The sequence below is a fragment of the Haemaphysalis longicornis genome, unplaced genomic scaffold, assembly GCF_048455015.1.
Source record: "Haemaphysalis longicornis isolate Haplotype H1 unplaced genomic scaffold, Haemaphysalis longicornis Haplotype H1 scaffold_7, whole genome shotgun sequence".
In the NCBI taxonomy this organism is placed as follows: domain Eukaryota; kingdom Metazoa; phylum Arthropoda; class Arachnida; order Ixodida; family Ixodidae; genus Haemaphysalis; species Haemaphysalis longicornis.
Window position 1 is genome coordinate 14,329,035 of NW_027526422.1, and position 275,035 is coordinate 14,604,069.

At 48.1% G+C, this 275,035-nt stretch overlaps 2 protein-coding genes and 1 long non-coding RNA gene across 3 annotated transcripts in view; all 3 read left to right on the forward strand.

Annotated features, from left to right (window-relative positions):
* Positions 1–3,182, forward strand: part of LOC144145050 (uncharacterized) — a 48,153-nt gene extending 44,971 nt beyond the window's left edge. The window contains exon 3 of the mRNA XM_077676558.1: positions 3,100–3,182. Coding sequence (XP_077532684.1) covers positions 3,100–3,182 — 83 coding nt within the window. The remainder of the gene's footprint in view (positions 1–3,099) is intronic.
* A 2,310-nt stretch (positions 3,183–5,492) lies between these two features.
* LOC144144567 (uncharacterized) lies at positions 5,493–10,283 on the forward strand. The gene is made up of 2 exons (XR_013317274.1): positions 5,493–6,441; positions 10,164–10,283. It is a non-coding gene; the product is annotated as an uncharacterized LOC144144567 (long non-coding RNA).
* Positions 10,284–53,402: 43,119 nt separating this feature from the next.
* On the forward strand, positions 53,403–224,574 carry LOC144145053 (uncharacterized). Its single transcript, XM_077676560.1, has 5 exons — positions 53,403–53,421; positions 54,343–54,645; positions 57,489–57,632; positions 65,748–66,784; positions 224,362–224,574. Exons 1-5 carry the CDS (start codon positions 53,403–53,405, stop codon positions 224,572–224,574), a joined length of 1,716 nt encoding a protein of 571 aa, XP_077532686.1.
* The last annotated feature ends 50,461 nt before the right edge of the window (positions 224,575–275,035 follow it).

Genomic DNA, 275,035 nt, shown 5'->3' on the forward strand with positions numbered 1-275,035 from the left:
AATGTAACAGCTTCCGCAAAGGGGTTTGCGACTCTAAAAAAAGGCTGTCGCAATGAGAAAGCAAAAACAGCATGATGACTGCTAGGATACACAGTATCCTACATACACAGGTGGGTGCAAAGAGGCTGCCGAACCGTGGAGCAGGGAAGAGAAAATACAATCTTATTGGATGAAAGCAGCGCGAACTTAAACAAATACAAAGGAAGTGTCACACAAGGACAGCCGCTGGTTCCAACATTTCTGGGTTAATTGCTTGAAAGTTTAAACACTTAAAAGAGCCCGATGTAACTGAAATGAACCGCTGGAGAGTTTCAAGCTGGGCTAGTTGGAAAGACATATTCTTGTATGAAACCAGCGAGAACTTAAACAAAAAAATCGCGCTAGTTTCATCCAGAAATATGTGTCTCCAACTAGCCCATCTTGAACCCACCTGCAGAAAATGTAAGGCTGCTTCGGTCGCGTTACAATGGCCAGCGAGCATGCCATCGTCAACTAACTCTGCTAGGAAATAAATGTGTTTTTTTTTCTTCGACCTACACGTCCGGGTGACGGGGAGTCTCCCCCCAAAATTACGTCGTCGGGCTACGCAGGAGGGAAACGTCTGGTAGAGGCTGTGATAAACAGAGCATGGGGAACGTGGGACCTGCGAAGGCAGCGGCTGAGGCGTCGAGCTCCGAGGCAAGCGCTGTCAACGCGAGGTGTGAGTACGGAGAAAGGCTTCTCCGCATCCTCTCCCCCCCGTGCCTTCCCTCGAGAGAGTAAAACTAGGGATGATAGTCAGCCATCCCGTTCTTCCTTATTGCTTTAGCGGAAATGGAGGCACAATAAAATATGCGCGAAATGGACGCCGAAGAGGAAGTAGTAGTAGGTAGTAGAGTCACTTTATTTTGCATAGGAAGGGTGGGAGGGGTGGGGACGCTTTCTTTCGGGCGAGTTACCTACAAAGGTAGCAGCCGTAGAAACGGTGGGTAGGACGAAGCCAGGAGAAAAAAAAAAGACCAAGATTTTTTTTCCTCCCGGCAATGCGACATGGGGCGGTAAGTTTCAAAAAAATAAAAGTTGCAAAAAAAAGCAGCTAAAAGAATAAATTACAATTCATTCCATTTTGTGAAGGTTGGTGACCAGCGAAGCTGAGCAACACATGACGCAAAGCTGACGCTGAAGGTTAAACAAGAGTAAGAATTCATTTGTTTTGAACCAACTTATAATGATAAGTAAATTAAACTCGACTAATGATAGTCGTCTAATCGGCCAATAGTAATATTTTTTTTTTGCAGAGGTTCCATAAAATTAGAGTCACAGCCTCTTTCAGAAACTGTACTCCTCCTTTAGAAGCCCGCGTTTTGACGGGAACAGGAATTCGGCAAACTTTACGGCTTTACTGCGATGTTCGAACTAACTAATAACTAATTATGAAAAAGAAATGAAAGCTCGCGTAATAATAGAATCGTCTTAACGGCTAGTTGTTATATAATTTTTAGGGAAAATTTTGATATAACAAGAGTTACAGCCGTTTTCTAACGGTAATTCGCGGCAAAGATGGCTTTACCGCAAGGTTGCTCACGCGCATGAAAATCCACAGAACCCTAGCCGTATAAAGCCCCGTTTTGAAACGGGAGGTAGCATAATGAATCTTCGGCGGCTTCTATGACGCAGCTAACAATTTATCGTACGAAGATGGTTGCTAAGAGTTCAAGTACAATAAAAAGAAAAAAAAAGCGAAGCGTACATGACGTCAGTTCCTGATGACCAGTGTGGGAGCGTGCTCAGCTTATTGGTGTCATACAGTGACTTCTCGATAACAATGTAGCACCTTTGAGAACAGACCTGGAGATTATTATGCAATCTTGCTTTGGTTCCTTACGTCGTGTGGGTTACGAGACACCCTTTGACGAGACCTTGTAAATAACTGAAACCGTTCGGGCACATCATCATCATCTTTGTCGTCGTCACTGGATTCATCTGGCGTAGCAAGAATAAGCATGTTTGTTCGGCTAGCAGCGAGAGTCTCATTAAACATATTCGGCCCTAGTTTCAGTCTTGATCTTTGTTTTCACAATACCAGGATGTGTTTTGTGCAAATAAACAGTTGTTAGTAGCGCTTTGCATGCCGCATGTCGTTTCTAAAATGTGCCCTTGTTTTGCCTTCCGTAACTGTTTATTGTTGCAACACGACGTCTCGTATCGCGCGAAGATGTCAAGCTCGCGCTTGCAGAAGGCGATAATTTAAGCCCGAATTTCATGCACTAGCCATATTCGACGCTACATGCGCAGCTGTTGTCGCAGTGGTAAATTTTTTCTGGAGCACCACATCGTAGTGAGTGAATGAGGGAGAGAAGCAGTGAACGGCAATCACACCCCCCCCCCCCCTTTCCCGAGCACTGTGTAATATTTTCATGCTCCCAGTTTCAATAATGGCGAGGACCTTAGATCGCACCACCCGCAGGTGCGCATCATACGTAACGGGCCGTGACAGTGCTCGCAGCAGTTTGGGACAAAAAGGGACTCCCTCTGTGCTAGGTTTCGTGGAAAGGAATGGACACATCGCTAACAAAAGGGACATGTCAAGCCCTGCAACGAATACCTTTCATCTGTACGGTATTCCCTCTACGCCGCGGAATTTTTTCCAGCGATGGCCACCACTCGCCACCCGATCCTTACGACATCGGCTGTTCGGAACTCCAGAATAAGATGTGATCGGTGAAAGATGATTGCTCTCGGAACGGAACGGCGAATTTCAAATTGGTCTCATCCAGCCGGAAAATTACCCGTTAAGCGGTCGCGCTATGTTGGACGACAAGACGGTGGCTCGTGTAAGAGCATTCGTCTTACTCCATGCGCGGTAAGGGTCCCGCGAAGTAATGGACGACTGAATCAGCCCCGGCCACCGCGAGGAAGTTTGCAGGAGAAGCGGGTTTGATATCCTTTCACATTCTCATTGTTTCCCTAATTAGCTTGCTCTCCGTGTTTTGGCTTCGGTGTACAGTCGGTGAGAGTTGAAGGCCGATTCTATTTCCGAGCGAAGAGAGGTGATGACAGAGGATGTGGGTGAGTATGAGTATGAGTCGGGAGGCGGGGGGAGTGCTCGTGTCTTCGCAGGGGACGTAATGGGGGTCTGGGTGTCTGAGAAAAGCGGCAGGGGCGGGGGCGGGGGCGGGGGCGGGGGCGGGGGCGTGGGGTGATGAAGTTCTTTGAGCAGTCGATTTTCAGAGGCAAGACGCTCGGTCTCAGCGCGTAGGAGGGTGGCTGTTTGGCGGAGTTGATTTCCTGCCGCATTTGACTCATCTCGGTCCGCCAGTTTGTGTCGGGGTGAGGTGGGGGTAAGGTGCGGAGCAGCGCTGCGCTCATGTGACCCTGGATGACTTTGCTGTAGGTGCGTTTGTTTGGTAGTCTGCGATGTGAGAGGGTGGCCTGGTCCGGTCTGGGGTGAGCTGGTGGTGAGGGTCTTCAGCGGTGGGCGGCGAGGTTGAAAGCGCTTGGGGCAGCCACTTTCTCCGGTGCGGTGAGCCTCGCCACAGAGAATGCAGGTGGCGTGACAGGGGTGGTTGGGGGCAGAGTCCATGACCCCGCAAATGGCGTAGTGAGGGCGAGGAGAGGGGTTGGGACAGACATCTTTGCGGTGGCCGGCTGACCAGCAGGCCATGCAGACTTCCGTCTTGTGCTTGTACGGGTAGCACCGCAGTGTGACGCCACGATAGCTCAACCAGAACGGCACGTGAGGGCCAAGAAAGAGGGCTTGGACGGCGCCAGTGCCCTTCATGCGGCGGGCGTCGAGAACGGTGATGGTTGGATTGTGGCGAGTGAGGCTCTCCAAAATGAGAGGCTCAGGATCTTCTGGGGGGATTTGGAAGATGGCCCCAAAGGCTGTTGTGCTAGGTGTAGGTATACGGGTCTGCAGTGGGTAGGTGGTGCTGTGCCATTGCAGGAAGGAAAGTTGGAGGTATTGTTGCGCACGGGATTCAAATGGAGTGCGTGCTGGCCACAATGAAATTATATCGGATGTTGACGAGGATTTGGCTTTGTCGGATGTTGGTGAGGTGAGCTTGCATGAATATGGCGTCGGCAAGGAGGGCGGCGTTTACCTTGCTGAGGTCAAGGCCGCCTTGTGGGCGCATGACGATTTTGTAGTGTGTGGGGGGAGGGGGTCTTCACGCGGAATGGTTGGTTTCTTCTTGTTTTGTTCGCGCTTCGGCTTGCGCTCTGGATCAGTGGCTTTAGTGTATGGTGGTGGCTCTTTGTAGGTTGCTGCGGAAATGCGGGCGAGGATAGTGCACCAACCGGGCTCTTGCAGAATGTCGGGGTGAATCTCGTCGCCTTCCACTATGTATTGCAACCCCGGCAGAAGTGACGAGGACGGAGGTGTCGTCGGCTTGGAGCGGTTGGTTGGCCGTTGAAGTGGCTTCAGGCAGGAGGGGCGCCGGATTAGTGTTTGAATCGCCCGCCAGCCCAGAGAGCGTGGGCGCACTCATGCTGGTGTGTTGAGAGGAGCGTGCCGCCGTTGCGTAATCGTTTGGCGACCCCGCCGCTAGGGGAGGCGGGTCGGCCGAAATCGGAGCGGCTAAAAGGAGGAAAGAAATCCTTGGGTCACGTGATCATAACGTGACGTCACTGGGCTTGTTTTTGAGCGCCTAGGGACAACGCCGAAGTAGGCGCAGCATTTCCCTGGGTCCCCCGAGTGAACGATTTGAGTACCCAGCGTGTGTTTGTGTTGATTGCTGCCAAGTGAAGCTGCAGATGCGTGAATATACCGTGAATGCTAGTATTGGTGCGATCTCCGTATCCGACATACCTACTGCGACATTTCAAGAGAGACTTGCAGCCTGAGCCATCGCCTCAGGCTGTACCTGAGCTCAGCGTAGATCAGCCATGCCGGTCTCCGGCGTTTGCTGTCACAGACACGGAAGAGCGGAAAAGAGGGCATCTATGCGCTCATTTTCCCAGCAAGGTCAGTAACATCGTTATTTTATGTTTGTTGTAGTTTTTGTGTTTATACCACTGTACTGTGTACCCTAAAGCTGCGTGAATTCTTGCTTACGGGGCCGCCTAGCTCGGCCTCCTAGCTGTATTGTGATGTTAACGATTTTTGTATAATCTTGAATCAAATTTAGCGTGCGCTGCATACTTGGGCGAGGAACAGACACAGTGGAAAACGACAAACCAGACGTTGGCGCGCAAACCAACACCTGCTCCGTGTTTCGAACGTAGTACGTGTGGTTTCTTTTCCCACTCCCTGTTTCTCGCCCAAGTATGCAGCACACGCTCAATTCAAACTAGGATGCTGTGTCCCCAAACACTCCGGCCGCAGTTTCAAGCGTTTCATTTTTCCTTTTGTGTAGGAGCCCATAACATTGCTCAAGTTTGATCGAACCGGTGGCCTGTACTCCCCGAAGCGCTGTCCTGGATGTTTGAAGTGCAGTGCCTCGATCGCAAGTATGCATGTGTTTGATAGCCTTAATCTCGCGAGTATGCCGTGTGCACGCATCAACGTTCTAGCTCTTCGGGCAGTTAAGTTGCGTTGCGGGAGATGAATGGAAAACGTCGCTTCTGTACAGAGAACGTAAGGATATCGCGGCCAAAGGGAAAAACAAAAGCGTGAAATCGTGAGCCAAAAAAGACGGAAGAGGGAGAGAGAAAGGATAGACCAAATGACAGCGGCAGAATCAGATCGTCCAAGGGGCTGTGAAGGTTAAGCGGCATTTTGGGCCCTTTATGAGGAGGCACCAGGAGCAACTGTCAGTAAAGTGTACATTGAAGGTGAATGGAAGAAGCTGCATATGGGACAAATAGGATGTGGCAGGGCATAAAGCCACTGAAAATTTGAAAGCACACAAATAACGCGTACAGGCAGGAGGGACACACCACAGCCTCGTCAAACAAAGGGTGGCACCCACACTTTTTATCATGTGCAGGAAGATTTGCACCCGTTGATTTCGTTACCGTAAACAAGTGCTCTCCGAGATGGACGCTTAGACGGCGTCCTGTCTGGCCCACATACACGGACTTACATGACAACGGAATTCTGTAAACCATGCCAATCGTACAATGAACTAAAGGCTGCGCAAGGTTAACACTGCACTCGTTCCTCCCTTTACTTCAATAATCCTTGTTATTAACAATGCGGCAGAGATTGCCCACTTCTGCTTTTGCAGAAAACACAAAACAATGTGCTGTATGTGTGTTCTTTTTCTTGTAGTCGGTTGTCCTGTGTGGTCTTATTCCACGTCGCCATCTTTTACGCATTTTGTTTTTCAAAGATGTATTATTAGCCTACCCAACTTTCAGTTGTGCTGACACAGCATTTAATCCTGTTCCTGCAGCATCTGCATAGGAGGGCTTCCAGTGGAAAAAAAGAAGTGCTTGGACTTGGCCCCTACGATGTTGGTGCAGGGCCTGGAGAGCAAGGCTTGGTCTACATCCTTTCTGGGTACCCATGGAAAGCAGGTGAATGCCTCCACAAGTGGGTCGTTTTGTGGTACACTCGAAATTAGCCGCAGACAGACTGTGTCTGCTCGCAGACCACCCTGGTAGTATGACAACCAAATATGTAGCTGTGTCCTAGTTACTGACGGGAAGACTTAACAAAAAATCAACTGCCCATCTGTTGAAACGACAAAAATGGGGGATGTGAAGCTTTCCGAAACCAAGTCCAACACCAAATTAACCAGCCCAGTACTGAACACCTGTTTCTTATTGGGACGGTCTGATGCGCTGCAGTTGTGCTCTCTAGAGCTTTACTGATGCAGGCAATCCATGACCTTCTGTAGTGTACAACCATTGTCGTTAGATGGAGGTGTACATTTCCTGTGTAATTTTCCACTTCTATGCAAATCCAGATTGCTTCGACTGTGCTGGAATGACGCAATGGGATAGATGTCAGCTTCATAACATGAGGGACCCAGGTTCAATTCAGATCACGGGAAGCGTTCACTTCACCCACGATCGTCATCATTAGAAAAAGTTGGCTTTCTGCAGTGCATTTTGGGTGGACTACAGACACATCAGCGAGAGGCTGGAGGCTTCACTTTAGTAAATGAAACTGTACCAAGTACAGTATGTGCTTGAAGCTTAAGCATTGTACATGAGCCAAGCCAGGGAGGAGTGGTTATAGGTTAAATCCTTGTAAAGAAAGTTCACAAAAAGTTCAATGTGAATCACTGAGCTTGCAAACTTGTCAGATCTCAACTTGACACTTTATTGTACCAGTCTTTCATGCTCAGCTGAGGAATGGTGGACAGATGGGGGCAACAACTGGCAGAAAGGGTCATTAGCTTGCAGTTCATTTGTCTATGTAAATATTCTAAAAAAGTACTGGTATGAAATTCTCGTGTTACATTTTTCCCATTTCTATGGGTGCCTACCAGCCCAGGAATCATAGATTGGAACATTAGATAGTCAACCTCAGTATATATAATTATTTTGAGCCTTGTTTATTCGTGTCAGTTTTGGCTTGGACAGAACGAACACCAAGGCGGCCGCCATGAGAGAATGGCACTCTTGATGTCGCTGTTCTCATTGCATCATGGTCAGACTAGATGCATGCCCTAGAGTGGCCCAAGCTGGCCATGGCCGCACACGTCTGGGCCACACGATATCAGTCCCAAAACTGTGACATGATTCACAAGGCAGTGCAGCGTGCACCATCAGCAGCCAGTGTGTTGGCTAAGTCACTGGAGCCCTAATGTCGGCAGTTTGGGGCGAACTGCATGGCGAGGCACTCCACGTATCTTGCTTATGCCAGTGTCGAAAGGGTATTCATTCGGAGCTTTCTTGTGCATGCAAATATTAAAATTGATTTAAAATATGTTATACTGAATGGTTGCTACTAAAATCTGCAGCTACAAAGGAAACTTTTTGCATAGTTATCTCAGCTTTGATATTTCAAGTACTCCTTTTAAGTAGAGCCTAATCATGCTATGAACGTTTAATAGTGGTGCTACTCCTTTAAGGTATTTTTTACTTGTTTTAAGCTGACTTGTTTTTAGTTTGGAGTTAAGAGAGACCGTAACATTCTGGCCGCCCAGCCGCCCATTTCTGGCCATTAGTATTTCTGAGTTGTTCTTCAAAACAGTTTTTGCTCGGCACTTCTCTGAAATGTCGAGGACACCTAACTGAACTTAGTCGTGATTAATGCATTATCGTGCAAAGGTGAAGCAATCTCCACCCTTGCGCTCACCTGGTAGAGCATCATCCTTACATCAGAAAAAAAGCTTTGTTTTGCCAAATCTTTGCCACTTCATACCACTATAGAATTTGCTGCCAACATAGGGGTGCTCTCCAGCTGAATCAGCCTTAGGTGTCACAGGAGTGAGAGTAAGAACTTTAAAATAATGTTAGAAATAAGCACAATACAATAGCTTTCTATTTTGTAACTGTTAACAGGTCGACCAACCTCATTGCGACTGCAGGATGTGACTTGTTCGTAGAAGGGCAAAATCAGAAAAACAGAGACGAGCAAGTACGTCATTGTTGTACAACAGCTTCTGCGACACCTAAGTTAAAGGAGCCATGAAGAGAAAATGCAAGTTGGTTTTATTCGAAAGATTTCGTGTTTTATAGTGCCCCCAGCGCTTGTCCGGATACAAACGGTGCTTTATTCACTGAGAAATTAAACAATTTAGGTTAAAATTTTGATTTTCCCGCTCAATCGTGCGTTTTCGTGGTCCCAAGTGACATCACAGGAACCGACCGCTCTGCAGCCTAGAGTACCTTGATTCACGCATCCGCCGTACAGGGTAGAGACACGTATACGCTGGCGCCGCCATTTTCGGTTGCTCGCTCGCCGCCGAAGCAAGTCATTGTGTCAAAACCGCGCTAAAATTATTGGCGCAACGCGGTTTACTGAAGAAGTTTGAATCATATTGTCTGTTTCGCGTTGCTAGGTCTCGTGGGAAACGAAAAGAATAACGCGTTGAGCCCGTTGGCCCAATTGCGGCGGGACGGGACCGTTCAAAGGTTGTCTCCACCCTGTACAGCGGTGTTGGTTTGTTCCCGCGTTTTTTTACGTTCCGTAACCTAGATGGCGCCACCATACCGTGGCAAGCGTTTGGTTTGTGTTTGCCCGCATTTAAACCTGGCTTGTTTTTGTTCTGGGAGAAAATATTCGTTCCCTGAAACAGTGCTCGCTCGACAAATGGGGTCACGTAAAACACCGTTGCTTGCGTCAATCGGCCAGTGTCGTCTGAGACAGCCCCAAGCCCCGTAGTGCTGTGCTGCTAAACCAAGCATGCTGTGCGCAGTACGAACAGCAGAATGCATCAGTACTTCTATGTTTACATGTGCTTTCATAATTTCCACTGTTTGTCCCATCATTCTTATTGCTTTGTAAAGAATGTGCCCTAAATTTAAGCGCAAATCGCTCGTTCGTCTAGTTTGTAATTACAGCTCTACCTAATTTGTGTCTGCTTCTGCCAGCCTCCGCCAATCACAGAGCTTAGCTCATGTGACATCATAGGTTCTGTTGCGGGGAATGAGCTGGTGGGTCGCATGACCATTCCCGTTTTTCGTAATTATGTAGCTTATTTGAGCGAAGTTTACGTTAAAAGTGGTGTCAGTATGATTCTAACGAGACAATCTTTTGAATGAACCAAACTTGTGTTTTCTCTTCATGGCTCCTTTAAGCTGTCTGCAATTTACGTGCAAATAAAATTGTTGTCAAGATGCTTACAGTTTTTTTGCCTGGTTCAAAGAGACTGGTATAGTACAAAATTTTGAAGAAAGCTGGAGTTGGCCGTGTTTTTATTTGTATTAGGAAATGTGTGGAAATGTGCCATTTTATTATTTATTTTATAAATTTTTAACTGCTACAGGAACGTTAATTTGTAGATGTAGCACCATGTATTTGGTGTTCTATGTTTATTTATTCAAGATACCCTTATGGCCCCACTGACATTAATGAGGGGTGTGGTACCTGAGCAGATTAAACAAAGAATAATAACATAAGAGAATTCTGCCACGTGCGTACAAGAAAAAAAAATAAAGTAAAAAAGATACAGCAGAAACGTCAGTGTCCACACGCATACTAAAAAACATACACGCAAGCAACACAATAATAGTGTACTGTGTTTAAGCTGTTTGTTCATTTGAATTGTGAATGGGAGGCTCCTAAGGAAATATATGTAGTGCTTGACCAGTTTTCAAAATGCTATTTCTTTTTTACTTTTCAGTGACAGGGGTCTCAACAAGCATCTGGATGCACCTACAATGTTTGTGCTGAGCACCTCTGATATGTCGTCTTCTATGGCCGTGAAACTGGGAATAAATAAAACTAAAAACTGTCTCCTTCATTTGGTATATTCCTTTTACATTGTTCAGGAACGTGGAAATAACATGGAGGACAATACCCAAGCACTTGCACGTCATCGTCCCCTGGTCACTTATTGGTATTTATGCTGCAGTTTAAACGAACTGCCAGGTAGCCAACATTCACAACCAATTCAAGTAGTAGGAGTGCCCATGCTACATCGGAGGACATTATTTTTTCTAGGGACCACTGGATTGTGCGAAGAGATGTGTCTAATCTCCTACTCGGATTCTTGCAGTCCACAGGACTAAGTGAGGTGTGGTGACATTGCGTGTCTGTTATTTTAGGACTAAGTGAGGTGTTATGACTTTGAGAGATTTGATATGGTATTGGGGACGATTAGGCGGAGCAATTGCTGGCAGCTATGCAAGGCTAAGTCCGCCTTATTCAACAATACATACTACTACTACTACCTCTCAAGCTGAAAAGTTATAAGACATTTGTCCGAGGAACATGTTAAAGGTCTTCACAAGAAGACATTAAGATTGAGATGCTACACTGCAGGTTCTCTTGCAACAGCAGGTTCTCAAGATTTTGCATATTTTAATACTGGCCTTCACATCTGCTCTTGAAGCCTGTAAGTTGGAAGCAATCTAATGTTTGCTTTACATCGGTTACTACAAAGGGCTAGTGTCAGCAATCAAGCATCCTGCAATAACACAAATTTGTTTAGACTTAGATCCACTAAATAAGCTACGCTACCATCTATTGCCAATAAATATGCATTTTGGAATGACCACATCTGGAAACTGACTAGAGAAGGCAGTATCTTATCCTACGTTTCTTTTTAGTTTAAATGTGGCACACTGCACAAGTAAAACTGCTATTGCGATAACTGTTCTCCCGGGTGCACGCGCGGTTGTAGTAAATCTCGCAGCCGTGAACGGATGATTTTCTCATCGTTCTTGAAAGAAGCAGAAACTTAAACGCAGAGGTAATTAAGTGTCGGAGAAATAATGAAGAAGACGTCCTCCAAATCTGATTATTGGTTGGCGCGGGCCAGCATGTATTAGGGCCACACAGAGGACAAAGAAATTTTGAAGTTTTTTTAAGAATAAAGGAACCAGCGCAGGACAAACTCGGGGCGACACCATGGACACGGTCAGGCAGGCACGCTCCGCATTAAAAAAATCGTTCAGCAAGACACCCGTAAAAATTGAAGTAATTACAAAAGGAAGCGTCAGTTCCAGTCGTTTCTTGCGTCGTCTGCTGCTAGACACTGGCCATCGCCTCCTCTCAGCTACTTACAGGGAATTCCCTAGGAGGCGACGCGCGAAGCCACATCAAGCCTGCTCACTGCAACAACAAATTCCCTAAATGTCCCTAACTTTTGTCCCCAACTGACAGTGGTTTCAGGAGCCAATCAAAACGTGGAATAATTTCCTCCTTTTAGCCGCATGCGGCCGAAATGGCGCGTTCCTCGGCAGAGTTAGGCCTGGCCGGAAGGTGCGTGTGGTCAGGACGAAGATACTGATAGAATCACTTACTGGACGAGTGGGGGCGCAATCTCGGCGTCAAAGTGTTCCACACAATGAGTGGCGCGTGGTGGTACGCACGGGCGCTGTACACAGGACGGTGGACTGGCTGGAGATGGGAGTTGTCGCGGAGCTCATGCGATTGCGGCTGGTCCAGTCGGCGATTGCAGCGCCTCTCCCTCTTAAGGCGAGCTTTTCGTGTGACAAGTACAGGTAATGCTGGGTGCAACGAACCTCCACCCCTTTCCGTAGCATATAGACGCTAACCTGAGAATGAGGCTCCTAGAGCGAATCCCACGCCGACTTGCGACGCTTTACCATCGGTTGCGCCTCAACGCAGCACTTCTCCTACCGACATCGCCCCGGCCAAACCGCAAACGCTTATTGTGATAACTAGGGTTTGCCAGAAACTGTTGAACACATCTTATTAGAGTGTCCGGCGTACAACCAGGAAAGGAACCACCTCGCCAAGAAGATCGAGTGCCTCAACAACGGGCTTTTATCATTGAAAGCTCTTCTTGGACCATGGTCATTTACATCATCCCGGCAAAAAGTATTAGATGCAGTGTTTGACTCTAGAAGTATACAGATCATGGTCATCTCCATCATCCCAGCGAAAAGTATTAGATGCAGTGTTGGATTATTTACGCGGCATCGGCGTCGCAGAGAAAATATAGAACTATACATCGTCATCCTGTCAGACCACCTGGACTTTTACATGACCCACAGAACACTCAATGTTATCTTATTTTTTACTTCTTGCTTTTCCCCCTCTCTTTCGCCCTGATTCCTTTAGGGCCTTTAATCTCTTCAGCCCATCCTCACAGAGTAGCATGTAGGCGAATACATGCCAGCAAACCTCTCTGCTTTCTTCTGATAAAGAGCTCTCTCTCTCTCCCTTTCTTTCTCTCTCTCTATGTAACAAATTCCTGGATTTAACTAAGTTTCCCAAGTAAGTTTCTCAATTTCCCATGCCAACTTTATGGAAACAATTATGTTCGCGTCCTCTCTGTAACCAAGGCGTCGTGACGGTTAACCCTGAAGTAAAGAATTCGCTACGCTAATGAGCAATTGTTTTTAATGCGTAGCATTCTTTGCCGAGTACCCCCACAGCCAGCAGCGTGTAACGCCCTGAATTTTCACAAAAATGCAGATTTTTCGAAATTTCCAAATGTAATCGTTTGAGTTAATTGGTCGAACAAAATTTGGAAAAACTAAAAATAACAAAAATATACAAAATTACGGAAAACGTCAAAACGTATACCGCATGGCATTTCCACAAAATGCAGATTTCGCGACATTTCCACTTGTAACCATTACAATAGCGTAAATGGATATAATTGATCGAAGAAAATTTTGAAAACTATAAAAAATAACAAAAATATTAGAATATTACGGAAAATGCCAGAACCTATAGCGCGTGGCATTTCCACAATATCGAATATTTCGCGAAGGATTCACCTGTACTCGTTATAATATCGTAATTGTAGATAATTTGTCGGAGAGGATTTAGAAGAAAAAAACGAAAATTTGGCTGGAAAAAACTCACACTCAAGACAGGCGGCATACGAGTTCTACGCATTAGTATGTAATTCTCTGAATTTCTGCAGAATTGTTTGCACTTTTTTCTGAAAAGTAGGCTGAAGAAATGCACTAATTTAGGAACATCAGCCGCACTGTGCGTTTCCGGCGTGAGTGCGGTTTCGGTTAGGCCCGCTTGCCGGCGTGTAGTCGCGTGTCTCCACTGCTGTCAGTGGTGTCGGTTCGCCGGTGATGGGTTCTGCTGACACAAAACGAAATGTTCTGTCTTTTCAATACAAGCTCGAAGACTTAAATTCCGTCTCCTCCGGCAAGAAGGAAGAACGTCGCCGCCCAGTACCTTATGCCAGCTAGCACCCTCTCAATGATTCTGAGTGCTGAAAAAAGCATCAATATCGCGAAAAGGCGCCCTTTCAGCATAAGTGTGGTCTTTGAAACGAATACAGTCACCGAAAAGTGTCAAAAGTGATGCTTAATTTACGCTTGTGAATACGGGGTAAGTTATCTTGCTTCTTTGGAGTTCCGTGTAGTGCCTAAGCTCGTGGGAAAGCAGCAGGCTCCAATCGCGCAGTTTTCCATTGTGAGATAAATACTTCAAGGGTGAGATCACCATCAGTGGTGCCCAGAATTCTGGCTTCATTTCTTCTTCAGTCACGCGAGCCTTACCTCGAAACCTGCATGCAAAGAAAACCTGCATGTCGCAAAACAGGGCGAATTTTGGTAAACTGCGTTATATCCAGGATCAACGGTATTGTGGTAGTACGAGAATTCCTCGTGCGACATGCCCTATGACAAGATGGAATTCCTTACGAGTTAACCTGCGACGAGTTGGCGTACGATGGTTGCCCTTGTGACGAGTGGGCCTAGACCCACAGCATGCAGAGAAGATTCCATGAAAATGTGCGTGATTGTTTCTAAGCAGTCGGTTTCTCTCTCTCTCTCTCTCTCTCTCTCTCTCTCTCTTAAGCCTTAACTGAAATACGTTCAATCAACTCTTCGAGCCACCCTTTTTTCTATAGCGCACTGCTGGAATACGCGGTTCTCCTCCCGCCATTGAGGTCGATTCAGCGCTCTATTTCCTGAGCGTTCGCAGAGCCGGGTAGAAAACTGAACGGGATCCGGCAGCCGATTCGAGTGGCCCGCTCTCTTCGTATTGGCCCTGTCAGCCTTTGGTTTCGCGTTTCCTGTTAGGAGCAAAAACAAACACCATGCAGTGAAAGCGATAACAAAGATAAATAAGAATGCGGACACGGTGAAGAAAGAACAAAGGGAGATGGAAACCCTGATGCTTGCATTATAAACGGCGAATAAACAGCGTAGTGAATTTCGCTTCAGTTTGGTGGCACGTATTCCGCAATGCACACTCAAAGGTTGGATATTGTTCTTCACTGGGCGTGCCTCAACTGAAGGGGGTGTGGGAGGGGCCGAAGAAAGGCTGTATGGAAACGAAACGGGCATTTCTCAACGCTCGTTGCGTTCGTGCGCTCGAACTCTGGCTCGCGGCGCTCCAGCCAGGGATGCGTTATTCCGACGTATACCACTGCCGTCAGCCAGTCTGCTCGCTAGAGGGGAAACCCAGAGGCTTTTAGAAAACGAAACCCGCGACCTGCCCGTCGGTCTGCCGGTTCCATTGAAGGCTATCGATCTATCAACCCACGTGGCCAGCAAGGTTGAAGTTCTTTTTTTTTTGTGTGTCTGCGCCGTGTACCTCCTCACCTTTTTGGAGAGCCGCGCGGACTCACTTTCGCGCTAAGTTTTGTTACGACGTTCCCAGAGGAGTGCGTATTCTCGAAGGAAGTCGGAAAGTGTGTGCTTTATGTCGTTATTTTCAGCGTTCCTTATTGATTTCATTTTATTCTCCTGCTTACTCATTTCTTTCTAACTAGTTCCTTCCCATAGTTTCTTCTAACTTGTTTCTTCGTTTTCTTTTTTAGCCTAATTAGGTACACCCCCACATCAAGTTGCAAGCTTCGCCATTTGTGGGAATAACGTCCTCGGTACTAATTAAAGCTCTCTCTCTCTCTCTCTCTCTCTCTCTCTCTCTCTCTCTCTCTCTCTCTCTCTCTCTCTCTCTCTCTCTCTCTCTCTATCTTCCTTTCTCTCTCTCTCTCTCTGTTACGATGCAAGAAAAGCGGGAAAGCAAAGCAGAAGAGTAATTGAACTGAAAGATTGGCGCGGGTTTAACGCGCCGACGCAGTGCAGGCGATCACGCGCGCTGTAGTGGAGGGCTCCGGATTACTTATGACCACCTGGGGATCTTTAACGTGCACCTAAATCTCGTTCACACAGGCGTTTTTGCTTTTCGCCTCCATCAAAGTAGAGAAGTAAATGATACTTTGTCTTCTTAAAAAAAGCGCAAACAATTGAGGCCCGCTTCATGCAAGTTTACTCGTTATTGCTTCCTTTAGAGGCCTGATTGAGGCTTCCATTTTAACATGTGGGATATGAGGGGGGTTTCCCGGGGACCTTGCCAGCACTCTGGAGTAGGCCCCCCACGCTAGCTCCCGGCGTGTCAACCACGCGGGCTCCCATGGCTACGGCAGCCCAGCGAGGTTCGCCGATACGAGAACACAGTAGACAGTGCCGAAGCACAGCCGTTTATTTGGGGAATCCCAAAGCATGCGAGCACAAGGCTCGACGGCGTTCACGAATCACGCCGTCCGGGTCGTGACCGCGAACGGGAGGCAGGCACTCACGGCGCGCGACAAACAAAGCTCCCACCTGAGATGCATGTATCCACCACCGCCGCGTTCCGCCGATATCGCCCCGACCGGGTCTCCGACGAGACTCTCCCGACTCCCGAGTCCCGTGCGCACACGTTCGCGCCGCCCGCCCCCGCGCGCCTATCCCGCCTATGCCCGCACAGATCGGTGGTGCCATCTCTCGGGGGACGCCGACGAACCAGCGCAGCGCCGGACCGGTTTCAGCGCACAAGCGTCTCTCCCGAAGCGCGCGCCGGCTCGGGATCGCGGGTCGCGTTTCTCCACGATTCCCACACTCCTCCCCCCTAAAACTGGACGCCACTTGAGCTCAAGTGACGTCACGTTGCACCACACTCGTCACGACGTCTCAAGTCAGCAAAATAGCCACCGAACGCCACTCCCATGCCAGTCCACACCAAGGTTCGCCACACGATGCCGTCGTCGCGATGCTCGCCTCACAAACCCGCAAACACATTGCAGTGGTTCCGAGTCTCTCGCGGTTGGGCAGCACAGCGGGTTGGCAGGCCCGGGGGTAGCCTGCAGCCGCAGCCGACGAACGCCGGGGTCGCGCCATGATGCGACCCCCACTCCCAGCTCGAGGCGGCAACTGGAACGGCCGCGCCCACTGCGGCTGCCCGAAGGCTCGCGCCGCTCTAGTAGGCGCCAGATCCCGCCGCCTCCTGGGTTCCGTGGCCGCTTCGGCCGCAGGTCCTCCCGAACGGTTGGCTACCGCCCGGCAGGCCGGAGCAGCAACTGGCGGTAGCTCCGCGGGCCGCGCTCGGCCCCGCCGGTGGTTCAGCAGGCCATCCTCGCTGTCCGTGGCAGTGGTAACTGGCGTGGCTCCCGGTGGTATCCGTTTGCTGCAAGTCTCGCTCTCACCGACTGGTGTAAACGATTCCCAAACTTGACGTGGGGAGCAGCGGGACTTCGCAATCTCCTGTGACTGGTCGGAAACCTTATCGACGATCTCGCCAAATAGGGTAACAAAGATGCCCGAGGGTACTCCCCCTTGCACGTTCGCTTGCTCGCGGAATCACGAGTCCGGCAACTGTGCTCCAGCAGCCACCCCCGCCTGGAGGCAGCTCGCCTGACTATTACGGGGTGTCGGCATCGAAACACCCGTCCGAGCTATTTCGGCCTGGTGCGTTGGTCGGCAAAGCAGCGTCAGCATCAAGCAGGCGGGCTCCTGCAACTCACTCGCAGCAATACAAGCTGCCGTAGAGCCAGCGCCAACCGCAATACCAGCGGCTTACGGGCGCACATCACCGGTATAGGTCGCCTGAGTGTCCGTCTTTTACTAAGACTGGCGATCTCTCGCGACCAACTAGCCCGCTGCCGAGCCGCGCGAAGCTCTTACTGCCTAAACGCAATCTCGAGCGGAGACTTCACGGCATCGAGTCGCACGCACTCCGGAAGCGCGGAGACAACGGTCCCATTGCTCCCGCTTCCCCCCGCAGCGAGAGGAGACTGGTTCTTCAGCGATCCCCCTCGCTCTTTGTCAGGCGTCAAATCGGCAAACACTCCGCCTCGGACTCGAAGCGCAGTAGCGGCGGGCTCATCATGCGGCTTGCGAACTCCCAAACACCGCACCCTCGCTCGGTAGTGTCCGCCGCGCCTGCGGGAAGCTTCAACCGGCGCCCCCGGCGCGACTGCGCGGGGACGGCGCTACGAGGAAGGCGACCCGCCGCCATGTTGGAACAAGGCCTACGCACCTCCCGTCTCGCAAGCGGACCGCGACTGCGGTGCTCGGAGGTATCCTACTGACTCACCGCCTGGTGCGTGTAGGAAGGTTTACACATTTGCCGTCACGGCTTGATCGGGCATCATAACTGTCTGCCTGCAACCGACTGGCGCGAGGCGTTTCGTCGGAAGTCTTCCGGACAAAGGGTAGCGGGCTACGACCGCAGCAACGCATTTCTCTGGGAGCTAGCAACCTCGAATTCGTCTGAATACGAGCCCCACGTTGGGCGCCATGTGGGATATATGAGGGGTTCCTCGGGGGCCTTGCCAGCACTCTGGGGTAGGCCCCCACGCTAGCTCCCGGCGTGTCAACCACGCGGGCTCCCATGCCTACGGCAGCCCAGCGAGGTTCGCCAATACGAGAACACAGTAGACAGTAGTGCCGAAGCAAAGCCGTTTATTTGGGGAATCCCAAAGTATGCGAGCACAAGGCTCGACGGCGTTCACGAATCACGCCGTCCGGGTCGTGACCGCGAACGGGAGGCAGGCACTCACGGCGCGCGACAAACAAAGCTCCCACCTGAGATGCATGTATCCACTACCGACGCGTTCCGCCGATCTCGCCCCGACCGGGTCTCCGACGAGACTCTCCTGACTCCCGCGTGCACACGCTCGCGCCGCCCGCGCCCGCGCGCCTATCCCCGCACACATGGGTGGTGCCATCTCTCGGGGGACGCCGACGAACCAGCGGAGCGCCGGACCGGTTTCAGCGCACAAGTCTCTCCCGAAGCGCGCGCCGGCTCGGGATCGCGGGTCGCGGTTCTCCACGATTCCCACAAACAGAAAGGATAATTTTATCTAATGCTTAACCACTGTAGAAGGTCCTATGCTCTTTGATAGCGGTTTAAATGATGTTCCAACTTGCAAATCCCAGAAGTCACCCGGTGTCTCATTTTCTCGCGGAAAGGCCAAGTCAAACCAGTTAGCCAAACATGACCGCAAAATCGGTTGAGAAGAAGAATTAAAAGAAAGGCATTCGAAAACAGCCATTTGCCCTGATTTAGGTGCCCGTTAAAGATTCCAGGATGTTGAAAACTAATCCGGGGCCCTCCATTACGGCGTGCTTCCAACCATTACAATTTTATTATTTTTTTTCTTTTTCAAAGCAATAGGTTTGTTTGCTTAGCCTTGGAATTGCAATGGTGGTCAGACACACCCATGTCTGACCACCATGGGTGTGTCTGACCACCATTGCACCCATGGCGGCGGCCGCTTTTCTGATGGAGGCGAAAAGCAAAAACGCCCGTGTGTACGAGATTTCGCCGCACGTTAAAGATCCCCAGGTGGTCAAAATTAATCCGGAGCCCTCCACTACGGCGCGCCTCATCGCCTGCGCTGCGTCGGCGCGTTAAACCCTACAATCATCATCATCAGACACACCCATGAAGGAACCTGCTGTGCACCTACAAGTTTTCTTATCTCGCTCAGCGCACTGCACACTCGATTGAATAAGCGAACAGCGGGGCACTTATTTGTGCACAGAAGCATGATGCATTGTAGAAGCATGTAATTTTATGTGATAGCAAAATCGGGGGCGAAATGGTAGATTGACTTCCTAGCGTTTTCGTACGTTTGTCGACGCATATGCGATAATTAAAGGTCGTGAGGTTCAACTGTGCCACAAACATTTGCAGACACGAAAAAAAAAAAAAAACATGACATCTGCGAGTCACAATGCGATCGTTGCGGCGCGAAAAAGAATGTATTTTTAGTAGAAATAATATGTCGGAAAAAAACCGCTTGATGTTGTTATTTCCGTCTTCGCGTCACAACAGCCCACAATTTTGAGTACAACTGCTTTAGGAAAAGTAGAACGGGAGCAGTACAGAACGGGGAACAGTTGCATAATCCCTGGTCGCAAGCTTGATCACCACATCTCCGCTCGAGACACGTTTCCGGACGTCGCGCCAAGGGCGCATGCCGCAAGTGGGAACGCACCTGAAGGAGCTCAGGTTGATGCACATTACGTGTGATACAAATGGTCGACTCGCAGGCATAGTTAGGTGAGGATAAAGAAAGGCAAGCACCGAATACAATTTATACCAATAAAATATCAGAATGCACTTCCGTAAGTTGTCTCTACCCGGTAGACATCTCACTCCAACGCGCGGTCTGGGACGTACACACCGTAGTCGCACGTCATGTGCTTCCCGTTGTCGTAGGAAGCCCTGGAAGAATGATAACGGCGCAATTATTCCCCGACTGTACATCATACGCTCTTTCTGCAACCCGTCGTTCAGTCCGACTTGCGAATTGGTAAAACACTAAGAATACAGCATTTGCAAATGCTTGAAGACAGTTTCACGCCATGAAATACTAGGCGTTGAGCTTGACAGCCGTCAAATCGTTTACTATATACCAAAATAATGCGGAAAATTTTCCTCTGGTTTAAGGCGTTGCTTTAAAATGTGAGTCACGACGGTTCAAGGAAAAATTTTAATGACGGGTAACAAGAAGTGAACAACGTAAGAAATTCCGACAGCGCTTTATCGGGAAGAATGAATAGGTGGGGCTCTATGGCACGCAGTTAAAAAAGTAACAAGTTTAACTAATATTTGTATCGGCAAATATTTCTTACTGTGGCCCAACAGGTTGTGTCTAGGTACAGTTGTGTGAATCCAACACGTAACAGGCTAAAGTAGACAACGTAACGCAAACGCTGACTTGGTCCGTATATGCTCCAAAATACACAACAAAGACCGATGAAGTAGTCAATTATAGTCTGAAATAAAATCAGGAGAAACGGCAGATAACAAATACTGAGCCATTCCACTTTATGAAGGTGGGTGACTAGCGTTGCCTTTTATAAAGCACACGACATACACGTGGCACAAAATGTAGGCGAAATGCAGCAATTTTTTCCCTTTTAGGCCTTAACGGAGCTCACCCCTAAGAAAGACATTTGCGACGAAAGACATACAAGCGCACACTTTTATGTTGACTCTAATGATGTTGAAAATGATGCTTATAGATAACTAATTCCTTCAAATTGCATATTCAAGTGATGAAACGTATAAACTTGATGTCTACGCTGTGTTTTTATACGAAAAATAGTGCCTATATTGACTAGTGTGCTCAACATGCATAATAATGTGATGAGGAGTATAAGCGTGAGGTACAAATAATCTTTTGAACGGCTTGCGACATTTGTGAATGCCGCGTGATAATTGCACACAAGTGGAAACGGGCCATTCGTTTTCAACCGCTTTGCGCTGTACAACACCACCTGTTTCCAAAACACGTGTAACCTTGGGAGTTTTCGTTAGCGCATATGAAAGGGAAATTTATACCACGCCATAAAAGGCTCGCTTAAAACAGTGCTTACGTGTCCAGTGAAACATGGGGTCGAAAGATTCTGAATAATTTGAGGCGCTAAACAACGGGGATCAGAAGAACCATGTACAGACAGACGAGGCGGTCCCCGTTGTTTAGCGCCTCAAATTATTCAGTATGTTCAACCAACTAGCCCTGGTCAGGCTTTTGTTAATCAAAAGATTCAGACGGGGAGCGAACCAGCAGCGTTAAAACGCGTTTTTTTTTTTTTTTTTGTAATGAGCGCTGTTTAAATACGCATGCAAGGGATCCTACGTTCAATTTCAGAAACGACATACCACCCCGGCGGTGCTCACGCGATAGCGTGTTCTACTTTTCGTCAGCATGCGCACCGTGTTGGGCGCGTGTCGACCCGGTCTTCTCGGGAGAAGCGTCCTTTCTAATTAAAACGCACGGGCGCTTCGGCGCCTGCCCAGCAGGGGTTGAGAACGATTAATTAGGAACTAGTGCAGCACCCTTCTTTCTCTGCCTTTTTTCCGAAGCCCAGGGTTACTGCAGCCGGCCTGGTTTGCTGGCTCCACTGCTCGTATTGAGATCGGAGATTATCGGGCTTGAGGCTACTTCATCAGAAAGCGTGAAAGCTTGCAGTGCCGGCTTCTCCTCCTGGCACGTCATTCTTGCCGGTAATTGCATTGGTCCGAGAAAGCGGCAGCACAGCCACCAGGTTCAGCATACTCTTACGTAACAAGCGTTTAGGAAGTGCATCAGAACAAAATAAAAAATATTTCTGGTTTAGGTTAGCGTTAACGGCTTAAAAATACAGCGATAAATGGGATGAATGTCGGAAAATTCTGAGCATCGTTAACGCTAAACGCTCTTGGGCCACAGCTCACCACTTCTCGACTGCGGCTCTGTGGCTCTTCAGAGCAACAGGTGGTGAAAAAGGAATGTGTAAAGTTCAAGGTGATTGGTCAAGAGGCCATGGGGATGGTTAAAGGTAAGTGTACGGGGGGTGGGTAAGGTCCGAATAGAATAAATTTTCTCGCCAATATAAATTGACTGAGGGTATAATTACGACGTCGTGCAATCCTACCTGAATGGGTATTTACCCTAATATAAACAGTTTTCATGCACGCTGTGTCAAAAGCGACCTAAAAAGGTACGAACCCAACGCAGCTTCTCGAATGTGTATAAGCGTAACAAGTTAATTGACAGCTTCACAAAATAAATTTCCCGGTGTGCAGACGAGTGCTTTAGGTGTCTTATGCTTAAAGCGCTGTAAAGCATACCACTCCACTCCGGCTAAGAAAAAAAGGAATGCTCAGAAATATAACAAATTGATTGATTGCTCTGGAAAAAGCTCGCTCTTGTAAAAATTAAATTGGCGAAGCTTGCACTAGTAATGCAAGGCTGGAAATACAGCAGTGGTGGGGGTGGTAGTGGTGTTGGGGATTTATTTAAAAAAGGAGGGGAGAGAAAAGAACTGGGGATATTTTTGAACTCAACGGGAAGTTCACCCTCATACAACCCAGTCCAGGGAAAGGGCGTGGGGTTGTCAAAGGATGGGAAGAGAGGAAGGAAAGAGGAGAGTGGATGACAGCCTTTGTCGCATTCGTCTCGTCCATGGCTCGACGGCTACAAACGCTGCGCCAATCCTGTCACAAAAAGGAAGTTGAGTAGGTGCTGGAAGACCTCCCGTCAGATGGCGTCAGGTCCCGTAGGGAACAGGTGGGGATCCACCTAGCTTTTCCCCACACTGACAGCGGATTCCAGGAGAGAGGGAGCAGCTGGACCCCAGCAGTGCAAAGTCATTTCGGATGGCACGGTAAAGAAAAGGCCATTAAAGTATGTGCAGTGTTACATTCAGTATCAATCGTCGTTTACTACGGCACAGACGCGTAGGGAAAATCCCTTTGAAGTGCGTCCTCCTCCCGTTAGACCTACACTATCTTCGTCAGCTGGTCTGGTGGCTATCTATACGTGTAGATTGTGAAGGAATGGCTTGACAGGTGTGTGCTTGGTATTTCTTCTTTTTTTTGCTAAAGCCACTGCGGAAGCCGGTGCAGCTGGGAGGTCACCGCGAAGCACGCGCTCCCGCATGTTGGGTATATTTTTTCTTGCGAGCTCCTCACGTGACGCAAGCCCACGCGCAAGCCTGGACGACGCCGGGCGCTCCTCGCGAGGTGTGCGCTCAGGTGCGCTTTTTTTCTTCGATTTTTGTTGCGAACACATCTTGCTACCGCCGGACCAAGCTCAAGCTTAAACAGTTCTGCTGTTAAAATGGAAAATAAATTTCTGAGTACAGGACTCGAACTTAGAGCCGCTGCGCACATGTCGGAGGTGCTACCTTGACACCATGAAGACATGCGGGCTCTTGGGTATCGCAGCCGATGCTGGCGAATGTGTGCGGTCGTGAGTATACAGCCATTTCTCGCTGACTACGCGATGGCGCGCGGGCAGGGTTAGTCTTATAAATTAAAGGGGTCCTGAAAGGCTCTTTCAGCACACAAAATAAACTAGCGCAATCGTTAGGTTTGGTGGCCAACGTCACCTGTGCCAAGTATAACATTTTTACGTGCAGCGGATAGCTCATACTTCCGTTGCAAAGTCTGTCTCCGCGTTCGCATTCTTTCCTGCGTGTTTTGGGCTCCGCCATCTTCCCGCAAGTACGTCCACACCCCCACTGCGCATGCCTGGCCAGGAGCCGCTGATGGTGATTGTGGCAGGATGCCCCTAGGGATTGGCCAACCAAAGAATCCATCACAAGATAGCTTCGCGTTCAACCACTGTCTTCATCTTCCCGTAGGGGAACCCTGAGTAGTATTCGAGAAATTCCTCCTCTCCTCTCCGACGCTCCTCTCCTCTCCGGGATTGCGCAACGAAGGGCAACACTTGCGGCTCCACGTGCGATAATGCGAAGCAGCTTAGGGTTAGAGACGCGACGGTAGCCGCTGCATACTCCGCTGGGGGCGCCACTGTAGCTCCGCGGTATAAATGATGCGCGCGCGCACTCCGCTCCCCTCATTCTCCTCCCGCAACGCCGCGATCGAACTGAAAACTAATGGGAACTTGAGTCGACCCCATGGCTGCTTCGCATACTACCCAGGGTTCCCCTACGTGAAGATGGTGAAATTTTTTTTTTAATTCTTGTGTGAGGTATTTCAACGTAATTAGAAAGGCAACTTCGGTTGAATGTCAGCGCTGACAGCCATCGCTCTTTATCTTTGTTTCAGCCGCTTAGTCCGTGTATGTGTCCTGCCTCTAAGAAACAAAAGTCAGCTGCTGGTAATCGCTCTTCCCATAACGTTTCATACCTTCACCCGTTCATCTCTGGAGTGCAAATTGCTAACACTGGGTTCCACCCCTACGACGGCATCAAAAGCAAAGCCAGAAGCAGAAAGACTGGGGAGGATAAGGTGAAAGAGGTCTCTCTGAGACCCGCTTATGGGAAAAAGGAGGGGGAGAAGGGAGCTGTGATGACTATGTAGGTAGATAAAGGAAACGTTTCTCAAATATAACGGCTCCCGCTTAGTAACTAAGCGTGGTACGCTCACTTTCATCCGGCGTAAAGGCGGCACTGCGTTCCGCAAAAAATGTAGGCTGAAGGGTTCTACAAATTGTTGACGGGCTCATGCGCTGGTTTTATTTTCGAGCCGATTACCTAGTGTCCGGCGAGTTATTTTTGCGCCATTCCTTCGGTGACATAAACGCCATGGTGAAAATTTGGAAATGTTAGCGCGTTTGGTGCGAGTGTGGAGATTTCTATTATTTTTTTACCTTAACAGAAAAAAAAATGTGCTCATTTGCGATGACAAAATCTCGTGGAAGAGTTGGGCACAATAACATATAATGTCGGAAAAAAATATTATTTAAAATAGGAGCTGTAGGATAAACTGAATACGTATTTGCAGCACCTGTCGCTACCCTTGTAAAGACAAAACGCTTTCGGATTCTCTTGGCGTGTGTCTTACACATGCATGATGAATCACGCTTTAAGCCGGGAGGCAAGAAAGAAGACACGCCATCTGATACTTGCAAGTATGGCATATTTCATTTTAGTTGCAGTACTATGTATGTAATACGGTATAAAAAAATTGCGTTTTGTGCCAGAAGTTGGTTACAGCCCTGATTGTCATTCTTTCTTATGATTCCTATTAAAATTGACGTGCCATCAACAGAGGCGACCTGATTGCACTACGCGAAAACCGAGGACAGAAGGAATCACGCAAGGCACGTGCCGATGGCTTAAACCATGGTTCATTAATGAAACAGCCTGAAATATACATTAGGCGCACATAATTTGCTCGATATCACTCTTCCCTCATTTACACCCAAGTTTTCTAGCTTCGCGTTTAGTAATGTGCGACGACAGTCGCACATTACTAAACGCACATTACTAAACCTTCCACCCTAACAACAGTGAAAAACAGGAAAGTCCAGTTGATGATCAACTTCCTCTTTTATTTGTGTTACGCGCGTGTAGCCAGCTAGAGCACTTCAGCCCGGTTTAGGAGAACGACCCAGTCGTGACAGCGAAGGCAGTGCCGAACCACCACAGCACTGCATCCCCCCGTGCTCGACAACAACTAAAATCGGTTTTCCATGGTTCAGGCAGCAACAAAAGAATTTTCCTCGGGCATCAGGGGTGGAAGGGAGGTTACCCCGCATTTTCCTTTCGCAAACCCCATCTCGGTGATTTTCGTCGTCGTGGATCGGTGGCGTAGTCTGGTCGCACAATATGTACACGCAAGATGTCGGCCGTGGAACCGCAACCTTAAAGATGGCAGAAACAATTGTGCAATAATAAACTAGTTGCGAGTCTGCGCTTGTGTCGTCTTCATGTGTTCTTGTCCCCATTAATTTGCGCGCAGTTTGTTTTTCGAGAAACAAAATGGTGGAGGAAGGGCGGGGGCATGCGCCTACGCAACTCTTTGCGGGAAATTGCGAAACATGATTTTCCATAGTACAGTACCGATCAGCAGCAATAAGACGACTACACCGGAACGTGCATTGAAGGAAAAACTATTGTGAAGACTCATGCACGCTTCAATAAGACATCCTAGTGGCGTTGAAGCTATTCTTATTTCAGTAAATTAGGTGAACACTATCAAACAGTTTAACATGGTTATAAAGACTGCTAGCTACCTCTTGTGCCCTTTCCGCAGTGCCCTTTCATACATAGTTCAACGACCCCATAATCACAATACATATTGCATTGAACCATGCATTATGTTTATGTATTTATGTTTTTTCATCGCCCGGCCATGCGTGGCTGTGTTATTTTTGTGCAAAACGAAGCGCTTGTTCCATTCTTTTTTTTTTTTTCGTGCCGCACAGGTTATCTTTTTGGAAGAGACCCTGCAACACTTTTTTCCCCGTTTTTTTCTTGAAATCTTAAATGCTTGGAGAACCTATTCACCAAACACACCTAGTACTTAGATTAGGGGGTCGCAAAGTACCTCAGCCGGAAATTACTGCTCTATGTCCCCAGATAACTTGAAAACATGCTCAAAACATTTTTCTCTCTTCCCTCGTCTTGACGTTCTTCGAAGGCTCGAATTACGTCACTAAGGCCATGTAGCGGCTGTTGGCCGGTTTTAATTGAGTTGCAGCAAAGAACGCTTTTGGATAGCTACTTAAAAAAAGATACTAAACCATAGCAGAAATGAAAGGCATATCTCGTGCGGCGAGAAAATCGCGCAGTGCCGCTCCCTGCTGACGATAACTATAGCTTTCGCAGTGGTTGCAGACGCGAAGGAAAGAGTGAAACGCTTATCGAACGTGTTGCAGGGTCCCTTTGATACGGAGAGTGTTTGGCCCTGTCGGCACTCGACTAGAATAATCTTCTGTGATCTCAAGTGTCCTCAATGTAATTCGGTGGTTCGTGAAACAATCACGCCAAAAGATAAATGCTCTCCCAGCAGACGCTGGGCAATCGATTCGCCGGCACTCGCCTGCGCACGTCACTGTGTTGACTGCTGTTTCACCCCCTGTGTGGTTTTTGAATTGTCAGGGGAACACAAGTTCCCTCCGATAAAGTCGCTTTTCCTTCAAGACAGCTGTGTCTTCTTTGGTTTCGTGCAGTATTGAAGGTGTGTCTAGCTGACATCATTTTATGTTTGGCCGCATGACGGAGCAAGTTTGCACAAGTAAATTTTGAACTTCAATTCAGCCCATCTGTCCTCGTCACTCACGCAAAGTATTTCAAAAGGCATGCGTAAATTTCCTAGAAGTCACCATTCAGGTGGAAGGCGCGGCCGCATTCACAGCTATATATATAGAAAATGCCAGGTAGCGTGGTGGTCCTGCACTTCGAAAGCGACCATCTACGGCATTGTAAGATGAGGATTGTGTATTCCCTGTTCATAAATGCCGCAAAATTTGCTCCTATAACTCCTAATCTCATCGCAGGTCCAAACAACTCAAAAATGCCCTCATTCGTCAAACGTACCCAGCAGCGGAGGTCGATGGCGCTATCAACAAAGCCCGCTACGTAAATCGCGAGGGAGTTCTAAATAGAACGAAACCCACGAATGAAGACAGCCAGACAAATCTTGTCCTCACCCACTCCTCTGCACTGCCTAAACGTACAAATATTGATCATATGGATGAAACAGCGAGCAGGAGGCGGGACCGAAGAAGGAGGGACAAACAGCGCTGATTACAACTGAAGTTTATTGGAAAGCAACGCACATATATGTATATATAACATCTGAACAACCAACTGGCTTCATACCTTGGCTACCGCAGGTAATTACTTGTTAAACAGTAAAACAGTTACACGTGCCAAGTACTGCACCATACACCCTCCTGTGCTCCCTGACCAAAGAAAAAAATGCTTTATCTGCCAATGACGGGGACGCAGCACGCACAAACTTGTCACCGTTTCTGCACATATGAAAAGCATCGATATTTTTCCGTGCACTTTGAGCTTTGTGTTTGGGAATTACAACAGTGTCTTGAAGGACGGGGGCACAACAACACTTCCAGAAAAGCTGGGGAATATGCAAATACTCGTCTCCTTGCAACGAGCGCTTGTGTTCCAAGAGTCGCAGGTTTCCGCAGCGGCCGGTTCGCCAGATATAAACTTTTTTGTTGCAAGATAAATGGTATGAGGTACACCCCTACCATTGTGCAAGCTACAAATGGTGAGAGTTGTTTGACGTTGAATCTTGCAGGCGTATGCGCTCCAGCTGTCTTGCCAAGAGTGTTCCAAAGCCGACGTCGTTTGCTGCAGACCATTGTTTCTCAATAAGTAGAGGAAACTGCGTGTGGGAATTCGTGTCGTCATGGGGGATCATGAGAAGAGTACAGCTTGTAGTCTGGGCTTGGCATGACATTTGGATTCTTAAACTTTTTTTTTCGGGGGGGGGGGGGGGGTTGATTTTTTCCTTTTGCATTGGTATGCCAAGACAACCGTTCTGTCAGAGCCCCATACCAGGAATACGGTCGACTTTTGTTCTCCTTAGCTTTAACACAGTGTGGTTTATTTTTCGAATATACGGCCACTGAAATACCTCAATCCAAGCGAACGACAAAAGTGAGGCGAGCGTAGTGTTTTCAAAAACGCCTACTTATGTCTGACTTACACACCTAACTACGACGCAACAACCAACCCCAATAATAAACGCAATGCTTACGATCGTCTATAAAAAGCAACATGCTCTAACAAGAAGGCTGTTAGGTACAACTAAACCAATTTACACGTATACAATAATAATTTAAGAATAGTTCAGGCAAGACGTCCCAAGACTGCCAAATGCACTTCCACGCATTTGAAGACAATTTTTAAAGGTGTTTAGCCATCACACAGATTTTTATAAAGAAGTGTGTTTTAAAGCCCGTCGGAAGTGTGAATTTTAAAGCGTAGGGAATTGCGTCTGCGCAGTAGTGTTTCGCTCTTGACTCTTCAATAAAGAAATGATTGGTCAAAAACCGTGTTTGATGTTCAACCGTTGCTTTGAAAACAGAGTTAGATTCGAGCACTCTTCTATAAACTTATATGCGTCTGCGTATACTCTGTTGGGAGAACACGCGGAACCTAGTTTAACCATTTCAGACGCCGCTCGCTGTTTCCCGCTACAATTTTTGTTGTTGTTTCTATGCTGTGTATCTCACCAAATAAGATGAATTGGCAGGTTACTGATCTCAACACAATCTTAGTTTTTTTAACAGTCATGTACAGAATTGTGTACATACGGTCACAGCGGTCAGGAGCGTCAAGTAGCGCTGAATATTTCCACGTACGTACATATTTGTGTGATACGGATTGTTTCTATATTGTTAGAGCCGCAAGTCTTTTGAGAAGAGGAGGAGAAAGTTCAAGAAATCAGCCTCCTAAGCCGTCACGTGCGACACCATTTTATTTGTTTTTGAAGCTGCCAGATTGTCCTAAAATCTCATTGTTAGACGAAGGATGCAAAATTATGCTGAACTAGCGAAAAATTTTACCTTTGGTATTAATTTTTGTTTCTAAATGCAGGATTGAAATGTACACGGTTGTGTACATAGCGTCTGAAAGGGTTAAGAATAACTGTGGAGTTTGCGGAATCAATATCAAGCCACCAATGTCTACAGATTTTTCAATGCGAAGTTGAGGGACATGTTACGCAGAATTAGCGTCCCATTCAACTACTGCTAGCGGGTAGCGGTGTCGGTCAGTGGGTCAGTGGGTTTACTACAAAGTGACCTTGTGAGTTCACATCCTGATATTTGCACGGTGACGTCAAAGTATATGCTACAGGCAGGGTACGGTAAGAGATGCTGATGGCTCTGAGGACATTGTTGAAGGCTTCAATAAACGTGAAGAGAGCTTCCTCACCGTCAGGCCCGATCAGAAATATGTCATTAATGAGTCTGTTTTAAAAGGGCGGTTTTAACAGGTAGTCTTCTAGGAACTTGTTGTCTGAATTTCCCATGAAGCTGTTGGCATAATTTGGACAGTCCTTGTGCTCATTGAGGTGCTCTTGATTTGCACGTAACAGTTATTATGAAACTCAAAAGTATTCATTTCTGGAATTGTTTTGAATGGAAATGGAGGAAATGAAGCCGCTCAAAAGTTCAGTTGACAGTCGGATGCTTGAAGAACTCTTTCAAAAATTTCTATAAGTGAATAATTTCTTGAACCGGTTTTTTAGATCTTGGGTGATATGGCCAGTTTGTCGTGCTCTAGCTCTCACGGTCTAAATTGTTGGGGTAATCAAAAAACCAGCCATCTTGAAGTACCTGTTTCACACTTAATGCTCTGCTCAGCAGCTGCGCTACACCCAGGTATTTTGCAGCATGCAAAACAGTCAGACTATCCGCCATCCGCTGCTGTTTCATTGCAATGTAGGTTATGCCCTGCTGTTTCCTGCCATGCTAGCTTCTAACAGATGTGCGACACCGCAAATGGCTCGGTTTTGTTCCCTGAACAGAGGGAGCAGCATTTGTTTCGGCAAATTTGCCTGTTGAGCTATGGCTAAATTTCGCTCGGCGGTCCATGCTCATCAGGACCTCTAGGTCTGGAGTCCACTAAGAAATCCTAGAGTTGTCCCCTTCCACTTTGTGCGGACGCAGCATACCGGATCACACACAGCAGGTACGAGCCGATTCCCTTATTTTTTTGTTGCAGTACAACTTCGCCTCTTAGCGTCCACGTACTGCGGACCTCTAGCACATTGTACTAGCTTCCTGCGAATTATCTCTAGTAAAGCTAGCAATTTAAGCTATCACTCACTCCGCTGGTAAAGCTTTATGGTCCCAACATTCTATTCATTAGTTTAAGTACTAAAACCACGCCTCCCCTTTTGGTTAGTGGAAGAAATAATTAGGGCGAGTGGATGGCCAATTTTTACCTGCATAATATTCAGCAAACTTTTTTACTCTTCCGTAACATCACCGGAGCATTGAAATGTTCAATTGTTCAAACATTTCCTTCCAAATAAAAATTATTGTACAGTGAGTACCTGCGTAACATCAACTTGGGCTTTAACTCAGCTACTCACTTTTCTCAATGAGCATGCGTGGTGCAGGCTTTTAGTTTCAGTGTCCGAAAATGTTACATTTTGTATATTGTATAAACATATTCCACCCCGCACAAACCTGTACAAGCAGTGTAATTTATTATTTGCTTGGGGGCGTGTGCATTAACGACCACAGGGAAGGGTCCGGTTGTGTGAGAATCATAGGTCTGCAGGCGCACTTACAAGTGCGCTCACACACACCCCAATCCCCACTCACGAGCGAGTGGTGAGTGAGCCTCGGCACTGTGCTGGACTGGCAAGTGTGAGTGCGAGTGTAGTGAGCACCGCTCACCACTCGCGAGTGCACTCGCGCTGCTCGGGCCATTTACGGGGCTTACCTCGGTGAGCGCCACTATTGCGCTTGTGCACGCTGTTGGCTATGTGTCACACAAGCCGGTAACTGTGATGCTTGTTAAATGCGCGAAGGCTTTTAGCTTCCCAAATGTGTCGTCACTGAGGTCCTGCTATGGGGCACCGTCTAATTCGTTCTCTCGTGACGTGTTGATTAAATAATATAATTTGGGTGGCCTTTTCACGCCGTAATGCACTAATACCGTTCGGTTTCATGACTCATAGAGGGTCTATTCTACACACTCGCGTGCGAGGGTAGACGACGAGTGGTAAGCGCGAGCACGAGTGAGTGCGAGGGGTGAAGGCGAATGGGGAGCGTGAGGGGGTACGAGTGGTAGAGGGCGCGTAGTGAGCGTGAGTGCGATTGGGTACGAGTGAGTACAAGTGGTGAGGGCGACTGGTGAGCGTGACTATGAGTGAGTGCGCAAGGAAAAATACATTTTTCTGTGTAGGTGTGAGTGAGTGGCGTCCAGTTTTGGCGAGGAAGGCTGAGAATTCTGAGTATTTTCATGCATTCCGTTTTTGCCAGCAACACCCAATTTTTTAAAGCCGCACACAGCGCCACGTGCTGGCTCACTTAGTCTTACAGAGGCTGTCGCAATTTATTGTCAAATGAGTTGTTTTCTAAGGTCGATGTTCATTTAGTTTTACACGCTGATGAACTACACGTAAAATCACAGCAATCGCTTCAGCAGCGTCGGAAGACTTTTAACGTGAATGTTCTTTGCACTGCACGACTAGCTACACCAGGTGGTGGAAGAGGTTAAAAAAACTTGACTGTACTCATTACTGGTCATATTTTAGTGCGGCTGAACTGTTGTCATTGAGAAGAACAAATCAGGCCCTCGAACAACCGGGATGCGTGCCTCTCTTCGACTTTACAAGAAGCACAAATGATATTCCTGAAGCTAAAGCAACCATCCTTTTCCCCAGCATGGGCTTGGAACCACGATTGAGCTGTGTATACAATTCAATGCTGAAAGTTTTTCGTATGAGAGCCCTGTCCTGAGTTGTGGAGTTCGCGAGAAAGTCAAAAACCTGTCTAAGAAAAATAAATGCTCCTGATGTCCCCATCTAACAGGTGTAGTTTATGAAAGCCGATAATGCTTTTTATCACACCCGACATTCACGGGATATGGCTATTGCAGTAAGCTACAAACTTAAATGAACACAATTGAAAAAGGCTCAAAACAGATGGCAACCGGGGAGCAGATTATAATACACCGGGCGCATTACAGTTGACTCTGACACCCCCAGGTGATCGACATACAAAAAAACTGCCAATAAAAATGCAAACAACAAGGTATACAATGTGCTATCACAATACGTTGGAACCTAAGAATACCAGATCAACCCCCTGTACATTCAGCTGCGGGTGACGAAGCACGCCGTCAAGTGTATCTGCTACTCTCTGTACCCGTGTTTCCTCATCCCTTTTGAAATTACGGATCCAAACCAATTCTCCCAACTTTCAATCTTGCTATCAAAAGCCAGGGTAGCAGTTATGTGTGAATGACATAAAGATGGTTTTATAGATACAGTTTCCAGTTACGGATAACCGAACACAACAAGGTCTTTACGACCCTGAAGCACCTAATTATCGAACGGTATGAAGAACCTCGGGTTTATCTCCTGTGGGGTTTGAGAAGCGATATACGCGTTGTCACGCGGAGAATTCCTAATTTTGCTCTTAGTGGTGAACATGCAAAAATGGAACATTTTTTCTGCAATGCCACACTTTTTCACGAATAAGAAGAATGTACTTTCCCGACCCGAAGGACCGACTGAGGCATTCACTTTCAGGGCCGGTCTTCATTTTGTTTAAAGTCGTATCGCAGGGGTTCACTCTCACGGATGTGGTCACAGCCGTCCACATATTCCTTTTATGAGACCACGCTCTTGTGGTCTTAGAAACGTGGTCTCAGAAAAACTCTGGAAGAGAAACTGACAGTTAGGCGCGCCTAATTGTTAATTGCTCTTGCCGAATTTGTTTTTTGTGCGGTAAAAAAGGCTGTTGCTTTTTTCAACTTCTTACCTCAGGCTACCATTTCTTCGACTAGCTCGGAAATCTGGTTGTGGGCTTTAAATACATCCAATGATTTTCTACCCAATCATAATTCTTTAAACAGCCAAGCCCCTCAAAGCTCCCCATCCTGACCAATTCTCCAAGGAGATATGCGGAATTCAAACAGAACGACAACAACAACAGCAATCGAGCTCCAGCTCCGATAGCTCCGTGTTGCTTGTCTTGGCCGTCACTGCCAGCGCGCAGGTGTCGACGCAGTCACTTTTGCGCACACAGTACGGGTGAGCGGCGCAATAAACGCGTGTTGTTCGGACCCGATGCCGCCCCTCCCTCCTATTTTCGAAGGCCATCGGCACTTCATCATAGTGCGCTCAGAAGGAGCGAATGTACACGCAGTAGCAAAGCACAATTGACACTGTAGTGGCACCGCTGCCACGCCATGTAAACACCGGTTCCCTCTGCAGTACCAGCCATCATCCCCTGAACCGTCGAAATCAGCAGCAATGGCAAAATGTACTGCTTTCAACTTATAGAAGTTTATACTGGCCGATGAAAAAATGAAGGAAGCTCACACTAACACGCAAGACCTGAAGGGAGCGAAGCTGTACGCAACGTTCGCGACCATCACGATGGTTTAAGTCCCTCATTGCAGCCAATTTGCTTCTTCGCTGCCACAACGACCTCTTCTCCATCTTTGATGCTATAACGGCGAAGCGTGCACACTTCGACTAAGCGCCCGCAGGTGCAACGGCACCCTATCACGTATTCTGTGTCGAGCAGGTGGTGTCATTCCTCTCCCCACACTCACAGCCGAGCAAGTACTAAGTCGCTTTGCTCTCGGGTACTAACAACTGGTCGTAGCCGATAGGGCAAGGCGACTGAATCTAACTAATACCGTTGATCTACCAGACTTACGGTTCGAATCCTGCCGGTGCGGTGATTTCTTTTCTACTGTTAAACTGACATTCGTGAAATTCAGGAATCAACGAATTGCTAAACACCGTCGCTGTTGAAATTTCTTCGGTAGCGCATCGTCTGTTTCTCCAACAAAATCACGCTCAGTGTTTGTCGGTACAGACAAAGTTCTTAGACCAAAACTTTCTACCTTTACCAGCCAACTGTTCTTTCTCGGCGTGCGGGACAATAAACTCCCAACGCGGCGGAGCCGGCGGGGGGTTTGGGGGGGGGGGGGGGGGGGGTCGCGGCGAATTTACCCACCGTTGTCCGCGTGGAGGTTCCCGCTCGCCGGAGGGCGCGTCGGCTTCAGCGACGGCTGTTTTCGGTCCGTTTAGGCACAGCTTCGCATCCATTGCGCGCTTCCTTCCCCATGCCGAATTGTTTCGGTGCCTACGCTTGTGCCGCCCTGTGGTGTAGTCCCGAGCTAGCACATCAGGAGTGCAAGGTTCTGCAGTCTCACCCTTCGAAAGACGTTCTTTTCTTTCTCTGTGCGCATGGCCTGATGACGGCGGCGGCGTCCGCCGCTCTAGCCCGAGTGGCCGACGCTGCTGCGTTCGGGATTCCCCCCGGCGAATTCCAAGTAAGGGCTGGCAGAATCTCTCGTTTCACTCTTTGTATAGCCACGTGCGCGAATTCAAGTGACGTCGCATGGGCAATTGTGGTGTTGTTTAAAGCTTTGTCTTCAAACCACCTTCACAGCACGAATTTGAGCCAATTTTCTATGTTTAATACGCCACAAACTCTGCGTTTGCTCGTATTCGCTTCAGTACGAGAGGACTCACTGCTGAAACCTGCCTATTATCATCGGCCGAAGAGGATCGATACGTGCATCTATAGTACAGGGTCCGTAGATATGTTTTTGATTAATACTTATTTTCCGTCAACGCCTCCTTAAACTGGTGGCTATTATTGTGAAGCCACAGAGGACCAACGCAAAGAGTTTGCTCCAAAAATTCGTGACCATGAGCTATATTTTTAGAATACTAAATGCGAGGAAGTTAACAGTCATGTTTATAAATAAGGTCCAGGCAAAGGCTAACTGGAAAGACCGCAAAAAGCTGGCTGAGCTCCAACTGTGAAAAATAGAAATAATTAAACTTTGAACGTGGCGCAGTGCTGCCGCCTTTGTCAGAAAACTTCGGAGTTGGTGGCCTGTGATGGTGTTGCACTTTATTTTGCACGAATCTATATAAGCGAAGCACACTACTTTAAATGGCTAATATGCTTCAGAGTCAAAGTGTGATCATCACCATGGGGCGACATGTCTATATTTGCCAATTTCTTGGCATAAAGTCGCAATGTCTCCCTATCTCTGCTGCTATGTCAAACGTTCGTGCGCTATACCAATTACACAGTTATATAGCCGTCAATCAACCAGATGTTTGCAAATCAAGGACCTTGGCCACAGAGCAGAATGGTGTCGTAGAACCAGTCAATGAGCAGAATCTGAAAGACCTGCAACAAGCAAAAGATTGCAGGCGTGACGCATTATTCACCTTACGACACGTGTTCATTTATTTTGTGCCCTGGCGCTGAACTTAGGTTTGTTTACCCTAAAAGGGCTGGACAAATTTCTCTACCGCACACTGGTTTTTTATCAATGATGAAGCTGTGTGCATGTGACCCGCTCGTTACTTTTCAACGTGCGTGTGCGTATGTTTCCCTTCGGTATCGGAGGTTGCTTTTATTATATTGCTGAATACATAATTCGTTAGGTACTATGGGTTTGACCCCTTTTGTTTTCTTTCGAAACCACATGTTCGTTTATTATCTCTCCGATACAGAAGGTGGCTTTTATAACATTCTAATTGAACTTAAAAATTGAAAATTAATATGCCGAAAACTAAAGTAATGATGAATAACCTCGGGACAGCGCAACAGTTTGGGATAGGGGGTGAAGTAGTGGAAGTGGTAAAAGAATATATCTACTTAAGCCAAGTTGTGACGTTGGATCCTAGCCATGAGGCAGAGATAATTAGAAGGATCAGAATGGGGTGGAGTGCATACGGCAGACATTCTCAGATAATGAATGGCAGCCTACCATTGTCCCTGAAGAAGAAAGTGTATGACAGCTGCATCTTACCGGTACTCACCTACGAGGCAGAAACTTGGAGGCTTACTAAGAGGGTACAACTTAAATTGAGAACGACTCAGCGGGCAATGGAGCGGAAAATGATAGGTATAACATTAAGGGACACCAAGAGAGCGGAGTGGGTCAGGGAACAAACGCGTGTTAAGGACATACTGGTGGAAATTAAGAAGAAGAAATGGACGTGGGCAGGGCATGTAATGCGCAGGCTAGATAACCGTTGGTCATTAAGGGTAACAGAGTGGATCCCTAGAGAAGGCAAGCGTAGCAAGGAGCGGCAGAAAGTTAGATGGGCCGATGAGATCAAGAAGTTTGCAGGGACAAATTGGTCACAGTTGACACAGGACCGGGGTAATTGGAGAATAATGGGAGAGGCCTTTGCCCTGCAGTGGGCGTAGATAGGCTGGTGATGAATTGAACTTTACTTTCAAGCAATAGCATGCAAGGCGATTTTATTGAAATACAACGTTTGATGGAATAACTTAGCTACCCGGTCATTATTCGACAAGTGTTTCATATTTTCCCATGATTCGTCGCGCTAGGGAGAAGTTCACTTACGGAGTATTTAGCCGCTTTCGCGTGTTGTTTATTGCTCAAAAAAAGTGCCACACAGATTCTTCCGTTTAAAAGCTACCAAAATACGCCCCAAAGCGACCCACCGTTTTCTCCGTTATTTTTACAGCTATTTAAATAAGACCAGTTTCACTAGAAACACGTAAGACAATTGCGGTTGACTCGAAAGACATTGCGCCTTGACGAGCCATTGATAATGCGCCTAGTATTTATTAATCAATGCCGAAACGATAATTCTAGGTTGTAAAACTCTTCGTAAAAAATCTACCCAATTCCAACACCTTAGGGTGCGCAATGACAGCTTATGCAAAGTATTCTGACGCCTTTTCAAGGACGGGTTCAAATGTACAGGTAAATTGCCTATGTGCCTGTGAAAATGACTGGCTTATGAAACACCCCGTTGCGGAGCGTTACAGGTGAAACCTTCATTCTTCACTGTTTTCTTTCTTTTGTATTTGTGCCTGGTTCCCGTCATCTGCTTACGAATCCTAGGAAACACCCCCCTCCCACGCATGTTCAAAGAAGCATAATATTAGCTTCAGCACCTGCAACATCCGTTTCATGAACTACCCGGGACATGTATAAATAATTTTCCATACAGTATGTTTATGCGAAAGAGAAGCAGCTGCCACCATTCTAGTCGTGCACTAGGGCTTCAAAAGAACAGACCTGTAAAGCAGGTAAACCAGTGCAGCTTCGAGGTAACCTGAGCAGGTTAACGTTCCTTTTTTCAGTGTTTGTTGAATAGAGGTTCTGCTTGCTTCCTTTCTACGTTTTTTTGTTGTATAAATCAGGCAAACTTTATTCTCGTATTATATGTGAGTACATTTTCATTTCATAGGCACCACCTGTTTTACACCGTGTTTCTACATGCAACCACTTTGAAGATTCGCGTCACTCTCATAGTTATTTTTTATATTTATTTATTTATTTATTTGTATTACCCAAAGGGCCCGAGAGCGTTACCGAGGGGAGTGGGAAACACAATAACACAGACAAAACCACCGAAACAACCACATTAAGCATTACAACTAACAGCTTGTTATGTAAACAGGTTGGTCATTGCCGATTTCAGCGATTTCAGCTACGTACCGAAGAAGGCGATTCCAACTTTCACAAGTGCTGTAGACAAAGAAATCCTGAAACAGGTTTGTGCAACACAATGGGACGCGAACTTTGTGCTGATGGTTGATCCGGGACGACATGTGGAATGGACTGGACAATAAGTAGCCTGTTTCTGGGGATGGAATTACAATGATAAATCTTGTGAAGAAAGCATAAACGGAAAACGTCCCTGCGATGTTCAAGAAGAAGCAAAGTTAGGCTTGCTTTCATAGATGTAAAAGTGGATTTGCGGCGATAATTTGAAAGTATGAAACGCGAGGCGCGATTAGGAACGCTTTCTAACCCTGAACAGAATTGCGCCGTAATCGTATCCCGAACGCTTGGCCGCATATTTCTGAAGCAATAATGTTTTAGAGAGAAGCAATTTCAAGGAAGAAGTAGCCTGGTTGAAGCTTCTCCGGAGATATTCTAACGTACTATTTGTCGTGTTCACAACATAATTTGAGTTTTCCTTCAATTGGGCAGATGATATCTGCACGCCTAGGTATTTATAGGACGGGGCATCTTCAAGAGGAAAATTGTTAATATAGTGACAGAATGCTTGGGTCTTACTTCGAAAATGCGCATGCTTTTACATTTATTAATATTGAGTTTCATTTACTAGAGCTCGCTCCACTGCAAATTATGGTTAACATCAGGCTGTAGTGCTATAGCGTCAGAATCACTCAAAATTTCCCTGTATATCACACAATCCTCGGTGAAAAGGCCGAAAAATGAAAAAAATATTAGTTGGTAAATTATTTATGTGTATTAAAAACAGCAATGGTCGCAAAACCGAAGTTTGCGGAACCCCTGTTTAAGTGCAGAAAAAGCCGAGTTAGTGCAATTAACATTTACAAATTGATAACGGTTGGTCAGAGTCAGGAAACAGTGCAACCATGCAAGTACGTTAGGGTCTAGGTTCAGATTTGAAAATTTGAAGAGCAATAATTCGTGAGGGTCTGTATCAAATGCTTTAGCAACATTGAGGAATATGCAATCTGCGATAGACCCGCGATCAAGAACTGTATGAATACCATGCGTAAAGCATATTAGCCGTGTTTCACACCAAAACGATTTTCGGAACCCATGCTTCAACTTAGGGAAAAATTAATGACTTTCCAAGAAATTTGTAATATTCTAATAAATGACACGTTCGACTGTCTCACAGAACAGGCTGGTTAGTGACCACGGTCGATAATTGTTCGGCGAATGTCTGTCCCCAGACTTTTGCAACCGGACAACCTTCCCGATCTTCCATTCATCGGGAATACGAGATTTTTCAAGTGACTGCGCAAGAAGTTTGGCGAAGATAATGGAACAGTACACTTTTGCATTAGCTAAAAACTTTGAATTTATATGATCAACTCCGCATGATAACAAAATTTTCAGTTTTCCAAATAAACACTCAACGTCATAACTATCAAAAACAATCTGCTTCATGAGACGTGCATGAAGACTTTGATAATCAGGGTAACAGTTAAAATTATTACAGGTAGGGAATACAGAAGAGGGCGCAGCATTAAAAACATCGGCACACTCCTCAGCAGAGAGTGCTGAATGATCTGGATATAGAAGCGCTGCAGCTACATTGGTGCTCTTATTAACGACGTTCCAGAATTGTTTTGGATTGTTTATTAACATTTTAGGCACTGCTTTATAGAAGAACGTGTGCTTGGCGTCTTTAAGCGCTACTTTAATTAGGCAGCTACAGCTCGATAATACTCCCCGCGTGTTTTACTGTTCGACTTCTTGGCTGAGTGAAATAGGCGCTTTCTCACCCTTTCGAGGATATTATTAAATCATGGTTCCTGGTTGCTAGAAATAACCATCCCGACCACAACAAATTTTTCCAAGTAAAGAGGCAACCTTCTCTCTAATTGAAACCCGGTTATCATTAACAGAACAGTGCGAAAAATAAATTAAATATTTGTTTAATCGAACAGCAAGTTCTCCATTCATGACTAAAAATCAGCCATTTTTTATTCGCTAATTTTTTTCGGATGCGTTCCACGGGAATGTACGGGGAAATATAAAGTGAAATGTAGCAGTGACTGATCCCTTAATCCGGCTAAATAAGATATTGGAGACACATTTCCCGGCAATGTAGCTGGTAGAAGGTCCAGTGTGCTTCATGTCGGTGTAACGCGGGTTGGTTGAGTGGCAAGCTGACAGAGTTTGAAATCGGCACGCAAACGAAGAAAGCTTGCGCACTCACTCATAAGAATGCTGTTGGGAGGTACGTTGGACCAAACCTTATGGGGACAGTTGAAGTCGCCAACTAAAATATTAGGAACATTAAGAAAGCGCACGACAACTTCGTTAAAAAAGTCTTGCAGTTTATTAAGAAATGTGGGTGTGGATGACGGTGGGCGATAACACACACAAAAATAAGCCTCCCACAGTGCGTGTATATTTCCACCCAAAGAATGTTTAAATCACTAGCAGTATGGACTAGCAGTATTCAGAACGTTGGATTGGGAACAGGTGGGAATGAGGGTTAAAAGGAGAATACCTCAGTAACCTGAGATTTGCTGATGACATTGTCTTGCTAAGTAACTCGGGGAACGAATTGCAAAGCATGCTTTCGGCACTGGACAATGAATGCTTTCCGCACTGGATCCACTCTCTTACCCTTAATGACCAACGGTTAGCTTGCGTTCGCATTACATGCCCTGCCCCCGTCCATTTCTTCTTCTTAATTTCTATAAATATGTCCTTAACACGGCTTTGTTCCCTTACGCGCTCCGCTCTCTTCTTGTCTCTTAATGTTACACCTATCATCTTCCGCTCCATTGCCCGCTGGGTCGTTCTCAATTTAAGTTGATACCTTTTAGTGAGCCTCCAAGTTTCTGCCCCGTAGGTGAGTACCGGACCGGCCGCGGTGGCTCAGTGGCTAAGGCGTTGCGCTGCTGAGCACGAGGTCGTGGGTTCGATTTCCGGCCGCGGCGGCCGCTTTTGTCATGTAGGCGAAAAGCAAAAACGCCCGTGTGTACGAGATTTCGGCGCACGTTAAATCCCAGGTGGTAAAAATTAATCCGGAGCCATCCACTACCGCGCGCCTCACCGTCTGTGTTGCGTCGACGCGTTAAACCCTATACAATCAATCAAACATTCGAACGCAGCACACAAAATTTCTTGTAAGGGGGATAATGAAGGCTCCCCTTCCTGCTGTGCAATGTAACAGAAAAACACACAGGACTGCATTATAAAGACTACAAAACAAATGTTAGACCGCTCAATGTTCTAGCTCCTTTATTACAACCGACGATTTACTTACCCTCACGATAAGTTCACGTGCTAGTGGCATCTTCCAGGATGGACGCGTCACCGCCGCGACTGGAATCATGGTTGTCCATGCGCAGAAGCTCGTTATCTTATTGTTTTTTTTTAATAGTCGGTTTACCTGTACCATCGGTGAAGACATGTTGTTGCCTTGTTGGAGCGCGCTCAACTTGCGTCACCTGTAAAGAATGCGTCCGTCGAGGAGAGGCCATGAATTTGTCATTATAGTTTCTATTGGGAGATCATTCCACACCTTTTGATGCACCTGCTCAGCACTGGGTCAGTTACAGCAGTCGTCACACCAAGAAACCTTTGTTTTGTTCACCCAGTTTTTGTTTTTTTGCTGAAAGAAAAGTTCGCCACCAACGTTGCTGTGCTAGCGCTTATACAGAGAAACACCGCAAAAAAAGATTTAAAACTCGGATTTCTTTTTTTAGAAAGACGTAAAAGGTTGAAAAGTCCCTGGTGTGGCCATAGAATGCGAACAGCCACTTTTTATCAAAGTGCGCAGCCAGAAAAGCAGCGGCAGTAGCGAATCGTACTGAAGGGAGGCTCGTCTCGAACGCGGGAATTCGGCCGCATATAGCTGCGGTACAAACAAAATGATGCAACACATTTTCCTTCACCCTCTTGAGAAGTCTGTTTTCCCCAATTTTGAAAGAAATCAAGACCGGCTTTTTTTATCGTGAATTTTAAAATGACGCATTTTTAGAAAAGCATAGCAGTCTTCCTTTTTGTGTATATTTATTTTCTGTTTAGCCAAGGGATATTTAACAGATACGTTTATAAGTATCTGCTCGACATTACCTATCACTTACGAGTTGGTCACAATTGCAGATACGGAGATTCAAAGATAGCGGCAGCCTATACTCCGTTTCATACATCAGGTGCAACGCTGCCAAGGCTACACAAGTAGTCCGAAAAGAAAGAAGCTGTATCCCTCCGCGCGGTTTTGTAGCCGTGTGGTCTAACGCGTCGCTCTGGAGAAAGGACGCTGAATTTTGAAGTACATGGGTTCGAAACCGCACTCTGACGTTTCTTTTCATTTTGTATCACATCTTCTGCGAGTTCAATTCTAAATCATTTTTCGTTCCAAGTAACTTAAACACTACGCGCGTGCGGAAATGAACTGCACGTATGGGTTCATTGGATGCATGCCGTGCTCATTTGTGCGGGCCGAAGCAAGCTCGCACCGATGTTTGACCAGCAATGGCGATTTTGTTGCGATTCTGCAGCATTGTCAGCTTACCTCGTTGATTCTAGCGAGAAATTTGTGCAAGAAAAACACGTTAATTCATTGATTAGTTAGCACAGCTGCTCCAACCAGGGTGAATTACCAACAGGTGTCCACTTTCAACTTTCGTTTTCACCATTGCCCTGATGATCCACTTCTTTCTGGGCCTCTCTTAAAACATTCAGCATGTTATTGATTATACCGGGCCGCCAGCAGAGCAACGGGTTCAGTTTTTACCGAAACAGTTTGGAACCGACTTTGGCACTGCACAGTAGCCCGAAGCCCTCGGTGCGAATAACGGATCATCTGTTATTCATGGGAAAGTTCAGAAAGCAGATTTCTGTACCTTAGAATGGTGATTTCTGGCACAGAAACGCATAATACATATTTTAAATTTGTTATTCGCCGCTTTCCAGTCCGAATATATGCAACATTTTTGTGAATTCTTGTGCGTAATTTATTTATTTATTCACTGCAATGTTTCACCCCGGAAGCAAGAGTTATATTTTCTTTTGTGATTAAAAAGAGAGCTCTTTAAGCTAGGCCCTTATTCGCAAGAGAATCATGGATAGGTGAATTGTTTTTACATACGAAACCTTGATATGGCCTGTTTTTCCGTGTTAAGGAAATGTCTATGGTATGTATAGGTTATGCTGTGGCAAAAAACAGTACTAGCTCATGAGTTGGAGATTTGTTGCCATTCATAAAGGCATACAGGGGCAATAAGGATTGTCATACACAAATATTGCAAGAGGAGGCTGAATTTCGCGGTTTAAAAAACAAACTTTATTTATAAGAGAGCACCTCTGGTCAATTTCCTGGTAGGCTCCGACATTTTCCTTTCGTTTTTTTCTTCCACCCAGTTTTTGCAGAAGTTATATAACTGTTCCGGCTGTATATATTTCACGACCGAACGGGAAAACACTACAATGTAGTGTCTTTCATACGGGTCACTTGGTGACGTTAAACCCCACAATCAAAATCACACGACGAGGAAACACAGTTTGCTTTGTCGCGGTAACAAGGCCTTCTTGGGGAATCGGCTCAGCATGAAGCAGCGCGAGCAGGCTGGATAGAAAGGTGTCCACGCTCCAGCTCTGGCAGTTGACCATCGTGAAAAAAGCCGCCACTGACAGGTCACACATTCCTGGGAAGTTCATCAACGATTCCCCTCTGCCCTGTCTTCGGAATTCCTTGATCGTACGCAGGTACCTGCGGCGCCAGACAATGATGCCAAGATTCCGTAGTCTCTTATCACAGGTGAAGCCCATGTCCTTCATTAACCTCCACAAGGTGGTTTTGATGAAGTTCGGCAAGTCGTCGTCTTCGTTGACAGCCTTTCGCACACTGTCCAGTGTCGGGATCTCCCGCTTGGCGTACATGCTCTGCACTTTCAGACGTATGGCATGGACTGTGAAGCTGTCATGGTTGACGGTTCGCGTGCTTGATATCGTCACGTCGCGAGGTCTTCTCTTTGGAGACACCAAATTCCCACGTAGACACTCCGCCTTCAGTTTCGCCACGGTACGGGGAGATACTCCGGTGTCCTCGCTCACAACACTCAGTACTTCCTGCACAGATTTCGGCGGGGAACGCATCCTGGTATGGGCGCACACAATTGCAATTACTTGCTTGGCGTTCTTTGACAACTTTGATGTGCAAACCCTCGAAAAAATGCGTTCAGAAGACGTGGTCGAAGCCCGAGAGCTGGACGCCATTTTTTCAACGCTGCATCAAATAGTAAACAAAAAACGGCGTTCAAGGTTGCGCGGAGAGCGAAAACCTGATACGAAAGCGACAAACATAAAATACAAACTCGCATTTTCGATCGTTTGTCCGGCAACACGGGCGTTTTTTTGTCAAAGTGATGATAAATATTTATGCTTTAATGTTGCCGGCGAAGCATTTATTGTTTCTGGCTCACCGCAAGTAACCCACTACTTTTGATCGCGGAAGCACACAGCGCAAACAAGAGCGCTAGCTTTGACAGCGTTGCACTTGATGTATGAAACGGAGTTTAGCGTCTGGGGCGAATTCACAATGTTTTAAGTGCGAATGCACTTTATAAGCGACCCCAAACCATCCACCGCCGGCGGCGGCGGCGGCGGCGTCCGCAGTGCTCCTCTATATTTAAAAAAGAAACAGCATCCGGCGCCAGGTTTCGATCCGAGGACTTTGCGGCCGCAGCGCGACGCTCTACCGACCAAGCCACGGACGCGACGCTGATATCAGTGTTAGTGACGCGCCTTATATCTTTAACGCATTCAAACTACGTCGTCAGCGGCGTGCGTTGGCGACTCAGCGGCGTTATAGCGGCTTGATAACTGCGTGGTGTACACGTGATACTACAAACCCGATGGAAGAGATGGAAGAGAAGGCGGCGAGGCGGTGGGCTGCGGGGGCCGAGCGCAAGCGCCGCAAGCGGGCCGACAACCGTGCATTCGCACTTTCACATTCTCCCCCTCGGGGAAATGCGGGGGAATTTTTTTGTTCACGGCAGAACGCAAACTTTGTTTTGACCTGTTTGTCATTTTGGTGTAGATTTTGTTCTTTTTTTTAATTAGTAATAACAATCAAACCTTGCCGTGCGCAAAGCCGGCAATAGGAAAAAACAGCAGCTGGCGGAAACCGCGCGTCGCCCTCGCCACCTTCGGGAATTTTTTTTCGCCAAGTACGCATGCTAGAGAAAAAGGGATTGCAGTTTTAAGCTATTCTCTGTGTTGCGCAAATTCATAAAATACGGGAAAAAACAAAACACACGCATGTTTGTTCTCTCGTGGAATCACCCTGTAGGCGAGCCTTGGAAGACACAGTTAAGTTTCAGTTTGATTTAGGTTGATAACAGGTTGATTTATTTGCATATTTGCGGTGCAAGTAATCTGTTCACACGCATGGAGGTGGCCGTCGTCTTCTTCGCGGCGAGTGGTAGATTAAAGTCACCCTAAGCATTGTAGTCTTCCACCCGCTCTTATTCATCGACTCGAGGCAGCGGTGGCGGGATCTGGAGGCCGTCTCGGGAAGGATTGACACACTTGTAGCTATGCCTCCAATTATCCATAATAGCTTCTACAGAATGCGGTGGCCGCGGTCACCTCTCCCAAGCAGGGTGTCTTTTCATCTTGAACAATAGCCTGGAGTGTTTTTGTTACCAGCGAGGGAACCCTTGACGACAGCGGTAGAGTTGTTTTTGCTGAAGTCACTGCGCGAGCCGGGGACTCGGCGGTTGCCGCGAGGCGGGCGCTCACGTGCGCTCGGCATTTTCTCCCTCTTCCAGGTTTTTGCAGTTGATCTTTGCTAAAGCCACTCCGCGTGCTGAGAATGCTCTGCGATCGCTGCAAAGCACGCCCTCAGGAGCGCTCGGCCATTCCTTGGCATTCTCTTCTGCAACGGCGAACTTACGCCGCTTGCAACAGCTCCGCTGCAAAACTGGCCGCAGGTGTAAGCAATAAATAAAACAGACGTGGGATTTTATGGGATCCGAACCAGGGTCTGCGAAAGTTGCAGCCTCAAGAGAAAACATGGTACTATCTCCGCATTTCGTTTTGCTTTCTTTCAAGCACTAATTCAATAGTTGACTGACTGACTGACTGACTGACTGACTGGCTGGCTGGCTGGCTGACTGACTGACTGACTGACTGACTGACTGACTGACTGACTGACTGACTGACTGACTGACTGACAGACAGACAGACAGACAGACAGACAGACAGACAGACAGACAGACAGACAGACAGACAGACAGACAGACAGACAGACAGACAGACAGACAGACAGACAGACAGACTTTATTGAGAAATGGGAGGAGGAGCGAAGGGGTAGGGGATACAATGGTGAGGAATTCATGGGTGGCACCCTCTCTGCACGGCCCCAGTGGAAACTGCTCCGGCCTTCGCTCTCGCCAGCACGTTGAGGTGCTCCTGTAGAGATGTGGTTGTCGGAGCGGCCTCAAAGTAGCCAGTCTGGTAAGCTGCATTGAGGTGTTGCTAAGCCTATTCCCCGTATGATAGGGCAGGATTGTGTGGCGTGGAACAGCGTGGCTGTATCTCCGCATGTCTTGCAGCATTCGACAAAGTCCGGATGTTGGTGTCGCAGCAGCTTGAAGCATCTGGATTTGTGTAAGCAGGTATTCCTGCGAAGTTGCCGCAAGATTTGCGCTTCCAATGTCGTGAGGGCTTTTTGTGGAGGCGGGAAAGCAACTACCCCACGTTAGACAGAGCTAGAACTAATGCTGTTGTCGTTGTTGTTTCTATCTTCGTGGCACATACCGTAAAGTTTCGAAGGAACGTCCTATGCCGATACATTGCCCACCGGCTTTTAGGGGTGAAATATTGAATTTACTAAAAGCCCGAAAGATCACCCACCCCGTAAAATCGATTGCTTTAGCACCCATGGTGAACAAAACAAACGTGAACCATCTGTTTATGTGTCGATGCGGTCACTTATTTGGCTTTTCCGATCGTGACCCGAAAGTTAGCCAATCTCGGTTTTTTTTTTATATCTTCAAATTTGATTGACGGTGTGGCAACTTTTTTTTCTGGTTCCTCGCACCTCACCCGAAATTTCACCATTTCGTATGTTTAACTTGACATCACTGTATTTTGGGTGTGCGTCCTTTTGGAACTTAAAGGTGTACACCTGGGTCTCGGCCAGGAAACGAGAGCTTTGAGAGGTAAAGTTGACGCTTGATTGATTGTAGCGTTTAACGCGCCGACGCAACGCAGGCGATGAGGCGCGCCGTAGTGGAGGGCTCCGGATTAATTTTGACCACCTGGGGATCTTTATCGTGCGCCGAAATCTCGTACACACAGGCGTTTTTGCTTTTCGCCTCCATCAAAAAAGCGGCCGCCGCGGCAGGGAATCGAGCCCGCGACCTCGTGCTCAGCAGCGCAACGCCTTAGCCACTGAGCCACCGCGGCCGGTAAAAGTTGACGCTTGTTAATGTTCACAAAGCTATACATTTTTCTCGTAAATCTTCTGCGATTGTGCCTGCCGCGTGATATCTGAACGTGATTGCACGTGAGCGCGACAGGTGCTCCTATGCAGCAATAAAGAAGCCTGTTAGAGTAATACGCGCCAAAAACGTATAGAAAGCAAAGCGAACAGGTCCTTGTACTATGTGAAATGGCATTACTAGGTGATGAGAATGGCAAGACTTCCTTCTTCAATTCGGGAAACCAGACTGAAGTGCATTGAAACATTTCGTGTCCCCAAGGCATCCGCGTCATCTTTTGGGACCTTTTGTTTCGTAAGTCCTTGACGCAGCTCGAGCGTTTTTAGTGTATTCTTTAGTCTCGCCTGTTTTCAGCACCGCTTATAACGTCTTCGAAATATTGTAGGTTGGTGTGACGTCACAAAGGCGCTTAGAACTAGTTTTACACACTATTTCAAGCACTCCCGAACACAGAGGCCGCAAACTTTCCTATGTTCTGCTCGCGCAAACCTGTTCCCCTCGTGCGCACGAATAAGGTACGCAAACCGCCCCGTCCTGGTTTCTTTTATTGGTGAAAAAATCACCGACAGAGCGTTTCACTTAATCTCCAACCCTCTTACTATCCATAAAATGGTAAGTGCACGAACAACATTTTAGGATCGGGGTGCAAATACTCGACGTTTCAATCTACACGAACGAGGTCCCTCCGCTTAGGGCTACAAGTGGGGTAACACGAACAAAATCTAACGCGTTGTATAGACGAGTCTGAGAGGATTTGCGGGGTGTCTTGTGTGCCCGTTTGTCCAATTGTTGTTGTAGTCGTACAGTACGTACGAAAACGAATTTTTTTTTATCTATAAACAGGGAGAGAGCGAGCGCCGAGCCGGCAGTCTTACATGCCAAGCCTATGAATGCAAACAGCGCTGCTGGCCAGGGAAGTTACGAGAGGCAATAATCTAGGCAACGACGTCAACCTTGAACCTGAGCTTCTTTTAACACGGCGCACGTGCTCTCACAAAAACAGTTGCTATGTCGACCGGGAGCAGCCACTCAGGTACCGGTGGAATTTCATGCCTTGATTATTGTTCAGTTATTTCCTAGTTTTAAGTGCCAGATCTATTTTGTTGGCCACATTTAGGGCGAATGTGTTGGCTTAGATTTCCAGAGATATCCATAATTGTGCTTCAAAAATGACCACACACAAGTTGCCACCTTGTTGACTTGAATTGTTTTCTTTACAATCAGCAGCAATTCTGTGTGGTGTTTGATCCCACCATTTTAATGATTTTTCCCTGTTTCATCACTAGAAAACGACGTCTGTGCTTACAGAAGGAGCAACAAGAGCAGATTGCCTGACAGTAATTGTTATAGTTGCTGCGTTGTCAGATAGATGGAGAATGAAAACCCTCTTAGTCAGCAGCAATGATCCGCACGATTTACTAATCAGGGACAAAACGATCGTTATTCAAAGATTAGCCTCGCAACTTTAATTTAGTGCCGGAATAGGTGCACACGCAATAGCTGGTAAAAACGTCTGTTGAGCCCTACACCATTTCCGCTGCGCTGAAGCCGAGGTCTTCCTTCACCGTTGAGCGTAGGCCAAGACGAACGAGCGAGAGCTTTTCCACCCAGTGCTGGCGATCTAGTTTCGCTGTAAGTGCTGCTTTGAGTTGCCTGTGCAAGCGCTCAACCATTCCGTTGCTGGCGGGGTGGTAGGCGGTTTGATGTTGCAGCCTCGTGCCGAGGAGGGTCGAAAGCGCGGAAAAAAGATTGCTCTGGAATTGCCGTCCCCGGTCAGTTGTTATGCGGGCGGGGCAGCCAAAGCGGGAAACCCATGTCTGAATAAAGGTCGGCACGATGGTCTCAGCTGATATGCCCGCAAAGGGTACAGCTTCGGGCCATCGGCTGTATCTGTCGATGCATGTGAGCAGGTACCTGAAACCTTGGCAGGGCGGTAGCGGTCCCACCAGGTCGAGGTGAACATGGTAAAACCGCGACTCAGGAGTCGGAAATTCCTGTAGTGCAGCCCGAGGTGGCGAGTCACCTTCACTTGCTGACACGTTCACACGTCTGAGCCCAACGTCGCACGTCCGCATTGACTCCGGGCCAAGCGAAGCGTTCTGTTATCAGCCGCTGGGTGGCCCGGACACCTGGGTGGCTGCTGGAGTGGAAAGTGTTGAATACCACTCGGCAAAAATTCAGTGGGATGAAAGGTCGTGGGGTTGCCTGGGAGGTATCGCAGGTTATCATGCCCTGGACGTAGAGAAGTGCAACCTCCGAAAGCACGAGTGAAGATCCCCCACCTTTCAGTCTCGTTAACTCAGTGTCCTCCCGCATAGCCGCGGCCATCGCCTCGAAGTCCAGGACTTTTGTGCCGGAAGCGTTGACGCGAGACAAGGCGTCGGCTGCTTGGTTTTCGAACCCGGGAACGTGTCGGATGCCCGTAGAAAACTCGGAGATGAATGAGAGCTCACGAATTTCCCGTTCTGAGTAGGAGGAACTGTTGTTGAATACGTAGGTGAGGGGCTTGTGGTATGTCAAGATGTAGAACTCACGACCTTCGAGGAGGTAGCGAAAATGCTTACTCGAACAATAGATTGCAAGCATCTCCCTTCCAAAAGTGCTGTACCGTACTTCTGCAGGCTTCAGGCGTTTCGAAAAGAAGCCTAGTGGCTTCCACTGTGCACCCTCCTATTGCTGCAGCACTGTTCCGAGCGATGTGGAGGAGGCGTCCACCATGAGGCGTGTGGGAGCGTCAGGCAGTGGATGAAGGAGAAGGGGCCGCGACCAGCTCGTCCTTAGCCTTCTGGAAAGCCTTCTGGTGTTCGTAAGGCCAACAAAATTCTGGTGCCTTTTGGTCGACTCGGCGCAGCCGGTCGATCCATGGTTGGAGTACTCGAGCACAAGACGGAATGAACCGCCGGTGGAAGTTTAAGAGCCCGATGAACTCTCTCAGCTTGCGGAAAGATGTTGGAGCAGGAAACTTCTTGACGGATTCCCCCCTCGAGTCCAATGGCATAAGGCCTTCAGCAGTGATGTGGTGTCCGATGAAGTTGAGAGCCTCGACACCAAACACGCACTTTTGAGGTTTCAACACCAAACGGTGCTCATCCAGACGCTGAAAGAGCTGGCGGAGGTGTTGTTCGTGCTTGGTAGGAGTTCTGCTGGCCACCAAAATGTCATCCAGGTAGACAAAGACGAAATGAAGACCCCGGGTGACCTCATTCATGAACCCTTGAAAGGTCTGTGCTGCATTTCAAGTCGTAGGTCATACGGACAAACTCAAACAGTCAGAATGGAGTTGTTATGGCTGTTTTTGGTATGTCCTCCGGTTCGACGTGGATTTGGTGGTATGCCGCTACTGGGTCGATCTTGCTGTATATTTTGTACCTGCCAGCCGCGCACTAAAACGCGAATGTGTGGCAGAGGATACTGGTCCGGCGTTGTCGAAGTGTTCAAGGCTCTGTGGTCACCACACGGGCGCCGGTTGTCCCCGTCGTCTTTAGGCACCATGTGCAGCGGTGATGAATGGTTGCTAGACGAAGGGCGAATAATTTCTAGCTGCAGCATTTGCTCGAACTCCCTGCGTGCAGCTTGAAGCCTGTTGCTGGACAGCCGTCGTGGCCGCGCGGTGACTGGCGGCCCGATGGTGACGATGTAGTGAGTTATGTTATGTTGCACCGGCTGTTCCGTGTTGTGGGGCTTGGTGAAAGAAGGAAATTCGGCCAGGATGTGATGGTAGGCAGATACTGGCTGGAAGGCGCAGATACCAGATGAGCAGATGTTTGACTCCAAACCACGTACTTTGAGAGATGTGTTGTTATCCTTGAGGCAACGGTCACGTACGCTCACATCCAGGTTGAAGTGGCTGAGAAAGTCTCCTCCGAGTATGGCGAAATTAACCACCGCTACCACGAAGACCCAGCGAAACAGACGCCTGAGCCCGACGCCTATTGTCAGAGAGCGGAAGCCGTACGTAGCGATGGGAGTGTTGTTCACCGCCTGCAGCGACGATATGTTCTTGCTACGTCGGCGATGCTCGGGGGTTGCCGGGAAAATAGAGATTTCGGTTCCCGTGTCGACTAGCAGGCGCGAGTTGCTTACGCGGTCGACTACGAAGAACAGGCCGGCTGGGTGGAGGGCCGATGTCGTAAGCCACCGTTAACGACTGGCCGGAGCGTTTCCCGGAAACAAAGCAAGGTTGATTTCAGCGGCTAGCACCCGTGCCGAAACGACGGTGGTACCAGCAAACTCCGTCCTGTCTATCTCGTGACTGGCTTCTCAGGCAAGAGCTTGGCTGTCTTGAAGGGGATCGGTTGCGTCGTTGCTCGCCTTGTTGGGAAGCGCCAGACAGCAAAAGTTGCATCATGGTCTCGGTAAGTTGTTGCATTTTCTCCTCAAGGCGCGACAGTCGATCTGGTTGTTCGTGTGCTCTTGCAGCAGCTAGGGGCGCGAATGTTGGAGTAGAGTGTTCCGTGATGCGATCGGCAAGTTGCGCCAGTCGTTCATGGGACGTCTCATCTGAACCCGCGAAAACCACGTGCACCGACTGCGGCAGCCGTTGCAGAAAAACTTCACGAAGAAGTGGGAGCTGGCCGTCCTGACGCGCGTGCACACCGAGTAGTTGCCGCATCCGGTGCTGCAGTTTGGAAGTTCGTTGGTCGCCCAGCTCTTCCCGACATAAGAGCTGCTGCAGTCTGCTTTCTTCAGGTGCCTCGAGGCCGTCCAGCACCGTCTTCTGGAGGGTGTCGTATTCCCCTTGGGGGGGGGGGGGGGGCGGGGTTAAACCAAAATGTCGTCGATAGCGTCGGCGATTTCTGGGGGTAGGGCTGCGACGACGTAAAGGTACTTCGTCGACTGCGAGGTGATGTGCCGTAGCTGAAAACGGACCTCCACTTGGCTGAAACAAACTCTTGGATTTTTAGGCCAAAATTTTGGTAGCTTCAGTTCTGTGGCGAGGACTGCAGGCGTGGAAAAAGCAGTGTTGTCGTCGGAGCTCATCGTGGCGTGTTTGTTGGAGCGCTGTTCGGGTCACCAATTTTGTAGCAGCCCGGAATGTCGGCTGCTGAAGGAGGCGAGAAAGCAGACGTAGAGGTGGTTTGCAGTTTCAAGACAAGACTGTTTATTTTCAAAAGATGCGTACACTGAGAGCGTCCTCCGACGAGGGAAAGAAGGGGAACCCCCGCGTCCTTCAAAAGAGAGAGAGGAAAAAAGGCCCCCAAGTGAGCAGATGGCAACGGCGCCAGGAGTAATGCCAGGAGTCGGCTGTACAAGTTATGCCTCCCCCGACGGCGACCGTTGAAGAGGGCGGGGGAATGACCCCCGACGTAAGCAGGCGGCGCCGTCGCCAATACGCGTCTTCCACAAAGGCGCACTCAAGCCGGCGGCAGACCGGAGAGCAAGGAAAAGCCCCGTCTCGCGGAAGCCGCTTGCGCTGGGGTGCCGAGCGGCTACCGCTACCATGCAAATAGACGAGTTTCGTGCACATGACTTGGCTCCATCGATTTTCAGAGAACAGATGACAGTACTGTTTTTCAGTTGTCTCAGTAAATCATCGCAATGTCGGTCGTGGTTCCTGTGAATTTTGTGTGCTGCCGCGTAACATTTTTACACACTGCACCGGTCACATTGCCGCGGCGTAGACGGGGCCGGCTTCCCAATCTGGGGTTCAACGGTAATGTCGTAGAACTAAGGGAACTGGTGCAGGCAGCATCATGATTGCCCATATTCTAGGAAGAAGGATAGGAATAGGGCACATATTTTTGTACGGGTGGCTGACGGGACACTACACGAATTCCCAAGAAACGTATCGCTCACGAAATGGCTGATACGTTTGACGGTAACTTGCCTCCACCGTTCAATGACAGCTTTTAATACAATAGAGAGTTTTAGCTGACCGTTTTCGACGCTCCGCTCGGGTATCGGCGGCCCGCTCAGCGCAACCGGAGCCAATGCCGTTCGCGGCCAAGCGCGCTACGCATGCGCAATGGCGCTTCCGCTTGCTGCGGAAGCGGACTGTCAGCGGAGCGGACCGTGAAAGACGGTCAGCTAAAGCTCCCTAATACCGTGACTTCAGCTGCCCTTTCTCACTCTGTGCTTACTGTTTCTGGCAAGTCTTCATTCCTTTGAGTGGAATATCACACTATTGTGCAAACACTAGTAGTTACGAAGATTCCCTTCCGATATACATACGGCCAGCGTGAAATGTAACTTGGGGTAGGGGGGGGGGGGGGCGGGGCACTTTTCTCTCTGTGACCAGTGGGTGTGTTACTGGTTGCGTCGTTTCTTTTGTCAATTCCCAAAGAATCGTTCAATATACGGCCGCCTGTTGCGGAGGCGCAAGGGGTTGCGCAGAAAACAGGGGCTTTCGTGGCATTTACCAAAGAAGCCCCGGAGCCGATATAGACGCGGAGTTCTTCCAGGCATTGACTAGGTATCCCTGTAGCTCGGCGTAGTATTTGTGGTCTAGTCCCCCGAAACAAAAACAAAAAAAATGTGAGTGATGGCTTCTAGTCTAGTATCAACAATTCGGTCAGATGGCTCGTGAAGAATGGACAATGTTTTTGTGATTTTTTCAGACTAAGGCGAATGCGTCCTAGTTTCTGGGGTGCGATTTGTGTGAAGAAAAGGGGAAGGTTTAGTGCCATTACGTTTAACCGCTAGTATCTACGACAAAAAGGAAATAAGAGATCCATAGCATTGGCGACTGTGTTCATTATTCTTTTTTTGCGAGCGTATACCCTGTTGTCTTTTTTACAAGGGTCGACATTTGGCATTGAAGAGCCTGCGCCGAAACCACAGCCTCTCAGCACTTCGTCCAATGACGCCACTTCAAATGCCGATGTCAATTCTGGCGTCTCTGATGGCCGCGGCTCGCCCGCCGCAATCGCTCTGGACAAAGAGTGGATTCTCGCGGTTGTCTTGGGTGCTGCAGTGCTGTTCACGCAGATTCTGCTCGTCACGTCAGGTGTCCTCTACGTGCACTTCATAAAAGAGTTCGGCGCAAGCCGTGCCGAAGCCTTCTGGCCTACGAATCTGAAAATCATGGTGTTTTCATGCACAGGTGCGGATTCACGCTATTTCGTCAAAATGTTGGTTGGTGGACATGCCTATATATATGGAATGAATATGAATATAATAATATCCGGTTTCTCGTAATACAAGTCATCACAAAACTAAATGGGCCACTCACCCGTATTTTACAGTTGCAGCATACAGGGCTTCGGCCATGCACCACTCTACACCACGCCTAGTAATAGTGCAAACGACACGTAACAAAACCAGAGGAAGCCGCGAACACCGCGCTGTGTCCTTTTATCTTTTTCCACGTGCTCTTTGCGCTGGTACTAGGCATTATGTATAGACTCACCCAATCGTCCGTTTTAGCCACTCTACACAACGAGGTTAGGCCTATTGCAGTGAAAAATATTTTACGATTTATGGAGAAGAGCCAAGAGAGATGCAAATCGTTTCATTCTTGTATACCAAGATGCAATAACAGGTTGACAAGTAATACTACCAATTAATAATTAATTAATTATATTATATTACCAATTAATCGGGGAATTATAATTAATTCACAATTAATACCACTGTCATAGATTAGGGTGCTATAATACCACCCTCTCTTAACTCCTATTGGGGGAATTCCTTTAAATTGGAGGCGATATGCGTAGAGTCGGAAAAAATAAGGTTGGTGAAGCAAATGGCAGTATTGCTGTTACTGTCAGTCTTAGCGGCAGCTTTAAAAGACGCTACTTTAAAAGGCAGTTAACGTCTAGTTTGTTATAAAGTAATCCCTACCACTGAAATACAAGGGCCAATAAACTCGCACCAGGAAAAAAATTACGCCCATCTCCCCTCGCGGGAACCCTGGTGTGATGCAACGCATCTCATGGGTGGTTCCAGTGGCGTTTTCCATCGTATTGATTACGCTTATAGCAGGGATTCTCACGCGAAGAGGAAGTGGGCGGACAACCGTCGACTGAGACCGCCGGAGCGCGACCGCACGGCATGCCGCTTTATATTCACAGCACCCGAAGGAGAGGAGAGCGCGGAGAGAAAGAGTACTGCACATGTGCAGCGCGCGCAGCGCGCGCAGAGCCGAGCACAGCGCCGCCCACCGGCGCCTAGCAACGGAGTGAGAGCACGCTGCGCCAACCCGCAGCTGGTTGGCAGAGAGTGTTCGCTATCGGAGAGAGGAGAGGAGGAGAGGCGCAGCTGTGCGGACAACGCCGGACAGAAGCAGGAAGGACAGGGGGGCGAGCATGAGATGCGTTGCATCTAAAAGGTGCTGAGCTCGAGCACTCACTAACAACGGCCTCCTATTAAAACTTTAGGCACAAGGGTAAAATATGCTGAAGCATTGATGCTCCAACAAACAAAAATTTGACAGGTGAGACAAATCAACACGACCACAAAGCAATAAACTCTATGGCCGCATACCTGTTCGCTTCTTTATAAAAGTGAGAGCTGCATTTCACACGCCACGTAAGGTACGCTCCTCACCAAATAGCATTTTGCTGAACTTATACAATCTCAACTTACAAAACTCCCATGTACAGGGCACTTATATACTCTTTCTTCTACTTAAAAAAGTGCCCTGGTCAAAAACGCAAATATTCTCAATGCATCCGTTGCATACATATTTCTGTGGAGCCCTTGTATTGCTTGTAACCGTGTTTCTTCAAGTAGGCATCCATAGTGCAGGGCTCCTGTGTGCAAAATGTTGATTTTACGCAACAGTTTTACTAATACATGAAGTGGCCGTCGGTGTGCGATAATGGAGAGCAGTAATGCCTACAACAATTTCTCGACTAGTTAGAACTCCCTTTATTTTAAACTATATTTGAGACAGCTGAAGTGTGTTGTTTCTTGTCGGTTATAAGACGTGTAGGATATCTCACATAATCCCTTGAGGTAGAAAAAAAAAATAACTGCAAATTTACCACCACGAACCCTGCTGGAGAACACAATTTACCTGTCTGAGTAAATAAATATCATTCATACCTGTAGTAGGCTTGAGCGGAATGTTTTGATGCCGATATTTTTTTCATGGTAAAACTCTTCAAGAAAAGTATTGCTAACGAAGTCACACGTTTTAAATGCAGAGCATTTCTTAGCCTCGCCTCTTCCTGCGTCGGACGGCGTCCACAGCTCCGCGTCCGCAGCAGGTGCGCCTCTCCTCTTTCCCTCCTCTCTCTCAAAAGCAGCTGGCGCGCGCATGCGTCGTAGTCAGCCCGTTCGCTCCGTCGCGGTCTCGGCGTAACAGGTGCGTGATAGCAGCGGGGTGTGGCGTGGAAGGGCGCGCGCTGCTTGCGTATACGCGCTCTCCCCCCCTACTGCTCTCCATCTACTGCGCGCGTTGCAAATATAAAGCGGCTAGCGGTCGCTCGTGCTTCAGTCACTGCGTTGCTCCTTCCTTCCTTGGTTGATGCTCGCTCCCACGTTTACCCGTGTCTGCTACTTCAGCATCACGGAAGAAGCGATGGAAGCAACACTGCCTTCAACCAGTACTGAGGCCCCAATGCTCTGCATTTACTCGTGTTCCCCTCGCGGGAAGGCGCGGGAATTTTTTGCTAAAAATACCTTTTCCGCTACTCTTACGGCCATTCCGCGCAAAATATCAGATTATCTGACGACGAAGACCCTTTTGAGTCGTTTAGAAACCTTCGATGCTTGATCTTCATAGAGTGAGTTTTTTATATTTGTTTCAGGCATCCGCAAGCATATACTGCAGTTGCGTAGAGTATCAGAAAGGTGCTTTTAGTTAGGGTAAAATTATATAAATGCTAATGGGCAGGTGCAAAGTGATCATAAAAACAGGAATTCAGGAAGTTGAAAATCTCTATGTAGCTGTTAACGAAACTATTGGTTCAGTAATCCAGCATCCTTGTGTATTTCTAGGTCTTCTGGTGTCGCTACTGCAAAAACATCTGAGCATGTTTCAGATTGTATTCTTGGGGAGCGTTCTTGTTTGGATCAACCCCATGATATGCGCATTTGCACCGAACATGGTTTTCATCACCGTCTTTTTGGGCGGCTTTCAAGGTAAGCTTTGTGCATTCAACTGTATTTTGATGTACAGACCTATTCAAAAGCTACTTTTGTAAATTTTCGTTTTTATTACTGGTAATGTTTGTCCGTGGAACAAAAATCAGAGGGAAGTAACACTGTTCTTTTAGGGGCGAAGCTCCTTAAGGCGTGGGTCTGTCCATCCTCGACGTATGTATGTAGCCACCTCTAGTTTAGTTCTTGGATTGTTTACTAGATGGCGTGGCTACCTCTAGTTTAGTTCTTGGATTGTTCACTAGATGGCGGTATTTGTATATGATGAAAAGATGCGCTTGGATTGTTTACTAGATGGCGTGGCTACCTCTAGTTTAGTTCTTGGATTGTTTACTAGATGGCGGGGAGCGTTGTAATAAAATCCGTTCGCTGTTGGCGCGCGCTCGGAGTCGCCCGATGGATAAGGCTGCAGATGTGCGAGCCCGCGAGGCAGAAGCGCTCCGTGAAGCTGCGCGACGCCGCCACCAAGATCCTGCCGTACGAGAGCGGGAGGCCGAAGCGTGTCGTCTGGCTGCGCGACGACGCCGCCAAGATCCCAGCGTTCGAGAACGAGAGGCCCAAGCGTCACGGCAACGGCGCGAGGACCCTGCCGTACGCGAAGCGGCACGGCTGCGGCGCGAAGAGGATCTCCAAAACGTCAGAGAACGGGAAGCGGCGAGAAAGCGCGCGTATCGGCAGGCAGACCCCGATGCAGTGAGAGCTCGTGAGGCGTCTGCAAAACGCATCAGGCGAGCTCAGCCCCAAGGTGCCGACGCGCGGTTTAAGCGAGACTTTCTAGACGTTACGTTCGGACACAGATGTAGTGGGCGAACTTTCACTGAAGAGTCACGGTTTTACCGATGATTTCCCCTCAGGAGCTTCGCCCACTCATCATCATTCACCCCGTGGATATGCTGTGAATTTTTTTTTTTCTTGGGAGGGGGGGGTGGGTAATATTAAGTGCTATTTTTAAAACCACCGGAATGAGAAACATACACTTTATTTATTTTCTGTTGATTACAAAAAAAAAACTGGTTTTGTTTGCACTGTTACTAAAGGCGAGGGCAAAACAGGTGTGTATAAACCCAACTGGGAAGACGGCGTTCTTCGTAGTTTTTACACCCGCAATGTGTTAAGCCGCGTGGTATATATCTTACGTTTTCTATTCTACATGAAGTACCTTCAGCCATCGATTATCCTTTCCTCCACTAGTTTTTCTTTGCTTGAACAAACTGAAAATAATTGCCCCTTTTTTCAGTACGAATCGAACCGAAGCCCTCCTATATTCAAGGAGAGAGTAACCGCTTCTTGAGTGTTATCTGCATATCTGCGCAGCTTTTAGAGCAGTTAATTTAATGAGTTTCTATAAAACCCAGCAGGATAAGGCAGTATTTATTCACGATATGTGGAATTTGCATCAACTTTTGCCAGCAGCCATAAATGGATCGGTTGTTGGGTATATATAGTTACTAATTTGAAGATATAACCTTCCCCAGAACTAACGTAGAATTTATTGGTGTGGTGACCTACTACTGTACATGCGGTGGAGCAAATACTAGGCAACACTAACAAACATCGGATCAGCCGGATTTATCCTATTAAAGCCCGTTAAAATTAGTTGCGTAGCTGAAACAATGTCTCGCCATTTGGCTCGCATTCTCAAACTTATGTTAGAACTGGCATATTTTTTCACGACCACACAAAAAAAAAAGAGTGTGCTCCGTTCACAAACTAGGAAGGGAGAGTAATATAAAATGAAAGCCATTCCACTCAATGTCTACGCTGTCGGAAGTGCAGAGCAGTGATTCGCCATAATGGGCTGTACCGCCGTTATCAGATCACTGCTACCACCCAACCCCAATCAAATTTCCCGCCTCCGCAGTGCTGGCGCACCCCCTGCCTGAAACTGCGCCCGCGGCAGTTCTGTTTCTTTTTGTGCTTGTTTTTCCTCCCGCACGTGCCAGCGTTGCACTGCCACTTTTTTTTTTTTTTTCGCTTACTGTCGTAAAACCCAACCCAACGAGCGTTTATATCTAAATGAATTGGGGCGCTGCCGGTTAATTACATATATTTTACCTCAAATGTAACTACAGTTTTATTTCCAAGAAACAACGGGGAGATGTATGACAAGCGCCAGCGGTTCACGAGTTTCGAAGCGCTTGGCTTTCGAAGCCTCTGGGTTAGGCCGCAACGACAGCGGCTACGACGGAGCGCCGGCTTTTCTTGGGTTCAGCGAGGGAGCTACGACGACAAGGAGCGGCCCGAAAGTGCTCGCACTTAAAAAGTTTTAGACCAATATCTCTTTTACTTCCGTTGTATAATCTTTCACAGCACGTTATAACTATTATGCTGGCTGAGTTCGTTGAGATATTTAAAGTTTAGGGGATGTAAAGTAAGGTTTCTGAAAAAAAATAACGCCTGCATTTGTCATGGATCATAGCACTACTGTAGAGAACACATGAAATATTTAGCAATATTGAGGAAAACCTGTATGCACTTGGTCTCTTTCTGGATTTGAGAAGAGCATTCGAATCAGTGAATCATGAAATTCCAGTAAAAAAAAAACTGGCCGCGTATCTGCTCCTTTCGTTGCAGACTGTCAAGTCAAAGTTGCAGACTGTCAAATGTCGATGAAAGAATGTCGTCTTTCGTCAACGTTTGCCAAGTAAATGCCTCCCTTTGCTTTCCCGCTCACCTATCATGCCGTTCCTCTCCAGCCGCCCTCCCCCAAAGGTCAAAACGCTAGAATTTTGATCAAGTAAATTTAAATTAAGAGCGGTAAACTGCCCCAGGCGGGACTGCGTTCAACTGCCTCGATGCCGGGACTGTCGTACGGAGAGACGAACGTGAATCGAAGCTCCCTACTTCGAAGTTTATGGAACCACGTTGATCTTTCCCATGTACGTCCCAAGCGGAACGTGTAAACTATCTAGTGGAACCTTTCGTAGCTGTTGCGGTTTGATTTCTTAAAATGCCGCCAGAACCTATAGTTGCACGGGCGACAGCAGGCGACAGATTGATTTTTTTCTGAAGTTGATGTATTATTTCATTTGCTACCGTAGAAACGAACTTTTTATAAAGGAACACTGCAAAATATCACTTATGTATTGATTTTTTGCTTGATATTAGCGCAATGTTTTGTTCTTGTTCAAAAATGTTGACAAGTATGAACATTGCCAATGGACTTATACGTTTAGAGTTGGTTGTGGGTATCTAAACCTAGTGTGCAGCGTGTATTTCTTTTTGGCCGGCTGGCTGAATCGAGTCACAGACAGAAAGCGTGCCATGTATCCCCTGTTGTGGCGCGTTCGAAAAATGACCATACAGCATCTGCAGCATGAGCTTGTGGCGCTGGGTGAAGACTCTTTCCTCATGCCTTGGTCGACTCGCTTCATCAAGGTTGCCAATAACACCGTGCAATGGTGTATCGTGCTTTATTAATAAGGTGAAACTTGCGTGCTGAAGGGAGTTGTATGTTTGAGGCCAAGGCGCAGTTTAGGCAGCCTGGCTGAGCATGCCTCTCTGTACGGACATAGAACTGATGTGTGTGAACTCTTGTGGCTTTTATGTTCACTCCCGCGCATGAACTATGCTGTCCTGAGCCTCGTTCCACGAACATTATTCTAAGGAACCTTCGGTGCGGTGGTCTAGTTTTTTTACTGAACTTGTGTGATGTTCATTTCCTTTCCTCTGTGGCACATTGCGTAAATCCTGTGCCCTGTCAACCCGTGTCGTAGCTACCTACAGCGGGTCCTTGCTGAAACTAGTTTTTAATAAATTCTCTTTATGTGACAGACAGACAGACAGACAGACAGACAGACAGACAGACAGACAGACTTTCTGCGTTTAGGTAGCCCAAGAAAGACTATCGTATTGAAAAACAAACTTCATCATAGTAAAAAGTGTGGAATTTTATTAGACTTTTGAGAAGCTGTCTAAGTAATGGGTACTATTATGGGAGTTGGAGATTACCAGGCGATGAGGAGGAAGAGAGAACATGAGCTCTTGCATCCGCAGATAGTGCCAGCAGAGCGTGCACCAGTATCATCACCATTGTAAATTTCCACGTCATCACCATTAAGCGTTTCATCACGGAGTCTGACGGCGTGGTTCCGCGGTTTTGGCACAAAATCTCGCGGAGCGACCACCTCGTTGCAATCGAGCCACCAGGCCACCGAGCCGCCGGACAACCTGATGGAACACTTTATAGGCGATGACTTACAAATTTACAATGATGACACTAGCGCACGCTGTGCTGGCCGCGATCGGCGGACACAAGAGCGCACAGTCCCTTCTTCCTCCTTGTCGCCTGCTAGTATCCAACAGTGTGTCAATACATACACCAACGTACACTAAATACCAGATAGAAAACGCTGTTTTCTGATAGTCAATACTTTGTCGATTGCTATTTGACTTATATATTATTAACTTGTCGGTAGTGCATTATTCACCATGGTTCCTAATGTATGCAGATGACACAAATATGTTCTTACCATTAAACCAATTTTTGACCTGGAAATAACTGTGAACAACTGCCTATATACTCTTTCATATTTGCTATACACGAATAAACTTCTACGAAATGTAAGAAAAATAAACATGTAATATTTCAATAAGTTATAAACCACCAAATACCATTACAACGATACTATTCCAAAGCTTTCAAATACAGAAAGACGAAACCCGTAAATGTAGAACTGTGTTCAGAGCTAAGGAAAAGTTTTGGTTGCCTCTTTACAATCACTTCTCTTAACCCCTGTGGTTAAAACATCTGCTGTGTCGTACGCTATTGCACTTTTGACTTATTATATTGTTTCTCCGTATCAGGTACAACGTGCACTCAAAATTATACCGAGTCTATTGCAAAAAAAAAAAAGTACTACGAATTTTCTTATATCGCATCGGAAGGATACATGATTTAAACAAGGATGATTTTATTTTTAGGCTGTGGTTGGCATAAATTACTTAGTTATATTATTACAGACTGAAACAACCCTTAAGACATAAAATTTATACCTTATATACTCCTTATCCAGCGAGTCAGCACTGCCTCCGTGGTGGACTTTGAAAAACATCAAAGATAGGCACAAACTGCGGTAGACCACATTCTGGGTTTTCGATACCACTGTTCCTAAACAGAATTTATGAACAGCTTTACTCTAGGGATCGGTTGTCTGATAACTTCAATGCTCAGACTCACTATATATATATATATATATATATATATATATATATATATATATATATATATATATATATATATATATATATATGCTGTGTCTTATATGTTTGCAGTGCATAACTGTAAAAGTTTGGTTTTTTGCTTCAAAGCAATAAATGGCCCTTTAAAATTGTATTTAGATATTTATTCTGCACCAGTATAGGTGGGCCTATGACGAAGTCTTCATTCCCGCCCCCACCCCTACCGTCACGTTCTAAGTACATTTTTTCATGTGTGTGGGTGTGACCTACACATTGGGAAATTGCATTATTTTGAGTTCAATTGAGTTCATTGCCGAGCGCACTGTACTGCCCGGAATTCGGCTTGAAGCAAGAGCATTTGTCAGTCCGTGGCAGTTAGCTCTGGATTCACTTTCCACTGAAGGAAAAAAATCAGCAGCTTTAAAATTTGAAAGTAAATGAAAAGCAGCGTACAATTTCTCAAAGAAGATCCAAATAAAATGTAAAGAATACGCGCGGCCAAAAAATGTATAAATAAACGATCACGTCAGTAACGCAAGGTTCTAGTGGTTTGCGGATTCATTCAAAGTTCTATTCAGTTCGTCTTTCTGTCTCGGTGCATTCGTCTGGTTAGCCCACGCATTTGAAACTGTATTAAGGGCAGTTCGTTCAAAATATATGTGCGTTTTTATCACATTTGGGTAGAAAAAACTGTGGACCCTTTTGAATCCGGAAGGAAACTCTACACAAGACTGGTGTTCCGAGTTCATGAGGAAGCGTGGGTAGACGTCGCTCACTGGATACTTTAGCATATTGCCGATAAATTTTATTCTTCTCTTCTTACCAAATTATTTTATGCCGACTAATAAAAGTGAAACCTTGTAATGATACTAAATTGAGTGCCAAATTGAGTGCCAATACCGTGCTTTCTTAAGTTGCATAAACATATCACAGTGACCTGGAAAGGAGGGCAATTACCCTTATATGTTGTTTTTGTGGTTTTCCCTCTTCTTGCATTCGGCTTCGGTGATGAAATTTGGAAACGGGCACCATGTGTTTCGGATTACAAGAAAAGTGATCGATAAGAAGAAATTATGTTCTTAATTGGCAAGACATTACATCTCCAACAGGCGCTTTGGTTTAGGGGGTTTCATCTCTTGTGCAAGTCGTTATCAGTCGATAGTTTATGTGTTTTGAAATTTCATATTCTGTAATTATTGGGAAATCACAGTTTATTTCTGACGTTTTGTCACTGCTAGAACCTTTGTCGTTTTCAGGGTTGAACGTGTTGGTTATGCTTGAGCAACAAGTATCCTAACGCAGTATTAAAAACCAGAAAAACGCCACACATACCATTAACCCCTAGCCGCAAGGATATTTTCCGAAGGAAGAAACACTTATATCTTGATCGGTCCATTCGACAGCCTATTCTGGGAACCAGAAATGCGAGTACAAGTATACAAATACCAGGTTATAAACCTAATTCTTTCTCACGCCTATTCTTTGATATGCTGTAGCGTGCAATGTCTTCATCTTATGGAGCAAAGAAGCCACATTTTTCGGCAAACCTCAGATTGGATAGTTTCTCAATGTCACATGTGCTGCCATGATAATTAAACAGGCAGTAAGAGAAATATAAAAAGAACAGATAAACATTCCGACTTTCCTAAACCTCAGTGACGCAATAGCCTTACTATATCACAACCCTAAACAGGCACTGAAAGCCGTTATCTGGCCTGTTACGATGGCGATATTTGCACCATTGTTTACGGCATACTTATTACTCTGCTGAATAATGATTATGTATGCGACATGTTCAAACATCGCAGACACTTCCAACTTCATAAGTGGCAGACGAAGTTTCCTTTATTAAGGGGGCTCAGAGCTTTTGTGCTGCAAACTGCAATAATTTATTTATTTATTTATTTATTTATTTATTTATTTATTTATTTATTTATTTATTTATTTATTTATTTATTTATTTATTTATTTATTTATTTATTTATTTATTTATTTATTTATTTATTTATACTGTTAGCCCGTGAGGGCCGATACAGGCTGGAAAAGGAAAAAAAAATAAACAACGCTGGGATATGCAGCTGACAAAATAAGTAACACTTCAAAGCAGGCACTTCGAAAACACATACATTGAAGAAAATAAGCACACATCGACATTTGGAAACACACAGTTCTTCATGCGCGAAACACTGATAAACAATACTCATAATAATGTCAAATATAGTCCTGCTCGTTACGCGGAGACAGTGCTGCCAACGTGCAAGACTACGAAAAAAAGAAAACACTTCAAGGTACTCATCGATAGTCACCCGTTTAAGTGTACATTTACCGTATCCGTATACAACACCTAACATAGTTTTTAAGACTCACAGACAGGAAAAAAAAATATCGTGGCTCACACTTACACTACGAAGGGAAGTACGGTGAAATTCCGTCCGTTCTGGGGAGCAGAGGGCTGGAAGGTGAACTTTAAAACTGTTGAGTTTCGAGTGAGAAAAGGTTTAACACAGATTTTTCGAATTGATTTAGGGTTCCTGAATTTACGATTTCTTGCGGCAAAAGGTTCCATTCTTCTATTGTTTTAGGAAGGAAAGAGTATTTGTAAGCATTTATACGTGTCATTATCGGCATAAATTGACCTTGATGACTACTTCTTACTATTCGCGAGGACCGCGGCTTTAAGTACAGCTCAGAGCTAAAATTAAAGTACTTATGGTGCATTAGATATAGAAGCTTTAGTCGTGCCACTCTACGTTGCAGGGAAAGAGGAGGGAGTTTGAGCTTGTGCAACATTTCGGAAACACCCTCTGATGATCGATGACTCTGATGATCAATAACCCATAATTATAAAAAATGCGATACATATATTCCCTCATTTTTGTTAATTAAGTTTATTTTCCTGCCTTGGTTTATTTACAGGCATCGGCATGGGCTTCGTAGAATGCATTCTTTCTGTCGCCATCAGCACGTGCTTCCAGAAGCTCCGAGGTATTGGGATGGGAATCAAGGACGTCGGATGCACACTGTCTGCACTCGTCTTCCCCAAAATTCTTTCCCTGCTGACAGCTGAGTATAGTCTTCCAGGAGCACTCGGCATATGTGGAGCGCTCTGCATGAACGTCACAGCCTTGGTCCTCATACTGCGTAGGAAACCTTTCACCATTAGACATCGGGACTCTTCAAGAAAGGCCCCCGCAGAGGAGCTGTCACCCCAAAGAGAAGAGTTATTAAATTCAAGTGCAGAAAAATGCACCCAGCCCGAATGCGCTGAAATTGTTACAAAAAACTCATCGGGGAGCGAACTGAAAAACACAGTTGTCTTCAGCTGTGGAGGAAATGACTCGGCGCCGACTCTGCAGACGTTGAAAGGGGGCAACCAGGCAAGCCAATCCGACAAAGAGGCAGTCTTGGTCCTTGAACACGACGGCGGTTCCATATGCGACGTGCAAACCATCCAAAAAGAAGGCGAATCAAAACTCCAGAAACGGTGGTGGCGTCCCAGATTTTACGCGGTAGTATTTCAGTTCGTGATAATCCAGTATGTAGCCGTAGTAATGCGGTCTGTGAATGTGGACTACGCCATGGACAAAGGTTCTGAACTGTCGCAAGCAGAGTTAATCGTCACCTATTGTGCCGCAACAGACATCGCAGGGCGAACGGCCGTTATGATGCTGGCAGACTGCGTTGGCCTCAGCCGGACTTTTGTAGCGTGCGTCGCCATGTTCTGCTACTCGGCTTTGACTGTCGCGCTTCGTTACTCAGCTGGTTTCGGCTCTTTCTTAGCCTTGTACATGTGCTTATCCATGACACACGCAAGTCTCATGACTCTGATGCTGGTGATCGTGGCGGATCACTTCGGATCTAACCGGATTGCCTTTGTGTGGGGAGTGAGTGGCCTCCTCAGCACTCCACTATTTCTAGCTACGCCTTCAATAACAGGCAAGTATGAAACGGTGGTAAGCAGACGTGTAGGATATGTGGTATTGCTGCTTCTTCGCCAGAAAATGTTGAAAAAGAGTCCAAGTGTCCACTTTACCTAAAGTCATTCTTGCATACAAAATACCCTTCAACGGTGATCTGCGCTACTTTGCAGTAAACGAATACCTCTTTGCGCAGCTTTCAAGAGCCTATCCCAATATTTCATGTCTGTGCTTGCAACGGTCCTTGCTCGGGCCGACTGTGCAGCTTCCTGTGAAAAAACTTTTATTAACAGTTAGGAAGCACGCAAGACATAAAGCCATTGGCTACACTGCAAATAGGACGGGGGTCACTTTATAAAGAGTATAAGGATACCCTAACGTTCTACATCATGACTGCCCATGATTGCCCTTTTTGACATCACCTTGAGTTTCAAGAGTGAACGGCGCCATGAAAATTGTTCTTTACGCGCAAGCAAGCCAGAAGGAAGTAGCAAACCATGTATTCAACTTAATTAAGATTCTTGCTTGGCAAGTTAGCCTGTCCTAAAAAGAAGATACACCGCGGGAAGGAATCCGGACAAGAAAATCGACGTTTCAGTGGTTGACTTGTTGGTGAAAATTTTTTGTTAACCATCCACCGTATACAGCTGCACTTAAAAAAAAATACAAAAAAGAATACAATGCGCACCTAGATGCGACGAACCGAAGTTTACAATTATTGCAGAGAATGAGATATTGATGCTGACGTTCATTTGAAGAATAAGAATGGTGAAAGCACGCCCCAAGTGCGCAGGTGGCGCGCGGCGCCTCACTCGTTTTGCAGACACTACGAGTACTTGATAAACGTTTTGAAAATACACCTAAAATATAACTGAGTAAGTTTAGGCTCTTCGCCGGTGTCACTTATGGTTCAATTGCAGTTACTTCTTTTTACCTTGCATTTATCAAAACTGTGGTCTTAACCAGCAAGAGTTGAAATGGACAGACATAAAGCCACCCTTTACTTCCTGGGGATATCACTCCGTAACTAAACTGTCTTTACAGACCCTACCACTTGCTTATTCGGGGCAAGTGGTATAATATGCTTTGAGCACACTATGAGTGTTCTAGTGCATATACGTCGGTTAAACCTCACTAGATTGAAAGTAATTGTTGAGGGAGCTCGATAATAATTAAAAAAGGGAATATATAACTGCCGTCTCATCCATGGCAAGCGCTGGAGGTCTAAATATTGGGTTTGATAGTTGCCGGCTATTAAACAACAGCGAAAGGCAAACCCTGCGTAAAATAATTACAGCGGCTGAAACCGCAATTACGTTTTATGTGTGCAAAAAGGAGTGCATGACGTTTTCTCAAAAAGAAAACCCGAATTGCTACTTATTAATGTGAGTGATGTGGTACTTTCAAAGTGTTATGTGACAATTTTGAAGAAGCATCGTTAACTGAGACAACTTTATAAAGTCGTTGCGTTTTGTCCTCCACGTATCGCGGCCTTGTTTGCTAGAATCAATGGAAAAGCCATTTCCTGCTACCTAACTTGTAAGATTGGCACAGTTCCATTGTTTTTATGCTGTTTGTAAATTACAAATGTAAGTTACTGTAAACATCCGCAGAAAGGAGCAAACCGAAATGCTTATGGACTATTTCGTGTTGTCTTTGCTTTGTTCCTACACGAGTAGTACAAAACTGTGGGCATTTCAAAAATGTTAGTTTCGAAGGCACCCTGCTGTTTACCTGCTTTAGTAGAACCTATACCGCCAGATAAAGTTGAGATGACTTTATGCTAGGTCTAAAGAGCTGCAATCTGTTTCAGGTTTTTTCAGGGACACCTTGGGTTCGTACGACCACCTAATGCTTTTCACCGGAGGATTGACAGGATGCGCCGGGCTATCTGCACTATGGCTCTGGATGAGCGGAAGAAAGAAGGCGTAGAATTTTTCGATCAGAACCAGTTATTACGGAGGCAAGATAGAACTTTTCATCGCCTTCAAAGGCGCTAAAAGGGGGCCATGTAAATTAAATATATGTAGGGTTTTTCGTTTTCGGGTAAACCTCGAATTTACCCGATTCTAACACCTCAAACATGCTTCAGGAGAGGCGGGTTAAACCAGATTTCTCCCCCAATAGACCTTTTCAATGGAGCGATCTGCGCAATTGTGGTCTGACGTTCCCCCGTTCTTACCAGTACCTGCTGGAAGAAAACCCCACTCATACAGCTTCCGAACAAATTGAGTATTGGAATGACTCTACCACCCGAAGCCTCGGGCTGACAAGTGCTACACTGACATTGTTGTGCCTAGCTAGTGGAAGCTGTGTTGTCGTGAGAACCTTCTCTCAGTTGAGATACGTAAGACCGACAAGTTGCGGAAACAGATCACAATAATGTGTGTAAACAGGGATGAGGGAACAATGGATGACCAGCTTGTCGGGAATAAAATATTTCATTTTTTAGAAGTTCTCAGTGCTATTTACTTTTATAATTTATTCATTTCGAAAGTAATAACAAATTGCGGAGAGCATTTTCAAAAAAAAAATCGTTAAGTTCCTAGGATTACCAGCCTGAAATAAACATAACTTCTAAGGCGTTAGAGTTAAAAAGCTCGTGATGCCCTCTAAAATATTCTGAGTTGTTAAACTAACCCCAGTATATCGATAGATTTAACCCGCAAAAGAAACATGAATTTTGAAATGGTTTCACAAATATAGCAGATTTCTCGCTGGATATCAGTTTGAACAATTGCATATCCAGTCCACTTAGACCGGCTTTGCATAAAGTAGTTTTTGCGCGTGCCAGGAAGTGGCGTCAACAAAGTAGCACGCTACCTAAACTCCGAAGCCCTCAGGCGAAGAATTATCACCTTCATAGTAGAAGGGGCCACCTATGATGTCATCAGTCCGCTACCCACAATTCCATTTTAGTCGGCCACCATAAATACTCTGCTCTTCCAAAGCTCGCGCAGAGCCTTATGTAATATGGATATTTTCGATATCCTGCTACTGTGCAATAGGAAATTCGTAAACAGATTCACCCAGTAAAAGCTTATGTATAGCTTATTACCTTACTGTTTAAATAACCGAATTTAAAAATGGTTAGAGATGGTTCCCACGATTTTCTTAAACTCTTCCAACTTTTACGCCTACACACGGCATCCCCGAAATGTCCCACGCGTACCTACTTACATACAGGGACATAACTCAACATTACCGCCTCCTCCGCAGGAACCTACCTCCCCCGCACCCTTCACTTACTCCGCCGGCAGCGCACATGTGGCGGCTGTTACAGACCCACACTTCCCCACACCGCACTCTCCTTGTGCACACCCACCCACATCAATTCGCCTCCCCTCACTGCCCCTCATGTGGCACGCTGGACACACTATTCAACTCCCTCTGTAGTGTCCTCGCGACCCCTTCCCCCCTTTCCCCTCCCCCTCTCACTGGGAGCAGGCTCTGGGGAGCTCTGACCTCGCAACGCAAGAAGCCGTCACGGACAGAGCCTTGGGCGTCGCGGGGGCCCTTTGGGCCTCCGCCACACTCCTACCCTGAACCCAAATCTAAATAAAGTGGCTACTACTACTACTTCCTTTGGTGTTTCAAAACCCAACATGTGTAATTTCAAGCTTTGTTTAAAGTTTCGTGGAACACTGCGCATGCATATTCAATGATCAGTACTCCCGAAAGCAACCCCAGGTTAATTTGCAGCAGAGGCCCATTACGCCTAGAGAAGGCAGGCAGCATAGGTGAACAACCAGCAGGCCAGGTTGGTCGTGTCGGAATTCAAGCACCCTCCCGCAATCAAACTAAAGCAATCGCGGCCCGTGTGATTTCTAGAGGTAAACATGAGAACGCAACTTTCGCCTGCGGGTATAAACGGAAATTGTGTGCCGAATAGCCGGTGCATTACCATAAGGGGACTCGGAGAGCTGACTTCAAAGGGTCCTCTTGGAAATGAGGTGATAGCAAACAACCGAAAATGACGTCGTGCCGAACACGACACGCGGCTGAGCTGGGTAATGCCTAGTCGACCGCGCGTCTGCGGCTCTGGCCCCTCCTTTATCTTACGCCGATTGACGGGCTGCGTGGGTGACCGTCGACTGGTATTTTATACGTTGTCCGGCAGCTCAAAAAGAGGCCGCCCCTCTCGTCCAGGAAAATGATGCGCCCTGCGACGCAGCGCTGACGCAGTCCTCGCATTATTTGCTCCGCCTAGCTTTGTGTTTGCTCGATTGCAACTACAAAAGGTTGCGAATGCGCGAGGAAAAATTATACGCGGAAAGTATGACGCGTCATGGCTGTTGTTTTAGTGTCCTCGCCTTTGTGTCGAGTGTAAGAACCTTTATGGAAATTGTGTTTCAAAAAAAAAAATGCGAGTAGGAGCCATAGTAGGGTTTCCTACCCACTGTGACAATTTTTTCTTTGTTTTTAAAATAATAAGCAACATCACGGTACCTAGGTACTTTACAAACCGAAGTTTGGCTATTCTAGGTCAGCGCCTTTGCCGGAAGGACTGATCAAATCACGCTGAGAAAACAAAACAAAGATTTATTGATTGATTTATTGATTGATTTATTGATTTATTTATTTATTTATCGGTTTATTTATCATTTATTGATTGATTGATTTGTTGATTCATTGATTGTAGGGTTTAACGCACCGACGCAGCGCAAGCGATGAGGCGCGCTGCAGTGGAGGGCTCCGGATTAATTTTGACCACCTGGGGATATGTGACGTGGGCCGACATCCCGTACACACGGGCGTTTTTGCTTTTCGCCTCCATCAGAAAAGCGGGCACTGCGGCTGAGAATCGAACCCACGTCCTCGTGCTCAGCAGCACAACGCCTTAGCCACTGAGCCACCGCGGCGGGTAACAACTCGAAGAGTGTTTCCTTCAAATGTGCTTTTGGGCGACCAGAACGACGTGTTCATCTCTCGCTTGCTTAAAAAGTGCATGTTTCTTTTCTTCGGATTTTTATTTTGCTGCACCTAGGCTAAGTTAGACCGAAAGCAGTGTTTTTACAATCTTAGAAACCTGCCCTTTCATATACAGTTAATCTGAAATGGCAGTGCGGCCTCGTGCTGCGTACACAGAGTAAACAAAAAAAAATGGGCAGAAAAGGCAACAACGCAATCACTGTGTTACCCTGTACTCCCGTACAAAATTCAACCAAAAAATTGCTGCAAAAAAATATGCCTTGGATTCATCGACTCCACGTACAGAACCGCGCTTCATGGCGGTGGACGAAAAACGGAAGTAGGCAGACAAGGCGCAATCTAGCAAAGTTCTGGTGTGTTAAAACGTAAATTACTGTAGTATATGAGCATTGGAATCATGGTACACATCCGTCTACACTCTTCTTCCAGCTTCCACATTTAGCACAGTTTTTTCCTTCAATTTCACAGTACACCGGTCAGCCCAAGTTTGCAGTCTACTGAATGGTACGAATGCTCCTGGAATAGGGAACAGGCTGCAACGAGTTATATTCTTGATTTACTCTAATGCGTTAAGCCTTTTGCTCAATGGAAGTTCCGGAGAATATGCTGCTACTCGTAGCTCCTCTTTCTTGCTTGCTCATGTGGCAAGAAGAATTTAATCAAGTGCTTTCAACGTCCCCGTGGATGCTGCAAGACATGAATTTAAGTGCGCCTCGATTCCAGGGGATACAGTTTCAGTGCCACAAACTCTTTGAACGCACGATATGGTCATGAAAACTTGATCGTTGATATAACTCAGCTCTTTAATGTCACCCACAGTGCACGAGGCGACGAACACAAACAGTGGAGCAGTGAAATACTCTCTCGAGAACTCGGAGCGGGCGACCCTCACTCTTCTGTTCCGGCTTCGCGTGAAGAGGCGCACCGAGCGAAAGAAGGAGGTCCTAATCCTTCCAATCTCGGGATGGGATCCGTGCACAGAAATGCCATTAATAAGGGCTAAAAGACTAGTGCTCGCACCTCTGCAACTCTCATCCGAGCTGGCTTTTCCTTCCCGCCTTCCTTCGACTATTACTACGCGATACGCCGCTGCCCTTACCATTAGGCCGGAACTCTGGCACCAGGCACCGTGGCGCTGTGTATGCGCCTGCAACATAGTGCTCGAATCAGTTTCAGCGGTTAAGGGCGTTTTCCGGTAATCATAACCCGTTTTCCTCATTCAGGTGCACATTCCTAGCTCATCGCAGTTCTTTCAGAAGTCATTACCCGTGGTTGCAAACAAAATTAGTTTCACACAGCCAATACTGATGGTAGAAGTTCGCCCTGTGCGTAATTTAAAGTTTAGCACGATGCTTTTCCAGGCTTTAGAGCCTGGAAAACTAACTATCAGCTTCAAATCTAAGGGCAGTGACATTGGGCAACGTAATGGATAGTTGGGTGAGTTGATGGGTGTTTATGTTGACGTGTTACAGGGGAAACAGACGACACAGGAAGAAAACGCCAGATGGGCGCTGACTCACAACTGGTATATTATTGAAAAGGCGCACAAATACATAACCTGCACGTACATTCTGGCGTAGTGGAAGCACAAACAAATTGAAACATGATAGAAAATTGGAAAAAAAGGCATCAGTACCACTCAAATGGCTAGGATGTATCTAGATACCCCTTTTCCTCCTCGTGCACACATGTTTAACGGTTCTGACGACTTAATTCTGGTTTTATCTTTCATTTCAGTTTGTTTGTGTTTCCATTAAGGATTGTACGTGTATGTTGCATATTTGTGCCTATTTTCAATAAAATACTCGTTGCGAATTAGCGCCCGTCTTGTGCTTCGTATGTTTGCGATGTAACCCTTGAAGATCAACTTGACAAAGAATCGCGAAAAAACTATTTAGAGTTGTGCAAAGTATTTTTGCAGCGTTTATATTCAAGCCGACCCCCTCTTCATGCAAAACATCATGTTTGTTGGAGAAAGAGAAATACGGGCTTTATTGAAAACTCAAACTAAAACACTGTCGCTGTTTGCATCAGTGCTGGCCTCTACGGTTGGTGTAGTACTCATGGAGGGCGGGTAGGATGGGGTATCGCCTCCGGAAATTCCGTAGTGCTCCCTTCGGACCCTCGTCTTCATAGACAAACGCCGCAAGAGGCGTCCATAACAACGTGAAGTTTACAAGAAATGATTTACTACGTTCCTAAATGGTCGGCCTTTTGAGACAGAAAGCTGGGTATGGTCAGGCTTTTCTCCCCGGCCCTGTATATAGAGTCCTCATTATGAAGAAGTGAGCGCCACGACATCCGATTGTGGATAGGCAGACAAGAAAAGGCTGAGTTTTAAGAATTAACTGCATGACGAGGTGTTGCTGCTTTCTTTATACATACGGCTGTTAATAGTTTATCACGGAGAGGTTATTCTTCTCGGTGTCGAGTATGGGTGGAGGGGGTGCGCTTTACCTGTCGTTGTGATGACCAAAACAGTGACTCGGCGCAAATCCTCCTCGTCATCTTCGCCCCCCCATTGGAAAACGAGCTCTCTAAGAACCTTCGCAGTTACCAGGCCAGTGAGAACTGCCACTAAAGGAACATTTATGAAACCCATGAAAGCACAACAAGTGGAAGGACAGATCGCATGAAAATGTTATACGTGATAAAGTCTTGTTATTAGGTTTATGTTATACCACCTCCGTTATTATTGTGCGACACTAAAACTTGCACAGTAAGCAGGATCCAGGTACAAAAGAAATAAATACTGCACACTTTCGAAGCCTTTCAATTGTTGCCTGTATCCGAGAGCGGTTGATTAGCCGTACCGTGCTTGCTTTTTTTTTTTTTTCTGCGCGGATAGGCGTCCTGTGCTGTGCGTATGTTGTGTGTTTCAGTGGTGCACGCCCCATTTTAACTGGCTTAACAATGACATACCTAAGATAGCTTTAACGAGTTGATTCTATATAGGAGACAGCGGATACAATCTGCAGAGCTGATTTGGCCTAACAGTGTCGGATGAGAACATTCGCATTTTGCTTTTAGCCACTGTGCAAGCGCTTCAAGAGGATACCAGGAAATGGTCGTGTCATCCCTTCAGACGCACACGGGACAAACCGGCTACACCATTGAATTGCACCCGCAGGCCAGCCCCAGTTTTTCCGACGAGCACCTAATGTCAAATTCTTGAGTTAAAACATGACGGAAAGATAGCAGCCACCCTTTTCTCCTTTATGCCGTCTAATCCTCACGCGCTTCTCATTAGCCAGCCTCTCCCATGGCCACCACCAGATTTGAGGCTGAAGGTCCTAGTGTAACCACAGCTAAACGCATGCCCAAGACTACAAAAAAAGACATCGACCTCTAGCTTTCAACCACTACAGCACGCAGGGTAGACAGAGAGAGAGAGAGAAGATAGAGAGAAACGGACGAAGCAACTAACATTGCCTACCATTGCATAATGATTATTGATCCTTATTTTAGTGTCCCAAACTCCGCACCAACCACATGCAGCTTTAATGTGTTCCGTAAAATAGGACTATCAGCCTTTCTATGAAGTTAACTTTGGAAAAAAAATCAGCAAAATAAGCCGAAAGTTATTTCGAGTACGGCATTATTTCGAAGTTCCTTTTTGTTTTTAATCATAACGAAATTTTTGCTTTATGTCTTGTTGTTATTTGTGTTTTTTCTCTTCTTTAATGTTTCCCCTTTACCTCTTTTGCCCCCCCCCCCCCCCCCCTTCTCTTGAAGTGACATCTCTCGTACGGCACTCCTCCCAACCATTCAGCCCACTTCTGCCGCATCGGCTTCAACGGTTACACCTTACTGGCGCTGCTTCCCTTTCACGTGGGGGTTAGGACAATCTGGCTGTATAATTATTTTCATTCATGAAGGCAGCCACTGCAAAGTCAACAAAACGAAGCGGGCCTCCCTGCGGCTAACCCCTTCGACTGTGACCGTACCACTGGCCGTTCTTTCTCGTCGACAACGGTGCCGCTTGATTGGGCTAAACTAGTTAGAATTGATCGCTGGCGAAATCGGTGCTCGTTCCTTTTTCTTCCCGCAGTGTGTCGACCTTCGACTCATTTAAGACTCAACCGCAATCTCCATTCCTTTCTCCCTCCCTTCTTCCTTATCCAACGTGCAGCGCTGTTTGTGTAAGAAATTTAGTCCCCGTGACAGCAGGTTCTAGTGAACAACTGTCGAGGGCATGGTTTAGAGATACAACTGCCGTCATCACATGCGCGTTGGGACTGCCTCGACATGACTGCGGGTGGCGTCACCCCGTGTGCACTGTCCTTTAGAGAAGCTGCCTTTTTGGTCATCGCTTACCGCAACCAAAACTCGTGAGGAAGCTTTGTTTTGACCACAGATCGATGCCGTTGGCGTCAGCTTGCAGAGGAAGCTGGTCGGTCATGGCAGTGATGCTTACGCTACCTTCAGTGTCGCCCTAGTAGGAAAAGCAACAAAAGGCGGAGGGGGGGGGGGGGGGGGAAGAGGGGGGGGGGGGCGGTGTGGAAGCGGTTGTAAGGTGAAACGTTCGAAACTGGCTTTCATTTCATTTCTTTTTTTTTCGACTGGGAAGAAAGTTGCCACATTTTTTGGGTTGTTGTTCTCGGGATTAGCACCCATTCACGAATTCGCTGTAGCCAGCATGTCGCATACAAAAGGCTGTTTGCACATCGGTGCTAATCAATGCCGTTTCCGTGGTGATATCGAATTACCAAATTTTATGCGATGTTGATGATTTCCGCCAGGCCATCAAGCAACTGGTAATGTTGCATCACAATCATCATCATGTCTAAGTCCATTGTAAGACGTAGGCTGTTCCCATAAATCTCCTGTCCTTCCCTGCCAGAGTCCATCCTTTGCTTCCGAATTTCCTTACCTTGAACTTGCACTAAGTTCGCAGAATTCCACTATTTATATTTCTAGTTCCGTCTCTCGGTACCCTCTAAGGCTGCAGCAGGGTTCAGCTTCTCCACAACGCACTACATTGACCGATTCATGCCACCGACCAAGCGGATTCGGCCACTGACAGCGACGATCACACAATCTGAGTCATAAATGCGATCTGCGCTGCGGCACTGTGAAATCCCAAGGAAACAGACCGCTTACAATGCCTGACGCCACAGCGCAGAACGAAGATTTAATTGATATCGTGCACTCGACATCATCGTTCGCCAAAATTTAATTGTCAGCGGCATGGACTGGTCAATCGAGTGCGCTGTAGCCAAGCTGAATCCCAAAATTGTCTTACAGCGCAGCCCCTTGTTTAAGGAATGTTCCCTGCCCTTCTGTGCTACGTACGTTTGTGTGTAAACCCATCTACCGACAAAGTGTCTCTAAAGGGCATCACGATAGATTTTATAAATTTTCATTCGAACGAACAAGGAACTTCTGACGGGTTCTGCAGCGGGGGTGACCTTATTCCACGGTTCCTCGACTTCTGCTGGCAGGACGCGCTTTCTGCCCCAGGTTGAACACTAGATGTCGTGATGCCTAAAGCCGAATTTACAGAACAAGGTAGCACATACACAGCAAAAACAAACTATCTACGCAGATAAAAACGTAAGCAACGTGTGCCTGTATTTGCCTTTTAGTCACCCTCAGCATGCATATCAAAAAGTCCACCCCAAGGGCCAGCGCCACATGCGTGTATGACCGCTCACACGAATAAAGAGAACAGCCCTAGGAAGCTACAAGCTCCCATGACGTCACAATCGAAAATGGCCGCATCAGTAGAGTTGAGCGACCAAATGGCGATCCTCCCGGTTGTGACGCAATGTTCTCTTCTCTTTGTTCTATCATCGTGAAGTCACCTTAGCGCATTGCAGTCAAGTGGGAGTGAATCGCGCATGTAAAGAATTATTTTCATCCAACTTTATTACAGTAGACCTTTTATCCCTTAAGTTCAATCTAACTATAGTTAAGGGACTGCTCCTTTCACCGGCATTAAATACTGGAACCGGCTCCTTTGTAGTATCCCTCAAGTGACTGCTTGCATGATATTGTAGTATAGTTCGTAATTTTTTGACAAAATGTTTAACCAAAAAGTTTGTATTAAGACAAACTGTATCAGTTCATGTTTTACGGCAAATAATTTTGCAAAAACTTTATTAGTAGATCCTTGTGAGTTGTTTGGGTAGCGCCTCATACTTCCCACTTATTTCCCCATTTATTCACAGCCTGTTCCACTGCAGCGGCATACCTTGGAATCTCTTTGTGTGTTATTACTCTTAATCCACTGTGAACCTCTAACCTGCAATAACCAACGGAAACTGAAAGCAGGTTTGTCGAACACGGGAGGTTCTCTTCTTAACAAGGACTCAAATTAACACTTTATTATAATTTAAGTACTCACTTTGCCAGTTTGAAACATGAAGATTATGGTCATTATATATTTTGATTATTTCACTGCTCTTCTTCCTTGCACCTAAGACAATTGTGGCTTGTAGGCTCGCAGAAATAGGAGGGCTAAATTAAACTGAAAAATTAAAGGTGTATTGCCACCCCCAGCTGCCTCACACGAGAATCACCGCTGATTACCGTGGCGAAGTGCATGGGGCGTGCTGTCTGACCAACCGGGAGAAATCAACGGGTTCAATTTCTTTCTAATGGGGTCCACCTAACTGTAACACCCTGTGAATACCAAAGGCCTTAAGCGGCAACGCAATAAGCGCTGCTTAAGCCAAGTTCATTATCGCGTCCCAGCACGTAGCGCGCGGAGCGCCTGGGTCGAGCGAAGACCACCTGCGAAAGAAAAGGTGTTGTGGGTCTATTGCTACATTACTCGGGCGGGAAATTGCGCTTAAAGCAATAATACTCTGTGTGCTCGCATGAAAAACAGGATTGGGTAGCATAGGCCAAGCCAGGCATGTGAGCAGATTTTCACGCCAACCTGATTTCATGCAAATCTTCAGCAACCTGGATGTGCCTGGTTCTCGTGTCCGATCCTTGTTAAGGTTCAGAATTGACGTGTCCGTACTTTAGCGCATCCTATCCCAGCTTCGACCCGATTATAGCTATTTGCAATAGTGATTTGTCGCAAAATTTGAACAAGCCTCAAACCAAGAGTTACTTCAAGAGAACGCTTCGCGTTTAACCGTCGTCGTCGTTAGACGGAGGGGTGCATAATTTTCAGAATTGGTACAGTTTGCTATGACTTTGATATGTGCTACGTGCTGGCTGGATTTGTCGCAGCTCTTGCAGCTACCGAAAACTCTGCAAAGTTTTTTGAAGGGGATATTCAGGAAGCGTGACTGGGAAAACACATGTTTACGGATAAATAGAGTCTGCGTGAGCCATTTGACGTTTTCAGACGCCGTAGTATCGCTAGTGAGTCTGCGGAACACCTGCAAAAATGCTTGAGGAACTGCAATCAGAAAGCATGGCCGCCAGGCTAAAAATAAATACGAATAAATGTAAAGTAATGACGAATAAATATGCCGCGAGCACCCTCTTCAGCATATGTAGCGAAACGCTAGAACAAGTAGAAGAATATAGCTAGCTACCCCGGACACATGGTCAGTGATGATCCCAACCAAGAGAAATAAATCCGGCGAAGGATAGGTATGGGCTGAGGTGCACTCGGCAAGCACTCCCAGTAATGAAAAGTAAGCTACGTCTATCACTGAAAACAGGGATATACAACCGATGCGTGTCGCTGGAAATGATATAAGGAGCGAAAACTTGGCGCCCTACTAAACAACTCGGAAAGAAACTCATGTCAGCTTAACGGGTCATGGAACGAATTGCTTCTTTTCAATGCATATATAAGCGACATAGTAAATATAGATTCTGCTGTAAAATTTATTATATATGCTGATGACAGCACTATCCTTGTATCTGGAAAAGATGTAAATGCTGCAGTACTTAAATGTAATGAAGTTCTTACTCGGTTATCTACCTGATGCTATAGAAATAAACTAAAAGTCAATGTAAGTAAAACAAAAGCTATTATATTCCGCTCTAGAAATAAAACTGTTCCACACCATGATGCTATAACTTTTGAGCAGCAGATTATAGAAATAGTACCAGAGCATAAAATATTGGGAGTATACTTTTCTTACAATTTGAGTTGGAATGCCCATGTTGATTACCTTTGCAAAAAGCTCTCCTCAGTCACGGGAATTTTATCGCGCTGCCACTCATTATAGCCTCGAAAAATTCAGCTTCAAATATATTATGCCTTATTCATGCCCCATATAAATTACTGCTGCCTAGTTTGGGCAACAACAACCAAAACCAATATAAACAGGCTTCTTGCAAAGCAAAAAAAAGTTCTCCGTACAATTGTAAATCTATACCGCATGTGCAGCACAAAGGAGGTATTTTCCGCCTTTAAAGTTATCCGCTTCGACCACACCTATGACTACAGGCTTTTACATGCAATGTATTTTTCACCGCCTAGTGTCACCAATTTCATAAAGCAACTTGCTTCACTAAATTGTCGCGACGTTTCTCTACACACCAGAAACAGGGGCATATGGTTTGTGCCATATTTCCATAACAATTATAAATTACAGTTCCTTGCTCATAACGTACCGAGCATATTAAACCGAGACCTTCACACAATCGGACACGCCAAACGTGAGCTTACTGCGCTGTTCTGTAAAATATAAATACCGCATTTTTTGTATTCTTTGTATGTTTACATCCAATTTATTTCAAAAAAAAAATTTTGCACATCTGCGTTTTATGGCATTATATAACACTGTGATGATATGATTACACCTCGTTGTGTATTTTCGCTATCATTGTGTTAAGCTGTGTTGCTATTGCGTATAATGCTGTGTATTGTTCATATGCCATTACAGGCGCGCTTATATATGTGTTCATGTATGTGTGTATATGTGCATGTATATATATGGGTATATATATATATGTGTGGATGTATATATATGTATGTGTATATATTTTAACTCATGTTTAACCAACGTTTACTCAATGATTTTCTTTCTTTTTTTGTTTTTCTTACAAATTCGTTCGCTCTATCCTATTTTTTTTCTTTCCGGTGTGTTTCTTTGCCGGCCTGCTATCAAGCACTGTACACTGGTGTGTTTACGCTACTTACGCTGGCTGCTATGTAATGGAACGGTTCACTGTCCTTCGTCAAGCTTATTCACAGCTTTTAGTCAGGGAACCGTCCAGAATTCATTCTGGAAATAAAAATATTTGATTTGATTTGATTTGCTTGTATTCACTGGCGAGGCGCACATCCAGGCAACCATGTGAGTGCGCCGTCACTCGTTACGTCGGGCCCCGCGGGATGGCGGTACTTCTCCATGCTAAGCACATGACTGTGTTCCACGCTACAAACTCTACCTCACTGAACACAAAGAATTGCCTCGAGTGCAATGTGAGTGCGATTAATAACATCTCTGTTAACGCCAACGTTGAGAATCGTGTTGAAACGGAGCAGACGATGCACGCCGGTGTTTTTTTCTTCGGCGTGCGCGGGCAGTGGCCCAAGCCCCGCCATGTCCGTGGCGCATCGGCCATGTCTGTGGCAGTTTCCAGTGCTGCCAAGCGAAGGAATTGGCAGCTAAACTTTTCAACTAATACCCCCTATAATGAGCGGAGTAATGGTTAGGACTTCCCGTATCAAGGAACAAACTCGAATAGGAAATATCCTCGCATTAATACAGATAAAGAACTGAACTTGGGCTGGTCATGCAGTGAGACGCAATGACAGCCGGTGGACCACCAGGGTAGATTCCGAGAGACGGGGACTTGAAGGGGGAGGGGGCAATACAATAGAGAGCAAGACCAAAATATTCGGAGGCAGGGAATGAGCAGCTGGAGGTCACTGGGAGCAGACTTCCTCCTGCAGTGAACCTAACTATGCTGCTGCTGATGCCGTTGACTATTATAGCTGCATAGACGTGGTGCATCCCAGGACACCCGAATTTCCCGAGCATGACTGAGACAAGATCGCTGAGTGCTTCGTCGACTGCGTGTCACCTGCTGGGAAATGGGGCAGCGGACAGAGCGCGTTCTTGGAAGAAAACGTAATCAAGCGGCAGCACTCAGGCCACGCCCGCCGCATCCACTTAATGAGAGCAGGCAGGACGGGTTAAGTGGAGTTGCGCCCTTTCCCCAAGGCGCGCCAAAATTCTGGTCGCCTCGCGGCATTAAGAAAACGAGGCGGTTGTGTTTTTTTTTTTTTTTTTGGTTTGGTTTGGTTTACCTGCGACAACGCTCTGGGAGGCTGTGAACGTGGCTATGGGCGGTGCGTCTTGTGGTGCAATACACGTGCGGGACATTTCATAAACAAACAAAATGTAGATGGATGACTTCTTTGCAACCGAAGCTTGCGGCTATCCTTGCCTAGCGCGACGAACAAATTAGGTGATGTCTTTCCTGACTGAACGTGCTATAAAGAAACCATGGCGGTGAGTCACGTCCTTCCAGGTTGCTTACCCACGCAGGGCTAACTTTCCGACGCACGACATTACGCAAGCCCTTCGGTCCAGCCAACCCTGACGAATCTTGAGAGGGGCGTCACATTTTGGCGGGAAGGATGATTGCTCCTAGCAATTGTGTATTCATTGTGGAATGCACTACAACTACATGTTTGTCACTCTTCCCGATTTAAAGAGTTCCACATACCCAAGCTGCTCAATGCTCAATATTCAGGTGATCCAGGCAAGGTGTTTTCTTGTACTGAGAATCGAGATTAGTTAACCAGTTGGGCATCTGTACGGAACTTGTCACGCAAAGGCGCATACACAACTCGTAAATGAAGTTGGATGAACAAAGCGGCACACATTAAAAATAAGGAGAAAGCCGGCTGAATTAAACGAATGAGTGAACAAATAAGTGGACTGGAAAACGAAAGTATTGTGGCGACAATGCTCTTTCTGCTTAAGTGGCTACCATTTTACTTAGCATTTATTTCCAACACCGTGGACAAGCCGGGTGTGTCCTATGACAACACTTGTAAGACCTGTACGATAACCTGAAAACGCTTTTCAATTCATGCTTTTCTTTCTGACTGGAACGAGCAGATCCTAGTAAGTATCGTGTTTCGCTGGTTGCAGGCGTTTCCTGCGCAGGGTCTCGGCCTTTTTGCCCAAAGTCTCGGACAGAAAGTTAAAATAAGGCAGCATTTCGTTTGAAACAAGCTTGCTATTCGAACATACTCTTTGTATACAACAGTATACCCTTAAAAAACTCTTCCATGCCTTCCCTCTGAGCGATGAAATCACCTGAGAGGGAAAAAAAGAAATCTGAAAACAAAAAGCAGTGCCAGCCCTAAACACATGCGGAGTGGCCAGCTGATCCCCAAAGTGCGTGAGGAGAAAGGGAAGCCTCCCGCTGTTTCGGGGCGTTTCAACGATTGTAGAGAAAGAGGCTACACAGCCGCACGACCAGCCCACGCCATCCAAAATTATATCGCTAGCGAACCGCCCAAGAAGGAAACAGCAGTCAGCTTGGACGACGGGAAGCAAAGGACGTGACGCGTGGGACGTGCTAAGCGGCGGGTGAAGCGTCGCGCTTTGAGACGATGCCCTGGACGCCAAGGGAGTTGAGCCGAGGAACTTCCCCATCCCCGTTCCTTCCTGTGCAAAGCAGCCATTGCGATTTTGCCGCTTTGTGTTACGAACCTGTAGGCGCCATAGATGGCGCTATGCGGTGGAAGCGATAAAAAAGAAGGGGTGGTCATTCTTCTCGAATGTCAGAACTGCACAGAGAACAAACTAGATAAAGGGAAAAAATTAGGAGAAAACAAAATGAGGAGCCTGGGGAAAGAGGCCGTGCTTTATCTGCTTGGAGCGATCTAGTAGGCAGTGGGATTTTGGTTGGCAGACCGAGGAGAAATATAGCAAGTAGTGATTCGAACGGCGTCCACTGCCAAAAAAAACGACATCACCCTAATAAGTAAACCTTCGTTTCGATTTGTTTTCGTGTCATGTTAGGGTCAGCGTATATTTTGGTAGAGGGCATGTGGGCGGAGATTGAGGCCGCCACGTTCTTTTGTCTCGCCGATCATAACGTCTTGCCCGCTGTCTTTCGGTTGTGCTGATAGGACAACGACGCTTTCGTAGATCCATACGGCAACCACGCAATCCATAGCTGTTGCCACAGAGCCACAGAACGTAGCTAAAGCACGGCCGCAGTGCTCTTTCGCCGTTGGAGCATGGCCGCCGGTTTTATGGGAGACTTGGGGTCCGCTGGTGCCATTAAATGGCGGCCAGGTCATGACTGGAAGAGGGAGATGTAGGAGCCTGAGGACCTGATTTTTCAAGACAATGCTTTGTCGGCATCGCTCCAGGCAATGAGAGATAGAAAACGAAGGAAGCTCACACTAACGCGTAAGATTTGAAGGTAGCAAAGCTTTACACAACCTTCACCACTATCACGAAGGATTAGGTCCACAATTGCAGCCGATTTGCGTCTTTTTCGCTGCCGTAACTACCTTTACTCCATCATTGTTGCTATAAAAGTGAGCTTCTTTCTTTTTTTGGAAGTGATAATTCTTGGGCATCACTTTGCAGGGGTGTACGCTATCTCGCCACGATTGAGGGGAACGCTGGAATCTTTCTTGTTCCGAGCAGGTGTTTCTACGATTACGGCGAACGCTGGAGTTCTTTTTTTTTTTTGCCAATCTTGGCCAATCCCCCTAAGTGAGTATGCTTGGCTTGGCAAACGTGCGCTGGGGACGCTGGGCGGTCGCCACGATGCATGCACACAGGGGCGCTCGGCATTTTCTTGGTTTTTTTAATGGCCGGGAGGTCGCCACAATTTGGCCAATCTCACTAAGTGGATATCCTTGGCTTGGCTATCGTTGGCTATTCTTGGAAGCTGCGCGGTCGTCGAGAGGCACTCACAGATGAGTGCTAGGCTTTTTTTTTTTTGGTGATGTTAACTGTCGGGCCATCGCGGTGATGCCCGCACTCACGTGCGCACGCTCGGCAATTTCTTGGTATTTTTAACTGCGGAGACAAAAAATTACGACTTGCTAAACAGCTTCGCTGTTTAAAAAAGCAGTCGCCATCCCGCCTTGCGAAACTGGATGTCCAACGAAGCAGTCGTAAACCATTAAAAATACTGATGGGGGAGGCTATGGAATGTTTTTCGTCGTCTTGGCGTGCTTGTCACTTGCGCTCGGCTTCTCTGACGGGAAATGCTGGGTCCTGCCTGGCCTGACGCATGTTCTCGGCGTCTTGGGCCAGTACTGCTCTATTTAGTGACACTAGACCTGCCTAACCTTCAAACATAATCTGTAAACACGATCTTTACCAGGAACACATGGTGTGTGTCCGTGCGTGGAGGGGGGGGGGGGGGGTCCCACTGTTAACAGGGGCCTTATTATTGGTAATGTGGTTTCGATGCTTGTTGTGCGGTCTTTCAACGAATACTGGGCGCTACGCTTTATGCCTGATTAGCCTGACGCATGCGCTCGGTGTCTTGGGCGAGAACTGCTGGCTGCTGCTTTTTTTTTTTCTTGTTTTGTTTCCGACACAAATTTTTTGACTAACTAGAGGCTAACAGCTTCGCTGTAAACATTTTGCTCCACTTTCCCCATCCACACGCAGGTGCTCTCCCGTCTCCTTCTCTAAGAAATCATACGACCTCCGTGCCTTCTTTCTCAGAGCAGGCCGTGATCCTTTCAACATCTAGCTGCTTTCTTTGTTTATTTTCACTTGGCCGATCGTCCACGTGCGCGGCAGCAAACAAGGCTGTGTAGCCTAGTTAAGGTTCTTGATTTCATTTACCCTTTTACGCCGTACAGGCAGTGAAGCCCGCCATCGAAAGGAACAGTGTTTTCAAATTTCAAGTGGTAGATATTAAATACACCCGCCTAAATAAGAAGTTGTGCAGCTACAGTCGGCGTATTGTCCGAATGCCAATTCGTAAAATCGTAATGCCCTTAACTGCTGCATCCATGGGCAATCAGCAGATCTCAGCGCCCGAGAAAAAAGCGATCCAACCATCCAATTCAAACGCGCTGCATTGGGCACAAGAAACAAAGGTGATACTCCGGCCAAGACTTGGAAGCAGGTTTCTGTCGGTAGGCAATACACGGTGAGGGGCGAATGCGTTGCAGAGGATCGGAACATCACGATAAGTGGACTCACAGTGGGAAATCAAAATGAGGCTCCGAGAAATAAAGGAGGGGGGGATAAAATCGGCTTCCAAGACCGGGCTAGCAACTGCCCACAGGGGCAGCGGGAAAATGCTTAGTGAAGAGCCCATCCGCGGGCGCCCATCACTACAGCCGGTCGGCCAGACATGGCGCGGAGGAGCCTTCTTGCCCTTTGGTCATTCGGCGCCGCTGCGTGGCGTAATGGGAGCGCGTTTGTGAACGGCATCAGCCACGGGCTTGCCGCTGATGCTCGAAAAAGAGAGCTTGCCAGCTTTAATGTTGCGTATCCGCATTATTTGGTGGTAGGGGCCTTGAATACTTCCCTCGCAAAGATTCGTATGGTGGTGCAAATAAACAAAAAAACAAACCCAAAAAGTTGGTTCTTTGCGGGCCTCATTAGTGCCTCCTATCGTTTGTGTACATTCCACGTGTGTCTATCAGAAAACAAAATGAGTTTCAAGTGATAGATGGAGAGGAGAAACAACTCAGGTTCAATACAATCCTTTCTTTGCGAACTAAGGAGACCCTCAAAGGACATTCATTGGTTTGCACGCCTGCTCTAAAAATACCCATCATCGCCTTTGTCGTGCGAAGGGAATTCGTTAGGAAATCCAAGAACTCCTGGAAACAAATTCTTGGAAATCCAGGAATTCGTTACATAGAGGTTCGTTATATCCAGGTTTAACTGAATCGGCTTTGAGTGCTGGAAATAGTGCTCTGGGTAACGCGCGAATACTCAGCACAGGAGGGCCGGATATTAGGCCAGTTTTCCCTGATTTACTTGACAACTTTTTGAATGAGCTGAAGTAGAGGTGAGGCGAGGCCTTCTTGTGCTGTGGAGGAAGACGCTGGTTTAACTGTCTGTCGTCGAGGCCGTCTTTCAAATGGAGATGAAACTGAGCAAGCCCGAATGCACAAGGTATATGGCTACGCGTTAAGACAAACAGGCTGCTTCGTTTTGCCTTACCCCTTCAGTTGCTAAGCACGTCCTTGACGGAAATAATATTTGACGCTGTCCTAAGGCAGGCGACAGGTACCTTAATTAATCCTGAGCGTAGCTGCCTATCACTTATAGAGCGCTTAGCAAGGTGACGAGAGAGAGAGAGAGAGAGAGAGAGAGAGAGAGAGAGAGAGAGAGAGAGAGAGAGAGAGAGAGAGAGAGAGAGAGAAGTGATATAGGAGACGGATAAATAGAGACAGAGGGATATAGCTACACGGAAAGGAGGAGGACAAGGAGAATGAGCACTAGGAGGAAGAATTATCGTCTTTGTAAAGCCGTTAGGCCTGGAGAGTAGTTCTCATTCCAGGACCCTTGAGCCTGTCCGGCTTCTTGGGCTCTCTTCACCAGGCAAAGCTGAAACGGGGCGGAATTATCATTTATTTTCGTTTAAGACCTGTATCAGCTGTATTATTTGTTTGAGTTCTCTATTTTCATACCTTTTTTAGAAGGAAGAATTTTTTTTTATAAACAGCTGTCTGTTTTATATAGATACGCCTGTGCCACCTGGGTTTATATCGAAACACATTCTTGTACGTTTAGCCCCATGTTTGCGCGAGTTCTTATGTATTTCAACGTTTTATCGGTTATCTCTGTCGTGTAGCGCTTTTGCGTGTGTTAAAAGGTTTTGGTCAAAAACATTCTCCCCACACTGTTACAGGACGGCAGGATGGCTTCCCAATGATCCTCTAGAACAGTAGACATGTTTTGATGTTTTGTTTTCCTAGTGTTACGCTTTATACAAGAAAGTAGGTGGCAGCTACCTGTTGTGAAAGACACGATGTACTTGGATTGCAGCTTAGAAATGTCCTGAAGTGGTCTGTCTCTTATAGCCGTTCGGTTGTTTATAGGCGTTCGTTCTCATTGCCGTCAATTTATACAACTACACCCAACGAAAACAAAAAAATTGAGGCGAATCTGATCTTTTCCTGTACGAGAAGAATGTTTTCTCTTTGCATTGTAAAGGAGAAGAAATATTTAGGCTAGCTCAAAAGAAATATTCGTAACACATCTGCATTCTTTTGAAACCACAAACACTGAAATGTGGGGTTAAAAATATTTGACGAAACAATTACCGATATACAAGTTTTTCGGCTGACGAAGCCGAGCCGAAAATATGTCGAATAATAGCGACACCCCTCCTGCATTCCACCGCCATCACAACCAATCAGTTTCAACTACGAATCGAAGCTCTAAACGTGAAAGCAACAACCTCATCCCTGACACACTAACTTTTGGGAAAGGTTCGTCTTCGTGTACACTTATATCTCTGCTCAAAACTGCAACAGTAGCCACGAGATTCTCGTCCTCGGCCGGAAGGAGGTTTGGGGAATGAAAGCGAGCGCAGGTGAAAAAGAGGAGATAGGAGCGGATACAGCAGCGCACTCCTGGTCTTTTTCTCAGGCACTATAGACGTTTGCGTAAACCTGCACCATTAGGAAAATATGGGGAGCTTCGGTCGCCTTCAGCGAAATTGATCACATCCACAAGCAAGTAGATAGCGAGAGCGCCGGGTTGTCGCAATCCGTGGGCCCCGTTCCCGAGGGTTCCCAAATAGCGGCAACCTTGTTTAGCAATTGGAGGCGTTCCAAAAAAGCCGCGTGCAAACAAAATACTCGGGAGATGGGCGCGAAAGGAAAGCGTTGGCGGTGCCCGGCACCTCGCGCTCTTTCCCCACCTTTGGGGTCATTCAATACGGCACTTATCTATTATTGATAAGACCCGCTTGCCCGGCTTGGTAGTAGAAAACGGCCGATTCTTGCCGGACGCCGGTCAGCCGGCCCATGCGTCCAGACCCGAGCGCACGCACACGTCGCAAGAGAGGCCGGTAATGGTATGTCGGCCGCCCCCACCGTGTTTGCTTGCCTCATCTACGCATGAAAGCTGATACGCTCGGGCAGCGAGAGCTTCTTCAGCAGCCGTGCCTACTAGTCGAAGAAGGCGTACGTGACAGCAGGGGACTCTGGCGAGCGGACGGCTTCCCGAGTCGCGTGTGCGAGCTGCTCCCCGCGAGTGCTGGCAGGAACTCACGATTCATGGCCGCCAACAGCCGCAATATCTCCTGGCGTAGGGAGAGAAAAAGAAACTAGGGAAACTGGCCCCAGTTGTCTTCGACGTGCCAGTTAAGGGATGTAGTATTGGTGCACTCTGTTCGAACAGCGTGCGCACACACAAAACGACAGACGAATAAAAGAGGAACTACACAGTGCACGTTGTGCATCTGCTCATTGTATTTTTATTTGTTGCATTCCATGCCTTCCAGTCGCGGCGTTTAGGGCCAGGCTTCCTGGCTGACTGGCTGACTGCCTGGCGTCCTATCACAGGTTCGCCCAATTAAGCCGTAACTGCTACCGTTAGAATACAAAAGCAATTTCAAGAGTGTCCAAAAAAGTCCACGTAATCAGAGTCATTCCGAATATTTTCCTTGTTTTCCACTGTTAGAACACAAGCTACGGTCAATTACTCTGCTTGAGGGAACTCTCGTGAGGGTGCTGCGTCTAATGCCTGTTTCGTCTGCAGCGCAGATCCTTCACGGATCTTCCCAAGCCCTTCACACGGAGACAGCATATGCATAACAAGCGACATTTTCCAAATAACAATATTACGAAAAGTATTCTCACCTTCGACATGGTAAAAAGCGAAACTATACGGGGGCAGAAGAAGAGACAGTGACACGAGACGAGCGCTAAACATGAACTGAGGCTTTACTTACAGGAAAGGCAACATAAATATAAATCGCAGAAACGCTAAAAAAGATACGGAAGGCGCAGCTTTCACCGAGAATGGTATTGAAGCTGTATATAGGCTTTTTTCTTTTGTGTGCAAAGCCAGAGGCGGTGTGCTCACGCATTCGTCATTTTCCTTGATAATGGAGAACGCCTCAAAGATCGCCTTTTGCAGCTGTGTCCTAAAGCTACGCAGGACGCTTGTACCCTGAATGTCCACTGTGTACCTGGCGTGTACACTGTTTTTGATCAGGTGAGTTAACAATCTTGGAAGTGCACACCATGCCGTCTGCCATTCAGACTGCTGCATTCCCATGATGAGGTAGGGGCGCTGCAAACTAATGAGGGATGTTGCAATGGCCAGGTGACACGTCAAAGCCATAAAAATGCACCCGATCGGCGTTTCACTGTTGGAATACTAGTTTCACGACTAAACACTTATTGCTAGGTGAGTTCTTGAATAATTTACGACATAGTTTAAGCGCTGAAATCGACGAACACGCGAGAGCCGACAAGACAAGCACTGGTCCTGTCATATTTCATGTGTTCGTCTAATTTAGCGCTTAAAACACATTCTCAAGTGTTCGCGAACGTGGCTGCCTTAACACTTCTGCGTAGAAGGCTATGTTCAGACGACCTACGTAACAGCCATATTGTGCGCTATGGGCGTAAAAAAACGGCGTTTCACGCAGTTCGGCTCGCTGAGACGTCACATGACGTCATTATTTAAAGAAATTACGACAGTTACGACAACAGTCTGAACCCGGCCTAAGCCATCTTCTAAAACTCGCATAGAGCTTTCCAGATGTTGATGTATTGTTCTGTATACAAGTCCCTGTCCGTTTTTGTTTTCAGAAGCGTCTCATAACGAATGGGCAATGCTGTTAGGCTCTCTAAAAACGCAAAATACGAGCCTGTGCTTATTCCCTCCCAGTTATTAATTTCTAGAACAAGAGTGACATTCTTTCTCGCATTATTTCTATTTTCCCGCACAGTTGCCGCATAGCCCGCCATTACGTCGGGATTAGAGTGTAGTGCCCGACTCTGCTTTGTGCAGAGTCGGACCTCCTGGATCTCAGTTAACTAACGCGAGTAAACCCTCGTAGAAGAAAGATCGAAGAAGCAAGCCAGCTTGTTCCAAGGGAATGAATTATGGAACATCCTAATTCGCAAGACCGGTGAGTGATTGCTAAACGATGCCTTGATTTAGCAGACGTGTTCTTACAAAGAACATGCGAGCCAGCCGCGAAGGATCGTTCTTAATTTTAAGTAAGCGCCTATGCGAGGGTTGCCATCGACGAGGATGAACACTGGCAGTATCTAATGAGGCAACAGCGGCTTGAGAATCCGCTTCTTTCTTTTCTTCTTGTCGTAGGGGTGTGCAGAGAGACAACTAAAAATTTTAAAGACGATAGTCTTTCTTCGGCAACCTAAACCAAAAATTTTGGTCTGTCTGTCTGTCTGTCTGTCTGTCTGTCTGTACGTCTCTCGGTTCGGCGAGGGGCAGACAGACAGAGAGTGAAAAGAATTCTTGAACTAGAAGTTTATATAGGCAGGACTTTTCCGAACAACTAAATTTCGACACATACTTTATACTTCTCAACACTCTTGAGCAAAAAAAAAAAAAAAAAAAAAACATAAGACGTATTTGAGGCAAAACATCGATGTAAACTGGTACTCGCAGTGTTCGTGAATAATAAGTAAATGTGCGCTTGATAACTGTATCACCATCATCATCATCATCAACAACAACAGCAGCCTATTTAGGTCCACTGCAGGACCAGGGCTTCTCCCATTGACCTGCACCCGTTTTAAGTGCGAATGCACTTCTTATTAAGCGAGCCTGAATCGTCCGCCGCCGTAGTCCGCATAGCAACAGCTGCGGGTGCGCGCGCTCCTCGTCTTCCTTCTCGTCTTCCCTAGCAACGGGGGGAGATGGGCGCGCGCTACTCTCCTCCTCCTCTCTCCGCTCAGTGACTGCGGGTGTTGGGCGCCTCCTCTCCACTTCGGGCGGGAGAGCTCTCGCTCGCGTAGCGGGCGCTCCGCATTCCGACGCGTGAGGGCGCTCGTGTAGCCCTCGCCGTAACGGCGGGCGCTACTCTCCTGCGGGTGTTGGGCGCCTCCTCTCCACTCCAAGATCACGATATCCACCGTAATCGCGCAATCAACAACCGTGCATTCGCACTTACACACTCTCCCCCTCGGGGAAGTGCGAGGGAATTTTTTTTGTTCTGCGCTACCAGAGTCCATTCTATGCCTACGAATTTTCTTGTTTCGTTTCCACATCGAGTTAATGGTCTTCCCTTTCTCGGTGTCCATTCCGTTGCCCTCATGGTCCACCTGTTGTCTGTTCGTGATACTACATTGGCAGCCCGAGTCCATTTCATTTTCTTAATTTGAACGATGACATCTTCAACTAGTTTTTGGTCTCTAATACAGGTTGCTCGTTCCCTGCCCCTAAGCATTACCCCTGTCATTAATCCTACGTTGGATAGATCTAAGTTTGCTTTCTGGTTGTTTACTAAGGCGCCAAGTTTCCGCTCCGTATGTCATCACCCAGAGGATGCACTGATTGAATACTTTTATTTCTGGGAAAAAGGTAGTTTACTTTTCATTAGTTGCTAGTGCTTGCCGTGTGCACCCCTACCTATTCGTAGTCTGCGCCGGATTTCCTTCTCGTGGTTGGGATCAGCACTGAACACACGTCCAAGATAGTTTAATTCTGGTACTTGTTCTAGTGTTTCGTTACCTACGTTCAGTGTACTAGAAGAGAAAGGCTTGTTGTTCGGGGCCGATAGGGGGAGTCCCTTTTGCGATGAAAATTTTTGCTAAGGAACTCCTGTTGTAAGCAGCGCCCCTGGCCGCCCCTGCTTACCAATTGGCTTCAGAAGATTTGTTTGTTGAATTAATCCTTATTTATTGCCATAAATGGTCTTATTTCTTTATTTTATCTTACAAAGATTTATAATACCTTTCAAATAGCTGTTGAGTTTAATTTAAAAACTTTTTTTAAGTGGCGCTGACTGCAACAGGAGTTCTCCGGGGTACGCCTGCGCTCCCAACATTTTTTTCATCGCCAAAAGGACCCACGCTCTCTTGGTTAATCACCCGCACGGCACACCTCTACCTTTTAGTACACTGTGCCTATGCTGGAAAAGACGCGTTAAGCATGTTTATTTACCAATGCTTTAGTTTTATTCATATTTATGGTTAGCCCCATAGCAAAGCTCTCTGATTGTAGTTAAAGCATTTTTTCGAGTTGTTCTAGACATTCATTGAGCAATACCGTGTCGTCTGCAAACCTTAAATCGCTCAAGTATTCGTCGTTTATCCTTAAACCATGGATTTCCCAGTCACGTTTTACACTCTCCAGTCATGTTGTGAACAATTTTGGTGATATGGTAACTTCTTGTCGCGCTCCCTTTCTCATCGGGAATTTGTCCCTTTGCTTGTGAAGCAAATAAAAAAATGGGTGATAACAAATAAAAAAATGAGCGTTTACAACAACATGTTCACCCGAAAATACAAACAGTTGGCGCGAGCGTGGACCTCGTTGCAGTTATAGTCCTACAATAACAAAAGGTTCCGGTAGATGGTGTGAGCAGCGGAACGCGGGAAAATTGAACTAACTTTAGCAAACCATGGAGGATCGAAAGGGACGGGAAGAGCATGGGAGGTGGGTGGGGGAGAGAAGAGAAGCATTTACGTTGCAGAGATGGCAGGAGACTACCGTCTTTCGACACTTACAGCAACGTGAGCAGATACGAGGCCATTTTAGTTTTTGCAAGCACCCCTGTAAATATTTCTGCATGAAAACATTGCATCTCCTGTTCTGCATACCAACCCATTTCGACGAAAGACGAGAACAACACTTTTTGTCCTTTGCGAGTGACGGCGGGACCCGTTTACCGTTGAGCCTGTCACGGGCACAGTAGAGCTGCGTATGCAGCGCCGCGGGCTTGAAGCTACGCGTTTCAGGCGGCGAACGTGCCGCCAGCAGCTCCGTTGTCCGCCTTAATTGCATCTCTAGAGGGTGCCTCGTGCGTAGCGTGTTTTAATTGCCTGTACACGCTACCACGAAGGCCTCGGTCGGAGTTAGCGGCACTCCTTTCATTCAGTCCCGGTAAGGCACGGCTACTTCCCTCCTCCTCTCTCAACTGCTCCGGTGAATCGCGTGGTGCTAAGGAAGGGCCCATGTCGTATCAAATTGAACGCCTTGTTCCATCAAAGGGTGGTGTAGCGGTGCCCTTGGTCTGTGCACACGTGCACAGGCAATAGGACAATGGGAAGATGAGGACAGAGAACAGGGTCGAGGGAATACAGAATTCAGAGCAAACGGGGAAGTTCGTCGTAAGTAGGTGGAAGTCCTGGCCAGGAGTCTTTGTCCTTCAGCCAAGAGGGAACATGTTGTGGAAGCCTTAGACGGCAGCTTAAGAGGGCCCCCAACACTCACTACCTTCTTCTCTCATCTGCTTCCACCAGTTGCACGAAGGTAGCGAAGAAGCGCTAGTGTCAACCAGTGAGGGAAAGACAGTGATGATTTTTGAACGAAGCTGCTCTTGTCTCTTTGGCCGCGTATGTGCTCCTTTCGTTGCAAATGTCGTCAAAAGACGATAGTCTTTGTAGCCAAGGAAATGCCCCCCTTCGCTTTCCCGCTCACCTCTCATGCTGTTCCTGTTCCGTCGCGCTTATCCCCAGGTAAACACACTAAAGCTTTGCTCAAGGTGATTTGAATTTACCGCGTTCCACTGCTTCAGGCGGGTTCATCGATGCCAGCGCTGCAGTACGGCGGAGACGCGCGTGAATCGAGGCGGCCGACTTCAAGGTTTATAGAGCCGCGTTGCCGTGCTGCACGTGCGTTTGCCTTCCAAGCAGAACGTGGAACCTAGCTAGTGGAACCTTTCGTTGCTGTTGCCGCGTGATTTCTCATATGCCGCCAGGAGGTGGCGCGGGCAACAGCAGGCGGCGGTGTTCTGTAGTAGATGTAGAATATCATTTGCTACCGAAAAACCAAGAAAAACCAAGCATACATGAATTTTTTAATAAAGGAACAAACTAAATATCCATCGTGTAGCAATTTCCTGTCTTATATTTGCGTATTGTCTTGTTCTTGTTCAAGAAAGTTGACAAGTATGAACATATAAACCGGGTTTAGACGTTTACATTTGGCTTTGAGTATATAAGACTATTGCGCGGTATCCATTTTACATTGGCCGGGTGGCTGAATCGAGTCACAGACAGACAGGCAGACGGGCAGACAGACATACAGACAGACGAAGATTTCTGGGTTTAAGTAGCCAAAAAAAGACCATCGTCTTTCAAACACCCCCGCGCGGTCTTGAAGCGCTACCGCGCATGTAAAAATAAAACTCCAGTGCTACTGCTAAAGCTGAAAAGACAGCCTGCTTGGGAGAGGACAACACGGCCGCCGCATTCTCTAGAAGCCAATATGGGTAATTGGAGACAAGGCTACGACTCTGCCAATCCTTCCCGAGAGGACTTGCAGATCCGGCCACCGTTGCTGCGAGTCGATGACTAAGAGCAGGTGGAAGTCTACAATGCTGAGGATGATTTTTCAGTCGCCACTCCCTGCGAAGAAGACGACGACCTCTTCGATGCATATGACGACGATTACTGGCACCGCAACTATGCAAATAAATAGTCATACTGGAACTGAACTATGTGTCCGGCAATGCTGACACACAAGAGCTTTGCCATTCAAGTCTTGCGCGTGAGTGCAAGCTTCCCTGAATTTCTGTCTCCACAGCTGGTAATTTGTGTTGCCTTATTGAAGAGCTCCTAGAGTGACATTTCAGCCGGTGTTCTTCCCGTTCAGAGAGGAGCAACTTCAACGGTTTCTGGAGCAACGTTTTAGCCGGTGTGTTTCCGGTCTAAGCACGCGCACATCACCGGTCGCCGGTAATATGTGCTCGAGTGGCGGAGGCGAATCGCGGTGGACGGGAAAAGGTTGATTGATTGTAGGGTTTAACGCGCCGACGCAACGCATGCGATGAGGCGCGCCGTAGTGGAGGGCTCCGGATTAATTTTGACCACCTGGGGATCTTTATCGTGCGCCGAAATCTCGTACACACGGGCGTTTTTGCTTTTCGCCTCCATCAGAAAAGCGGCCGCTGCGGCCGGGAATCGAACCCGCGACCTTGTGCTTAGCAGCGCAACGCCTTAGCCACTGAGCCACCGCGGCGGGTTGGACGGGAAAAGGGCGTGCACGCCCAGTCAAGCTTCACAAACTCATCGATGACATGACCCTTGTACTGATGGGATATTTCAACGTGGGCGTCTCACGGCCCGAGGCGACCTGACTGAGCGGTTTGGGTTCATGTGTTTTACGGACAGTAAGATACCGATTATGTGGAAAAGAAACGGACAGCCCCATGTTTGTCCCGTAGAATGATACTGTAGTCTTTCCAAGTTTCATTCAGCTAATTAGCTAGGAAGTATGCTCACTCCCAATAAAAAAACAAACTTTTTTGTTTAATGCACTCCTTGGATTGTGCCCTGTTTTGCTGCTCATCATATTCACAGAGTTGAAGGGCACTGAATTTTAGATGCAACGCATCTCTTTCACCCGCCTTGTCCCTCCGGCGTAGTCAGGCGGCGTCCGCATCCCTCCTCCATTCTCCTCGCCGCGCCAGCTGCGCGCTAGCGCCGCTCTCACCGCAGCGCCATCTGCGTGTTAGCGCTCGGCTGCGCTCGCTACGTCGCCGTGCCAGCTGTGCGTGGGGGCGGGTTAACACATGCGCATGCGCTGCTCTGCGCTGCTCTCTCTCATTCCCTTCACCGTACATATAAGCGCGGTAACTGCGCCGCTCCGCTCAGTCGTTCCGCCGGCGATCCTCCGATGACATCCTGCGGTGACCGCCGATTATTTGAAATGGAAACTAACAGGCCTGATATTGCGATGGTCGGCGGAACCGTTAAATTTACACCATCTTCCCGCGAGGGGAACCATGGGATAGATGCGACGCATCGGGGGTGAACATGCTGCGTAAATAGGACACACAACAACAGCAATCCACACGCTAACATAACGGAAACGTAACGGCAACCCCCGATGCGTCGCATCTACCCCATGGTTCCCCTCGCGGGAAGATGGTGTAAATTTTTGTGACAGATTTGTATTGACAAGCTGAATTTCTTTCACCCCCCCCCCCCCCGCTTGTCCCCACTTTTCCCCTTACCTTATGCGTCTTTCCCTCTTCCTTCCCCTATTCGCACAGGCTGTACCCACACAAGGCCGACGGTGATGAAGCCATGTTTAAGCGAAATCACATGTGCACTGCAAGTGCAGTAGTGTAGGAATGTTCTGCCTCCCCAGTAACTGAATCGGTAAAGAATTAAACGAGTTATTCGATGGTTGTGGGTATGAACTTCACACTGGCGCATATGTTTCTTATATCTTAAAATTCATAATTTTACACATAAGGTAAGGACAGCCTCTTCGCTGTATGGTCTTCGGAAGAATCTTTGACTGGTGGTCTTAATCAGTCAAACTAAAGCATTCAATGCTTCTGAAAATTTCTATTTGGCACACGTGAAGAAAAAAAAAACTACTTCCGCCATATTCTCCCTCAAGTTCAATGCTAGTTTTTGAGTGTGTACTAAGCGACTGAATTTCAGGTAAAAATAATTTTGGGGGGACTTGGCCAACCACTTGTGCACCGCTTGTCGCGCTATACCTGAACAGGACGAAAAGCATGTCGGCAGGCTCTCTCACGAGTGCACTCACAGACCACCCTCTCACCACCGGGGAGTGAGTGGTAAGTGAACCTCACCATCGCTTCGGGCTGGTGAGTGCGAGTAAGTATCAGTGCCACTCGCGGTGAATTCCGTTCACTCCTCACCAGTGTGAGTGCCACTCACCACTCGCGAGTGGTGAGCCCCTGTCACCACTAAAGAGCGTGAGCGCCACTCACCACAAGCGCCACGCATTGAGTGGCGCTTGTTAGTGGTACCGGCCACTCATGACCGGCATAAGCTGACGCTCATCACGGCTCACTGATATCACTGAAACTCACATTATATACTTTTCTATAAAGACGTTGATACTCAAAAGAATATTTAAAATAATGTTTAGTGCAAATCTAGGAGGAAAGTACATGAAACAAGAAGGATTAAGGGACGATCCTTGATAATATTTACTGAACAAATAGTTTTAAAATATGCGGAATAAATATTAGCCATAACATAGCCATGATAAGGACAAAGACAGTCCTTAGCAAAATTTTTTTTACAGATCTCGAAAAATAACCGAATAAGACGGGATCGACGAATCATCCGTATAACATACAGAAGAAATCGTTCGCAAAAAATTGGGGCCACTTATGATTATGCGTAATAAAAACAAAAACTGGAACATTGACAACCCTGTAATTGATTTCAACCATTCACTTTTTTTTTTCAATCAGTCATTGGCGCGACAGAAATCGCCCTGCAGTGAAACGTCCGGGTACCTAACTATGCGTGTGCTCATATGCCCGCGCACCGGAAGTATGTGTACATATATCTAAACAAAACCGTCCTATTCTATTCCTTATGTGCAGCATATTTTGGATTGGATTTTGGATTTCGAATCTCACCACATGGGAGTTCACATTTTTGCCGCCGCCAGAAAACTGCCGCAGCTTCCGGAATTGTCGTCGGCGTTCATGGGATCAGCCGCACAACGCCTTCTCAACTCAACTACTGGTGCAGGTTCAGCAACTGGTACTGGTGCAGCTTTCTTGTGAGGTAATCCTTGGTTGTCGTCTGAGGTTGGACTTTGACACGTTGAGCTTTGACTTTGACTCGCACGCGCTTTGGAGTTTTGTTCTCAGCGCCTTTGTTTCGACCCTTGGACATTTGATTTCGCATAAAAAAAGATTCACGTTCAACTATCGTCGTCGTTAGAGGGCGGGCTGCATGATTTTTCTGTGTAATTTAACACGCCCATTCACCCTACTCCGAATCCGAACTGCTTCGACCGTGTCGGAATGCCGAAATCGGATAGACGTCCACTTTTTAACCCTAGGGGCCCAGGTTCAATTCCGACCACGGGAACTGTTTTTTTTCTTTCCGTTCACCCGCCATCATCATAGAAATAAAGAGCAGCCATTAGTGCTACATAGAAAGCTTTGTTTTTTGTTGCTTGGATTGAGATTTAGTACAAACGTACTATGACCAAAGCCAGCATGCTGGCTCAAGTTTGTTCCCGCGTAAAGTATTCTCGCTCTTGCCACACAGAATAACCCTTTAAGCGCAGTGTTTCACCTATATCGGCATGTCTCCCTCTACTCATACCCTACTCAAGCTAGGTCCCAAAAAAGAAAAGCGGCCTAGGACTCACACAACAGGCGAAGATCAAATACCACATATTTTCACGGGGCTCATGTATGTGGACAATGCCCCAGACCTTTTGTCAAAGACGACGACGACATTGATGAAGTGGCTGGCGCGTGCCTTGCGCGGGATTTCTCAATGGGGCTAGATAAAATTATATATTCACGTGTGACAAAACATTTTGACGTAAACAATATTATATCCGACCTCCAGTTCGGCTTCACAAAGGGCAGGTCTACCGAAACTGCATTGTTAGCTATCAAAGAACGCTTTTTAGAAACAATAACACTCTTTCAGTTGGTGTTTCATTGATTTCAGTAAAACGTTTGATTGTCCTAATCACAAAAATTTGTCTCAACAAACCCTCTTCTTACGAAATTCGTGGCATGCAGGTATGATTACTAGAGCCATACTTAAGTAACAGAAGCCAATCAGTTTAAATTAATAACTATAATAAACTTTTCTGCCAATACGTTCTGGCTTTCCCCAAGGAAGTGTCCTGGGTCCATTGTTATTCATCATGTACATAAACTACAAAGTTAATATTTTTTGAAAAAGTAAATTATGTAATATAAGGTAATGACAGTACTTTGCTCATTTCGGCTCCCAATATACAAGCCTTGATACAAAAATGCTATGTAGTATGAAAGAAATTAACCGCTTGGTCAAAATTAAATACAATAAATATTACCCGTCTTAGAACTAAAGCTTTTATTTTCTGTGCAAAGAATAAAATAGTTCGCATCAAATGATATACCCTGACGACTAACCTGCAGAAATTGTTGAAGCGCACAAAAGTTTGGGTTCTATGTCACTTCCCATCTAAGCTGGCAGAACCATACAGACTATCTATGTAAAAAACTTTCCGTTGTTTGTGGAGCACTATCCAGATCGCGGTTCTTACTTCAGGTAAAGGTTCAGCTTCAGATTTATTACCCATCATTTACTCACAACTAAATTACTGTTGCTTAGTGTACAGCGATACAACTAAGCATAACATAAAACTTTCCCGGCTCCCGAAACAAATTGTTCGGCTGATAGCAAGTATTGAGCAACTCCATAGAACACAGGAAGAATTTAGAAACATAATACAATTAAAATATACCAAATTTATCAGTTTCGCCTCATACAGATTTACTATTTTTATTTCCCCAGTCTAAGAAATTTCCAACCTCATTGGCTGGCGTAGAATACCAGAATTAAAATATAAACACACGACCTAATGACGTCTGGAAAACACCTAGTTTCCGTACTAATTACAAACTACAAATGTTGGCACATACCCTTCCATCGGTTTTAAACAAATATCACAACATAGCCAAATTTTCACACAAACAAGTTCGACAATATGTTTTGATTACTTCTGTTTCGGTAATTTGAGATTTGTGGTATGCATATTTTGGCAATTATGCTTTGAATTACCTCCAATAAATGGTATTCTCTTCTTGTCGGTTTTTTGTTTGCTTTTGTGAATTATTGTAAATTTTTGAAATTTTGTAAACCATTTCATTGTTTTATTTTTGCAATGCTATTTTGCTATGTTAAAGTGTAAACTTGTATTTTGGTAATTATGCTTCTCGCTGAGCCTTGTAGTGGTTTCTTGGGCTCCCTATGCACCTTTTACCCAGAAAACCACCCAGGTTTTATCCGGGAATAAAATCTGAAAATCATTTGAAATTAGAATATCTTATGACCGCCATGTACATAGCGTAAATACATCGCTCATCATTCCCAACCATGGTTCCTGCCACTTCTGTCCTGCAACCATGTAACATCTTTTGGTGAGGGGCGGGTTCATCCCCATCCTGGCCCCAGCTTCGCATCATCTCGCCCTGGACGTTATCGTCAAGGGTACGCAGGCCATTTCGGGCAGCCCCATCCCCACAGCGACCAGCACTCTACACGTCCGGTGGTTCCCGGCGCACTCGGGGACAGCGACGGGAGCGTACCCGAACCGCAACGAGACTGCGGACGCCGTCGCGCGTGAACTTTCCGGTCGCGCGGTGCCACCCCGCGTCTCACGCACGGAGGGTGAAGAGCCAACGGAGCAAGAACCTCTACTCAACGGTGGAGAAATCCTGCAGTGGTACAGGCTCGGCAGGAGGGAGCGGCCGCCGCCGCACCCGAGGCTCACCCGAGCCGAAGCCGTCCTGTATAGACAATTACAGACCGACTCGGTACTGACTCCGGTGTTGGCGCGATACGTGTGCCCCGAGGTATACGTGGACGCAAAGTGTAGTGAGTGTGCGTGTGCGAATGCGACGGTGGCCCACTTGCTGTGGGGTTGTGCGGAACACAGTGCGCGGGGGTATGACGAGAGTCTGCCCCAGGAAGCCACGGACTCGATGAACTCTCACGAGTACGAAACGCAGCGAAGGACAATCCAGCGGCTCGAGGCGGCTCTCGGCCGGCAGAAGCGCAGGGAGGCGCAGGCGAGGGGAACGGGGGGTGACCCCCGGAGACCTTTGTGGCGCCGCCCGCGCGGAAGCCCGGGCCGAGGCATCGTCGCGAGGACGACAGTATAGTCGGGGTGGGGGTGCCCTGCGTCGCACTTGAACCCACCTCCGCAGGATATTTATTTCTCAATAAAGTCATTTTCTCTCTCTCTCTCTACCCCGTCCCCCACCCCGTGTACCCAGCTCATGAACAGCCCATCAAGACCAGCCGCTACAAGTTTAAACCGGACAAGTCCAGCCGAAGACGCCGTGTCCCGAGCCCTATCGCCCCACGTGGATTCGAGTGCCCATTACTTTTCGCCCCTGCCTTCAGGAAATGTACTGCGAGGGAAGACATCATCAATGAAATCATCGTCCAATGTGGTGACAAGTACCTCAGCCATCGCATCGTTTATCTTCATCAAACTCGTCCCTTCAACGCTGCTTCGAGCGGGACGGCCGCCCACCAAAATAATGCTACGTTGTGGCAGGACAGAAGTGACAGGAACCATGGTTGAGAATGATGGGCGATGTATTTCCACAATCTTTTGGCCGCGACTGCCCGCGTCGATACCAACCACGGCGAAAAGCCCCCATCTAAGCTCAGATCCCCTCGGCGGGGCAATCTTTGAGTCAAAAGCAAGGCCAGCACAAGCAACAAGCGCCAAAGTCCGTGCCTCCGGGTGGACTTACTCGACGATCCGATCGATCTCCAGGACCCGCGACGTGTGCGCACGAGGGCGTTCCACGGAAGCCCCCTCCCAAACATGGCCATGTGCCTGCCGGTGTACAACGAGCCGCTCTGGACTCACAGGTGAGCTGCCCCGTCGCTACCGCCCACTGCTCATCTAACTCCCCCCTCCTAGCTTAATCCCCTCCGCCGACATACTTAGAGAGCTCAACGCGATTCGGGCTGAAATCTCCCTCCGCAGGCAGGAAAACGCTGCTATCGGCCAGGAGAACTAATCCCTTTAAAGCGCGTGATTCCGCCCTGCAGGACATTCCCGCCTTGCCCACTCCTCCCCCTCCCAAGCGTAAAGCGGTGTCTAACGACTCTCTTCCTGAATCCGTCCTTCCCTCCCTTGAAGTATTAGTTACCAATGACATCATTCAGGTTGAGGCTTCCGGCAAGCAGGCGTTAACGGAACAGAAAGCCGAATACTTGAGTATTCATGAGAGACTTCAAACCAGTACTATAACAACCTTGCACGCCAATATCCAAGCCCTGCGCTGCGAACTGCACTCCACCATACGGGACATATTCAATAAAATCGATTCCCTCTCCGCCCCTATCCCTATCCCTATTCCCAACCCCAGCTACCACCCCGCGTCCCAGTAAAAACATGGGGTCCACTCGGGTCTGGCAGTGGAATTGCATGGGATTGCGTCGTAAACGGCGTGTCTTACAACTCCTGATACAGGCAGCCGAATCTCCCCCTAATGGGATAGCCTTACAAGAAGTAGGTGCCATGGTTAAGCTCCCAGGTTACAGGGCTTTTCAGAGCAATAATAATCATGCTACAGCTGTTTTAGTCCACCGCAATATCCCGGCCGAACGGATACAATTTGACAACATTTCTATTCCCTACGATTTAGTGGTTTCATACCCAAGTAAACGGGAGGCTGAGCGCCTATATGTTCTCAACATTTACAGCGGCCCTCGTTCAACAGGACACACATTTAGCCACTTGTTTACTCTCACTAAGCAAACAGTTGGGCCTCATGCTCTTATTATTGTCGGCGACTTCAATGCGCCACACACCGCCTGGGGATACCCTCACGGCACTCGCAAGGGCAGGCTCCTCTGGGATCACATACAAACACATCGGCTTATTACAGAGTCGGATCCAATGTCCCCCACTAGAATTGGCAACAGCGTACAGAGAGATTCATCCCCAGATCTAACCTTCACTTATAACGTCACAAGCGCATGCTGGTCTAACACCAATGACTCATTGGGTAGCAACCACTTTGTTCTCCAAACTGATGTAAATTTAAAAGGCCCCCCGAGGCCCCGTCTACGGCAGACACACCTGCCAAACTGGAATGAATTTCGCGAGGTGCGGCAAGCCCACGAGCCTCCAGAAATCACCCCTTCGGGTCTTGAACCGTGGGTAAAGCAGCTCCTTACTGACGTTCGAACCACGAGCACTCCTGTAGACCCCGGCACTCCATCCGGAACGGTGGATTCCAACTTGCCACATTTACAGAACATACTTCGAAGCATGTAGCGCAGATGGCGGAAAAATAAGCGCAACAGAAAATTAAGACTGAAAATGGCTCACCTAAATAACCAAATACAGAACTATTCTGTACAACTCCCCCAAAGTCAGTGGCACGAAATTTCCATCAACATGAAAGGCAACCTTGGCATGCGGAGAACCTGGTCCCTTTTGAGATACCTCCTGTACCCCACTCGCACAAAAACAGAACAGGGTCATTGGCTCACAGCGATCATACAAATATTCCAGGCTACAAATCAGGAACTGATGGATAGAGCTTTGTCTTTATATATTCCTGCGGGAGACTCTGAGCCACTTCCACCATATCATGGATCACCTAATCATGACCTAGATGCCGCCATCACGGAGGCGGAAGTACGCAGCGGTCTTCTGGCTATTCGCCCACTCGGCACCGGGGCCAGACGCAGTGACCAACAAAATGCTGCGCAACCTGGACGATTCCTCAATATCGGCTCTCACGTAATACTTCAATTATTTTTGGGAACGCGGGTCACTTCCTGCCGAATGGAAACATGCCAAGGTCACGCTTACCCAAAACCTGGAAACTCATATCTCTAATTTCATGTGTTGGTAAGGTCCTGGAGCATATCATCCTCGCCCGCCTTACGCTTCACCTGAATTCCACCAGCGCTCTTCCACACTCGATGATTGGCTTCCGCCCTGGACTTTCTACTCAGGATGTCCTTCTGCAACTTTCCCGTGAGGTAATCACCCTTCAACCCGACTTGATACTACTGCGATTCTTGCGCTGGATCTCACCAAAGCATTTGACCGAGTCACCCACAGCACCATCTTGCGTGGCTTGGAAACAATATCCCCTGCAGAGCGTGTGTACAACTACGTGCGTAACTTTCTAACGGCGCGCACAGCGTTCGTTCAAATTGCGGAGATTAAATCTGACGCGATGACTCTCTCTCCCGTAGGGACTCCACAAGGGGCCCTTCTTTCGCCTCTATTATTTAAATTGGCCCTACTCAACATCCCGAAGAAGCCTGAAATGGTTCCGCAACTTCATTTTAGCCTATATGTGGATGGTATAACGTTATGGGTCACTAGTGGTAGCGACGCATTTATTGAAAACACATTGCAACAAGGTGCACGTGTCGTGAACGAGGCAGCACAGTCTGCGGGCCTGGAGTGCTCGCCCGCAAAATGGGAGCTTCTCATCCTACCAGCCAAACCTACCTCTCAAAATTCTCGTGACATCAAAATTTACCTGAATGAATATTTAATCCCGGAGGTGCGCACCCTCAAGGTCCTTGGTCTTATCATGCGGCATAATCGCAGCAACAGAAAATTTATCTCGCAATTAAGCTCACACGTTAATCAGACAATCGGACTCATCCTACGAATTACCGTACGCCACCATGGTCTCAAGGAGACGGAGAGGATGAGGCTTGTCCAAGCCTTTATCATTCGTCGCATAACATATTTTCTCCCCTACCTTGTGTTTCGAATGCACAAATGAGCAAAATAATTGTCTCTTCAGAAAGGCCTATAAAGCTGCACTACAAATTCCTCTGAGTGCATCCACTGCCAGACTTGAGCGCCTCAGAGTTCGTAATACTGCCCAAAAGCTGGCGACTCCTGCAGACGAACTCTTTGGCCTGCCGAGCACTACTGCATCGCATTCACCCCTCTCAATGCCCCTCGCCAAACTGTCCACTCTGTGGGGACATAGCCACACTGGTCCATTCTATGTGGGCCTGCCCGCCAAATCTTTTTCCCTCCATAGTTAATGACGAGCAGTGGGAGCTAGGAAGCGCTGGGCATCTCGGACCCAGAGGTCCAGATACTTCTGGTCACCCGCGCTGACAACGTCACCGCCGCCCTCAAACCGACTGCCACACAGCTCCCGTGAACCCGGTTAAGGCTCAATAAAGTGATCTCTCTCTCTCTCTCTCTCCACAATCTACATGGCGGCCATAAAAGATCCTGTGCAAGGCACGCGTCAGCTACTTCGTCGTTCTCGTCGTCGTCTTTTGGCTTACGTTGTGGGGATTGTCCGCATATACGAGTCCCGTGACAATATAATAGTGCCGATTTACGTAAACGCACACAAATCCGAGGAAATAGGCACAGTAACAATTGTCTTGTAGAGGCCCAACCACATGCACGTGTAAAACCGACGTACTCGCGCAACGACGTACGCCTGGGGCGACATACGCCGCTGCCTTTACGCCGACCGACGACGTCGGAGAGGGCCCGTAACCGCATATCGCCGCAACGGGTGCGTAAACCAATGCGCCGCGCAGTGTGGCTCGATTACCCCGGACTCGGCTTTGTGGCGACCAGTTCAGCTACCTTTTAACTCAAATAAAACAAATAATGCGTATTCCAACAAAAGTATGTATATTTAATACAGAAACAACTAAAACAGTTCTTGGGACATTAAAACACGTTAAGGATTAGTATGCAACTCGGCAGGCACACAACCCTCCGCTACATTTGGCGTAAACTGCCTTGCTCCCATTGTTGATCATCGCTTCGCGTTTTCTCCGATTGTGCGCACTACTATTTTACAAATTACTTCGTTTTATCGCATAATTAATAGTAAAGTTAGCTTATTTATCAATTTGCTGTCTTGTTATGCGACCTGACTGCGAGATAACATCACCGCCTGAGGTGATGTTAACACCGTTAACACTGAGGTGATGTTAACACGTCAACACCGTGCGCCCGAAAGCTTGCGTCGATGTCTGGCCGGTCTGGCGGGCTCTGACTTTGGCGTAACAAGCGCGTAGCAATGCATTCGGGGTAAGCCGGAGTACGCCGGTTCCTTACGCGCTTACGCCGGTTTACGTCCTTGCGCGAGTACGTCGGTTTTACGCGTGCATGTGGTTGGGCCATAATGCATTCTGGTTTTCGCAAGCTACGACAGAGCCCTTACACGAATCGCTGGTAGATTTGAAGGGTGCAGAAGTGCGCGAGAACTTCATTCTGTACACATTGGGGGCAGGTGAAAACGCCATGTGCAAACTTTCTGGCATACGCACACATACCCGAAATATCAATTCCGGTGTTTAATTCAACTCGGCTGAACCCAATCTCTCAATTACCGGGAACAAAGGACAATAAGGAAAACTCCATCACTACGCGTGGTGCCATGGTAGACAGAAGGGAGGCGTGGGCTTTCCAGGTGTACATAAGACAACAAGTGCTGAACGCTCTTCACGCGTAGCTGACTTCCGCTTCAAGTGGTGTGGTAGCCCACCCGCAAAAACAAGTCATGCGGATAGTGCTCGGGCACAGCCCGTTTTTGTCGCAAACGTTGCTGCTTCGCCTCTTCGCTCCATTGCTTTGCCCCCTTGCCATTCCCGTTGCTCTATAGTTTATCGTAAAGGGCGGCTGGAACGGCAACGGCGGCTGCTGCTCACCGCCTATTCACAGCTTCGTGCGATGGCAGCGTTTGGTGCAGAGGTTTGCTGCACCTCTAGACAGCGGGCGCCGAAGTCGTGTGGCGAATATGTACCCATGTGTGCTGTCTTTCGAAAGACCGGTTGCTAGGTCATGGTAGGACGGATGATAAATTCCGAGGAAGTTTTGTTGGCAGCAGAGATTGATAGAGCGGCCAACAGCTTGCAGAGTAAGCTGGTTTCTGAAACAATGTTTTTCCGTAGTCCTTCGACGATGCGCACAACGAGGTGGGCAAAACAAGCAGTGTTCAGGCGTGAAAGTCGTGATGTTTTGTCTTTGGCTTATAGGGAAGCCAAACTGCTGGCATTGTTTTGCTTAAAAAAGTGGATGACAAGTCTTTCTTAGCGAAGCGACAGACATCGTCGTAGTTAGACCGGCGTGTATATAATAATGGCCGAAACTGAACGGAGTCACACTATAAATGTTGCGGAAAACATTTAAAAGTTCGCGTGGGCAGCAAAATCGCAGCACTGTCCAAACTATGAACCCGAATGATTGCCAAATGGGCGCGGAATAGAGGAGGGAAATAACTCCTCCCGCTCCAGTTCTGGTCGTTCGCAGGAAGCCGTTAGGGGATGATATTCACGCTACCTGTGCCTGCCGCGTTGCATTGCGGAAAAGTGTTGCCATAAAGCAATAACAGTGTCTGCAGGGCGAAGGCACAAAGTTACTCAGAAAAACAACAAAAACAGGAAAAGAACGAAGCAGCTAAATTTGCACTTTCTATACACTTATAAATTAAGATATTAAGCGAACTCCCTAATCTTGAAACGCAATCCGCGTTAAACGCCTTTCTTTCGGCACTCTCACTTCGCGTGCAAGGTAATTGCATGTCTTGCTGCGTCTTCAGGAGGCAAACGGTGCTGCCGAACGAGCAAATTTAATGAGTAGGAGCTGCATGCAACCATCATGTAGGGGACTTATTCTTTTTCAGACCGAGACATGTGAACTAGGACACCGCACACACCCTTTTCCCGATTTTTCCGGTCCTCCTAAGAAGAAGCTAACTTTATTTCTGAATCTGGCCTTTACAGCGATAGAGTTTCTTGCAATATACACTAGAGAGGAATCTGGCACTAGCGTCTATGCGGCTCATATGAAGGCCATCTGTGTCATCATAAACCGCCATTACATCATGCGCTCGCATTAGTTTTATCATTGGCTTGGATTGGAACGTTTGAGTTACGGCAAACTTAAGTGCCACAGAAACGCGAAGAATAGTGTGCAAATACGCAAGTGCAAAATAAAACAGGTTGTTTTTAAAACTAAGGAAAAAGGAAGTTAAGCGTATTTTTGCCGGAACGGTTGTGCCTGCTATTCTGCAGGCCAAGGTGGTAGTTAAGAAACAATGTTTATATTAGAGGGGGGGGGGGGGATTATTAGGTACTGTTATTTTATTAACTTTACAAGTATTCCAAATAATGAGCTATTTGAAGAGTTTGGAAAGTTTTTTGAGCGTGCCTATGAAAATGTCGCCTTCGTGGTGAACCGGTGCACCGACTGTCAGCTACAGTTTAACAAAAAAAAGAAAATGTGGCGTTAAACAGTCGTGGACGATTGCAAGATAGGACGGATTCAGGCGCCCGTATCTGTCGTATCTTGTATTCGTCAAAGTACGTTTCGTTTCTATTTGTCGTTAGCTACAAATTTAGCTGCGGCATATTACCAGGGGCGGGACACCTGGGATAGTTTCGGTATCGTAAAATAAAGTGCCGCCATGACGCTGGTAGCCAAGCGAAAATACAGCAACTTTTGCATATGTGGCTTTATCCATCTTTCCAACATACGCAGCAATAAAGTAAAGTGATTCTATTATGTGGAGAAATAAAATGTGTTCTTGGCCGTTTCCTTTTTTTTGGCAGCCAATTGATTTATTTATACGCTTCATTCGTTGCGCCGACTGGCGGCGCTTTCGCTCTTATCTCTTCTGCAGCCATCCTGTCCATCTGCTCCTGCCGCTTTCACTGTGTGCACGTGTAGAAGGTTTGTAGTATGCCTTGAAGGTGCAAATTTTGGTGTCTCCGAGTGCGAACGGGCTCAAATTGTCAGAGAAACTGAGAAAAGGACGCAACGCGTGCTTCGATGCTGTGCGGTGCTACAACTCGGGAAGGAATAGCACAGCGAATTATTTCCGCTTCCCAGCGCACGGCAGGTCAGCACGCTTTTTATTCAAAGTTATGAAGAAGCAGGCGCTATCCTTATCATAAAAGCTGCAGGTGGGACTGAAACATCTTCTGCTGTTGCTTTACAGTGAATTTCTTTTTGTTTGGTACAACGCATTTGTCAGAAATGCTGTAAGCATATGAAGCTACTTGTCGACAGTTTATCATGAGCCGATTGATTCCAGCGGACACGCAGACGGAAATTTCGGTTCGGTATCGGTTTAGTGAGTGGTTGCTCTTTATTTTCTTTCCACCAGAGAGATGCTTGGAAATTATGTTTGCCTAATGTGCTTAAATGCTTCTTCGACGAACTGGTTCGGCTTTAGAGCGTTCCGACGATCAGTTTCTTATAGTGACATTACTACCTTTGAATGCTAATCAACACGAAAAAAGCCCCCAAAATTATTTGTGTGGCAGCTGACCGCTTCCGTGTTACGAGAAGTTCGAGCTACCTGCGCGACGGCCGAGCGGCGCTTCTTTTCAACCTGTACTAGGACACATTTTTTGTACCTTGTTTGCACTCTTGCACTCTCAATATTTGTTTCGCTTTTACGTGTTGTTTAGTGATATTCATGGTGGTATTTATTCCATTACTAGGTGTGATTTATGGCAAAATTACGCAGAAAATTCGCTAGCTGTAAAAGGTTTTTGGTCTAGCAATTTTACGAGAATAAGAATATGGAGCGGTTGTTAATGGTGGCGAAATGAGCTGGTCATCTCACCTAATAATCGTTTTATTATTCACAAATGCGTGTTTTTATGAAACATCGTTTCTGTAGAATTGTATTGTGTACAGCAAATGAACGTAGTGACCTCTGCAGCAATTTTCTGTATACGAATTGTACGAAGATGTCTTATGTTTCTGTAACCGACACAGAATGCGGACATTTGTACTTACTTTACAAGATACACAGCTCTGTGCTATTGTGGCATGTATCGAACTTCGCTTGCCATACGTTGCTAATAAAATCAATGAATAAACTGCGTTTCCCGCCTACTACTTTTTCTGCCCCAAACAAAATTCCCACGCTTCTGGGCGGGCTGGCTCACGCGTATTCAACTAAGAAAGATTCAAACAAATGTTTTGTGCACGTGCTGATAGTTGAAGCAAATTAGCTGTCCAAAAGATGATGTGCAGCAGCAAAAAAATCTAAAAAGCGTAATGGAAGCGGTCTTTGTTCACAAAGACAGTCGCGCTTGTTCAGCCCATAGCAGACGATAAGCAGCGCGGCATTTCCTCCTCGCGCATCAACGAAAGCGTTGCCATAGCAGAATTAGGGATTTTTTTGCTGTTTTTTGGTTTGGCAGTTTGGCCTACCAAGCACGAGGGTACAGACTGGCGCTACTGGCGCAAGTATCGCTTACCTGGGGGTATACAGGGGGGATCAAAAGAAATGCGAACAACGGAGCGCACAGCCTCCGACGCATGTCGCACCGTCTGGCTGCACCGTCAGTAAACTGCGCGCATGCGTAGTTGTTTGGGAGCATTTGAGAGTGTGTCCTACATTTATGGGGGATGCTTGATCAAGAAGCGACGCCGGTCATTTATTTGAGGGGCCTTTTCACGCTGTGTCGCCACTGAGCAGGATGATCGTTGAATGGCATCTGCTATATGCAATCAGCTTGCGTCGGGCTTGGCTAGCGAATGTAGTAGATAACAGTATGCCCAGTGGCGACAGATCATAAAAGGATGCCTCAAAATAAATGACCCGCGTCCCTTCTTGATCAAGCGTTTCCCCAAACAGTAAGCCACAGTCTCAAACGCCCCGAAAGAACTACGCATGCGCGCAGTTTACTGACAGTGCAGCCAGACGGTGCGGCATGCTTCGGAGGCTGTGTGCTCCGTTGTTCGTATTTCTTTTAATCCCCCCTGTACCAGCTGACCTAGCCGTGATATTACCCGCTCAGTCACACGTCCTTCGAGTGCGGTATGACCAACGTCAGGTACGATCAGGCGCTGCCTGTTGTTTCACCAAAGACGGCTACCACAGAGCAGGGAGGGGCTCAAGCCGAAAGTGTGGGTTTTCCCAGAAACCCCGACGACGACATGGATTACCAGGCGCAGTTTCCTCTCTAGTATACTTACTAAGAAACTCTACTTCTACAGCCATCTGTAGTTCAGAAGGCTACCTACATCCCCTCCCTTATTTTACTTGTTTATTTTTTTTCGTTTTACACTTCTACTGCAGCATTTTTGTCCATACTTTCGGTGACCTGTGGCAAAATTGTGCACTTAAAAAAGCAGATTTAGACACAGCTGGCATCACCGGGTAAACACAGGGACTCCTCTAGCAAGCAGCCCTACCACGGCGGAGGAGCAACAGTAAGACGATACTAGTATAGTTTTCGGTCCAACTAAAGTTAACTCCTCCTCCTTTATAAAAAAACTGGCAACCGAAACGACCCCAGTGTCGAGAATCAAATGCCCAGAAAGTGAAAATAAGAAAACTGAAGAACCTCTGGCAAAGTTCCAAAATACCAACCCGTTCTTTGCGGGAGTAGTTTTCAAGCTTCTAGAGATGTCTTGAGCGGAATTTACAAAAAAGAAAAAGAAAAAAAAAGAAGCCAGTGCGGTTTTTCATAGAATAATTCTCTTTTTCCGGAAAGGCTTCTTAAAAATTCTTCGAGGAGCAGAAACACGAGGATAGGGCAGAATTCAAAGACCGAGATCTTGAGAAATTCTGGCCCGTCTACTGGAACCCCCGGTGCATCAGCGATGCACCTGGAGTGAGAACGAGGATCGTTTGGTTTTATTTCTTGAACAGCAGAGCTCGTCCTAGATATCTGGCTCAAACCGCCACAATGAATATATTGGCCCGGCGTGCCGCTCGCTACGGGCGCATTGCACACCGGCTTGGGAAGAAGCCGCGTAACTCAGGCCTCCTACCTGCCCTGTCTAGTCGACCTATACAACCCCAGCTCCTCAACTTTCACCGGCATCTTTCTCCGTACATAACATTGTCTGCTGCCAATTATTCCACGTGCTTCTGGAGGATGAGGGTTCATGAATGCTGTCTTCTTACCTGGTGGGCGTCTGCGCGGTGCGTTTAGAATAACAAAAGCCTTCGGGAAAGAATAAACGACCAGTCACTATCGAATGCAGCGAGACGAGAGGCTTTTCCTGATCTTGGCTTTCAATCGCACGCGGCAAGGCTGTGAAGGCGAGAAGAGTCGGATTTAAAAGACGCGCCATAAAGCTTTGCTCACTCTCGTTCTGAGCTGTCTTTAGCTTTGGGACGATACCTGAGGGGTTTGTACAGCCTCCTGGGCCACTTGAACTCGCTCGCGAATACCGCGGAGCAAACGCATCCGTCGTATGTAAATCGGCATGCACTACAAGAGAGGGTCCACTGTTGCGCTTTTGTTTGGGGGGGGACTTGTCCACTTCCGTCTGGTGAGAGAGGAGTAGCGAATCAACACGAAGTTGATTCGCTACTTCTGTCTCCCCAGAAGGAAGTGGACAAGGTGCAAAGCCGGAGGAGGGCTTGTAATTGTCAAAAAGGAGCGTAAGCTATGAAATGAGTGCTGGGGTTTGGAGAAAAAAAGAGGCTTCTTTTAGCTAAACTGGCTACATATTAGGTTAATTAAAATATAACTCCTTTTCACAAGCTACCACCATTCATAAAGTGCTTCTGTGAATGTTCAAATGACCCAAGCAAGTTACAGTAATCATTGAGTGGTTCTTTGCAGTTGCTTGAATGTAAGGATCCATCGCATGCGTTCTTAAACGCGAGAGACTTCTCACGTGGTATCTGACAAGTTAGCTTGATTCAAAACCTAAAATCGGTGCCCCTGTTAAGAAACAGAACAGAACTTTATTGTTTTATTGCACGGTGATTTATGCTGCTAACAGAACTCTCCCCCGGTGCTATCGAGGAGTTTGATAGGTTATGAGTAGTAGAACGACTTAGAATAATAAGCGCCATGATAAGTGTGCGAAGCATCCACAGGGAAGTCCTTTGACCCTCTTCGGAGTTCTCCCTGTTGTGTTTGACTAGCAGTTTTACTAATGCGTTCAAAATGTTCATACCAGAGCGTAAGCGGACACAGGTTTTTAAACACAATGTAATGAGTTCGGTACCGCAAGAGATAAGTGTTCCCTAATAGGAAGAAATTCCGATTGGTGAGCAGGTGTCTATTGCTCTTGCCATGATCCAGCGCCCCCCTTGCATCTACACGGAGTCCCAAGACGCCTGTTGGGCCTACCTACATGGTAGCATTTGCACTGATGCTCATCCCGTTTTTGACAGCCATCAACAACCCGAAGGGAAGTAGACCATCCACATCACCTGGACTGAGTCCCATACTGAGACGGAAGGGAGGGGGTAATGCCCGAGCCCATCCATTGGCACGCGAAGCAGCTGCCCCTGCCATGGTTTAGGGTGACGAAGATGCGGAAAAGCGACTGGACCAACCTATTCCCCTAACCACCTTTAAGAGCTTCACAAAACACTATCGGGAGCAACTGCGCACTCTACCACCACCTCATCATTTGCTTGACAAAGGCTAGCAAGTCAAGTGGTACCTGCCCCAGAGCGACACCTACCAAACACCATCCAGAATGAACCTTTTCTACCCCCCGCTCTACCCCTCACCCGCATGCCCCAACTGCCAACAGGCCCGCGGAACTATCTACCCCACGGTCCTTGCCTGCCCCGACATACGGCACCTCATGATGTCACACGACTGCGAGACCACCCGACACCCTGGGAGACGGCCATCAGTGCCTCGCACGCGGAGGGTCAGCGCAAGCTGATATCCTTCGCGGGTGAGGCCTGCAGGACCAATGGGATCCCGGACGTACGGAGCAACCCAGGTTGATCGCCGAAAGTCCTTTGTGGCTTCAATAAAGTATATTCCTCCTCCTCCTAATAGTCGTTAAAGAATCAGCTCTCGCGGGATATTGAAATACTTCTTTATGAACCGATTCGAAGGGCTCGCAATTTTTAGGCTACCGCATAAATGCAGCACCGAAAAAACGCTCTTTTTCTCCGCTTATTTACCTATGGTGGTATAACACTTCCCCAACTTAGACCGTTCATCTGCTGTTTTTTTTAAATATTTTTAACAGGAGAGCTGTTTAACCCGGCCGCAAGTTGTCCAACGCGAACAGAAAATTTCCCGTTGAAAAGAAAAAAAATGAGTCCTGTGGCGGGAACCGAACCTGGGTCTCTCGCGTTATGAAACCGGCGTCTATCGTATTGCGGTATCATCGCATTTTTTTTTTACTTTATTGCCGGTCTTCGACAGTGCATCGCATTTCTGGAGCAAATCATTATTTTCTTTGGGTTATTCGTAGCTTTGGCTTTGAACACCGGTCTCCGAGAACGGGAGAGAGGCCCCCAGCTCTGCTGTTTCTCAGCCTTGCACAAATAGTGCAAGCTGCGCCAATTTTCTTTATTGCTACTGCAAGAAAAAAGATGGCCGTTTTATTTTTTGCAAAGACGCGTCTTTTCTCGAAACAAAATTTGTTCAATGCTGCCCGCTCTTGACTAACGAAACTACTTCGGATATAGGCCGTGGGACGACAGAGCGTATGTATTACTCTCGTGAAAGATTCGTCGGGGAGTGTTGGAGAGACGCAAGAAGATAAATGTGAAATCGCTCCGGGAAAACTGGTGAGCCGAACGATTCCTCTCCTTCGAATTGAATCTATATGCACAGAAAAGGAAGATCGGAATATATCTGGCCGGCTTCACAACAGCGGGGGAGTTTTGTAGCTCCGCGAGTTTATTTTTACCCGTTTGTGGATAGAGGAGTAGGAAAAAGAGGGGAGCTAAAGAGCCATAAAAATTTAAGAGAGGTGCTGGTCCTCATAGAATAATTCTCCTTTTTCAAAACTGTGTGAATAATGGGTCGAATGAGACAGAAACACAATGGCGGGCCAAGAACCCGGAGCGAGGATCCTAAGAAAAGCTCCCTGCCACAAATTTCGATTCCCAGGTCAACGACAGTTTCGCACCTGAGGCCAGAACGCGCATAAATTAGGTTTCCGGCAAGCAGAGCTCATCGTGGAGGGAAATATGCTGTTAAGGTGATTGGTGCAAGCTCGGAATTTAGCGATCCGTCCTGTAGAGCTCCGTTCCGTTGTCACTGTGAATTTACTAGCCTGGCAAGCACATATCATAAGGGGCTGAATCTACGTCCGATCAATAAGAAGGATAAGAAAGTTGCATATAATTCATGGACGCCGAACCTCCGCTTGTCCCACCCAAGAAGCTGTACTGGTGTTCCCGCTCCTGTGGCTGCCATATAGGTATACATTCCCTCGTTCCCTTAATCGCATCCCATGCAGGTTGACCAGTACTAATGCGGGTTTTGTATCTGCTCGGTATTGGCGTGATACGCCTCGTTAGCCGATTGTTTGGCGTCATCCGGGGCCCTTGTCAGAAAGAAGGAGATTTGGTGGTCGTTCAGTGAAGTGCACCCGTATTTCGCGTTAGCCTACTTTCTCTCAACTCTGCAGTCATTGTTTATCTAGCTGTTATCTTGTTGTTTATCTAATTGTTCGTCATGTTGTCCGTTTAATTACGCTTTCTTTTTGGCCCATTTCAGGATAACTGAACACCTTGCATTACTCGCCGGGAAGCTGCGCCACTGACCTTAGTACCGGCGTGACTTTTAGCATCAAGCTTCACACATGCACCGCGACGCGAATATTTACCCACGCTCGCGCATAGAAAGCGCCTGTTGGCTGCCAAATACACGGGCTTGTCAGGGAGTCTGGTCCTTATCCCGGCCACAGCCCTCGCGCGACCTGATTGAGCAAATTTGTTTTTGCGGCTCTGTTGACGATGTGCCGTAAAAGTCTTCATATAGCGGTTGTAAAGTGGCTTGACAATTGTAAGTGGCGGTGAAAGAGACGAAACGTCTGCACGCGCAGAAGCCGTTGCCCGAGAAGCGGTGACGCAAGCCTGGCTACTTGAGTACTTGAGTCACCGGATTAACCGCACCCTGATTTTCTCTTTGCGCATTTTTTTTGTTCTGTTCATTGTCAGGCGCTCCCAAAAGTAAGCCCCTCCACCCTCCCCCCTCCCCCCCCCCCCCCCCCCCCAATCTAGCCTAAAAAACTTTCGACGTCCGTGTGCACAACCCCGTTCTATAAAAGACAAAAATAAAAGGACACTACACATTTGCGAAGTCCACGATAGCGGATCGTGTCGGGGTTGTTCCATTCTCTGGTCACTGAAGAGGTTGCAAGAGCGAAGAGCGTTCAACAAACACGCAGAAAGCGGAGAAAATTGCTCTCTGAAACCATCAGATTGTTATTGGATGTAGTGAAACAACCAATGCCTGTCATACTGCCAATGCTGACTCGGATGCAAACTGGTGCAGTTGACTGTACGGCGCGAGCACCTCCTGTGCGCCTTCGACGCGGCTGCCTGCTGTAAGCGTGACTTTATGAGTGGAGAGTATAAAAAAGGGGAACAAGGATAGAAGGTGCGGGTGGAAGTTTTTTCTCGGCTGCACTTTGTGCGCATACAGTCAGAAAAAAAGGTACGTGTATTCGCTGGGTTGTGCCAATGGTCCGACATCGAGTTATGGCTGCTTCTTTTGTCTCTAAATGTTTTCTTTCTGGGCGACACTCAGCAACGCCACGGGAGGCCGTTATGGGTTCTGCAAAACATGACCGCCTAATCCACTCCATTTCTCTCGCGAGCGTTTGTCTCGAATTTGTGTAATCGACTCTGTCGGTTGCGGGTGCGTTGCCCAACGGTCACGCCACGCCGTCTACGGTGCGCAGCATCCAACTCTCTCTCTTGCAGCACGCAAGCAGTGGCTGGGCAGCTGCGCCTTACACATAACGAGATGCACTGCCTGCAACGAAGCAAGGGGACATTAGATGCTATCGCGCGTGTACTGTAGGAAATTGCTATGGACGCAAGTACACATGGTTTGATGAAGCTAATCACTACCTGAGAAAAACAAGACCCCCCCGCTATCCTACGGCTTTGAACAATTTCGGCGATGTAACCATGCAACCCGAGACAAGTTGATGAACGCTGCTGTAGCAACTGCAGCAGCAGAAAAGGATACACGCATCTTTCATTACCTGCCATTGATCGTTCATGGGTAACAACAGCTACGCAATATGCCCCTTAATGTGGGATGAAATATTGCGTGCTGCGTACACAGGGCCGCTTTTGTTCTTGCTAGCGCGGCGCTGCAACACCGCGCCTCGCAATTTGTTCTCCTCTTTTGGAGGCTGTGTTTCTTCGAGTTAGCTGAAGTGCCCATATTTTATGCTGGCGACCTTTCCTCCTGTGATTTTAACATGGGCATGACGTACCCCGGAGTGCTATGTCATTCTATCTAACTTAACCGAATACGAAGACGGGCCGATGGTCGCCTGCCTGCAATCGTTCTTGTTGCCTTTTCCCTTCGTCTCTAAAGTTGAAAACACCTTGTCAGCCACGTAAAGTTAAAGGTGTTCTAATTTCTACGCCGTTCGCACTGAATGCGTAAATTTTCCCGTAGAGTTATTTTGTTAAAAGGAAAGTGTGTCTTCGAGGTTTTTTTTTTTTTTTTCTGCGGGCAATGTTTTCGAGATTTCGTGCGAGGTAGATGCTGTGTGATGGTATGTACGGCCACCTTTCTCTACTGCCGAGGTAGTCAGTAGCAGCCGCTGTCGTTGTAGATGTTTCTGATTCCATAGCGGTATGGTGTATACATACAGCGGCGCCGAGCGGCCTCCACAGAACGGATGCGCAGAGTGCGCTAAGGAAGGTGTCGCAGCTAATGGAAAGTTTGGGAGCCGTTTCTCAGCTACAGACGCCGGCTTTTTCGTCAACTGGACCATTCAGGCTTTTCTATTAAAACGCTACGCTAGTTTTTTCAAAGCTCCGACTGCGTGGGTCGTTGTATAGACGCCACGAAAAACACATGACCAAAAGAAATTCCAGAGACCAAACGTCCTATACAACCTGTTGATAAACCGATTGGGAAAATCTGCCACATAAGTTAAACGCTCAATGTTGACTCACTGCATGTTTATATCGCTCACGCGAGACCCTTACCGCGCGCGTAATTTTTCCTGGGTAGTTTTTCCTTGCGCGCAACGGTATTATCGCGAGAGTAATGGTGGATTTTCAACGTTAATACAATGCAGTTATTTCGACTGCGTCATAAAATCGTGTAAATTTTCTGCTCCAACGCCAGATGTGCTTTTCTGACCGGATGCTTATATACGGTTGCTCGTAAAACTCGTTAGTCCCCTGCATACTGGGAGATGCGATCGTATTGTAATCCCGCTCTAGTGTTCTTGTTGGTCAGCTGCCAGTATTTGAATGCGCGGCATTATTCGCTACTGAAAGAAAGCGCGACAAAGACGATTGAACTATAAATTCTACGCATGTTGGGACAGTTTCCCCGAGGAAAGGTATGACCAAACTAATTTTGTTGTTTGTATTCCACTCGTTAGTTCGTTATTGACTAACGAACGTACTGCCATCTTTAGTGCGTTCCATGCCAATGTAGCCAAATGACAAGAGGTGTCTGTGTCAGTGCTGTGAATGTGCCACCTGCGAATGGTCGGTGACAGTAATCTGTGTGAGCAAACGCACACACTCACTCGCACTAAGCGGTGAGGAAAATGTCTTTTAATTCCAATCAAAGTGTCGCGTTTTTCTTTTTTTGCGGAAGGGGGGAAGGGAGGCATAAAGTTCTGTGCCAGCGAGTCCGTTCACGAGCAGCCGTTTAAACTACCGCTATTTATTTAAAATAAAATAAAAAAATAAAATTGTACATAAACCAGAAACCATTTAGAATTGCAGAAACATGGAGCGGCAATTCTAGGAAGGCCGCAGCTCTCATTGTGCCCTTGTCAACCTAGTAAAACCGGATACCTTCGGGACACCCACATTGTTAATCACGGCTTTTGTTCGTGTGCTTCCATTGGGCCTTGCATTGACCGTTGTGTCGACCTGGCCCTGTGATTTGCCTAGAGCTTGCCATCTTTCGCCGGAAATTATTTCGCGCTGATTAGCTTGGCACGCTCGCGCAAACAATCACACCCTTCACAAAAAAATTCAGCCATTTCACTGTGCGGAGGTGGTCGTTTATGGCGCACGACATTGAGTTGACACATATTTCAGACGAAAGGTATGAACAAATTTGATTTCTCCTGAGTTTTGAGCGCAGTCTCCCCTAAGGAAGGGTTTTCAGGCTTTAGAGAGAGAGAGAGAGAGAGAGAGAGAGAGAGAGAGAGAGAGAGAGAGAGAGAGAGAGAGAGAGAGAGAGAGAGAGAGAGAGAGAGAGAGAGAGAGAGAGTAAACGTTTTTGGTATTTTTGATGGTATGTTTACTAACATGTTGAATAACAATAATAACAATAATAATAATAATCCTGGACCAGGACGTTTTTCTTCAACTGCGGAGTTTCCGAGAAAGCTGTATAGCTTTCCTTTGTAGCCGTATGGCTGCATTTAGGTGGATGTCAAACTTTCCTTTACAGAAACTTACTCCACCTTGGGGATTTCCCGAAAATCTGGTCGATTAACAATAATAATAGCTAAAGAACTAGAAAGCGAAGTTAGATCGGCTCAACACGCCATCCAAAGAATGATGATAGGAATAACCCTCAGGGACAGGAAACGAGCTACCTCGATCAAAGAACAAACTTGAGTTGAATGTATTCAAATAAAGAAAAATAAACGGACTTGGACTGACCATTTAATAAGACGAAACTACAACCAGTGGATAATTAGGGTAACAGAGTGGATACCAAGAGATGGGCCTAGAAGAAGGGGAATGCCATCAACCCGATGGACGGATGAAATAAAGAAACTGGGGGGTAGACCGTGGACTTCAGCAGCGCATTACAGGAACGTTTGGAAGTCAATGGGAGAGGCCTTCGTCCTGCAGTGGACCCCTGAGTAGGCTGACGATGACGACGACGACGACGATGATGATGATGATGATGACGAGGAGGAGGAGGAAGAGGAGGAACACGAATGCCGCTTAAAAGGTATACCGTCCTCTGAGAGCTGAAAACGACTTTAAAACGAGAACTTAAAAATAAAAAATAACAGTGATGAAAAATATGCCTGGATTCACGATGACGCTCTTCGTGTACCAAAATACAAACTCAGAGCAGTCTGGTTTCCTTAGTGCAATTGATTCAGCGCAATCCACACTGCGTGAAAGCGAAGTGTAACTTCCATCTATGCAACCATCTATCCTGACCTTGAACCTGGTGTTTCCCTCAGGAGAGACAGAGTGGAAGCGGGCAGGGAGGAGGGGGAAGGTCGGGCGGGAAGTGGGAGAGTCAGGGCGGACGAGGTGGAGTAACAGGTCACCCTCTTTTAAATGCAGAGCATTTCAGTAACTCACGATGTCACCCGCGTTGACGTCCGTAGTCCGCACCGCACCCCTCCCTACTATATAAAAAAAAAATACTATCCGGCGCCCGGTTTCGATCCCTCGACCCTGCGGGCGGAACGCAATGTACATGGTGCTCTACCCACTGCGCCACAAAGCCGACACCGAGAGGGACGCTACGAACGCGCCTTATATCGTTGACTCATTCAAATTACTGCTGACGAGCGCTCTCTCGTCAGCAGTTGCCACAAGTGCAACAACATTAACGTAATGCAAACTACTTAACGTCGTGCGCCCCCGGAAATGCTCTGCATTTGATCGTGCCCCTCACGAGGGGGATGTTTCACTGCGTCTTCTCTCGGTCGTGGGACCCGTGGCGCCATCTGGCGGAGGCGCGGCACAATTCGTAGCACTTTCTTTGAAAAAGCGCCTCGAAAGCGCGGCAAATATGAAATAGGGATGACGCGCTTTCGAGGCAATCCGCCGACGCGGCTGCTTTGTGTACAGACTCGGCGGCGACCGTCCCGGGATTCTGGTTTCACCGTCCTACGTGTCATCTCGCATCGATCATGCGCACAAAGTTGGTATACCGGTATGTCAAACAAGAACGTGTTTGCAGCAGGTCAGAAGTTAAACCAGCCAGAATGACAGCCGAGGGAAAAACCGCGACAGCAGGTACAAGGAGAACCTTACCAGCTCAAAGAGGCGCGAAAATTCAATTTTCGCCTTGACAGAGGTAAGGTAATGGGCGAGAAACAAAGCAGTCGCAGTTCGGAAGCGGTCAGTAGCAATATAAAGTTCCGAATTAAGAAAACTTGTTGTTTGCGTTATCTGCTTTGTTGAAAATAGAAAGGATAGCCCGTGTGACGGGAGGTCCCCCCTTTTGTCTGGACGGCCGCAGAGTGAGTTCTCTCCGTATAGCAGGACGACGAATTCTTCATCCGCCGCGCCGGTAATGACTCCATCCACAGCTGTCGCCCCGGAGCGTGGTGCATAAGACGAGGCGGCCACCCAGACTTGCTTCGCGATGGTGCGCCACTCGGCCGGCGATTTTCAGTTAAATGCCCACACCAGGTCATTACCACGGAACCTTGTACTGCTTGCGGAAATAATTTGTCGGCGTTGCCTCTGGGAGTGATGTGAAAGATTGCATTAAACTATGACGCCCCTCCACATTCTCGAATTATCCAGGCAAGTTTCGTGGGTACCCTCACCAGCATTTCTATATAGCTGCCCTCGCTACACCCAAATAATCGCCGGGTAGCGAGTTTCTCTCTTCGCTGCAAGACTCTGCTGTAATGCGCCAAAGTGAATCCAATTGTTGAAGGGCTCCTGTTAAAAAAATTTGCCAAGCGCCGTTTCGTCAGCGCCGATAATTGAATAAGGCCATTTTAATGGAGGTGAGTTTCCCTATAAACGTCGGGTACAGTATTGTGGGCACCACTTCGCGGTGCTTGCCACCGCCCTCTAGGACCCACCACTCGCCTATACTTTGAGCTAGCCGGATCACAAATGCAGTAATACCAGACCCTTTCATATTCGAGCGAGAAGAACAGATAAAATACTGACTCTTGCGAAAGCCCCCTTTTTATTTCACCGAAGCAGCTTTAACAGGTCTCCACCTTGCAGGATAATATGTACTATGTTTTTTTTTAATCAGGAGTATTATTACTGAAATTTTTTTTATATTGTAGCTCCCACAAAACGAAAGAAATGCTCCCCTAACCATTTCGTTTCACGGCAGACTACGAATTAGTGAAAGATACTCGAGCACTTCTTTTTCCACAAGCACAAAATCAGTGTGCCACTGAGAGTTTGATGTGCACGAGGTGAAATGATCCACAGACGAGGGAAGGCATCACACAGATAACACAGTTAAACCTGGATATAACAAACCTCTGTGCTGCGAATTCCTGGATTTAACGAAGTTTTTTTAATTCCCCATTGCCAACCCCATTGAAGCACATGTGTTTAGTGTTTACGACCTGTATGAAACAAAACATCGCGGCAATTAACCTTGATGTAACGAAGTCTGCAAGCTCATCAGTCATTGTTTTTGCCACTTTTATTCAAGAAAGCGTCCAGAGAAATGAAGTAGTCGCGCGTCTACACGGCAATCTGGGGTATCGATTTGTGGTTGATGAGTTCTGCTGCCAGAAAACGAAAAGTTGTTCCTTTTCAAGACAAGCGCACAAGTTTAAATGCCGGCTCCGCCGGCTAGAAAGAAGAATGTCGCCGCCTCGTGCAGTATCCCCGCTAGCACCCTCTCAGCAGTGTTGAGGGCGGTAAAGAGCATGAAGTTCGCAAAAAGACGCCCTTTCAGCATAAGTGTGGTTGTTGAAATGCGTTAAGGCGCGAAAAAGTGTCAAAAGGCAAAAGTGATACTTAAGTTACGTTTGTTATTGCGGGGGTAAGTGGCATTGCTTCTTTGGTCCCCATTGTAGCACCTAGGCTAGTCAGAAAGGAGCAGGCGCAACTCACGAAGTGTTTAGCTGTGAAATACCGCACGTTTATGAAGGGCGAGTTTACTTTCACTGATGTCCAGCATTTTGGCTTCGTTTCTGCTTCATTCGCGCTAGCATTTGTTCGAAGCCCTCATTTAACAAAAACCTGCATGTGAAGAAAAATTGCGAACATTTGTCAACTTCGTTACATCCAGGTTTAACTGCAGTGTGTATTTTAATTGAGCTTACGTGTTCCACAAAATTTGAAGGAAGCCAGCTCTAACCCGTAGAGAGAAAAGACATTTTATTGAGCACTTGCTTAAATCAGAGGATATTTGTGGCCGCAGACATGAGCCGAGAGGCGACGTCGGTAGCTCGGCTCACCGGGGTGGTTTGCACGCATGGGTCCGGGCTACGCAGCGCCTCCTCCCACTGTTCCTCGGATGTGACTATGTGAAAGTTATTTTGATGGCAGGCCCACATTGAGGTAGATTGGCCGGGGCAATCGGGATAGGGGAAATGAGGGGTGGGGCATACTGACAGGTTAATGTGCGTTAGCTGTGCGGGGTTTGGGAATGCGTTTGTTTGTAGAAGGCGCGAGACAAGTGCTTACTCGTTAGGGTTTTGTCCGCCGGACGGTAGACTTGGCGGGAGAGCCGGTAATGTCGTCTGATTTCATTGTAAGACAACTAGTATTTCCCGTGCAGATCTGGCTACGTGGTTTGGATACAGGCTAGCTCACGCCCTGATGCTGAGACCTCGGGCCAGTTCGTGAGTCGCCTCGTTCCAGTGGAAGCCAGAGTACGCCTGTGTCCAGACCAGTTGTTCCAGACGGGGGACAACTCCCCCGAAATCTCCCGTTGTCCCAGACGGGGGACAACGGGGGATTTCGGTTCAACGTTTGGAGTGCTGCTTGGAGATTAAGCCGGCAGCGAAATCTGGAATTGCAGTTTTAGAATTGGGATGACTGTGGTTGTGGTGGGTTGCAGTGGACGTGCGATGGCTATTGCCGCGATGCGAAGCGATGAGGTTTTTTTGGGAGGGAAAAGGGAGAGAAAAGGATATTGTCTAGCGTGGGGTGCCGACACCTTATCAGGCCCCTGGGGGGAGAGGAGGGGGATGTAAAGGAGGGAGTAGCAGGAAGTACTAGGAGAAAATTTTAATTAAGATAGCCGCCTCTTGAGCCGTCTCAGGACTGACGGTCTTGATAGTTGCGGTATCCAAACGGGATTCTCCGGCGTTTACTGCGGCGATCGCGTAGGCCACGCGGTGTCTATATTCAGCTGCATCACCATACACGACGTTGGGTTTGCTTTCAAACTTTGTCTGCAGGGCTCTAGCTCTTTTTTCCCACTCCGCTCTACGAGGTGTATTGGATGCATGTTTCGTGGGGTTGGCCTAATAATTAGCTTTGCGTGCGTGTCACGGGGTATCGGAAGCGCGCGAGCTTGTTGAGCAGGATGTTTTATTCCTAAGTTGTGCCGGGTGTGCACTCATGTAGGGGATTCGGATAATTGGGCGTATTGATTTAAGAAGTGGGCTTTGATAAGTTCTTCGGCTTTATTCTACCCTCTCAATTCCCCGAGTCTTACTGTGGAAGTGCACATGGGGCAAGCGCAATGCTGATTTGCATATTTTCCTCATTAACGTACTCACTTTGTTCAGTTCTGCGATGCTTAGGTTTAGATAGGGTAATGAATAATTTATTCTGCTGATGACAAACGCTTCTACCAGCCTGATCCTCTCCTCTTCTCTTAAATCTGTGCTTCGGTTCGAAATTCGGTGAATCAGACCGATTGTTTGGTTGATATGTCTTTCGATTGTCCGCAGGAAATTAGTGTTTGCTCTGTTCTTCGGAATTTGAGGCTTAAGATTTTTAGTGACGAAACCTCCGGAATCGGATTGTTGTTTATGTTTAATTTAATGTCGGGGACTTACTGTTTCCTTCGCTTAAAGGTGATTAGAAGGAGTTCAGACTTATTTGGCGAACATGATAATCCTGCCTTCTTTGCTTCTTCTATCACCACCTGTGAAGCCTTCTGCAACGTTGCCTCTATGTATGCGTCGCTACCGCCTCTCATCCACAAAGTGACTAAATTTCAGGTCAGGAATCAGGTTTAGCTTTTTGGGGATGTTCAGTATCGCCAGCTTAAATAGGAATGGGGAGGGCACCGCCCCCCGGTGTGGGCCCTTGTCTGAAAGTGAAATAGTTTTCGAGGTGACGGTTTCTATGTTAAATACTGCAGTTCTATTTGTAAGGAAGTTCCTGATGTAGTTGTACGTTGGGTTCCTGGGTTGGTTGATTGTTCCCTAATGACAGCGTGCGTGACATTGTCAAAAGCCTTGGCTAGATCTTGTGCCAAGATTGCCGACATGTCTGGCTATCTGAAGGTTAATATAATGTCATGAGACAGCTGGAGCAGAATATCTTCCGTAGACTGTCCGGCCCTGAAACCTATTATTGTGTGGGGAAGCTGTTGTCTATCTTGTATGTGCTGTGTCAGTCTTGCTAGGATGATATATTCCATTAGATTTCCCGATCGTGAGGTTAAAGAGATTGGTCTTAGGTGTTCCATATTTTAGGGTTTGCCCGGTTTCGGGATTAATGCAAGTTTTGCATGTTTCATGCCTGAGTGATGATGCTTTTTTTACAACACTGGTTGAAAAACTTCGTGGTGTTAGTAATCAACGCGTCATCTAGACTCTTCAGAATCTTGCTGGTTTTTTATCTGAGAGAAGTTTAAGTATTACGTATCGAGCTTGAGCGAAGTTGAAGTATTGCCCCACGTACCTCCGCCTCGGTTATTTCCCGTGTCCATCACCGGATTTGGTTGCCCGCTGTATTGTGGGAGGGGTTTGGGGGTTCCAGAGGAGAAGTAGGTTTTCTTGGCTGGTTCTATCAAGTCTCCGTCAGTGCCTGGAAAAGCTTGGATTATTTTAGTCAGTGTGTGTCTTTCGTAAGTTTTGCTGTGGTCTGGGTCAAGCAGATGCCAGAAGAGTTGCCATGTTTTCCTCATACTTATGTTCTCTTTCATTTGATCACAAATTTGGTCCCATTGATCTTGAGCTAAGGGTGTTATTGCCTTTCTAGGTCTTTATCAATTTTGGATAGTTAATTCTGAGTTCTTTGTTGCTTTTGTTGTTTCGCTATCTTCTTTGTACGCTTTTGTAGGCCTGCCACAGATGGTTAATGTGATGGTCAGCTGCTTCGGAGGGTATTTCCAGATGCAGATTTTTTTGCGGCGGCTTTTACATCTTTCAAGAGCAGTTCAGCCCATTGATCTATGCCTCTTATATTGTCAATGGTATTAGGTTCATTCCTCGATTCTGGGATCGGAATCCCCCATGACTTCATAACAATACTACAAAAAACAGAGGAGAAACTAAACTCTTTATACTCAACCTATATAGTGCTCCGAAAGCTACAGACAATAAATTTAATCCCTTATTTTCACTAGCACGTCAAGAAGCCGGACATCATGCTCTCATTAGTCTAGGAGACTTTAATGCACATCACACCGACTGGCGGTATCCAACCTGCAACCATAACGGACGAGACCCGTGGGATCAGGCACAGATACACCACCTCACGCTAAAAACAGAAGTTCACACTCTAACCAGAATCGGCAACACTGTACAGCGAGGTACCACCCCTGACCTGAGATTTACACAACACATAAGGAAAGCCACTTGAAATGTAGCAGACACATCTCTAGGTAGCGATCACTATTTCATACAGACTCCACTGACGATAACACATGAAATCACACATGTTCCTAGACTACGCAGAAAAACACTAAGGCGTGATACTTGAAGGTAGCGAAGCTGTACGCAACCTTCACGACCATCACGACGGTTTTAAGTCCATGATTGGACCGATTTGCTTCTTATTCGCTGCCGCAAGGACCTTTACTTTATCATTGTTGCTGTAAGTGTGAGCTTCATTATATTTTGGAAGTGATAATAATCGGCCATAACCTTGGAGGGGTGTACGCTATGACGTGTATTTCTCGTTCCGAGCAAGGGTTGCCACGATTGCGGCGAACGCTTGAGTCTTTCTCGTTCCGAGTAAGGGATGCCACAATTATGGTGAACGCTGGAGATTTTTTTTTTTTTTGCCAATTTTGGCCAATCTCTGTAAGTTGGTATGGTTGGTTTGACAAACCTGGACCGGGGACGCCGGGCAGTCACTTCAAGGCACGCACACACGAGCTTGGTTTTATTTAACTGCCGGGCAGTCGCCGCAAAGCACACGCTAACGTGAGCTCGGCATTTTCTTGGTTTTTTTACCTGCTACGCAGTCCCCGCGAGGCACGCGCTCACGTGCGCTCGGCATTTTCTTGATGTTTTTACAGTAAGGGTACGGAGACAACGGGTACTCATAAGTACCTGACTTGGTCCCCCTTCCCTGTTCAACCTTTCACATCCACGGGAAATTCGTCCGCAAAGCTGCACTTCAAGTGGATGCTAAAATTTCTTTCGCAGAATCTTACTCCTCCCCCTTAGGGATTTCTCCTAAATTTGGTCGATTAAAATGTAAATGCTTTGGCAGCAACCAGGAGAAATGCAAACGCGGTGTAAGAATTTATAGGAAACTATCATAAACACCCCACGATGCTGTCACATCACCGTCGGGAGGAAGATGAGACTTTTTAAGGCCGTGTCAGGGCCTGAAATCGGGGAGAGGATGATAGTTATTACAAAGGCGGTGTCACGATTTAAAACAGGAACCAACACCTAAAGGTCTTTTGGCAATAATAAATTTTGGCGTGGGAGGGCGCCGTTATTGCCAGTATATAGCAAAGACAAATTATTAATTCACGACAGACAAGACTAGAATTATTCATTATTTCAGCAATCTTCTCTGTTGCTTGCTTGATAATCTCCGAACATTTTAAGTGAGACACTTTTGTCCTGTGGCTGTAGTCCCCATTATGAGTGAGTGATTGAGTAAATGAGAGCGGTGAAAAGCTCTAGAGAAATCGAAAGATAAAAAATTGGCCGCGTATCTGCTCCTTTCGTTGCAAATGACGTCAAAAGACGATAGTCTTTATCGGCTTTTGCGAAGTAAATGCCTCCCTTTGCTTTACCGCTCACCTCTCATGTTGTTCCTCTTGCGTCGCGCTCCTCCCAAGGTGAAGACGCCAAATGTTTGCTTAAATCATTTTAAATTTCCCGCGTTCCACTGCTCCAAACTGGGTGTCTCGATGCGAACGCTGCCGTACGGCGAAGACGCGCGTTAATCGAGGCACCCTACTTCAACGTTTATAGAACCGCATTTCCCTACTCCACGTGCGTTGCAAGCAGAACGTGAAAACTATCTAGTGGAACCTTGCGTAACTGTTGCCGGTTGATTTCTTAAAATGGCGCCAGAAGCTATAGTGGCGCGGGCGACAGCAGGCGACGGCGGAGTGAATTCTTTTTTTGCGGTTGATGAAGTATTTAATTTCGCAAAAGTCAAGCATGTTTGAATTTTTATAAAGGAACACTGCAAATATCACTTCTGTATTGATTTGTTGTCTCATATTTGCGTAATGTCTAGTTCTTCTTCAACAATGTTGACAAGTATGAACCTTACACCAGACATAGACCGGTAGACTTAGCTGTGACTATATAAGACTATTGCGCAGGCATTGTTTTGCTTTGGCCGCGTGGCTGAATCGAGTCACAGACAAACAGACAGACATACAGACATACAGACAGACCAAAATTTCTGGGTTTAAGTAGCCCAAGAAAGACTATCGTCTTTAAAAAGAAACAGGCACAGGAGTTTAAGCTATGCGAGGCAGAGGTAAAACTTCTGGCCTACGCAGACGACATTGCTCTTTTCTGTACGACCAAAGATAGTGTTACAAAAGCGGTGGACATTGTTAAACGTTTTGGGTCAATCACAGGTAGTGGGGTAAACTGGGGGAAATGTTTGGGATTCTGGCATGGGGACTGGTCTTTGACACCGAATTTTTTTGCCAACGTGAGCTGGGAAACGAGTCCCGTTAAAGGGGTCCTGAAATACCTTCCGCCGATGCATGGATCTACATGTAACCAAATAAGACAATGTATTAGCAATCTCCTCCCGCAAGAATTTTGTTAAAGCGATGAGTATTAGCTGAGAAATCGTAAATCAAAAACCGCGCATTATCGTCGCGCCGCGTTTCCTCCTCTTTTCAACTGTTGACGGCGCGCGAGCACTGCCTCCCATGATGCTGCGCTAGTCAGCGGTGACGTACTTCCGCATTACGCTCCTCCGACTGCCGTCTGCTACGGGCAAGTTTTGTTGACACCATGAATTCCGCACTCCGCTCAAGGATGGATAAGCGAACGAAAAATCTGGCCGCATGTGTGCGGTGGCCTGGCCTCGCCCTTTAGCGGTGTGCGTTGCTGCAGTGCAGCACGTGACTTTTAATCGGCGGCGAACTCGCAGCCGCTGGGGAGGATCTTGCGCTCGGTCCCTTTCATGCACCGCGCACTGTTTATCCAAAAAGCGCCGTATCAGATGTGGCCCCGCTGGTGCCGGGTCTTATTTTGCGGTGGTGCTAATTCCTGCCGGCGCCATGTGAAAAAGACATTTTAAGCCGATACAGAACCCGTGCACAAAACGCTTCAATCATGTGACCAGTTCAGCTTGGGGCGACGCGTGGTGGAGGGCGGCAACGTTGGCTAAACATGCTCCGGCGCGGCTCTGAGCTTTCTAGCGCTGGAGCGAGCGCCTTTCTTTGACGATCTCAAACATCGGTTGCCTTGGCAACAAGGCACAAACCGCCCCAGAGGTCAGTTACGGTTGCGTGATCCCGGTTCAGCTTGGGGCCCCACCTCGCGGCATATGGGCACTGCAGGCATACTACTCACTCTCATTTGGAAGTGCGAGATGCGTTTGGCATTACAGGAGGCGATGGTGTGTGTGTTGTGGACGCCTTTGTTTCGCGATGAAATGCGACGTTGTGCTTCTGCGGGTGGATAGTGCTTCCCATGGCCTGGATTATCTTTCTCGAGCGACGTACGACTCAACCTCGCATGGGGTATGTGCAGTGTGCGTGGCTAAAAGCCATCTCGGCTTGCGCGCCAGAGTTATTAAGTGACTTGCTGTTCGTCCCCGCAAACCGCGCGCGAGGTGAGTGCCGAATTTACGAGGGGCAGGAGGAGGCAGCCCATCGTCTGTCAATCGCGGTTCAGACTTGCAACGCATGTTGTGACGTTGTGTTCGTTCGAAACGCATCTCTGGATTGTTTTGAAGTGGAAAAAAATGTATCCGTCAAACCTGGGCATTCGGCTCAGGGCGTTCTCTGCGATTGCACAAAAGAAGTGCCACGGGGCTTCAACGCTTTCTTTATGGGACGTACTCCGGTAAGAGAATAACCATGTCGTGTTATGGCCGTGTTGCATTCAATACGAACGGTTAAGCGTTTGTTTACACTTGTTTCGTTTGTCGTAAAATGTCCAAGCACTCCGGCACTACGCTGGCAGATCAGCCGGCGAGTCGACGCTGAGCAGACGACTCATCTCTTTGCCGGAAGTGCGTGAAAAAGCCGCCCAATAGCAGGATGTCTAGCTCATGACGAACATCGGGGAATCGATGATGTAGACATGTGAAGATGGCGGCGTCCAAAAACACGAAGGAAAGGGTGAGAAAAAAGCGACAAACTTTGCAACAAAAGTGTGAGCTTTCCGCTGCGCGTAAAAGAGTAATACTTGGCCCAGATGACCTTGACGACCCAATCTAACGATTGCGCTACTTCATTTATAGTGCTCAAAATGCCTTTCAGGGCCCCTTTAAGTATCTAGGGACGCCACTGGAGTGTTACCAGGACAGCGAACCGTATTGGCGTGCCCGAACGAAGGACATACGCGACAGGGCAGAAAAGTGGAAAGGGGTTTTTCTTTCAATGTTTGCTAAAGCGACTGTTTGTAATTTATTTTTTATTGCCAAAGTGTGGTACGTTATGCAAGTGTTGCACTGCTCGCGTTTGAATGTACAGAAAATGCATCGTGCATTTGCTGTGTTTATCTGGTCATCTACATGGGAAAGGTGCAGTAGAGATAACCTTTTTCGACGCGTCAAGGAGGGCGGGCTTGGGTTGTCGCACCTGTTTGTCCGCCAGTTGGTGAATAGGTTCCTTTTTCTTCGCGATACAAGCGATCCTTTTTTGCGAACAGTTTGCCAGGTGCGGCTGTCTCAAGCACTGCCGGAATTTGTCGTATCCAGTTTGCACATACAGGGAAGGATTTCAGGATATTTTAAAGAAGTTGTCATGTCACTCAGGTTTCTGTCAACTCGTTTTTCGATGGAATATTTGAGTACAGTGTCACGTAGAAAATTATATAAAGATGTTTGCGACAGTCTGTTCCCGATACCACGATATAGAGAACTGTACAAAGAAGGCCCAGGGCAGGATGTACTGAAAAGAGTTAAGCGTATGGCTGTAAAACCGGGGGTGAAGTCATTTTTTTTCAAACTTCATTCGGGGACACTTACTGTGCAAACATGGTTAAAAGAAAAGGGGTAAGATACACCGTGGGGTACTGACTGTACAATTTGTAAACAACCGGATAACATAGACCACGTTTTTATACACTGCTGGATGGCGGTTCACTTTTGGGATGTTATGCAGCGAACTTTACACAAAGACTTCCCACTTACCCCACATGGTATACGGTATTTACCCATACAGAATAACGAAGGAGTCCCCTACGATTTAATAATGCTCCTGGGCCTTCACAGCATATGGAGGGCGCGCATGGCGTGGCTCCATGGTGACGTGGATGCCCGACCGGCCCGGCAGTTTCTGCGGGAGAGTGTCACGCAGTTCGTTGAGGGGCTGAGAGTCCAGCAGCCAGTACCAGATTGGTTGGATTTTTTAGAGCCGTTAATTTCTCTAAAGTGATGATTAAATAACAAAGCCTAGCCGGAAGCACGGCTGGTATGTTAATGTCGGTGTTTGTTGTACCAAATGCAGTGTGGTTATTTTTGTGTTGTAAGTGTGTGTTGATGACTGGTAATAAAGAAAAAAAAAAGTCGGCCTCTCTATCGGTTTTAAAGACGATAGTCTTTCTTGGGCTACTTAAACCCAGAAATTTTGGTCTGTCTGTTTGTCTCTCTGTAACTCGATTCAGCCACCCGGCCAAAGTAAAATGCTTACTGCGCAATAGTCTTATATACTCACAGCCAGATATAAACGTCTAAGCCCGGTTTATATGTTCATACTTGTCAACTTTATTCAACAAGAACAAGATATTATGCAAATATAAGACAGGAAATTAGTACACAAGGGATATTTACAGTGTTCCTTTGTTAAAAAATTCATGGATGCTTGGTTTTTCGATAGGAAATGATATTCTACATCTACTGCCGAACAACGCGTACCGCCTGTTGTTGCCCGCGCCACCTCCTGGCGGCATGTGAGAAATCACGCAGCAACAGCAAAGAAAGGTTTCACTAGCTAGGTTTCACGTTCTGCTTGGAACGTAAACGCACGTGCAGCACGGCAACGCGGCTCTATAAACCTTGAAGTCGGCCGCCTCGATTCACGCGCGTCACCGCCGTACTGCAGCGCTGCCATCGATGAACCCCGCCTGAAGCAGTTGAACGCGGTAAATTCAAATCACCTTGAGCAAACCTTTAGTGTGTTTAACTTGGGATAAGCGCGCAGGAACAGGAACAGTATGAGAGGTGAGCGGGAAAGCGGAGGGGGGCATTTCCTTGTCTACAAAGACTATCGTCTTTTGACGACATTTGCAACGAAAGGAGCAGATACGCGGCCAATTTTTCAACCGCGCCTGGTCCACGCGTCCGGACGTCGCGATGTTGAGCGCGTGGAGCTAAAAGCTTTCCTCGGCGCTCTCGACCATCGATGTGCGCTAACTACGCTAAGTACAGAAACAGTGGGTGGGTAGACGTTCCAATGGTGAGATGCCACAGCGCTCCTAAGCGGATGCTTCCCCGTCGGAATAAGGGCTCCGTAAAAGGGCCATCAGTTGTTTTTACGTTCTGTGAGGGAAGAGATCGTTACGACGCAGAACGTGACTCCGCTGCGAGAGCGTTGGGCTTCTCCGCTCGCCGTACCCGAGAGGCCTCATTACGTTTTCTTTTGCTTTGTTTTCCCACCCCACACTAAAGCGCTTTCGAAGTAATTTTCGGTTTACTCATTAGAATGCCAACGTTGAGACCGAAATGTAGAATTCAGAGTGATTCCGGTTTTCTACCAGGCTGTCGTATGCCGGTTTTTAAAACCTGACTTTTTATTATTGATTTTGCCATTATACTGATAAAAATGTTGCTTTTGTCGAAAATGACTTAACACACAATCAGGGCACGTCGAGTCGTGGATGTAACAGGAGCGCTAGGTGGGACCTATCTGAAAACCATGCGAGACCCTTTTCGATTATAGTAGTATCAGGGAACACCGATTGAAAAGTTTTTTGCAGTTGTAATAAAAGCATTGCCAACGATTTCAGGAAAAAATGTCGGTCTTTACTGCTTGCTACACGAAGGCCTATGGAAAAAAATTACGTTTCTCCACGAAGTGAATCATTACGAGTGGGCGGAGCACTGGGGATCGTTCTTAGCGTAGATCACCCGTGGCATTGCCCACTCGCGTATGTAAATGAGTGACAACGCGTGTGTACAGTATATACAATTCCAATGCAATCCAATCTGATACAATTCAATTTAATCCAGTCCAATCCAATCCAATCCATTTCAACTCAATTCAATCCAAATCGAAATCCAATAAAATCCAATGCAATGCTCCTCGCGCATGCGTAACACTGTGTAGAAGGACGCCAAGCCCAGGAAAGAGCGAGGTCCTCAGGTGCTTCGCCCCTAAAAGGCATTGGAGCTGTTTGATTATGTCCTGTGCTTCCAGAAGGCTTGCGCACAAGTGACTGAGTGGAAATGCGTCCATTTTGGTCCATATGTTTCTGTTTTACTTGAAAAATAATTGCCCTATATGGTTTCTTTATGAGTGCTCTTATTGAGTGCTATATGAATAGCGAAAAAATGGCCTCGTATTTGCTCGCTTTGCTGCAAATATCGTCGAAAGACGCTGGTCTTCTGAAGCCCTTGCCGCGTGACTGCCTCTCCCGTCTCATTGGTCTTCCTCTCACGCTGTTCACCTATAAATTTTCTGGTCCCTCGTCCCTCCCATGATAAATGCAATAGAAGTTTGCTGATTTCCGTTCGATTTTCCCGCGTTCGCACTGCTGGCGCGGTATCCATCTGTTGGGACCATTTGATATTTTTTGGCTCAGCGCTCAGGCCCCGAGCTCAAGGGTTGAGTGTGAGTCCCTTGGTATTTTACGATTAAAATATCAGTTTAACGCTTCCACAATCACGTCTATTTTAAATAAAAAGTGCAGTGTTAGTGTCAGTTCTGCATTGATGTTATGCCTCAAACATGCCTAATGATTTCTTTGTGCAGTACACGGTTGAAAATTATGATGTATGCTACCAGGTTTAGTAGTTTGGAGATGCTTTGCCCATTAAAAACCTCGTTCGAGAATTCTGATAACTTTTAACGGAGTACCTGAATAAAGAGACGGACGGGCGAACAGGCGGACGGACCAGAAGTATCGCGTTTGAGTAGCCCAACCAAGACCATCGTCGTGAAAAACGAGGTCTCCTTTTAGATGCAAAGCATCTCATGCTCGGGGCTGTGTCCCTCCCTTTCTTGTTGTCATTGCTGTCCGCCGACCGCACTCTACTGCGCATGCTCGTCTCTTCAGCCCCGTCAGCGTTCGGCCTGACGTCAGCGCAGTCCACTATAAAAAGAAATAATTAGACGGCGCCCGGTTTCAATCCCACGACTCTCTGGCCGCAAAGGGAGGTACGTGGCGCTATTCCCACTGCGCTACAAACCGTGACGGGATCATGTGCTACGAACACGCCTTATGTCCTGCACTCATTCATACTACGTCAAGGAGCTACTGATACAACGAAGGCACGCGAAGCTGAAAGTAAACGGAAAGGCTTAACATTTTATGCAATGGAATCATTTTTCCTACACTTTGCAACGAAGTGTGTGGTTCGTTCGTGGAGTATATACAATAGCTCAAAATTCAAGCCATGGAATGCCCGTACCAGTAAAGCACAAGAGAGCACAATCGAAGCGCACTAAGCCGTCCCGTTAAGAAATACGGTATGTGTATGGTGAGGTGGCTTCATGTTGGTCCACTTGCTTCTGGGTTGGTTCGGTTGGTGTTGGACTTGATTGTGGAGAACTTCGCGTTCCCCATCATTTTTGTTTCGACAGAGGAGTAGTTCGTTTTTGCAGTGTTTACTGCTTGCTTTAATGACGCTTTTTGTAATTGAATATAATTTGCGTGAAAGGAAGAAAGGCTTCAATGCCGGCGAATTTTTAATTATTACCTCTACGTAATCGCACGCCGTTTTTGTGTTGAACTCACAATGTGGAGCTCGCCGTTGAGAAATAAAAACATTGCAGAACAGAGTTTCGCGGGGAGAAAAAAAAAACACAGATGAGATGTGAACAGTCGCAAGAAATTACGCTCAGTCCCAAGTTTTGCCTGTTATCAGCAAATTCGGGCACCGCTGGACGAACACGCCCCGTTGTGGTTGCTTGAGGAAAATCAACCGTGCTTTCTGGAACCGGCTTAGTAAACTCCTGAACTTGTTGTTTTCTTTTTGTATGTGCAGCAATGTTCTTTAGTTTAATATGTGCTCTTGTGGTACGTTATTTTTGCTCTTCCGACGCAATGCCGAATCTTCTGCCTCCAAACCCGGTTTTGTATCTTTCCGCTCGAGCGGAATAAAAAAAGGTGAGAAGGAATTTATTTTTTGGAGGGTCTAGTTGAAAGCTCCCGATACGAAGCGAAATTGGAAGCTCAGTAGCAAAAGAGCATTATAACCCAATGGGCGTCCTCATTCTTGTTGTCTTTTGAGACAAAGAAGCTAGAACTGATCAATCGATCGTGGTCTGTTTTGATTTGGCCCTTCTTGCTGCATGCGTGCGTGCGGGCGGGTGGGCTGGCCGGCGTGCATTGAAGCGTGCCAAGAAAACAGCGACGAGATAGCCATGCACCAGGCCCGCAACGACATACAACGCGCAACAACTATTGGTTTTGTCCGCGATAGAATACGCACGATGTTGCGGGATACGGGACAAAAGGACATGCCTGCCATGCTGTGGCCCAGCGCACTGCAGCTGCTTTCCAGTCTTTTCCATTGTCGTTGTTTTGCGTGTGAAGTCCACCTTACTCCCCCATCCTCATCCTTTATTATCCCAGTGCCCGGTACACGAGATACGCTGCACTCTGGGTTAGACTACGTTCACTGTGGTCAGTGAACACCAGAAACAAGAAGGTCGATTACATTGATGCAATAGTGTCGCGTCGCATTTCCAGCCGCATCTGGCTGATGCAATGCGGGGCCGTCTCAATGTACAGGTGCCCCAAAAAGTAAACGGGGCACGGGATGGGGATTTTGAGGGGATTTCTCCGTCATGTGTATAGCCAGCGTCCTCTAAGTGACTTTTTAAGAACCTCATTTTATAACAAAACAGAGCCAGATATATTTTATTTACGCCGGCAGCCCCATAAAAGAGAAATTACTCTAATTTCACGAAGCCGTGCTAGCTCCGTTTACTTTTGGGGGCACGTGTACCCCCGTGTGAGACCGCATTTGTGGGATGCGCCTTCGTAGCGCATTGGTCTCCGCATAATTGCGATGCGCTAAGAAAACCACCAATACGATGCGCTACTGCCGCATTCATTTGAACGTAAACACGCATACAAGCGTTTTAGGATAACGACGGTTTGTTGTGGGGGTCTCCTGCTTTCCCCCCAAGAATTGCAAAAAATGTGCTAATATTCAGAGAAATCTAACGTAGCTTGTCTTCGCTGTGACTTTTACAGCCAGATTTTGTTTTCAGTAGCCAAATACATTAGGTTGCTTTATTGTTTTTACCAAGAATACGGCACTCCCATACCCGTTCTTTGATAATAGGTGGGCCCTCAAGTCACATTAAGCAAGTGACCTCGAACGTTGGCCAGCTTAGGTGTCGTTTGGCGGATGTAGGGGCTAAAAATTTGGGCAGCTCCGCACTAGTGGCACGAAGACTGGGCGAACCACGAAGCTGGCGGCCCAAACTAAGTTATTCTTGGTACGGCTTAGTTTATGCGTGGTTATGCTTAGATACTCGACCATGTTTCCTGCGTGGTTATGCCTCGAGACTCGGTCAAGTTTTCTTCGTGGTGTCGTCGTTAGCCCCCCAAAGAACAATGAACACTTGGTCATTCAATATGTACAATGTACGCGAGCCCACCGGCTTCGCAGTGACGCTCCAAGAGTTGTGGAGGACGCACAGGGACAAGCGTTCGCTCAAAATTTTCAAACTCGTTCGGTGGTCACTGTGCGGCTTGTGTGGTCTGGTGTTATAGACGCTAGATAATCATCATAATAATAATCATCATCATCATCTTAGGAGCACCGACAAGCGGGCAAGTTGGTATGCAGACGCGCAATATAAAAGCGCACAAAGAGAAGAACTACACAGGACGAGCGCTTAGTAACAACTGAGTTTATTGAAACCAAAAAGGAAAAATCTGGACTCTGCGCACCCTTGTGGCGCATCATACATACAAAACTGACGTAATTCAATCGGGAAGAAATCAGCAATCAACTATTAGTAAGAGCTCGTCCTGTGTAGTTCTTCTCTTTGTCCTTCGTTTTACTGCGCTTTTATTTAGCATATCATCATCATCTTCTTCTTCTTCTTCTTCTTCTTCTTCTTCTACTTCTTCTTCTTCTTCTTCTTCTTCTTCTTCTTCTTCTTCTTCTTCTTCTTCTTCTTCTTCAGCCGATATACGCCCGCTGCAGGGCAAAGGCCTCTCCCATTAATCTCCAATTCCCCCGGTCCTGTGCCAACTGTGACCAGTTTATCCCCGCTACCCTGTTGATCTCATTTGCCCACCCAACTTTCTGCCGGCTTCTGCCACGCTTGCCTATTCTAGGGGTCCACTCTGTTACTCTTAATGACCAACGGTTATCTTGCCTTCGCATTACATGCCCTGCCCACGTCCATTTCTTCTTCTTAATTTGTACTAATATGTCCTTAACACGCGTTTGTTCCCTCACCCACTCCGCTGTCTTCTTGTCCCTTAATGTAACGCCCATCATCTTCCGTTCCATTGATCACTGAGTAGTCCCCAATTTAAGTTCCCTCTTGGTAAGCCTCTAAGTTTTTGCCCCGTAGGTGAGTAGCGGTAAGATGCAGCTGTCACACACTTTCATCTTCCGGGACAATGCTAGGCTGCCATTCATTATCTGAGAATGCCTGCCGAATGCACTCCACCCCATTCTTATCCTTCTGATTATCTCTGCCTCGTGGTTGGGATCCAGGGTGACAACTTGGCCTAAGTAGATATATTCGCTTACCACTTCCACTGCCTCACCACCTATCTCAAACCGCTGTGCTGTCCCGAGGTTATTGATCAAGAGTGGCAAGCATGCTTTGCAATTCGTCCCCCGAGTTACTTAGCAAGGCAACGTCATCAGCAAATCTGAGGGTACTGAAGTATTCTCCATTAACCTTACTCCCCCTGTTCCCAATCCAATGTTCTGAATACATCTTGTAAGTATGCTGTGAATAACATTGGAGAGATTGTGTCTCCTTCTCTGACGCCTTTGCTTATAGGTATTTTACTGCTCTCCTTATGGAGGATGATGGTAGCTGTTGACCCCTTGCAAATACCCTCTAGTATTCTCACATAATCTCGTAAAGAAGTAGAGGTGATAGAGAAGTGCGCGGAGTATACTGATATATTGAACCCCTATCTACAGTCTTTATAGTTTATGAGAAAGTATTTATTTGACTCGGTCGAAACCTCTGCAGTCATTCAGGAGGCATTACGGAACCAGGGTGTAGATAGACGCTAAATGAGAAGTTTATTAACGTTATCGCTTCTCAGCCTTCTGGCTTCTGCCATTTCGGCATTACTTCTTCCCTTTGCGCCATCAAAACTGCACTACTCGTCGCAACAAGCGATAGAGCGAACCACCCCTCGACGCGTTTCCAAAGCCGTGCTTGTACCAGTTGTATCGCGCCTCCGACAGGTGGCGACACGAGTACTTCCCCAGCGCGGCGCGGCAAGGCTACCGCGCAATGACGTCACAGCAGGGCGATTTGGATTGGATTGGAGCAAACTTTATTTGGGTCTACAGGTCCGCGTTTTTGCGCGCCGTGACGCGGACCCGGCGTCGTCCTAGGCGTTAACCGTTACTCCGTCCGAGCCATCCGCTCATTGTTGGCGGCTCGCGAGTCTGGTGCCTTTCGAGCGCCCTCAGGACCTGCTTGACGGCCCAGAGTGGATGTTCGCTCTTCGCGGCTTCTTCAAGCCGCGGCGGGATGGTTCTCGATGCAGCTTTCTCTGGTTGTTTGGAGCAGTCCCACAGAATGTGGTTCTGGTCGGCCGTCTCCGTACGGCAGAGCTCGCTCCTGTCGGTCGGGTGCGCTTCTGGGTACATTCGATGCATGAGGGCCGGGGTGGCCCAAAGTTTCCTGCGTACGTTCGGCGGCCCAACAGCAGCTTAAACAGCATCGCTGTTAGAATGAGAGACAAATACTCGTCACCAGACCAAAACGGCATCACTTAGAACAGCACCAGCACCTGCCTTACTAGTGAAAACCATAGATCACGCACTAGACCTTTAGTGAATCAATGGCCGGTCTGAGGGCCCGAGGAGTGAAGCGCTCGCCTTCCTTGCTCATTAGGCAAGGCTCCGGGCTGGCACAGGATGATGGGGAACTTGTGCCCTGGCCACGGCGAGCGAAAATTGGAGCTCCAATGCAGCATCAATCAGGCCCAAAATGTTGTGGGAGTGGACCCATGCCGAAAGTAGAGTAGAGTAGAGGGGGATGGTTCTCGACTCTCTTCGCTACACTCCGGAAGTCGGCATACAGGACCACATGTAATCCCGACACTAGCCGATCCCTCCTTTCAGTCCTACCAGAATAGCCCCTTTCGGCGATGGCCGATATCATGGAACAGGATATAATTAATATTTCTTCTTGTCCCGTTCCCAACGAGCAGCTAGTTTTTTACCCCTTTTCTCGCCATCGATATTTAAAAATTATGCTCTGCTCCAGTCATATTTGTCAGTGGAAGCAAACGGCGCGCAAGGGGACGCACCACCGGGTGTTCTCGGTATGCCAACTTCGCCGCTAACCGAGAAAGCTGGACGGGCTGACCAAGCGACATGCGTGAAACACTTTCGGCGTCATTGCCGTCGCTGGCAGCGAGCACGTTTGCAGCACCTCAAGTCTTCATAATTTCTTCATTTTATAATTCATTTTATTTCCAACATCTGTCTTGGGGACCCCTAGCCGATAAGCGGTTCTGTGACCGTTTGAAGGGACATAAGGGCCCATACAAGGCAGTAGGGCTCCAGAAATATCCAGTGCATGATGCATTATTAATGCAGACTGAGAATGATAAAATATAGTGACATGATAAAATATAGTGACATGACATATAGTAAGGTCTAATGTAGGTCATATTTCCGTGCCTGATACAACACAAGTGGGCACGTCATTATTAAATGTTAATAGAGCAAATCAGCTCCACCAGCAGTAGCATAACGCCATACAAGAAGCCTTGGTTGGGAAACGCTGCGCTGATTTAAGATGGGCATTCTTGGGTGAAATCCCTCCCCCTTTGGCTCTGTCTTTACTTTACAAAGTCTACGCAGTATTGTAGTGGAAACATTTTTGTAACACATGGGAAATATTTTCACCTGTATACGTCTGCATCCTAGCTCAAAGTGAAGGTGGGGTCATTCAGCTCCCTATTCCTCTCCATGCGTTGAAGGGCGCACCTTAGTCCCTCACGACGACCGGAAAACACGGCAGGCTCTACAATGCACTCCAACTGTCAGTGAGCCGTACGCAACCCAGAGCCGCTACTCCTAGGTCAAAAGAGATCATTAATTTCCGTGTGACATCCGCAGTGGTGCTCCCGCCTTTGTGTAGCCGCATCGTTTCAAAAGATTCCGGTAGGGAGTTTAGTTTTATTTCTTTCTTTCTTTCGTTCTTTCTTTCTTTCGTTCTTTCTTTCTTTTTTTCTTTCTTTCTTTCTTTCTTTCTTTCTTTCTTTCTTTTGTTTTCTAACTTTCTTTCTTTCATTCTTATCCTCCCCGATGCTTCAAAGGAATGGAGAAAATTATGGAAACATGGACAACATTTCAACGTTCGAATATCAGGGAGGCAGATCAAGTAACCCTACTGTATGTAATTACGGTTGATATCTTGGAAATGGAAAGTTTGACGCATAAGAGACGCTAGCATACGTTTAGCCTTTCCATTCACCCTTTCTTTCCTTTCATGTGGCTTAGAGGAGTAGGGAAGGGGCTTGACGTCAAAAATAAGGAAATAAAGGACTTGAGGCTCTTATATGATGCCATGCTTGGAGAGCAAAACGAACGCCAAAGTTCCTTGCAACCTGTTCCTTTTTGTTTAGTGTGCATTCTCGTTACGTCATCGTGGTTTCCAAATAGTGTAACTGAACGCCAATGCACATGTCGAGGCGTTGTCTGGCAGCGTGTTTTACAAGCGACTCTGTTCATTCAATAAAGACTTCTCTCTCTCTGTATTTCTCCGCCTACAAGCTCCCTCCAGGGCAGCATAGGAAGCTCGCAAGAACGCGCAGTAAACGCGCACGCCCAGGAGTTAGCAAACAGCGCCCCGGTTTAGAAGCCGTGTGCAACTTCAGACGCTGTATGCTCTTTTTTTCGCTTGAGGCAGGCGTAGTAGCCCGACTGGCAGCCTCCGTTCCATCTCTGACTTCCCCGTCTGAGCTGGATGATGTCACTCTCATGTGAAAGAGAAAAGAACACCTCCGGCGCCGAACACGGGCTCTCATTCCACCGTGTGCTGCCCCCCTCCCCCCGGGTCTTACCCGTGCCTAGGAGGTTGCGCTTAGGAGGATCCGGGTGGGGGGTGGCCTTAACTCCCGCCGTGACCCGCCAATGGGCTCAATACCGAGATTCCTTTACAAACTCTGGTTGCCCAGTTTGCCACCGCAGCGACGCGATCGCCGACCTCCACCACTTGCTGTGGTCCTGCCCCGCCTCGAGGCCGACGAGATCGCGGAACCTTGCCGCGAGAATTGACCGCTGCTGTAAGGAGTAAATAAAAAAATCTGAGTTCGCAGTCTATAGAGTAGACACCCAGTGATATACAACTGTGCTATTTATGCACACTGCCAGCGGTGCAGCAAATGTTGTCGTGGTTGTCGTGGTGGTATGTCGTGGTGGTTGTCGTGGTGGTATGATGACGTCACCAAGCGCTCATAACTGTACGCTATAGACCCAACGTTACAGTTTCGATTGAATGGGAAGTAGCCGCGACATGTGGAAACTCTGTTACATCGTATGCGACTCTGCGTTCCCTACGCAAATGTATTATTGCTCAGGAATAACTGTGCCACCTCACTAGCCTGTGCATGCAGAGAGTTTGATGAACTTGTTTATCATGTGTTATTAGACTTCCCGTCATACTCCCGGCAAAAACGTGAACTGTGCAACAAACTGCCTGTAGCTAACCATTATATGGCATGTGCAGCAACTCTACTAGGTACACAAGCTGACGCTGGCCTTCGAATTAAGGTTGTTCGGGCGCTAATGTGTGCTTTTTAACTCGACAGGCATCGCCTTCAAATATTAACCTACGATGCAAGCCTTGATCGAAAACCCGTGAATACGAACGTAGGAGGACATTTCGTAGACACCAACTAGGCATTTTACCACTGTTGTCGTGAACATGTGACTTTTAAACCGGGTTCACGACTCTTCATTCAGTGAAATGGAGTGGCAGGGGTATATTGGCTTACGCCCTCTCCACTGAATAAACCAGTTAACCAACCTACCCAACTGAAGCGAAGAAAAACGCAAACACGAAGTAGCCGTACAGAAGTTGATAAGTATCACTGCAGGCCTTCGCCTTCGAAGCACGTAAGCACAGGGATTTGCCGCGAAAACGTTTTGTATTAGAGATGACGAATACAGCTCTACTTCTTAGAAAAACGTAGCAAGCAGAGTCCAATTTTGCGCCTAACATTGGTAAGGTGCTTTTTCGGGGCTTAAGTTGATATTTAATACAGTGCCTAGGTACTCGAGAAAGCCAATTTCTTCGAAGATAGAATCGTTAATGTAAATATTTACCTCAATTAGGTTAAGCTCGTCGTTTTTAACAGGATGGCATAATAGTATATATTCTGCTTTTGAACCATTATCGTCATTGTAATGATTGTGACCTTTTCTGAAAAGTGCCATAATTTCGGTCTAGGCAATTGTTATTTTAATTTGCTTATGAAGAATTACACCAGCAGGAATGTGATATTTCTTTTCAGCTTGGTATGAGCTACATTTCATTTGTTACTTTGCTTCTATACAGTGATGTGTTCTCCCTGTAGGGTATTTCTGACAAATATTTCTGTGGGCAGATTTTTTGAAACTTCAATTTGTAACGTTGCTTCAAAGGAGCTGAACTTCATCCCCAACGTGAGTTCGCGTGTGTTTGCTGTTTTCGTATTTTCCTCTAGTCGTGTAAAGGGAGACTTCCCGCAACGTGCACGCGCTCTTTTTATTATCAGCTATTGTTTAGGCTCGCCACTCCTTAAGTCACATTTGCTTCGCCTCTTTGGAAAACACCTCGTGATATCCATACAAGTCTCGAGCCCGCCACGTTCCACCGGTGCGCTAGGTTTTCTCATTATTTTTGAAGTGAAAAGTTGGAATGAATTTTGTGGTTTTTGTTAGTTCTTTGGTTCATTTACGCACCCATTAAAATTCGTCGAGGGTGACTGCTATAGGCAGAGGCAAATCTAGAAAATATTTTTTTCCTACAGCCCGTTTGTGCTATGACAGAGTGGCTTTGTTAGACAGAATGCAGCGTAATTTTTCACAGCAGCCGCGACACATATAAATAGGTAAGCAGGTCGGGAAGAGTAATTTAAACAACGCGCCGCAGACTTCAATATTGAGAACGAAGCAAATAATTTTTCCCCAAGCCAGGCGTGTAGTGCAGGAAAAATAAACATCAGCCCTAATAAAAAGAGAGAATAAAACAATTTAGCTGCCACGTGAAGTTCCTAGGCGTCGGCGAGGAAGCTCTGGCAGCTACTTCGGTTAGTTGTACAGCCCAGAGGTGATCCTGCGGGTTGAAGCTGGCAACGAGAGCTGGCGGAGCTAATCTACGGAACAAACGAAGCCGCGGTGTTAATGAACGGTGTGAATTTTTAATGGTCGCTGGGCGCTATGAAACATCAGACTTAGTTTCGGGAGTTTCGACTCTTTTGTTAGAGGCATTATGTTCACGGTAAGAGGAACATTATTAGGCCAAAACGCGCCCACTGTTTAGTGGTCTCGAAACGATCAATTCTCGAAAACCGTTCCGATGCTAAATACGACATGTTTCCCCTTCATTGCTCACACGGTAGGAGCGCCTAAATTAGCTGCGTGCAATAACAAGAGCTGTAGAGGCTGTAGAAAGGGTAGGCATTTGTAGTCTTCTTGTGTTTGTGTGAACTAAAAGAAATTGAGAAGACATCGCACTCTGCGTGATTAAATGAGCATAATTAGGGTATCTAAGGCTAAGCAAATCCATATCACAATACTGCTTAAATACGTGATAATGGCAGCGACAACGGCGAGAAAGAGAGGGACAAATCCTTTTTCATTGAGCTACGTTCGGGTGGGGTGATGCCTCGTTTCAGGTAACCATGTGCCGCCCCGGCTCGACTGGCCCTCTCGACCAGCAGAAGTTGATTTCGAAGGAAGGAGCTGGACAGCAGTATCTCCCACTGCTGAGGGGTAGGGGAAAGAAAAGGCGGTGGGGGGTCTAAGGTTTTGTCGCCCTGCCATATTATGTGCCGCAGAGTGCCTGGTTGAGTGCAAAATTTACATTGTGCGTCTAATTGTGTGTTCAATAACAGATGCATCCTGAGTGGGTGGGGACATGTGTTTGTCTATAGTATTCTGAGTGTGGTTTCATGGTTTTTTTATAGCTCTGGCTCTGGTGCCGGGAATGTTCTTCTAGTGAGCCTGTATGGTTGTGTAATTTGGTGGAATGTTGTGAGTGGCGTGGGTTAGGGGGCCTGGTGGGCGAGATGGGAGTGCTCGTTGCCTCTCATGAAGGAGTGGGCCGGCGCCCACACAATTGCGACCTTCCTGTCCGGCGTCTTGCTTTCTAGTATGCGTAGCGTCACGGGTGCCAACCATCCCGACGTGAAGATACGGCATGCTTCTAGTGAGTCTGTTACAACAGACATGGTTTTGGTTTGTGTGAGGACGAGGCCGATGAAAAGTTCTGTTTCTTTGGCCGTGGCTCCTGGAATAGAGGCACCGGTCAATTGGTTACACCCGTCCGTCACCACTGCCGCCATGGCTCTTTTACCGTTGCAGTGGGCTGCGCCGGTGTGCGTCGTCGTTGTGACTCAGGAGTAAATATTATTCAGCGTTTTTGCGCGTGCTTCTGTGCGACCCTGATGGTAGTTGGGATGAATATTTCTGGGTATCGGGTGGACTATTATAAATTTACGCCACGATTCCGGGATCGCCTCCAACTGGGGTTGGTCTCGCGGAAACCACCTAAGTTTGGTCGGTAAACTGCGGCCTGTTCACGTACGAGAAATCCGTGGGCTTTGATTTGACAAGTGCCCCTCAACCAGTTCCCATGCTGTATTGTGCGGCCCCATACGTAGTAAATCGGTCCTTATAACCTTTTCTTCAATTAATTCGACATCCACGCATATTACTGGAGAACTGGCGATCACACTTGCATTTATTCACACCAAGAGCGCAATTATCTGAACCGACTCCCAAGCTGCCTGTCGGAGCTTCTTGGAGCGGAGGGTGGCCCCACCAACTCTCCGCCTCCTCTCGCAACATCAGCCACAAAGAAACGGCGCCGTCGTCTGGACATCCGCCCACTGTACATATTGACGGGCAATAATTTTGCCCACCAGCAAGGCTGCGCACTCTCCTCCCAGGTTCCAGAAGAACCAGCGGAGTCCACACTATTAATCACATTTCAGGACATTACACAGTACTACCGACTCGACAGGCAATAATCCCCACAATCTCCCTTTAAGTTGTCTAAATCAGAAGAAACGGCGCTTCATCGCATTCAAACTACCTTCTCCCATTAAATTCGCTTACACCAATGCACTTTTTGCCTTGTAAAGATTATTCTTCCCGATTATGTTCGAAGGCTAGGCCGGACTAGGGCTACTAAATAGAGCAGTTCTTGCCCATGACGTCGAGTGCATGCGTGAGGCTAAGCAGTAGCCAGCATTTGGCGCCAGAGAGGCCGAACGTAGTGTCAGTAGATAATGTACTGGAGTGCCGCCACTGAGGCACGCAAGTCAGCAGCGGGGACCATTTTGGCGTTTATCAGTGTTGTGAGATTGCTGCATATACGGCTCACCGTTAACTTTGACCAGGTCGTTTGTAAGCAACCCTGCAGAAGATACCGCAAAAAAAGATGCTGTAACACGCATTATCTTTCATTCGCCTTCGGAACGACGTTAGTCGCGCGCCGCCGCAGAGCATGGAGGACAAGCTAAGCCGACCACGCTTCTGGTCAAGAGGTGCAACGAGAGACAGCCGCCTAGAGTTGACCCACTAAAAACGCATAAACAACGAAATGGCGGCGCCCATGAACCGTAGCAGTGTAGACAATTGTCCCGTAATGCAAACTGACCAATGATCATGGGGGCGGCACGGAACAATGTGACAAATGGGTGCCGATACTCTGTACCCTTATCTAGTGACAGCCGAGCGCGAGTGACAAGGCCGCCGAGACGACGAGAAACATTTCATACCCTCCTCACCACCATTTGCAGTGGTTTACTACAGCTTTGCTAGTCATCCACTTTCGTAGGGCCGGATGGTGACCAATTTTTTTGCGTTAGCCTCCGTTAACATATTTATTAGTAAAAAGCGTACGTAGCAGGCCACATATAAAAAACTGAAGTGGCGTTGTGTCACGTTATACAGGTATAGCTTAGTGCAAGGCATCACAGTGAAAAAGAGAAAAAAATTGGCCGCGTATCTGCTCCTTTCGTTGCAAATGTCGTCAAAAGACGATAGTCTTTATCGGCTATTGCGAAGTAAATGCCTCCCTTCGCTTTGCCGCTCACCTCTCATGTTGTTCCTCTTGCGTCGCGCTCCTCCCAAGGTAAAGACGTCAGAGGTTTGCTTAAATCACTTTAAATTTCCCGCGTTCCACTGCTCCAAACCGGGTGTCTCGATGCGAACGCTGCTGTACGGCGGAGACGCGCGTTAATCGAGGCGCCCTACTTCAACGTTTATAGAACCGCGTTTCCCTACTCCACGTGCGTTGCAAGCAGAACGTGGAACCTATCTAGTGGAACCTTGCGTAACTGTTGCCGGTTGATTTCTTAAAATGGCGCAAGAAGCTATAGTGGCGCGGGCGACAGTAGGCGACGGCGAAGTGAATTCTTTTTCTGCAGTTGATGATGTATTTAATTTCGCAAAAGCAAGCATGTTTGATTTTTTGATAAAGGAACACTGCAAATATCACTTCTGTATTGATTTGCTGTCTCATATTTGCGTAATGTCTTGTTCTTCTTCAACAATGTTGACAAGTATGAATCTTACACCGGACATAGACGGGTAGATTTAGCTGTGACTATATAAGACTAATGGGCAGGCATTGTTTTGCTTTGGCCGGGTGGCCGAATCGAGTCACAGACAGACAGACGGATAGACATACAGACATACAGACAGACCAAAATTTCTGGGTTAAAGGAGCCCAAGAAAGACTATCGTCTTTAAAAAAGCAAACAAGGGACGCCGACCATTAACTGAAATAAAAAACTTGAAAACGGCGACATTTTGCTTCAACGAGCAGTTTTACGACTGGGTTGGCTTCGTGTTTTCTGGTCTTCCCTTCTTTTTAATTCAAAGCTAAACAGCAAAAGCCGGGAGGTTATCCTCCTGACCAAGCACTGGCCAACCATTGGCCAACATTGGCTAACTATTGGCCACTGGCCAACAGCAGAAGCGCGCTGCTATCGCGCTCCGCCGGCTTCAATCTGAAGAGATTTGTAATAGCGGCAACCTCGTTAAGCAAGCATTGGCGTTCTGGGAAAGCCGTTGCCCACCCACACAAAGGCGTGACCTGTGCGAGGGTGAATGTCCCCGACTGACCGCCGTCTCTCGCTTACTTCCGCTTTCTGGGCCACTCCATAGCCGTAAAATGGCTGACTTGTCCATTATTCATCAGAACTGACTGCTTGGCTTCTCAGTATCAAGCGGCAGTCCTGCGTGCGCTGCCTGTCGGTAAGTCGCCCGGTGTGTCGAGACGGAAGCACACGACCACATTGCAGCAACTAATGGTAACGGGCAGTCTCAGGCCGCAGCTATGTTTGCTCGGATCTTCGGCGCATTACAGCGATGCACTTGAGCAATGGGAGTTTCTCCACAGGTCGGAAAGCCTATTGAAGAACTCCTACGAGGTTGTGGGGCCCTCGTTAATTGACGGCTCGCCGAGCAGCGTGTGCGAGGCGCTTCTCTCGAGGGCTGAGAGGAAGTCACGATTCATGGTCACCCGAAGCTGTGCCCTCTCCACCTCACCCCCCCCCCCCCCTCCTACGCCTCTTTCGACACCCCAAAGAAAGCGTGAAAAGATACTTGGCAATATGGAGCCCTGACTATTTCATCTTCATGGCGCAAGAGTTTATTGCCATGGGTACGAAGGGCTTGTCGGTACCGTGCAACCATTCAAACCTGATTTGTTGACTCTGGACGGAACCTTTGATATCACATGCGGCTCGCAGTAAGAGTTTATTTAGTGTACGAGTTCTTAAGATCAGGTGACCTTTGATGATTCCAGAATAATGATAACGATTTAATGATTTGTTAGACAGTTTCACGCTTTCAAGCGAAATCGCGCTGGAAAACGCAATTCTATTAAGCTCTATGAGTCACACAGCTGTCACGTGGGCCCAGTGCATATGTGAGCTATCGCTTTATGAGAGTCTGTGAGTGATATCGCAGCAACAGAAAAAACAGCTCTGGCAAAGAACGAATAAACGAAGAAAAGGAGCAAAGCGCCTACGCTGACTAACAAACAACACTTCATTAAAAAAATTATTGCCTGATGTATTGTACAGAAAACATTGACAGGCGAGTAATCTACATCGAAACGCGAGATTTCAGTGCAGCTGTTCACACATTTTTATTGGAATAAAAAAAAATAATATTGCAATGACGCGTGGCTCAAAAGGAAACCACAACAAAAATCGGACCGAAAACGTGCTGCCTCTGAGGCAACCCTCCTCCTGCTTCAAACTGGCACGTCTCCTCACTAAAGAGAGACCGTCATTACACTTTTAATAGCACAGCTGTTTAAGCTTATGGTTGCCCCGGTGTAGCCCGAAAAAGGAAAAAAAAAAAGCTGGCGCATTTTGCACTAGTGGTGGAAGGCTGGAGCAACAGAAGAGCTGGCGGCCCCTTTCCCTAATTCGGAGACCCGGCTGTTGCATCTCACAAGGCTTTCCAAACTTGCCGCTAAAAGTTCTTTTTGACTGGCAGGTTGTGTGCAGGCTTTCATATCTCCCAAAGCGGACCGCGTTAGCACGCGCTAGAACCCGCGGCAACCGGCTTCGCAAACGAGGCGTCTGTAGCGCGAGCTTTTCTGTGCTTACCACGTGAAACCCGAACGCACTGAGCGTGCGCAATGAGCGGCTCCCATTCTAACCGTGCATATTCCAGTTGGTACTGGAGACCAATAATGGCCAACCTGTGGGAGAATTTTTCGCGCTCTCTGTACGTGCAAGCTTTCGTCGGCGATTCCCTGTGGTATACCGCTGCCTGCTGCAGTGCGCCGTTCCAATGCAGCACGGCTGACTTACGGGCGGACGCCAGGCGAAACTCTCGGCTCACGAGAAAATGAAAACTGCGGCCTCCTCACGGCTCCCTCTTCCGACGGCTATCGATCCACGAGTCTACGTGCGACACGAGAGTGTGTTATTTTTTTTTGTTGTTGTTGTTGTTCTGCCGCCCAATGCCAGCTAAGAGCTGACATAATTTTTTTTTTTTGCAGCATTCTTGTTATGGCATGTTCCCTCGAGTACACATTCTCAAAGGAGTTCTGAAGGGCTTCATTAGGCCGCAAGCGATTGAGGAAAGAAAGCTCCATTCCTCGTCTTCCAGGAAAAATAACGCCGTTGAGGGTTCCTACACTTACGTCATTTTTTTCTTTAAGCACCGCCGAACTTCACATCCTTTACGTTACCTCCGGTATTCCCTGCGTATAGTCACGTCCAAAGTCTATCATAGGCACTTGGTTACTAACGGCAAGCTTGTAAAGAGGGAAATTTTATCGCTTTTGCAATCAGCCGGGCGGAGAGAGAAAGAGAGAGAGAGAGAGAACAATCTTTTATGAAAACTGGCGATGTCAGCCCAGCTAAGATGCCTGGCTTGCTACGCCAGATGAATGCGATGACGATGATGATTATAATGATGAAGAGGAGTACATATGATTTTAACTAATTACAAAGTCTGATCAAGACTTGTGTCTTTTAGGTATGCCAATAAGGCTTTCGTTGCACGAGCGACACGTTTGGAAGAGGTCCAAGGACCTAATACGTCCCTCAGTTCTAGTTTTGCGGACAGCGGCCGGCCCAGGGACACTGCGAGAGACCCTCTTTGTGTAGTAAAGCACACACAGTCCCATATTAGGTGTTGGAGGTCTTCACGCACACCACACTGTGGGCGCAGAGGCGAGGAGGACTGGTTGATTTTGTAGCAGTAGTATCGCGTGTAGGGGACGTTCAACTGCATGCGGTGCAGTACTGCTTCATCATGCTTGGATAGTCCAGGTGGCATCTTAAAATTACAATGCGGGTCGATAGAGTAGAGGGGCGCGTAATGGCGGGATGCGTCTGCCCAAATCGATTGCTGCATGCTCCATGCCACACTGGATGCAAGGGCTGAAGCATCTTTGCGAGAAAATGGCACCGGTATTTTTGATCCGCGTTGGTCATGCGCTGTGGATGCTGCAACGTCCGCCTTCACATTTCCAGTTATCCCGCAATGGGCAGGGAGCCACTGAAGTGCTATTTGATGGTGCGCTTGCAGAGCTTGAAGATGTAAAGCTTGTACATCAAGCCCAAGTTGATCTTGGGGGAAAGACGCCAGACATTGCAGTGCAGCCCGAGAGTCCGTGGAGATGGCCCACGCGCGTGCCGGCTGCTCGATGATGTGAGCCAAGGCCATCCGCAGAGCTGCAAGTTCGGCAGCCGTAGATGATGTTTTGTCGCTGAGCATGGCACTGAGGGTGGTGCGGGACGAAGGTATCCACACTGCGAATGTGGATGATGTGAATGACACCGATCCATCAGTGTACAGATGTGTATTACCTCCGTATGTGTTGTACATATATTCAAGAGCAAAAAACCGTAGAGCGGCAGGTGGAATATGCTCATTGCGTGTCATTCCGGGCACCGTGGTCACTATTTTCATGGGCGGGAACATCCAGGGCGGGTGGAGATGAAGTGATGGCGGCTGGTAATGCTGCGGCAGGAAGTCGCACACTTCAGGGCCCGAACTTGGCGCTAAAGGGTGGTCACATTGCCTGGCCACAATACGCAGTCGCACGCGGAGAAGCTCCTGCGTGCCGAGAGCCAAGGGTGACAGACGTCGGCATTCCGTCAATGTTCCAACAGTAGAGGTAGTTTTCGTAACACCAATGCAAGTCCTCAAGATTTGTGCTTGCATGTACTCTAGAGCCTTGATAGTTCCTTTAGAAAGGGGGACCAAAATGGTGATGCTGTAGCGTATGAGGCCAACGCAGAGCGCTTCGTAGAGCCGAAGGAGAGAGTTAACGGAGCAACCGCCGGAGTTTCTGGAGAGCATACTGAATATACGGGCGATTGAGGTAAGCTTCCCCTTGAGATGGCGGACATGAGGTGACCAGGTGAGTGACCTGTCGTATGTCACCCCCAGAAACCTATAGCTGGGAAGGTATGGGTTGTCAGTGCCGCCAACAGTGAGCCGGTGGTGCGTGAGGCCCCACTTCGTAAAAGCCAACGCAGCACATTAGCTTGCCGAAATTTACGTTCCTCGTGCTGCCAAGAACGATGCAATGGAGTTGATTGCTCACTGAAGTCTCGACCGTAGTACACGTCTGTTACGGCCAGAGCTCCATATGCAGATGTCGTCCGCGTACAAAGAGATTTCAACCGACTGCGGCAAGCATTTTTCCAGGCCTATAATGGAGATGTTGAACAGCGTGGGGCTTATCACCCCGCCCTGGGGAACACCTCGAGTCACTCTGTACAGTGCTGAGTCGCCGCTGTGTGTTGACATGTATACATACCTATCGGAGAGATAGTCTGATAGCCATGCATACATGCGGACTCCTATTCCTGAAGACTTCATCGCCGAGCGAATAGCATCATGCGCTGCGCAGTCATAGGCTGATTTGATGTACAGGAACACGGCCATGATGATGTTCCGCCGATACTTAGCCTGTTTCATGCTGGTTGCGAGGGCAATGACATTATCGATGCTGCTACGGCCCTTGCGGAAGCCAGACATCTGTGGCGGGTATACATTTCTGACTGTCAAATCCCAGTCCAAGCGATACAGCACCATCTTCTCCGTGAGTTTGCCGACACAGCTCAGGAGGGCTATGGGACGGTAAGACTCTGTGGCCGTTGGAATTTTCCCTGGCTTTAGAACTGGCGCAATGCGGGCGTGTTTCTATTTGGGCTCTAGTCGGCCGGTCTCCCATGAGCGGTTAAAAACGTTTAGAAGGCATCCTTTCCCCTTTTCGCCTAAATGCGAAAGGGTTGTGTAGCTGACGTCGTCCGGACCTGGGCACGTGGATTTTTTGATGGAGGCCAGTGCAGCCAGCAGTTCTGCCATTGAGAACGTCCATGGCACACGACATCGCTGGGGAATCCTTGCTCTGGGGCGAAGATGATGGTGGTACAGGTGTCGGACCCGTGGTAATTTTCTTAAAGAATGGGTTAGCGACGTGTAGGTCAGTCGTGTTCGTGCTGAGTTCAATTGAGCTAAAGGGGTGCAGTTGACTCGGTGGGGCCCGCATGCTTCGAACCAGGTGCCATATTCTGGAAAGCGGCTTCCTCGGGTCCAACTTCGAGCAGAAGGACTTCCATTCGCGCTTGGCAAGCTTGGCCATATGCCTCTGGACCGCCCTCTGAGCACGCCTGGAAGCTCGGATATCCTCAGGCGCTAGCGTCCGACGGGCTCGTCTTTCGGCTTGTCGACGCACTGCTCGAAGCCTCTCAAACTCTGCGTCAGCAGTGCTGTATTTGGGTGGCAACCTCATCACTTTGGGGCTGGACTTACGAGCTCTTGACATTGTATCCACGAAGGAGTCATATGAGCTCACTGAGTCTTATGAGCTCACACTCCTCCATCACAGTTGTAAATGCTTCCCAATTTGAACCGCTAATTACACGCTGTTGTCGGATACCCGTAAGACCATTCACTGAAATGTAGGTCGGAACGAGATTACTACCATGCCCTTCAATGTCCGCTGTCCAGCTCGTCCTAGCAATAAGTTGCGATGAGACGACCGTGACGTCAATGGCGCTTGATACCTTGCCCCGGAAGAAAGTCGGCTCTCCAGTGTTGACGACGTGCATGCCATGCCTTTGAGCAGTGTCAAAGAGGCGCCGCCTTTTGACAGTTGTTTTTATACTGCCCCAGGAGGGGTGGTGAGCGTTAAAATTTCCAGTCAAAATGTGCGGGGCTGGTGTGGCGCTGATGATGCTTTTTAGGTGGTTTGTATTTAATGCCACGCCAGGCGGAATGTAAGCAGCAATTATTGTGAATGATAGACCTGCGCCCCGCACAGTTGCTGCCACGTATTCATTCGATACGTCTGGTGGTAAGCTATGCACCACTGAAGTGAGGTCGTTTCTCAGGGCCACTAAAACTCTTGATATTCCTACACCAGTTTTTGACTGCACAACTGTGTACCCCGAAAGGCGTATATCGTACGACAATCTTGATTCTGAAATAGCAATCACGGGAAATTTGTGCTTTAGGGCGAATTTACGTAGATCAGAGAGGCGTTGTTTGAGTCCGCAGGCACTCCACTGGAAAACTGTGGTTTTGTCACGAATTTCGTTAACTCTGGGGGCTGTCACCACACGAGTCGTAGCAGCTACCGCCATTGTGCAAGGAAAGGAGAGACATAGTTCAGGAGAGTCAAGAGCACCGTGGCTACGGGAGACGTCAGAGGGGCGAGAAAGACGCGAACAGCCTCTACAAGGGAGGACAGCACAAAACACCAGCCCTCGGTACTTCCGTCAACTGCACGCTGCGCTGGCATAGACGTCCGACGGGCAGATTTTGAAGACCGTGCAGCTGGAGTAGGAGTCTTGGCTGGTGGCGGATGAGGCGCTGCTGTCGATGCAGACGATGACGCATCTTTTGAAGAAGACGCGGGGGTTGCTCTTGGATCCCGCTCCGGCAGAGCTTCTGCAGCAGAATGCTGCTGCTGCGGCTCGCGCCGCAGGACCGGTAGAGCCGGGAAGTCCTCATCAACGTTGGTGGAGATGAGACCCGCAGGTGGCTGTTCTGGCTTTTCCGAGTCTTTGCGCCCAATGTGACGCCGCTCTAGTAGGGCTGATTTTGCTGACTTGTAGTCAACATGGTTTGCGGTCTTAAGTTTCAAAATCGCCTTCTGATTACGGCGGACGGAGCAGTGAAGAAAGGTAGAGTCGTGGGTTTTGCTACAGTTAGGGCATTTCAGCTTGTCCGCAGAACAGGACGCACGATCATGACTGCCACCGCACTTGGAACAGCGAAGCGAGAATTTGCAAACTTCTGCCACGTGTCCGAACAGCTGGCATTTTTTGCATTGCCGAGTTGTTTCCACGTAGTCATACACACGATAGCGCGGGTAACCAATGACGACTTGGTCGGGTATAGTTTCTGTAGAGAAAACGATTTGGACGCTCTCTGAAGCCTTGCCTAGTCTTCGGGCCGATTGAACTGGCACTCTGAGGCGCAACACGGCGAGGATTTCAGGATCGGAGAGGCCCTTGGCAACACCCCTGATTACACCCACGCCGCTGTTGCTGGGCCGTGGCTCATATGCCTTCACGGGAATACCAGCAATAGAAGAGATTTTCAACAGACGCTCGGTGGCGTCGGCATTGCGTGTGTCTATTGCGAGAAGGTTGAGGCGGTAGTTTGGACGCACTTGCACCACTCCATTTGGAGCCAGTGACTCCAATCCGTCTTTGACAGCAAGTGGATTGTAGTGCGTAATGATTTTGGATGCATCAACTGGCTTTATGACAACGACGACGCCATGTCTCAAGGGGCTCGGGATCGTGCTGAGATCACGAGGCCTGTATGAGCGTTTCGAGGCACGACAGCGCTTCGGGGGTTGCACAGGCTGAAACGGCTCAGTTTCCTCTGCTACCGGAGTGGAGTCATTAACGTACATGACAGTTTCGGAAGCAGAGTGGGTGAGTTCTGACATGTCGTCCATGTCATCCGGCAGATGCTTATCAGCGGGATTAATCACAGGACTCACTTGTCCCGGGGGAAGCGACGACCTAAGATTGTGCTGCAGGGGCTTGTTCTAACTGCAGGTGGTTCTGAAGAGGCTGTGAACAGCGAAGCGGCAGGGGAACCCGGCTCCATGCTAGGGCCTGGCGGTTCACTCGGCGGTTGTTCCATGTAGAGCACTGCACGGGCCTGATTTTAGTGCCCGAGCCAGGCCCGAGCCCGACCCGGGCCCGTAACACCTAGCCCGAGCCCGGTCCGGGCCCGGGCATTCATAAGTGAGCCTGGCCCGAGCCCGGCCCGGGCCCGCCATCTCAAGCCCAGGCCCGGCCTGGCCCGGTGATTTATTTTTTGGCCTAGGGAGGGCCCGCGTGTGTGTGACCAGGCCCGGTCTTTGACGCTGAAGAAAATTTGTTTATTATATTCTGGGCGATCAGACGGAGCATCTAGTCTGTACAAGCACGTCATGAACTGAACGCAAAAAAAATAAGCGTTTAAAAGTGCACGTAGTTTAGCTTTCACCGTCTGCAGTTCACGCCACATCGGCGTAATAATAGCTCGTATTCTTAGACGAGAGACACCATCACCTTTGAGTACCAGACTCTTGGCAACTTAACGTGGTTGTCTCGGCCACAAGTTGGTATTGCTGAAATTTTTTATTTTTTGATCCACATTTGAATCAACGAGTATGTACGCGCGTTGAAATACTTCACCTGCAGTGGTTGTTAAGCGGTGGTGTTTCTCTGGCATGCGTGTTTGATTCCCGGCCACGGCAGCCGCATTTTGATTGGTGCGACATCTAAAACACACGTGTACATACATAGACATATATGTGTACTGCTCCAGTATATCTGAATTAATTCCTTCCCCTCTTGGGCATTCCTTGTAATCGTATCTTTGGTATGTTATACACCAAAATATAAAATCATCTTGATGCAGTACAAGAAATGTCATTAGAATTGCAGTATAGTCGCCATCAGACCTAGCAAAACACGTTTTTAAAACAATGCGTACAACTAACAGCAAGAAGCCTGCAAAAATAAACCAAGAATATTCATTTTGATGCTCTTTTCTACACTTCAGGTCGGACCTATTAACGGCCAGCCTAAGAATTCAAGCCCGAGCCCGGCCCGGGCCCGCCGAAATTCGACTTCGGGTGGCCCGGCCCGGCCCGCGGGCCGGCCCGGGCCCGTGCAGTGCTCTAGTTCCATAAGCGACGTTGACGGCGGCAAACATGAAGCCCCGCCCGTCGCAGGGAGCATATCCGGCGTTTGAAATACTGCGTAACTTGATGACAGGCTCAACAAGTGCCCAGTAAGACGAAAATAACAGAGAGATGATCGAACGAAGCTCAGCTAACTCTTCGGGCGGCATTCATAATTAAGTATAATAGGTATAGAGATAACAAACATACAATCATAAATGCAAATTTTTCTGGGAAATTTTCCGGGGAAATTTTTGGGGTTTCAACGCAAAAGTCTGGCGATACTAATCAACGACTTCGGTATTCCAACACCGAATTTGCGTCTCTTCCCCAACTTTTGTTTGTTCACCTTCTGGCGCGAATAACTTCGACAGTCTTCTTTTTTTGCTGCACCATGTCTCCGTCTCTTTCTTTGCTTCCATTGCCTCGTCTTTTGGTGGAAGATACTTCAGTGGTGACACACGCCACAGTTTTCCTATAATCAGGTCTCTGCATTGCTCAGCTGCACCTGTTCTATTCGCGCGCGGTCACGTTCATTCTTCAGGTGGTGCACGCTGATTCAAATTTTCTTCCGCAACTGGTAGCGCGCGTACAGTCCGGAGTTGTGGCGACCCGGTTGCGAATTTCACAGCACATATGTTTTTGTAGCGTGAGCTACACTGGCCGAGGTTGAGCAGTTGCGCGTGGCTCCTGGACAGCCGTGCTGCGCAAGGCCGTCACGTGGCGGCCCGATCCACTTGATGATCATGCGAGGGGTGGCCGGGTGTGGAATCGATGTCTCGTAGGTCACAGCAACACCAGCATGCGCCTATGGGACGCACTCCGGTGAGCCCCACAGGCGCACTGGCTGTGGGGCGCATTGGTCACGCTGCGCCAGAGCCGCTTGATAAATATACATGTGGTCCATAATGCGTATACCGTGAGTGTGTCATTGAAGCAGCAGTAAGCATGATAATCAAGCTAATCCTCGACAACCAGGAAAGCTAAGAATAACCAGGTGAACCTTCGCTCACGCTACGTATATCCTGGCATAGCCGAGCTAAGTCACTGCTAATGTTTTATTTACTCCATACAGCAGCGGTCGTTTTGTTGGCCTGACAACAAAAACAACGACACTTTCCGCACAATGTAGTTTTCGTCTTAAAATCGGCTAGCTTTGCTTTTTGCGGTCTACATTGTGAAGCACTAGGTACGTGGTTTGTAAACCCCACGACAGCAGAACACCTCATCCGCTTCTCTCTGGAGCATGCCTACAGGGTTGGTTGTCTGTTAGTATGGTGCAAGGATTCCATACTACTAAATGAGTTTTACGACAGAGAGTCGCATCGCGACTAACGGCCGTATTCTGAGTCCCTCCTCCACTCCATTTACTCCGTCCACTCGACTGATGGGAGGATTCCGCAATGCTTATGCATGGGGAAATCGATTTCAAGGATCTCCTCCAGTGGAGGGTCGAGTGGAGGAAGGACTCAGAATACCAGGGTAAATCTGTGAATAGGTGAACAGTCGCATTCCTGCTGAAGGTCAGCGTAGGTCTATGCACTGCTGTGTAAAGTCGTATCACTACTTAAGAGTGCGACATGGCGCGTGGTGTTATTAATGTGCAAGCACTCAGTATCACTACCATAAAGAGCCCAACGGATGTATTAAAGCAGTTCTTAGCCCTCCACTGCCTCAAATCAGTGCGCGACCGGATACCTCAGGCAGTTCTAACCAAGGGTTTGAGCATTAAATACATTCTTTGATGAGATCGTTTTTGTCGCAATTTTTGCACCCCATCGCAACATATAAATGTGATGAGTCATTGTGACAACTCAAAATACGAGATTCACTGGTTGTTTTATAATTTCCAGAAACAAATACAATTTATCCTGGGCTCCATCACGGCCCTATCACGTCGCTCGCAATTATGCTTACATTTTAGCGTAAGACTCTGTTTTGCGACGAGTCAAATCTTCCGAAAACCCGGCAACAAACACTGCTTCGGCCCTTCTGCCTGCAATCTCCAAAGCAGCTTACGATCCCGTCAGGTGACAATGAATTATTCAAATTTTAATTCCCGGAGGCTGGAGAACGCTTACTAAATCATGCATCCCCTGAGCCACCGCGACGCAGTCACTCCGACGGAGCACGTACGTTGGAGTCGGAGCTGCTCCGTCTCCTAGCTCAGTCAACGTGAGCTCACAAAACGGAGAGTTTATCGCGAACAACGCGAACAGACAACACGTAACTGATAGAGGGAGGCCTTGGAAAAGAACTCCTGGCTTCTCACTCTGCCTTCTTTCTCATGAGGCGGTTAGAAATTGCTAACCCATACTCCAGCGACAGGTGGATTTATTGTAAGCCGGAAAGAACAAGCTCATCCCACGTAACATCGTAAACATCGTATTAAATCATTTTTATCGATAGGGCTTTGCCGGAACACGGGTTCAGTTTACAGCGAAGCTGCTATTGTCAATTTCACCGGCATCTTTCCGGACCGTCTTTGTCCTTGTCGCCAACAACAACAACAACAACAAAACATTGGAGGGCACTCCTTCTTAACCTGCACGCCTCCTCAGTTTAGGGAAGAGCGGATGACAAGGCAACGTTGTCCGTAAGGAAGGAGCCTGTGTTCGTCTTCTCTTGAGGATAGAGGGAAAGTTAAGTGCAGGTTATTTCGTCCCATTGCTGATGTTGTTCTTTCGACGGTTGTTTGCAAACTGAGTGCCCGTAGCTGCGGTTCGTTGCAGTGCCCCGGGCTACGATGACGACGACGCTTCTCTCCATCCAGTTGGACGCGTGCACAGCCTACTTAGAGCTGGGCAGTTAAGGTAAAAATACCTTGAGGGACTTTGCGCACTTTGAAACAAACGCATACCAACAAGAGCAGTGAGCTCGCTGGTAGACCCTGTGCAACGCCACAACGCCACCAGAAACTGACCATGAACAGAGTAAGACAGCCCTTATAATTCGGAACGTGCATGGGAGAGAGCTGGAGTGCGAAGATCTCGCATTCTTTCCGAGACCTTCCCTCTGCCTTGAATACGATGAGGTATAGTGGGGCAGAGAACAGTCTTATTCTAGCCGGCAAACATTTATAGTTCCTACGATTCGGTACACTGTGGTTTTGTCGAACTTGGTGAATGGCTTAGGAAGGGGCGGCTTCAAGATATTTTGCGGTAAAGTGCGACTTATGGTTACGTATAATTCTGGGTAATATGAAACCCTCCACAGTTTCGAGTTCATTTCAACAGTCAAGTGTTGTGTGATGTGTTCCGGAATTATTCCGGCAAAACACTAGTTACTGCAGAAACATTGTAGAAAGTCGTCGTTGCGGCACCAATAATGTCACCATCATCGGTGCCCATCATCACGCGTGATCAGCTGTAGCTCGAGCTGCTTCATCTTCCCCACCGCATTATCTCAAAATAGGACCTCAACATTATCACCGGGACGTGTCGGCTCTTGGTCTCCCCTCTTATTTTACATTTTGGTGTCGAAACCCGGGATGGAGGCCCTGCTGCGATTCGGAATCTTCCGAACTTCGACCTTTCGAAGGAGGACCTAGCGATGCCGAAGACGGACCCTCGTGATGAACAGAGCGACGGTGGTGCTACCCAAAGCCGAACGACGCGATGTCGGACGAGACGACGATGACTCCGAACCTGCGATCAATTTGCCCCATGCGTCCGGACAGTGATTTTCTAAACGGCGAGGAGAACGCCTCAGCTCATCGTGCAATGAAAGATGGAGTACATTTGAAGCACGAACAGAGTATTCCTCCGTCTACAACGAGCCTTCATGAGCTAAAGACGACAAGAAAAAAAGGAGCTGTTAATCGCTCATAAGCTTTGCAGAAACGCAAAAGCAGCCTTAGAATTCGCAGTAATTACTAGTGATGTAAACGATGGGTCCAAGCGTTTTCTGCAGGAGCTGAGAAAAACTTATGTTGGCTTGAGATTTTTGAACGAGAAAAGTGAACCGTTTGTCGACGTCCAAGACTTCGATCAAGAATTAGCTACCAACCTTGATCATGAAGACAAATTTACTCATGTCATTCACCAATTATATTATAAAATAAAATAAAAGCCGCAACACCGAAAATTCGAGCGTGATCACTTAGACATCGAATTTGTCAAGAAGTTTTAAACAGTTTTTAACCTGGACAGAACATTGCTACAACCCAAGTGTTTTGAAAACGTTTGATGAGCAAGCCGTCCTGACAGAAAGGTCGCCCCCATAAGATTTCTCATCCCAAGCAGAACGTGAAAATATGACATCTTGATTGGCTACAATTAACCTTAAGCCGAAACATTCCTAACTTTTGTGTTGAGTTAAAAAAAAAGTGCACAATCAACCCTGAGTAGTATGCGAAGCAGCCATGGGGTCGACTCAAGTTCCCATTAGTTTTCAGTTCGTCGTTTCTGTTAAGTTGAGGTTCCTAACTATCGTTATATTTATCGCTTGGTTTCCATGGTAACTATCAAACTTTTCACTTACCGGAAGTACGAAATGGGAACTTGCGTTGACCCCATGGCTGCTTCGCATACTACTCAGGGTTGCCCTACGGGAAGATGGTGAAATTTTATTGCAGGGGGTGTGTTAGAGCGGAGAGGCATTAAAGAGAGAGAGACGTTTGTACGTGGTATGAGTTTGTCTTTATTTAGGCGCGCGTCATTTATACCGCGGAGCTACAGTGGCACCCCCAGCGGTGTATGCACCGGCTACTGTCGCGCCTCTAACCCTAAGCTTCTTCGCATTATCGCGCGCGGAGCCGCAGGTGTTGCCATTCGTTGCGCAATCCCGGAGAGGGGAGGAGCTTCGGAAAGGAGAGGAGGAATGCCGGAGAGGAGAAGAGCGTCGGAGAGGAGAGGAGGAATGCCAGAGAGGAGAGATGAGACAAGAAGAGGAGAGGAGGTGGAGGAGAATGCGCATGCGCAGTGGGGGTGTGGACGCCGCCCAACGGCGGAGCGAACAGGCGCGACCATGAGCTGCTTCGCATCTAAAAGTTCACTGAGATGACCGCGAGTGAGATATACTGCTCACCGATTCCCACAACACTGGCACAAGCTGCGTATAGCGAACATCTCTAGCATGAGATCATGAATGACCACCTGCAATTCTGACAGGGCAAGATATGACAAATGTATTTGCATCTAACAGGCAAACGCCGAACTACACGGAACACTAGGATACTGACGAGACGATTGCTCTTGGACGCCCCCGACAGCCCAGTTTGAGAAAAAGAGTACGTGACAAACACTCTTTTAAGAAACAGAACGCATCTGACATGTGCAATAGAATTATCAGTGTTGGAACTTTCGAGGACGACGAAGTTGAAGCGGCAAACATACCTCAGCAGACGCACAAACGGAAGAAGACGAAGGCGACTAGGCGAGGCGACAAGATGGCGACGCATTGAACGCGATTCCGTGTACATAGGGTAAAAATATTGGCTTTCCCCAGACGACGTCCTCCTTCCTTGCTTTTCTGGGCGTTCTTCCACAATCATAGTACAAATTTCAAAAAAAGAAGAAGGCAATGGGAAACTGTTTTTACTTTGGGGTATCCACGTTGGAAGAACTCGTATTCGAGTACAAGAAAGACCGTTGAAGACGGACAATGAATTTCAACTTGACTGCGCCGACGGCGCCAACATTCTCTGCATGTTTTCAAAAAACGGCACCTGTGGCAGTTTCGCCTTCCGATTGCTTCAGTGGATCAGACAGCAATAAACTTAATGTACCTGCTGGACACGGAGTGACTACGGCTTCTGCGTGGGGCGGAAGATGCGGAAACTTATGGAGATAGTGATGATTGCGGAACCGGTAATGTCACTGTGGCGGTGCCCCAGCAGCTTGCGTCGTCTGCTGCCGCAAAGGGGCACGCTCCAGGAACGATGACGCTGGGGCTGAGCCACGAGTGGCGAGTGCTGACCACGCGCTTGCGGTGCGCGCTGGGCACGAGCGTGGAATAAAGCGGGGCCGCCAGTTTGCGTCCACGGCGCTGTAGCGTGCAGACGTGTGTCTTCTCATCTCTCTGTCGCCGTCGCGACATTGGTGACCCGGACGTTGCAGCGGAGCCACGTACTCAGAATGGACCCTCCCCGCGACGCCAGCGGTCCTTCTATGTCCTCCGCTGCCTCTTCACCTGGCATCTCCGCCGTCGCTTGCCGTTTGCCCCCCTTCAGCGCTAAGCACCCCGACGTGTGGTTCCTTCAGGCCGAGGCAAGCTTCCGAGTGAGTCACATCACGTCGCAAGAGACCCGCTTCAACCATCTACAACAGTCACTGCCTATTGAGATCGCGGTTGAGGTTCGTGACATCCTTGCCAACCCGCCTACCACGAACCCTTACGACACGTTGAAGGCTGCCATCTTGAGCCGCACGAGCCCTTCGGAACGGCAGCGTTTCCAGGGGCTGCTTTCTGCAGAGGAGTTGGGTGACCGTCGACCTTCGCAGCTCCTTAACGAACTGCAAACCCTGCTCGGCGACGCACCTTCTGCCACGGACTCCCGTTTGTTGAAGGAACTTTTCCTGCGACGGCTCCCCTCTTCCGTGCAGATGATCCTCGCGACTGCTTCTGACCTTCCCTTATCCGCGATGGCCGCACATGCTGACAAGATAATGGAAGTCGCCACGTTGCATCCGCCTTTGTCCACGGTGGCATCCGCTCAATCTTCCGACCATACCACCGTGGCGGCGCCTGCTACTCCTTTGCCCTCACCGCTATCCGACGACCTCGCCGCTCTCCGAGAGTGCATGCAAAACTTGGAGGAGCTTGTCGCCTCGGCTGGTTACAGCTCGCCGCCGCCTAGCAACCCTCGAGCTCGCCGGTTTGGCCCTTCTCGCCGTATCCCGTCTCCGCAAGTATTTCGCCAGGAAGGCACAACGCGCCAGCCACCTCAACACCCTGATTCATTGTGCTGGTACCATCGCCGCTTCGGTGCAGCGGCGCAACGTTGCACCCGTCCTTGCGGCTGGCCGGGAAACGGGACGAGGGATCGTTAGCGGCGGCGACCGATTCCCAAGCCAGCGACAGTCGCCTCTTCTACATCACAGATGCAACCAGTGGTCCACGTTTCCTAGTTGACACTGGTGCTGAAGTGAGTGTGCTCCCCGCTAATTCCTGTGACCGCACTCAAGCACCACTGTGCCATCTCCAAGCTATTAACAAGTCCAGCATTCCCGTGTACGGAAAAAAATCCCTGATGGTAAACATCGGCCTACGCCGTGCGTTCCGCTGGATTTTCCTCGTGGCCAACGTGAGTCACGCCATTCTAGGAGCCGATTTCCTTTCGCACTTCGGACTCCTGGTTGACATGGCCCGAAAAAGAATCCTGGACGCCACAACCGGCCTTTCTGTCATCGGCAAATCGTCTCCAGTCCATCCGTTCGCATTCACGCTTCTTTGCAAGCTACCTTCTCCGTACCGGGAATTGCTGAACGAGTTTCCTTCCCTGACTGCCCCTCCAGACTGGACAAAGCCAGTGAAGCATGACGTCGTTCATCAGATCATCACCACCGGTACACCTACGCACGCCGTGGCGCGTCGACTGGCTCCAGAGAAACATAAAATCGCGGAACAGGAATTTCACCACATGGTTGAAATCGGCATTGCTCGCCCGTCATCGAGCAACTGGTCCTCGTCGTTACACATGGTTCCGAAGAAATCAGGAGACTGGCGACCTTGTGGTGATTACCGCTCCCTGAACGTGGCCACTGTACCCGACAGGTACCCCCTACCTAATATACAGGACTTCACCAATAACCTCAGTGGATGTACCATCTTTTCAAAGCTTGACCTCCAAAAAGCCTACCACCAAATCCCCGTAGCCCCGGATGACGTCAAGAAAACTGCCATCATTACACCGTTTGGCCTCTTCGAATTCACTCGGATGCCTTTCGGGTTACGCAACGCAGCTCAGACTTTTCAGCGCTTCATAGACGTCGTCCTCCGTGGTCTACCTTTTGTTTTCGCCTACATAGATGACGTTCTTGTCGCCAGTTCATCGCTATCTGAGCACCTGCACCATCTGCGGATAGTTTTCGAACGCCTAGCAGAGCATGGCCTCATCCTTAATAGCGAAAAGTGTGCGTTTGGGTTGCCGTCGTTGGAGTTTCTCGGTCATTTCGTTGACTGCAATGGAATTCGCCCTCTGCCAGACAAAGTGAAGGCCATAATCGACTTTCCCCGACCTGAGTCCTTGCGCCAACTGCGCCGTTTCCTAGGGCTGGTGAATTATTACCGACGGTTCATCCCGGAATGTGCGGCCATTGTTCAACCTCTCGAAACTTTCCTTCAAACTCCCAAGTCTCCCGAGTGCAGTCTTGAATGGTCTGAAGCCGCTGATCGCGCATTCACTACCATCAAGGAGCGCCTGGTCTCTTCTACCCTCCTCGTGCACCCGCGCCACAACGCTCCCACAAGCCTGATGGTAGATGCTTCCCACTGTGCGATTGGAGGTGTACTTCAGCAGCACATCCGCGGCAGCTGGCACCCGCTCGGTTTCTTTTCGAAGAAGCTTTCTCCCACTGAGCAACGGTACAGCACTTTCGGACGGGAACTCCTGGCGGCATACCTCGCTGTGAAGCATTTCCGCTTTTTCCTCGAAGGCCGCAGCTTCGTGATCTTCACCGATCACAAGCCTCTTACGAACGCCTTCAAGTCATCGAAGACTACATATTCTCCCCGAGAGACGCGACATTTGGCTTATCTTGCAGAGTTTACGACGGACATTCGGCATGTCAAGGGAGTTAACAACATTCCAGCCGACGCCCTTACCCATATTTCCGCCATACAGCGCCCCGGTTTCAGTTCTCAGGAGTTGGCCCAAGCCCAAAGCGATGACGAGGAGCTCCGAACTCTACGTTCTTCAAACAGCTCCTCTCTGCAACTCGAGGACATTCTATGCCCTGATTCGGGAATCAGCATCGTTTGCGACATTGACCCGGTCTCAGGCCGCAGACGGCCGTACCTTCCTGCGTCTCTCAGGCGCATTGCCTTCAACTCTATTCACCGTCTCTCTCATCCTGGAGTTCGTGCCTCACGGCGTTTGATTGCCGAGAGATACGTCTGGCCGGGCATGAATACTGACGTACGCGCTTGGGCCCGTTCCTGCCTCGCCTGCCAACAATGCAAGGTCTCTCGGCATACCACATCGCCTCTGGCTACTTTCCCACTACCGGACTCAAGGTTCTCCACAATTCACGTAGACCTTGTTGGCCCACTACCACCATCTAAGGGCTGCCGCTACATCTTGACAGTGATCGACCGTTTTACCCGCTGGCCGGAGGCTTCTCCAATCGACGATATTACGGCTGAGACTGTTGCTTCCACGCTTATGTCGACGTGGATCGCCCGTTTTGGCGTGCCGTCGGAGATTATCACAGACCGTGGCCGCCAATTTGAGTCCACACTCTTTCGCCGCTTGACATGCCTACTCGGTGTCACTCACCTAAAAACAACGGCCTATCATCCTCAAGCCAACGGCATGGTCGAGAGGTTTCATCGTCAGCTCAAGGCCTCGCTGATGGCTCACGAATCACCTGAGCAGTGGGCAGTTCACCTTCCTCTTGTGCTGCTAGGATTGCGCACTGTCATCAAAGATGATCTTGGTTGTGCCGCATCCCAAATGGTCTACGGCACGTCTTTGCGATTACCGGCAGACTTCCTGGTCCCTCCACAGCCTCAAGATAACCCTTCCTCTCCTGGCACATCCTACGTAAAGGATTTAACCCGGTTTTTCAGCTATATCCGTCCCCAACCGCCACGGCCGTGTTCCACAAAACCCACTTTTATTCACCCAAGTCTTTCTGTCAGCCAATACGTTTTCATCCGTGTCGACAGTGCCCGCCGGCCACTTCAACCGCCCTACACCGGCCCTCATCTCGTCATTTCACGCGGCGAAAAGACGTTCACAGTTCGCGTTAACGGCCGCGACACTGTCGTTTCCATCGATCGCCTCAAGCCCGCTTTCACCGAGGCTGAACCGCCTGCCTTCGACACCACCATCCACCACTCCACCCTGAACACCACCACTCTCCCCTCCGTTCGCAGCCCCACCCGCGAACATCCCACCGCAAAGAATGTCCGTTTTGCCGACACTCCGTCTGAAGAGGGGGGGGGGGGGGGGCTATGTGGCGGCGCCCCAGCAGCTTGCATCGTCTGCGGCCGCAAACGGGCACGCTCCAGGAACGATGACGCTGGGGCTGAGCCACGAGTGGCGAGTGCTGACCACGCGCTTGCGGTGCGCGCTGGGCACGAGCGTGGAATAAAGCGGGGCCGCCAGTTTGGGTCCACGGCGCTGTAGCGTGCAGACGTGTGTCTTCTCATCTCTCTGTCGCCGTCGCGACATCACCATCATCGGTGCCCGTCATCACGCCTGAGCAGCTGTAGCTTGAGCTGCTTTCTCTTCCCCATCACCATATTTTAGAATAGAGCTACCGCCATGTCACCGGTGCGTAGCGGCCCTTGGTCTCTCCTCTTACTTTACAGTTATACAGCTATTTTCGCTAACCGTACTCCTCCAGTCGACCGGCCAGGCGGCCGGCCAGATGCCCGTGTGATGGCGAAAATCCTGGTATATTCACAAGTGCACAGTGGACTAGCTAATTATGAAAAGTGAATGACACTCGGTGCAATAGTAGTTATAACGGTCAATTGTAGAGCGGTTTTTTATCGACATGTCTGTCTACCTACGTTTGAGAGCTACAGAGCGTTCGCACGGAAGTTGGCTTTGCCGCAACGCGTACGCTGTCCGCAGACGCCACCGATGACTCCGACCCAAGAGGTACTGGCGAAAATGACACTAACGGATGCGCTGTAAAACAATCTGACTGACATACACGGACATTCCCAGGGCACGAACTCTGAGCAGGCCATTTTTCAAGTCTGTTCGGCATGGTTTCACAACGTGCATGAGTGCTAGAAATAAAGTGAAGTCATTTATGGCCGTATTCTGAGTCTGTGCTCCACTCCTTGTGCTCCCTCGACTTGGCTAAGTGGGGAATACCGCAGTGCTTTTAGATGGAAAATCATTTTCGGGGATCCTCTCGACTGGAGGCTCGAGTGCATAACGAATTCAGAATACCAGGGTTATGCTTCCATAGCCGTGCGACCACGTGTAATAAGGGCCGCTCTTGAGTGTTTGTACAAAACTTCGGTGGACTGAAAAAGTGTGTTGACTGCCAGGAACATTGAGCAAGGTGCTGTGGAAATAAATGTACCGACTTCGGCCTTGCTGGAAGAAGTAAAAATCGGAGAAATGCCGCGGGCACCTCGACTGTGAATAGTGAGCCCGGACTTACGTCTTTTGGCCAATCGCGCGGCGCTATTGGAAAAGCCATGCGGGCAAATACGTCCGGAGGCGAGCTTTCGTCTCTAGAATAAAGTGTTGTTTCTGCTAGTCTTCATTTAACGATTGCTAGGACCTTTTCCGAACCGGCTTGTTTAGTTTGTCTCAAGTGCGGTCAGCTTGGGAATGGTACACTTATAGCACATTTGCAGCACCTTGCAACGGCAGTGCCTTCTTGTGCCGCTGCCAGTTGCACCGGGTGCATTTTACAGCCTCCAGTGCCCGGCTCTGGTGGCTATCTTCGGAGGTCCCCGGCCAATTCTCTTCTTTGTTGTTAGTCAGGTTTTGTTTGACGTCACCATTTTTGTTACTGAGAACCATATATCGGAAACTTAGGTGGGCTGTTTTCTTTTGAGAAGCCACTTTATCGATCAGGATAGAACTGATAAGGAATTCTGAACAAGTTGTGTGTTCAGCAAAGATCGATGGAGCGGGCAACAGCTTGTGTGGCAGGTTCGCCGTCGAGGGCGGTGATTCGCCATCGCATCTAACGATGCGCAACAGAAGGGAAAAGGAGTAGGCGCCCGAAAAGTAAAACTTGAGAAAAGTGTGCTTGATTTCATTCTCGTGCCGGAAACAAGATTGCGATCAGTGCTGCGCTTAGGAAGGCCGTACGTTTGGGTGATGAAACGGCTGGTGGTGGTGTAGCTATAACAGGGCGTACCGTGTTAATGGCTAAAATCATATCGGTGTAGATTATGATAATGAAGGGTTGCAAAAAATGGCTCACGTTGAACACTTCTAAAACTAGTTATCCCGACCGAAGATGAAAAATATGCACACATTGTTTCATTAAATTTTTCTTTTTCTTCAGATTTCGCAGCCTGCTGTCAATATCTACTGGCTGATTGGGTTCCTATTTTCGCTTGCGCTGAAGTGCACACGCAGACAGCCCAGCCGGCACGCCATCGATGGAGAGACTGAGAAACTAAGCGCCGACGAAGCAGCCGTCAAAGCAGCGCTTTCGTGGGCGTGCATCGTGTGTTTCTCTAGCCCTCGTTTCTGTAAACTCAGCCAGCGATGTAGCCGTTGTTGAACCCTCGCGCAGTCACGCGGTTCACTTGCGCTGAACCGCACGCGCAGACGGCTCAGCCACCGCTGAGCGATAAGGCGCAGGCGAAGCAGGTGTTCTTCCCTCGCATCGAAAAGTTTTACCGGAGCAAGGAAGCTCTGAGCAAGCAACATGATAAGAAAGAAAGAAAGGCGCAGCTTGCGCGCCGGCAGCTGAAAGTCATTGAGACGCAATGAACAACTTTGAAAGATGCAGCGCGTCCAGCTTTCGTTTTAAAACATTCATAAGTGCGCGCTTATTTCAAGTTGGCTACGTTTTCTTCAATTTACAAGCGTGCATGCCAGTCCAAGTGCGCAACAAAGGAAGGATGTTTTTTTTTACGCCATTCTCGGGAAATCGTAGCAATGTTCAAACCTCGATATTCGAGCTCGCTGTGAGTGTTATGTCGCATCTGTTATGTGCACAATGATAAACAACTAGCATTTCTTCAAGATAAGAAATAGAAACAAAATTCCAATTGTGCAGTTGAATTTTATTCATATTTATTGACAGAATTGTGTACCATTTTAGAATTTGTGAACCATTTTGTCCCCTGAACGGCTCTTCGATGTAAAAGGGAGACTTTCTCGCGCTAGCATACTCGTGGGTGATGTAGCCATAATAATTAATGTAAGCCGCAGAAAACGCGATTAGTCACATGCCGGCGACAAACGTCAGGTTGCGTGCTCACCGTTACTTAAGCCAGGAATTCTGCGTTTGCGAAAATGGCAAGTGCCCTTTACAGCAAAAGGGCAATCCTGTAAAATGCGTCCTTTCTACTATAGGTAGAACATCATTCGTTGAAGGATTTCTCCTGTGTTAGTCGAAGGTATGGAAAGGGGGTAAGGAAAGGTGCTGGATGAGTCTTGTCGGTCGTGAGAAGAAATGAGTGAAGTCGCATCGCGTGGATTAGAACAATGACATCACGTGACTAAGTCTACGTAATCCCACCCAATGAATATCATGGTGGCTTATCTCGATATACCTACCATTCCCCATTCATTGACAAACGCGTCTAATAAAGACCCAATGCGGCAGGTAAGGCTGCTGAATGCATTTGAGGCGTTCGAATACTGAGTGTGTAGGCTCACGTCGCGTGCAATGAACAATGGGGCAAACTGGGTAGTCCACCGTGTGTTCAGGTAGCTCCTTCTGTAAAAAAATCGAGCGTCTGTCGGCGTTGAGTGGCTTCAGTTGCAGTTCAATGAAATCACAGGAGCTGCGAAGGGAACAGAAATTGTGGATAAAAGTACTAATTCCTCTAAAAATTTTAGTAATTTCTGAGGCGTTTCAAGTCGCGTCTGTTTCACAAATGCGAGATTTTTATATTGCTTGCACGGTGGCGAGTTCTTGTGCATCCAATTCTTTATAGGCGTGCTAAGCACTGCACAACTATGGGAAGTTTTCGGTTCTACTTGTGCACGCAGTTCTATAGGGCGGTGTTCGTCTTCAACATTGCCTCCATCAGTGCCGCAGCAGCTGATTGAATATATATGCCTGATGATGACTAGCACTTATTTGATGTATTCAGAACAGAATACGCAACCTCGAATGAAAGCCCTTGGGCTTACTCCTTTGGAGCTATTCAGTAACAGCTTTTTGCTTCAGGGTTTGAAAACAGGGCGCAAGCCCGGAGAGCCGCAGTCAGCACACTCCACCTAAAGGAGACTCAGTCACGGTGACTCGTCGAGCGAAGGAACCCTTCTGCCAGGAGCATTGTACTTTAGAAGCCAAGACGTCCCCGGGGAGACATACCGTTCGCTACCTAGTCTCTAGCCCCATTTTTATCACCTCATAAAAATTGCACTGCTCGAGCAGAGGGAGTCTGAAAAGCCTGACGTGCGCGTTTCTCTTCCCGTCAATTATCGATGCTGCCCCTTCCCGGCGAGGTTTGAGCCCTGAGCGGGGAAACTTCGATTGCGTTTTCATCTCCACAGGCACCCTGTCATGTTCGACAGCCTCTACTGGCACGTTATAAGGGCGGATATGCGTGAAGAACGGTTTCCTGGCGTTCCTACGAAGTTTTTTAACAATTCCATCGGGGACAACCATCCGTGTTTTTACTGGTGTGCGTACTATGTTAGTGGTTTAAAAAAACAAAAAGAAGCATTACAAAAAACAGCTTTCTTGTTGTTGTTTTTCAACCAGGATAATATAAAAAAAAACACAGCTTCTCCGGGGAAATTGCCTGTAATGCGACCGATCTAAAGGGAGGGAAACTCTTTTTGAAGTCATTGCCTCGACAAGAAATTGTGCGCAAATTTTAAAAGCTTTGCTGAGACTTTTGTGATGCAGCATGTAACAAATATATTCTTTTCGCTGTTAACAAAGAAATTCATCGGGCGCTTAAGTCTCTTAAGTGAATTGAAGGGGAAAGCCAGCGGTCATTGAAGACTTCACTGCTGCGTTGTGTTTGCGGGGCCGTCACGTTCCGCTGTCATGGTGCATGCATCCGCACAATTCTTGTTCCATCCTGGCGCGGTACAGTGTTCGTAATGCAGTCACCACAGTTGGCTGCCGCTCTTGACGACCCGGGTTCGTATCCCATTCAAAGCCAGATACGTTTCAATGTATATTTTATTTACTTCTATTATTTTTACAGCAGCTATAATTTGGTTTCATTCGTGTAGTCGCCAGCAACTACGGCCACTTTTGGGTTTCATGAAAGATCTAAGGATTTCGCCTTACGAAGTATGCTGAGGAGGAGGAGAAAAGCGAAAGGAAAGGCCGAAAGGTTATCCAGGCTGAGAGCCCGGATTGCTACTCGGCACTGGGGAAGGGGTGTTCAGGGGATAAAAGAGATGGCAGGCGAAAAAGGGGGGATAGGAGCGGGGTCGCGCACACACTTTAGTCCCTTCGTGGGCACTAGAGCCTCTCAGCTAAACCTGTGTCCTTCATAAAACGCAGAAGGGCTTTTGTTGCCTTCTGCGAAGTCGATTGTAGGGGTCTTTGTCCTAGAATAGTCTCTAGCTTGAACTGTTGATTGTCCGATCTTCTGAGCTCGGCTGCCAAAACGCGTCTTTCCGATGAATACTCGGGGCAACAACAAAGCACATGGTCGATTGTCTCTTCAACCTCGCAGGCGTCGCAGTGAGCACTACTGGCCATCCCGATGAGGAAGGAGTAGGCTTTCGTGAAGGCCACTCCCAACCACAGCCTACAAAGTAAAGTAGACTGTGATCGAGTCAGCCCACACGGAAGACGACGCTGGAGTAGAGGGTCCTGGTTGTGGAGGCGCGGGTGCACAAAGCCCGGTGTATTCCATTGAATAATGGAGGTCCTCCGCGCGAACTGACGAAGCAGCCTAGCGGCATCAGTCCTTGCAAGCGGAAGCAAGATGGTCCTTTCACTGTCATGGCCTGTCCGGGCAGCTGCATCAGCCGAGACATTGCCGGTGATTCCACAGTGACTTGGCAGCCACTGAAATACAATGTTATGGCCCTTTATGACAGCCTGGTGAAATAATTCCCGAATTTCTGTCACTAGTTGGTGCAAAGGACCGTAGCGCAGGGCTGCTCGGAAGCTTTGCAGGGCGCCTTTGGAGTCGGTAAAAATGGACCATTTTTGGGGAGAAGCTTCCATGATGTATTGAAGAGCTTCACGAATGGCTGCAAGTTCAGTAGCCGTCGAGCTCGTTACATGGGCGACACGGAATCGAATCTTGGTTGATTCTGATGGTATAACCACCGCACCTGCCGAACTCGAGGACGTCACAGAACCGTCTGTGTATACATGCTTCCGGTCATTGTGTTGTTCGTACAGTAACTGTATAGAAAACTGTCTGAGAGCCAGTGGTGGTAAGTCGGCCTTTTTTCCAATGCCCGGAACATGCAGACGAATGTCCGGTGTTGCCAGGCACCACAACGGGGAGGACGGTGTGACCGCAGGCGTGTAGTCTGACGGTACCTCAGCCCTGTGCGCTGCGACAATGGCTGCAAAGGAAGAGCGTGGTCGCCTCTGAGGAAGCTGCGCAAGGTGGTGACTTGGTAGCCTCGTGAGGAGCCTGATGTGTAGGCGTAGCGTCTCAGTGGTCACATAAGTTGCTGTAGGATAGTCTTGGGCAATGTATAATGTGCCCACTGTTGAAGCACATCGCGGCAAACCAAGACACGTGCGGAGAGCCTGCGCTTGGATGCTTTGGATCACCCGAAGGTTAGAGGAGCATGTACCGGATATCGCTGGTAAGCTGTAGCGCAAAACACCCAAGAAGAGTGCCTGGTACAGTTGCAGCATTCCTCTGACCGATGTGCCCCACGTCTTTCCAGCGAGAAATTTGAAAATGTGGGCGATGGCAGTGAGTTTCTTCTTTAGAAAGACACATGTGCGCTCCATGACAGGTCCCTGTCGATGATCACGCCAAGAAATTTGTGATTTCTGGAGTAAGGTATCGACTTTCCATTGATGGTTATGGGATATCGGGACATGGGTTTGCGGGTAAACGCAACGACCGCGCACTTTTCACTAGAAATACTGAGTCCTTGCTTTCGGAGGTATGCCCTCGTCACATTGGCCGCTTTTTGAAGCCGTGCTCGCAGCTGAGGTCGATTAACAGCCGAAGCCCAGAGGCAGATGTCATCGGCGTAAATGGATATACGGACAGTCTTCGGTAGAGCGTGGACAAGCCCGATTATCGCTAGGTTGAAGAGGGTTGGGCTTAGCACCCCACCTTGAGGAACACCACGTTTGATGATGTGCTGCGATGTTGGGCCGTCTTCTGTCATTACAAAAAATGATCTTTCGGACAAGAAGCTGTGTATCCATTTGTAAATTCTTCCACCGAGTCCAAAGTGCTGAAGGGCGTCTAGTACTGACTCGTGAAAAGTATGCTGAGTTTTCTATAGATGTTGGCGGAATCATCTGTTTTGAATTTTTTATGAGTTTATGAAAAAAAACCCAGAAAAAGTTGTTTTTATTACGCCCCAAAAAACTTCACGAAAATTTACATCTCCAGTGCATATTCCATCGCCTTGAAGAAATCTTTGGCGCGTGTATGAGCGCAGAGATTTGTGTCAGTGTTTGCATCATCGTCAGAGAAGAGAAATGAGAAGAAAAGAGCCCATCCTTCTATGGATCTTGCGACTAAACGACCAAGAAGACTGATGGAGATGCAACGAATGTACCGTCAAGAAGAACGGGGGTCAACCAATCTCGAAATGGTCGCTTAACGCCGAGCCCGGACTGACCCTGCTTTCAAATACATTGCAACAGCAGCAATACTTTTGAACGAGATGGGAAATAAAATACTCGTTTACGGGACAGGTGCAGCGCAGGGGAGCAGCATATCAAACATGGTGCCTCATGTACGTGTCTTTCCAATGCAGGCTGGAGAGAGAGAGAGATCATCTTAATAAGCTCAAATGTGAGAGTGAAACTCTACTCCGAGAATCCTTGCGTTGCCCTAGCCGTCTTGGCCCGTGTTACCAGGAGAGTCAGGTTCAGCGGTTGACAGCTGGTCAGCAGTGTCTCCCACAGCTCAGGAAAGGGACGGGTGGAGAGGGCTGGTAGGGCTGGGTTGGGAGCAAATTACAGAATTATATGCTGAAGGGTACCTAGGTGTAGACAAAAATTGCAAACAATAAATTCATTTCGAACCGGGTGTCTAACCGGGTGTCCCTGCTTTTAATTGCCAGAGTGTTATTTTCTGAGCTTTGCTGAGGGAGTGCACTGGAAGTTTTGTCTGGTGGTCCGGTAAAATTGAGCAATGCCCTCATAGGTGAGAAGTGGCATCGGAGCTGCGGTGACCTCGGAGGCTCGGTGGGCCAGTTTGCGAGCCTGTTGGTGGGCGAAGTTGTTGCCCGTTTCAGAGGCATGGGCAGGTGTCCAAACGATCCCCGCTCGGTGATAAGAACGGTAGTGTTGAAGTACCGGTAGCGTCGTTGGTGCCACCCCCCCCCCCCCCCGCACCTTCTCCTAAAAGGAAACTGAGGAAAGAAGGCTGGATTTATTGATTGAAAACACGTTTTGTTCCATTTTGTTACGCTTTTGGCGCTGCTACGGATAAGCGTAAGCTCGCTAGGGGGATTCGTAGAGAAGGGGAAAATGGGCAAGGGAAACGAGGTGCAGCTCGTTACTGATCGATGAAGCAGGGCCATTGTTGTTTTCTCAAGAAAACGAATGCGGGCTATGAAACGGCGGGTGTGTGAGCCAGTAATAAAATTAATTATGTATAATAGCAAAAAAATTAATCATTACAAACTTGCGACCATGAAGAGTAATGCTGTCCCACTCACACACGTAAGCAGACTTAAGTATCCCTCCGAAAAAATTTTTTTGCATAAGTTAGTGTTGTAATAGTTCGACTCTCACGGAAATCATTTTGCAGTGGGCTGTGCAGTAGATCTTGTCCAAGTCAATGTTTAAAAAAAACCCTACATTATGAATTTGTTTTTATATCGATCTTACAGCGAAGCTACGAAATGAAAAACGCAAAGAAAAAAAGCACACTCATTTTTTTCTCCGATCACGTTTGACCCCGTTTGAACCGGTAAGAACCGGCTTGAACCAGAACGGAATGGTGCCTGGGAACTGAACCCGAACCGAACTCGAAAGTCTTGAACACAAACCGGAACCAAACCGGAAAAAAAGTCTGGTTCGACCCGCTGTCTAAAATACTGTAATCTCAATTAGTAATCTCAAGTTTGCGTAATGCTGGCTTTCCCACTGAATTGGCTTGCATTGCACGAAGCCTGATTAAAGATGCAAATTCAGGGAGCCAGGCAAGCTTGAAAATTGAAATAACCTGAACGCAAGAACGCACGGCATGTGGTCGTTCCATACGTGCAGTCGTAGAAAAATGAAACGCGAACACGAAAATGCGAACGAGAACACACAAATAGCGCGAATTCTTTCAACCCAACTCAAAATGACGCGTGGCTTAGTTACAGAAACAAAGTAGGGAAATGCGGCGTTACAAATATACCAATAGCGCGCCAATATTGGATCCCAACGAACAACATTTTTAATTTTACGTGGTCTGGTTCATATTTTCGCATTCGCATTTCATGCCATTTCTAGCATTTCCTTTCACTTGACCTCTCACTTGGCGCCTCCTTGTTGTGTGTGGGAGCATCTACACAAGCAGAGGGAAGTCGCCTGAATATTTTGGGCATGTTTAAAACAAACGTCAGAACTTTCCTATGCAGATTAGCTGCACAATAAAAATATTTAATAATAGCGATTTTGTTCGCCGTTCGTCAGAAATAGTTCGGTCTGCGTAATAGGCATAAATGCCGGAACAGGAACGTCCTACCCTCACTCGATACAATACTTCACCGAGTTTCCCGGGAAATGCTGCATGTTTAAACAGCTAGGTCCCTCACGGAGATGAAGCCCACAGAGCACTGAATGTGATGCTCGCTATCTCTCTAACCTAACGGAAGTGGTTCGCTGCGAATGCCGAAGAGAGCCATATATACCACAGACCACTCCCGTGCGTGTATCGCAAAAGCCACGAGGACGGCCCAGTGGGTAGATGGCAGCCATTATCAAATTCAGCGCAATACACAGCTACCTTCGTCGCTATCAGGTTAGTTTTCATCAGGAGGTTGGCATCCGCGTTTACTTTGCAACCGACCAAAGCGACATGGCGATCACAGCATTCCAACCTGCCCCTGTGATTTACGACGGAAGGAGCCTGCGCGCGATAACGAAGGCCGGTGCACCTGTCCCGGCAATGCGCCTCCAACTTCGACTCTCCGCCCAGGTGACGCCGATCGATTCTCAACCATGATTCCTGCCGCACTTCCCTCGAAGCCTAGCTTGTTGCTCTGAAACGTGAGGGCAGCCTCACCTCCGCTGGCTGTTGCCGCGCGCTATACAAAGCGGTTTTTCTCCGTCAACTCCGCTAACAGGTGCCACCGCCGACATCGTCCTTTGAAGAATGCGGGTTGCGACGGTGAGCTCTTGCTATCGGCGTGGCGAACTTGTCTTGCATTCGGTGGCTGCAACAACCGACGGTGCTCTCGTTCTGTGTCGCTGTTACACGTGATCAATGCCAGCCATTTGCCAGCCCTCCGTCCCACATATACACCTGTCACGATACCCGTCCGTCATCCGCTACGGTCAACGTTTTCCTGCTTCTAAGCGTGACGAAAAGAAGAGGAGCGCCTTAAACACTCTTGCTCCCTGCGTTGGTGGCTTTTTCCTGGGTCACTCATTGCAGCTACAATGACATTTTGTGTTGCCGTCACCGACATCTGTTAGGGTACTGCCGTTATGTTGAAGCAGCCGCACGTCACCCACATTCCCAGCGTTCTTTCACACCACCCAAACTGAGGCCCATTCTTATTACCCAATTCCGTATTTCTTTTGCGTATTTCTGTTCCGTATATATAAACCCCACTCCCCCAGTGCAGGGTGGCAAACAGCTCTACATCTGGTTACCCTCCAAGCCTTGCCATATGTTTCTCTCTCTCTCTCTCTCTCTCTCTCTCTCTCTCTCTCTCTCTCTCTCTCTCTCTCTCTCTCTCTCTCTCTCTATCTCTCTCTCTCTCTCTCTCTCTCTCTCTCTCTCTCTCTCTCTCCATCCCCTTGAGCAAGGGTTATACACCATTTTCCTTAAGCAGCGGTTGGAGGAGGCAGATGCTCTCAAATTAAATTAGTTCCCTCGACGGCTTGCGCGCCTTTCGCTTCCGGCGGAGCAGCGTTGTCTGGGTGCGGTGGGCTGTTAACATCGCTCGACGCGGTGGGCTGCGAATTGTAGTAGTGCAGTGTTTGTCGCCGCATGCACAGCTTTTGCGCAACTTTCTGCTGTTGCAGCCTACACCACAGCGCCTTTCGAGGCACTGACTTCATTAGGCCGGCGCTGTGCGGTCGGGGTTTGTGGGAGCTTGGCTTGGTGGGCTTGGCAGCTGTACCGCAACGCAGTGTGCTTACCCGTTCTTCCCAACAGTGCAGGTGTTCGTCGTAGCCGTCGCTCGCCTGCTGCTGCCTGGCCTGGCAGTCGCTTCGGTGGACCCGCCGCCGAATTTCCCCTTCCTGCCGAGCAAAGGTGACGCAGGCACTGGCCCGCCCTCCTCCGCCCCCACTCCGACGCTGTTGAGAGCCACGTTGCTGGACTACTCTTCCCCCACTTCACACCGGATAGCCCCATTGAAGTCGACATCACAGCTAGGAGCACCTATATATCGCGGACGGCCACCTGCGGCCCCTTCTGGGCTTGGCAGCTGTACGGCAACGCAGTGTGCTTACCCTTTCCTCCAAACAATGCAGGTTAGTAAGCATAGCAGCCTATACGCGAAACAATCAAGCAATTACTTTTTAGTGCAGCGGCCAAGCCCACAGTGCCTTGTCGTTATCATTGCCGAGTGTTCTCATGCTGGTCATTTTGTGGTACTGTTGTAATCGGGGGACATTGAAACTAACCCTGGTCCTGAAATGCAGAAGTCCTCACGGAACTTCAGAAAATTATCGCTGCTCAAAACAAGCTGATATCCGAAGTTGAAGAATTAAAGTAGCAGCTCCTAACAACCGACAAAACATTATCACATCTAGTCAAGCGCATGAGTGAACTAGAACGTTCCTACCAGAGCCTTTTGCCCTGGCGAGCTGACATCACCACAATTCAAGCCGACACCACCACAACCACCCACTTACTGTCTGAACTAGAAAATAGGCTGGATGACGCAGAAAGCCGGTCCGCCGCAATAACTTTATCTTTTATGACCTCCCAGATCCTAACACAAAAGAAGGCAACAATGAAACAGAACAACCTATTATGAGCCACTGTCTTGAGCACCTGGAAAAAATAGACCCGAAAGAAATAGATCGCGCGCATCGCCTCGGACGCAACAAAAATGATCCCTGCCACCCAATAATCGTCAGGTTTCCGTTTTCCAAAATCAAAGAAAATGCCCTTGGAAATGCCCGTAAATTGAAAGAAACCAACTTTAGCATTGCCGAAAATTTTTCCCATTACGTTCGTAATGCCTGTCGTCATCAGGTTGCTTTCGCCAAGCAAAAATCACAAAAATTTCACATAAATTTCAAAACTTTGCAAATGGCCTCGAAACGGTACGTTTTTGACCAGACATCGCAATCAGTAAAAGAAATTACATAGCGATCATCGCGCTCAAAGAGTAAGCCGCACCACCCCCGAATAAATCGCGAAGTGATCTCTCTTTTAGGTGCGGAGCACCTTCGGACCGCACAATGTCCGTCCGCATCCATGCGCGTAGCATTTACAATTGCAAAAAATCACACAGGCACCGGCAGGATTACCAGGGTAGACCAGACAGAGTTAGTATAGGTTGTCTTACCCATTAGGCTACGACAGTGAGTTAGCGGTGCACGAGAGTTAAACGGCTTAATGCCTCGCCTGTAAAGGTGCGGAGTACCTCCCAATGTCCGTCTGCGTCTATCCGTGCGTACACCACCATCAAGCGAAAATGATGCGAAATTCGATTTGAGCCCTGAGTTGCAGCTTCATTTAGGGAATAATCAAGGTGCAACTCACAGCTCATATCGAATGACGGTCGGGGCGCAAATCGGATGTCACTCGGGGCGCAACTTGGATGTCATTTCGAGTCCCCGTACTCCGCACCCTCGCCATCATCCACGGAGTGGAGATGCTGTTTTTTCTGTGATCTTCGCAAATATTCGCAGCCTCATGCCGAAGCGTCAACTCGTGTCTAATATTGTGGCGTCTTCCAACAGTAATATTTTGATACTTACTGAAACATGGATTACCAATGAAGTATGAGACGCCAAAGTACTTTGGGATCTATCAGGTTTTCAGTTGTTTCGCACCGACCGCAAACGCGTGGGCGGTGTGCTAATCGCTGTTGCCCCAGATATACCCTGTTGTATGGTCGATGATAAGACGGACATTGAAATCCTATGGCTACTTTGCCGCACCTCGCCTCAAACAGTGTTACTTGGAGTGTATTATAAGCCCCCAAACACCAATCCAGGTTTCTCACGCGACCTAAACAATATTCTGACCACACTAACTTGCATCCACCCTAACGCTCACATTTTGCTTTTTGGTTACTATAATTTTCTTAAAATTAATTGCCACGACCCCACACCCTCGTAGTCATATGATGTCGAAACGAGAGATTTCATAGACACTTGCCTGAATTTCAACCTACCTCAACTGGCGTCAGAGCCCACGCGCATGGCAGGCCGTTGTTCTAACATCCTAGATTTAATACTAACCGACCATCCTGATTGCGTGTCCTTAATCTCATACCTACCCGAAATTAGTGATCACCGAGTAATACACGCAGAGTTTTTCTTTCCCCTTCAGCGTCGAGAAAAATTCGAGAAAATAATTACCTTGTACGACAAGGGTAATATGAAGCCATGAAAACAACACTAGAAAACGTTTTCCCGGTTTTTGAACATAACTTTCATACTCGATCTGTGCGCGATAACCTGGCGATCTTTAAATGTAAAATGAACTAAATAACCGACACATTTATCAACAAGGTATCACTCTTTACCACGCCACAGAAACCCTGGTTCCCGAAGAAATTGAGGAGGCTAGCGAACCGGAAAAAGCGCCTTTTTTCGAGCAGCGAAAACGAAACAAACACCTGAGGCCTGGGTGAAGTGCACTACAGCCGAAAGACAATACACCACTGCTATAAGTATCGCCAAATACAAGTTTTTGAACAAAGACCTGGCAGGCATGCTAACCGACAACAGAAGAAAATTCTGGCAAGTCGTCAACCCTCAATCTGCTTACACGATCATCCTTACTATCGGGAACGGGTCAGGTGCTCACGGATAAGCAATGTGCGAATGCTTTTAACACCGCGTTTTCGTCTGTATTTACTAACAAATTCACCGTACCTACCGCTCCCCGCCGTGGTACTGTTAACATTTAGTATGCGTCGCATTGATTTTTGTACAGGCGGTATTTCATCTGTCATCCAACATATGAAACTGTCCTCGTCAGGTGGCGTCGATAAAATTAATTCAAAATTACTAAAAAACATTCATGACGCTATCGCCCCATTTCTGTGTTTGATGTATGCGCAGTCACTCTCCACCGGCATTCTGCCAGTTGACTGGAAAATGGGCAACGTCGTTCCTATTTACAAGTACGGTGATAAAAACTGTCCGGTGAACTATCAGCCAATTTCTCTAACAACCGTCCCCTGCAAAATCATGTAACGTGTCATCTACTCTCAGATTGTAAACTTTCTAGACTCTAACAACTTCTTTCACCCTAGCCAACATCGGTTTCGGAAAGGATTCTCTTGCGAAACGCAACTAGCAATGTTTCTTCACGACCTGCATGCTAACTTTGCGAACAACGTACAAACTGAAGCTATCCTTCTAGATTACGCAAAGGCATTCGACACAGTTCCCCATCAACGACTTATGCTAAAATTATCCCAGTTAAACTGAAACCCAGATGTACTTAAGTGGATTGAAGCGTTTCTAACTAACCGTTCTCAATTCGTGCAGGTCAATAACAAATCTTCGGAGTGTCTCAAAGTAACATCAGCTGTACCTCAAAGTTCGGTTCTTGGCCCCCTTCTACTCCTAATATACATTAACGACTTTCCCCCCAGCGTGCCTTACAAAATCCGCATGTTTCCGGATTACTGCGTAATCCATCAAACAGTAACTAACGCTCACGACCAAGTAGGCCTCCAGCAAGACCTTACCCACATTCAAGAATGGTGCGATAAATGGATTCTATCTCTTAATCCTAATAAATGTAAACTTGTTCCCTTTTCCCGCCGTAAAAATCCCTTTATTCTTTTCATATCACATCGAGAACGCCACTGTACATTCACAATCATCCTACAAATAGCAAGGTGTCACATTGTTATGCGATTTTACTTGGAATGCGCATATCACTAACGTCTTTTCATCCGCAAACAAAACACTTCGCTTTCTAAAACGTCACCTACGCCATGCGCCCTTCACGTAAAGTTGCTCGCTTCATCATTATCATCATCATCACCAGCCTATCTACGCCCACTGCAGGGCAAAGGCCTCTCCCATTATTCTCCAATTACCTCGGTCCTGTGCCAACTATGACCAATTCCTCCCCGCAAACTTCTTGATCTCATCTGCACATCCAACTTTCTGCCACCCCCTGCAACGCTTGCCTTCTCTAGGGATCCACTCTGTTACCCTTAATGACCAGCGGTTATCTTGCCTTCGCATTACATGCCCTGCCCACGTCCATTTCTTCTTCTTAATTTCTACTATTATGTCTTTAACACCAGTTTGCTCCCTGACCCACTCCGCTCTCTTCTTGTCCCTTAATGTTACACCTATCATTTTCCGCTCCATTGCCCGCTGAGTCGTTCTCAATTTAAGTTGAGCCCTCTTAGTGAGCCTCCAAGTTTCTGCCCCGTAGGTGAGTACTGGTAAGATGCAGCTGTCATACACTTTCTTCTTCAGCGACAATGGTAGGCTGCTATTCATTATCTGATAATGTCTGCCATATGCACCCCACCCCATTCTAATCCTTCTAATTATCTCTGCCTCATGGTTGGGATCTGGGGTCACAACTTGGCCTAAGTAGATATATTCGCTTACCACTTCCACTGCCTCGCCACCTATCTCAAACCGCTGTGCTGTCCCTAGGTTATTCATCATTACTTTAGTTTTCTGCATATCAATTTTCAGGCACACTGCTCTACTCTGTTCGCCCAGTGCGGAAAGTATGCTTTGCAATTCGTCCCCCGAGTTACTTAGCAAGGCAACGTCATCAGCAAATCTGAGATTACTGAGGTATTCTCCATTAACCCTTACTCCCACCTGTTCCCAATCCAATGCTCGCTTACCAGTCCCTCATCATATCAAAAACATGAATATGCCTCCGCCATATGAAACCCGCCCCAAACATATCTCGTAAATGATCTTGAATCTGTTCAAAATCGCGCCGTCGGATTTATTAATTCTATGCACTCGTACAATATTAGCGTTCATCCTTAAAAGCCTATTCCAGTTTATCACCACTCTCTGTGCGCCGCCGTATCGCCACCCTTTCCCTCTTTCACAAAATTTTCCATTCTTCCATAAATGTAGCCCTTACGTGCTCCCCCCGACATACATTTCACACTCCACCGGCCATCCACTTCAAGTACCAGAGCTGTCACCTTTTCCGATTCTTTTTTTTCCCGTGCCGCCAAAGATTGGAACCACCTTCCCTGCTTCATTGTTTCAACTACCTGTCCACCAAACTTCATAGCAAATGTAAGCAGTCACGTGTGTTCATAAAACTATGCGTTCAAATGTGTTTTCTTTCATTATATCCACCCCTTATGTAATACCCTCCAGTGGGGTCCTTAAGGAAATAAAAATAAAAACGAGAGAGCGTACGAGATAGAGTGGCGAAAATGCAGTGCGGTTGCATAAACTTTATGCTGCATCGCTTACCCGTGGACAGCGAATTAAGACTTCGATGGACGTCGTGGATAAACCGCAAAACTTCGCACCGAAGACAAGCCCTCCGCCCACATTGATGTACTTGGTTGGCAGCGGACGCAGAGAAGTTCATTTTTTACTCATATAGCTGTGGCATGGGCTACAAAACTGGACCCCCTTAAAAGCTAGAAGTAAATAACTTTTTTATCCATATAACATTATAATCGTTTCTATCTCCTTCCAATTAATTTAAAATAACGTTGATATTCGCTCATTACAGAGGGTTGATATTCGCTCATTACATCCAACCTCATTACATCCAACCTAACGTTTAAAAGTTAAGGCCGTTTAGTTACTCTTTTAGGCGAATGCATTACACTGATAAACGGTAAGATAACTTTCATCGTACATTGCTGGTCGGTAGCCAAATATGCAGGCAGAACGATGAGGAAGCGCAGCTCGAGATACACGAACGTTGTATTTGGACGATAGCTCAACCTGGACGCAATGCGGATGAAGAAAAAGTTCCTTATCGTTAGGCTTTATCGCGGAAACCAAAGTACAACAATTACAAAACAGCCATTGCTGACTGCGTAAAGCGTTCGTGGTAAGCGGAGGGACCATAAAGATCAGCTCCGAGCGATGTTGCGCTCACGCTCCGCGGAAGTAGTCCAATCATGATTATAACTTGGAATAATTGTTTCACTGTTTGAGCGGTCGTGTTGTCTTTCTTAGTTAATTCATTCTCGTCAGCAATCGTAATAAGCCTTGTTCAGTAGAATCATGTTGTATTGCGATGCCAACAGCGTGGTAATAGTCTCGTCGAGAGAGAGAGAGAGAGGAAAACTTTTATTGAGCAGTTATATGCGTGGGGATGACTTCTTAGTCCAGAAGTCCCAGCGTCGTCTTCGCACGTTCCGCTCTCTCCGTCAGCATGACCTAATCGGCGAGGTGTGCGCTGGACAGCGCTGTCTCCCACTTCTCGAGGTTGGGGCTAGGGAAAGGGGGTAGCAAGTCCGGGTTTTGGTTACATTCTCAGACTACGTGGTATAGGGAGCCGGAATTTCCACAGAACTTGCATTCAGGTGGATGCTGATTGGGGAATTGCATATGGAGCCGGACTGGGTGAGGGAACGTTTTGGTTTGAAGTAAGCGAAGTGTCGAGCCTTGTTTTTTACTTAATTGTGGGTGTGGTGGTGGATAGGCTCTACGTTCTAGCCGGTAATGCTGGGTAATGTTATGGCAAGTCACAACAGGGGTAGGGTTAGGTTATCCTTCCAGGGTCTGGTGAGCGAGTGCGCAGGCCGCCGCATGGGCGAATTCGTTGCCCGCGAGGGAGGAGTGTGCCGGCGCCAGAATATCGTGACGTGCCGTTTCGGGGGGTTTGTGCTCAGGATGCGGTATGCTGCGGAGTAGTTTTGGGGGTGATTGCGCTGGTGAGGCATTTGTCTCTTGATGTTGCTACTGCCCCCATTGCTCCCGTATGGTTCCTGCCTGCTGCGTCGGTGTAAACCATCCCTTCGTCTTTACCGTAAATTTCCTCTAGAACTTCGGCCCTGGCCTGTCTTCTGCCCGCATGATGTTCCGGGTGCAGATTGCGGGGAATTGGCTTGATGTGTATGCGCTGCCTCATATCTGGCGCAAGAGTTCGGGGTTGCAGCTGCCCTTGAGGTGTCCTGTGAAGTTTCGTCACGAGCTTTCTGCCTACAAGTGTGAGTTGAGAGCCCATAGCGAGGGCGGGTCAGTGAGACCTACACGCAGCGCTCGCTCAGCATTTGTCGTCTCCACGTCGGTAGACATGCCCAATCGTCGAAAATCATAAGCAAGGTGGCATTAATATTACGTATTTAATTCCCGATACCAGTTTTTATGTCACTCGGTACCATACCGGTAGCGTTTGCATCGCAGAACTGCGGAGTGCCACCGGCACCACCCCCACTGCTACTTCTCGCAACAGCCGGAGTCGTTATCGCCAACGCTAGCAGCGGATCAGGACCTAAAATCCCCTGTTGTGCTCTCACGCAGGTGATCAAAACAAAACAAAACACACACGCACACACGCACACACGCACACACGCACACACGCTCGCGCGCACGCACGCACACGCACACGCACACACACACGCACGCACACGCACACGCACACGCACGCACGCACACACACACACACACACACACACACACACACACACACACACACACACACACACACACACACACACGCACACGCACACGCACACTGTGACAAGCACTGCAACCCGTAAAGCCAAACCAGTACGGTTCATTGGCTAACGCATGGACACTGACAACGGCACGGAAAAAACGGAGTACCTAACGGTCCAGCACAGGGGTTGCGGCGTTCGCTTCATAGACGGCGCTGACATCTAGTCAGAAAAATAAAAATGGCGGCACCCAAGTCTTAGAAAGCAAAATGGCGTATACAGGGCCTATTAATTTTACTTCACATGTAGCCATCCGGGTGCTTGTCTTCTGCTGTAAACGGCGTCCAAAATAGCAGGAAAAAATGTTTTTGTAGATCGCACCTACTTGAGGATGGCGGCGGTCGGCTGAGTTTAGCGCTTGCAGCTGGGACACTAACATTACGGCAATCAATGCATTATAAGGACTGCCTAGGCATCCTCTCTTTGGGCAGGTAGCGTGCGCGTCTCTGCACTTAGAATGCGTTGCTTTTGTAGGACTGTCTCAGAAAGAAAAGGATTTATAATTCGCTATAGCTATTTTATTTTATCGTCTCTATTGGAATAAAAGATGCAAATGATTGTAGTGTTTTTTCTAACCGAGGGAAAACCTATTTTTCGCCGAGGAAAACCTTTTCTTAGACGACGCCCAAATATTCCTAATTTCATTACATAAACCGCGTGTATCATTTGGATCGCAGGGAAAGCGGTTGGGGGCAGGCCCGAGCAAGAATAAAGCCGTTCTTTGAAAACTATCCCTCGGATCGAATGAAGGCGGGCGAAGAGATGAAATAGTGAAATACTGCTGTAAAACCTCAACACCTGACGGGTTCTCCGTGGCAGGAGATTTTGAGCTCCGAGGCGTTCCGTGCAAACAATTAAGCCAAAAAGAAGCAAAAGAGCTCCTGCATTTCGCGCTAGACTGACTATATTTCTTAAAGGGACACTGAAGTGAATTTGTCAAGCTCCCGTTTTTGCTTGCACTGCGTAGACTGGCTCAAATTAGCACACTTTTCATCGTTTATCCGGTTGACAAATCGGTAATTATTTTACAAAGCGCGAAAGAAGAAAAACTACCATGCGCGGTTTGCGGCGGCCGCACCAACTAAGGCTGTGACGTTGAGAGGAGGGGCGCCGTGATTGGACGATGCCCAAGATTAGCAATCACACAAGTTTCGGTTTCGGTTTCGGTTCTGTAAAACATAACCAATGGCGTTGTTGGATGGGCATTCTCAATATCTCAGTAATCATCGTACCACGCTTCTGCCATGTTGTCGGCTGTAAAATGCACAAGATAAGCCTCCCAGGACGGCTTGTAGTCATAGCATTCACTAGCCGAGACCTACGCAGTGCATGAACGCCCTCCGCGTACCCGCAGACGCCCAAATGTCATGCGCTTTTCCCCCATATTTGGAGCTTGCCTCCCTCATGCCTGTATCGTAAAAAGCGTGTTCGCACCAGGCCAAGGGTCTGTTCATTCTGGCCTGTGCCCACTGCCTGCAAGCAGTCGGTGCTTATGGCAACAGCACGCCAACGAGAACTCGCTAGCGCGCCAGTGCCAGCCTGCGCGTGTTTTGTGAACTAGTTCGTGTAGCCATGCACGTTGCGGCCCAAAAAAAGGTGAAGTCAACATAGAAAACATCGGCGGAAAACAAAAAAGTTAACTTACAAAAAAAAAAAGCACGTACCTGCGGAGATTCGACCTCGTAACTTGCAAAACATTCGCGGCGACATACCTACGCCTCAGACCACTGGGCTACGGAGCGGGACGCGGAGGCCTTGCTAATATAGGGCATATATGGTACAACCGCTTTACATTTTTATTTAGTTTTGGCATTTCAAGCAGCTTAGGTGACTATTTGTTGTACTGCGATCGTGCAGTAAGCGCCGCCCGAGTTTCCACAGTAGCTCACGTCTAGCAATTGCATTTCGTAGACGGAAAAGCGTTCGCAGATGCGTAGTCGTGCTGCTGACCGCTGTGCTTGTTCGCCCAGCGCAAAAAAGTGCTTCCCGCGCCCTAGTTTTACGCTGTACGGTAAAAATATCAGTTGATTTTATTTCCTTAGTACCTATATTGACTTCGCTGACTCTTCTCCCGCCTTCAAGAGGCCTTATATTTTCCTACTGGCGTACCAGTCAGCGAAGCGTCGCATGTGCGCTTTGCAGCGCTTGTGTGAAGCGACCTTGACTTGGAGCTAGATACAGTGTACAAACTAACCAAGTAAAGAAAGGCACATTCTTCCATTCACAAACGTGTCCTGGCTTCGTTTCAACTAAGCGAACGAATTGCGACCAAGCAATTTTTTTTAACCTCCTTGATTGCGACAACCCGCCGGCGGCCGGCAGACGAAACGCTGGCCCGACTGACTCTGTCGGCCGGGGAGCCGTGCAGTAGCGCAGCCGTGGCGCAGCCAATTGCCAGCTCATCCCCTCCTGACGTCACACGAAAACGCCACAGAAAATGGGCGAGCGTAAAGAGAGGAGGACAGCATTTTCAAATTAGTTTTTCTACTAAATAAAATCGCGTAAACGCGCCTAGAGTGGTCGAAACATGGCCTGGGGACTCCGGACTACAATTTGCGCTAGTAATCCCGCAATGTTTACATATCACTTCAGTGTCCCTTTAAAGTCGAAGGGAACATGGCGCAGGGAGCAGAAACAGAAGGATGGGCGACGCTCCATGATGACAAAATACAAGTTTATTTTATTCGAAAGATTTCGTGTTTTATAGTGCCCACAGCGCTTGTCCGAATGCAAACGATGTTTTATTAACTAAAAAAATTATTCAATTTAAGTTAAAATTTTGATTTTCCCCGCTAACACTTGCGTTTTCCTGGTCTGCAATGACATCACAAGAACCGATCGCGCAGCAGCCGATTGTGGAGCCTCGTTTACTGTTAGTCAACCTAGATGGCGCCACCATACCGTGGCAAGGCGTTTTCAGCTTTTGGTTTGTTTTTCACCATATTTAAATCTGGCTGGTTTTGTTAGGGAGAAAATACTCGTTTCATAAAACATAGTGCTCGCTCAACAAATATGGTCACGTAAGACACTGTTGCTTGCGTCAATCGGCAAGTGTCATCTGAGAAAACCCCGAAGCCCCGCAGTTATGCGCAGCTAAACTAAGCATAGTGCGATCAGTACCAACAGCAGTACGCATCGGTACTTCTATGTTTACGTGTGATTTCGTAACTTCCACGGTTTGTCCCACGATTCTTACTGCTTTATAAAGCATGTGCCCTAAATTTAAGCGCAAATAGCTTGTGCGGCAAGTGATAAGCTCTGCCTAATTTGCGTCTGCTTTTCCCGGCCTCCGCCAATCGCAGAGCCGGCTGGTATGACATCATAGGTTCTGTTGCGGGAAATGATCGAGTGGTTCGCATGGCCTTCCATTTTTTTTGCTAATTATACAGCTTCTTTGAGCCAAGTTTACCTTAAAAGTAGTGTCAGTATGATTTTACCGAGACAATCTTTTCAATGAACCAAAGTTGTGTTTTCTCTTCATGGCTCCTTTAAGAAATATCCGCCCACGAATCAAACCACGTCCGGTGCCGCAATGATGCTCCTGGATTTCTTGACCGCACTCTTCGCTCTCGATATCTGTCTCTTCTAGCTTTGCTAATATATTGGTTCTGCAAGCAAATTACTGTGGGTGCATTAAACACTAGTCTGAGAAAAAAACTTGCCAACCTAAGCCAAACCATCGCCACATGTGCTCATACAGTTTACTGGTGCCACCTGTACGCTGGGAACAATGAGCTGATGGAGCTAGTGGAGAGTAATGCTTCCAAGCGAAAAATGCTTCGTATTTAAACGAATCCCCAGAGATGAATACTGTGTGATTTTCCCCCTCGGCCTAAAGGCTGAAAGGGACAACTTCAGGATATATCATACACACTAACGTCCCCGTAAAACGATGATGGACTTGTTACTCAAAACAGCGCCAAGCTTTAATCAAAGAGGTTGTTTTCTTAGTTGGGTGATATTGGCCTAATTTCAACATTGTAGATTATGTGGCCCAAGTTCACAGCGAAAAGAAATGCGCGTACGCCCGCCATCGCGCGAACTACATGGAGTTTTTTTTTTTGTTCTTTCCTGATCAGCTCTTTCCAGGGTATTTCCTTGCTCCATCCCCAATCCTCATCAAAGAAGCATGTAGGCGACTTTAAACGCCGGCAAGCCTCCCTTCTTCTTTATTAAAAGCCTTCTCTCTCTCCCTTTCTCTCTCATCATCTCACATCTGTGCCTCGACGGCTGTCCCGGTAAATCATACCACGTCGGGGCGATTGTGTGTTTGATATTTCAAAGATAAAATTAAAGAGACTGTTGATGACTTGGAATCTGATGTTGGATGGAATCTACGCACGTACGCTTCGCCGGTGCCATGCTCATCGTGATAATTCTTACTATTGGCGAAGAAGAACAACGATGGTCGTAGTGTATACACTGAAGAGCGTGCGCTCAATCCACTATCATCTTCATAATTACCGCCGGAATACTTCGTTCCTGATTGGCTGTCTCCTAATACGGTCACGATCGTTCACCTCCTGAGGGTCAGCAGAGAGCTGGCACTAAAACAAAGAGCGGAATGAGGTGCGGATCCCAACCCGTCCCTCATTAGAGCCCGGTGTGTTCCCGCACACACTTGCGTTAGAGATTGTTTAAAAACCACTATAGTAATGCAGCATTAAAACGCTCAATCTAAACATTATGCGTTTTACGCTATTTTTCTTAAAGAAACTAGCTATTATTTAGGCGAGTTTTTTACTGATGTAAGTTAATATTTTCCTCCACAGTTGAAAAAAAAATATTACCTCGTTTTAACTTTTGTGTGTTTTCGGGAGCCTTTTGTCGAATGCAATTTATGACTCCCATTGGACTCATGTTTGAATTTTCACGTTGTGAAAACCGTAAGCTTCAAAAGAGAGAACACATATTAACTTGATGTTCAAAATTAAGAGGATTGGAGTAGACACCGTATTTTAGTCGCTGAAAAACCAGCTCAGGTCGTCCTTCCTTCGAGTTTGATATCCCCGCCGAGTTTCTTAAGCAGTGGATAAAGAGTCCAGGGATTTTGCGCGCCTAAATGCACTCTCCACCCATACTTTTCATGAACTCTGTGTAGAGGCGCAAGGCTACGTCACGCGTGTTTACAGAATTATTCTTCACGGCCGTCTTTTTACGATATGGAATAAAGCACTGTCTGGCACATCGCAATTGGCCCGACAATAGAAAACACTGCTTCGAGGGCGGTATGATGAAACGCCGCATTTGCGCACCCAACGCGCCATAAGGGAACCGAGAGAAGCTCCGCTGTCTGCATCGTTTGTGGATGATGGCCTCGCGTTTTTCTCTTCTTGCGTTCCGGCACCGTAGTTCATCGTGAAGGGGCCACTGAAACGACAGTCCTCGCTCCAGCCCCGGTTAAGGGCTGCAGCTTGCCGCGGTGCGACGTCAGGGCGAGTTTAGGCAGGCTTAACAAACAAAGACGCTTTGCTTTGACTCTTGCGAATCTCTCAATTGTGCGCGGCAGCTTATTCACGAAAAGCAATAACGCGCTCCCTGGTGGGGCCATTCGGAAAGAAGATTAGGGGTCTGAAGGTGAACGAAACACACGACGGCATAAGCACGGAGTGCGGAATTCTCCCTCGGCTGTCGGGTTTAACCAAACGCTTGTTGTGTGATTGCTTCATACAATGAGGCCGAAAAAAGCAAGAATATAGTAAAAATGCAGTGTTACACTTTGCATTATTTTTTACCACTGCATGCGATGCAGAGCAGTGGCAGATGTTCTGAACGAGAGGAGACTTGCCGGAAAGGAGGGGAAAGCAGTACGCATGCTGAACTGAGGGCTGAAGGCTGCTCCACTCAATTAAAAAAAAAAAAAAGAGAAGGTTTTTCGGAGGCGCAGGGGCCCTTTGAAAAAGAGGTGATGCAAACGAAGACAAAATGAAAACTAACCGCTGTGAGAATGGCTCAAAGGCAACAACTATCGAAATTACGAAAATTTAAAAGCGCCTTTAGATGGCGACAAGTGTCGAGGGCAAGTCCGAAAATATACACGCACAAAACCGAATGCACAATTTCCTATCAACGTGCATTCTCCACTAGCTTTTTTGTTGCTTCTTTGCGCGCCATTTTCAAACCACGCCTCACTTGAAACCTTCCGAATTAATAAAACTAGCAGAGAAAGTATTCATTTGAAAACAAGGCAAAATTGCTTGCAGTGTAATTTTCGATATTCGACCACATGGGCGTCATAAGTTTTCTCTGAACTGATGCTGACGATATAGGTATATGTATGTATATGACATTGCGTCCCCGATTTATCTTTATGTTATTGAGATTATCGTGAGAATTTGCGAGTAGCTTTTAATAGGGTTAATTTCCAAGTTTATATGTAATGCAGATAGAATGAATGGCTTGGTGAGGAAGCGAAGACACCGGTTACCGGCGACGAAAAGCTCCAAGAAATGCTTCCCTTCCCATGAATTGTCTCCGCCGAAACTGGTGCACTTCATGGTAATGATGGAGTGTTTGCGGCGACGCACAATGACAAGGGGTGGGAAAGTTATTCTTATTCACTTTAACGGAGTTAGGTTGCATATGAGAAAACTCCTCCTCCACCGCTCTTACCCCTTTTTTTCCTGCAGGTCCCCGCTCGTAAGGGCGAGGCCGCATCAGAACGAGGACTAAAAGTGCATAGCGGGTCAGACGAGCGAATTGTGAGCACGAGAATGGACATCCGACATTCTGCCATAGACGGTGTCGGTTTAAACAATTCACATTTAAGCACATCAGCAGAGCATGCGGACTTGTCAAATCCTTAGGATTCCGTTTCTTAATTGGGAGCGTTTACTCAGAAAAATGTATGCAGATATGTAGCGTGTACGACGTACGCAATATAAAGAAAGTGTGCCAAATACCAAAGGACAAATGCATGTGGTTGTTCGGAATATCTCGCGTACATTCGGTGTCTGTGTACTTCATTAGTAAGCTATGACATAGTCAGAGTGGACGGTACACGTGTCAATACTCAGCCCATAGAGGGAGCACGCTAATTAAATTATTTCTGAGAGGAAGAAGAATATATCTTCCTTGGGAAGTGGAGGGATCGATTGTTCAATCGTATTCTCGTATTCGGCTTCGGTTGTTTATGTTCAGAATGGTACCCGGGGGTTTAATTAACTTGGTTATCCTTGAACAGAATTAAATTGCAGAGCCGTTGTTGGAAGTGCTACATATTTCTTTTATGCCACTGAGTAAGCGTAGCATTTAGAGCATCCACGGGTTTATTTTTTGGACTTGAAGGTTTTTAATTTAAATGTTTTTTTCTTTTTTTTGTAAGGGCATTGTCCTATCCGTGTGCAGCGGATCTAAAAAAGCTCCATTTAAAAGGTAAAACCCTTAGATCTCTATGTTCTCAGCACGCGCAATGTGAGGTACCATAATCGCCAGAGAGAGAGAGAGAGAGAGAGAGAGAGAGAGAGAGAGAGAGAGAGAGAGAGAGAGAGAGAGAGAGAGAGATAGCGATAGTGAAAGAGAGGCAGGATGAGAGAGAGGAAGAAAGAGAGAAAAAGAGAGAAAGAACACACGTCCGATGAAGCAGAAGCAGAAAGGAGGTGGTATAATGGACGTATACCAACAGGCCTAACTGGCGGCTCTTCTAGGTGGTGGTAGAGGCGCCATTCGGTGGGATGGGTTCGCTCAGCCCAGGTACCCTTCGGCCTTTGGCCGTAGCTCTGGCAGGGGTTACCAGAAAGATTTGGTGAGCGTGGTCGCAGCAGGTCAGCAGGCGCTCCCACGGCTCGAGGGAAGGTTTGTGACTGGGGGTGAGGAGTGGAGTGTTTTAATGAGCCCACACCATGTTGTAGGTCGTACTGAGAAAGGGGCAGAAGGGACCGTTCAGGGGGTATTGGGTAGGAGAGATAGAGTGGAGAATGGGTGTGTTGAAACAGGTGTATGTAAACGACGCCAGATGAACGCTTCCTCGTTGGTTTTGAGAAAATCGTGTGGTACAAAAATTACAAGCGTGAACCGGGGATCACAGGCTGGGAAAGGGAAATGGTAGCGCTGGAGTAGGGCCGCAGGAGCCGTCTGGCGCTACGCAGCAGAGCGCCGGAGGAGGTTAGGCCACATCCGCACGTGGAGTGCGAGCCGCCTTCATATTCTGGGCACTATCAATAGAAAGCTCAACCACGGATCAACAGAAGGGCCAACTTAGCTTTCGCCTTTATGTTCTTGGAAAGTACGCATCATCCCCCGTAATTTTTCTTCCAGATGTCCTCATAATTTCTTGTTGCATCAATTAGCTATTTCCAAAAACAGCTGCGTTATTTATCGCACCAAACGCTAGCGGCACGGTAGAGCGCAACGGGAGACGCTACTTTATATCGGAGCTGAGATTGGTTACCCGCTTAATCTTGTGGAGAACGACCACCTTCTCCACGGTTGTTAGTAATAGAGTCCAGCATGATAAAGCCAAGCAAATAAAGTCTGCAATTCTTTCGCTATTATTTCTTTGTTTCTATTTTTTTCGTAAACTATCAATATAAAGCTCTCCCTGAAGGATTTACACTGTGAGAATATAAAAAAATTGCAAAGAAAGAAGTTTGTTTCTGAAGTACTGTGCACAAGAGCGATGCAAGCCCAGAAACAAACATGCACGCCACATCTAGCTCGGATATCTTGATCGTACATTTTATATTGCGAACTCACGATTAGAAAGTTGATTTGATTGATTGATTGATTGATTGATTGATTGATTGATTGATTTTGATTGATTGATTGATTGATTGATTGATTGATTGATTGATTGATTGATTGATTTATTGATTGATTGATTGATTGATTGATTGAAATTGAGGCCAATCATCACTCCTTTCAATAAAACTGGGCGGAGTTTATTTCTGCCTAATTATACCAGCTTCGGTCCGCACAGTCGCTCCCAATCCGCCTCCTGAACTGTGACGTGCGCTGTATTTTTGTACCATTTTCGTTATTGGCAGGCATTTAAGTTGTATTATTACATCACGCTTTCCACTTCTATTTTGTGATAATCGGACCTAAGTTGTTTTATACTACAGTTCTGCTTCGTTTCTTCATCATTTTTAGAAAGGGATGCAGAAGGTTTATTGACCTCATCTCGTTCCTTTAGAATGGCCATGCAGACAAAATACAAGTTTGTTTATTCCAAAGATCCGGAGTTTTATAGTGCCCCGAGCACTTGTGCGCCATCAAACGATGCTTTATTCACTGAGAATTTGAACACTTTAAGCCCTAGTTTGGATTCTTCCGCTGAATCCCGTGTTTCGTGACGTCTGTGATGACGTATCCTGGGCAAGTAAGCGAACGTAAGTATGTGGACTACGGCTGCGGTGAACGACGGAACGCCTTATTTGCTGTCCGTCCCCCCAGATGGCGTCACCATACCGCTCGGGAATGCTGTCCACCCTCGCTTTGTTTTAACCGGATTTGTGCATGGGTGTTTGTAACGGTTGATTGTCGTTTCGTAAGACATTACGCATGCTCGACAGACAGAGTTGCAGAAGACAGTGTCGCTTATGCCAGTTGGCCAGCGTAAGCTCAACGCGCCGAATGGCTGTGCAGCTATAACCAGCGCAGAGCGCTCAGCACGCACTGGTGCTTTGTTTACGTGTGCGCTTGTAACTTTCTTTGTTTACCCCGCCATTCTTACTTCGATAAAAAGAATATGAATTAAATTTAAGCGCAAATAGCTCCTTCTACAAGCTTATAAAGCGCGAGACACATGGACGACTGGTGCACGCGGTTCGCATGCGAATGATCGTTACGACGGTCGCCACGACTACTCGTACGCGTGAATTTTAAACACCTGTTCCAAAGTGCGCGTGCGATGCGTCGTCGGCGTCGCTCCGCCCACTGTTTTCGCTCCACGGTGGCCTCCCTGTTTAGGCGCATTCCGGCCGATTTAGGGATGTGCAAGAGAAATCCGAAAAGGAAAAGAAGGCATTTATTAACTTGAAGTGAAAATGAACAGTGCTATTACGCTATACGTAGCATTTTTATGTTCAGTACAGCGGTGTGAGAACATTAAGCCTCCATGGTTAAGCTCTTCCATGCTGTGGGTGACTACCAGGCCGAGAGCGCACGGGGCAGCGGTGACGGTGGCGGTAAACTGCTCCCCACAAAATACCCGGAATTGCCGCTGGCGCCTCCTCAGTACTTTGAAAAAAGCTTTCTCAGCAACGACGCCTTCGGGCTCTCATTGGCTGTGGCTCCACGACGGTCGCAACGATGGCACGACTGCATCTGGCTTGCCAGTCGCACGTCGTGAGCCTCTTACGACCAGCGAACGACGCCAAAACCAGCCCTAACGATCACTGGTAACGATCAGTCGCATGCGAATCGCGTGCACCAGTCGTCCATGTGTCTCGTGCTTAAACCCTTTTTAATTTGCATTTGCTTTAGCCGTTCGCAGCCAACCGCACAACCGTTCGCAGCCAACCGCCTGAAAGTACGTAGTGTATGACTGCTATTGTTTGTTTCCTAATTGTGATGTCTCCCTGCGTAACGAGAAATGTTTCCAATCAATTGGTTCTGATTATTGCCTTAAAGAAAGAATCGGTAGTTTCAATCTTATAGAGCGACTCATTGTTTCATACCGCATGGCTTTCGTGCCACCTCTATATTTACAAAGTGCAAGTGCGCGAGGAAGGGGAACCAGCGCTTACGTGTGTGAGCTCCCGACTGCAAAAGCTTGGGCCCCAAATGTACCCTTTGCCAGAGCGTCGTCTAAACACTTTTTTTGCTACCATAGGCCAACAGTTTCACTGGCTTCCATGGCATGCCACCTATTCTTCGCAAAGGCAATATCGACGGACCACTAAATTCTTCGAATGCGCGGGAAAACATGCACGCAATTCTTCAGTGTCACACCAACAGCTTTAAAACAGGACAGGAGGCTCCCTCCCGTCAAGTGGTTTGACATAGTCGCATAGCCCTTCCTTCGACAGTGGCAAAGAAGCTACCTGGGGTCGAAGAGCGTGTTTGGATTGATAAAAGTTTTCCCACCGATGGGCAAAAAAGGCCGCCTTTCTTGAAAGTGCGAAAGGAGACGATCGAATTACGGCACGCCTCATCGAACAACACCGCTCTCAGTATTTTGCTTCGGAGGAAAAAACCGTGGATACGATGCGTGCTGGGGTCTCCTTGGTAACTATAAAGATGAAGTAAACTAAAAACACGATACAGACCATAATCAAAGAGCACGAAAAAGATGTTACCGCCGAGGCTTAAGAACAAGACAGTGTTACCGCCAAACCGCCCACGAAATAAACGTGATGATGCGTTTACATCTCCCCTAGAAATTTGTTTATTTACTTTTAGGTAGGGCAGACAGCGTTATTGCCCAAGCGGCGAGGGTTACAAAAAGATGTTTATAACAAGCGTTCAAAAAAATATACATTGCAGAACTCCATAAAATCACATAGGAAGGCATTCCAGTGTTCGAACGTACAAGGAAAAAATATTTTTGAAATCTTTTAGTACGGGCGAAGGGTGGTCGCATTACTTTTGAGTGGTTCAGCCTGGCTGAAGTATGAGGGCAGGGTGTATCACTGTTCAAGCCAATTTTCTTGGAAAAAAGCAGATACAGAAACTTCAGCCTAGAAATGTGCCGACGCTTCCGGAGTGGCTTGAACTTTAGCTTTTTTAACATATTAGTAGTGATGCATTATGGGAGTTGTAATCAGAAAGAATAAACCGTGGGGTGAGCCGTTGGATCCGCTCAATTTTATAGATATGTTTTGTGTAGTGTAGACTTCATACAACCGATTCATACTCGAAAACTGTCCGATTAATGTGCGGTATGCCTCTAGTTCAATTTTTCGGGTGACCGCCTCAGCCCCCTGCGCAGAAAGCAGAACTTTTTAAGTACTCTGTTGCAAATGTCATTGTAATGCGTGTCCCAGTTACGGCTATTTGTAATTGCTGGGCCTAAATATTTAACAGAGGATACACTTTTAATGTACTTCGTTCCAATTTTATAGCAATGTGTCAGCGGATTTTTTGTGGGTGTTATTGTACGAAAAACTGTTTTAAAGAAGTTAATTAACATTCCTTTACATCCGCACCAGTGCGAGAGTTCAGAGAGGTTGTTACAGGAACGAACTTGAGAGTAGCGGTTATCAATACCAAAATAAAGGACGCAATCGTCCCCAAAGAATTTCACGTGTACACTTTCATAAATTAGATTCCCAATGTCCTAGCTTTATGAATATCAGAAAAAAATGGCAGCATCCCCACTCCGTGGATGATGGCGAGGGTGCGGAGTACGGGGACTCGAAATGACATCCGCGTTGCGCCCCGAGTGACATCCGATTTGGGCCCCGACCGTCATTCCATTTGAGCCATGAGTTGCACCTTGATTATTCCCTAAATGAAACTGCAACTCACGGCTCAAATCTAATTTCGCTTGGTTTTCGTTTGATAGTGGTGTGCGCACGGGTGGACGTGGACGTCCATTGGGAGATGCTAAGGTACTCTGCACCGTTACAGGCGAGGGAGTAAGCCGTTTGACTCTCGGGTACTAACTCACGGTCGTAGCCCAATGGGTAAGACGACTGACACTAACTATGTCTGGTCTACCAGACACAGGCTAGAATCCTGCCGGTGCCTGTGTGATTTTTTGCTATTGTAAATGATATGCCCTCGGACGGGGATAGACACTCTGCGGTCCTAAGGTACTCCGCACCTAATAATTATCCTAGTACGGATCCTTGTGGAAGCGCCGACAGTACGAGTAATACATTAGACTTGGAACCACTACATTCAACAAACCGTATACGTTTATACAGGCAGGCCCGAATCTATCGCACCATGTGTTGCTGGATACCCGCTTCTTTTAATAGCTCCACCCGCTTCTTTTAGTCGCTCCACCAACAGCACATGGGGTACTCGATCAAAACGTTCGATAAATGCAAAAAGATTGCGTCGATTTGTTTTTGCTTATCTATTGCGGAGGTGAAGTCGTGAATAACGGATAGTATAGTTGTGCCCCCGAGGAAACATTTTTTTCTAAATCTGTGCTGATATTCAACCAAAACCTTTTTGGCTTCTAAATAGATATATGACTAGCGACAACGTGTTCCATTAGTCTGCAAGATGTGGTGATAAGAGGAATGGACCTGTAATTAGTAAACGACAACTTATCCCCTGCCTTCAATGCTGGCATAATTTTCCCCAACAGCCACTTCACTGGTAGGCAGGCTTCATCAAGAGATGCATTAAAATGGTGCAGAGGTACTCCGATATAACCTCTGCGTACCGATGCAGAAAAGCAGTTGGCAGTCATCAGGAACAGATGCTTTTTTTGGTTGTAATTTTCAACATAAGGTCAAACATTCCCTCACGGCTGAAGTCCAGATAAATCCATAATGGCGTAAGGAGACAGCGATGTACTTCGGGAAGAGGCGAAGGTTAGGATCAGTGAACGAGCCACGGAAGGTAACTTCAAGATTAGTCACAAGTACTCCGTTAATCTTTAATCTTTGATTACTGCACTTGGTATCAGTTACTTGGTATCAGTACCAGAACGTTTGGGAGGCGTCTTTGAAAAAAAATGCGGAAAGCTTGAACGTGGAATATTCAATTTGATTGTGGAATTGCGATAGGGCTGCAAGTGGTGTTTCGTTCGCAATATTTCCAACTGGCACTGCCATCACTGTCAGCGTATGGGAGCTCTCACTTTTCTTTGAAATTGTTTGCGGAAGCTACTATATTCCGGTGGTATTTTGGAAGGAATTTCCTCTTTTTCAAGTAGCTGAGCCGTCGGTTTTCGGCTGCGTGGCCAGGGCTGTCTTTCTGAAAGTGGTCATATTTCAGGAAAATGAAAGCGCTTGGCGAGAGGAGATGGTGTCGTCCATTACGCTTTTTTGGGGGCAAATCTTTCGTCGGCGCTGAGAGGATAAGGGAGAAAAAGAAGTACACGCCGTAGTTAAAGAGTGTTTCGTTACCCAAGTTCAAACTCGCAGCTCTCATGTTTCCGGAACTAGAGTGGGCAAAAGCTGAAGCGCCGGCGTGTTATTCGTTTGGAACCACTTCGGGCAGGAAACGAGTGCAAACCTAAACCGGAGAAACCAGCGGAGCACGGCACAGGGCAGAAGGAAAGATAGAGAACGAAGGGTACTTTTATTTGCACCAGCCCTCGTAGCGCGACCCGTCGCTATCCCCACAGGCTTGAGTGTAAGCGACCCTCCCGCGCCGGCTGCGCTGTGGCCGAGGATCGGACACCGCAGCCTGGCTCAGAAGGCAGCAACAAACTACTCTAGGCATACGCTTTCGGCCGCATGGGTTCAGCATCATAACTAATTGAGCAAACAATAAGTCATAGTTCTATTTTATTTACGCAAGAGCATGCCCACCCTAGGGTGTGCGTGGCTAGACCATGGCTGGTCCACCCAGTGGTGTGCTACACAGAAAGGGGATTACTTTTATGTAAGTGCGCCTGCTAGCTTGCAACCAGATAAACAACCACATAAACAAAGAGAATAATTAGACAAACAATGGGAAACAGATGAGAGAAAGAACGTTCGCACGAAATACGCAGTTATAGCATGAGACATCCCTCCAATTTTTGAGCGATAATGTACTCCCCCGCCACTCCATAGCGCAAAAGAAGTGCGGAAAGGAAAATGCTGAAACATTAAGTAGCAAAAGCCTGACTAGGCGCCTTGTCTGTGTCTACGCGTTTCTTTTGGTCCCCGTTGTTGACTGCCTGAAATTATTCAGGTATTCAAAATGCCGAGGCCGTTCCGCTCGTATTACTAGGGTACGACCAGATAGCTGCCGGCGTCGCCGGCGGGAAAGAACAACGTGGCGCTGCTTCAATGGGGTTATAATCCTCCTAAGGAACCGGGATATGCCGTCACGTGACAGTGTATGTGGTGAAAAACTGCACCGAGTAGAGCTGTACTCGAAGAGAAAGTGAGGTGGGGACGGCGTGAAACAAAGATGGGTCACATGGGACAAGTTAAATGCCATGGTGAGGCGTCAGACTTGACACTACTGAACTGTGGGTGAAAGAGAAGGTTGAGGAATTTCCGGGTGTTCTCGAGGGAGGAATAAGGGGCTAAGACCATCAGCCATTTTTTTTGGCTTTATTTCGCCGAAGTACGAGGCATCGTGACAGGGTTACGAGAAGAGAGAGAGAGAGAACAGAATGAGCACCTTTAATTGCGAGTTCAATGCTTCAGGATTGGGAGAGCACCGGCGCTGTGGGGGGCGTCCGCTAATCCGGGATGCCCTTATACTTGATGGCTGCTCGTGTCCTCTCTATCAGCATGGGCTATGTCGAGAGGTCCAAGCCGGGCAGCCGGTCCCCACACTACTCGTACGTGGAACGATGATTAGGGTGAGGGATGGGGCTTGTTGGCATTCCCAGAGCAGATGGTGTGTGGCCTGCCTTGCTGGGGGCAAAAGTTGCAGGTGCAGTAATTGTGGGTGGGGTTTATATAGTGGAGAAGGACTGAGTGGGGGTAGGAGTTGGCCTGGACCAGGAAACGTCTGGTTGCTTCGGCTCTGGAAATGTAGGAGTGGCGTTCTTGTATGAAGTTCGAGAGGATGTCCGCCTAGCCATTGAGTATGGGAGGGGGGTCCTCCTGGTCTTGACTCTCTTCGTAAATGGCCGTATGTACATTTACGAGCAGCAGCGCGTTTCGCCTCATTTCCTCCGAGGGACTCGTGTCGTGGAGTACAAAGTATATAGATGCTGGGAAGCTGCGGGATGGCCTTGATGATCTTGAGGGTGAAGGGAGAGCTGGCAGTTGCGGCATGCCACTTGCGAGTCTGTGATGACTGTGACGTTATTCGCGGTTTGTTGTGGCTTCTAGGGCGATGACAGTTCTATTACAGTCGTTATGTGGATGTGCTGCCTAGCATGGCGGCTGTGACTTGGGTGCACTGGTGGTCCATCACCGTGACTGGTTGGGCGGGTTTGCGGGCGCAGCGGGGGCGTCCATGTAGCGCGTCGTAGGCTTCCTGTGTACTCCTTATAGAAACCGCACTGACCCATGCTTTTCGGCGTGCTTTGTTGTGATGGGGGTGCATATTTTCCGGTATGGCAGCTACACGATTGTGTTGGCGGATGTGGATGCGGGGGCGTTGCGGCTGGTCTTCTTTGGGAGGTACTGGATATCCGAGGCGTGTAAGGGTGTCTCGTTAGGTAGGTGTGAGTATGAGGAGGGTGGTTTGGGATGAGCTTCATGCATTTATTCTAAGGTATTGGCCACTCCTTGTTGGAGCAACTTGCACGTGGACGTTGTGAGGGGTTGGCTTAGAGCGAGTTTGTAGGCTTGGCGAATGAAGATATTGAGTTTTTCTGCTTCGGAGGATCTGAAAGGGGGTGGCGACTCTTCTCCAGAGAATGCGAGAATTGTCGTTTATAGAGAAAAAAAAAACAGCTTGAAGACGAGCACAAAAACGCAAGGAAAGCATTGGATGTGGAGAAAGCTCTATTGTACTGCGAACTATCAAGGCACAGGAGGATTTGAATACGGTCAAAATAAAAAGAAATGAACGGACCTCACACTAACCCGTAAGACTTGAAGGTAACGAAACTGTACGCTACCTTTACGACCAAAGGTTTAAAGGAGCCATGAAGAGAAAATGCAAGTTGGTTTTATTCGAAAGATTTCGTGTTTTATAGTGCCCCCAGCGTTTGTCCGGATACAAACGGTGCTTTATTCACTGAGAAATTAAACAATGTAGGTTAAAATTTTGATTTTCCCGCTCAATCGTGCGTTTTCGTGGTCCCAAATGACATCACAGGAACCGACCGCTCTGCAGCCTAGAGTACCTTCATTCACGCATCCGCCGTACAGGGTAGAGACACGTATACGCTGGCGCCGCCATTTTGGTTGCTCGCTCGCCGCCGAAGCAAGTCATTGTGTCAAAACCGCGCTAAAATTATCGCCGCAACGCGGTTTACTGAAGAAGTTTGAATCATATTGTCTGTTTCGCGTTGCTAGGTCTCGTTGGAAACGAAAAGAATAACGCGTTGAGCCCGTTGGCCCAATTGCGGCGGCACGGGATCGTTCAAACGTTGTCTCCACCCTGTACAGCGGTGTTGGTTTGTTCCCGCGTTTCTTTACGTTCCGTAACCTAGATGGCGCCACCATACCGTGGCAAGCGTTTGGTTTGTTTTTGCCCGCATTTAAACCTGGCTTGTTTTTGTTCTGGGAGAAAATATTCGTTCCCTGAAACAGTGCTCGCTCGACAAATGGGGTCACGTAAGACACCGTTGCTTGCGTCAATCGGCCAGTGTCGTCTGAGACAACCCCAAGCCCCGTAGTGCTGTGCAGCTAAACCAAGCATGCTGTGCGCAGTACAAACAGCAGAACGCATCAGTACTTCTATGTTTACATGTGCTTTCGTAACTTCCACTGTTTGTCCCATCATTCTTATTGCTTTGTAAAGAATGTGCCCTAAATTTAAGCGCAAATCGCTCGTTCATCTAGTTTGTAAGCTCTACCTAATTTGCGTATGGTTCTGCCAGCCTCCGCCAATCGCAGACCTTGGCTCATGTGACATCATAGGTTCTGTTGCGGGAAAGGAGCTGGTGGGTCGAATGAACATTCCCGTTTTTCCTAATTATGTAGCTTATTTGAGCGAAGTTTACGTTAAAAGTGGTGTCAGTATGATTCTAACGAGACAATCTTTTGAATGAACCAAACTTGTGTTTTCTCTTCATGGCTCCAGTCTGCGATTGCAGCCAATTTGCTTCTTCTTCGATGGCCGCAACGGCCTTTACGACATCGCTGTTGCTGGAAGTGCTAATCATTGGACATTACCTTGGAGGGGCGTACACTATGACGTCCCTTTCTCTTTCCGAGTAAGTGTTGCCACGATTACGGTGAACGCTGTTTTTTTTTTTTTAATCAGAATTGGCCAATCTCTTTAAGTTGGTGTGCTTGGCTTGACAAACGTGCGCAGGCCACGCTGGGCGGTCGTCGCGGGGCACGCATACACGAGCGCTCGGTATTTTCTTGGTTTTGTTAAGTGCCGGGGGGTCGCTGGGATGCCCGCGATCGCGTGCGCGCGCTCGGCAATATCTTGGTGCTTTTAACTACGGACACAAAAATTACAATTTGCCTAACAGCTTCGCTGTTAAAAAATTACCCCCCTTTTACTATTCTGATGATGGAAGAACAGCGAAGCTGCATTGGTGGATTGTATTGAGTTATGTATGGTGACTTACTAGATTGATCGATCAGGGACCCGTACACAGTAACTCCTGAGAATTACTTCTATGCGAACTTCCGTGTAATTTGTTCTGGGATAGTTTATGTAAAACCAGTGTTACAGCCATTTTCGCAAACAACACTGCCTCCGTATGCGGCCCATGTTTTGACAGCAGACAAGTATACTGTAACGTATGTGAATTATGTGAATTATTGATGAGAAGTAAATGAAACCAGGTTCAATATTATAATAGTTTTAGCGGCCAATTCTTGCTATAACGCAGATGACTTAACACTAGCTTTGGAGCCAGCGCGTGGAATTCTTTGTCGACGGGACTCGACAGACGCACGCAGTTTCGGTGAGAACCTAGCTCTTGACATCCTGGCTGTAAAAAAAAAAAGGAGGCGGGTTCTATTTCCGGCCGCGGCGGCCGGTTTTCTGGTGGAGGCGAAAAGCAAAAACGCCCGTGCCTACGAGATTTCGACTAGCACGCGCACATTTACTCTCCGTACTAGCTCGGAGCCCCTCCCCACTCGTGGCTACGAGGTCCTTGCCCGTCCTTCAGAAAGAAGCCGATCCCACGGCTGAACGGCAGCTTAGTCAAACGCGCCGGACAGCTTACCTCGTAGCCATGGCCAACCCCCTCCAGATCCCTGCAGTTCCTTCCCGTGAGTTCTCCCGGCGGGAAACTGTGATCATCCGACGGATTCAGACGGGAACACTGCTCACACCGTTTTTGCTCCACCATTTTCATCGCCGTGGGGCCGCTCCCAGTGTCCCGAGCACCTGCAGCACTTGCCATATCAGGGCAGACCTACAACATCTAGTGTGGGACTGCCCCCGCTACAGTATTCCTCGGTATCGTGCCCTCACCAACGTGCGACTTGTACCCTGGCCCACGTCTCTCCAGTCCTGGTCCTGTCCGCCACCAAAAGCTCCTGCTGGGTACGTTACTAGCTTGTGGCGCGCCCTGCTGCTTTTTCTGTTGGAACCCGCAGCACCAGTCGTTGGCGACCGGCTTTGTGGCGACGCGCAGGACAGTACGGTGGCTATGACTCCAGGCGACCATAGTGTTGCGTCCAGGCCGCTGACGCAGTTAATGGCGGCATTATCCTTTCCCACTTTCCCCTTCCCTACCAATCCCGTGCCGACCCATCTATCCATAGCAGCGCGCAAGCGCAAGAAAATGGAATAAACGTGTCTTCAATCAATCAATCGGCGCACATTAAAGATCCCCAGGTGGTCAAAATTAATCCGGAGCCCCCGACTACGGCCCGCCTCATCGCCTGCGTTGCGTCGACGCGTTAAATCAATCAATCAATCAATCAATCAATCAATCAATCAATCAATCAATCAATCAATCAATCAATCAATCAATCAATCAATCAACCAATCAATCAATCAATCAATCAATCAATCAATCAATCAATCAATCAATCAATCAATGAAAAAAAGAGATATTAATAACGAGAAAACTTCGTTTTTGCTTCCTCTTATGATTCGCGGCAGAGCCAGTGTATCTCGCAAGAAGGCACCCGACGAGGTGCGGCTGTGGCCGAGGTGGCATCCTTGTTGGAGGGCCACCCTTCCTTGATTCTTTTCAGACAAAGGACAGGGAATGCGTTGTTCGCCTTTGCGGTAATTCGCAGCTGTTGCCGCAGACGATGCAAATGGCATGACCATATCACCAGATATCTCACAGGGGTGATTTTCTCCTATGCTTGTCCTTTGTTGGCGCAGTTAAGGCGACAACCAAGAAGGGGTTGGGGTGGGGATGTTGTTTTCCGAAGAAATCAATTTACTAGCATAACCAGCACAACAGGGCGGCAAGGACGGCGGTGTAAGAACGCTTGCCTTATCTGCTCTTTTTCTGTGGCCCACCCAGGTTGGCTCCCAACTTTTTGTCAGGTGGTACATCGTGGTTCATGCCTGCTTGAAACACCGGAGCCAGCTAGTGCTTTGCAAACGACGCTTTTTCAACGTGTTCTCCCAGCGGCAATTTTGTGCACCCTCCAGGCGAGCTGAAAAGCTGCTTCCATGGCTGCGGAACTGCCTCACGATTGACGTCACGGACCTCGTGGAAGTGTCGTCACGCTTCCAGTGCCGAAATTGCAATTGGACGCACGGGTGGCAGCGGTGTTGGTGAAAGGGTGCTTGCCTAATCTGCACTTTTTCTGTTGCGCATACCCAGGTAGTTGCGTTAATGCTACCGTCGTTGCCACCGTGTTCCGTGCTATGTTGGTGTTGTACGTACATCCGCCCAATTTTAAACCAATATCGCAGAAGCGTCGACCGTTCGGCCGATAAGCGCCTCGTGATGGAAGTGATACGGCAATCTCGGCGAGAGTAGCCGCATGCGCACTAAGCAAAGGCCGCTGCGGCCATCGCCTGCTAGGCTGTTACAAAAGCAGACGGCTGACTTCCATTTTTGTTATTTGCTTATCACACTGCCTGCCATAATCGAAATTTTTCTTCAAGACCAGGCACGTGGCGCCCACTGAAAACAGAGTAATCAGCGCTGCTGAACTTGCGTTCAGCAACGCTGATTACTTTGTTTTCAGTTGGCGCCACGTGTATGGAAGGCCGTGTGACAAGCGAATCGAGTTTGGCAGGCCGTGAGACAAGCGAATCAGAAACTCCCAAGCATTTCCCCGAGGGTGAACATGGTTAAGTGCGAATGCACGGGGTGATGCTATGAGGGGGAGTAAAGTTAAAATCCGTTGGCATTCGCCCGTGAGCGCGCGCGAGCCGACCCACGGAGGTCTGGCAGTTTATGGCTGCATATATAGGGGGGTACGCCGCGCCGAGCGCGCCGAGCCAGGTGGCTGAGAGAGGAGGCGAGCGCAAGGGGAGAGGGACAGCGGCGCACGGCAGCTGCAGCCGAGCGAGGGTGAGAGGAGAGAGTGTGACGTCACGGTGGAGAAAGAGGCGCGCGGCAGCTGCTGGGGAGAGGAGGCGCGCTGTGACGTCATACCATGACGTGACGGCGCGAGGAGCGGTGCGGGGAGCGGCGCGCACCCGCGCAGCCACGGCGAGGAGGCGGAGCGAGCGCGGTCACGTGGTGAAGTGACGTCACCGCGCCGTTGCTACCGACGCTCCTCTCCGCTCCACGCCGTTGCTAGGGAGAGGAGGACTGCGGACGCCGCCGCCGCCGCCGCCGCCGCCGGCGGTGGAAGGTTTGGGGTCGCTTATAAAGTGCATTCGCACTTAAAAATGGGGTTCGGCTGTCTGCTCTTGAAACAGCCTAGCAGACGACGGCCGCAGCGGCCTTTGCTGCTGCGCCTGCGGCTACTCTCGCCGAGTTTGCCGTATTACTCCATCACGCGGCGCTGATCGACCGAGCGGTCGACGCTCTCTTTCTATTGGTAAAAAATTGGGTGGGTGTACAGGGTCGGCCACTTTTAGGGTGAACGTGTGAGCGCCAGGTCGCGCTCCGCAGTGCGCCAGTGCATCCGGCGCGGCCGCGCATCGAAGCAAAGCTGCGCAAGCGCGGCAATGCCTGCAGGCGTGGCTTCGTGTCGTCTGCAACATCCGTAGAGTTTCTTACAAAATACACTAGAGAGGAATCTGGCGCTAGCGTCTATGCGGCTAACATCAAGGCCGCATGTGTTGTCGTGGACCGCCATTAGATCATGCGCACGCCTAAATTTCATCATTTGCTTGGATTGAAACGTTTTAGTGACCGCAAATTTAAACAAAGTTCCACAAAAACGAAAAAATAGTGTGCAATTATGTAAGCGGAAAATAAAACAGGCTGTTTTAAAACTAAGAAGACAGGAGGTAAAGCGTATTTTTGCCGGAACGTTTGTTCCTTCGATTTTGCAGGCCAAGGTGGTAGTTACTAACAGTGTTAATATATGGGGAGGAAACTCATGATAGACTCTTATTTTATTACCTTAACCATTATTTCAAATAATAAGTTGTTTGAAGAGTTTGGAAAGATTTTGCAGCGTGGCTATGAAAACGTCACCCTCGTGGTAAACCAGTACTCCACCGGCAGCTGCAGTTTAACAAGAAAAAAGAAAACGGGGATTAAACAGTCTTGGACGATGACAAGATAGGACGGATTCAGGCGCCCGTATCTGTCGTATTTTGTCTTCGTCGAAGTACCTTTTGTTTATTTTTTTTCGTCGGCTACAAATTTCGCGGTGGCATATTACCCGCCCAGGCATACGTCCTTCGACTGCGGCATGACCAACGTCAGGTACGATCACACACTGCCTGCTGTTTCACCGAACACGGCTACCACAAAACCGGGAGGATTTCGGCTTCCTCGCATCTCGTAGGCGTGTTAATGCATAGCGCAGAAAGAAAATCCCCCAAACCGCTTAAGAATCCAATTGTCATGCCAAGCCCAAGTCAAAAAAAGGGCCCATCTCCCCGCGAGGGGTACTCGAGTAAATGCGTCGCATAGGGAGTGGGTGTATTGCGTTAACGTTTAGTGTTTGGAGAGTTGGTGGTATAGTGAATGCGTTGTATCAGCAGCTTCTTGACGTAGTTTGGATGAGTCAAGGATATAAGGCGCGTTCGTAGCCTTTCATTCTGTGTCGGTTTTTTGGCGCAGTGGGAAGAGCACCATGTACCTCGCGTTCCGCCCACAGGTAGTGAATGCGTTATATCAACAGCTTCTTGGCGTAGTTTGAATGAGTCAAGGATATAAGGCGCGTTCGTAGCATTCCATTCTGTGTCGGCTTTGTGGCGCAGTGGGTAGAGCACCATGTACCTTGCGTTCCGCCCGCAGGGTCGTGGGATCAAAACCAGGCGCCGGTAAGTATTATTTTTTTATATAGTGTAGGGGGAGGGGTGCGGACCTGTTGCTGAGAGCGAGGAGGGTAGCGTGATGCGGTAGAGGAGGAGTGGGGGAGGAGGCGCACCTGGAACGGCTGTTGCGGACGCCGAGGCACGCCGACAACGCCGGGTGACATCGTGAGCTAAAGAAATGCTCTGCATTTAAAAGGGGCGTCTTCCCATAAACCCCCACACATGGATCACCAGGCGCAGTTTCCTCTTTATTATACGTACTAAGAAACTCTATGGCTACATCGCCCGCGCTCTTCGGCGCTCGTCGGCAAAGCAGGCTGTAGGCGCCGAAGAGCGCGGACGATGTAGCAGACGACACGAAGCCACGCCTGCAGGCACTGCCGGGCTTGCGCAGCTTTGCTTAGATGCGCGGCCGCGCCGGATGCACTGGCGCACCGTGGAGCGCGGACAGGCGCTCGCACATTCACCTTAAAAGTAGACGGCCCTGTACATGCTTTTTGTGGAACTGAGTGCTATTGTATCCCTTTGAATCAAGTGCCCCGGCAAACACATGCCCGCCCTGCGATGAGCCCCTGCCGGATCCCTGACTGGTCCTGAAACGCAGCTGATGTGAGTCCTGTTACCATATTGGTAATTTTTCTAGCTGGTCGGAGCCAACATTCAAGACCAAAGGGGACAGTGGCCGTAAGGCATGTGGTTGCGTAGTCTGTCGTCCATCTAAGCCCAAAGGCGTGGACAGAACAAACACGGACACCGAGCTAGCTGTCTGTCTGGCAGACATAGCTACAAGGCTTGATGTTTTACCTGGGCTGCTTGTTCAGGCAGAGGAGATTAAGGAGTCCATCAGATGTTGTCACGTAAGTATGACGAAGTCCTAATTTGGCAAGCAAAGCTGGAGGAAACATATCTAGCCTAAGTGCGCGCCATGGCAAATTAGGGGCAGCCTGCGCTTCTGGTTCGATTCAGCAACTGAGAGCCACTGTGAACGGCCTCGAGTTTCATAGCAGGAAGCTGAACAAAGGTCATGGCAACCCAGCTAAGCCAAACAAGGACTTGTCCTTCAAGCTAAATGATGTGGCCATGTCTGTTATCCTGCTAGAACCGACAGGGAATTGCATCGACGCAATTCATAGGCGTCTATCAAAGCCAAACAAAGCGCCCAGAATTTCTGTCCGATTATTCCTGGAGTCAGTGCGCGATAAGTGGCTGGAAAAGCGGAAAGGCTTCAAACATAATTTACCGACTGTCTCTATCACTGAAAACGTAACCCAACAAAACCGAGAGCTTTTTCGCCATGCAAAAAAATGGGAAGAAAACAACGACTGGCATTGCAACGGCAAGATAATTGTACGGAAGCGAGAGCTCGATAACGGAGTGGTTATTCGCTGCACGGCTGACCTTGACTGGCTGGATGTGGCTTAACTTGGCAGCATCCCTTATATTTCTTTTCGCTTTAATTTCGTCATGCTTTCTAAAAGTGCACAGGTAGACGCCACAAGCCTTAAAAACATCGGTGATACTGGGGGCGGAAAAAGCTTAGTTGTGTTTATTTTATCCTGAAATCAGGCGGAAATAAACAAGATAAACTCGATTATTTCTTTAGTAGGGCGCAAGTACAGTTTGACGTTGTGATGTTTTCGGGAACATGGTTTGCTTCGCAAAAGAACATGTTTTCGTTTCCGGCGTACACCTCGTGCTACATGAACCGCACATGCAAGAGGGGGTGGTGTAGAAGTGCTAATTTCAAACTCAGTTGATACATAAGTGATATCTAAATTTCGCGGCATCGCTTCTGTCAATAAAACAGTTGCTTTTAGATGCGGTACTTCAGTTTTTTGTGTTTGTTACCCCCTTCTGGAAATAATGTCCGTATATTTCTTTGTCCTTCTTAGACTATATTTTAGAATATGCCAGTGAAAAAAAGTACACAAGAACACTTACTGGCGACTTGAACATCAAAAGGTCAGCTGATAGGGCTGCTCAAATTGGACCTCGAATCATCGTTAAACTCCAATTCCTGTCAAAACGTTAGAACGCACCTCCCCCCCCCCCCCCGAGACTCGTTCTCCAACCAACAATTTTAAACCTGTTTATAACCAATTTTGATCCCGCCGTTGTGACAGGTGGCACTCCAATTCACGGCGTCAGCGACCACTTGCCCGTTATTATATTTTTAAGCCAAATAATTACTAAACTTAAATTACAGCACTCGGAATTTTCATGCAAACTCACTACACTACACGCTCTTAGAGGCTGTTTAAGAGGAGCAAATTGGAACGATACACTCGCAGCGAGCGATACCAACTAGGCATATGACTCCCTTTTAAAAATTTCTAAGGACTATACTTTGGGGTTTTTTTCCGTCAAGACGTTTCAAACATGCACAAAAATGTTTGAAACCTTGTGTAAATAAAGAATGGCTCGAGCTCATTCCAAAAAGAGTAAATTATTCAAGGCGTTTATAGTGAGTAAATCCCCTGAATCCCTCAAACTACTTAAGTATAAAAATTTTGTTACTGAACACCTTCGTGATCCAAAAAAAAGCAATAATATTCTAATCAATTTAGCTCTACACGAAGACACACAGAAAAACTTTTGGGAGGTACTTAAAACTGTATTTAACAATGCGTCAGAGGCCGTAACCAAAATCGTTAATAATGGTGCAGAACTTGAGGGCCATGAATTAGCTAATGCATTTAGTGCCCTAGAGGCGTGTGTGTTCCGGGTAGTTGGCAATCTGTGAGCTTCACAGCGCGAAAACAGATCAGGGACAACAAGAAGAAGGACTACAAACAAGGCTTGTTTGTAGTCCCTCTTCTTGTTGTGCTTTGTCTGTTTTCGCGCTGTGAAACTCATGCATCTAACGACTTCTTACTATCAATTGGTGATGGTACCACCAGCCGCCGTGACTTAAGATATATGACCCACCCAAATTAACCCAACCATATTTTTGGAGCCAGTCTGTCTGACTGAGCTTGTAGCTACATTCCTGACCCTCCACAATAGCGCCGTGGATGGTGACAATATGCAAATAAAACCTGCGAAATTCGTCATTGATAGACTAGTGCCCTGCCTTGCCCACATTTTAATGTGTGTTTATCGACAAGAATATCGGAATACTCCTGTTTATCAACCGGAGTGTGCAGAAAGATAAAGTAACAACTGTGCGTAAAAAGGGTAATAGAAAGATGTCTAACTGCCGTCCGGTATCGGTTCGGCCAGTGTTTTCCAAAGGCTTAAAGAAAATATTTTTGACATGCCTAACCGCTATCACGCACCGCTTCGATTTGGTACATTCTGCGCAGTAGAGTTATTGTCAAAATACGTCTTCAGAAATCACCCTACTGGCCCAAAAACAATTCATTCTAGAGAATTTCGAGCGTAAAAACATGGTACTTGGGAAGTTTCTGGACTTTATGAAGCTTCCGATCTCATTAATCATGTATAATTCTGCTTCGAACACTCGATCAATATGGCACAAGAAGTATTGCGCACCAATTTATTTGTTCCTATTCACTATACCGCACTCAATTCTTTGTCGCCGAAAGGAAACATTCTACAATGAAACCCATTTAAGGCGCTGTCTCGCAAGGAAGCTCCCTGGCACCATTTTTACACTTTATATCAATGAAATACACCGGAATGACAACGCAGTTCGTTATATAATCTATGGGGACGGTATCAGTTTATTCTTTTCAGGCAAAGCGCGCGCCCACTTAGGTAGTAGAACAAACAGCATACTGGCCGAAATTAATTCATGGGCTCAAATTAACCAAATAAAACTGAACGTTCATAAAACAAAGGCTTTTTTATTTCACCCTGGCAACACACACGTCGAGTTACCCATCATTCAGTTATTTAACTCTGAAATTGAAATGATAAAAAGCTTCAAACCGTTGCGTGTATTTCTCACAAAATAATAAATGGGATGATCGCATAGACTATGATCACGTGAGGCCTTCGAAATGAGCGTGTAGCACAGTCACAGCTTGTTTTATTTTAGAGCAATGCACATGGAGAAGCAAAAATGCTCTTTGAAGAAAAGATATGAGGAAGAGGGACGATTCAATAAAAATTTTCGGAAGGGTGGACCGACCTGCCCTTCTTTTCTCTAAGCAGTCGCTTGCTTGGCCTTCAGAGCTGGGGTGGTCGGCGACAATTGAGCGTGCCCCGAGATCTGGCACACTGCAAATTGCGCTCATTTTACCGTCAAAGTACTCGCTAAGCCTCTGTGCAGCATCGGACATGACGCCGTTTCCGCACAAGAGCGCTGGGTAGAATGCGTGCACTGCACGCTAAGAGGGTGGCCAATGAACGGGGCAACACATGCGAGAAAAATGTCGGCCGCCAGCCTTCTCTCTCGCACGTCGTTTAGCACCCTCCTTCTCTTCCGGTAGCTGGTGATCTCTTTTCACATTTTGTCCCGTTAGGCTTAGAGAATAACGCGTCGAGCAGAGCCGCGGAGCAGAAAAAAAAAATGAAGGTTTATGTCGGTTTGTTTCTTCTTTTGCACCAAATTAGTGCTGCATGCGCCGAACTAAACATCCCACAAGGCGTCATTGCCCTGCATAGGTTTCTTGCGCAACTATATGCCACGCGTTTTCAGTAGTTTGTGGTCCTACTATCCCGTGCTTTCCATTCCATCGTCTTTAAATCCAGTCGTTCTTAAAACACCACGAGTGCAATATAAGCATTCTTTCCCTGGTTCAATTCATTGAGGCATTTCTTTCGGCCTTTTTACATAAAGATTACCGGATTACGATGAAATAGCAGCAACGTGAATCCGTTCATCCGTCTCTCAACGACCGGCGCGTGTAGGTAAGAGCTTTCCACAGTCTCGTCGATGATCATGCGGGGCCCTGACTCCAGCTCGGTGGCAGAACGGCACAAGCAGCGGGGAAAGCGCTCGCCCTTGGCGATGCACGGCTCTCCGTACCTGTGCGGGCGCCACGTGTTCGAAATGAGAGCGCTAAAGGACGACCTCTCTCATCTCTTTCTTATCGTCGGAGAATAGAGGTATTCGCCGCCTGGGTAGGCGTCTCAGCAGCGTGAGCTCATGTGTCACCGCCTTTTCCAAATTTCCTTTTGGTGATTCGACTCTCCTAACATCCCATTTTTTCCCCGAGCTGTATTCGGGAGAAAAATTCCCTCAGTGGAACGGCCGAAATGAATGCGAAAAGTGGCATTGCCAGTTTTTCATTCGACGGCACGTATGTAGAGCCCGCATCTCCTCCGAACGAAGAATCGCGAAACATATCGGTGTTGCACCATCGCTGTCATCATGAATTATCACAACAAACATCCTAATTGTGGCGCTAGTCAAAGCTTTGAAAGCATACCACGAGGGAGACACGACAGGTGTGAAACGCAGTGCGTGTTCTAGAGTCCTAATTTATGGATTTACCACAGGAATCAGGTAACCTAGAATGCATGAAGCGATGACAGCAGAAGCACCGTAAAGTAGAAGATATGAAAAGTACGAGGTAACGACGCTCTGGAGCGAAAACGGAAGACGCAGGCTTGGAGCAGGAACAGCTTGAGGTAACTGGGAGTGGTATTCGGCTGCTATTGAACAAACAGGGGATGAAGATGGCAGTAAGGGGGGGGGGGGGGGTGTAGTTACAGAGACTTGGCGGCAGTCAAAATAGCCGGAAAAGATTTAAAGGGACGTCTGTGCCTTGTTCCTGTTTCCAAGTCGGGAAATTAAACAAATGACACTGCAAAAAGAGCGAATGTATTGCAAGCGTCGTTAGAAAAAGCAAAATTTTTGGAGCTCGTTAGATGACACTAAGATAACACTTCCTTTATAGGTCCCCCCGCACCAGCCGACTGGTTTAGTTGGTCTGCTCAGAGGAAACTTTTCTGTCCTTCGAACAAACATTTATGGCACGTAGCGCATCATGCCATATACTTTGCATGAATGCTAATCTACCGCCGAAGTTTGGGCCTCCGTGTGTTAGCGCTAGCGACAAGGGGACGCATTATTCATTCTGCGCCAGAAGCAATCATTCCTATTTCCGTCTGCCATGCCAGGAGTTGCGCAAGCGAAACGCCGACGGCTTCCTAGCATCTCACGGTTCGTATTCACCAGAACGCTAACATGAAATGCAGAGAAATAGGGGGAAGGGCGAAGTCTGGTGGGTTTTGCTCCTCCAGCTCCGCGGAATTTATTCAAAACCAGGCATACATAGTCGTGTTCTCATTGAAGCGCTTTTCAACAGCGACGCCCAGCGTGGTTTGGATAGGAGATACAATGCAGGGCAGCAAACCAAGCTCTACACCTGGCTAACCTCCCGGCCTTTCCGTCTTACTTTCTGAATCTCCTTTCCTTCTCCGTTTTCCTTATGGTTTCGGTGTTCCCTTCGTTCGCTGGATTACAAAGCTGGCGACGCCGCCAATTTACTGTAGCGGACGCTTCAGTGCTGCGCACTAAAAGGGGCGGTCGCACGGCGGGGAACATAACCCTGTTGCTTGGGGCACAAACGCATACATGCGCGTGCCCGCCGATGGCGTCACCACCACAGAACATGAACTTTTCAGTCCCCGAGGCCATAGAGTTTCTTAGTAAGTATACTAGAGAGGAAACTGCGCCTCGTAAGCCATGTCGTCATGGGGGTTCATGGGAAGACATCCTTTTTGGCTTGGGCTTGGCATGACAACTGGATTCTTAAGCGGTTTTTGGGATTTTCTTTCTTCACTATGCATTCACACGTTTACGAGCTACAAGGAAGCCGAAATCCTCCCGTTTCTGTGGTAGCCATCTTCAGTGAAACAGCAGGCAATGCGTGATCGCACCTGACGTGTTGCTCATGCCGCAATCGAAGGGCGTATGACTGAGCGGGTAATATGCCGCCGGGAAATTTGTAGCCGACGAAAAGAAGAAACAAAACGTACTTCGACGAAGACAAGATACGGCAGATACGGGCGCTTGTATGCGTCCTATCTTGTCATCGCAGACGACTGTTTAACGCCACGTTTTCATTTGTCTTGTTATACCAGCTGGCGGTCGCGGTGCACCGGTTCACCACGAAGGCAACGTTTTCATAGGCACGCTCAAAAAACTTTCGAAACTCTTCAAACAACTTACTTTTTGAAATAAAGGTAAACTTAATAAAATTACATTCTCTAATGGTTTACCCCCCAAATAATAACGTTGTTCGTAACTACAACCTTGGCCTGCGGAATAGCAGGCACAACCGTTCCGGCAAAAATAATCTTTACTTCTTTTTTTCTTAGTTTTAAAACAGCCTGTTTTTATTTTCCACTTTCATAATTGCACACTATTCTTCGCGTTTTTCTGGCACTTTGTTTAAATTTGCGGTCACTAAAACGTTTCAATCCAAGCCAATGATGAAACTAGGGTGAGCGCGATGTATAATGGCGGCCCATAACGACACAGACGACCTTGATGTGAGCCGCATAGACGCTAGCGCCAGATTCCTCTCTAGTGTATACTGTAAGAAACTCTATGCCCGAGGCGCCTTGAAATTTTTGTACTAGTGGGCGTGGGTACTTAGTTTACGTCCCGGGCCACGATTAATTCGTGGAAATAGGCGCAAAACCCGGGCGTTTTGCAGAAACATTTTGCTTCCAGGAGGCGGAGGCATGGGTCGAAGAATTTGCCTCATCTGAAACCGGAAGTGCAATACGGGTTACATGAATCATTTGTAAAAACAAACAAAAAACAGGCCAGGTACTGGACAGAAACGGATAGGCTCATTGGTTGCTGGACTGCTTTAGAGGACCGTCTAGAGGGAAGAGACAAAACTGCGGTGCCATGCCATTAAGGGTACAGCTGCCCCGTGTTAAGAAGCGGAACGCTCTGTTTAATGAGAATGCTTGCTTTCTTGCCCTTTCGCTCATTTTGTTGTTGTCGTTCTCAGATAGCTGCTTCGTAAAATAATTTTTTGCCGTTCACCATTTTATGAGGGAAACATTATTACTCACTTTATTTAGATTATTAGTTCCTGACCGCTTTGTTTTTGTCATTACCTTGTGTGGTTTTGAAAGCTGTTCAGAATTTTTGACCGGAGCAGTGGCTGGAATTCAAGCGCTGAAGAATAACTGTATATGCATGTTAATATGAGCCCCTTCTTTAATTGTTTTCGAGTTTACAAAAAGTAATGCTCAAAACATGAGTCTGTCACAAATAACGTAAATGAAAAATAACGTAACGTAAATAACGTAAATGAAGCCGGCAAGCATAATCGAAATCGAACGCCTCACTGGCTAAGGCGTTGCGCTGCAGAGCAAGAGGACTCGGGTTCGAATACGGGCACCTGCGGCCGTTTTTCTGATGGAGGCGAGAAGCAAAAACACCCGTGTGTACGAGATTTAGGCGCACGTTAAAGATCCCCACGTGTTCAAAATTAATCTGTAGCCCCTCTACTACGGCACGCCTAATCGCCTGCGTCGACGCCGGCACATTAAACCCTACAATCGAATAATTATGCGTTCCGCCTCAGCTTCTAAACTCCAGCACCCCCATCACTCCGCCTATGGTCTCAACTCTCCTAGATTTGTGAAGCATATTTTATTCGCGGGTACACAAAACAAGATCAGACTAATCCCGCTTTCTTTTTTCGTAGCACCTCTGCTTCCGAAGAGAGTGCACGTAATCCCTGCTATTGTCCCAAAAATCAGGCCAATCAACCAACATTGGTACACAATATACCAAGTACCACGATATACCAAGTACCACAAGTTAAGGCTGGTACTGCTTCCATCACCACAAATGGCAGACATTACCATGTTTCGTAGATTCTGACTGGCCTCGCGTTCGCTTGATGCTTCGGCCGAGCGACAGGGAAGCATTGCATGAGCTTACACGAGCTGCGGCGCCTCAGGCGGTCGACGTGCTCGGAGTATTTTGGAAAGCTCCACACATCAGGATGGACGACCACAGCATGCTCCGTGCTATGGGATAGTTCCGTTTTGTTCCCATGCCCTCCGGGCTAGAGCAGCGTATATACAGGAGTGTCTCGTGGAACAATAGAGCCCTCGACGGGCAGAAGCGGCTCCCGCGGGGCTGTTTGCCGATGAGCCCTTCGACAATGCGTACTTCCCTCAGATCACCCTCTTCGGCTGGAACGAGCAGCATAGCACTACCATCTGTACGTGTCAGCAAATAAACAGCGCGCATGAGGAGTTACATCACCAACGGTGGGGTCCGTGTCGACTACGTCCGGCCGAGCAGACTGGAATGGCGACACAGCGATTACGCGACCGGAATCACCAGGGTGCGATATTCCGCCTTACGCGAACAGATTTTAGCAATCCACGCACCGTCTGCAGTTTGAAACAGTTAACTAGGCTAATTTTCAGGAAGTTTCGCTATCCGTTGGGTTACCCGTACCACACTCTAAGAAAAAAGGGGGTGGTAGTTTCTCCCTTAAGGGTGAAACAGATATGAATCGTGTATTGCTCCCTAAAAGGTAGACATTTCCTCTTTTCGAAATAGAGGAGTGCGTTTCGCCCCTTGGGCGCGGAGGAAGGTTTGGCCCTTTCGTGAGCTAATTAAGAAGTGTTCCTCCCCTAAAGCAGCATGGCGGCGCTACCTGAGCAAGGCAATCGTTATGCGAGAAAGGCCTAGCTGATCGGTTTGAGGATCGAGGAGGTACATATAGGTAGATTACTCTGATTTTGGGTGCCTAATATGCTGTAGAATAGCCAATACATAACCTAATAACATGAGCTTGTTCTTTTTTTTTTTTGGTGACCCACAGCAATGCGCCAGCCTCACCCCCTGTGTTTTGTTATTTCGTCATGTAACCTGCGTAAATGCTACTTTTTATTAGTTTCAAGTTTCGTAAGGAGCAGTAGAATTGCTCGAAGAACAAAAATTGCAAGTGCAGAAAAACATTACGGCGCGTCTGTTTGAGTAATAACACTCATTGCTTTGCCTTCGCTATTTTAGCGATGAGCACAACCCCGGTCTAGCAACCATCCGGGTACGCCAGTCAAATGCTACCGATTTCGGGCCTTGTGTTCTAGGTAACTAATGAATCGATAACCCGCTGTTCATACCCGTTGAAAAAAAATGGCAGTTAAGTACCATCTCTGTCGTCTTTTACTCTTGGGCGACGTAGAAACCGCCCACAAATGCGGTGGTGACGTGGTACAGGGCGAAGGTGAGTGGCACACACCAAGCATGCAGCGGCGCCCTCAGATTGTTCCCCAAACACACAGCTGGCGAGCCGTGAGTTTGCGTGGCGAGCTCATGGTGATAAAAATAATACAGTGAGAAGAAAGGGACGCAGCAGAATGCAGAGGTGGTGTTGCACAGAGTCGTCGTGTACGCCCGATCGACGAAAGCCACTGTGCAGCCAAGACGGTTTCGTTATCGGCGTCGACGCCGTCGGCAGATCGCATAGGACAAGAAGATACTCCCCCTCGCCCCCCCCTCGCCCCCCCCCCCCTCTCTTCGTGTCCATGTTTAGTTCAAGGAGTATAAAGGGCGTTTCATGTAAACAGCTAAAGGGGGAACTCGCTGGTCAGGGGGAGAAAACTCGCGACTTTCTCCCTTTACTAAGCTTTACTAATTTCGACCAGCGGTTTCGTCGTCGTTCGCAATTTGACCTTCAATTGACCGCAGCCGTGACACACTCCTTGCCAGTGAATCACCTGACTCGCGGGGCCCGCTTTCAGTGCTGCGCACAAGACGCTGTGGTCCGAGCGGCCGTTCAGCTGATAGGCAGCCAACTGCCCCCGCTGCCTCGCTGCCCCGCAGCTGCTGGCACACGCATGCGCTGCTGGGTCAACACAGACTACATGATTGGCCTTGCGTACGGAGAAGAGGAATGCCGCGTTCGCCATGAATGAAAGCGAGGCAGCGCATCCTTCTGTGAGCGTTGCACGGCACCGAACAGATTTCAGCCGTGGTCGGCAATCGGCGTCTGACCTCGCGGCGTGTGCCTAATAATGCGGGTCTACCCAAGCCTAATCAAAGTTATGTCTAGTCAATGCCCTAGGCACAGCCATCATACCCGACTTAACGATGAATGTGTACCTAACTATAAATATTGCACATAAATGAAAGGTTCACTAAGTGAAACCAACACTTAACCATGGCGGAACCAAGAATTTTCTTTGTATATCCATGGTTAGCTGAGTTAGGCCACAGTCATTTTCATTTTTTTCTTATAGTGCATCAATTGGTTCATTCTGGCATATTTTCCTCCTTAGTACCATTGCGCCCCCCCCCCCCCCCAACCCCCCCTTGCCGACATTTTCGTCGCCTCATGTGTTTCGTCCATAATTTTGGCAGGCACTCTACGCGTTTCATGTCGCAAAAGTGCGTGAAAGCTAAGACACTGATCTTGAACTTTGATGGCTCCTTTTCCGCCTCAAACAGATTCTTATGGTTCATTGTAGCGTCGCTTCAAGTTCCATCACCGCTAGTTCAAGGTTGTCATTGTCACCGTCTGCGGGGCGCATGCGCGTGGCGCGGTTGGCCAGGTTGAGTGGCGTGGCGCCAAGATCCCTGAAAGACTGCTGCCACTTGCGCTTAAAAGGAGTATTCGAACCTGGTTAATGCACCAGGAAGACAGTTCAATGAAGTCAGTTCAAGGAGCCTGAGAATAGTTCTCCGAACTATTCTCAAAATAGTTCGGAGAACTAGTGGTACAATGGTAACCTCAATTTTCGATTTCAACATTCATGCACCCTCTTGGGACAAAAAGGATGTACGTAGTCATGTGACTTCACTAAAACGCACGGAAGATAACAGTATCTAAAGACAAAGCGTAAAGCGCCTCGGTTTGTTAGAATGCTTGCGCAAACTGCATCAATTTTTACTAATCCCGCATTTACTACGCACTCCTCAGAAATGCACCGTCACTCCTTAATTAAAATACTGTTTGTTTCTTTATTCTATTCTGTATCGGGGTGATTCCGGGGTTTCTATTTCGAAGAAGCGGTTACTGTGTTTTAAGGCCAAAGCCTTAAGTTCCCCATCCTGCGAAAAACCGCCGTTGTAGTCGTTTTCTTGTGTAGCTGCTGGTAAAGCAAAAACATGGAAATAATAACCGTGGTCCTAATTTAAAAATTTTCAGTGAGATATGATATAACTGGAGTCCTAAAGGAACAATATTGGGCGTCGTGTGTCCTGTTCGTCATGCACTTTATGAGAATGCACACTGCTTGATGCTGAAGGGATGAGTCCCTGCAGGGGCTAAACCGTAGCAGTGTTAGCTTATCGCGAAATGTGTTTTAAATATAAAACAGTCATCTGAAGACACAAACTCGCTCTGTAGTCCTTATAGCGATTATTGTTTTAGCATAAAATTGTTTTCTCCGATACACAAATATTTCGCTGACCTCAAAGCCGTCACAAAAGTGACGCCAGTACAACGAAGTGGGCGGCCTGTAAAGGGTGCACCCCAGCATGCATGGTGTTCTTGCAGGGAAGAAACCTTTAGTACTAAAAAGTACTAAAGAAGATTACAATGCTGGTGGACAATAAGCAGAGAGCGGAATATTGCCTAGGACAGTTACCACCTGTAACAGGAAAAAAAAGTATTTTGTGCTTAACCTTTTGTGCCTGCCCTAAGCAGCGCTAGTGTTACACCAACAGTGTAAAACATGGGTATATTAGTCCTTTTTAGTAAGATGACATGTCATCACCCCGCTACAAAGGGGAAACCGATAACGATCATCATCATCAACCATCATCAGTTCGTTATACTTAGGGTTGTCCGTTTTCTGGTTTTATATTTTAACACGAAAGTGTTTTATGCCGGGATAGACCAAGATGTTATATTATGCCGGGATAGACCAAGATTTCACTAACGTCATATAAGTCACGGAAATGACGCTAGTAAAGTTTTGCCAAAGCGACCTACCAGCAGGATGTCGCTTACCAAGCACACCCTCAAGACAGCCGCCGGCCCGCAAATCATGCTGAGCCGCAGATTTCGCTGCACATTTCATTTTAGTGTTTTACCGATTCCTATGACATAGGAATCAACCACAGTTGCCTTTGTGTTATTCTGTAGGTCAGGCATTTTAGCCTTGTGCCTACCGCATAGATGCCGCCATCGCAAAACGCTCTTTATTTATTAAGATGGGTATGCTACAATTATTTGCAAACCACCCGGCGCATTATGAAGCATTTGCCTCATTTACTATCATCTCATTTTTATATTAACCACTGATTTTCATTTTATGTCTTCCTTGTAAATAGGATGCGCCATAACCAGGTTTGCAGTTTCGTGTATTATTTAAACCTGCCTGCCGATTTCGAAGGGTGGACGTTTGATGCGTACGCCTCTTGGTGGTTCTGTTTTCCGAGCAAATACTTATTATTCGGGAGTTGTAGATCATCGTGGTGCTCTCAGCTACTCCATAAGAGAACAAGATCACTGAATAATTAGTACTGTTAGGTGAGCCAACTGAATAGTGAGTACTGTTACGAGAACGCTCATACGGGAACATCTAAAGTTAAGTGCCTGGGCTCACATCTTTAGTCCACAATGTTATGCAAGTCGACCCTTGCCTGTGCGACTTATAGGCGTTCACCCCGGAGTCAACAATAAAACGAAACACCATGTCTGGAGGATAACCATTTATTTTAAAGTATACAGATAATGAAGTCTCAAACGTGAAATTGTTGGACAACCCTTCGTCGAGCAGGTGCCTTATCTCGCAGTACGGAAAAGAATTTAACATAAAGAACGATGAAATATTATGAGCAATGTTGGCCTTGTACTTCTATTTTTTTCTTAAAGAGGAAACCAAGCACGAACTCTTAGTAAATAATACTTTACGTTGAGTCCACTTACGGTGAGTCCAGTAGTGACGATGGGCAGCTCCAGCTCTGTTTCTTCCTTTCTGAAGACTCATTCTCCCTTCAGTCTAAATATTGCTTTATGCACACACGCTAATTGCTTGCTAATGATACACAAGATGGGATAAAAACTGAAAAAAGAAAGGGAGGAATATGGACAAGGTTTTGTTATCGAAAACAGGATTCTTGGTTCTCCATGGAGCACAGTGAATGGGAAATCGATCTCAAAGTGGACAGCTCGTTCTTACAGAGCTGGTGTATTACAACTACGGCGGTGAATAGGCGAGCTCCATTACTGCCGCTTTTCCGAGTTTGTGCGTGGTAGCTCTTGGGCATTCTTCAACCCGTGCTTTTTCTTTCGTTCACCGCTATTCTAAGGAAAGAAAGGCTTTTGTTGTAGGGTAATGGGAAAAACTGGTAGTGCAAGTTGAGCGAGGTCCATCCGCTTTCCGTTTTAGATATAGCGGAGAGGACGACGGGTTCTTTGCCGATCACATATATGGCCCTGTAAACGCTTTATTCCCCAGTAGATTGAAATCCAGAGCCTTACAAATGAAACCTTGCATATTTGCTTGCCCCGGCCTGGCTGCCTAATTGTTTTCATGCCAATTATTTTCGTACCATTGCGAAAGGGAGAAATGATATCGTTATTAAAAAGGGACGCGTAGCGGAAAGAAAACTTCCCTTGCAAACAAGGCATATAACTGCAGTGAAACCTGGTTAAACCATGCCTGACGGGAACACCAGGAAAGTACGTACTAACCGGTGCTACGGTTTATCTGAATGCATTAGGTTAAAAGCAAAACTAGCCGGGGATTTGGCTTAACTACGTATAAAAAGAAACTACGGCTTATGCGGGTACGAAATTCAACTGTACTGTGAAAAAAAATGCAGTGCGGCGCAATTCGTCGGCGAGCACCTGAGATATACAAGGCAGAATAAAACTTTTGTGAACTTCGAAAGAAATCTTCCACTTCAACTAAATGGAACACACACGCGGATGTGATCTCCGTTGCAGGGAAATATAATAAAAGACAGCCAGAGAGCCGTGCGCGAAGTTTTTCAGGTGACGTGCACGTCTTAGTACACCTGTTTACCAATACCTGCATAATGGCTTATACACCGGCACGTTTGCGCACAATGTCATTCTGCTGGTGCTGCTGGCAGTATAAGCATGTCGATGCATGAGAAATTCTTTGTTTTAAAAACTGATATGACATCGTCTTCTCCGGGACTACAAAATTGCCATTGTCAATAACTATCAAATTTCGCTAATTAAGAAGTACGTTAGTGAAGTTAAATTAACCATGTTAAATTCAACTAATGGTGCATGCCCTTGATACTTCCGTGCGTCCGCAGCAGCTAGCAGTCTCCTTCTGAAGAAGTTTTTTTTCTTCTTGGAGAGCCTACTAAGAATTTTTGAACGTGTTACCTGAAACACCCTGTATATTGTCAATTCCAGGAATCCGAACAGCCCGGGCATATATGTGGACACTATACACCTATTCACTGTTTGGAATGCACTTTTATGGTTTAAATGACCTCTCACTGATATAGGTATCACACGCCATCCTTAAATAACGATTTGTCAGATTTTTTGCATTCAGAACTCATAAGAACTGTCTTGGTATCGGGACAGCCAAGCAACGCCGTGCACAGGCAATACATGGGCCACGGTGGCTAATGGAACTACGGCTCCTCGCTCTAACAACAACGCCTCGGATCCTCGAGTCAGACAGCTCGAGGCGGAATTACAGCAAATGCGCGGAGAGAATTCTCGCCTGCGGGAAAGAATGGCGGAACAAGACAGCCTCATCCAGGAGTTGAACCGCAAGGTCGAGATGCTCCTGATCGGCGAACACAGGCAAATGCCCCAGCCTCAGGCTTTCCAAACACTACCACCCCCGAGAACGGCCTTGCCGGAACCCATCGTGGAGGCTTTGCCCAAACACAGTCCTACCCCCACCTATACTACGACAGAAGATAGCTCCCCGGAAGAGATTATAGAAGATATGTCAGAGCCTAGGGCGAAACGAAGGGCCTTAAAGGCCAAGAAACGCGCACTACGACGCATTAACGAACGATCCACTTGGCAGGATGAAGACTCTGACAAGCAGGCTGAGTCAATCAACAAGCGGCTCTCAACCATAGAAGCCACAATGGCAGACATGGTCGTCAAATTCACCAACCTGGAGGCCCGGGCGCCGTCCTCAAACATGGAGGCCCGGTTTGCAAGCATGGAAAAGGTCCTCAATTTAATAGAGAAGAACTTAATGGCACCACAGCAACGAACAACCAGTCAACCGTAATGACCAGGACCCCGCCAACGGAATTGATAATATGGCAATGGAACATGAACGGTACTCACGGAAAGAAGGCAGTGCTCATTCAAGCCATCAAACACGCTACAAGACAACCGGACATAATCCTCCTGCAAGAGACACACTGTGAAGTCTCCCCGAAGATACCAGGGTACCGCTCCTACGCTACCTCAGTTCCCAAGTCCACAGAGAAGTGGGCCCGGTCAAGAGGGGGAGTCTGTACCCTGGTAAAGAAGGGAATAGTATACTTGGAGCACGACCTCAAGCATACGACGAACACCGAACATCTTACGATTGAAGTGGTCGTCGGCAAGAGGAACAGGAAGCACAAGGAGCACATCTACATCACTAATATCTACACCAAGCCTAAGTACTCATCACAGCGCTACGGCACCCTTATTCGCAAGATCAAGCAGCTTGCGGGGGACAACACTACATTGATCTGTGGCGACTTCAATGCTCAACACACCACATGGGGCTACCAGCGCACGACGGCGAAGGGCCGGAACCTCCTAGAGGAGACCCAGGACGCCGACTACCACCTCATCAATGACATATCCACTCCTACCAGGCACGGCACGTCCGTACAACGGGACACCAACCCCGACCTGGCTTTCAGCAACAACACGAAAGTGCGGTGGCGAAACACCCTGGAGACACTCGGCAGTGACCATTGTGTAATCGAGATCATTATCCCTCTCAACAGTCACGTTGCCCCTCCCCGAACACAGAAACTCACGGACTGGAACAGGTTCCGTACCAACCTGGAGACCATTCCCGACCACATCGACGACATAGAAGAGTGGACGAAGGCACTACTCACCGAGGTACAGCGAGCTACCACGGAGCTAGAGACGACGGACGACATGCCCAACATGGACAGCCGGCTAGCGCACTTACTTGAGGCACGGAACTCACTAAAGCGAAGATGGAAGAGTCAGCGGCATAACCGCAAGCTCCGCAAGCGCATAGCCCTACTCAACCGAGAAATTGAAAAGCACTGTGCCGTGCTGTGTCGCCAACAATGGCATGCGATCTGTCAGGAGGCAGACGGTCAAATACATAAGAGTCGCACATGGCACTTACTCCGTCACCTACTGGACGAAAGTCAAACCAAGGGCACGCAACAACACACCCTGGCACGTACCTTACTTAAAGCTCGAAAAGAGCTAGGTGACGACGAGGTGTGCAAGCGCCTCAACGACAAGTATCTACCGGCAACGCCACCCTCTTCTCTGCCGAGTTACACGGGCGACTCCAACCCTAAGCTCGACACAGACATTGAAGAATGGGAGGTACGAGCGGTCTTACAGAAGATCAACAGCAAGTCCGCGGCGGGACCCGACTGTGTCTCTAACAAGGCGCTACGCAACCTCAGCGACGGGGCGATCACAGCACTCACAAAGTTTTTCAATCACTGCTGGCGAAACGGAGCCTTACCCCGCAAGTGGAAAGAGGCACGGACAGTACTCATCCCCAAGCCCGGCAAACCACCAAGCATCGAGAACCTTCGCCCGATTTCACTAACATCGTGTATCGGCAAGGCCCTCGAGCACGTGCTGCTCAACCGGTGGCAAGACTACCTGGAAGAGAACAACCTCTACCCGGATACCATGCTGGGATTCCGGGCAGGGCTGAGCACACAGGACGCCATGCTCCTCATCAAGCACGAGATCATTGACAAACCGTCGACGACCACAAGCCCCATGGACAACCGGGCCATACTCGGTCTCGATTTGAAGAGTGCTTTCGACACCATCCACCACTCGGCGATTCTACAGCAAGTCTCCCACCTCAACATGGGAGAACACACATTCAACTACATCAAGGACTTCCTCACAGCCCGTACCACCACCATCGTGGCAGGGGATCTGGAGCTACCGACCAAGACGTTGGGGAGCATAGGCACACCGCAGGGGGCCGTGATCTCGCCGACGCTGTTCAACCTAGTAATGATTGGAGTGGCCGAACGCCTCCGCGCCCTCCCGAAAGTCAAACACACGATCTATGCCGATGATATCACCCTCTGGGTGACGGGTGGCAGTGACGGCGAGATCGAGGCGTCCCTGCAGCAAGCCATCGACGTCGTTGAAGACCAACTGCAAGGCACGGGCCTCCAGTGCTCCCCAGCCAAGTCAGAACTGCTCCTACTACTGCCACGCCGCAAGTTCAGATCCGACAGCGCACCTGACATACAGCTCCATGCGGGTGACGGTACTACCATCCCAAGAGTCAGCACCTTGCGTGTCCTGGGCCTCCACATCGAAGAGCTACGCTACAACGGCCACACCGTTAAGCTACTGGATTCCAAGGTCTCCAGAGCCATAAGCTTAATTAAGAAGATTTCAACCAAATACGCTGGCATGAGAGAGCACAACCTGCTCAAACTCGTACAGTCTTTCGCCATCAGCCACCTGGCCTATGTCGCGGCCTTTCATGACTGGACCGACCTCGAGCGTAGAAAGCTGGAGGCGCTCATACGCAAGGCACACAAAGCTGCACTTGGTCTTTACAACCACACTAATAATGAACGGCTCCTTGAGCTAGGTGTGCATAATACACTAGGCGAGATAGTCGAGGCGCAGCAAACCGCGCAGCTTACACGTCTCGCGCAGACCCGAACGGGCAAGGCAATACTACAAAGGATAGGATATCAACCGAGGCTGCAGGAAGGTAGGGACTGGCTGCCGCTTCCGCGGGACCTACTGCGCAAGCTGCAGGTCGCCCCACTTCCCCGCCACATGAGTCCAGGGGAGAACAACGAAAGACGGCTCGCTCGAGCGCGGGCACTTACAACCACTCACTCCAACGACACCGGGGCCTTCTACGTGGACGTGGCCAGGTACCCGGACCGCAAGAACACGTACGCCGCCGCCGTCGTCACAGCCACCACCGGTGAGCTCTACACGGCCGGCAGCATCGTGGCATCATCCACTGAACAAGCGGAAGAGCTGGCCATCGCGCTGGCTCTCTCCAACCCTAACTGCACCACCGTCCTCAGCGACTCCCGGACGGCCGTCCTGCGTTTCGCCGAGAACAAGGTGCACCCGAGTGTTGTGAGGGTGTGCGGGGCCCTACGGTCATCACAGACAACGGTGTGCATCAAGTGGTTCCCAGCCCACATGGGCACAGTGGGACCCGAAACGAACCGCAACGAGGACGCGGACCGGATGGCGAGTGCGCTCACTAGACGCAACGCCGGCTCGGTCTCCCCTGCTCCAGTGGACGATCACGACAACGAAGGTGAAGACTTCAACCCGATTACTACGTACGGGGAGGTACTGAAGTTGTTCCGGGACTCCCGGAGACGATACCCTGGGCCTCACTCGAACCTCTCTAGGCAAGAGGCAGTACTGTTCAGACAATTACAAGTGCGTGCGACGTGGACCCCTGTATGGGCGAAACACGTCCACCCCGAACTACAGCCGAGTGACGTGTGTGTGCTGTGCAGTGCTAGTCGCGCTACTATGGCGCACATGCTATGGACATGTGCTGTGACTCCGGACCCAACAGACGCGCTTCCACCCCATCTTGCTCGTGCGGTGGGCAAGGAAGACTTAGACTCTCAACGGGGAGCCGTCCAGTTCGCGATGGAGGCCCTTCAACGCCAGCAGTCATAGATGCTGCCTCCCCTACAGGAGGCTGGTATCTGCGACTAATTTAGCCGGCCAATAAAGATGTTCTCTCTCTCTCTCTCTTTATTAAGATGGGTATGCTACAATTATTTGCAAACCACCCGGCGCATTATGAAGCATTTGCCTCATTTACTATCATCTCATTTTTATATTAACCACTGATTTTCATTTTATGTCTTCCTTGTAAATAGGATGCGCCATAACCAGGTTTGCGGTTTCGTGTATTATTTAAACCTGCCTGCCGATTTCGAAGGGTGGACGTTTGATGCGTACGCCTCTTGGTGGTTCTGTTTTCCGAGCAAATACTTATTATTCGGGAGTTGTAGATCATCGTGGTGCTCTCAGCTACTCCATAAGAGAACAAGATCACTGAATAATTAGTACTGTTAGGTGAGCCAACTGAATAGTGAGTACTGTTACGAGAACGCTCATACGGGAACATCTAAAGTTAAGTGCCTGGGCTCACATCTTTAGTCCACAATGTTATGCAAGTCGACCCTTGCCTGTGCGACTTATAGGCGTTCACCCCGGAGTCAACAATAAAACGAAACACCATGTCTGGAGGATAACCATTTATTTTAAAGTATACAGATAATGAAGTCTCAAACGTGAAATTGTTGGACAACCCTTCGTCGAGCAGGTGCCTTATCTCGCAGTACGGAAAAGAATTTAACATAAAGAACGATGAAATATTATGAGCAATGTTGGCCTTGTACTTCTATTTTTTTCTTAAAGAGGAAACCAAGCACGAACTCTTAGTAAATAATACTTTACGTTGAGTCCACTTACGGTGAGTCCAGTAGTGACGATGGGCAGCTCCAGCTCTGTTTCTTCCTTTCTGAAGACTCATTCTCCCTTCAGTCTAAATATTGCTTTATGCACACACGCTAATTGCTTGCTAATGATACACAAGATGGGATAAAAACTGAAAAAAGAAAGGGAGGAATATGGACAAGGTTTTGTTATCGAAAACAGGATTCTTGGTTCTCCATGGAGCACAGTGAATGGGAAATCGATCTCAAAGTGGACAGCTCGTTCTTACAGAGCTGGTGTATTACAACTACGGCGGTGAATAGGCGAGCTCCATTACTGCCGCTTTTCCGAGTTTGTGCGTGGTAGCTCTTGGGCATTCTTCAACCCGTGCTTTTTCTTTCGTTCACCGCTATTCTAAGGAAAGAAAGGCTTTTGTTGTAGGGTAATGGGAAAAACTGGTAGTGCAAGTTGAGCGAGGTCCATCCGCTTTCCGTTTTAGATATAGCGGAGAGGACGACGGGTTCTTTGCCGATCACATATATGGCCCTGTAAACGCTTTATTCCCCAGTAGATTGAAATCCAGAGCCTTACAAATGAAACCTTGCATATTTGCTTGCCCCGGCCTGGCTGCCTAATTGTTTTCATGCCAATTATTTTCGTACCATTGCGAAAGGGAGAAATGATATCGTTATTAAAAAGGGACGCGTAGCGGAAAGAAAACTTCCCTTGCAAACAAGGCATATAACTGCAGTGAAACCTGGTTAAACCATGCCTGACGGGAACACCAGGAAAGTACGTACTAACCGGTGCTACGGTTTATCTGAATGCATTAGGTTAAAAGCAAAACTAGCCGGGGATTTGGCTTAACAACGTATAAAAAGAAACTACGGCTTATGCGGGTACGAAATTCAACTGTACTGTGAAAAAAAATGCAGTGCGGCGCAATTCGTCGGCGAGCACCTGAGATATACAAGGCAGAATAAAACTTTTGTGAACTTCGAAAGAAATCTTCCACTTCAACTAAATGGAACACACACGCGGATGTGATCTCCGTTGCAGGGAAATATAATAAAAGACAGCCAGAGAGCCGTGCGCGAAGTTTTTCAGGTGACGTGCACGTCTTAGTACACCTGTTTACCAATACCTGCATAATGGCTTATACACCGGCACGTTTGCGCACAATGTCATTCTGCTGGTGCTGCTGGCAGTATAAGCATGTCGATGCATGAGAAATTCTTTGTTTTAAAAACTGATATGACATCGTCTTCTCCGGGACTACAAAATTGCCATTGTCAATAACTATCAAATTTCGCTAATTAAGAAGTACGTTAGTGAAGTTAAATTAACCATGTTAAATTCAACTAATGGTGCATGCCCTTGATACTTCCGTGCGTCCGCAGCAGCTAGCAGTCTCCTTCTGAAGAAGTTTTTTTTCTTCTTGGAGAGCCTACTAAGAATTTTTGAACGTGTTACCTGAAACACCCTGTATATTGTCAATTCCAGGAATCCGAACAGCCCGGGCATATATGTGGACACTATACACCTATTCACTGTTTGGAATGCACTTTTATGGTTTAAATGACCTCTCACTGATATAGGTATCACACGCCATCCTTAAATAACGATTTGTCAGATTTTTTGCATTCAGAACTCATAAGAACTGTCTTGGTATCCTCGAAATACTGTTCTCCGCCGTAGGCATCTCCCATCGGTCCGCTTTTGCTTCCCTTCTCCCCGTCCTAAAGCAGAGTGGCTGCCCAGAGAACTACCTCCTGACGACCTATCTGACATTTCCTTTCACTAATGTTTGCTTCTTTCTCATTTTTTCCTCTTTAGTTTTCTGAGCTCTCACCGAGCGATATATGATCCAGTTGACGAAGGATGCAAAAGAATTTTGATTTGAATTAAACGTGTAAACTCTGCCAGCACAGGAAGGGACTATATTGGGTTATTCTTATCTTGTTTTTTGTTTATTTTGGTTTGACCATGGTCAAATTGTTTATTCCCCGTACGGTATAGATATGCACGTCAGCTCTTGAGGCCACCACCTTTCATGTCGCCCCGCTCAATGTCTGTCGAAGAGGCCCATCGGTGTGCCACACTGGATCCATCGCAATAACGTATTCGTGACTGGGCGCTCGCAGGGAGACTCTAAAGCAAGAGTCTAGGCCGGTGTTTTGAATGGGCCCCACCGCTGTCTGCTGCCCCCTACTTTCCGGTGGGTCTTTCACGCCTAAGTGTGTTAAAAACCACCAAGAATCACAAACTGTGAAAGCTAGGCAACCCTGCAGAAAACAAATCCACATAGAGAGAAAGGTAGAGGTAGAAGGACGAAAAAAATAGCGGAAATTAATACAGCGCAGGCATATTATCCCATTAAAATGACGACCGCAGTGAATCTTATTTTATTCCCGAGGCAGTTTTACACAATGCATGCTCGCGGCATTAAAATTGTCTCGACAGGACAGGCCCTTATTGGCACACCTTATTGACATCCATAAACTCTTACAAAGACACACACAAAGTCTGGACACGAATACGAAAACTAAAAGGACAACAGACACACAGCCTGCCCCTGGTTAGTACAACAGGGGACACACTGGAAGACCAGGCCAACACGCTTGCACAACACTTCGAACACGTGTCCAGCTCTGCACACTACACAGACACTTTCCTGAAACATAAAAATACTTCTGAAAAAAAGTCCCTACATGACAATAACAGGTCAAAATCTGGTTATAATTCTGAATTTACACTGTATGAGTTGAGGGCTGCCCTGAGCACATGTAAACCTTCAGCTCCAGGCGCAGATCAGATTACATACACCATGATACAACACCTACACCCAGATACACTTGAAACACTCCTACACCTATACAATAACATATGGCTTTCGGGGCACATCCCAAAATCTTGGAAGGAGGCTATTGTAGTGGCGTTTCTGAAGGAGGGTAAAGACCCTTCTTCTCCTGCCAGTTATAGACCTATCGCCCTCACAAGCTGCCTGGGCAAGCTTCTCGAAAAGATGATCAACAGGAGACTCGTGTACTTTCTTGAGTACAATGGTCTTCTCGAGAGCTGCCAGGCGGGCTTCAGGGTGGGGCGGTCTACAAATAACCAACTAGTAGCGCTAGAATCTTACATTAAAGATGCCTATCTTCATAAACAGTATTGCATGACCGTGTTCTTTGATATTGAAAAGACATATGATACTACATGGCGCTATGGCATCCTTAGAGACCTCAAATCCTTTGGTATATCTGGTAACATGCTGAACACTCTGTCCAGCTACCTATCTTTACGAACATTTCGTGTCAGAGTTGGTTCGGCACTCTCAAACGTTCACGTGCAGGAGTATGGCGTGCCTCAAGGTGGTGTTTTGAGCTGCACTTTGTTTGTAGTCAAAATGAATTCAGTTCGGAAGGCATTGCCACCAACAATCTCCTGTTCGATGTATGTGGACGACATACAAATATCATTTAAATCGTGTAATATGTCCATGTGTGAACGACAGATCCAGCTTGGGGCAAACAAGCTTGCTCGCTGGGCGGATCAAAACGGTTTTAGGGTTAATCCTGGAAAGAGTACCTGCGTCGTTTTCTCAAGGAGGCGCGGTATCCAACCCGACCCTGAAATTAAATTGAATGGTGACTTGATTCCTGTAAAAACGGAACACAAATTTCTAGGCGTCGTATTAGACGAGAAACTAACATTCATCCCTCACATCACACAACTAAAATATAAATACATCAAAGCAATAAACATACTTAAGGTCCTTTCACACCACTCCTATGGCGCGGACAAGCAACTCCTCTTACGTGTCTTCACGAGCTTGGTGGGGTCCCGCTTGGACTATGGGAGCGTGGTTTATGGGTCAGCAACAAAAACAGCGCTGAAAATGCTAGACCGAGTGCTTCACTTGGGCCTCCGCCTCGCGTCGGGCGCTTTCCGTACAAGCCCTGTACAAAGCCTATACGTCGAGTGCGATAAATGGTCCCTAGATCATCAGCGAACATACATAGATCTTCTGTACGCTTTTAAAATTTCGTCTATAACCGACCATCCTTTCAAACCATTTATTTGTGATGCACCCGTGTCCCAACTTCTTCTTAATCGTCCATCTATCTCTGCTCCGTTCTCACATAGGGTGAGACAGGAAGTGTCAGAATTATCTATCACCTTTTCAGACACCTACAAATCAACCCTTTCCGACTTTTTACCGCCGTGGCAGCTTCGCCCCGTGTCGTGCGATTTGTCGTTTGTAGCGATCGACAAAAAACGAGTACCCACAACTGTAATTCTTCAGCACTTCATGTTCCTTCAAGAGAAATACAAGTGTGCAGAATTTTTTAGCGACGCGTCAAAAACAGCCCGTATGGTTTCGTGTGCTGCGCACGGACCTGATTTTAGGGTATCTAACACCCTAAACTCGAAAAGCAGCATTTTGACGGCTGAAGCCTATGGCATATTTCTGGTTTTAAAGCACATAGTTCTTCATAAAATTCCCAAGTCCATCATCTTTACAGATTCCTTGAGTGCAGTACGTGCATTGTCATCTAAGCAGCTTTGTAAAAACCATGTTATTCATTTAGTTTACAAAACCATTATGTCAGCATATGCATTAAGTCTTGAAGTGACCATATGCTGGGTGCCAGGTCACTCGGGTATCACCGGAAACGAGACAGCAGATCAAATGGCCGCTGCTGCTGCACTTGCAAACACAGTGGACATAAGAACAATACCGTACACTGACCTTAAGTCACTCATTAGACAACACCTTCGCAATACATGGCAAGCACACTGGAATGAACAGGCAGACAACAAACTACACGTTATAAAGAGAGTCGTGGGAGCATACACCACTGACACACACAACAGGCACAATGAAGTTACCCTGGCTCGATTACGGATAGGCCACACGCATGCAACACACTCATACCTGCTCACGGGATCTTCAAGACCCTTGTGTAGCAGGTGTGGAGATGGCCTATCCGTGATCCATGTGCTACTTCAATGTAAAGCACTCCACACAACACGACAGAAATACTTCGCCGACCTCTACAGACAACACATTCCACTACACCCAGCATTGTTTTTAGGGGATGACCCCATGATTCCTGTACAACGCACCTTTAAGTTTCTTAGTGACATCAAGTTTTTACACCTCGTTTCCTATCACGCGTAGTTGCTTTTAAACACGATTTCATGCCACGCACAATCACAACCTGGCCTTTTACACCAGCCATCCTCATTGTCTTTTACTGAATTCATTTGTTTTTTGTTGAACGGTTTTAGCGTTTACGGTTACATCCTTCATACCTAACCACCGTTTTGGCGCTCTTTGCCCTCGTTGGCCTTGCGCCATAAAACACCAAACATCATCATCATCACAGGCCCTGGCTGAAGGAGGCCGTATGCACGACGCCTGCGAGAAATAGGGGGGGAGTATGTAGTAGGCTAGGATGAAACCTTGCAATACAATATTCTGCACAGACCATAGCTCTGTAATGGGTATTTCACCACCCTAGCCGCGTGAATATTTCTGTCTTCTCTGCAGCCAGCGGAGCTTTATTTCTAAGAAGGGCCGCCGGAAGACAGATTGCCTTTAAAAGGGAAACCCAAAGTGCTCTAGGAAAATTAAGCCGTCGGCCCTAGGGCAGCTTTGTAGGCCACTTCCATGGCCTTAAATATGTGAATTCATGCAGTGCAAGTTGCTTCAACCTATTATCGCAGCAACAGCAATTAAATAACGGATATTCGAGCGTTTTCCAGCGCAATGCATGCCAGAAAAAGAAACCCCGGTCGTTGTTGTAAATAGCGCTTCATGGCGCTTAAGTTTGAATCAAAGGAAGCCGATTTAATTAAGAGGACGTGATGTGGAAAAGCAAAACTAAAGCAAATTTCATAAGGGCGTTTTACGACAAGGTACGGGCAATGCTGTTGTTCATACTGGCTGTTATGAATGGTCGCGACATAGTTTTCCAGCGGGTGGAGAGTCGCTGTGGAATCATCGGTAATGTCGTTGCTGGTGATACTGCCACACAGGCAGCAATACGGAAAGCACCCCTTTACTTCCGCACTCAAGAGCTGATGGCGAGAGGGCGCTTCATTCTTTTTCACGTATAACGATCATGAAACAATGAAATACAGCCGCCTTTGTGACTCCCCGCCCTTACATCCACGTACCCTCACCCTCAGCGCCATCTGAACTGTGGGAGGGTTGCAAGCTGGGCTATAGTTGGAAAGACATTCTTGGGCGAAATCAGCGCGAACTTAAACAAAGACTAAGGACTGTCCTTGTGTTCTACTTCCTCAGCCGCTGTGCATGTGTTCCACTTACTTCGTGCTTGTATAAGTTCGCGCTGGCTTCATCCAAGAAGTCTCAACTGTGGTTGGGAGCTGGCATTCATGAAAACCTACAGTTTCATCGTAGGAATGGCCCGCAGTGGCTGCTGCGACACCTGTTGGCCTAAAGAGCCAGTAAAACGTTGGCGTGCTTGACACCGAGCTCAGCGTGTTTGACCGAGAGAGGCGTGCTTGACACCGAGCTCATCCGACTGGACGGTCGGCCATTCACGGTAGAAGCAGTCTTCGGACATTGGTCCCTGCCATTACTTCTAAGACCTTCTCTGCTTTTTCAACGATACAGGTTTACACGAATGGCTAAAGTCCCTTACGAAAAGGACATGGGTGCGTTCGCGTTTTCGCTGCTGTCTCCCCTTTTACTGCTGCCCGTTTTTTCGCTGCAAATCCTATGCCGGCAACTACAAGGTAGAAAATTTGGCTCTACGCCTGGTTATCCCCAAGACGTCTGATTTGGCTTTTATCCTCCGGTCGGCGCCTATATTTTAAACCTTATTTTTATCAACAGAAATATGCTTATGACAGGAACAAACTTTCAAAAAAGTGGTCACTTTTTTGAAACCCCCTTTTTCTGTAGAATTTCCTCATCCACGCTTTGTAACGGCTATTCTTCTACGCGATGGTCTGGGTTCCATGACCACGGCCTTTAATGTATTATAATCCAATGAACCTGAAATTCCTCCGCATGCGGAGACATGAGGGGATCTCAACGTGCTAACTGCCTAAGGCATTCCTGTATGATCAAGGAAACTGTTCTGGTGGGAGAACTTCAGGGCTTACGGGTACAAGGCCAGATTTCGCAGCAACAATGCATGTGTCTCATTCTGTGAGGAAAGAGGCATCGAAATTGTCTTCGGTTCTGACTACATTTCACTCCACCTTCAATGAAGACTTCGTCCACTGGTATGAAGGTTCTCGCACCACGAACACACTTTTTTAGCGTTGATGCCATTGCCTGCGGCAGAGTTCTTCAGCTCGGAATATGCAAAAAGAAGCAGAAGAAAAAGAAGTAGAAGAAGGAGAAGGAGGAGTAGAAGGTGAATAAGGGGCAAAGAGGATTAAGGACCAGGAGGATAAGGGAGAAGGAGAAGAACGGATGAAAGAGAGGGAAGAGGGAGAGGAAGAAGGACATGATGATGATGGTGTAGATGATGCCGTGGATGTTTTTGGCTCGTACCCACAAGAGGGTTTGGACAGGGCTAAATCGCTAACGTTATTTTGATTTCACTTTAAAAGATCAATTTATATTCCAGAAAAAAGAAGGGAGTGAAAAATACGTCTAATGACCAAAACGACGGCCAAATTCGGAAAAAAAGAAGAGCGCCGGAAAAATCTGTTTCAAAGCACACTTGCCTTATCCATGCTCCACAAAAGAGGCTGCTTCGAAACGTACTCACCAGTCCTCTTACGGCGATTATGTTCGAACAAAAGCTAGTTGAAACATTAACGTCCCCCACCCCAGGAAAAACCCCCCAGCCTGGGCGTAGCGAAGATATGCGCCAGGAAGTAAGGAAAAGAAGGGGTGGTCGGAGATTTTCGCGCATAGCGACGAAGCACAGATACCATTTTTCCCATTTCTTTCGCCCATCGTGACCAGTGGTCATCCTTTTCTAATAAAAGATATCTCTCTCTCTCTCTCTCTCTCTCTCTCTCTCTCTCTCTCTCGATCGCTTTTCTCGTCAAGGTCGAACGCTCGCTACACCGAACAGCCGCTTCGTCGGGCTCTCGTTTTACGAGCGCAAAGACTGTCAATGGCACTAATACTTGCTGCCTTCTCGGCTTAAATGCATTTTAGGGCGATCGTTGGGACTAATCGGCCGCATTAAACTGAAAGGTAATGAATTGCATTATTTTATCTCTCCGACGCTCATTCCTGAGCAGCTACTTATTTCTTAGGCTTTCGCCGCATTTTCGTGGCTTTGACGTGAAACGCATACAGCATAATTCGGTAATTCCCCCAGCTTCACACCTTAGCCCGAAGTTAAAATTTTGAAAGCAGACTTGTATTGTTCAGCTCCAATCAACCCAAACGTTTCTGTTCGGCGCAGGTCGAAAGGGAAAGTTTCAAAACGAGGATAAAGAGCCCATCTCCGCGTTTTAAATTCAACGAGCTGGCCAGCTACGACGCGAAAGGAGGGAGATCTGGGGGGATGGACACATAATGCAGGCAGAACCCTTGTGCAACAAGCAGATGCGCACTTCGATGTAATACGGAGGAAAGATGAGAGAGACAGCGAGAGAGCAACATTAATTTATTAGAGCTGTTAATCACCGCGGAAGGAGAAGCCTGGCAGGTCCAAGGTTTAGAACGTTGGAAAGGTGCACGTACAGTACTCAGTAACGAAAGGCGGAAAACTTTACTTGAAATAACAACATATGCACCGACAGATTATGTGCGCCCAGTATGCCAACTGCATAACGCTGCATGCGTACTTATATAAACTGGCAACATTTTTGTTACGCGGCGGCAGGACACGAACAATGAATGATTACCAATGATCTGTTTACACTATTTACAAGCGGCCATGGCCGAGAACGCTCAGTCTGCATGCCCACCTTTTCCTCGTCGTTTTCGACGCCGGGCTATGGCACCATGGGGCATTGTCCATTTGTTCTGTGACACTACCCCACGGCAAAGACGACCTTCCCGGTCCAGGCCACAGTGACAAGGTATGAAGGAGGTGTCGTTGATTCATTTCGCCTGCGAGGGTCTGTGATCAGCGGCGCTCGAGTGCAGGCCGCAATGTTTGACGCGGCTGCTAATGGGTTGAGCACTATCGCAGAAGGCGGGTGCTGTGCAGTTCGTGATGCCTGTGCGACGTTCCGCTTTGTTACTGGGGCCTCTCGATTCGGCAGCTCCATGCAGCTCCTGGTCGACAAGCTGTTGCCCCAGTGCCTTCATTCGATAGCGGCAAAGTTCTCCCGTTGCTCGGAACCCATCGGAAGTAGCCAGCAGCGAGCATGATGACGTCGACGCGCAGCCGACGTCATCAGTACTATGTCCAACCCCTTTTAATGAACCTATCTATATAAAAATACCGTACATGAAATCTCTACAAAACGCATAAAATATAAAGGACAAGTTTAAATAGCAAATGGCGCAGATGTACTATTTGGGGCCCGAAAATGCAGTATTTGTAGGCATCAAATTGGATACGGTAAACGTGGTTGAAGCGATGCCAGGAGAAAAACAGTGTGAAGTGGTATAGGCTGATAGCCCGATATGAGATCTGCGCATTGGTCGGTATTAAGGAATCTGTCCATTTCCTAAGCATAAGTTTTTCGGAAGACTGAGCTGTGTCACTGGCCTGAAGTTTAATTTGTCATCTTCTCTAATAAAAGGCGCGAGGCTACACGCTGAGCGTGAACGAGCTCTAATATAAAGATTGTCGTCTCGTGAATTCTTATCTAGTCTTATGTGCCCAGGTTGTGGTCCACAGCTACCATAGACCTCCGTAAGGAGAGCAGGGAAATACCCATAAAGAAGGCTGTCAGACAAGGAGACACAATCTCTGTCTCCTGTTATGTTATTCACAGCATGTTCACAAGAGGTATTCAGAACATTGGATTGAATACAGGTGGGTGTAAGAGTTAATGGAGAATACCTCGGTAACCTCTGATTAGCTGATGACGTTGCCTTTCTAAGTAACTCGGGGGACGACTCGCCAAGCATGATTACCGCACTGGACAAGCAGAGTATGATCGTGGGCCTGAAAATTATTATGCAGAAAGCTAAAGCAATGCTCAATAGCCTCGGGATAGCACAGCGGTTTGAGATGGGTGGCGAGGCAGTGGAAGTGGTGAGCGAATATATCTACTTAAGCCAAGTAGTGACCCCAGATCCCAACCATGAAGCAGGAGGGGGAGGAATGCCTTTAATATCAGAAGGGGCATGGATGCCCTGTTGGGGAAGGAAAGGGACATGAAGGAAGGGAGGGAATAATCGAAAAAAGAACAATGTTCAAGGTTCAATCACCTGAAATTGTGGATAGCATTTTAAAGTCCGTGAACACATAGTTCGCAAAAACCAGGAAGAGATAGGTGCGACGATTTTTATAGGTGTCGGTCCAGGTTATTACACCAGCTTGTAAAGACCACTGGTCAGTGCGTATTCAATAACTTTCTCAAGCACTGAGGGGTCCTCTCGAACGCGTTGCAGGTGCGCTTCTTCATCTCCGGGTGGGGAACCGAGGTCCAATAGTGGCTCGCGACCGGTCTTGAAGTGCTCACAGTGCCATATCAAATGGTACAGGTTAGGGATACACTTCTCGTCACAATACGGAGCAGAGATAATAAGGAGGATAAGAATGGGGTGAGTGCCTTCTGCAGGGTCAGATAATGAATGACAGCCTACCATTTTCCCTGAAGAGGAAAGTGTATGACAGCTGCATCTTACCGGTATTAACCAACGGGGCAGAAATTTGGAGGCTCACACTAAGAGGGTTCAACTTAAATTGAGGACGACTCAGCGAGCAATGGAACGGAAGATGATAGGCGTAACATTAAGAAACAAGAAGAGAGCGGAGTGGGTCAGGGAACAAACGCGGGTTAAGGACATATTAGCAGAAATTAAGAAGAAGAAATGGACGTGGGCAGGGCATGTAATGCGAAGTCGAGAGAATCGTTGGTAATTAAGGGCAACAGAGTGGATCCCCAGAGAAGGCAAGAGTGGCGGGGGCGGCAGAAAGTTGGGTGGGAGATGAGATCAAGAAGTGTGCGGCGATAAATTGGTCGCAGTTAGCACAGGACTGGCATAATTGGAGATCTATGGGAGAGGCCTTTGCCCTGCAGCGGGCGCAGACAATGATGGTGATGATGTGCCCAGAATTAAAAATACTGCTCGCTGAGTGTTGAGCCTTTAACAAACTCTAGGTGGGATCTTTAACAGACAGATTTGGCATGAAGAGGTGCCTTTTCAAGCACATAGGAGGTGGGACAGGGTCTCGTGATGCTCCTGTGTACGGGTGTATCGATGAGTGTATTGAGCATATAGGACCATACAGTTAAGTATGGACCATCCGCTGGTTCTTTTAATGTTAAAGGAGCACTGGCACGAAACTTTTGGGTTCCGTTTTTTTTCGTCGCTACAGGTGCCTACGAGACCACTCACTATAGAATGGCACATTAAATTGCCGAACGCAGCATTCATAATTACTTGCAGCTCTATTTATTCGTGTCAGTCTTGGTTTCAGTGAAAGGTAAACGGAGGCAGCCGCCATGACGGGAAGGCGCTTTGGACGTCTCTGTTCTCGTCGCACCAAAGCCGATCCTGGTCCGGCCACACGCGCGCGCGCCAGGTTGGCCCGACCGGTCGTAGTCGCACATGACGTCATGAGCTTGCTCGATGGCGGGGACGAGCTTTCCCGTGCGCCAGATTAAAATTGCTTTAAAATCTGTTCCACTGAATTGTTACGGTTTACACTTCCGACGGTGTACCTGCATATGCAAAGAAAACGTTTTACGTAGTTATCTGAGCTTTGAAGTTTCGTGTCACTACTCTAAGCATATTGGGTCGGTTACGAATGTGACAGACAACCGCATATATCTCCCCTGCATCACACATACCAGCAAAAACTTCAGTTCGGGTGCGGACCTGTAAATCTCAAGCACACGACCGAAAGGGGACTCGCACACGACCGAAAATTCGAGAGGTTGGCATGAAGTGTTTACAACAAACCGCCAAATATTGTTGCTCTTTTGAAGGACGTTCGGACTCAGTGTGTGGCGCACATGCTTGCGGGGTGCCCAGGACACTTCCCGTATCCCTCCGTGATTACAACATTCTATAAAATAAGAGGACGGGTGCAGAATTAAAAACAAGTACCATACACCAGTTAGATTTCTCATTTTTTGTGGGAAAGATGAACGACTGCATTCATCACGTGCAGCGACGTTCTGTACGCCTATCAGTTACCGAAAAATGAACTTGCAGTGTTAACTTCAACGCCCACTGTCACTATGTTTTTCCAGCCAGTTCCCGTGCGTTTTTTCTTGAAAACGTGCGCTGTGCCCCGCAAGAACTCGCACGATAGCGTGCCTCCGTTCCACAGCAGTGCTGGGCCTGCTCGGAGAAAATATCGGGCTGGCTCCTCGCAGGCAGGAGTGGGCGTTTCAAATTAGAACAAGCGCCATGGCTGCGGAGCCCACGCCCCGCAACGCGTAACGCGAAGGATTAATTAGGAACGAGTGGTGTGGTCCGCACCTTTTCCTCGCACCTTTTCCTCGCCTTCACGCCAGCCGGCCAGCGATGATCACGACAGCTGCACCCGAAATCCGGTGAAGGTCTACAAGGCCTAACCAAAATACCTCTTATTGAGACGATTTACAATCATGGGAAGTCTCTAACCACCATTTTGGATGAACATGAAAAATTTAACCACCAGCTTTCTCGCTGATGGCACTCTAAAAACACACTTTTCTATTATTTCATGCGACGTAGCGTGCCTAACTACTTACAAATTTGAAGTTTTCTTTATACCTCATTGAGTCTTAAGAGATACATACTTCACTCATTCAGTGAACCTCAGCGGCTTCAAAACTCATCTTCACAGCCCACAAAAAACAGGACAAAAGGGAGGATAACGCAGGACAAGCCCTGACCAGCCCTTTCAGCGCTTGTTCAGTGTTAGCCTCCCCTTTGTCCCGTTATTTGTGCGCTGTGAAGATGAACCTGTACCGTGCAGCCTTCAAAACGTGGCCCTGGAGCGATTTCATTTGTTTGACTTTTGGGGGAATAGCGTACTTGTAAGCATCATCCCCGGTCGCCGGTTAGTTCACCATGAAACGGCCTCAACAATGTTCAGGTTAGTTCAACGTGAAACTGCCTGAGTATTGTTCAGGTTTTTGAGCGAATCTTATGTGGCTGGGGTTCGATGCATTTTAAATGTGTGCAAACAAAAAGTCACATGTAAACGAACGTCCAAGTTCATGTGCTATCAGCACGCGGTCACCCCCGAAGTCGCACGTAGTTCAAACATGATGGCTTATACCTCTCACCTCTGCAATGTGCAGTCGGCATTTCGGCAACATCAAAACATGATTTATGCCTCAAGCTAATACCTCTCATAACTTGGATATGTATTTTGTGTAGATTAGCTTTAAATATGCATAATGTTCGACATCAACCGAGTGAAGCTAAAGGTGTGTGCGTGAATGTATGCGCCTTTCTTAGCGTGACCGCCTGACACGTTCAAGACAAATAGAATTAGCTCATATTTTTTACCCCATTTCTCTGTCACCTCTATGTCGCGTGCTAAAAAGCTTCGCTGCCAATCTACCCTCACCGAGTGGAAGAGCCCATGATTTATTTTAACAAATTAGATATTTGTTTTTTTGTACCAAACGTCTCGTTTGAAATGGCGGCACAAAATTTGGAGGGGGCGGTATTCCTCATCCTAACGTAGTAATAAAAGTCGAGTCGTACTATCGTGATAAATTGAAATGGGAACAATGGTTCACGTGGTTTTTAGCATATGATCCGCATTCTAAGCGAGGAGCTGCGCCTCCGCAGTAAGAACAATTTACTAGAGGGCTTTCCCATCCTTATACCTGCTGTGCATACACGGCCCGTCTCCAGGGAGCGTAGCATGTACTGGGAACCACGCGCAACCGTTGTTCGTATTTGAACTTGTCACAATAGTACGTGTATTATTCCATGCTTTACGAAACTTATTGATGTTTTGCCATTGTTTTAGTTTCCATTATTTTATCATCGCACCTATTATTTTAGTAAGAAAGGTTTCGTGATGGTAGCGGGAATGGCCGTCACCTAAATAGTAACTTTGATGCAACCATCTCGTTCTGACCTAAAAAATAGACGTTGTATTTGTGCGTGGGCAGCGCGTGTGTGTGCGTGGGTGCGTGCGTTATGTGCGCGTGTGTCTGTGTGTGTGGGGGGGGGGAGTGCGCGCGTGTGTGGTGTGTGTTTGTGTCTATGTGTGTGTATGTGTGCGTGTTTCTGCCCACTTTTTTCGAATTAGAATGAATTATAGGTGCGTTAATTTCTACTCGTGCATAGCTGAGCATTCTATTCAGAATTTCCGTGCTAGCGTGACTGCTATCGACGCACTCAAGGATGTTTTCTTTTTTCAGCACTAATGGGAACATGTTCCAAATCTCGGTTGTTTTTATCTCGCTAAATCAGAATAAGAAAATTGCATCGCGCAAATGTTCCATCCGCAGAAAGATTAAATAAAAGTTCCCTTCGTCTTACGCTGCATTACGCTTTTCCTGAAATAGAAGAGCCAAAAGCTTCCCTCTCCTTAGCAGAGGACTTCAAAAAGGAAAGTCCACCGGAAACTTTGTATTACGTTTACCGTAGACGTTATTGTTTGCGTGAATCACGCGTTACCTTCGAACCCTAATTTGTCGTGAAAATAATTATGAAAAAACGTCCCTCCCTGCACGTACTATCTTGACCACAGTTAGGGTGAACACGGGAGCGCGTGTCATTCCGTGCGCGGGAGCCGCCTGTCCACGTTCCGGGTAACTTCGCACGCATGCGCAGTTCGTTTGCAACGACGCTATGTGATGCGCGTGCGAAGTTACCCGGAACGCCGACAGGCGGCTCCCGCGCACGGAATGACACGCGCTCCAGTGTTCACCCTAACTGTGGTCAAGATAGTACATAGCATGTTTTCCTATTGGCAATAAATCTTTATTCTCTATCTTGCTTCCTTTCTTGGAAAGAGGAAAGAGTGGGAGATGGACGTTCATCAAAGGGCACGTTAAAGCATAAATTGGCCCTAACACGGCGGCTGTTGATAACGAAATTTCTTGCTGCCTTCCATCCGAAGAAAAGCGATACCCAAAGGGACTGCTAAAAGCACATTTCGGAGAATTTCCAAGCAAGAACGAGTAGTGGAGAGCACTCCCTGTGGCCTTTATCCACATCCATTCGTACGCACACCCTGCGTCGTATGCTTCACTTGTTTGCCGCTTGCACGGCTGCTCTCACCACTAAGTGATGGGCGCAACTCAAGCCTTTGGACGACAGAGAACGAGGTCGAACGTTGGATTGCCGATAGCGGAGGCTGTTTTCTTACTTAAACCACATAAAAGCGACGTGCCTACGCGACTTCAGACGCGTACAGAACTCCCAGGTAAAACTTTCCGCTACGTTCCATGCTGCACTAAACTAGGCCCTCACTAGAATGTGACGGGTACCTCGTGGCGACATTATAAATGTCTGCCCAGCTGGCGAAGGGAAGTAGGGAGCAGGAGATTGGGAAAAAGCAGGTGTTCTCGTCGTAGAGAGATTGCTCGTGCAGGCACGGGACAGGAGTTTCTGTGGCGGGAGTTGACGTCGGCAGCGCGAGTGAACTGTCTGGCACCGTGTCATATTTTTCAAGGGAGGAAGCTGGTCTTTCCTTCTTTCAGGTATAAATGCCTTTAGTAGTATCCAGCCAATCTTTGAAGTCTTGTGCGTGCGTGCGGGGAGGGGACATTGTCAGCAAGTATTTATAATATAACAAATCCACCGACGATAACGAATCTCTTTATGCAAGATTTCAGCGCTGTTTTTTAGGTGTTCTGGTTTTGGGATATATTAAGGCGAATATTTTGGCCGAGTGATTTATGAGTATTCGGTTATTCAAAACATTGCCATGAATAATCTCGCAAGTTTCTAACAATATATACTGAACGAGCTGGGGGCAGGCCTTTGTCTTGCAGTGCTACTGTTGTTGGGGATTATTATGATGAAGAAGATGAGCTTACACTCCCAAACACAGTGCAGTCCCAGGCCCGAGCGCTGTGAGCGTGTGGACGTGTCTCTGTGCTGCTCCCTTTTGCATCAATTTTCCTGCGCCCATACAACTCCTTGTGCACGAGAACGGACGCCATCAACGTTCTGAGTGCTCCTGGCTTCGAAACCGGTACCTCGGAGAGCGCTTCGGCGCCCACCGCCTTCTGCAACGAATGCCTTGCCGGTCGCTCGTCGGCTAGGCCTAACTCGCCGCTTCAAGATCCGCGAACGCCGCCCGATGTCTGCCGCTGCTGCACGTGCTACCAGTTCTCGAGCTGGCTGCTCTGGCACGCGGGCGGGCGCACGTGGGCTTGCGCCGCCCTTGTTGACTCCTCCACCGGCGGAACATGGCTCGCCTATGGACCATGACTCATCGATCCGGGCCCCCGAGCCCCCGCCGCTCGCTCCACACCGGCGGCGATGACAACCACGGCCACTCCCGCGCTCGCTGCGATGGACACGACCCCCGCCCCAGAATCCGGCTCCGAGCTGGACATCAGAGGCGGGCTAATGACGATTACTGCCCAAGGAACCGACGAGGTCGAGAATACCCCGAACACCCAGGCCGGCTGGATCCTCGCGACCCGGCGTGGCAAGCGATCACCCACTAACGCCGGAGAGCCACGTCAGCACTCGTCCCCGGCAAGCCATGCCGGTCAAAGTAGGCCCCCTACCGCCCCCACACGGGCCCAGTTTGCCCGGAAAGTCAACGCCGCCATCGACAAGGCCGCCCGTATGCCACGTAACGCGGCCCGCGACGAATACAAGATAGTAATCCGTCCTCGCGGCGGACTCATCGTCGGAAGAACAAAGCCCACCGACCTCATGCGAGCTATTGCGCGGGCGGCGGGCATGGAACCACAAGCCTTCATCACGGAAGACACCGCCTGTCCCAACGTAGCCCAGAACATCGTCGTCGTAAGCACACCGAACGACGAAAGAGCGGTGCGCTACGCGGACATCCGAAACATCACCCTCGGCACGCAAGTGTTCGAAGTATACGCATATCACGCAGCTCCGGACAACACAGTCAAGGGAGTCATTAGAAACATCTCCCTCGAAGATACCCCGGAGGACATTCACAACTACATCGCAAACAAGCACAACCCGACAGTCATCGGCGCACACCGCATTGGTACGTCCGAAGCCGTCATCGTGCTATTCCAAGGCAGTAAGGTGCCCATGTACGTCAACTATGCGGGCGTCTTTATCAGGTGCACCATATATAAACAACATAGAGAAGTCTGTAGAACATGCGGACAAGTCGGCCACCGCAAGGACGTGTGCCCCACGCCCAACCAAAACGTGTGCTTTGCCTGCGGCAAAATCAACCAAGGCCAAGACCACGAGACGGAATGCAAGCCGCAATGCAAGCTGTGCGGCGGTCGCCACCCCACAGGCGACAGACACTGCAAGAACAGATTCAAGGTGCCCTTCCAAGTGAAGAGGCGCCAGTGGGCGATCAAGAATGCCACGGCGGCGGAAAAGGCCCGACCGTCGCCGCCGCCGGCGTTAAAGGTCAGGCTATCCCGAAAGGACGCATTCCCGGAGCTGCCGGGGACGAACAATAAGAGCAATCCGTCACGCGGCGAGAGTCGCGACAAATCGCGCAGCAAGTCACGAAGCCCGGTGACGCACACCACATCGTGGGCCAACGTCGCAGCTGCCGACGGAGGTGGAGCTAAGCAATCGGTTAACACGACTCGCCCGCGCTCGTCTAGCCGCGGAAACAGTAGAGTGCAAGCTCTAGAAAAGATGGTGCGCGACCAACAGGACGTGATAGCCACGCTGACCAAGCAGCTAGAGGAAATCCTCAACACGGGGCACCGCAAACCTACGAAGACATCGGGAGTGCTCGAGAAGGTACCAAGACCCGCGTCCCTCACGCCGCAACACCTACTGCCGGCCCCCCAACCAAGCCGTGCGCCGGTCATCCAAACGAACACAGCTCAAACGCCGCACCAGTCATCACAACAGCACGCCACCACCACCGCCCCGACGGAACGGGTCAATGCAATGGAGGAACAAGACGAAGAAGAAGAATTGGAAGAAGACGAGGTCGAGAAGGAGAGCCGCTCCTCTTCATCACCAAGATCAGTTAGTTCACTATCCCCTCTGCTAGCAAGGGGCGGAGTCAAATTCACAGTGAGACACCGTCGTCTTTCGGAACGAATAGACAACATAGAGAAGCGGCAAAACGCCAAGATAGACCAACTCGCTGCCCGGCTTGATGCACGACTCAACGAACTTGAACGATTCCTATATGAGAAGCTGGGGTCCCCGACCCCCGTCACAGTCAACTGCAACCCACACACGCCCCAACAGTCATCATGAACAGGTCCGCCCAAGCAAGACTCAAGATCTGGCACTGGAACGCCAACGGCCTCCAGTGCCGCAGGGCGCTCCTACAACAACACCTACAGACCATGGACTCCCCGCCGGACATCATCATGGTGCAGGAAACTCCCATGGAGCGGGTACCGGCACTCCCGGGTTACCGCACGCACGCTACACCCCCCAGTGCTCGCACCAGCTCCAAGGGCGCGGCGCAGGGAGTCTGCACCTTCATCAAGAAAGGCATCACCCACATTCCCCACGACCGCTTCCTCGATCAAGACATGGCCCTCGAGCTAAGCGCGACCGAGGTGGTGGTCGGCAAGAAGACACAGGAAACATTATACCTGATCAACCTATACAGCAACCCGCAGCACAGAAGTCAGCGCTTCCGAACGTTATTCAACAAGACCCTACGCAAGGCTTCGGGTCATCCAATACTCATAGCTGGCGATTTTAACGCCCACCACAAGGAGCTTGGGTACGGGCTTACCACGGCCGAACCTACTTGAAGAAGCCGGAGAAGCCGAATTCACGCTCATCACCGATCCACAACAACCGTCCCGCATCGGCACCTCGACAGCCCGAGATACCACCCCCGACCTCGCCTTCGTCCATCTGCCAGACGACAGAGCGGCGAGCTGGAAAAGCACGGGCCACAACCTTGGCAGCAACCACTATATCATTGAAGTCGAGATCCCCCTTCGAGTAACGGGAGCATCCGTGGCTAAACGTACTCACAAGATGATAGACTGGCACGCCTTTCGTCAGCAAGACGTCCCGCCGGCCATCGACGACATCGAACGGTGGACGGAGTGCCTGGTAGACGCCGCAAAGCGAGTTACCACAGAGATTGTGACGGATGACTCCATAACAAGCATGGACCCTCGACTAGCACACATGATAGAGGCACGCCGATCCCTACAACGAAGGTGGAAAAAGTGCCGACACAATCGTAACTTACGCAAACGGATCGCCCGCCTCGGCCGCGAGATTGAACAATACAGCCGGCAGCTCTGCACCCAACAATGGCACGCAATTTGCAATGAGGCAGACGGTCAACTCCACGCGAGCAGAACGTGGAAGCTGCTCCGCCACCTCAGAGATGAGACACAGAGCAAATCGTACCAACAACATCGGCTGTCTCAGATTTTGCACACGGCGTCCAAGACCCTAGGCACAGAGGAGATCCGTAAACGCCTAAACGACCGATACCTGCCCATCACCCCGAGCGTCGAGCACCCGAACTATCGGGGGACGGCCAACCCCGAGCTAGACGGCTACATAGAGGAGTGGGAGGTCCGCCACGCAGCACAAGAACTCAACTGCAAGTCGGCGGCCGGGCCAGACCAAATCCACAACAAGGCTCTGCGGAACCTAAATAATACTGCCATAACGGCCCTTACCAAATACTACAACGACTGCTGGCGCTCGGGCTCGCTACCCAAACAGTGGAGGACTGCCCGAACAATACTAATACCGAAGCCCAACAAGCCGCCTGGCATCGAAAACCTGCGCCCAATCTCTCTGACATCGTGCGCGGGTAAGGTGCTCGAGCATGTCCTTAACAACCGCTGGCAGAGCTACCTTGAAGATCACAACATCTACCCGGACACGATGCTTGGCTTCCGAGCGAAACTAAGTACGCAGGATGCCATGCTCCTCCTACAACACGACTTGCTCGAGTCCCCCAGCAGAACCGACTGCAGGGCAGTGCTCGGCCTCGACCTCAAAAGCGCATTTGATAACGTGCTTCACTCCGCTATCCTGGCACAGGTCAACCGACTAGGGCTGGTAGAGCGGACATACAACTACATCCGGGCATTCCTGTCTCACCGAACGGCACGCATCCATGTCGGCCATCTGCAACTGGACGAGAGGGAGCTGGGCAGCATCGGCACGCCACAGGGGTCCGTCATCTCCCCCTTCCTCTTCAACATCGTCATGATCCCGGTAGCCGAACGCCTTGCCCGACTGCCGAACGTCCATCACACGATATACGCCGACGACATCACGCTCTGGGTGACCGGCGGCACCAACGGGCACATTGAAGAAGCACTGCAGGAAGCGATCTACGAGGTCGAGGACTGCCTGAAGAACACGGGTCCCCGCTGCTCCCCGCAGAAATCGGAACTGCTCATACTACCGCCTCCTGGACACCGAAAGAAAATAGCCGAGAGAGAAGCTCGCAACATCACCCTCCGCACCGAGGACGGCACGACAATACCACACGTCAGCAACCTCCGAGTGCTCGGCCTCCACATAGACTCGGGCAACACCAACCACACGGCCCTGGACAAGTTGATAACGAAGATGGGCATTGCGACCCGTCTAATCAAGCGGGTCTCCACCCGCCGCGAAGGCATGCGGGAGCCTAATCTCTTGCGACTGCTGCAGTCGTTCGTGATGAGCCACGTCTCGTACGTCGGCGCATTTCACCGATGGCTGCAGCACGAGCGGGACAAAATTAATGCAGCCATACGCAAATCAGTCAAGACCGCTCTGGGACTCCTATCATGTACGAGCAATCGGGCCCTGGCATCCCTCGGCGTACACAATACCCTGGAAGAGGTATGCGAAGCCCAGCGCACCGCACAGCTCGTCCGCCTCGGAACCACGAGAACGGGCCGCCAGATCCTACAGCGAGTCGGCCTCCGCCCACCGCTCGAGGAAGACACTGAAGAACACAGAAGGAAAATTCCCATTGCCATCGCCAGACAGCTGGTGGTCTCACCGCTACCGCGCAACGTCCACCCGGACCGTAACAAGGAGCGGAGGCAAGCCAGAGCCCGCACGCTCGCGGAAACATACGACACAGATAACACAGCGGTGTACGTGGACGTCGCCCAGATTCCGGACAAACCTCGCACCTTCGTGGCCGTCGTGATCCGCGCCACAGATGGAAGCACAGCGAACGCCTGCAGTCTCCGCGCACCCAATGCGGAGCAGGCAGAAGAAGCCGCCATCGCACTGGCGCTGCGAAGCGACCACAATACCACGACTATACTGAGCGACTCCCGGTCGGCCGTCGCCAACTTTGCCAAAAACAACATTGGGGAAACGGCGGCCCGCCTGCTCCCCGTACAGAAGTCCACAGCGACCACCATCAGATGGTTCCCGGCCCACGTCGGACCCCTCGCCGGAGGCACGGCCAACCGTAACGAGAGGGCAGACGCCATCGCACGCGAGCTTGCGCACCATGCTGCGCCCTCCTGCACCCCCACTGCGGAAGGTGTCGACCTCCAAACGGAACCACTGACCGCCTACGGCTACATCTTGCTGTGGTACAGAGAAGAACGCCGGACCCTGCCCCCGCCTCACCCGAGGCTAAGCAGACGCGAGGGTGTCCTCCTACGCCAATTACAAACTCGTACGGTGTTGACGCCGGCCCTCGCTCGGCATGTGTGCCCAGACTTCTACATAAGTGATCGGTGCAGTGTGTGCTCGAATGGACCCGCAACTCTTGCCCACATCATGTGGGGTTGTGATGTGACGCCGAACAGTGCTGAGCCGGACTCACTGCCTCCGGAGGTAGTCAATCACATCAGCTCGCCGGACCCGTCGGTGCAGCTGCTCGCCGTCCAGCGGCTCGGGAACGCCCTGGCCAGGCAAGAGCGAACGGGGGGCCCTCCAACGGGAGCGGTCCCGCCTAGTAGCCGGGACCGGGCCACAGGCTCACACCCGAGGTCCACGTAACCGGACAGGTTACACAGATAGGGTGCGGTGAAGCCCTGCGTGGCCTGATCCGCACCTGCGCGCCGGACAAATGAAATAAAGTCCTGTTCTCTCTCTCTCTCCCAGGCCCCGTGCGGTAAGAATCGGCACTTGTTTTCTGGCCCCGCCAAAAAAAGCTTCGTCAGTGACAAGTCATGAGAACGTTGCGGCAGATGGAACGTGGTCCGGCGATCCACTTAAAAACACCCGCATCCTGCACAAGGGAGAAGGATGTGGCTGCTTGTTGAGACCCAAACTTAAACATCAGGATCAAGCCTTGCTCGTAAATACACGCAAGGATACGATCAAGGTAAGTAGAGCCCGGTAATGGGTTTCAAACTCGGCGTGGGAAGGTGTGGGTGAGCGCAGGGAGAAGAGATAACGTCGTCAAAGGGTGGACCAAGTGCACCGTATGGATCGCCACATTCTTGGAAAAATGTTGTTGATTCCTCTGTAATAGGAATCGGTAAAACACGAAAGTGAACTTTGCTGCGCAATCTGAAGCTAAGCAAGAATTGCGGGTCGGCGGCTGTCTTGTGAGTGTGCTTGGCGAGCGACGTCCTGCTGGCGGATCACTTCAAAAAAGGTGTACTGGCGTCATTTCCGCGACGGATATGACGTCAGTGAAAGCCTCGTGTATCCCGGGATAAAACACGATCGTGTTAAAGTATAAAACCCGAAAACGAACAACCCTAAGTAAAACCAGAGTCCTTCAATCCACTTCTGGTCATGAAACTTCGGCATCACGCTAAGGGAGAGCTTCGTACGCTGCCGCGCCGCAGCGCTGGTGTTGATTGGAGGGCAGCCGGGGGCATGGTCAGAGCGTGTTTGGCAGAGAACGGACCACGGAGTAAGATAAAACAGACGCTCGCCTCCTTATCGGCAGTGTGCTTTCACTTTACGTGTCGTCGGCCGCTCAAATGGACTTGTCATTTGGTTAGTTGCGAAAAAATTAGGTGCGAACGGGTATGCTGCTACTGTGTTCTTGCCTGCCGGTCTGGCTACAGACCAGCGGCGGCCGCCCGATGCCCTCCGATATGCGGTGGCGCCACTCGCGGTAGCCTTTGTCCCCGTACGAAACTTGGCCGGGAGTTTCATGACAAGAGAAGCATTGAAGGACTCTGGTAAAACTTACTTTTTGGTTCTGAAGGTTGCTTTCCCGCAAGAAGACCCTATGTGCAGGGGAGCACCCTTTACAGGCCACTTGCTTTGTTGTACCGGCGTCACTTCCGTGATGGATATGATGTCACTCAAATGATTGGTTACCCCGGAATAAAACACTTTCGTGTTAAAAAGCGTGTCTGCCGACGTCTGTCCATCGCTTCCTTATTTTTTCAATGTACAGTGCATGAGCCTCGAACGGCCAACCAAGCCCTCTCCTTCTACTTCGGCGTCTCTACCCCAATTGTTTGCCTTCCCAGAGCTTTAGTCACGAGATTAGCTCATCTCGGGACGACGCATGGTGGAAAGCGGGAACGTTGGCGAAACGTGCCACTGCGGCGCTGAGTTTTCTATCGCTAGCCAGGGCGCCACTACCTCGGCAATCTCAAACATTGTTCACCATAGCAACCAGGCACAAGCCGCTCTTGAATTCAGTTATGGTCGGGTGATAACGGTTAAGCTCTGGGCCCCACCCTGCGACATGTGTGCGAAACAGGCGTCCCACTCACTCTCATTGGGAAGCGGGAGATGCGTTTGGCACTGAAAAAATGGCGCTGCCGGTTAACGCTCAATTCAGGCCAGTCTTTCAGGTTGTTTAAAGCGAGCGTTATCGCCCAAGGGTGATTCTGCGCTTCCTGGCATGCCGGGCCCCCCTTTTTGAACGGCATCAGGCGGCAAGACAAAGGTGGCCGCTGACGCCCGCAAAATGCCAGCGCGCGAGCTTCTTTACAAAGTCATCGCATTGTTTGCTGAGTCTGGTCTCGAGTTTTCTGAGCAGCAATATTAAGGAGATGTAAACGAGCAAGAGAAGGGATTAAAAATGGCACATCAGGGCTGCCTTTTGTGCCCTTCGCGTGTTTTGAAGTGATGAAACCCTTTGCAGTAAATGAGTTTAAACGGAAAAGAAAAGGCGGTTCTGGGCTCGGTTTCAATACGGTGCAATTTTCTTCCGCATAAGAAGCAACTAAGGAAACGTTTAAGGAGTGAATAGTCAGGCTGAATGACGCGATCATCGCCCTTGTGATGTGAAGAGATTTAATCGCTTTCACCTTAACGATGCTCATGCGACTGCAAAATTTCTTTGTTTTAGCTAATCGCTGATTTTAGTCTAGAATTTTTGAAGTAACTAGTCTGTGTTGCCTTGGTTTTAACAGCAGAGTGGTTTAAGCTTTTGGTGGGGCCGTGAATGAACACAAAAAATACCAAGAAAATGCCGAGCGTACGTGGGCATGCGTCTCGTGAGACCGCCAGGTGGCATGTAGCCTCGCGGGGAATTGGAGAGGATTTGGAGATAAGGAGGACTAATGTGCCCGCTACACAAAACTGTAAGTTAAAAATTTAAGCATTTGAATGAGGAAAGAGCCTATAATCACAAGCGGTTGAGGAAACAGCATCACCGACGAAACGACTGTCGCCTGCTCCTGACGTCACTCATTGAGCATTGCTAGGGGCAGCCACGTGCGCTCACAAAACTCGGGACCGCCACGACTGCACTGGCAGAACTCTCTTCGATTATGTGCCCCCGCACATGGTGGATAAGGCGACCAAGGAAGATTTGTATAGCCAAACAAAGAGCGGCTTATCAAGAAACGCGCCGCGCTGCCAGGCGAAAATGCAATCGCCCAGAAGTACAACACTAAGAAAAAACGGGTGGAAAATCTTGGGTTTTCTCCCTCAGCCCAGCGACTTTTTCGCTTTAGCTCATTACATGTAGCGCCCTCTCTACAGCCTCTACCAAGCACCGAAACGGAGAAGGAAATATTCGTCCCTGTCGTATGCGATCTGCCGACGGCGCCGACGCCGATAACGAAAGCGTTCTTGCTTGCACGGAGACTTTCTCCGATCCGGAACACACGATGTCTCTGTGCAACACCGTCCCTGCAGTGTGCTGCTTCCGTGTCCTCTCACTATTATTTTTTTCTCACCATGGGCTCGCCACGCAAGCTCACGCCAACCTTGTGTTTGGCGCAAATTCTGTGGGCGCCGCTGCATGCTTGGTGTATGCAACTCGCCTGCGCCCCGTTGAACGTTGCCCCCGCATTTGTGGGTGCTTTCTACTGAAGTCCAAGTGTAGAAGAGGGCAGCGATGATACTAAACTGCCCTTATCTTTATCAATGAGCACGTATCACCGCATAATAATGCGTAAGTTGCAAACAAAAGAATGCCCACGTTCGGTAGCATTCCGGCTGGAGTACCCGAATGTTTGCCAGTCCAGGAGTGTGCTTTCCGCTAAAAGTGCGTACGCGCAGTACTGTTTCTCTACACATGCTGTTTTTATTCTTTGGGCTCTTCTATTGCGTCTTAAAAAACTTCAAACTAACAAAAAATAGCACTTACACTGGCTAAATTGACCAAATAACCAGACATAGTTGAGGCTCACGCATTGCTATGGGTTATCAATACAAGCAACCATCTCATCATTCCTGGGTGATCCAAATAAACCACAAACACATTGATACTACTTGCATGCTCTGCAACCAGTGTTATAAATACTTTGGAGCCGTTTTAAGTTGAGTTGTGCTTTATGATAACGCGAATGTTATAGACATGTGAAAAGTGCACTATATGTTGTGCAATGCGTATGTGTACTTGTATTTTGGTTGTACTGTTGTCTATTGCATGAATTTTGCATTGGCAATGCCTTTAATAAAGCATGTGTTGCTGTGTTGTGCTATGTTTATCAATGTGCGGCCTGTGTAAAGTTGCCTACGTCAGTCATAGAGGAAACGCCTTGACGTAAACGGCCACTGATAGTGATGTTTAGTAGCTGCCACTCCCCGCCCCCTTTTTTTGCGCCATCTATCGCTCGTTTTTAAACATTTACGATTAATTTACTTTGTGCTCGCTATATGGCGAGCAGGTGGTGGTGGTAAAAACTATTTATCCGAAGTTGTTTAGAAAGAGGCGCCGGCTGGGAGCACCGGCACACTACAGTCCCCTAGTAGACGGCCAGGAGCCCGTGGGCCCTAGCGGTGAGTTCGGCCAGCTGGATCACACACTCTTGCACTTGTGGGCCGGAGCTGAGCAGCGTAGCCTCCCGTTGCTCTACCATGGCAAGGGGCGGCAGGGACAGAGTAGCATGGAGAGGGGGTTTGGAGGGGCACGCGCCCACCATGTTGTGAGGGCAGCGATAGTGCGCCGCACAACGTGCACATGTGTCAGTATCGCGTGCGGAAGTGGAGGTGGCTGTAATGAATGGGCCAAGGATTGGCGTGAAAGTCACGAGTCAGTGGCCAGTGCGTGCGCAAGTAACGTTGCTTTATGCATGACGCGAAAGAAGCAGAAGCTAGGGCACGAAAGCAACTACGCGAGACGAAAGATATCAGCGTTAAAAAAGGCAAGAGGCTAACGGAAATGTCCGCAATAAAGAAATTAAACGTCCTACGGGGTTTTGTCGCAGCCCCTCGAGGTGTTGAAGTCCCGATGCGCGCGGAGTCGACGGGACGTCACGGCGAGGCTGGCTCGATGACCGCTTCTAGGCCTCGTCGTAACCAGGCGCGGGACGTCGGGCAGGCATCGTCGACCTTTCCGATGAGTCACGGCTCGAGGGCGTAGCAGCGGGTGTGAGCGGAGGGTTCCACTCCAGGTGAATCCGGACCCGCGCTCTCTCGCCCAGCGCGTCACCAGCTCCAGGCACGGCCAGACCACGGGTTGTCGGGATCAGCGGCGGACGGCTCTCGGGAACAGCAGCGGTTGCGCTCCGGGTCTTCCCCGAAACGATCACAGGGCCGCGCTCTCAAGCCCAGCGCGTCACAGGCGTCCCCTGATCACCGGCCTGGTTCGATTTTTCTGCACGCACTCGTTGCAGCTGCGCGCTCGGTCTCCTCTTCTTCCTCGTCCACGGGCACTTCATGACAGTGGCACAATGCGCGATGCGGGAAAGTGTTCGTCTACATTCCACACCACTGAACAGACTGCCTGCGTTTTAAAGTGGGAGCGGGGCCGGGGAAGTACATCCGACTAAGGCGGTAATGCTGCGTTATGTCCCGATACGTAACCAGGCGATCCCTCCCTCCTGCCCGAGGTGGAGAGGCAGCATCCGAGGCATCCCGGCAGCAGAAATCTCGGGCTACCTCGTTAGCCAGCTCGTTACCCGGAAGAGACGAATGGGCCTGTGTCCATATCAGGCGTGGGCACTATGCAGGAGGATTCGGTACTGTCTGCAGGATGCGTGCGGTGGTGGGGGATACACGACCCGTAGCAAAGTAGAGTCGTCTGCGAGTCGGAGGTTATTGTGGTGGCCGGGGTACCTGTAAGGGCCAGGCCAATGGTGACTTCTTCACCAACTTCAGGGTGAGGCGTGGAGACCGAGCACGAAGCAACAGAGTCTCCTCGGGAGTTAACCACGACGGCGACACAGGCTGCTTGGTCGGGATATTCCGCTGCGTCGACGTAGAGGGTAGATGGGTGCGAAGCATTTGCCTTGTGTAAGGCATTTGCCCGGCCAAGGCGGTGTTCTTTGTGGAAGGCAGGGTTCATGTTCCGTGGGGTAGGGGCCACACTGTAGCGGGATCGGAGAGAATCACTAAAACTGACCTTATCTCCGTGCTGCGTAGCAAACGAGATGGTCAGTTTCGTTAGGATGGACCGACCCGTCGAAGTAGAGGCCAGACGGTGGAGTTGGCTAGCACGCTGGGCTTCAACCAGCTTCTCGAAGGTATTGTATGTCCCGGTGTTGAGAAGCTTGCCAGTAGAGGTGTGACAGGGAAGACCCATGGCCAGCTTGACCGCCCTGCGGATGATGTATTAGAGGCGTCCAATTTCGGTCTGGGGAAAACTTCAGAAAGGGGGGAAGGGGGGGCATACGTGATGCGACTGGCAATGAATGCTTGCACCAAGCGCAGGAGGTTGGCTTCTTTTCGGTTCGCTATGCGGGCGACAAGTCTGCCAATCTGGTCGACGGTGTTTTCGAGAGTGCGGATAATTTCGGCGTTAGCCCCATTTCCTTGAATTATGAGTCCGAAAATGCGAAAGGAGGGCACGTGCGGAATGAGGTTGCTTTGTAGCGTGACCTGAACATCACGGGCACAGGCATCACGATGGCGACGCTTCCTCGAGTGGTAGAAGAAGAGCTGAGATTTCTACGGTGAGCAGCTGAGCCCCCGTTCGTGGGCGTAAGTAGCGATGATGTCGGCAGCTTGCTGAAGGCGGTCTTGAATGTCACCATCGCTGCTCCCAGCTGTCCAAACGGTGATGTCATCCGCGTAGATGCTGTGTAGCAGGCCCGGAATGCGTTCCAAGAGGGGAGGGAGCTGGAGCATAGCCACGAAATGACGGACCTCTGAGGTGTGTCTTTACTGCCCAATGGCATGGGGTCCGATTTAAGGCTTTGGACCATGGGGGAGGCTTTGCGATCAGTAAGAAAGTTGGCAATGTACTGGTAGGTACGGGGTCCCACGTGAAGTATACTTTGATGAGTGACATTATCAAATGCCTTGGTCAAATCGATGCCCGTGATGACTTTAGATTCCTGCCGGGAGATAAGTGGGTTATCCAAAATTTGATGCTTAAGCTGCAGCATAACGTCTTGGGCAGAGAGATTAGGACGAATGCTCAGCATGGTGTGAGGGAACAAACCCTGATCATCCATGTAGGCTTGAAGACGGGCCAGGGTGACTCGTTCAAGTAACTTGCCCAGGCGAGATGTTAGAGAAATAGGTCTGAGATGGGCTATAGCCAATTCCTTGCCCGGTTTGGGGATAAGCGAGCCCTTTGCTGTTTTCCAGGAGGTGGAAAGACGGCCACACGTCCACACTGTGTTAATGTAGTCAGTGAGCGCCTGCTCCGCCGCTACAGTGATGTTCCGAAGAAACTTGTTGGTGACGCCGTCAGGACTCGGGGCTGACCAAACATTGACACGAGAGAGCAACCCTTACTTCGGCAATCATTATGGGGCGATCTAAGGTCTCGTTGGCGCCGCCTGTGTAATCCGGGGGAGGAACGGAGGCAGTGGAAGGAATATAGAGCTCCTGAAGCTGTCGAAGAAGCTTTTACTCGGAACCTGATGAGTTGGGGAGGAAGGTGATCATTTCATTCTTGGTTCTTTCTTTTTTTTCTGGATTTAGCAGGCCACGGAGAATATCCCAGGTCTGCGGAACATTCATGTTGCCCTCCATGCGGTCGCAAAGGGAATTCCAATGCTGGTTGGTCAAGTTTGTTGCATGTCTGCTAATGTCCTGGTTGAGCTTAGCCAGGCGGCGACGGAGAGGGCGGTTGTGCTTCTGCCTCTGGAGTCGACGCACTAGGCCCTCCTTGGCTTCCCATAAGTGGAGGAGACGAGAATCAACCACGTCAAGGTGAGCTTGTTCAGGGACAGTTTTGGCTGCACCATCGCGTTGTTCGAGGAGTTTGGCAGTCCAGTCATCCAAATCTTCTAAGGTGTCAGGTAAGTTTGCATCAGAGAGGGATCGGAAGACATCCCCACCAACCAGGTTGTGGCAACGGGTGCTCGGCAGTGTGGGTCCGTCCTGAATAAGGGTTTCAACCACATAGTGGTCACTTACCAAGTCATGACCAGTGTTGCGCCATACTGAGTTGGAGCTGTTGCGTCTGATGGTCAGATCAGGAGTAGTGTCTCTCTCGACGCTGCTGCCTTGCAGCGTAGGGTGGGCCGGGTACGTGATGATGCGCATGGGATGTGAGAGGATCGTAGAGAGCACCCGACGGCCTTTGCGTGACACATGCGGATACCCCCATTCAGCGTCCGGGGCGTTGAAATAGCTGCGAAGAAGCAGCGGCTGGCCCTGGACGGAGGATCAGGGCTTCTTCAGGACTAACGTGAGATTCTGTGATCGTTTGACGGCACTATAAATGTTGTTGTTGCATTGTTGCAAAGGCATTGTTGCTTTTTGTCCTTGGGGGCAGGTAAGATGTTGATAAAAACATATTCCGAGCCCATAGCGATGAGATTTTCTTGGCATCCCAGGATATTACGTCTCACCAGGGTAGTGACCCCTCTCCATGCAGGGGCATCTGTTTCTGTTACTTGACAGTAAAAAGCTCGATAGCCGGGTCTCTTGCAGGGCAACTACGTCAGGGGTCGGGAGGGATCGGGGACGCAGGTGATCGAGATGTTGGATATTGCCGCGCTTCGACCGAAAACCGCGACAATTCCACTGCCAGAGCAAGGACTCAAAGCCCGCTTCCATCCACGTCCTTTGATGAAATGCTCAGCCCAAGGACGCGGGTAGTTCGATTCCGGCACCGGCCGTCGTATTTCTTATAGAGGCTGGAAACGATAATTAGAGCCCCTTTTTTCGGAGAAAGATCGTTGACGCGCAACGCTTTCTATCATGCAGCCCGAGACAGTCAATGTCCAAATCAGGGTGTCGAACCGGAACCGGAACCGAACCGAAAACCGGAACCGAACCCGAATTTTTGCCCGGAACCGGAACTGAACCGGAACCGTATTTTTTCCGCCATTTTGGAACTGAACCCGAACCGGAACGAATTGAAGGAACCGTTCCGAACCGGTTCTGGGGCCTCAAAACTGTGATTTCTAGTTTTCCATCCCGATACCCTACCTTGCATCCGAAGATATTTTTACCATTCGCCAGACGCCACCGCGCAATATTTTGCATAGTCTGCAGTTCCCAAGGCCCATAAGGTTCTCATCTTATTATTACCCTAAATTTAATGTATAGTCCGTATACACTATTAGTTTGCTTTAGGTATTGCCCGTCTCCCCAAATTATCTTTTTGCATTTACAATAACTTAAGTTAGAACGCATATTCCGTGGCAACATATCATGGGGTATTCTTTATGGTTTCTATCTGCAGTGTGTTTAAAATCGTGTGAAGTTTTCACGTTGTTAATTAGAATGCATCCGTGTCCGCTTGTGAAGGCCTTCAGGGACCCCATCAACAATAAATCCGTATCTTATACTTATTTTAGTTTGAGTGGACACTTATATAAAAACAGCACTGAGACACAAACACTCTAACTTCTCTACGTCACCATCACTTTTTCTTGTACAGTGCCGTTGTGTCCTTTGGTTACTGCCCTAGGAGAACATAAGAATTGAAAAAAAATAGGGGCCTTCTCATTTTCACTTTTAAAGTAAATGCGATAGCATTTCGATGCATGGATTTAAGTCGATTAACCCGGATTAGTGGGTAGACTAGGGTGGTTTAGTGAGATGAGTGAATGAACTAATGTGAATTAGTGGGACTGCGGTGTTGATTAATATGGATTAGAGGAATTAGCGGGTCAGTTAAGGCGGATTAGAGGGTTGGACCATTTGGGGTCCTTTGCATTTCTCAATTTTGCAGCGTTCTCTTTCTCGACCAATCAGGAAATTTAGTTACGCACAAAATAGCCGGAAAGATATGTGTCGATCACCTGAATGCTATAAAAGGCCTTTTTTATGTACGTATTACGCTCTTATGTAATTTCTTGCGTAAGATTTACATCTCGCAATGAAGTTAAAAACTAATTGCCTAATGCATGTCTTCTATTCACCAAAAGGTTCTCAAAATGTGTATATGTATGAGGTAAGACTAGGCAACAACTAAACTGAAAGAGAAAAAAAAGGAACGATCAACTGGTTTGATGCGAAAGACACCCGATAGCATTCTCCGATACCTTCTCTTCGTGCTACCGTTCTGCAGCCTTCCAGAGATGTAGCATCTCAACCCCCGAACACAGCCCCTTCGAAGCTGAGGAAGAGGCGATAGCACGTGCGCTTAGCCAAAGGGCCGCCAAAAGTATAATAACAAACTCTTATCAGGCGTGGCGCAACTTTGCCAATAGTCTATTGCATGTTACAACACTTCGAATGAACAAGCAGAGACCACCAACGAGAGAGAGAGAGAGAACTCTTTAATGTGGGCTGGAGAGGTCAGCTCTGCTAGCGGCTGTGCTTGCTACGCCAGATGGGGATGATTACAATGCAGTGAAGTGAATGTGAGAGATCGGGAAAGCAGCAAAAGAGAGAAAAAAAAATTCAACAAAAATGGCACGCAATGTAGTGCAAGGAAAAAACTCGAAATAAAGTTAAGGAAAAGAGATAAAAATTGAGCGAATGGAGCTCAGGAAGCGCAGAGCCCCTAACAAGAAAAAGGAGTCAAAGCGCACACGACGACGCAAACGCGTACAGACGTAGCCATGCGCACAATGGAAGAATTACAAAGTTTTGTCTAGTCCTGAATCTCGCAAAAAATGCAGAAGAATTTTTGTCCCTAAATATGAGTCATTGTTGTTGTCTCCCAGGGTCAAAGAAAGTGACACAACTGAAGGCTTGCTCCGCGTCGAACACGAGACAGGCAGCTCGCCGCTGTAACTCGCGGAGCGGAAAATCGCGGGCATATACACAATAAGTGCTCGGCAGTCTCGCGCACAGCGCACGTGGGGCACAGTGGTGAATCCTCCCACCCTATTTTGAACTTGAAGCTTCGGGTGTAAGCCACGTTGAGACGAAACGATGCAGTACACCTTCAGGCGCTTTGCTTAGGTCGGGTGGAACACGGAATTTACAGAAAGGGTCAATTCCATGTTGAGGTGGATATCCGCTGCGAGGGTGCTGCCACTTCAACATTTGCTCTCTCCAATCAGTTCGATACATAAGGGCACAACCATCCTCTCGAGAGAAAGGAAGCTGTGTCGTGCTACGCAGAGAGTGGGCAGCGCTGGTGGCTGCATCAGATATTATATTTCCTTCTATTCCCGAATGACCAGGAAGCCATTGAAGCACGATGTAATGGCCCGCGTGCACTACCGCTGTGTGGATTTCACTGATTTCACACACAAGCTGACTGCAGTGGTTGGACAGCCTTCTTAGAGCTTGCAAAGCACCCCGCGAGTCTAAGAAGATCACTCATAGTCGAGCTTGATGTGCACCAATGAAATGAAGGGCAGCCCTTACAGCCGCTAGCTCAGTAGCGGTGGATGATGTTTTATGGCTCAGTTTTTTCCTGATTGTGCACTGGACCGACGGAATCCACACGCCAATGGCAGATGATTCTTCGGTCACTGAGCCATCCGCATAAACGTGGGTGTGGCTTGCGTACGCGGTAAATAAATACTCAAGTGTGAAAAACTTCAGTGCAGGTGCGGGCATGGACGACTTTTTGCTTATTCCGGGAATTGTCGTTATTATATTCCATGGTGCAAGTAACCGCAGTGGCAATGCTGGCTTCACAGGTCGCTGGAAATTTGCTGGAAGCGAGTCTTTTACATGGGATGCAGTGGTGGCTGCCAGATGATGCGCATGGCACCGAGTGCCGTGGCGTAGTGACGTTCGAAGCACTGACGCAGAGAGGCACCGAGCTTGCCGCAGTATTCCAATTGTCGACGTGCATTTGGGAAGACCCAGGCACACGCGTAGAGCTCTCGCCAGCACTGAATCTATGACCTTAAAATTTGTAGAAGACAGTTGATTCAGGGCCGGCAGGCTGTAGCGGAGAAGGCCGAGAAAGAGTGCTTGATAGAGTCCAAGAAGAGAGGACACGGAGCATCCCCAAGATTGTCCACTCAGCATGCGCAAAATGCGCACAAAAGACAAAAGCCTTTCTTTCAGCTGCCGGATATGAGGAGTCCAAGTCATTGAGCGGTTAAAGACGACGCCGAGAAATTTGTGACATTTGACATAGGGTATCTGCGTACCTCCTACACTGAGCGTGTATCGTGAGACGTCACGCCGAGTGAACGCAATCGCTGCACACTTCTGAGGGGAAAAGATCAACCCGCAGCATCTCAGGTACTTTCGCATCGCCAGGATCGCTCTCTGAAGTACGGCAAGAATGTTTCGGCGGTTTTTGCCTGAGGCCCAGATGCAGATGTCATCTGCGTACAGCGAAATATTGACGCCTTGGGGAAGAACCGTTGGCAGGCGTATAAGGCATATGCTGAAAAGGGTCGGACTCAAGACGCCGCCTTGAGGAACTCCATGTGTGACAGGATGCTCGGTAGTTGCGCCATCACTGGTGACCATATAGACGTACCGATGTTGTAGGTAATCGCAGAGCCACTGGAACATACGTCCTCGCAGCCCTACGAACGTCATCTCTCTTCGGATAGCTTCGTGTGCCACGCTGTCAAACGCTGCCTTGACGTCCAAAAAGACAGCTATGGTGATGTTTCCAGCTGCTTTTTGTCGCGAGATATCCACCGCCAGGGAAAGTATGTTATCCGTGCTGCTTCGTCCTCTCCTGAATCCAGACATCTGCGATGGATAAACACCTCGATTTTCAAGGTCCCAAGCAAGCCGTTCTAACACCATCTTCTCCGTCACCTTGCCAATACAACTTAAAAGTGCAATAGACCCTATGCGAAATTGCTTGGTAATCTAGCAACACTGATGTAAACAAGACCGTCCGCCATATTGGTGCGGGCGACGATCGCGAAGTGTCGTATTGTTTACTGTGGAAGAGTAGGTGACGGTAACGTGGTATGGCTCAAACTGGACTGCGTTTTCCGGGTCCCGACCACGGATTGTGGACGAAGGACTCGTCTGCGCTGCCGACTGTGTCTGAGGACTCACACCACTCGTGGTGCCGCGCCAAAGACCCATCCGAGCAGCAGCGGAGCAGGGAATGCCGCCTAGCCACCGAGCCGCATTGCTCGCCTTCATCGGTGTGGACAAACACGTGCGACTCGCAGTAAGTAAATCTTTGTTTTTTCCTTGACGCGAGTTGACCGGTATGAGAATTTGTATAGCACTTTGTTCACCGTTGTTTACCATGCAAATGCGTAGCGGGGACCCTGTTGCAGTGACCCTGAAAGAGGAAAGCGACAATCGCCAGACCGTGCCGCTAGTGGGTGGATTAGGTATTTTCAAATGCTGTACATCGAATTTACGGGATGATTTTTGGCGAAGATGTTTACGGAAAGGTTGCGGCCGTTTTCCGTGACGGTCGTTCGCCCGCGCGTTTGCCGCAAAGCATTCGTGCTTTGCGGCGAAGTCAACTACAAAAGTGCACATGCGCCTTGAATTTTCTTTTTTGTGTGTTTTCATTATTTATTGCGCATGTCCTGCCGCAAAAATCTGTTTGTGCGTCTGGCTTGTCCTTTTTTGGCAGTGGGGTGGTCGTGGTAGTTTCTAAAGCGCATGTTTTGAGTGTGCCCGAACAGATAATACCGTAAAACCTCGTTAGCTCGAACTCACTGAACTAAAAAATTTTTTTTTTGAATTCGATGGGTCATCGGTTTAGCCAGAATGTTTACCTGTTTATCTCGAAAGCTTTTGGAAGTGAGTTCCAGATAATCATAATATTGCTTGCTTAAGTTATGACGAACACGAATATGCGGGTACTGGTATCATTACCCACGGTGAGGTTTATAAATGTTAAACTTCTTTCTCTTGAAAGTACATTAACAAAGCATGCAGCGATACTTGCACGCTCGAACTTGAAAAACAATTTTGACATCATTGCTGTTTGAGGTGTAGATTATTGCCCTTGCAACAGTGTTAAGGAAGACACAAATCTGGTCATTTTGAGTCTGTTCCTTGCGGCCACTGCTTTCTGCTCTGTCCCTTTAGCATAAACTGTAGCGGACTAGTCCTGTTCTTCCCGGAGTTCTATTTACTGTTACTCTCTCTGTTCTTGCAGGTTGGGCTTCATCCATGTGGTCAGCAGCTGCTCTCGCTCCCAGAGAAAAATTGGCCGGCCCTATGTTGTGTCCCTCACGTTTGAGACGGACAGTGGGGAGATTGTGGAGGCAGCGTGCGAGTGCCCGGCGGGTTGCAGTGGAGCATGCAGCCACATCCTGGCAGCTGTGCACCTGCTCGTCCTCTTGCAAGCCAAATGTTTTAAAGAGGCGCCACCGGAGCTTGCGTGTACAACTGCCACAACAGTGGGGATGTCTGAGACAGCAGGGCATCAAGCCAGCGAGTGTCCAAGACATTGACTGGAGAAGCCCGCAAGAAAATGGCCCATCCCTTCCCTTGCCAATGCGTCTGTTCGGCGCACGTCGAGTGCAGGAGCAATGCGAGCAGCAATAAAGTGCCGTGCAAACGCTTGGGAGAAAACTTGGTAGCCTTTGGAATGGGTTTTTTGCCTCAGTTTTGCTGGCTTCACCCCCCACAGTAACAGAAACAAGGACTGGCGTGGCACCTGGAGGGTCACCTATGAGCTACCAGCAAGCATTCAAGCCACATCACGCCGTGGTCATCTCGCGAGCACGCAGAGGCTGGGCAACGTCGTGTTTACTAGACCGCTACATGCAGGGGTGCGCGAATGCTTCCCTTTGTTCCATTTATATCCACAGTTTGCTATACTGCACGCGCTATAAATCAGCGAAGTAGTTTAATTTACTGGGATTTTCACTGTGGATACAAGAAAAAAGCAAAAGCACTCAAGCTGATGTGCGGCGGCCTGATGCAACTCTGGCCGTTTTCTTTTTTTTTTTTTTTGAATAAAACTTGAAAATTGTCTTAGCTACCTACATCAATGGCCACTATCATTACGTCGGAGGCATGCATGCAGCATGTGACAAACTAGAGGAATTAGTGTGTATTTTACGCAAAATATTCGGCAGTAAATACATCGTGGCTGAAATGACAATGGGCAACAAGTTAACTTGACGTAAACAAACCTGTCAGCCCGGCAGATCGGGAACCAAGTGCAGAAACTCGAATTTTCCAACGTCAGATCATCAACGACACGCGGCTAAATGAACCGAAAAGAAACTAACAACATACTCCGATACCGTGCGCGCCCGCCACAGAGGAAATTTTCAACCGCACCGTGACGGCGTAGTGCGGCAATACATAATAAATGTTTTTACCACCACCACCAAGAAAAGTTTACAGCCCTAGGTAAGCTAAAGGGTCCTGTGGGGGCTAAGCGGTACCATTTAAATGAAGCGGGCGTAGAGCCACAGGGACGAGTGAAGAAATAAAGCCTAATTTTGACAAGGTGTGGTACTGTTTCCCCGCTCGAGCGCCGCTGTCAGGCATAAATAGGTGACGCACGCTCAGGCTTCATTTAGAATACAAAGGCTGAACCACAGAACTCCAACGCAGCTGTATTTTTTATCCGGACAACGACTACGAAATCCCGCGCTTAGCGAACCAATGACAAATATTCGCACCCAGCGCACCGCGCCCAGCCTGTCACAAAGGTTGCTCGTGCCGGCATAGTTCGCGTCAAAAAGTTCGTTCAAGAGCGTGGAACTTCACGTGCCTTTTCTCCATCTGGACCGGCATTTCCTCGTTGCGTGCACTGCGGCACGCAGCAATGCTCCGGAATTGTAGTCCATCACCAAGAGCGGTCAATGCCCGCCTTCTATGTTTTGCTACTTGGTTTCGGTTTCAAACGACCGTACCAAAATGGCGGACCTAGTTACCGGAGTCGACGTGAGATGGCGGGGCGCATTTTGCATAGGGTCTATTGGCCGGTATGAATCTATATCGGTTGCCGGCTTGCCTGGCTTAAGGACCGCAACGATCGGGGCGACTTTCCAGCTGGCCTCGAGGCGCCCTCTATGCCACGATTCGTTGTACACGGAGAGGAGCTGATGAAGAGCTTTTGGGTCCAAGTGGCGTAGAGCCAAATACGTGGTGCCATCAGTGCCAGGGGAAGAAGACAAATTGAGATTATTCAACGCCCTGGTGAGTTCTTCAATGGTGAAAGGTTCGTCCATCAGCGTCGCATTTGTGGTGGAGTGACAAAACATGGACACCTCCGAGATCACAACGTTGCAGGGAGAAGTGGTGATCTTCATGCAAAATTCTTCTGCAACACTCACTTCACTAACGCCCTTCTGAAGAGCAAGCGTCGAGAACGGGTAAAGTGGACTTGACGGGGTTCTTAAGGTGCGAAAAATTTGCCATATACGTGTTAGTGGCTTTCGTGGATCCAGCCGAGAGCAGAACTGGCTCCAGCGCAGTTTAGCGAGCTTGCGGATGTGCTTTTGGACATGTTTCTGCGCACGTCTAGCAGCTCGAATGTCGTCCGGAGACGACGTCTTGCGTGCTCGCCGCTCTGCTCTCCTGCGAAGGGCGCGAAGGCGCTCGTACTCACTGTCTATCGCTGATACTTCTTTGGGAAGCAAACAACGTCTCTCGGACGCAGCCCTCGCGTTAGAGATAGCGTCAACAAACTTTTCATGTGTAGTAAAAGTCGCACTGCCATCCTCCAGGATACCTCTAAACTTCTCCCAATTCATGCTGCACGCTGTGAGTTTTTGCGGACCACCACCAATTCCCTTGATTATTGTGTAAGTTGGAAGATGGTCACTGCCGAAGACCAGCCAGGATTGTATGGGCACCAGCTCATAATTGCATCGCCGGCAGACAAGATCACCAACCTCGTGGCTGGACATTTGACCCGCTTAGCCAGCGCTGATGAAGCCGAGGCCGAGCGCATGCATCCTGTATACATACCAGGAAATTAATTAGCACTATAGGCTCTCCCGTAGAATGTATTCCTTCCCGCACAAATCGCTAGCGAATAACCAGGAAAGATTATTCCCTGCACTGCGGATTAACACCTTCCCACACATCACCAGTCTTCCCCTCTTTGACCGGACACAATTCTCTCCATTTCGTCGCTTCTGTGGGGAGCCTGGGTACCTCATACACACAGTAGGCGGCTGCGACAAGTCCACCCTAGATCCACCCAACATACACGTTTCCATAGAGATTTCGGAAAAAGCCTTGGCCAGCTCCGGCCTGGAAGATCAGTTTCTCTTGATGGAAACGACTGTCGACTCTACTCCTTGAATGAGGACGCCTCTCTGAAACTTTTCCTCGATTTATTTAAAGTTCATTTTCCCTCTCTCTGCGAGGGATAATTACTGCTGCTGGTGACTTCACTCAGCTATTATCTTTCGTAGAGCCCAACCGCTCTCACCTGTCGCTGAAGTGCCATTTAGCAAGTTCCTATCTCCGGTGGTTCCCTATCCAATGCCGTCCTGTACACGGCGTCCAATGAGTCATTAAAGCCGTTCTTTCTTTGTAACTGATGCGTTAGCGTATGAAAGACGAGCAGAAGGAAATCGCTTTAAACGCCACCAGCCATGCTTGACAGTCGGAGGTTGACGCCGACGCGGGACTGTTTTCGACTTCTAGCAGTGCTAATGATTTCGTGTTAAAGCTAAAGCGCCGTTGAAACAAGGGGTACATAAAAAGCGTAGCAGACCAATCAATTTATTTAAATGCAAAATTATTTGGCTCATTGTGCAAAAACGGGGGTGCATGCGCGCGTGCGTGCCTAGACATTTGGTGGAACCATAAAAGATGTTGGGCGCTCAGGCTGTCCTGCGCGCCAAAAAGACTTCCCGCTCGCCAGTAAAATTCCTGCCTGCCTGGCTGCCTGCCAGGCAGGCGATTCCTGTGAGGATGCGTGATTTCGGGACGAGGGGCGGCCCGCCACTAGAAGCTCGGGCGGAGAGGGGAGGCGGCGGAGACGCAAAATACTGTGCCATGGCGACACTCCAGGGTACTAAAAAAATTCTGCAGAAATTCAAACAATTATCTACTAATGCGTAGCATTCCTATACCGCTTGTTCTCAGTGTGAGTTTCTACAGCCAATTTTTTGGTCTTTATAAATCCTGTCCGACCAATTATCTCAATTGACGCTGTTATAATTACAAATGGAATATTCGCGAAATCTCCAATATTGTGGAAATGCAGGCAGTATTACGGTTTCCCATTTTCCTTAATTGCTTAATATTTTTCTTATTTTATAGTTTTTCAAAATTTCGTTCGACCAATCATTTCCATTTGCGCTATTATAACGATTACATTTGTAACTCGCGAAATCGGCCTTATTGTGGAAATGCAGGGTGTTATACGGTTCGCCAGTTTCCGCAATTATTTTACATGTTTTTATTTTTTACATTTATAAATTTTGCTCGACTAATTATCTCCATTTACCCTATATAACGATTACAGGTGGAAATTTCCCGAAATCCTCATTATTGTGGAAATGCAGGGTGTCACACGGTTTGCCAGTTTCGGTGATTACTTTTTTAATTTTTTAGTTTTTCATAAATTTTGTGCGACCAGTTATCTCCATTTACCGTATTTACCCGATTCTAACGCGCACTTTTTTCCCTACAAAATAGGCCGAAAAATTGCACGCGCGTTAGAATCGGATACAAAACCGAAACTGCTGAAACAGCGCAAATTTCGTCCCACCCATCGCCATCGCCATCTCAAGATGGCGCCAAAGATTTTAGCAACGATTTTTCGGACGCAGCAAGTATTCTATAGCAGTAAGCCTAGGCGCCTAGGTTTTTCTATCGGCGTTCACACAAATCGTCAAATCGTTTCACTTGCGCGCTTGATAGCAGCAATGGCAGCAGCGGCTCCCACGCGTTCAAAACGAGCGGTCGGCTGAAGCGTGTACCTCTGGAGAAGCTCTCGGGATGGGCGTGCGAGTCGTGGGCCATGATCCCATCGACCATGGTTGAACGTTCGTTCAGAAGTGTGGCATCGCGAACGCGCTTGAAGGCACCGAGGCCTAGATGTTGTGGTCAGCGGAGAGCGACGAGGAGTGAGATGAGTGAGATTGCTTCGGGAAATAAATCGCCCGTTTCTTTCGCATCCATTTGTCTGGGTCACAAAGTCCCGTGCGCGTTACAATCGGAGGTGCAAGTTTTTTCGTTTTTTTTGCCAGGAAAATCGGGTGCCCATTAGAATGGGGGGCGCGTTAGAATCGGGTAAATACGGTACGCTATTATAGTGATTACAGGTGGAACTCCCGCGAAATCTCTATTTTTGTGGAAATGAAGGGGGTTACACGGTCCTTGCTGTGGGCAAAGAATGGTGCGCATTAAAACGATTGTGCACGGACGGGTCGTCTGCTTAGTAGGACGGGGCAATAGGCAGTCTGCACGGAGGCTGCCCATTACCAGAAGATTCTAGCGAAGATGCCCCGAGTGGGAGGCGTCGGAGGAACCCGTGTGCTGCCCACAGGTCAGGAGGCTAACTGTTTGCCTTCCAGGACACTGTGGTGAGAACGCATTATTTGGAGACGATGTGCGGCCCGTCACTTGTCGGCGAAGGGAGTGGATCACATGGCTGCACAGTGGCTACGTAGAGCCATGCATTAGAGCGCAGCCCTTAAGCACCCGCTCCTGTGGTTTCGCGTAGTCCCTCAGTGTTGGACTCGTTGTAAACGAGAGAACGAAGACGCCACCGAAGATAGAGCTGGCAGGAAAACGGAGGTTGCAAGTATGACGAAAGTGTAAGGGGGAGGGCGTAGTTCCGTGACCGTGCGAGACGTGCTTCACAGTGGCGACCCCTTACGAGATAACGACAGAGTATGCCGCGCGCCGTCGTGCATTAGCTGATGACGCGATCACTTCCTGAGGCACAGCATCTATGCGCCGTCGCCGAGAAGACTACAGTTTGCGCTGCACTCAAATTTCGCATTAGTGAGTGTCGTAATCGTCCGTCATTTTCTTCCTCAAGAAAACAACTGCGGGGTATAAAACTGCAGTGTTATCATCCAAGAATAAATTAAATTAAATTATAAAAATGAAAGAAACTAAATCAATAAAAATAAACTTGCGGCCATAAAAAGCAGGGATTTCAAATTCATACAAATATCCAGTCTTATGTGTCCGAGCGAATTTTTCATTTCGCTTCATTTAATGTTGTAATCCTGGACCTACTGTAGAAAACATTTTGCAGTACATTTTACAGTTAAAGGAACTCTTCAACACTTTAGATCAACGCTCTCACTCTTATCTTCGCATCTGGAAGCACTGCAAAAGTTATAGCTATTGCCAGCACAGAGGAGCAGTGCTCGTCCTAGCAGACACGCCTTCGGTTTCTGCTTCGCTGTTGTGGTTTCATTTTAATGTCGCAACTTAAGGAAAGCCGGCATATAGCCGCTACATGGCTGTAATGACGTCATTCCAGCGGTAGAAGAACGCCAAGACTGGGGAAGAGAGAAAAATATTTCAAGCAAGTTTGTAAGTTATCTGATGGGGACAGAGCAGTACTTTGGTCTGAGGGACGTTCCGACTCCCTGATCTAAGTACTGGATGTGTTGGTTGACTACTTTCTGCAAGCATTCACGATTTCGAACAAAGTTGAAAAAAGTGTTGCAGGGTTGCTTATTTTTGGCCAAAAGAAAACATTTGCACAAAAAAACCTGCATTATGGCTTCGTTTTTGAGAAGGAAACCTGACAAGGAAACGAAAACCCAGCACAAAAAAATTAACAGAAAAAAAAACACGCCTGCTTTTTTTTTTCCCCGAACCCGTTCGAACCCGTTTGAACCGGTTCGAACCGGTTCGAACCGGAACGGAATGGTGCGCCGGAACTGAACCCGAACCGAACCCGAAAGGCTTGAACCCGAACCCGAACCGAACCCGAAAAAATTCCGGTTCGACACCCTGGTTTTATCTTACGCCAGATAACGCTGGTCTCCGCGCACAGAGCCCGGGTGTCGGAAAAGAAACTTGGGATAGCCAGGGGTATTCACATAGGGCTTTAGTTACACCAGATGACGCTGGCCTCCGAGTATCGCGCTCGCTGAGCTAGGAGGGGCCGGCAGCGGGGAAGCCCCTGCTCATAACCGTATCATGTTCACGGCGCGTGTAACAGGAGGCGTCTAAACAACGCGCCGGCCAACATGAGCGTCTTTGCTGTGCAAAGCGCAAATGTAAACGGTACGGTCGAGGTGGACCACGTAATTACGGGCCTTTCGTGCGACGGTTCCGATTACGAAGAAATCCGTGTCCACCACAAACACATGCAGTTGAGGATTTCAGTGTACAAAAACAAGTGTAAAGCTTTGGTTTATGTAGAGTGCCACCTGTGCGTGGGATACGCCATTTTACGGTTTATTGGGGCTCACGCGCTGCCTCCCTCGGACATGTTGGCCCAGGCGGCAGCGGACGACGCCCGCCTGCTCATCCAGCGACACCTCCGCACCGGGCATCCAGACCCGCGGCTGCGTGTCGGAGGGGGTCTGCCGCCTGTGCGGGCATCACGCCTGCCTCGTCGACTGCGCTCGGCCGTCCTGCGCCTCCGCGTGGGGGCCGCGTGGACGTCAGAGCGGAAGCACCGACTGGGGCGGGTGGCCAGTCCCGCCTGCACTCACTGCCGAGCGCCCGTGCAGTCCCTGCCGCATGTACTGTACGAGTGCCCCAAGTTTGCGGCAGGGCGGGCGGAGCTTCTGGCCGTGCTCCGAGGGGTGCGGCCGCTCGAGGAACTGCTTTGGCCCCCAGGAAATGCCAGGGAGCGGGACAAAGTGCTCGAGGCCCTGGGAGCATACCTGGGGGCCTCGGGACTCCACAATGCACTAAGCTACAACTGTACGTAACTGCCCGGGTCGCAGTGGAGTGTAGCTGTTAGGGTAGAATTCCTGTGTGTGTGTGTGTGTGTGTGTGTGTGTGTGTGTGTGTGTGTGTGTGTGTGTGTGTGTGTGTGTGTGTGTGTGTGTGTGTGTGTGTGTGTGTGTGTGTGTGTGTGTGTGTGTGTGTGTGTGTGTAAGTGTGCAGGTGTCCTACTCCTTCGTGTCTTGTATTTTGATATTTATTTATTTGTCTAGTGTTTCGTTTTTTTTTTCTCTTTCACCTAACGTTGTATATAGGTTATTCTTGCCCATGTTTTATATATTTATGTTAGCCCTCTACCCTATCCCCCTATTCCTATGTACTCTTTCCTCCCTATCCCACCTCCCCCACACCAGCAGGCGTTCCGGTGTCCGCCCCTAGGCGAGACAATTTACGCCTGTTGGTGGACCTTCCTTTCTTGTTTTTGTGCAATAAATACATACATGGTGTGAGGGAGGGAGATTGGACCGACCCTTGTTATTTCGTTAAGTTGTTTTTATTTTTACATTTATATTTTTGCTTAATTTCAGTCGATAAATACTCTACATTTACACTGCTCTGATGATGAAACTTCGTAATTTCCCAATTACGCATTTTTGCACGGCTACAAGACATTACATTATTCATGGGCAGAGTACTCGAGAAACAATGTTTACTCATTAAAACGCATTAATGGCGCAAGGCGCAGCTCGTCATTCCGCATAATCTATTACGCTCGCTTTTATGCTCGCTTTTTCTCTTCTTTTCAACTATGTCTCCCTACGCCGTCGAAATAAGAACCCACCGCTCACGTACCGCCGCTTCGAGGAGGCTGTTCCGAGAAGCGCGTCATCGCAGGAAATATGGGCTGTGATTAGGTCGGCTTGCTCATAAGACGGGAGTACAGCACACTGCAAGCCGATGCATCAGCGGTGTCGGGGATACGCTACTGCGTTGTCTGGTGCTTTCGTGCCATCTTAATGGAAGCTCTACCGCGACGTGTCGCCGTAGTAATAGCTGAAGGCGTGCTGCAAAAACGAAAAGCCACCTCCGACGATCCTGGCAGAGGTGCCGGCACGCGGAGCCTCGTAGCCTTTATTAATGGCGCAACTTTCCGCGGAGTGTGACCTGCGGGTGAGAGGGAATTAGGCGACTCCTCCCGTCGACGCACTAGTGCATCGTTACATGAACAAAGTGCGGCGTGCAGCGTGTGGACTGTTTCGAGCTCTAGAGGAAATCCCGCGGACATCACGAAGGTTTCTTTCTGTCGGTCGTGTAAGTTCATCACTGTGTCGACAGCACCGGCGCCCGAAGTGCAAGGAGGAATGGCCACGTATCTGCCCCTGTCATTGCAAATGTCGACGAAAGACTATAACCTACTGACGCCCCTGCCAAGTAAATGCCTCCCTTCTCTTTCCTCTCACCTCTCGTTCATCCCAAGATAATACACTCTTAGGCAAAAAGGACTAAAATAGGGACTAAAATACAGCCGTTAGTCTTCGCGGGCGACCGTTCATCTTCAAGGGGAGTATCTGCGGCAGAGTACGTGCCGTGTGCATAATTTCGGACTAACAGTTCGTCCCCGCCGATCTATAAGGAGTAACGGGAAGACGAAACGCATGCAGTTAGTCTCTTTGCTGCGTCGTTAATCCCCTAATGGCGTCGTCGTTGCCCTTCTGCGAACAGTTTCATATTTCCAAAACACAAGCCATTGCAGTCACTGGGCGCTTTAGATGGTGCCACGGGAGAAAATATTAATGTTAGTTATAATAAAATCACCTAGGGTTAGTAGAGCGGCGGGTAATGGCAAGGAGCGGCGAAGCGCGATTGTCATACGCTTCTCGGCGAGGTTATGTTGATACGCTGTGTTGCATACGATTCGTGCGAGGTAATAACGGCCAATGAAAGCTTTCAAGCGCCTTAACAGTAGCGCAAAAATTGGTAATAATAGCAAAAGTGGATTCCTGAGCGTAATGAATATGTATGTGTTTAACAGACGAGAAAAAACGCATGTTGCTGATGACAACTGCAAAACAAAAATGCTCGCTACAGGTAAGCGTCTCGAAGTTATCTTTTACACTCGGTACATAATTGCCTTGGGCACCAAAGCTATGACAATGCTGCAACTGCTGTAAAACCCGCTTGCATTTCCCAGTCGCAATCGTCTAGCGACGCGAATTTGAAGAATTCAAGCTAAGCAACACCGAATTCGCTTTCGCCGATGCAGGAAAATATGGCCTGTTTCCTTATTCTGACACTCACACAGACGACACCTTTCACATACGTTACATAGAGCACTTAACATATGTATCGAACACTAAGAAAGCATTTAGCTTGCGTATAATTTGTGCGGAAACAAATGAGTCGTCCGATCGCCCAGCTACCTATCTCAACTAGACGACGACGAGTTGATTGTTAATTACGAGAAAAACTATGGTTGTGAGGCTCTACTTCGAATCGAACTGAGCAATAGTCCCTAAACCTAGCAAAGCGCTAAGCGCAAGGCGCAAAACGCGGTCACGTT

What these genes read in the sequence shown, in the direction of transcription:
- LOC144145053 (XM_077676560.1), top strand. An exon ending in CATGGTGTTTTCATGCACAG is followed by an intron (nt 54,646 to 57,488) that starts GTGCGGATTCAC and finishes GTGTATTTCTAG; the next exon opens with GTCTTCTGGTGTCGCTACTG. An exon ending in CAGGCAAGTATGAAACGGTG is followed by an intron (nt 66,785 to 224,361) that starts GTAAGCAGACGT and finishes TCCACTTGGCAG; the next exon opens with GATGAAGACTCTGACAAGCA.